Source organism: Rhineura floridana, chromosome 2 (genome assembly GCF_030035675.1).
Source record: "Rhineura floridana isolate rRhiFlo1 chromosome 2, rRhiFlo1.hap2, whole genome shotgun sequence".
In the NCBI taxonomy this organism is placed as follows: domain Eukaryota; kingdom Metazoa; phylum Chordata; class Lepidosauria; order Squamata; family Rhineuridae; genus Rhineura; species Rhineura floridana.
In genome coordinates, this window is record NC_084481.1 from 163361581 (window position 1) to 163602993 (window position 241413).

Consider the following 241413-nt stretch of genomic DNA (forward strand, 5'->3'; position numbering starts at 1 on the left):
ATTACTCCAAAGGACTTTGCTGTCTATGAGCCTGGTCAAGATCCTCAAATTTACCTCAGCACCTTTGAAAAAGCAGCTCAGTTGTGGGGGCTACCTGAAGATAAATACATGCAGTATTTATCAAACCTGATTAAAGGGGAATTGGCTGAGGTATACCAATATTTCCCCTCAGACAGGCCCGTCACCTATGCTGAGTTTAAAGAGGCAGTATACAAAAGGTTCAGACTGGGACCTGACTACTTTAGAAAGCTTTTCAGAAACTGCCAGATACAGACAGGGAGGTCTTTTGTGGAACTGGGAGCAAAGTTGATGGATAATTTTGGAAAGTGGATGAGTAGTGCCAAAGCTCAGTCAGTGGAAGAGGTGAAAAGCCTCATGATACTGGATCAATTATACCATCAGTTACCACCAGAAATAAGGCTCCTGGTCAAAGACCGTTCCCCTACATCTGTGCAGGAGGCCGCAGAGATGGCGGATCACTTCGCCTCCAATAGAACTGGCTGGGTGGGGAAAACATCAAGAGAGTTTAAACCCAGACCATATAGTGCTGGCAGAAGGGATGTGGTACCACAGCGAGTGAGTCCTCCATTAAAATCTGAAGGGCACAGGACACCCCAGAGTGGATCTGTGTACCCTAAAAGTGAGGAGAAATTATGCTACAAATGTGGTAGACCGGGGCACCTACGTTTTCAATGTGAGGTTGCCAACCCCATTAGTAATCCTGCTCAGACAAGGGCAGTGAAAACAGAGCCCAAGGCTTTAGAAGCAGCGAAAAAGGTTCCGTTTTGCCAGATAAACTGGACAGAAGTAACAGACCTTGATTCAAGTCTGAGAGAGGAAGTGAGTGTACAAGGGGCAACTTATTGGGCATTGCTTGATACTGGTGCCGCTCAGACGTTACTGAGGCCAGATTTAATAAAATCTGAAGAAATATTACCTCAGGAAACAGTGACTATCCAAGGAGTGAGGGGTCAACCAGAGAGTTTGCCTGTGGCCCTAGTGAAAATGGAATGGAGAGGCCGAAAGGGCCGATATAAAGTAGGCATTAATGCCCAGCAACAAGAACCAGTAATACTGGGAAGAGATGTTATGGGGGCACAGGGGAAAATATATGTAGTGACCAGACAGCAAATTGGCAGAGAAAAAGAAGCCATATTAAGGGGGGCTGAAACAAACAGGGTGGAATCTGTTAACCAGCCTCAGGTCACCATAGCAACCACTAGCAGACCTGCTGAAGAAGACAAACTATATCAAGTGGTCTCTGGGGAAGAAGCAGATCAATTCAGGGAAGAGCTGCATAAAGATATAAGTCTGAAGCAGATAAAGGAACAAGCGCTGACCCAACAGATTCCTTTCACTGACAAACTGAGGAATCAAGTTGTGTGTGAGAATGGGATTTTATATAGACTGTGGATGCCTGCTGAGAGAAAGGATGAATGTGAACCAGTGAAGCAATTGATAGTACCTAGCAAATACAGAACCAGATTGCTAGAGGTAGCCCACGATGTCCCATGTGCAGGACATCTGGGAATAAAAAAGACCAAGAGGAGATTGGCTGCACATTATTATTGGCCAAATATCTCCAAGGATGTAAAACAACATTGTCTATCTTGTGGAATATGCCAAAAGGTGGGAGAGAGTGGAGTAAAGACCAAGGCACCCTTAAAGCCCCTTCCTATAATTGGACAACCCTTTTATAGAGTGGGAATAGATTTGGTGGGCCCTTTCTCCAAACCCACAAGGCATGGCAAGAAATATCTAGTGGTGGTGGTGGATTTTGCACTGAGATCTGTAGAAGCCCCTGTAGTGGCAGAGGCTTTATTAAAAATCTTTATGAGGCTGGGTTTCCCTCATGAAGTGCTGACAGATCAAGGCAGTGTATTCATGGGAGAAGTGATGCAATGTATGTGGAAATGTTGTGGTCTAAAACATCTAAAGACCACTACTTACCATCCCGCCACTAATGGGCTAACTGAGAGATTCAATGGAGTTTTGAAGGGCATGATAAGAAGCTATGTTCAAGATCACCCACAAGACTGGGATGAACGGTTGGGATGCTTCTTATTTGCATACAGAGAAGTCCCTCAGGAGTCAACAGGCTTCTCACCCTTTGAACTCATGTTCACTAGAAAAGTGAGGGGACCTTTGGAACTATTAAAAAATTCATGGGAAGGAACTCTGGGAGAGTACAAAACTTCTGTAGTAGATTTTGTATTGGAATTCCGCAATAAATTAACATCAGTGATGGAAGTAGTGAAAGAGAATTTGAGTCATGCACAGGAGAAGCAAAGTTACTGGTATGACAGAACAGCCAGAGAACGTATGTATGATGTGGGAGATATGGTTATGGCGTTCATACCCAGGAAACATGACAAATTACAGGCTAACTGGGAAGGACCATATACCATCAGAGAAAGGCTTGACACAGTGACGTATGTAATTACCACAGACCAATTAAACAAAAGCAAAGTGGTTCATGTAAATATGTTGAAGCCTTACCATACCAGGGATGCACAGGTGTTGCAAGTTACCTTATTCCCTGAGGGAAGTGGGCCTGAACTTCCAGATTTGGTACAGGAAAGCAAAGACAAAGGAGGGGTAGATCAAGTGGAATGGTCAGAGGAGGTGAAGGAGGAAGTAAAAGAAGAGATTCTGAGAGTTTTGAAAACCTATAGGAATCTCTTTAGCAACAAACCTGGCCGAACCAGTATAGTTATACATTCCATTGATACTGGAGATCATGCCCCAATCAGATCTGTTCCGTACCATGTGAATGGGAAAGTTTTGAATGAGATCAAAAAGGAGGTGGAAGAGATGCTGGAATTAGGAGTGATCAGGGAATCCATCAGTCCCTGGGCCTCAAGTATTGTCCTGGTTCCGAAAAAAGATGGAACGACAAGGTTTTGCATTGATTATCGGCTAATCAATAAAATTACTGTCCCAGATGCGTATCCTATGCCTAGGGTAGACGCTATGTTAGAGTTATTGGGGGCAGCAACCATTATCTCTACACTAGATCTCTGTAAAGGATTTTGGCAAATGGAACTAGACGAGCAATCCAGAGCCAAAACTGCCTTCAGTACACCAGATGGGTTATATGAGTTTGTGACCTTACCCATGGGACTAAGGAACTCACCAAGTTCATTTCAGAGGCTAATCAATACTGTGTTGCGAGGCATGTCAGATTTTGCAGTGGCCTATATCGATGACGTGGCCATTTTAGCAAGTCGGTGCCTGAGCATGTCCAACACCTGACAACAGTATTGGAGGCCTTAAGAAAAGCAGGCCTCACAATAAAAGCGAAGAAATGCCAGTTTGGACTAAAGGAAGTAATCTATTTAGGACATAAGGTGGGAAGTGGGAAAATCACCCCCTTATGGAGCAAGGTGGAGGCAATACAAGCGTGGCCGATCCCCTTAACCAAAAAACAAGTAAGGGCATTTCTGGGTGTGGCTGGATTTTATAGGAAGTTTGTGAGAAATTTTGGGGAAATAGCAACCCCCTTGCATGAATTAACAAAGAAGAAGTGTTCTGAGCGTGTGGTATGGACGGATGAATGTCAGAAGGCTTTTGATCTACTGAAGCAAGCCTTGTGCCAAGGACCCATATTAATAGCACCAGACTATGAGAAACCATTCATCGTGGCTACAGATGCGTCGGACCTCGCGCTGGGAGTCGTCTTGCTGCAGAAGAGAGAAGGCACCAGACATCCAGTGGCGTACCTGAGTCGCAAGCTGACGCCGAGGGAGAAAAACTATTCGTCGGTCCAAAAGGAGTGCCTAGCGGTCGTGTGGGGACTGAACAAGTTGCGCCCATACGTGTGGGGATGAAGATTCACAGTGACTACGGATCATCGGGCCTTGTTATGGTTGCAGACTATGAAAAACCATAACACTATGCTGCAGAGGTGGTCCTGGGCCCTACAGGACTATCAAGTGGACTTCCAGTTCATCAAAGGCAAGGACAATGTACTGGCCGATGGACTTTCCAGGCAAGTGGCTGGGACTGCAGTGATGTGACCAGACAGAGGAACAAAGAAAGACATTTTCCCCATAGAGACTTTTATTTGTTAACGCGACGTATAAATCCTGGAACAGGAATAATACTCTGCAGTTGTTTAAGGGGGGGGAACTGTGATGTTCCTATATATTAGTGTATATATGGTAAGTTCTGGTTGTTTAGAGTATACATGGTAAGTAGTGAAAGAGGAGGGGGAGTGAATGGGCAATAGAATGCTTGATGATTGGCTGAATGTTTAAAATGGCTGACAGTATAAATGAAAGGATGACAGGTAAATCTGGGTGAATGTGAGGTGGTAAATTGTGGAATAGGGGGGAGAAGAGAAAGAGTGGATTGCTTGGTGGGGTTTAGAGAGTTGTTTACCAGGAGGGAGGTGGAGTTCGGATTAGTATTGAGTAAAACCATATGCTTATGTGCCTTAAGAAGAAATCTTGTTAATCTTGTTAGCTTTGTTATCTGTAATAAATACTTAATTTGGTTTACCAAAGGCCTGATCCTTGGCTGGAGTTTCACAGACCAGAAGGGAGGGTAAGGTAATGACCAAGGCTGAAGGGGAACTGTAACAAATGGTGGCAGCGGTGAAGAGAATAACAATACCAGTATTCAGAGTCTCTGGGAATACTAGTATTGGGACGTTACTGGTGGTTGCCTAGCAGGGGGATCTGTTGAGATCTGTGCTAGAGCGGGGAGAGAAACCATAAGAGAGAGCGGTCCAGACTGGTGGAGTCCCTGGTGGTGCCTAGTGACAGGCAGTAGCCACGTGCAGGTAGGAACCTGACAGGGAGAGCCAGGGAAGGACGCATCACATGGTTCAGCACACTGACAGCCTCACCTGAAAAAGATGAAAAAGAGAAGTAGAGCTGCGTGTCATCAGCATACTGATGGCAACGCACTCCAAAACTTCTGATGACCGCACCCAGCGGCTTCATGTAGATATTAAAAAGCATGGGGGACAGAACTGACCCCTGCGGAACTCCATACTGGAGGGTCCAGGATGTCGAGCAATGCTCCCCCAGCACTACCCTCTGGAGACGGCCCGCCAAGTAGGAGCGGAACCACTGCCAAGCAGTGCCGCCAACTTGCAAATCAGCGAGTCTCCCCAGAGGGATACCATGGTTGATGGTATCAAAAGCCGCTGAGAGATCAAGGAGAATCAGCAGAGTCACACTCCCCCTGTCTTTCTCCCGACAAAGGTCATCATACAGGGTGACCAAGGCTGTCTCTGTACCAAACCCAGGCCTGAAACCCGACTGAAATGGATCCAGATAATCGGTCTCATCCAAGAGTGTCTGGAGCTGGCTAGACTCAAATCAATGGACTGAGCAGCCCTTAGCAGAATTATCACCCACAGTATTTTAAGCCTCCAAGGTTCAAATCCCCCAAACATTTATAACTGCCATCTAAACATGTGCATAATTCCTACATATATAGAGCCCTTTACTGAGGCAATATTCTGTTTAGAAGTTATGGGATTAGGGGTAATTTTTTTATTTAGAATTACTTTTTGTATTTTAGCATAGAAAGAGCAGATCAATTTCTTTTACTATAATTGCCTTTTTAAAAAAAGTGAGTACCTTATGGTTCTGAAATAGCATAGGATACAGGCGCCAAAACACCAAATGGGTAGGACACAATCATGTCTGCAACAAAAATGTGTCTGTGTTGGAATTGCCTTTTAATATGTTTTTAAACCTTCTTTTTTAAAAAAGATGTTTTTAAAGCTTTTTACCATAATCGTTGCAAGCATTAGAAGCAAAACAAAACAGTAGTGTGTGCAATAATACTTCTCTCAGGGTAAAGCTTGGGGCAAATGGATTACTATCAGAAAATATACCAACCAGCAGAGGAGTACGCCAGGGATGTCTCTTGGCTCCCTTTCTTTTTAATTTTTATATCAACAACATTGTTCATGATTTGAGTGGTTCAGAATATTTTCCAGTTTCATTCTTAGATGCCAAGCTCTCTGTCCTCTTGTATGCTGATAACATAGCTATGATTTCCACTACATTAATTGGGATCCGAAGGTTATTAAGAAGCCTGAGTATGTTTTGTTCAAAGGAGTATCTATTTGTCAATCATGCCAAAACAAAAGTGGTGGGCTTTGGGAGGAAGAAAAAAACCCATGTTTGGAAGTTGAATGATAAACCCATTGAACAACAATGTAATTTCAGATACTTGGGACTTGGGTTTAATGCCCAACTTTCATGGAAGTTACATCTGGATACAGTTAAGCTGAAATCCTCCCATTCTATACAAACCTTGATGCGTTTTTCTAAGTTCCAAGGGGGGAGCTTGGTTGCACCTGCAGCTGAGGTGTTTCGGAAGAAGATAGTCCCACAACTGCTGTATGGCGCACAGCTTTGGGGGTATATAAATATCTCTGCTCTGGAGGTAGTGCAGAATTCTTTCATGAGATCCCTGTTAGCTGTCCCTCAAAGTACACCTGCATTTCTTTTCTTTTTTTTATAATTTTTATTCAAATTTTTCCAAAAACAAACAAAACAGAGTCAAAAAAACATAACAATACAACAACAAAAAATGAAAATAAAATAGTTGACTTCCGATTTGTCACAGATCAGCTATAAGTATATAATATACATCAAACCTGTCCCTTAATATATACATACAGAATCCCTTTTCTCCATAGGCTGTCTTAATTAATCGTCAAATCCCAGTATCATCATTTTATTTTGATCTTTCAACAAAAAGTCTAAGAGAGGCTTCCATTCCTTAAGAAATGTATCTGTCGATTTTTCTCTAAGTAAACATGTCAATTTATCCATTTCTACTAAGTCCATTAATTTCAATAGCCATTCTTCCATTGTTGGTGTTGATTCCATTTTCCACTTTTGTGCATATAATAATCTTGCTGCCGTAATCATATATAATATTATTCTTCCATATTTCTTTTCTATTTGTTTATCCATAAAACCCAATAAAAAAAATTCTGGTTTTGACTGAATATTTATCTTTAGAATTTTTTGCATCTTCCTACCTATCTGTGCCCAAAATGATTTTGCCTTTTTACATAACCACCACATATGATAAAATGATCCTTCTTGTTGTTTACATTTCCAACAAACATTAGAAACATTACTATACATTTTTGACAACTTTTCTGGAGTCATGTACCAACGGTACATCATTTTATAAAAATTTTCTTTAAGATTATAGCATAGTGTAAATTTCAAACCTTTTTTCCACATATTTTCCCATTGATCCATTTGTATATTATAACCAAAATTTTTTGCCCACTTTACCATACACTCTTTTACTTGTTCTTCCTCCATATCCATTTTCAATAAGAGTTTATACATTTTCGCAATTATATTTTCATCATTTGTACACAGTCCTATTTCAAAATCAGATTTACTTATTTCAAACCCATACATTTTCTTGTCCATTTTATATCTTTCTAACAATTGTAAATAGGCAAACCATTGAAAACTATATCCTTCCTTTGTCAGTTGTTCTCTCTCTTTCATTGTATATTCTCCATGTACATTTTCTAATAGTTCTTGATAAGTTAACCATTTCTCTTTTCCAGCCATTTCTCTTCTATAAAACGCTTCTTGACTTGAGACACATAATGGTATTTTTGAATAAAACCTTGGCTTATATCTATTCCATATTTTCAACAGAGGACGTCTTATAAAATGATTGTTAAAGTCTACATTTACTTTTACTTTGTCATACCATAGATAACCATGCCATCCCCACTTCAAATTATGGCCCTCCAAATCCAATAGTCTTTTATTCCTCAATAAGATCCATTCCTTTATCCAGACTAGACAGCAGGCAGCAAAATAAAGTCTCAGATTTGGTAATCCCAGTCCTCCTCTTTCTTTGGCATCTTGTAGTAATTTAAATTTGACTCTTGGTTTTTTTCCTTGCCATACAAATTTAGAGATATCTTTTTGCCATTGTTTAAAAGGTAAATCAGAGGATATTACAGGTATTGTTTGAAACAAAAACATCATTCTGACAATATCCTTTTTGAGATGCAGTAAAAAGAACTGTACACAGTGTAAGTCTGTTTGAACAATAGATATATACTATTATATTGGTAGTTTTATAGGAAGCTGCCTATTGGTCCAACCATTGGTCCATCTAACTCAGTATTGTCTACAATGGACTGGCAGTGGCTCTCCAGGGTTTCAGGCAGGAGTCTCCCCCAGTCTTACCTGGAGATATCATTTATGTTCAGTCCCCTTCCTAATGAACCCTAAGATGGGTTTTGCCGTTCACAGCTGCTGCACAAAGGGCTGTCATTTTCACTGAGGCATTCATCACAGCCCCAAGTCACTGTCAGTTCAGACTTCATTATTGCATATATGGTTAGCAATCCCATTCCTCCATGTGCATCATTTTACTCTTGCTTATGTTGAACTTCATTTGCTGTTTTACTGCTCATTTCCCCTGTTTGGGGAGATCCTTTTGAAGTGCCTCACAATCCCCTTTTGTTTTTCCTACCAATTTGGTACCATCAGCTAACTTGGCCACCTCAGCTGCTCACCCCTAACTCCAGAAAATTTGTGAACCAGTTAAAAATAGCTGGTTGAATACTGATCTTTGGCAGACCCTGCTTCTTAAATTGTTCCATTGTGAGAACTGTCAATTTATTCTGACTCCCTGATTTCTATTCGTTAACCAATTGTTTATCTATAGGAGGACCTGTGCTCTTATCTAATGACTACCAAGCTTACTCTGGAGTTTTTGGTGAGGCACTTTATCAGACGTCCAGGTACATAATGTCTACAGGATCACCCCAATCCAAACGTTTATTAACACTTTCAAAGGACTATAAAAGATTACTTAGACAAGGTTTACATTTGCAGAAACATGCTGATTCTTCTTCAGCAAGACTTGTTCTTCATATGCTTGGTAGTTTTGCCTTTAATAATGTTTCCAACCATTTTTATGGAGCACGTGTTAAGCTAACTTGCCTGTAATTTATTAGATCCCATTTTAAAAATTGGTGTTGTACTGGGCACTTTCCAGTCTTCAGGTAATAAAATGTCTAGGGCTAGCCTTGAGGGAGCTAGTAGGCTACTCATGGGTCAAATTATAAAAAAAATAGCATGAAAAAAAAGGTGGGGTATAAATGTAATAAATAAATAAATAATACCAGTCCGTCTCATTTAAAATTGATGTGCTACCCTTGTGATGTAGAATTTTTATATATCCACATATATAAACATAGGTTATTATATTAGAAGGTATAGGTTTATATAATATGATCACAAGGAACTAAGCAAAGAAGGTCACAGGCCTTGGAGACCCCAAAATCCAGCCTCATATAGAAGTTAATTCAGCTTGAACTTCTCAACCTATGAGATGAAGCAAGCAGGCCTGTGTGTATGATTAACGTTTGAATAATGGTGTATTGTTTATGAGCAAGCACACATGTGATAAGAATGTAACGAGTACTGGATGTGCTGGTTAGATCTTCCCATGGTAAAGATGGACTTAATTAATGAGTATATTGTTTATGAGCAAATAAGCATATAATCTATGATTGATATATTTTGAACTGTCATCCTGAGAAACTGAATTTTTAGTGAAATAGATAACAATCACATATATTCTCTTCTTGATTTTGTAGAGCAAGGACTCTGACTAGCAGAGATATCCTGTAACACTTCCAAAGTAGGAATGAGAGGAACTTTGAGCTTTAGCATGCATTTTAAAATAACTCGGTGTGCTCAATTTCACTTGTGATAAATAGAATACCATTTTGTAAGTGAGTTTTCATAGTGAAAGGTATTCTGAGGTGGTTTGCCTTTTCCATTCCTCTGGGGTTGAGAGATAGTGGTGGGCCAGAATTACCCAATGCCTGCTTTGGACTGTGTGGTCCTCAAAAGTAGCTCAAGTGCATTAATCATAATCCTTTCCCTATAGTATGTATTTTCTTGTTAGTAATGGGATTTCTAAGTAAATATAAGAAATAAAAACCCCTATAGTAAACTAATAAAAGCGGTGGTGCTTATGAACTTCCAAGCCATCCTAAGTTAACCAAACTCAATCTGGTATCATGGTATTGCGTAAGGAACTTGTTGTAATATTGTACAAGGTGTCCTGGGTCAGCTTGGCCGATCAGGAGCCATGAAAGTATGCCCATTCACAATAACTAGAATGAAGTGTATGGTAGAAACTGATCTCAACTGACCCCAAAACCGTTAATAAAGTGAGACAGCAGAATAGTGGTAACATCGGTCAAGGAGACAGAGGAATATTGGAAATATTAGTCAAGGGGACAGATTGACATTAGTCAAAGAAGACAGCAGAACAATGGGATGGGAGGTGTTTGCAAATTATGAATATACATGTACTCGTTTTAATAAAGTTATCTGATTGGTTGGAAATATTGCATGAGGGAGGAACTGTTACATTATGTGGGAAGGAACTTATGGGATTGGTAAACTAATGTCATGTGTATTTAGTACTCTATAAAAGATCTATGCAGACTGTACCTCATTGCAGTCCTCTCCAGACTCTTTGGGAGGCTGACCCTGCATATGCTTGTAAAGAATAAAGGCCTACCTTTTTGCTTCAAGCCTGTGTCTTCAAATTTCTTCAAGGACCCCCAGTCAAAGATCCCAAAGGAGAAAATTCTCCATCACTTGTACATCTTGCTTGCCAAAACCCCTTAGTGGCATTGCTGCTTTCTCCAGTTACCAACACTCCAGGCCTGAGTGGATGTTCCCTGGCAGCTCACACATCCTTATGTGCTACTATTTGACCAAAATGGTCTAGTATGGCACAGAAACTACCTCTGATTATCCTGCCCATCAAAGATCAGCCAGGACTCTGTCTCCACTGGCCAAAGGCCACCATCTGGGCCAATGCCACAATCTTTTTCTCAGCTCCAAATGCTAGCAAATCACAAAGAACTCCTTTCTTGAAGCCTGCATTGTTAATTTAAATTGAATGAGGGAAGAAGCTGATTATATGGGATCCATCAGCCACAATGATGGGTTAGTCCCTTTACCCACTTAGGCTGCAATCCAATACATGTCTACTCAGAAGTAGGCTCCATTGGGTTTAATTGGACTTACTCCCAGGTAAGTGTGTATTGGATTGCAGCTTTAATCTTGCAGATAGTTCAATTACCAATATGCTATGTGGTAAGAATCTGCTCTGGAGATTCTCAAGGAATTTAACTGGGATCCCTTAAGTATGATATCCATGGCTTATAAACTTCAAATATATGCTTAAGTTTTGTAGCAGATCTAATCTTTCTTAAACACTGAATGGTAAGTCTAGATCCAAACAATAGTTATCAAGATTACATAATTATCTGTTAAAACAATGAGAAATCATTGCCTTTGAGAAAAGGATATTTGAACATTATATTCCATTAAACATAGAATATAATAGGGTTAATTTTCTGCTCAGGATAATAAACATCAGGCTAAAACAATTAAGCAATAGTTAAATAGTCATTACATTTTTCAGTTATTCTAAATGAGCAGTCAGCATTTGCCTGCTGTCTTTTTAAATATGGAAATAACAGCTGAAATATTTTTGCACTAATTAAAAGTTGCTGCACTATTATATGAGCCTTCTATATAATTTTTCCAAACATGAGTTTCATGTTTGCATAGCAACCGAAATCCAACATGGCCTGTTATCCTTTTTACCTTTCGTATGTGGTCTAGCTGCTGGTAATATTAATATTAGGGCAGGTGTAGGGACCCACCCAAATTGCCCGGCTCAACTGGATCTCCTTTCCAAATCTAATTCTCTTTCTCTCACTCTTACACATGAGATAAAAGAGGAAGCAATTTTCATAGTGGTATTCTAGAGAGCAAGAGTGGGCCTGGAAGTGTCTAGAGTAGGTGTGGGGAAACTTTGGGCCTCCAGATGTTGCTGAACAACTCCCACCATCCCTGGCCATTGGCTATGCTTGCTGGGGCTGATGAGTGTTGTCATTTAGCAACATATGGAAGGCCAAAGGTCCTCCACACCGGTATTATGGAATCCCATTTAGTTAAGATATATATTCCTGTCTATCATCATCACCTTCATATCAGAATTTAGACAGAATAATGTCTAATGTTATTTATATTTCATTCCGTAATGCCCTAATGTTACTAGCATAACTTCAGCCATGTGTTAAAAACTATAAATGCATTTGTATTATGTGTAGAAAATACTGTTGTGTGATATTGTGCTATCAAATTGCAATAGACTTTCACTGGACACGAATTCTCCTTCAGGTTATGTAAAGCTTCAGCAAACTTAGGGCTGAGCCTAAGTAACAGGACTGGGCCAATACTCTATATCCTCATGTCCCTCCCCAGGGGCAGTCTTTACTCTCTTCTCTAGATCACCTGATCTACAACTACATCATCTGCTGTTCTCACAATCTTTTCTCACAAATTCTTCCCACAGATTTGTCATAAACATTGTCATGGGACAGTCTTACAAACCATCACCTTTCTGTTCTCATAGATTTCTGTTTCATAAACACAGATGTTCCCAGAGATTTATATCAATTCATAGGTGAATTGGCCAGGCTACTGCCAGCCATTCAGAAAATCCTTAGAAGGTATTTCCTGTTCTCTTCACTGTTTACGTTCTACTTAGATTTGTTGATTTGAAAGCTACTATTTTGGCTGTACGCCTAGACTTCCTGGAGGGGGACAATGGGTACAGAAATGCTTGTATTTTTTTAAAATGCTTTTTCTCCAACTCTGACAGGGGGCAAAATTTCTAACTCTATAAACCTACATAATACATAAATTATTTAAATGGGCCTACTACAACCCCCACTTTGCACCTCAAGGAGTGTTATCAAATAAGCAACAACAATTATTTTTTACATGATGTCAAGTAGTTGTATCATCGGTGTTCTAGCAGATTCTTCACATTCCCCCACATTTTTCCAACATTTTCTCCTCCAGCCTCAACAGACACAATCCAGTCCAGAAGACTATCTTCTTTCAAATAAAAATCACTGAAGGATATGATATCATCCAGTGGCCAGTCAGTTTAGGTGATGACACTGACTGTAGCTGTTATCTGTGGAAACAGAGGCTGGACACTTTGTAATTCAGCTGTTAGCATTTATACACCTCCTTCAGGGGTCCAATTAGAATTTCATCTTAAAAATGGAGTTTCATATCTTTGTACATAATTAAATGCAAGGTTTGGAAAATTGGTCATATTGGTAATACAAGAACAATGGGATCCATGGAATGTGTCAGTACAGCTTTATGTATGGCATTCATCTTTGTGAAGGAAAATTCAGGTGTGACTTCACACATTACTTCATAAGGTGCCCAGCCAGAATAGCAATTATGATTAAATCCTTCACTACATATTGCCATAGCAGTTAAAGACATTAAAGAATCTATGACAATTACAATTTCCCCAACATTATATAGGTATGCTTGCAGGTAGGAGATATCAGGTGCATTCTCCATGGTATGCCATACCACATTTCTTCCAGAGAGTTGAATCAATTGGACCATGGCATTCACAGCTTGATATCTATCTTCTGGTAATTCTATTCTGCCCAATGGAACAATTCCCCTATTGTATACAGGTAGTAGCACAATATTCTAATTGGCAGTTAATTCTTGAATTCACAGCCATTTTCTCTGATGAAGTGGATACTCTTGACATAGGGAGTACCTCTGCTAAATCAAGAGGAGACAAATTAAAATCTTGGCAAGAGTCGACTTAATCAGGGCTCTTCCGTATGTCTCTTTACTTTAATAAACTCTTTAATAATAAGATTCATTCAGTACCTGGTTGTGTCTGTCCATTGTGGTATCTTAGACACTTGTTTGTAGTTAATATTCTTTCCCAACAAACACTCCTGCATCTCTTGTCCCAAACTTACTGTGCAGCTGCTTAGATTTTATCTCTCTTCACTCCTTTTTTTCATCTTGGTCATGTATATATTATTAAGTTATCACGTTCAACACCCATGTCTTACTATTACTGCTTCTTCTAATTGAATAACTGATGTTGGACAGGCATGGGCGGTGTCCTGCCTGAAGTAGACAGATCCAGTCTCAGACGTGGCTGTGAGTTTTTCTCTTTTTATTAAAGTTGCAGTTACATCAAAAGCAGTGTGCCTTATTAACTAACTATGTTTTCTAGGAACTCTGCCGCAACTAAATCTAAGCATGAGTCTGCAGCACTACAACGTTGACTCAGCAACTACCCCCCCCATGCGCCTTAAGAAGGTTTGGCTTTTGCGCAAATCCATTGGCTCCTCAAAGACTGTTGAATCTCCACTTCTGATTCCTGCATGCATGGGGTGAAGGGGGCAGGCTCTCAGCCTCCTCCTCTGAAAGTGATGGGCAGTCAACTTGCTCAACTGTGGGAACCTGCAGGGCGCCCGGCTGGGAAATGACAGGTGCAATGGGTGGTGCTTCCTCTGCGGGCACAGGTGAGGGAGGTGTGTCCAACCTAGCGGTTTTCAAAGGGACAGTCTCCAACTGGTTACACTGTAGCATGGGGACAGAGTCAAGGTGAGTTGGGGTGTCAGTGACAGGGCCTTGCTCCCTCCATGATCTATCCCTGCTGCTAGTCCCCTTCCTCAGCTCATCTTCACAGTCCTCAGTGTTCAAGTTTGGCGCTTTGAAACCTCCCCCCCAACCTGGGTCACAACAGACGGCTGTTTATTAGCCTCAGCTTCATTTTCTGATAGCTGATGGAGTTTAGGGGTTCTTTTCACATTATCTGTGGACACTATTTTTTCTTGTCCCTTCTGGCCTTCAATTAACAGGGTTTGTAGATTGATAACTCTCATTGGTTGGGGAGATTCCATCATAGATGTACAGCTGGACTCTTGGTAATTATATTCCTTCTTGAATTAATTCCCCCAGTTTGAGAATCACTGTTTGCTGGAAGGGAATGTCCATTTGTACACCATACCTTAAAAATATACAGGTCTACCATCCTTGCTCTGGACAAAATGTTCACTCCTATTTGTACATCTGAAATTAGGGTGCACCACTTTTGCGGCTTGTTGGCTGACAACTTGGAAAAGCATGTTTTTATCCCATAGACCTTATGTTCCACTGCCCCAGGGCTCTGGGGTGTGAAAAGGTGCACTGAATTCCCCTTTTAATCCCTTCTCCTCTGTCTAGCAGAGGTGAAGCATGTTCCTTGATTTGAGTGCAAGGTTTGGGGAACTGTGAGCTCAATGAGAGCTCTTAGCGTGGTGTTAGCTGCTTGGTATCTAATGGGGTACAACCATGTAAATTCATGTGTACTATCATAGGAAGGATAACCTGTTGCAGTAGATATACTCTTCCCTTCTGTCTTGGAATTAGTATTCTTCATTTGGGCATATTTGGTACAAAAACACTTTCTTGGGCTGTGTTTCAAAGTCGGGGAAGTCTTTAGCTGCTCCTGAATCTTCTTCATGATAGAAGGTTATTTGAGTATTCTCTAACATGGATTGCCAATTTAACCACTTTTTATTTCTTTTATCAGGTCTTGCAGTATTCTTTCTTCGCTGTATGTCCAAAGAAATCCTTCCTTCTAGATATTGTGAAGCCAGGAAATCTACCCAGCATCTTGCCATCTGAGATTTCTTCACTGAAATGATGTGTCCAGCCTTCCCTGTTTATAGAATATTGCCTTTGCTTCTTTGGGGCTAAAATTGTGCAAGATAGTTCAGCTCCAGTATCTATCAAACCTTGAAAGGCCTTGCCCAGATAGATAACCACCCCATACAGATACTAAGTCTTCAGTGGCATCCTCACTATCCTCTACTGATACAGTATGTACATGTAACATTTCCTTTGGCTCCGTAACTAGCTTGCCAGGTTCTCCTGTTGCTGGCAATGTAGCTGAACATCCTTTTCCTCATCCTTCTCAGCCTCTTCTTGAAGTGAGGGGACCTGCTGCTTGTCCTCTGGCTTCCCGGGCAACACATCACTCTCTGAATTCAGGATACTCTTCACCACCATTGGTCTGAACTGGTACTGTTCTCTTGGTGATTCTTCATAACTTCTTTGTGGCTCTTCATATCTTTGTGATTCTCTTGATGTGGCTAGCTCCTGCTGCCTCTGTGGCTCTTCATATCTCTTCTGCAGGAGTCCCTAAGATCTCTGAACTGATTAATCTCATGTCTCTGTCCCTGCACATCGTGTCAATCTTCTTCTACCTCCAAATCTCTGTCCTTGTCTTCGAACATCAAGTTCTTCAGCAGTCTCCTTCTCTCGAGCTCCCTGAGTTCTTCCCAGCGGATCTAGACCCAATGTGTTCTACGCTTGAGCTGACACTGCCTCAAACTTTTCTGCTCTTGTATGGTCATCTGGTAGAGCTTCTACAGTTATATTCACTGCCACCTTTAATCCTTGTCCTCTCAGCAACTCTTCACTATGCCATATACAGTGGCATAGGCTCCTAGAGCCAGGCACATTCCCAATCGAAAGGCCACTGTTGCTCCCTATGTTTTTGCTGTATTGGCCAAGACAGGTTGTAAGTTAGAGGCAGCAATATGTCCATGCACTTTTAAATAGAGTGCTGCCACAGCATCACTCCAACTGCCACATTCATTCTCAGTCAAAGCCAAAGATGCTGGTACTAAGGCATTGATCAAACTCTTGCGTATATTTGCTGACGGAATTGAGACTACCCCTTCTATAGCAGCCATATTCTTGGAAATCCACATTGCCACATCCTTCGTACCATGTGTTGGTCCTACAACTCCTTGAACCACCTGTATGGGTAATGCTTGGGGTAACTCTCTATGCTCTCCAGGAACAGGTGTTGGCGTTCCTGCATAAACTCTTCTCTAACAAGTAAATATTGTCTTTTCAGAACCTCATACTCTTGAGCCATATCATCTCTGTTGACTACAGCTGGCATTTCTTCCGGACTTAAAGGGATATAATTTCTCCCCTCATCAACCCAGGGATCAATTGCCCTTGTTGCTACTGGCCCATACTTCATCACTCCAGGAGGGCACTCTAGCATTGCTCCCAACCAGGCAGCTATCCTTGTTTCTCTGGCTCATATTTGTACATCTGCTCTTTGATATATATGTGCATGATCATATATCCATCCTGGAACTCCTTCAACCAGATCAGCCACATAGACTATGGTGGTATACTGGAATCCTGTTAACCAATGTCATTTCAAAGATCACAAATTCATCATTTGCAGGCTCTCTTTCACCAACTCTATGAAAGGCAGTTACAAAGCCTTCTCTGTCAGCAAATGGTTGTGCCATGATTGAAGTTTGTATCTTCCCAAGACTTTTCCTGTCTTGGGGTACAGGGATATATGTATGCTCTGCCTCCCAGCTCTCTCTGGCTGAGGAAACTTGAGTTTTCCTATACTTGGTCTAATGGTTTTCTCAACCTATTAGAGCAAATACTTAGGAAATCAGATGTCACTGCAGTTTATCTGACTCCTGTTCAGGATACATCTCCTGCTAGTGACTCCTAGCTGGCTCGCCATCTGAAATAGTTTGAACTACGTCTTTTGCACCTATGCACAGATTAAAGGGTTCTGTCATGGGCCCAGCAGAACGGGGATGGAGCAGCAAGATGGCAGAGGAGGAGGAGGACTTAGAATGAACTGATGGTTCCCATGTTGAGACGTTGGGCGCACAAAACTTTGAGAACTCTCTTGCTCTGGACAATGAAAGTTCCACCCCTGAAGCTCCGGTTACCCATGAGGAGGCCCAGCCCAGTCAGGCAGTTGCCATTCTGCCTGAAGTGCCTGCTCCACCCACATCTGTTCTGCTGCTTCTCCAGTGCATCACGCCTCCCTCTGATGAGGAGGGTCCTCCTGAGGCAGAGTAGCTGCCCTCGCCTCACTCACAAAGATGCCTGCACTGACAAGAACACACGCCAACAGCTGCCCTGAGGCAGAGCTCTTTTGTGTGTGCGCGCTCCCAGCAGTGACACTCAGTTCACGCAAGTAGGGTGCCCACCCAACCTTACTTAAGCCAGGTGAGGGGATGAGACTAGTTGCTGTGACAACTTCTTAATGCAGTGTAGTCAAGTCAAGCCTAGTAATGATGCTGAACCCTGTGTAACCTGTAAGCTGATTCATGAAGCACTCTGAACCGCAATCTCTCAATAAACCTATTAAAGAAAAGCACAGCTCCTCTTTTGTGACTGACTCCAGGGTGTTTGGGCAGGACAGGTTCTTCACTTGTTCCTTAAGCCTAATAATAATAATAATAAATCTTTATTTTTACCCCACCCTTTTTCCAAAACTGGAACTCAGGGCGGCTTACAAATAAAAACTACACATAGGTAAAAAAACATACAAAAATATACAATTAAAATAGAATTAAACTATTTGTGACATTAAAACCATGAAACATACACTTAAGATACTAAGACAATTTAAAACATTAAGAATAGGACCATAGAACAATACAACAGACCTTATGAGGCCCTATCTTAAACATCTTCTAGTCCAAAAGCCTGTCGGAATAAAAAAGTCTTTGCCTGCCGACAGAAGGATAGCAAGGAAGGGGCCATTCGTGCTTCCCTAAGGCTGTATAGAGTCCTTGTATGAAGCAGCCACACTCACCTGGACTCATGCTGTGCTTCAGCAGTAAATCCAATACAGACAGACTTTAAGAGGAAACTCCCACCACATATTTCTTAGGACCACGCAGAAATAAGGATAAAAAAGAATGGAGTTCCACAGTGGAAGGGGTTTATGCTTTTTATTGACTACACATTTCTATATGAGTATATATGAGCATACTTTGTCTGGTCCAAACCAGTAAATGAATAAATCAGAATTAATCATACAACACAAAACCCAAGATTATTAAGTAATGTAATGCATTCTTATACAATCTAGATAGTTTCACACATACATATATAAAAGAATGACAGTTGAAATCTCACCCACAGGAGCTCAGCTAAGATTCAAAATAAAACTCAGAAATTAGGCAAACTGACAGCAGCATGACCACTCCATCAGACTGGTAAACAACTGCATTTGTGATCTCTCTTTATAGTCTCCCATCTCTAGATCATCTGATCTGCAACTACATCACCTGCTGTTCCTGCAATCTTTTCTCACGTATTCTTCCTACAGATTTGTCATAAACATTCTCATGGGACAGTCTTACAAACAAACACCTTCATGTTCTCATAGATTTCTGTTTCATAAACATAGATGTTCCCAGAGATTTATATCAATTCATAGGTGAATTGACCAGGTTACTGCCAGCCATTCAGAAAATCCTAAGAAGGTATTTCCTGTTCTCTTCACTGTTTAACTCAAATGCGTTGATTTGGAAGCTACTATCTTGGCTGTATGCCAAGACTTCGTAGAAAGGGAGAATGGGTACAGAAATGCTTGTATTTTTTTTAAATGCTTTTTCTCCAACTCTGACAGGGGCAAAACTTCTAACTCTATAAACCCATATAATACATATATTATTTAAATGGATGTACTACATCTAAATCCCTCTAAATCTAAATTTATTCATCACCATGCACAGGTGCTGTGTATTCTATTTTGGGCCTCAGTTTACCCTCATCATCTTCTCTCCTCCTGAGATCCTCGGGGTGAATGTGAAGGGCCTGAAGCTGGAGTGAGAAACCAGTCAAAGGGCAATTGTGCTCCCCAATTTTGCAGACACTCCTATTGTTTATTGTGATGCATATCCAGAATTGGTTCTAAGAATGTACTAGAGGGTGTCTTATCCAGTTCTGGTTTGAAAGTGGTCCTGAAGGGAAGGTGCTGGAGTATTTTATTTATTTATTTAACAAAATTTATGTACTGCTTATTCAAACCAAAAAAACTCTATGTGGTTTACAAAATACATATCCCATCCACCATTTCTTGGGCTAATACTTTGAACGCACTGAAGCCTTCAAGTAGTCAGGTACTATTCAGGTGCTATTCAAAACTATTGGTAGTGGCCCCCGAACTATGGAACACCCTTCCTGACGAGGTACGCCTGGCGCCTACTTTACTATCCTTTCGGCGCCAGGTGAAAACCTTCTTCTTTGCCCAGGCATTTTAATATTTTTAATATTTTAGTATCTGTATTATTGTTGTATATGTCAGTTACATGTTTCATCTGTTTGTTTAATTGTTGATTTGATGATTATGTGGTTTTACAATTGAAATGTAAATTTATATTTTTATTGTTGTACACCGCCCAGAGAGCTTTCTATGGGCGGTATAAAAATTGAAATAAATAAATAAATAAAATAAATTATAGTTTTGTATGCTGATTCTTGGAGACTTGTGCAAATAGGTTTAGATTTAGAGATCCAGATCAAGTCCCCCAGTATTCTGGTTACAAAAACTTTCTGTAGATCAGAAGTAGATTAAGTGCTGGCCTAAAGGATGGATCTGACCCACCAAGTCTTTCCCAGGGCTCAACAGTTCCAAACCCAAAATACTGCTACTATTATAAAACAAACAAAAGAACAGCAAAAGCATGCAGAATTAAGTAGTCTGAAGAGCGGGGATAGCACAATTTTCATTCCCATCCACAATGGGAATGAAAATTACATCCTTCTTGACAATCTTCAGATTGTCAGTTTTCAAATTATCAGTCTGTCTGCATGTGTGTCCTATTCCAGTTCCAGGGAAGCTCACTGAGCAAGGCAGACCAATTGCCACAGCACCATGGAGAACTCTCAGTGAGCAACTGTCGTGGTAACCTCTTCTTCAAGCACTTGTACCCCAAATTGTGTTACTGTTCCTAAGAACAATGGTTCCTTTTGTCAGTAAGCAAGGCCTTATAAAAGACCCTCCAATACCTTTCTTAGTATTATAGGAGAGACAACTTATTTTGAAGAAGAGCCAGCAAGAACAACCATGAATAATACAACTCTATTTTATTGATGTATCCCTAATACAGAAAATACTTTCCCTAAGAATGATTAAAAGAGCATTGATCAGGTCTTACAATATAAAAGCATACTTTACCAAGCCTGGGTCTCAATCTCACAGCCAAGTTAGAGAACGAGCACCCTTATAATATAAAAAGCTCCTTATATACTTGTCTAAAAGTCACCTCAACATAATAACTTGTCATTACATAGTGCTAATAATATTCCTATAAAAAGTGGTTAATAAGACATTGGTTTCTTTACCTAATAAGCCATCAAACCACTAAGATTAAAAAAGTTCTATTTCTTAGAGTGTGGTCAAGCGGTTTCTGTTATTCAAAGTTCATCTTGCGGTTCCTGCATAAAGCTAGCCTCATACTAAACACCAGCTGTTTCCTGCCTTTCTAAAGAGTTGCTACCTCAAGCCGGACCACATTATTTCCTGTTAGATCTGGAGTTTCTGAAGCTGTTTTTTGTATTTCTTAACACATCAACCCTTTGGGCGGAGGGAGGAGATGAGTCTGGTTTGGTTAAAGGTCATGCCCGAGGTCTGATATGCTCCTGCTACATATCTTCAAGATATTCCAAATCTGAACTTACAAGATCTGAACAGGGTGGTTCATGACAGATGCTCTTGGAGGTCGCTGATTCATAGGGTTGCCATAAGCCATAGTCGACTTGAAGGCACATAACAACAACAAAGGATTTATATTGGAGAGAATCACAATAGTTCCTGGGGTAGACTTCCGGGAAGTGGTGCTGGCTGGTGGTTGTCTCTGAGGGAGCTCTGCCTCAGAGGAAGCTTTTTTCAGGTTAAAAGTCAGCCAAGAGGAATCTTGGACTGGCTTAAATGTTCTCCAAGGTACAGGAGAACCGATCAGATCTTCCACAAGACTTCGTTGAGCTGTCGGCGGCTGGAATTGATCAGGAAATTCCTGAGATAAGAAGGCAAGCCGATCGGCTGAAGACGGAGTCAGGATTTTCACGCAAGCTGGACTGGAATGAAGCGAAGCGTTTTTTCTTTTCTTAAAAAAAAAACGTTCTTAACCAGCGAGCCCACTTCTGCCTAAACCTTATCATTTGGCTTAAATTACTGCAATAAAAGGGATTTGTTTATGAATCAGCAATTGAGAAACCTGGGTGAGTCATACTTTTTCTCTTTTAAATATAATTAAGGAAGAAAGAAAATATAAACAACTTATTTACTTTTCTACGACAAAAAGCTGGCTTGAATTTGGACTTTTAAAGTTTAAAAACGGATGAGAGGTAATTATTATATTTTGGACTATTTTTCTCTTTGGACTATTTCTTGTTGGATGAATCCGCTGCTCGTATATGCTACTAATTGTTTAGTCCTGGCAACCAGAATTGTTTTGCATTCTTGGATGCAGATAAGGACTGTGTTGTGCTGGCTGGATTCCAATTACAGGCCTGGAATATTAACTCTTCTTTTTGGTGGAGGGAAAAAAAAGAAGAAATAGACTGCCCTTAGGTTCTGAAACAGTGATTAATTTTAGAAATTAAAGGCCTCTTTTTGAAAATGACAACTAAAAAAACAACTAAGGCCCAGGGGCGAAGAGGTTCTATTGATACACAGGAAGAGGATATACCCCCAGAAATGTTTCAAAAAATAATGGAAGGGATTAATGCTATAAAACAGGAAATTAAACAGGAAATGAAAATTGAATTGACAGATATAAAAGACTATATTAAAACACAAGTGGATGAGATTAAAGGGACAATTGGGCAAATAAAGGAGGATGCAAAAAATACTAAAGAAAAGGTACAAACCTTGGAGAATAGAACAGATATACTAAATCTGGAACTAGAAAAAAATTTGGACTATTTAGCTATGACTGAAATGAGAAATAAAGAGCATTGTTTGAGATTCCGTGCAATCCCTGAGGAAACAGGTGAAGACATTAGAGACAAAATTGTTAATGCTTTAGTAAAATTTCTGGACTTGAATGAAGATAGGATGGAATTTGAAATAGACAAAGTTTATAGAATTAACTCCAGATATGCAACAATGAAAAAAATTCCAAGAGATGTGCTTGTTCACTTCGTAAAGAAAACGACCAGAGATATGGTTTTACAGCAACACTTTAAATATACCTTTAAAATTGATGGTAAGGAAATACTGGTGATGAAGGAAATTCCTATTAGACTTTTACGTAAGAGAAAAGAATATGCTTTCCTTACAGAAAAACTTAAGCAATGCAAAATTCAATTTAGGTGGGACGTTCCAGAAGGAGTGATTTTTACATTCAGACAACAGAAATATAGATTGAATACTGTTCAAAAAGCAAGGGACTTCTTGAGAAAAGCTTCAAAAGATATGGAAGAAGATAAACTCAAAGATATGGATACAGTTCCTGGGAAACAAAGTCAACAAGGATACGCAGAGGAGGGGAAGGAAGATGATGGATCAAAAGGAGCATCAGGCAAATTTTAAAATACACGCTTAACGATGGATTACAAATACCTAACTTGGAATATAAATGGAGCCAACACGGCGCAGAAGAGAAAGAAAGTGTTTCATTATTTGAAAAAATTAAAATTGGATATAATTTGTCTACAAGAAACTCATATTCAGAAGAAAGATTCTAAATATTTGATTTGTAAAAATTTGGGTGAAGAATTTATTTCAGCTGGACCAAAAAAAAAAAATGGAGTTGTTCTCTATATTAACCCACAATTGCTTCCTAAATTGGTATTATTGGACGATAGTGGTAGATTTGTGGGGGTTGAAATTACTTTACAAGGTACAAACATTTTGATAGTGGGTATTTATGCCCCCAATGAAGATAAAACAAGGTTTTATACAGGACTTATGGAAAAATTGTCAGAGTTTTCATATGAGCATTGGTGTGTCATGGGTGACTGGAATGGGGTAATCTCACCAAAAATTGATAGGCTTTCTGAAAAAAATATCAAAGAGACACAAGGTAAATTACCGAAGATTTGTTTTGAACTCATGGAACATCTAGAATTGGTGGATACCTGGAGATATATAAATGATAATGCAAAGGAATTTACTTATTTTTCAGAAAGACATAAAACATTTTCGAGGATTGATATGATTTGGATGTCAAAAATTTTAGCGAAGGATATTTTTAAAATGGATATATTACCAAAAACTTTTTCGGACCATAATCCTGTGATATTAACTTTAAAAAAAAAAAATCTTGGATTTAGATGGAGACTAAATGAATCTTTATTACAGAATGATAAAGTAGTACAAGAATGTAAGAAGAAATTAAAGGAGTTCTTTGAACATAATTTACATAAAGGAACAAGTGAAAATATTGTTTGGGATACAAGTAAGGCATTTATGAGGGGATACTTTATTAAATGTAATTCTGAATTAAAAAAAAAGAAACAACAGAAAATGCAATTAATTTTGGAAGAAATAAAACAAAAAGAGGAAGAATTGAAAAAGAATCCAGCTAAAGTTTCTATTGTAAATCAAATTAAAATGTTACAGAAGCAAGTATCAATGTTGACAGTTAGAGAAATTGAAAGGAAATTAAATTTTGCTAAACAAAGGACTTTTGAATTTGCAAATAAACCTGGGAAATGGTTAGCATATAAATTAAGAAAAGAACGTCAAAAAAATATTATTTTAAAGATACAAGAAGGAGATGAGACGCTGACAGACAATGTAAAAATTAAAAAGATTTTTCATCAATATTACTCAACATTGTATAAGTGTCAAGAAATTCCATCTGAAAAAATAGAAGAGTATTTATTTAAACAGAATTTGCCTAAAATTACAGATTTTCAGAGACAAGTTATTAATGGCCCTATTACGTCAAGAGAGATATCTGAAGCTATAAATAAAATTAAATTAGGAAAGGCACCAGGACCAGATGGGCTATCTGCAATGTATTATAAATGTTTGGAGGAAGAACTCCTGCTACCTTTACAGTCTACAATGAATTCTATTTTGCAAGAGGGAAAGATACCGGATAGTTGGAAAAATGCTAATATAACATTAATACCTAAAGAGGACCAAGATTTAACTAAAACAAAAAATTATCGGCCAATATCTCTACTGAACAATGACTATAAAATTTTTACAATGATTTTGGCTGAAAGATTGAAAATAATATTGCAACAATTTATTCAGGAAGATCAATCAGGGACTTCCGGGAAGGGTGACTTAGCCTGTGCCTGCTTTTGAGACGGGCTCCTGCCTCAAAAGAAGCTTATTCAGATATATCAGTCAGTTTTTTCTTTTTTTTTTGACTGATTAAACTTCTCCCGGGTAGGGAGAAACGAAGAGATTAACCTCAAAGCCTATTTTTGTTGGGACGACCAGATCTCATTAATTTATGGGACGAGGTCCAGCCGACGAAGGTGGGACGGATTTTCAACAGCAAGCTCTATCTGTTAAAGCGAACGTTCATCTTATCTTCTAAGAGAGAACGCACTAACAGGCAAGCACCCTTCTTTCTATATTTTTCTTTTACTTGACTTAAATTGTTGCTGTTTAAAAGAGATTTGCCAGATTGATCAGTTTTTGACATCTCACTGGGGAGCCATAACTTCTCTCTGCTACGCACTAATTAATAGCTTATCTCTGTTTTTGTTGCAAAAAGCTGTCCTGGATTTGCATTCTAAAGATATACACAGAAGAGGGATTTCTATTCCAGATTTTTATTTTGAAAAATATTATACTGTTTTGAGACTACTCTCTTTTTGGTCTATTTTATTTTGACGAATCTGTTTCTTGACGATTGCCATTAATTGTTTCGATCCTGGGAATTGCATTTTGTTTACTTAACTATTGGAGAGATAAGGCTGTCTGCTCTGTTTATACTGTGATGTCACCAAGTTTGGAGAATTAACCCAATTGTTGCTGAAATAAGAAGTGGTTTTCCTATATTTTTCTTTTAAAATGGCAATTAAGAAAGTGGCTGAAAATCTGGAAATAACTATGTTTCAGAAAATAATGGATGAGATTGAGATAATGAAAATTGAATTGAGTAAAATGAAGCAGGAGATTAAAGATATAAGGGTCCCTGTGAGAGAGGTGACCCTGGAAGGGGTCCCTGTGAGAGAGGAGACCCCGGAGATTGGAACAGGGGTCCCTGTGAGAGAGGAGACCCTGGAGACTGGAATAGGGGTCCCTGTGAGAGAGGAGATCCCGGAGATTGGAACCAACGTGGAACAGGAACAAGATTTGGAGTCTATGGACTTTAGAAATAAAATCTATTGTTTGGAACTCAATGTTATCTCTGAAGAAATGAATGAAGATTCTAGAGATAAAGTTATCAATGGCATGGATAATCTTCTGGACTGGAATGATGTGATGGAGCCCAATATAGAGAAAATCTATGGAATTAACTGCAGCCATGTGACAATGGAAAAACTTTTAAGAGATGACCCAGTGTATTTTGAAAAAAAGAACAGAGATATGATTTTACAGCAGTATTTCAGCAACCTATTCAGAATGGATGGCAAGAAAATATTTGGGATAGAGGTAATTCCCATCAGACTCTTACTATATGACTATGGCTTTGACAGCAAGATTATTATGGAATACTGATAATGGAAGATTGGATATTGAAATTACTGGACTTAACAAGACTACTGAAGATGGAAGATGGAAAATGGAACTAATAGAGATAATAGAACAATGGCTACTGAAATTATTGAACCTAACAGATTCTGATGTGATGGATTAATTGAAATGTTTATTTTGACTATGGTTATGACAATAAGATTATCATAATTAGTAATGAGATGGATTAATCGATATGCTTATCTGGAAAAAAAATTGATAGATATATTTCTTAAAGAATTGAAACCTCTCTTTGACTTTTTGTGGAAAGAATAAAGTAATGTTTATGAGATTTGATGATTAAGTAAGATAACTACTGGAGGAAAGTGATTTTATAATATGACTTAAGAGACAGGATTGTTATATATTATAGACTTATAACTGATTTGATCTTTGACAAATGGGAAGTCAATATTTTACTCTTTATTTTTTATTTTTGTTTTTTTTTTCTTTTTTTCTTTTTGTTTAACTATTTTTGATTTTGTTTTTTGTCTTTGAATGTTTTATGATTTTGTCTTGTATGTTTTATGAAAATCTGAATAAAAATTATTGAAAAAAAAAAAAAAAAAAAAAAGGAAGATCAATCAGGGTTTTTACCTAAAAGACAATTACGTGACAACGTCAGGAATGTTTTGAATGTGTTGGAATATTTAGAACAACGAAATGATAAACAAGCAGCTCTGATTTTTTTAGATGCTGAAAAAGCATTTGATAATTTGAATTGGAAATTTATGTTCCAGGTTTTGGAGCAAATGGACTTTGGAGACAACTTTATAAAATGGATTAGATCGATTTATACATCACAGAAGGCCCAGATAATTGTTAATGGAGACTTAACGGACTCATGTGAAATACAAAAGGGTACAAGACAGGGATGTCCATTATCTCCCCTTTTATTTATTTTGGTTTTAGAAGTGTTGCTTAGAGATATAAGGCAAGATAAAAGGATTTCGGGATTAAAAATAAAAAAAGAAGAATATAAATTGAGAGCATTTGCTGATGATTTGATAATTGTACTAGAAAACCCTTTGGAAGGAATTCATATACTGATGGACAAATTAAAAGAATTTGGACCTTTAGCAGGATTTAAGATCAACAATCAAAAAACAAAGATGTTGGTGAAAAATTTAACTTTAAGGGAACAGAAAGAGTTAATGGACAAGACAGATTTTACAATAGAAAAAAAGTTGAAATATCTAGGCATCATCATGACAAATAAAAACTCAAAGTTGTTTCACAATAATTATGAAAAATTATGGACAGAGATTAAGAAAGACTTGCTAAGATGGGATAAACTACAACTGTCATTAATGGGTAGAATATCTGTGATAAAAATGAATGTATTACCGAGAATGATGTTTTTGTTTCAAACAATACCTGTAATATCCTCTGATTTACCTTTTAAACAATGGCAAAAAGATATTTCTAAATTTGTATGGCAAGGAAAAAAACCAAGAGTTAAATTTAAATTACTTCAAGACGCTAAAGAAAGAGGAGGACTGGGATTACCAAATTTGAGACTTTATTTTGCTGCCTGCTGTTTAGTCTGGATAAAGGAATGGATCTTATTGAGGAATAAAAGACTATTGGATTTGGAGGGCCACAATCTGAAGTGGGGATGGCATGGATATCTATGGTATGACAAAGTAAAAGTAAATGTAGACTTTAATAATCATTTTATAAGACGTCCTCTGTTGAAAATATGGAATAGATACAAACCAAGGTTTTATTCGAAAATACCATTATGTGTCTCAAGTCAAGAAGCTTTTTATAGAAGAGAAATGTCTGGAAAAGAGAAATGGTTAACTTATCAAGAACTATTAGAAAATGTACATGGAGAATACATAATGAAAGAGAGAGAACAATTGATAAAGGAAGGATATAGTTTTCATTGGTTTGCCTATTTACAATTGTTAGAAAGATATAAAATGGACAAGAAAATGTATGGGTTTGAAATAAATAAATCTGATTTTGAAATAGGTTTGTGTACAAATGATGAAAACATAATTGCAAAAATGTATAAACTTTTATTGAAAATGGATATGGAGGAAGAACAAGTAAAAGAGTGCATGGTAAAGTGGGCAAAAAATTTTGGTCATAACATACAAATGGATCAATGGGAAAATATGTGGAAAAAAGGCTTGAAATTTACATTATGTTATAATCTTAAAGAAAATTTTTATAAAATGATGTACCGTTGGTACATGACTCCAGAAAAGCTGTCAAAAATGTATAGTAATGTCTCTAATGTTTGTTGGAAATGTAAACAACAAGAAGGATCTTTTTATCATATGTGGTGGTCATGTAAAAAGGCGAAATTATTTTGGGCACAGATAGGTAGGAAGATGCAAAAAATTCTAAAGATAAATATTCGGTCAAAACCAGAATTTTTCTTATTGGGTTTTATGGATAAACAAATAGAAAAGAAATATGGAAGAATAATATTATATATGATTACGGCAGCAAGATTATTATATGCACAAAAGTGGAAAATGGAATCAACACCAACAATGGAAGAATGGTTATTGAAATTAATGGACTTAGTAGAAATGGATAAATTGACATGTTTACTTAGAGAAAAATCGACAGATACATTTCTTAAGGAATGGAAACCTCTCTTAGACTTTTTGTTGAAAGATCAAAATAAAATGATGATACTGGGATTTGACGATTAATTAAGACAGCCTATGGAGAAAAGGGACTCTGTATGTATACATTAAGGGACAGGTTTGATGTATATTATATACTTATAGCTGATCTGCGACAAATCGGAAGTCAACTATTTTATTTTCATTTTTTTGTTGATGTATTGTTATGTCTTTTTGACTTTGTTTTGTTTGTTTTTGGAAAAATTTGAATAAAAATTATTAAAAAAAAAAAAACAATAGTTCCTGGGGTGTGTGTCTGATTAACCCATGCCTGCATCTCTGATCTTTTTACTGGCTTATTAAAGCAGGACAAGTTTCAGACATATTTTTACCACTCTCCCGTGACACAACTTGTTGCCATAAGGGGTGAAAGTGAACTGAGAGGCCTTGAGCCTCTGCCTCCAGTCCACCTATCCTAGGCTCCATCCCCTTAAAGTGCCATCCCTCTGGATTGAACAGGGACATCTCTCCTTTGCTCCCTATGTCAGTGGAAGCTGGTCCATTTGGATAAATGAGGCATTGCCCCACCTACCTCAGTCTGCCCTCAGCCAGCTCCCACCTGCCTGCCTTCTTACTTTCAACTAGTCCAGAGGATGGCATTGCTTGTCAGCATCCTCCTCCTCATGTCTAAGTATTGTCCCAGAAAATGGAAAGGGAGGATAGGAACAAAATTAGAATTAATTAACTCTGCCCATCGTTGGTTCTGACTGTACATACGTACTGTTGGTCTCCCTGCCTTCCACCCTACTAGTCCCAAAGGGCACCAGCCACCACTTCTAGTGCCAGTCCTTTGACTACTTAACTCAAAGTAGGTGAATCAAAATAATTGGGAGTAGACACTTAAGAATGTCAGATAATGCAAATGTAGGAGCATACAGTCAAAAAAGGCAGCTGCATGGGCTGCCATCATGCTGGCTACATCACATGAATCCAAGCTCTTATACTACTTTTGGCATGGTCCTCTCCCCATACAAGCTGGAAGGGTCTACCATATTGGTCTCCCTGCCTTCCACCTTACCAGTCCCTATGGGTATCAGTCACAACTGTCCTGTGTCATTGGACAAGTGAGGTTGTTTAGCAAACACTTGGTTACTTGGGTCCAGGGGAAGGCACCTATGTGGGTTCTACTGGCTCTGATGCTGTGAAATATGGTTCAGGGGGCTCCTGCCTGACCACCTTGGGTTCAGTGGTTCCCAATCACCAACATCAGGATCAGAAACACAGTCTGGCTCTTTAGCCAGTGACTGTAACCTTTGACTCAGTGTCCCAATCACTGCTGGACCCTACGGACGTGACAATGTGATTTGGCATCTGTGTCTGTCTGCATCTGTGTATTATGCATATGTGTGTGGAGGCATGATATGTTAATGTGTTTTTTTTGGAAATGCCACACCCCTGCAGGAGGAATCCTCTTAGAAGGAAAACCTGGAGCTCCCTGAGCCATACATTATGGAGGAACAGCCTGTGTCAAGGTACCATAAGGCAGATCAGGGGGATCTGAGGCCCTCAGAGGACATGGCACCCAACCTCCCCCCCAAGACATGGGATAGCTCCTTCACAAAATCAGAGACAGATGCGAAGCAGCCATTGAATCCCAGGGAGTGTTGGTGGCTAAAGGTGAAGTCTGTTGGCCCTCAGATGTCAAAATGCCCACCTGAGGAACGATTCCTTAGGAGTAAAGGGGTACTCATGAGTAAGCTACTGCTCATGGGTAGGTCCAAGTAAGCTGCAGCTGTGCTCTGAAGGCTCAGATATAAAAGCTGAGGAGGATTCTGGCCACCATTCCTTTTGAGCAGGGGAGCCACGCAGATAATAGTGAATGGAACTGATGTAGCAGACTGAACATGTGCCAAGGATACTGATATTGCAGGAATACATAGAGGAGGGTAGTTAGTATGGGGCAGAGCATTACGGTAGCATAGAATAATTGGATGAGACCATTGCTATGGTTATGACAAATGTAGGTGTGTGTGTGTGTGTGTGTGTGTGTGTGTGTATACCCAACTGCCATTTTTAGTCAAGTTATGTACTTTGCTCCAGTAAAGCGCTTTGCTGAATAAATAACTTTAAAACAGGCTTTGGCTTCATTATTATTCATCTCCTCCAAAAAGAACCTAGTCGTAAATTCCATGACATTTCCTGGTGTTGGAAGTGGGATGTGAGGATCTCCTGGCTAGGCCCCCCCAAGGGGGGACATTAGAGCAGTGGACTGCACAGACCCCGAGAGGTAAGAGGACCTCATTTTGATCAAATCCCCCTGCTTAGCTCCCACCTCCAACCTCGGGACTTCTGGACGGGCGGTAAGAACTTCCCATAGTTTTTCGAAGCCCCTGTGCTAAGTGAACACTCATGACGAAGGGTAAGCGGTCCCATTGTCACTGGTTTGGGTGTTAGGATTGGTTCAGGAGGATGTTCTAATGAGCCACCACTGAAACTGATACTGTTCCAACTTTTTCTCTGTCTGTTGGGAACGCCTGGCTTTCTAAACTGCTCTTTTCCACCGCTTGATCAGTTTCAGCTCTGGACAAAACATGGGTGGGGGGTGTCTTGTCCCGATGCAAGGACCCCTTTGGGTTACATGTGCCGAAAATTGCGAGACCCATCTGGGTCCAAAAACTGGTCAAAAGCTGGTAAAGCTGGCCTATTGGTGGAATGGGTTTCTGGAAAGTGGCACTTTTGAGATCGACAAGCTCACCTATTTATGGGGAATTCTGGAAACCACTAAGCCTGGGCAAATGGATTTCTGGTTCCTGTGGGACGAAGAGGCGGAATGCAGGAAATAGAAATCTATACAGTAGGGCCCTGCTTTTTGGTGTTCTGCTAATATGGTGCCAGTGGGGCGATCAGCTGTAGCACAGGGAGCTTCAGGGGCCAAGCACTGTCAGCTGGAGTGTGGCGGCTGGAGCTCCCCACGCTACAGCTGATTGCACAAGACATTTGATCAGCTGATTGTGCACGACATCTGATCAGCTGATCAACTGTAGCACATGGAGCTTCAGGGTCCAAGCGCTATCAGGTGGAGTGTGGCGGCTGGAGCTCCCCACGCTACAGCTAATTGTGCGCTACAACTGATTAGCTGTAGCGCGGGGAGCTCTAGCCGCCTCATTCCAGCTGACAGCGATCAGCTGTAGTGTGCAATCAGCTGTACTGTACAGCTGATCACGTGCTATGTCCCACTCCACAGCAGGTTTCACTTTTCAGTGGGGGTCTGGAACGTAACCCGCTGTATGAGTGGGGCCCTACTGTAGTTGTGAGTCTTCAGGACTCTAACATAAAGTTAAAAGCACAACTGAAAGAAAAGAGAAAAGAAAAAGGGGAAAACACAAGCCAACGCACCTTGTCACCTTTGTACCTCTACTTGCCATCCACCACCACCCTGCCACCCTATAACGAAGAAGCCAAGTACATCTTGGACACATGGGCCTCAAGCTCAGGGGGCCAGCATTTTACATTCAGAGCAGGTACCGCCTTTCCCAGCTTGAGCGGGTGCCATTTTAAACTCTGAAACGCCTAAACGCTCTATAGACAAGCTGACGGCAATGTTAGAAACACCCCCCACCCAAACTAACTAAAGAAATATGGCCATTGTCTCCTGAAGAATTAACTTTTAAGGAACAGTTTTCCCAATTGTCGATGCAAGAATTACAGAAAGGGCTTGCGCCAGAATTAGAGCAAAGTTTGAAATTGTAGCTACTTCCATGGATAGCTGTACCCACTGCCAGATAAAATTGGAAAAAGGGGGCAATGGAGCACTTACCTCTATCTACTTTAATCCAGAAAACTTCCCTGGGTGTTTTCCTCAAATTCAGCCTGCTGGCTTGTATCCACTTTGCCAATATCCCCCAGCAATTGCAGGCAGGCAAAATACTTTTGTACACATTCCCTGGACCACCACAGACTTAATGAACTGGTCCAATACCTTTCCAAAACTCAAGGAGGCTCCCAATGAATTTAAAGAAAAACTCGAACAAATCATTAACGTTTATAATCCAACTTGGGCTGATATGAATCAGCTACTCTCCAGACTCCTGTCCCCAGAACAGAAGTCAGCCCTAGTAGCTCAAATGGGAGTAGGAGAGGGCAATGAGGTGCTTTCATGCCCGTCTGAGGATCCTGGACATTCCACGCAAGCCGAGAGAATGCGCTTAGCCAACCTGCATGCCCGGCTAGTTAAACCCAGCCGATGAAATTAGTTTGGACCCGAGTAGAGTTGTGCAAGCAAGGAGAGAAAGAAAATCCCAGAGATTATTAATGCCAGTCTGTGCATGATCCTTAGGTGCCACAGGAGGAGGGGTAAATACAACAAACACAGACTTGAATGGCTTGGTGGTCGGTACTTTTATAAATGGGCTTTCAAGCATCTTGAGACTGTTATGTTAAGATGGCTGGGATGCCTGCACTGGCAGTAGTTAAAGCCGCTACCCAGATTTTTGATCGATTGCAGGCTGTTCAAAGAAAGAAGAAATCCCTTTTAGCTCTCCAGCTCTCTGACTATCAGCGACCTGGCCGTGGCAAAGAGCAAATGGCTCAATGGGGAAGTTGCAACCAGCCACCCTCCACTGCGTGAGGTCGGGGAAGAGGGAGGGCTCAGGGATCACCCCCTCAGCCCCTCCCCTGTGACGCATACACATATCGTCATCAACCAGGCCACTGGAAAAATGAATGCCCACTTCATCCAGCAGGTGGCGCTCTAACATCAAAATTCCCAAATGTGAATGCTAAACCATTTCAATCTCAGGAATTTCAACAGCAATGACAGGGCGATGGGCAGAGCATTAGTTCTTTTTAATGTCTTTCTGTTTCTCCTGCTACTTCTGATGCTTTTATTAATTTAACTGTTGCTGGTAAACTCTTCCTTTTCTCATTGATACAGGTGCCTACCTTTCAACTGTTCGTACTGCTGACTGCACTCTTCCTGCTTCTGGTGAAACAGTTTCTGCTACTGGAATCTCTGGCAAACCCAATACTTACCAACTCTCTGCCCCAACAGCTGTAACTCTGGGACCTCTTCTTGCTGATCATGTTTTTATTTTATCTTCCAGCTCTCCGGTGAATTTGTTGGGACGAGATCTCCTTTGCAAAGTTAGGGCTACTATTTACTGCTCACCTGATGGGGTGTACCTGGATGTCCCTTCGCCCAATGTGCATTATTTGGTTGCCTTCCTGTCCTCATCAGCTGAGTTATCCAATCCTACTGCTTTGGATGAGGATGAATCTGCTCTTTTAACCTTACCTCTTTCCCTTTGGGCTACAGATGCCAATGACATTGGGAAGGTCTTGTCTGCTGAACTAGTTGTGATTCAATACCCCAAAAACTGACCCTTTCCCTCAGTGAAGCAGTATCCTCTCTCTTCAAAAGCTGTTGATGGTATACAACCAGTTGTTGAATCTCTCAAGTCCCAGGGTATTCTAGTCCCAACAACCTCACCTTGTAATACCCCAATACTTCCTGTTCAAAAGGAAGGACACTTTGATTCCCAGGGCAAGCCAATCTTTTGTTTTGTACAGGACTTGCACATTATTCCTATTCACCCTGTTGTCCCAAACCCTGCTACCATCCTAACCTCTATCCCTGCCTCTGCTACAACCTTTACAGTTGTAGATCTTTGTTCTGCTTTCTTTTCTATAGCTCTACACCCTGATTCCTGGTTCCTGTTCGCTTTCTCCTAGGAAAGTTCTCAACTGAGTTGGTCTAGGCTACCTCAGGGATACCGAGATAGTCCATCGTGGTTTGGTCAGGCATTAAAAAAGGACTTAGACACCCTTACCTTCCCCTCCAACTCAATACTGGTGCAGTATGTGGATGACTTGTTAATTGCGTCGCAAATGCGACAGGATTGCCTTAATGAACCTATCTTTTCAGCAACTAGCAGCTAAAGGATATAAAGTTTCTCTGGCAAAGCTACAATTCTGCCAACCTGTGGTTCTCTATCTGGGGCACCGTGTCTCCCAGTGTCAACTTGCTCAAGACCACATCTCATCAGTTTTGGACATCCACAGACCAAACACAAACTTTGTGGGTTTTGGGGAGCAGCTAATTATTGTAGACACTGGATACCTAATTTCTCTGCCCTTACTAAACCTCTGACCGTTCTTACAGCAGGAGAACTCCATGGCCCCCTTGACTGGACTGCAGACAGTGAACTGGCTTTTACTTCCTTGAAGAAAGCATTGGCTCAAGCGCCTGCTTTGGGCCACCCAGACTATGACAAACCTTTCTCCCTCTATTGCCATGAACGAGAGGGCTTTGCTTCTGGAGTACTCGGCCAACCCTTTGCGTCTAAGTTACGCCTTATTGCCTACTACAGCACTGAACTTGATCCCGTGGCAAAAGGCTTTCTGCCTTGTGTCCGAGCCCTTGCTGCTTCAGATGTCTGATGACTTAGTCCAATGCCATCTCTTTACCCTGATGGTTCTCCATTCTGTGCACTCTCTTTTGCTACACAGGAAAACACAGTATCTTTCTTAACATCAAACTCGCTATGAAACCATTCTGCTAACCCCTCCTAATCTGGTCTTTGAATGCTGTCCCCTTCTCAACCCTGTTTCCCTTCTGCCCCTCCCTTCTGATGGAGAGCCTCATTCAGTCCCCCCTCATGATTGTTTGCAGGTCATTGAACATCTTTCTACCCCTTGTCCTGATCTCCGTGACCAGGGCCGGTCCTCAAGGGCAGCCAGGTGGGGCACTGGCCCAAGGGCCCCTGGAGCTACAGGGTAACAGAGGGGCCCTCAGCGGCCCCTCCACTCCCCTTCCGCAATCTGTGGTGATCTGCGCCCCCCCTTACCTGTCTCCTGCCTTTTAGTATTGCCCTTAATGAAGATGGTGGCCGCAGTTTCCCTAAAGTACTGAAGCCCCTGCCGCCATCTTAGTTGATGGCAGAGATGTGCGTGCATAGCACACATGCATGCCATCAACAAAGATGGCAGCAGAGGCTTCACCCCCTTAAGGAAACCATGGCCGCCATCTTGGTTAATGGCAATAGTAAAAGACAGGAGACAGGTAGGTGGGGTGTGGGGGGGCGCGTGCATGTGAATGCAAATGCAAATGCGCACACACACTGGGGCCCAGGGCAAGCTGATGCCCAAGGGCCCCGGCATGCCTGGAGCCGGTCCTGTCTGTGACATTCCTTGGGATAATCCTGATCTTATCCTTTTTACAGATGGTTCCTCCTTAGAGATGACACAGGGGTTCTCAGAGCTGGTTATGCTGTGTGCTCTCCACATGAAGTCCTAGAAGCCTTTTCTTTACCTACTCACCAGTCTGCCCAAGCTGCAGAGCTCATGGCCTGCATTCTCGCATCTGGCTGCTCTGCTAACATCTATACAGACTCTTCTTATGCCTTCAAAACCTACCATTTTGTGGGTCAGATTTGGTCACACAGAGGATTCCTGACTTCACCTGGCACACAAATCTCCCATTCAGCTCTTATTTCTGCTTTACTGTCTGTTCTACAACTTCCTCATTCTGTTGCCATTACACACTGTTCTGCTCACACTACTGCTGCTGATTCTGTCAGCTGTGGCAATCGTATGGCAGATGCTGCTGCAAAAGCCTCCTTCTCTCCGCCTTCCCTCCCAACTGACTCTCCTCCCTTCATCTGTTCCTGAACTACCAGAACTTTCTTTGCTTCAAGAAGCTGCCCCAGAGCATGAGAAAGATCTCTGGGTCCACTTTGGCTGTCGCTTGCATCCTAATTCTGTCTGGAGGGATGTCTCAGGCCATCTTGTAGCCCCACAGATGCTTTCCCCTCCTCTTGCTCAGGCAACTCATCACTCTTCTCACCTGAGCAAAGGGGGGATGCTATTGCAAATTTCAACTTTGGTTTGCCCCTAAAATCACACCTGTTCTGGCTCAGGTAGCATCCACTTGCTCAGTTTGCTTGCAACACAATGTTGGTAAACCAGAGCCTCCTCTTACTGGCACCACACGTTGGGCCTATGGATCATTTCAACATGTTCAATTGGATTTAATTGAAATGCCAAAATGCCAGAATTATAGTTATGTATTGGTCACAATCTGCCATTTTTCTGGTTGGGGGGAAGCATTCCCATCACGACATGCAGACACCACAGCTGTTTCTAAGGCATATTATTCCTCGATTTGGCTTACCAGTCCAATTGGATTCTGATCAAGGTACCCACTTTACAGCTAAAGTGGTACAACAGCTTTGTCAAGCCTTAGGCATTCAGTATAAATTGCACACTCCTTATCATCCCCAGTCATATGGTTTCGTCAAATGCTGCAACCAGTCTCTGAAGGTGAGATTAGCAAAGCTGTGTGCTGAAACTAATTTATCCTGGCCAGATGCTAGTTCTTATGGGGATGGGAAATACACCTAACAGAAAACATGGATTGACAGCACATGAAATTCTCTTTGGCCCCCCATGCGAGTGGGGGTGGCTCCCAAACCAGCTCAATTACAATCTCTATTGGAAGGCCAGGAAGAACTCCTGGTCTACTGCACTAATCTTACCAAAGTGGTGAGAACTCTTTCCTCCCAGGTCCAAGAAGCTGCTCCTGTTCTGCTAGATGTGCCTGCCCACCAGTTCCAACCCGGCGATTGGGTCTTGGTTTGTGAATTTCGGAGAAAAAATTGGCTTTAACCTCAATGGAATGGTCCTTACCATATTCTCCTGACCACCTTCACTACAGTGAGCATTGCTGAGAGGACAGCTTGGATACATGTGTCTCACTGTTGGAAGGCACAGTCACCTCAAGAGAGTGCGAGGGACCAACTGGATCCTGACCAAGCACCAGAAGAAAATAGCGAGGAAAAGGAGTCACTCCCTAAGGACCGCCATCACTACAATCTGAGGAAGGGCCCCTGCTCTGCCAGAGAACTTCGTGAGTGAGATCCTATCCTCTTGAGAGAAGTTAAGACTATGAATCTGAAGGGTGCCTGAGAAGGCAAGACAAAAAATATCTATCCCAGAGACAATGAGGTGCAACCTCTTCAGCAGACCAGCTCTTCAGGTTGATTTTGAGCTTGTCGAAGTAGTGTGTGGCCCACTGGACTCTTTTGGACTCCCCACACTGAGGTGGTGGGGCCAGTGACTTTTTAAGGTAGAGAAAAGTGGGGCTTTATTGCTGTTTGCTTGCTATTCCTTATTATCACTGCCATAATATGGGTCCTGCGGGACTTAGGTTTGTGCCGAGTATTGTGCAGCCTTTTTAGCATAGTACACCCAGATTGAAGCCGGAACACATTCTTAAACTTAATGGCAGTTCTTGCTAGAGGGATGAATAAGAGTACTTCCTGGGTTTGTATGCACACTCCAACTTACAAAAAAGAAGGTATACCACTGGTTGGGGTCCCTTTGAATTAAATTGGTCTTATCTCAGATGCATGACTTAGACGCCATGACTCCCTGAAAAGTCTTAACACTACTCAGTATGTGGCCCTGTCCAGACAGACAAAATGAGAACTTTGTTTAAATGGAGTCTCAACAATTCCACAGGGCAGATCTTGAAGGACAGGCAAAGGGTATGGGAGCCATGGTGTGCAGCTCTCAGGCCCCAATGGCACTTCTATGATAATGAGACCTGTACCCAAGATGAAGCTACTTTAGCCATTGTTATGTATGGTGAGGAAGGGGCAAGGCAGGATGGACTTACCCACATCCTGTCTACCCTACTTGGAACAGCACATAGTTACTGGTGGATGTGTGGACAGAAGGCTTAGAAGAACTTGCTTGTTAATGCAAAGGGAACTAGTTATATTGGACTTCTGGCCCCTGGAATCAGAATCATTAAAATGTTTCCTATGGGACTGGTAAGAAATTATCGAAATGTAGCCCTAGCCATAAAATTCTGGAAGCTTATAAAGATCTTAAAGCTCCAGTTGAGTCTTGGCTGCAAAGTATACCTTTTTATGGGGCAGGAGCAAACCCTATGGATATATTAAGAATCTGTGCTTTACTTGAGAACTTTAGCATCCAAGGTACATGAGGTTAGGACATCTGGGTGGCAATGGAGTCCGGGTGATTGGTTCAGTGGATTAAAAGGTTGGATTAAATCACTCCTTTTAGGACTACTGTTGGGTATATTGTCCCTCTTTGCCTTACACATCATGGCAAATTGTGTGTTGTTTTGTTTGAAGAGCACTATGAAAAGACCACCCAAATGTTAACACCTGCTGACGTGAAGCAAATGTACTTGGAATTTGATAAACAACGGATGGTGGTGAAAGAGGATGTGTTATCTATAATGCAAATTGGGATGGGACTTGAAAATAGTCTCAACGGGGGGAATGAGAAGGATTCTGGCCACCATTCCTTCGGAGCAGGGGAGCCACATAGACAATAGTTAATAGAACTGCTGTAGCAGACTGAACATGTGCCAAGGATACTGATATCGTGGGAATGCATACAGGAGGGTAGCTAGTATGGGGGCAGAGCATCACAGTAGCATAGAATAATTGGATGAGACTGTTGCTATGGTTATGACAATTGTAGGGGAATATATATATTTGTACCCAACTGCCAACTGGTAAACCACCTCTGAATATCTCTTACCACGAAAACCCTATGAACAGAGTATCCAAAATGCAACACGAGATAGTGCTGGAAGATGAGACCCCCAGGTCAGAAGGCACTCACCGAGCGACTGGGGAAGAACAAAGGACAAGTACGAGTAGCACTGTGACTAATGACGCAGCTGGGTCAAAGCCGAAAGGAAGCCCAGAGGCTGATGCGCTCCAATGCGAAAGGAGAGTCTGGAGTTGTATGAGGCACACAACAGGAACATGGAATGTGAGAAGCATGAACCAGGGAACGTTAGAAATTGTCAAGCAAGAAATGGAACGCATCAACATTACAATACTTGGTGTGAGCGAACTAAAATGGACGGGAATGGGACATTTCCAATCAGGCAACTACAAAATATTTTATGCAGGAAATGAGAAATTAAGAAGAAATTGGGTTGCTTTAATAGTGAGAAGTGATGTAGCAAAAGCAGTTAGGAGTTACAACGCAAGGTCTGAGCGAGTTATATCAATGAGATTAAATGGGAAACCTATCAACATAACCATCATCCAAGTCTATGCTCTGACGGCAAATGCAGAAGAAGAGGAATTGGAGAGATTCTATGCAGAAGTACAGGAAGAAACTGATCACACACCAAAACAAGATGTGATGATAATCATGGGGGATTGGAATGCAAAAGTAAGGAACAGAGAAGAATTAGGAATTGTGGGGAAATGGGGCCTAGGAGACAGAAACGAAGCAGGAGAAAGACTTATTGAATTCTGTGAAGCCAATAATTTGTTTCTTGTGAACACATTTTTTGAACAACCAAAAAGACGACTATACACATGGACATCACCAAATGAACAATATAGGAATCAAATTGATTATATAATTGGTAGCAGAAGGTGGAGAAGTTCCATACTTTCTGCGAAAACAAGACCAGGAGCAGCCTGCAGTACAGATCATGAACTGGACGTATCAAAAATCAGAGTAAAGCTAAAGAAGACCAACAAAGCAGTCATAATGCCAAAATACAATTTAAATAACATCCCAGAAGCATATAAAGATCAAATAAGGAACAGGTTCGAGGCTTTAAACTTAGTTGACAGAGAACCAGAAGAACTATGGAATGAAGTCAGAGACGTTATCAGAGAAGAATGCAAAAAGACAATACCTCTAGTTAAAAAGAGAGAAAGACCCCGATGGATGACTGAAGAAACTCTTCAAATGGTTAAAGAGAGAAGGAAAGCAAAAGCAAAAGGAGATAGAAACACAGTCAGAACGCTAAACGAAACAATACAGCGACTAGAACGTAGGGACAAAGAGAACTATTACAGTAGTTACTGTATAGAAATAGAAGAGGACAACAAAAAGGGTAGAACAAGAGCCCTATTCCAAAAGATTAGAGAAATGAAAGGGAAATTTAAACCAAGAGTAGGGATGTTGAATAATCAACAGGGGAACACACTGACTGACCGAGATGAAATAAAAGGAAGATGGAAGCAATACACTGAAGAACTCTATAAAAGAGATGCCAGGATGACAGATTCATTCACGGAGGAAGCGTATGATGAAGAACCAGAAATTTTAGAATGTGAGGTGAAAGCTGCTCTTAAAATACTTGGTAGAAACAAATCAGCAGGAATAGATGGCATACCAATAGAGTTGCTACAAGTTACTGAGACTGAATCAGTCTAAATTCTGACTAAAATCTGTCAAGAAATATGGAAAACTAAACAATGGCCCACAGACTGGAAGCGTTCCATATACATCCCATTTCCAAAGAAAAGGGATCCCAGGGAATGCAGTAATTATCGAACTATTGCCTTAATATCCCATACAAGTAAAGTAATGCTCAAGATTCTACAACAAAGGCTCTTGCCATATATGGAGCGAGAAATGCAGACATCCAAGCTGGATTTAGAAAGGGAAGAGGTACCAGAGATCATATTGCAAACATATGTTGGATAATGGAACGGACCAAGGAATTTCAGAAGAAAATCACCCTGTGCTTTATAGATTACAGCAAAGCCTTTGACTGTGTAGATCATGAAAAACTATGGAATGCTTTAAAAGAAATGGGGGCACCACAGCATCTGATTATCCTGATGCGCAACCTATACTCTGGACAAGAGGCTACTGTAAGGACAGAATATGGAGAAACCAATTGGTTCCCCATCGGAAAGGGTGTGAGACAGGGGTGTATTTTATCACCCTATTTATTTAATCTATACGCAGAACATATCATACGGAAAGCAGGACTGGACCAAGAAGAAGGAGATGTGAAAACTGGAGGGAGAAATATCAATAATTTAAGATATGCAGACTATACCATACTACTAGAAGAAACCAGTAATGATTTGAAACGAATGCTGATGAAAGTTAAAGAGGAAAGCACAAAAGCAGGACTACAGCTGAACGTCAAAAAGACTAAAGTAATGACAACAGAAGATTTATGCAACTTTACAGTTGACAATGAGGACATTGAACTTGTCAAGGATTATCAATATCTTGGCACAATCATTAACCAAAATGGAGACAATAGTCAAGAAATCAGAAGAAGGCAAGGACTGGGGAGGGCAGCTGTGAGAGAACTAGAAAAGGTCCTCAAATGTAAAAATGTATCACTGAACACTAAAGTCAGGATCATTCAGACCATGGTATTTCCAATCTCTATGTATGGATGTGAAAGTTGGACAGTGAAAAAAGCGGATAAGAGAAAAATCAACGCATTTGAAATGTGGTGTTGGAGAAGAGTTTGCGGATACCATGGACTGCGAAAAAGACAAATAATTGGGTGTTAGAACAAATTAAACCAGAACTATCACTAGAAGCTAAAATGATGAAACTGAGGTTATCATACTTTGGACACATAATGAGAAGACATGATTCATTAGAAAATATAATAATGCTTGGAAAAACAGAAGGAAATAGAAAAAGAGGAAGGCCAAACAAGAGATGGAGTGATTCCATAAAGAAAGCCACAGACCTGAACTTACAAGATCTGAACAGGGTGGTTCATGACAGATGCTCTTGGAGGTCACTGATTCATAGGGTCGCCATAAGTCGTAGTCGACTTGGAGGCACATAATAACAACAACAACCCAACTGCCATTTTTAGTCAAGTTATGTACTTTGCTCCAGTAAAGTGCTTTGCTGAATAAATAATCTTAATACAGGCTTTGGCTTCGTTATTATTCGTCTCCTCCAAAAAGAACCTAGTCGTAAATTCTATGACAAAACTTTCACTTACAAGCACAGAGTGCTGGAACAATGTATTTGCACCAACTCTTTGATTTGTGTATCATGGTCAGAGCTTGGAAGTAACTCGTTATTTTTAACGAGTTACTTTTAATTCGTTACAATTTTAAATAACGAGTGGGTAATTCCATTACATTTGGCAAGTAACGGAACAAATAGTAATTTCCCTACTTTTCAGCTTCAACTTTAACGTTTCCACGTTAGGTTGGACGTTACTTGGGGGCGGGAACAAGGGGAAGTCAGCTACTGGCTGTGATTGGTTAACACAAGACATGTGCCTCACACTGATTGGACCTCTGCGCAGACTGTCTCTTCCCTCATGATCTGTGTTAGGAGGCACGAGGGAAGAGATGAATAGGCAGGGGGAGCCTGCTAGCATCTGACTCTGAGAGGAAAAAATGGACGCCGGAGGAAAAAGCCAGGGCAAGGACAACAACGGAGGAGAAGGCTGCAGCAGAATGGCAAAGAGCTGTGGAGGTGAGTGACGATGATTTGTGTGTGTGTGTGCCCCAGTGTGTGTGTTTTCGGCTGGAGTCTCTGGTTTTTGGGGGGGGTTCCGGCTCTCTGGCTACCACCCCTTACTCTCTGGACTCTCCGCTTCAATTTTTAAAAAAATTAAGTTTCTAGGTGGTCTAATTCCCGAGATATACACCAAAACGTAAACCCCCCCTGCACAACTTTTTTTTAAACAGATCATGCTCTAGCTACAACTCCCATCAGCCCAATCCAGTGGCCATGCTGGCTGGGGCTGATGGGAGTTGTAGTTTAAAGTAACTTTTCAAAGCTCTGGCTGCAACCCCGCCCTTTCATGATTGTGAGTAAAGTGCAGACTTGTGTTTGTGTTGTAAATCTCTCTCCCTCCAACCCTATTTTTAAAGAAATTAGGGAGGGTTTATCACAGTTTTTATTATGTAGGAAACTAATACTCATTTTTTAAAAAAATGAAGTTTATTTATTTATTTTTATTATTTTATTTATATCCCACCCTTCCTCCCAGTAGGAGCCCAGGGCAGCAAACAAAAGCACTAAAAACACTTTAAAAATCATAAAAACAGACTTTAAAATATATTAAAACAAAACATCTTTAAAAACATTTTTAAAAGCTTTAAAAACATTTTTTTTAAGAAAAAGTTTAAAAACATATTAAAAAGCAATTTCAACACAGACGCAGACTGGGATAAGCTCTCAACTTAAAGGACTTGTTAAAAGAACAAGTTCCTTATCACTTGAGGCTGCAGTTTTCCCTGGTTGAGTAAGCCCCATTGAATACATTGGGACTTGCTTCTGAGTAAACAAACATAGGATTGCACTATAAATATCTTTACAGGTTATATAAATAAACATATTTGATAGTCATGCTTATATAAATATTTTCATAGAATCATAGAATAGTAGAGTTGGAAGGGGCCTATAAGGCCATCAAGTCCAACCCCCTGCTCAATGCAGGAATCCAAATCAAAGCATTCCCGACAGATGGCTGTCCAGCTGCCTCTTGAATGCCTCCAGTGTTGGAGATCCCACTACCTCTCTAGTAATTAGTTCCATTGTTGTATGGCTCTAACAGTTAGGAAGCTTTTCCTGATGTCCAGTCGAAATCTGGCTTCTTGCAACTTGAGCCCATTATTCTGTGTTGTGCACTCTGGGATCATTGAGAAGAGATCCCGGCCCTCCTCTGTGTGGCAACCTTTCAAGTACTTGAAGAGTGCTATCATATCTCCCCTCAGTCTTCTCTTCTCCAGGTTAAATATGCCCAGTTCCTTCAGTCTCTCCTCATAGGGCGTTGTTTCCAGTCCTCTGATCATCCTTGTTGCCCTCTTTTGAACCTGTTCCAGTTTGTCTGCATCCTTCTTGAAGAGCAGAGACCAGAACTGGACACAGCACTCAAGATGAGGCCTAACCAGTGCTGAATAGAGGGGAACTAATACTTCACATGATTTAGAAACTATACTTCTGTTAATGCAGCCTGATATAGCATTTGCCTTTTTTGCAGCCACATCACACTGTTGGCTCATATTCAGCTTGTGATCAACAACAATTCCAAGATCCTTCTTGCATGTCGTACTGCTGAGCCAAGTATCCCCCATCTTATAACTGTGCATTTGGTTTCTTTTTCCTAAGTGTAGAACTTTTACTTCCACCCAGTTTTGTCATACTGTGTCCCTATAAGTATCCAATTGCATACTATGGTTGTACAATACTTCCTTTACATTTTAAGTATGCCTTGGGGTAGTCATGGTTCTCCATTGTTTTCATCCTGAGGGGCAGATAGGCTGAGAAATGGTGAGTAGCCCATGGTCACCCACTACACTTTATAGCTTATTTCCATTTTGAAAAATTAATTAAAACAATTTACATGCAGGCAAAATTTATTAAGCGGATTCACACAATATGTGTAAAGCACATCCAACTCGCATTTAAAGTGCATGACTTCCCCTAAAGAATTCTGGGAAGTGTCATTTCCCCCTCACAGTTATAGTTCTCACCACTCTTAACAAACTGCAGTTCCCATGATTCTGTGGTGGGATTCATGTGCTTCAAATGGGTGTTGAATGTGCTTTAAAGGAATGGTGTGGATCTGCCCTAGGTATGATGTTCATTCAAGAGTGAATTGAAAAGAACAATTTTAAAAGATACTTCTTACTCTTACTCATTTTTCAGACCTCTTTCTGAAGTAAAGGGTCAAATCTGTAAAAACATTTGGAGCAGCCACATTAAAAGATAAGGGCAGGGTATTCCAGGCAGGGGGTTGCCAACCCTGCTTGGATATGGATGTCTTTGCAGAAGAACCCTAGTCAAGGTTTACCAACAGCACAGTCCAAACTATATCTACTTAGAAGTCAGTCCTGTTGAGTTCTATGGGGCTTAATCCCTTAGTAAGTGTGCTTAGAATTGCAGCCTTCAGGAGCCTCCATCTTTACTCCCCAAAGCTCCCATCTAACATCTCCACAACACTAGGCTCCTTTGTCTCTGCTGTGGCCTTCTGGTGACTGCCCTAGCCTGAAGGCACTTAACCCTTCTTGCTGAAAGCAAGTAGGCTAGATTAAATGTTCCCTACCCAGGCTCATATATATAAAATATAAACGGCATTTTGTCAAAAGTATTTTTGTCTACATTTTATACCTCATCTTGGTTTTCCAAGCTTGGCATGGAATGCTTCTCATACAGAATTAATTTGAAATGCTGCATATTTATTATCATAATCATCATATTCAAAATTAAAAATATATGTACCGCCTTCAAGTTGATTCCAACTTATGGTGACCCTATGAATAGGGTTTTCATGAGGCTGAGAGGCAGTGACTGGACCAAGGTCACTCAGTGAGCTTCATGGCTATGTGGGGATTTGAACCCTAGTCTCATTTTGTTCTCACAACAACCCTGTGAGATAGTAGGTTAGACTGGCCCAGGCAGGGTTATTTAGTGAGCAAAAATGATGCAAATAGGATCTCTTTTAATTGTGCTATCGACCTGCTTACTTCCACTCTGACTGGGGCATCTTGCAGCATGGGGAAGAGATGGGGGCACATCACAGCTGAAGTTCACCCACATAGGAGCATTATCTCTTGTTTATTACAGAGACGCCTGTTGCAGGTTTTGCTGCTGAGAGCAGCAGTCAGTTAGTGCGGCCACTTGCGTCACGGCTTGTTGATCCTGAGGAGGCAAAACTAGAAAGTGAGGTTCAGAAAGGAGGCCCTGTGCACGAGGAGGAGGAGGGCATGAAGCAGTGCCAGTTGCCCACAGCCACATCTGCAGAACAGCAAGTACCATGGTTTGGCTTTGAGAAAGCTTGTACATTTGTGAGCCAGAGTGGGGAAAATGTTGTTGTACGATGCAATTACTGCCTTCCAAGGATCAAAAATCTGAGATCAGCTGTTTCCTCCTCATCCAATGTGAAGAAACATTTTGAGGTAAGCCTTTGTCATGCTGGTCCACAAAGAGTGTCCATTGTCTATTTATGTTTAAATTGTGAAGTTCCTCTTCCATTTTTTCTTGGATTCATGCTTTGTTCTTCTTCCTCAGAGGGCACACCCTGAGAAGCTGAGAGCAATTGAAGAAGCAATAAAGGCAAGGAGACGTGGCCTTCCTGAACCAATGCATGACACCCCTCCTCCCAAAATGCTGAAGCAGCAGCAGACAACCCTTGAGAGGTGGGGATCTGGCAGGGATCTGCTTCTTCTGGCAGCCTGCGTACACCCTCGCTTCAAACTAGATCGGCTGGAATCGTGTCAGGCCACCACCCATACCAACAAGTAAGAACATTAGGGAAGCCCTTTGGGTGGATTACTCCAAGGGAAATGTTGTCTCAAGGGAGGCATCAGAGGGCTTAAGGTGGTAGGCAGGGGCTGGGCCTTTTCTTCCTGGGGCTCCTCATCACAACCTTGGGTTGCTGCAGGTAATCCTTAAGGGTCTGCTGTGCTGCCCCATGAGTGTGGTGACTTGGTCACCTTCCTACCTTCCATGTCATCATCCACAGGCTCAAGCTGGACCCTGAACCAGGGGACATGACAAGCATCAGGAAATGAAGAGCAGATGATGGTTTCCTAACATATATGTGTTAACATATCCTCTCTCTTTCTTAGATACACAATGGAAGCCTTGTTGAAAGCTGAAATAAAGATGGGTGTACTTAATGAGGACAGTGATCAGTCTTCAGATAAAGACCAGGAAGGAGATGACTTAGAAGATGACTTCTTTAACTTTCTGCCCCAGGGCAAGAAGTCAGCAGTGGACACTGCTGAGGAGGAACTGGTGAGGTACCTGAGGTCTCCCAGCAGGGAAGTGTCATCACTCCATGGCTTTCCACGTGTGCTGCGGTGTTTTTTGCAGCACAACACAGGCATGCCTTCAAGCGCCGCAGTAGAACGCCTGTTCAGTACTGGTGGCAACGTAATGACTGTAAAAAGACATTCCTTGTCTGACATGCTCTTTGAGCATCTTGTTCTTTTGAGACATAACAGAAACATATTATAAATGCATTTCAAGTGTAAAATCTGATTTCAAGAGTTGGGGTATCTTCATTGCTTGGGGGGATGTGAGATTCTGTTATGCCATTATGTTAATCTTAAGGATAATTTTTTTTATTCTACTACCCCCTCTGTGTGTGTGTTTATTTTTAATATTGTTTTAGGCTTCTTAGATGTGCAGCAGCCAAGGCCAGCACCTTGTAGGAGTTTTTTAAAAAAAGTAACTGAAATGTAATTGTAGTGATTACTTTTGAGAAAAGTAAAGTAATCAGTTACTTTCAGAGCAATTGTAATTGTAACGGTAATTACTACTTTTTTGGGCCAAGTAATTGTAACTGTAATTTATTACTTTTTAAAAGTAATCTTCCAAGCTCTGATCATGGTCTACTTTGTTAATCCCCGTGTTTTGACTTTGGACCTCAGCCAACCTTAAGGAGTGGGTGAGCTGGGTGGTCACTGCAGGGCCTCAAGCTGAGGGGAACACTGGGCTGAGCTCAGTGCCTGAGCTTTTTTAAAATGTACTGTCTGCAGTGAGTTAGGATGGCAAAAAGCAAGTATCTGTAACTTTTTTTTCAAGGTTCTACAGGTTGTTTGGGTACCAACTACAAACATGATGTTCCTTCAATTAGCTTTAAAGTATGCTTCTTTTTCAATTTCCATTTTGATGTAATTTGCGCTAGGTAAAAGTCAGAGGAGTGAGTGACTTCCTGCCAAGGTGCCATTGGAGAATAGTGATCTGTGGTAGTCACCACAGGGAAAGGCATAGGAGTGGTACGAGGGCAGGCCTTAAGGGAAGAATTCTTCTGAGTAGCGGTGAAGGCCAGCAGCAAGTCAGACCCAGAAGACCTGTGAGACTGAGCCCCAGGAATCAGAAAGGTCTGGCAGAAGGGGCTTGGAATTTGGAGGAGGCACTCAGAAGTATAACCTGATCCCTTATCCCCATCTAAGAAAAATGAACCACATCTCTTACTCTGCTTGATCCCAGGGCAAGGAGGAGCTGCATGTAGTCTGTGCATGTAAGAATTCTCACATGTGGCCCCCATCCACGGATCCTTGTAGGGGGCAGCAGCAGGGAGCCCAATTTCACACTTGCCCAAGGCTCCATAAACCCTCTGGGTGGCCCTGCAAAGCTGACCACAGGGAATGGGGGCACTGAAGACACTCCTCAGACAGCTGTTTCTCATAGGCTGGCACAGGTTTGGGCTGCCTTTGATCTTGCTTCTCATGTTGCCCTAGGGTTTGAATGTTGGACTGCTGTCAGACTGTGGGCTCATCCAGACAACTGTATAACGTGCGATATGATCACTTTGTGCATTCATTAATTTTCGGTGGTCCATATGACGTCGTCCGTTTTTGCAATTTTTGCGCAGTTAAAACCGCTCTTGCAGTACCGCAAAAAATGCGATATGCTTTTTAAAATCAGGAATCATCCACTGTACCATAAGGCGCTCGGATGCAATACCGCGGACTTTAGAGCTGTGGGCGGTCCATGGGCATTTCCCCATACCCCTTCCCTCATTCCTAGCCAATTTCCACTTTTGCACATGTGTGCAAATGTCTGGGGAAAGCCCGTGAAAATTGAACCAATCAGAGCAATGGTGTGGTGTTGGGTGGGGCCTCTGCAACTTCTACTGTGCAGCTACAGCTGTTTATTTTTAGCCAGCCTGCAAACTGGGTGGCCACTCCGGGTGAGATCTGCAATTGTGGCTGTTTGTAAAGCCCCCTTTTCCTGGCTGGTCTCACTCAAGTGCAGCTGGTTGGTGCAGGGAGCTCGTTTTGCTGGTGCTTTGCAAATGGCCACGGGAAGGAAAGGAAGAAGGAGGGGAGTGAAGGCAACGGAGCACGAAGTTTTGCCCGAAGTGGTTGGGAAGCTGCTGGGAAGCCTCTCTTGGTGGCTGTTCCCTGACACTGATGCCACCGCCTACACGGAGATCGAGAGGCAGGCAGAGCGAGAGAGAGAATGGGGAGGAGCTGGGAGCCGTCACCAAGCGCACTCTAGAAAAGCTTGAGGGTCAGGAACCTTGCAGTGGAGCCAGAGGTCCCAGCTGGCATTCCTGCATGGTATTCGATTTATTAGACATTTGGGGGGGAATGAAAGGTACAAGGACAACTTGAATTGAGAATGCACCTGGGCAGGTGTGCGCAAATACGCAGAGTCACAAAGCTGCCACGCCACCCCAGGGAAAGTTGGTTCTGTAAGAAGGGAGGTGCTCCCCATTAAACTCTCAGCTTTCCTGCCATTCTTTACAAAAGAAGCAAGTAGTAGCAGCTTCTCAATACCCCCCATTTCTGTTCTGTAGAAATAAGTGGAATTGCCAGCCGTGTGTATCTCCAGAAACTGCAATATGCATAAAGGCAGAAAAGCATACAGCTGGTTTCGCGAAATATCGCAAACACAAGCAAACAAAAACACAGGAATTATTGGCATATAAGTGGTTTGCTAGAGCGTCTTGGGCGCCCGCAACCATACAGACTGGTGGTCTACCTTCCTAGACGTGACACATCGTTACTTGCTTGCAGTTCCATGAGAAATAAGTGGAATTGCCAAGCATGTTTACCCCCAGAAAATTTGATATGCAAAAAGGCAAAACCACATACATCGGTTTAGCGATATATCGCAAATACAAGCAAACAACAATACTGTACTGGAAGTAATATCATATAAGTGGTTTGCTAGAGCGTCTCGGGTGCCTGCAACCATAGAGACTGGTGGTCTACCTTCCTAGACATGACACGTCATTACTTGCTTGCAGTTCCATGAGAAATAAGTGGAATTGCCAGGCGTGCTTACCCCCAGAAAATTTAATATGCAAAAAGGCAAAACCACATACATTCGGTTTAGCAATATATCGCAAATGCAAGCAAACAACAATACAGCAATTATTGTCAGATAAGTGGTTTGCAGTTCTCTTTTATCAGAGGGAACACTTCAAAGCGGAGAAAGAGGAAAGGATGTTTAGCAGCTCTAACCTCATTCCCCCTGCATGCCTTCCTATTACAAAATGTTCCTGGAGAATATGTCCAGCGTGTGTGTGTGTGTGCAAAAGGGGGAGGGGAGGCCCTGGACTCAGCACCACCATCAGCAGCCCCCAAGAATCGAGGGATCCAGCAACCGTGTGGGGTACCCTAGCTAGGAAAGGCTGCTGGGCGCTGGGTGGGAGGGGGTGCAAGAGGGGGAGATGGAGATCCCCCTCCCCCAAGCCCTGGCTTGTGAACAATGTTGCCATAAGGGAGGAAAATGTAGCCGCTGCCACCTCCCACCATGCTGAGCTCGCTACATTGTGGCACTTCCTATCCCGAAGCTTCGCCGGTGCAGCTGCTGTGAAGTAGCCTCCTCCACCACCACCCCTGCATGAGCCAAGGAAGCTCAGCATGGCTCTGGCACTGCTGGGGCTCCTGCTGTTCACACGACCCTGTTCAGGCGCCCGTTGGGCTCCGGCTGCCCTCAACTGCACAAGGCAGAAATTTAATAGCTGTAAGTGGAGCTGTACAAGAGCAAAAAACTTGGTCAACTCCATTACAGCCACTACTACCAAACCAACAGGAAATTCAAACTTTCGCGCTCTTATGTTCAAGTGCATGCGCGTTATTGTGCTTTAGTGCAAAGGGGGAGAGGACCATATTTTGTGGACCAATTGGCTGATAGGGGGTGGTGTTACAGGCGGAGCTGGGGAAGAGCAAAAAGAATGTACGGGTCTTCCCGCTGCATGTGCGGGCGCAAAAAAAAGTGTATTTTTCAGATCAGAAAAGAGCGAATTTCAGGCAAAGTGGGGACTGTCAGATGACAAAGCAAATATGGAAAACGTGGATTATCGGGGTCAGTTTGGACGAGCCCTGTGATTTTGTTACTGTTTATTGTTAACTGTCAGCTATTCTGCCTTTGTGTTACCAGCACGACAGGAAAAACAGGGGGAAACCCCCAGGGTTTCTTATTTAACAATAGAAAAACATATTTTAAGGGACAAATGAATTGTCCAAATCTGAAAAAATATTATGCAGGTATACACTTTAAGTTACTAGCACTAAATGTACTAGGCTACATGTAGAAAATTCACCAATTTGAATTTTAATGCAAGGCTGCGCCAAAGTACCATTTGAATACTTACCTTGGGCATCTGAAAAATAATTAAATAAAATATAGCTATTTATGAAGTCTAATGTAATTGTTGAAGCTCCTTTGCAAATACAGATCAGACAAAAAATCTATCTAATCAAATTTCATTTTGCAATTTAATATAATAACTTCAGTTATGTGGAAAGGTAGAGCTACAGAAAAACTGTAATATTACAAGAATACAAGATCTGAGGTATTATGGTATTAATTATTAAATTTATCTCCTGCCCTTCCTCTGAAGGAACCAAGGGCAGCAAACATCAATTTAACAAAATAATTAAAACTTCTAAACTACCTACTAAAAACTGTTAAAAACTCCTAAAAGCAACTACCTACTCTCATCAACTGCCTAGGGAAATAAGAATGTTTATAAATTTCTCCTGAAATGTTAATAATGAGGGAGACTAACACACCACTCTAGGGAGGACATTCTACAAACAGGGAACCACCACCAAAAAGACTCTGTTACAGGTCATCGCCAACCGGGCAACCCCTAGTGGACTTTCCTGCTGGGAAGGTACTCTGTTAGGTAATTGGGTCCCCAAATGTTTAGGACTTTGCATGCTAGTACTAATACCTTTAATTGGGCTGGTAGCTCACTGCCATTAACCACTGAAATAAAAGAGAAAATTCTAACTCACCTTTATGGTATCAATATTTCCAAATTAGAAGTTATTTGATCTAAGATCATAGAGAAGGAAATGTCCAATATAGAAGTGACTATTTGAATATATATCAAAATATAAAATATATATCTATTAATCCCTAAAAATGGCAAAGGTAATGAATTTAAAACAAGATAGCAAAGGATGCTTCGAAGAGAGATTACCGAAGAGACTTGGAAAGATATATAGTTCTTATTTATCAGTATCTCCGTCAATAAGTATCAAGGAAAATTATGATAAGATGCTTTACTGCTGATACCTAACTCCAAAGTGTTTAGCTAATATCTATCCTGATCTTCTTGGGAATATAAAACAAATGATGCTAGTTATATGTATTATGCTGGAGATGGCATACGTTATTGGAAGAAGTCTTGGACATTATAGAGGAAATCATGTTATTCTACAGCATTAAATCCCATACAAGTGTCATTGAGATATCTGAAAAATGAGGTTCGACCAAATAATATTCCTTTACTGTAGTTAGAAATGTATTAAAAGCAGCCAAAATGTTGTTAGCTGCAAAATGGCAATCTGTTTAAAACTGTCATTGAAAGAGAATAGTTCAGCAAGGTGCGATACTGTTGCTCTTCAATTTAGATTCAAATTTTTCTTCATTGTTGCAACCCAAGCTGGGCCCCTCCCTTGACTTTTGAAGCTGGACAAAGTGTCCCTTTCCTCCTCCAATCCTTGGACCCTAAGCATAATGAGGGAGCCAAACTCCCTATTTCCACTAAGACTAAGGCTGCAATCCAATACACACTTACCAGGAAGTAAGTCCCATTGAACCCAATGGAGCTTACTTCTGAGTAGGTATATATGGGGTTGCAGCCTTAAACAAGAATTGAAAAAGATGGGGACAAGATGCAGCTCTGAGGGTTTCCAGACAGAAAGTCCTGGAGCAGGACACAGCATCATTAATACTTGTCACTAAGATTAAGACCTCATGTTCAACATTGTCAAAATGCACAACACAACAGAGAAGGATCCCTAAATTGTACAAAAACTACAAAGTTAATGGAGCCATAAAACAGTACAAGTGCTAATCAATATAACTGATAGAAATAATGCAATATCTTACATAAACAGTACATAATAGTACATAAAAACACGTTAAATAGACTCATATTATACTATATGTGAAACAGCTTCACTTTGTAACAAAAATAGACAGAGAGACACATACAAACTATTAAACAGAATGAAGATACAAGTTTCCTTGTGAAGGTCCATCTAAGAATAATTATGGTAGAGTTGTTCAGATTATATTTTTTCATTTTTCTATCAAACCATTTTAGAAATGAGGAATGTCTTGTGGTTGGCAGATGAAAATAACTGTCTGGCCTTTTATATGTCTCTTTAAAAAAATCTGATATGAATAATCCAAAGTATTAACCAGCAGAATTTCCCCAAATGGGGTTCATTGTCAAAATTAGGAAGTGGGTGCAACTGGCACAGAAATGATGTAATATACTTTATCTGGCTCCAACGAGCACACAAGTGGCCACATTCTGTACCAGCTGACGTTTCTGAGTCATCTTCAAAGGCAACTCCACACAGAGGTCATTACAGCAGTCTGGTTCAGAATTTTTCCCCTTACAGTATCTGAAAGGAAAATAAGCAAAGGCGGTAATAGATCATTAGTAGTATTTCTAAAACTGGAGGATATCTGCTCACTCAGCAGTTTTCTTCCCCTCATAGGAAAGGGTGGAAATAAGTATGTAAAAATATTATTTGGATTGAACCCCTTATCCATAAATTATGAACTTGGGAGCTATTCCTGTGTGGATGCTACATAGCAAGTAGCCACAGTCTTGCTTGTTGCTCAGTTTGTCTTTCCTTAAGTTTGCTTTCAAGAAGATAAGCACACAACTTGGCATTTCCAGTAACCTTTCAGAATTCATTTTGGCTGTTTTTAGTGGATGTGAAAATCTTCTAACCAGCAGGAGTTTTCATTAATTGGCTCTGGCAGTCTTGCAGGACCTCAATTAACACATTAGAAAACTGTGTGTGTGAAGACATGGACAGAGGAAGAATACAGCTGGCAGGTAGCTAAGCCTGGAAACATAGTAGCATGCAATTCTAATCTTTCCAGCCCTGCAGTGAGTTCCGCCAGTTCTCATTCAAGCTGTTTTTATCCTGCTGGATCAGCACATAGTTTCCATTGAGCAGTGGTGTACCAAGGGGGCAGCGGGGGGGGCAGCGGGGGGGGGGCAGCCCGCCCCGGGGGCAGTCAATAAGGGGGTGCAAGATGGAGTAGGGTTACCAGGTCCAGGTGTCTGGTTTTCAGCCGGAGTTTCCGGTTTTGGGGGGTCCCAACCCCATTAGTAATCCTGCTCAGACAAGGGCAGTGGAAACAGAGCCCAAGGCTTTAGAAACAGCGAAAAAGGTTCAGTTCTGCCAGATAAACTGGACAGAAGTAACAGACCTTGATTCAAGTCTGAGAGAGGAAGTGAGTGTACAAGGGGCAAATTATTGGGCATTGCTTGATACTGGTGCCGCTCAGACATTACTGAGGCCAGATTTAATAAAATCTGAGGTAATATTACCTCAGGAGACTGTGACTATCCAAGGAGTGAGGGGTCAACCAGAAAGTTTGCCTGTGGCCCTGGTGGAAATGACTTGGAGAGGCCGAGAGGGCCGATATAAAGTAGGCATTAATGCCCAGCAACAAGAACCAGTAATACTGGGAAGGGATGTAATGGGCGCCCAAGGAAAGATCTATGTAGTGACCAGACAGCAAATTGGCAGAGAAAAAGAAGCCATATTAAGGGGGGCTGAAACAAACAGGGTGGAATCTGTTAACCAGCCTCAGGTCACCATAGCAACCACTAGCAGGCCTGCTGAAGAAGACAAACTGTATCAAGTGGTCTCTGGGGAAGAAGCAGATCAATTCAGGGAAGAGCTGCATAAAGATATAAATTTGAAGCAGATAAAGGAACAAGCCCTGACCCAACAGATTCCTTTCACTGACAAACTGAGGAATCAAGTTGTGTGTGAGAATGGGATTTTATATAGACTGTGGATGCCTGCTGAGAGAAAGGATGAATGTGAACCAGTGAAGCAATTGATAGTACCTAGCAAATACAGAACCAGATTGCTAGAGGTAGCCCACGATGTCCCATGTGCAGGACATCTGGGAATAAAAAAGACCAAGAGGAGATTGGCTGCACATTATTATTGGCCAAATATCTCCAAGGATGTAAAACAACATTGTCTATCTTGTGGAATATGCCAAAAGGTGGGAAAGAGTGGAGTAAAGACCAAGGCACCCTTAAAGCCCCTTCCTATAATTGGACAACCCTTTTATAGAGTGGGAATAGATTTGGTGGGCCCTTTTTCCAAACCCACAAGGCATGGCAAGAAATATCTAGTGGTGGTGGTGGATTTTGCCACCAGGTACCCAGACGCAGAAGCACTGAGATCTGTAGAAGCCCCTGTAGTGGCAGAGGCTTTATTAAAAATCTTTATGAGGTTGGGTTTCCCTCATGAAGTGCTGACAGATCAAGGCAGTGTATTCATGGGAGAAGTGATGCAATGTATGTGGAAAAGTTTTGGTCTAAAACATCTAAAGACCACTACTTACCATCCCGCCACTAATGGGCTAACTGAGAGATTCAATGGCGTTTTGAAGGGCATGATAAGAAGCTATGTTCAAGATCACCAACAAGACTGGGATGAACGTTTGGGATGCTTCTTATTTGCATACAGAGAAGTCCCTCAGGAGTCAACAGGCTTCTCACCCTTTGAACTAATGTTTACTAGAAAAGTGAGGGGACCTTTGGAACTGTTAAAAAATTCATGGGAAGGAACTCTGGGAGAGTACAAAACTTCTGTAGTAGATTTTGTATTGGAATTCTGCAATAAATTAACATCAATGATGGAAGTAGTGAAAGAGAATTTGAGTCATGCACAGGAGAAGCAAAGTTACTGGTATGACAGAACAGCCAGAGAACGTGTGTATGATGTGGGAGATATGGTTATGGCGTTCATACCCAGGAAACATGACAAATTACAGGCTAACTGGGAAGGACCATACACCATCAGAGAAAGGCTTGACACAGTGACGTATGTAATTACCACAGACCAATTAAACAAAAGCAAAGTGGTTCATGTAAATATGTTGAAGCCTTACCATACCAGGGATGCACAGGTGTTGCAAGTTACCTTATTCCCTGAGGGAAGTGGGCCTGAACTTCCAGATTTGGTACAGGAAAGCAAAGACAAAGGAGGGGTAGATCAAGTGGAATGGTCAGAGGAGGTGAAGGAGGAAGTAAAAGAGGAGATTCTGAGAGTTTTGAAAACCTATAGGAATCTCTTTAGCAACAAACCTGGCCGAACCAGTATAGTTATACATTCCATTGATATTGGAGATCATGCCCCAATCAGATCTGTTCCGTACCGTGTGAATGGGAAAGTTTTGAATGAGATCAAAAAGGAGGTGGAAGAGATGCTGGAATTAGGAGTGATCAGGGAATCCATCAGTCCCTGGGCCTCAAGTATTGCCCTGGTTCCGAAAAAAGATGGAACGACAAGGTTTTGCATTGATTATCGGCTAATCAATAAAATTACTGTCCGAGATGCGTATCCTATGCCTAGGGTAGACGCGTTAGAGTTATTGGGGGCAGCAACCATTATCTCTACACTAGATCTCTGTAAAGGATTTTGGCAAATGGAACTAGATGAGCAATCCAGAGCCAAAACTGCCTTCAGTACACCAGATGGGTTATATGAGTTTGTGACCTTACCCATGGGACTAAGGAACTCACCAAGTTCATTTCAGAGGCTAATCAATACTGTGTTGCGAGGCATGTCAGATTTTGCAGTGGCCTATATCGATGACGTGGCCATTTTTAGCAAGTCGGTGCCTGAGCATGTCCAACACCTGACAACAGTATTGGAGGCCTTAAGAAAAGCAGGCCTCACAATAAAAGCTAAGAAATGCCAGTTTGGACTAAAGGAAGTAATCTATTTAGGACATAAGGTGGGGAGTGGGAAAATCACCCCCTTATGGAGCAAGGTGGAGGCAATACAAGCATGGCCGATCCCCTTAACCAAAAAACAAGTAAGGGCATTTCTGGGTGTGGCTGGATTTTATAGGAAGTTTGTGAGAAATTTTGGGGAAATAGCAACCCCCTTGCATGAATTAACAAAGAAGAAGTGTTCTGAGCGTGTGGTATGGATGGATGAATGTCAGAAGGCTTTTGATCTACTGAAGCAAGCCTTGTGCCAAGGACCCATATTAATAGCACCAGAAACCATGAGAAACCATTCATCGTGGCTACAGATGCGTCGGACCTGGCGCTGGGAGTCGTCTTGCTGCAGGAGAGAGAAGGCACCAGACATCCAGTGGCGTACCTGAGTCGCAAGCTGACGCCGAGGGAGAAAAACTATTCGTCGGTCCAGAAGGAGTGCCTAGTGGTCGTGTGGGGACTGAACAAGTTGCGCCCATACGTGTGGGGACGAAGATTCACAGTGACTACGGATCATCGGGCCTTGTTATGGTTGCAGACTATGAAAAACCATAACACTATGCTGCAGAGGTGGTCCTGGGCCCTACAGGACTATCAAGTGGACTTCCAGTTCATCAAAGGCAAGGACAATGTACTGGCCGATGGACTTTCCAGGCAAGTGGCTGGGACTGCAGTGACATGACCAGATGAAGGAACAAAAAAGACATTTTCCCTATAGAGACTTTTATTTGTTAACGCGACGTATAAATCCTGGAACAGGAATAATACTCTGCTGTCGTTTAAGGGGGGGGAAATGTGATGTTCCTATATTAATGTATATATGGTAAGTGTTGTTGTTTTAGAAGATACATGGTAAGTGGAGTGAAAGAGGGGGAGTGAATGGGCAGTAGAATGCGAGATGATTGGCTGAGTGTTTAAAATGACTGAATGTATAAAAGGAAGAGTGAGAGTGGAATCTGGGGGGGGAGAACAGAAAGAGTGGATTGCTTGGTGGGGTTTGAGAGAGTTGTTTGCCAGGAGAGCGTGGAGAAGGAGGGAGGTGGAGTTCGGATTAGTATTGAGTAAAACCATATGCTTATGTGCCTTAAGAAGAAATCTTGTTAATCTTGTTAGCTTTGTTATCTGTAATAAATACTTAATTTGGTTTACCAAAGGCCTGATCCTTGGCTGGGGTTTCACAGACCAGAAGGGAGGGTAAGGTAATGACCAAGGCTGAAGGGGAACTGTAACAAATGGTGGCAGCGGTGAAGAGAATAACAATACCAGTATTCAGAGTCTCTGGGAATACTAGTATTGGGACGTTACTGGTGGTTGCCTAGCAGGGGGATCTGTTGAGATCTGTGCTAGAGCGGGGAGAGAAACCATAAGAGAGTGCGGTCCGGACTGGTGGAGTCCCTGGTGGTGCCTAGAGACAGGCAGTAACCACGAGCAGGTAGGAACCTGACAGGGAGAGCCAGGGAAGGACGCATCACAGCCAACCCCATTAGTAATCCTGCTCAGGCAAGGGCAGTAAAAACAGAACCAAAAGATCTAACAACGAAAAAGGTTCAGTTCTGCCAGATAAACTGGACAGAAGTAAAAGACTTGGATTCAAGTCTGAGAGAGGAAGTGAGTGTACAAGGGGCAAATTATTGGGCATTGCTTGATACTGGTGCCGCTCAGACATTACTGAGGCCAGATTTAATAAAATCTGAGGAAATATTACCTCAAGAAACGGTGACTATTCAAGGAGTGAGGGGTAGACCAGAAAGCTTGCCTATGGCCCTAGTGAAAATGAAATGGAGAAATAAAGAGGGAAAATATAAAGTCGGTATTAATGCCCAACAACAAGAACCAGCGATACTGGGAAGAGATGTTATGGGGGCACAAGGGAAAATATATGTGGTGACCAGACAGCAACTTGGCAGAGAAACAGAAGCCATGTTAAAAGGGGCTGAAGGAAACAGGGTGGAATCTGTTTGTGAGCCTCAGGTCACCATAGCAACCCTTGGCAGGCCTGCTGAAGGAGACAAACTGTATCAAGTGGTCTCTGATAATAAAGAGACAGAGCAGTTCAGGGAAGAGCTGCATAAAGATATAAGTTTGAACCAAATAAAGGAACAAGCCCTGACACAAAAGATTCCCTTTACTGACAAGCTGAGGAATCAAATTGTGTGTCAGAATGGGATTTTATATAGACTGTGGATGCCTGCTGAGAGAAAGGGTGAATGTGAACCAGTGAAACAAATGATGGAAGTTGTGAAAGAGAATTTGAGTCAAGCTCAGGAGAAGCAAAGTTACTGGTATGACAGAACAGCCAGGGAACGTGTGTATGATGTGGGAGATATGGTTATGGCGTTCATACCCAGGAAACGTGACAAATTACAGGCTAGCTGGGAAGGACCATATACCATAAGAGATAAGCTTGACACAGTGACGTATGTAATTACCACAGACCAATTAAACAAAAACAAAGTGGTTCATGTAAATATGTTAAAGCCTTACCATACCAGGGATGCAAAGGTGTTGCAAGTTACCTTATTCCCTGAGGGAAGTGGGCCTGAACTTCCAGATTTGGTACAGGAAAGCAAAGACAAAGGAGGGGCAGATCAATTGGAATGGTCAGAGGAGGTGAAGGAGGAAGTAAAAGAAGAGACTCTGAGAGTGTTGAAAAACTATGGGGATCTCTTTAGCAATAAACCTGGCCGAACCAGTATAGCCAAACATTCCATTGATACTGGAGATCATGCCCCAATCAGAGCTATGGCGTACCGTGTGAATGGGAAAGTTTTGAGTGAGATCAAAAAGGAGGTCGAAGATATGCTGGAACTAGGAGTGATCAGGGAATCTATCAGTCCCTGGGCCTCAAGTATTGTCCTGGTTCCGAAAAAAGATGGAACGACAAGATTTTGCATTGATTATCGGCTAATCAATAAAATTACTGTCCGAGATGCGTATCCTATGCCTAGGGTGGACGCTATGTTAGAGTTGTCGGGGGCAGCAACCATTATCTCTACGTTAGACCTCTGTAAAAGATTTTGGCAAATGGAACTAGACGAGCAATCCAGAGCCAAAACTGCCTTCAGTACACCAGATGGGTTATATGAGTTTGTGACCTTACCCATGGGACTAAGGAACTCACCAAGTTCATTTCAGAGGCTAATCAATACTGTGTTGCGAGGCATGTCAGATTTTGCAGTGGCCTATATCGATGACGTGGCCATTTTTAGCAAGTCGGTGCCTGAGCATGTCCAACACCTGACAACAGTATTAGAGGCATTAAGAAAGGCACGCCTCACAATAAAAGCGAAGAAATGCCAGTTTGGGTTGAAGGAGGTGGTCCATTTAGGACATAAGGTGGGGAGTGGGAAAATCACCCCCTTATGGAGCAAGGTGGAGGCAATACAAGCGTGGCCTATCCCCTTAACCAAAAAGCAAGTTAGGGCATTTCTAGGTGTGGCTGGTTTTTATAGGAAGTTTGTGAAAAATTTGGGGGAAATCGAAACCCCCTTGCATGAATTGACAAAGAAAAAGTGTTCTGAGCGTGTGGTATGGACGGATGAATGTCAGAAGGCTTTTGATCTGCTGAAGCAAGTCTTGTGCCAAGGACCCATATTAATAGCACCAGACTATGAGCAACCATTCATCGTGGCTACAGATGCGTCAGACCTCACGCTGGGAGTCGTCTTGCTGCAGCAGAGAGAAGGCACCAGACATCCAGTGGCGTATCTGAGTTGCAAGCTGACGCCGAGGGAGAAAAACTATTCGTCGGTCCAAAAGGAGTGCCTAGTGGTCGTGTGGGGACTGAATAAGTTGCGCCCATACGTGTGGGGACAAAGATTTACGGTAACAACGGATCATCGGGCCTTGTTATGGTTACAGACTATGAAAAACCATAATACTATGCTGCAGAGGTGGTCCTGGGCCCTACAGGACTATCAAGAGGACTTCCAGTTCATCAAAGGCAAGTACAATGTATTGGCCGATGGACTGTCAAGGCAGGTGGCTGGGACTGCAGTGACGTGACCAGACGGAGGAACAAAGAGAGACATTTTCCCCAGAGAGACTTGTTTTACTTATTAACGTGACGTATGAATCCTGGAACAGGAATAATACTTTGCCGTTATTTTAAGGGGGGGGAAATGTGATGTTCCTGTATTAGTGTATATATGGTAAGTGCTGTTTGAATAGAAGATACATGGTAAGTGGAGTGAAAGAAGAGGGGGGAGTAAATGGGCAGTAGAATGCTGGATGATTGGCTGAGTGTTTAGAATGGCTGAGGGTATAAATGGAAGGATGACAGTTAAATCTGGGTGGACGGTGGATGTTAGTGGGTTGTTTTGGTGGGTTTAAGAGAAGAGATTGTGTGGAGAGTTGGTGGATGTGAGGAGAGTGTGGAGTTCGGATTAATACTAAGACCAGTACCTCAGGGATAGATGAAACCATATGCTTAAGTGCCTTTATAAAGAAATCTTGTTATCTTTGTTATTTAATAAATACTGTATTTGGTTTACCAAAGGCCTGATCCTTGGCTGGGGTTTCACAGACCAGAAGGGAGGGTAAGGTAAATACCAAGGATGAAGAGTGACAAATGGTGGCAGCGGGGAAGGGAAGAATAACACCACAAGTATTCAGAGCAAACCAGGATTATCTGCATTGATACAAAGGGATTGGGACAGTTTAAGCACACAGTCACAGAGGTAACCTGATAGAGAGACTCAGGCAGAGTCTCTGGGAATACGGGTTATAGGACGTGACTGGTGGTGCTGCCTAGCAGGGGGATCTGGTGAGGTCTATGCTAGAGCGGGGGGAGAAACCATAAAAAAGGACAGTCCGGACTGGTGGAGTCCCTGGTGGTGCCTAGTGACAGGCAATAACCACGAGCAGGTAGGAACCTGACAGGGAGAGCCAGGGAAGGGCGTCACAGTCCCCGCCGGGTCTCCAGCTAATTTACCTTAATCTCCGGACTCTCAGCTTCAATTTTAAAAAAATTAAGTTTCTAGGTGTTCTGGTTCCAGAGATATACACCAAAACGTCAGCCGCCCCCTGCGACTGTTTAATCTTTAATGGATCTGTATAGCAGCTCTTAGCTCCAGAGCTTGGAAAAGTTACTTTTTTTTACACTACAACTCCCATCAGCCCCAGCCAGCAGGGCCACTGGATTAGGCTGATGGGAGTTGTAGTAAAAAAAAAAAAAAACTTTCCCAAGCTCTGGCTCTAACCCCGCCCTTTCAGGATTGTAGCCAATAAGTGAAGCCAGGGTTGTGATTTGATGACCCAGGCAGTGCTTAGACTTCATTGCAATGTCAGAAAATGGTGGTTTTGAGATCTTCAGTTTGAGTAAGAAAGAATATGGCTTAAAGTTTTTTTTCTCTTGTGTGCAAGAGTGAGACCCTGGGCTGTTGGAGAGGGCAGTGCTTTGTAAACCTTGGCAGTATGAAAGTATTTAATCCAATACTTGCTTTTCTGGGAGTAAAACAATGCTAATCCCATGTACCTGGAGCAGAGCTTGGAAAAGTTACTTTTTTGAACTACAACTCCCATCAGCCCAATCCAGTGGCCATGCTGGCTGGGGCTGATGGGAGTTGTAGTTCAAAAAAGTAACTTTTCCAGGCTCTGACCTGGAGTAAACCTCATTGAATTCATTAGGACTTACTTTTGAGTAGACATGGTTAGGCTTCTGCTGTAAATTAATGGGACTTTTGAGTAAACATAACAAAGAATTGTGTTTGTGTTGTAAATCTTTCCCTCCTCCTCCAATCCTATTTTAAAGCAATTAGGCAGGGTTTACCTAGGTATCACATTTTTTATTATGTAGGAAACTAATACTGATTTTTTAAAAAATGTTCTGCAATGACCAACTGGTTTGACAATAAACTATTCTATGGGGTGTATTTTTACAAGTGTGTGTGTGTGTGTGTGTGTATGGAGTCTTTCCAACAACCCTGTGAGGTAGGGTTGATGATTGGAAACCAGGACAGCTTACAATAAGAAATAAATCCCTTTAAAAACCAATAACCATAAAACAAGTATAAACAGTTGCAAAACAGCTTGAAGTGGCATGATTCTGAATTTTGGGTTGGGTGAATGAAGTTTATTTATTCTCACAGAAACAGCTTCTTTACAGGAGTAACACACTTGAGCTGGCTGTGCTTACACAGTCCAAGGGTGGTATTTCCTTACTTACGTTTTTCGCCATGGAAACTCTGTCCAACATTTATCATTACTTCTATAACTGGAAATTCTGGACAGTTATAATTACACTTTGACTGCCTAATCCTGTTTGCAGCAAGCTGCCATTTGTAGGACATTATACCTACATCATCCTACTGTGGTCATCCTTGATCATAGGACTGTACTTTACAGGAGTTCACACAACAGTGGTGGAACATAAAACCTCTGTCACAAAATGGATGGATATGTGGATGCTCAGACTTGAAGCTAAAGCATAGTCTGGGAATGACTTACTCCCGTCCCCACGAAGCACCAGAGCAAGGGCTGAAAAGGAAGGACACAATGAAGGCATCACCAGAGAAAAAAGGCGGTCGTCCTTTCCTCACGGCCGGGACGTCTTTCAGCGCGATAACTATGGCGACGAAGACGCTTCCCTGTGTTCTCGCAGGCAATCCCGTGAGAAGGGCAAGAGAGGAGGCATGATTGAAGGCTTGCTTCTGTCTACCACAGCCCCTTCCCCCATCCCAGAATAAATCATATACCCCAGAAAAGGGGAGGATGTCCTCTACAAGATGCCAATGTGTCCCGTACTTCTGCTGGGCTCAGGGCATGGATGAGGGCATATATGCAAATCCAAAGCAGACAAAAGCATACAGGGGAAAAATAGCTGGGGGTACCCACCCCAAAATCTGCTCTGGGACAGGACAAATCATATACCCCAGGAAAGGAGAGGATGTCCTCTATGAGATGCCACTGTGTCCTGCCTGGCCCAGAGCTTCTGCTGGGTGCAGGGCATGTATGAGGGCACCAATGCAAATCCAAAGCAGACAAAAGCATACAGGAAAAAATAAGTACCTGGGGTGCCCACCCCAAAATCTGTTCTGGGCCAGGATATACTCCAGGAAAGGGGAGGGTGTCTTCTACGAGATGCCACTGCGTCCTGCCTGGCCCAGAGCCTCTGCTGGGCTCAGGGCACAGATGAGGGCATCTATGCAAAACCAAAGCAGACAAAAACATACAGGGGAAAAAAGTAACTTGGGGTGCCCACCCCAAAATCTGCTCTGGGCCAAGACAAATCATACACCCCACGAAAGGGAAGGGTGCCCTCTATAACATGCCAGTGCATCCCACCTGGCCCAGAACCTCTGCTGGGCACAGGGTAAGAATAATTGCATCTACGCACAACCAAAATGGACAAAAACAGGCAGAAAAAATAAGTAATTGGAGTGCCCACCCCAAGATCTGCTTTGGGCCAGGACAAATCATACACCCCAGGAAAGGGGAGGGTGTCCTGCACGAGATGCCAGTGTGTCACGTCTGGCCCAGAGCTTCTGTTGGGCGCAGGGCATGCATAAGTGCATCTATGCATAACCAAAATGGACAAAAACACACAGAAAAAAAATAAGTAACTGGGAGTTCCCACCCCAAATCTGCTCTGGGCCAGGACAATTCATACTCCCCAGGAAAGGAGAGGAAGTATTCTATGAGATGCTAGTCTTTCCCAGCTAATTAATGAAGAGTAAATAGGGGAAAATATGTAATTTTCTGTGACCACTCCAAAATCTGCTGTTGGTTATGAAAACTCATTTACTTGAGCAAAGTGTCCTCTGTGAGATGCCACTGCATCCTCCCTGGCATGGTTTTCTTGTGGACATACAGAACAGATATGGGCATCTATGCACAACAACAATAATCAAGCTATGTAGAAAATATACAACTACAGTTCTGATGAAATATTATTTCAGGATTATGAAGTGCATGGTATTGCCACATCTGAACAAACCACAAGCTAAAAATCTCTACCTATTCTGGAATTAAATTAATATTTTAACAAAATGCTTTCAATGATAATTATAACTAAAATATTTGTTATCATTTGCAGTGTAAAAGTGAGAAAGTGCAATGGGACACGTACCCTGAGTAGGAGGACTTTTATTAATGGAGACCCATGCTTCCTGCTCATCACAGTGGCAATCAAGACAAAACCAAGAAATAAGGAACAAATTAATCCTCGTAACTTTCCAGCACAGATTAGTATTAATGACATTAGGTATGTGTACTTTATGACTTACAGTTCTTTTCTGCCAACCTTCAGGTTGAAGATGGCAAAGGGGACATACAAATTCAAATTCATACTAAAATAATGCACAACAATGTACAAACAGAAGATGCTGTTAGTCTTTATTTTGGTATCTCCAACTTTGAGAGCAAACCTAAAGTATCAGGCACTATAAATCACCTTGTTATGAAATGTTCAGTTAGCACAAATGTGTACAGTTCCCACATGCAACCCTGACATCCTTTTTGTAATCTTTGGTCATTGACACTTGAATACATTCCAGAATTTTGGCACCCAAAAGTTAGCCAGGAAAGCAAAGATAAATCCAATGTACGTTTAATTGTATGAAGAGGGAATTACCATACTTATATCTGAACATATGTTAATTGACAGGCACAGAACTTAATAAATAGTGTGTGCACCCTTAATTCTGGTACTGTGAGAGACTTTCGGAGTTCAAGCACTTACCCTGAGTTTGTTTTCCTTTCTATGAAGGTCAGTGGAGACTGTGTTGTCTTTAGGAGATATGGTTTTATTGACCATAAAATGGAAAGACTCACAGCATTAACAACCCAACCTATCTTGCTACCCCATTAGGTGTCTTGGGGAGTCCTGCAAAGCCATTGCCTTGGGATTCAGTATACAGAGCAGGGCAAGCCTTTCTGTCTCTCCAGTTCCCAGCTACAGTTGAGACTAAAAGAAAAATCTACCTCCGGGGGGGTGAGATCACTCATCTGCCAGTCCATATAGCAACAGTACTGCTGTGGACCACATCTGTAGACATGTACATCGGCCAGTCAACAGTCCCATTAACTCACAAAGAAAGTGGTTTGGCCAAAACAATTAACTTTTTAAAGGAACTGGTGTAACCTGTTCAGCAGGTAACTCTAATACAAACTGCATCACTATAGATTCAAAATCACAGGCTGAATCAGTACCAAGAATAGTATACTAACAAGAGGCAAATTTTATGGAGTTAAAGTTAAGCATACAGGCTACCAGTTTTAAAAATCATGCATGAAAACCCATAGAAACTCTAGGATGCAGTCAGGGAAAGAGATTGGGGTGAGGGGAAGGATGTTGGTTGAGATGAAGTGAATGGGGAGATTCGCATTCAGAGGTTAAGGTGGTATCAGAAGGGAAATGGATGCTGGCTAGGGCTAGTTACTTTAGAAACAGAAGAGGGGCTTGTCAGTGAGTAATGGAGATTGGGCCATGGTTTTCTGGGGCTTTCTGAAAGTTTCAAGGCAAGATTCAGAATAAAGAATTTTCTGGGTCTGAGTCGTCAGTGAGAAGGTGGGAAACCCCAGCACCACTGTGGAACTTTCCTTGGCCATGTTAAACCGAAGCCAGGACCCATATCTTGGGCAAGTCAGTTGGCTTTGGACCACTGGACAAAAAGTCATTTTATTTCACAGTGTCAAGAATAGCTAAGTTTGAGCTAAGTTTGGTCAAGTTAAAATGGTTCAACCAGAGGGAATTCTGGGAGCTTTGTTGATCCCTGGGATATCCTCTGCTGGAGAAGTCCAAGTGCTTTAGTGCCAGACAGGCAATTTGCTAATGTCAAGAAGATGCAGCTGAACCTTATCTGTTACCTCTTATCTGCTTCCTGAGATCAAAGTCAGGGAGAGTGGGTATTGCAGATCAGGACCGCTGGGTGGGACTGTCTAACCCTCCTTATCTTCAAAGAAGGTGATCACAGAAGGGGTGCCTAGGATGGCTAATTGGCCCCCTCCCTGTTGCCAGCTAAACCCATAAAAATTAAGGGTGAACCAGGCATTCAACTGAGTATACTCAAGTGAGTATACCTAGGTTAGATCAGGCTTGTTATGTTCTTTTGTCTGCTTGAATCTCTCACAATTGTTATGCAGATGTATCTCTTGTTTAGCCTGGTTGAGGGCAATCAGCTTTAAAGGAAATATATGCTGCTCTCCTTTTGTATATACCTTTCTTTTCTTTTAAATAAACTACCCTTTTATAAATGGTGTGTATTGCTTGGAGCTTATGACTCTAAATCCAGAACTTGATCACTGGTCACTACTGACTACCATTGGTTAATGTTGGCTAATGCTCTAGAGCAGAGTTTAACAATACATCTACTCTAGGATCTCAGTTAGTGCTCTGAGTTCCCCTTACTCAGAGTGGGAGCTAGTAAAGGGGTGGTGGCAGTGTACCCCTTCCAGGGTTGGCATTGGGTGTAACCTGGCCCTGGGAAGTGAGAGTTTGCCCAGGAAGCAGTGGCCCAAGGAAATTGGGACTGTTCTCGGAAGCAAAGAACCCCCTTGGGGTGCTGAGGTCAAAGGGCCCCAGGGGGGCAATCTTTGATACACAGTTGGAGGAAAACTACATTAGCACAGCAATGAAGCTGGAGTATTTCTTTTTCCTCACAATGGAGGTAAAGGGAGAGATCGTGTTTATTCTTTAAAGAAAGAGGTACTGGCAGGGAAAAAGGTGGGCAGGGGAAAGAGTCCCACTTTCCTGTCCAGCGCAAGCCCAGCAGGACTTTGGAAGTGGTGGTTCTTCCACCAGTCTCTCCCCCTCCAACCTTTCCTACTGTTTTCCAATCCACATGTGCAACATAAATAGGAAAATTGCAGATCTTGTAATGGTGTGTAAACTAACTACAGATTAAGCCATAACATCTCAACTGTCTCTGTATAGGTTGCTATTGAACATATTTGTGTGAATTTTTTTAATACCAGCTGATGGAGAACACATGTGAGGAGAGTGATGTTGCCCTCATAACCTTCTTTGGGATTCCAATAGGCATCTAGTTGGTCACTGGTGAGAACAGGATGATGGGCTATATGTGATTTTGTGAACTGCAAAAATGTATTAATTTTAACAATGTTTACTATTTTTTCCAGGTACAAAGTGGTAGGAATAACTTTCAGCACTGGAAATCACTTTGTTTCTTTCCACAATCTGGGAAATGCAAGTGATTGGAACTTCTATGATGGAATTAGGGACCTTCAAAACACAGGATGTGGCAATGTTTGTGTAACAGATGAGTTGTTCCAAGAGTTCACAAAGAAGAATAGTAGTCATATTGTAGCCATGAGGCCATAAAGGACCAAATAATAACTATCAGAAGATGATCTGCAATGTGCAATTTAGAAGGTGCTCTTCTAAATCTCCTACTATTAAAGAGATGATTGAAAACCAGGAGATTTTTTCGAAAGGGTGAAGCCGTTTAATTCCAGCCCATGTGAAACGGTTTTAATTTTGTTAACTGCAAAAATGTTCTCATATTTTTCTAAGAAAAATGTGTTTTACTGTTTTACCAGTGTTTACTGCTTTACCAGTTCCAATAATGACTTCCTTATTTCTTTTTTTAAAAAAAATTAAGTCTGCACTTGTTTATATGTTCATTTGTATACATGGTTGTTACCTGTTGGAGAAATATTATATATGTAATACGTTTTTTAGAGATATAAAAAAACAACTGTACAAAACTTCTTCTCAAAGTATGACTGTATGTTATCTGGTGCCATGGCAAAAGGAAACTTGGCAGGATCACACAATGATTTACTCAAGAAGCATAAAGATGTAATTCCATAGTTGACACTCTAAACTATGCATGGACAGCATCTAATAGAAGACAGTCTCCCTGATGTGCAGAACTAAGATTTGTGGTGCCCCAAATCATATTTTGGGATGGGCATCCCATTCTGGCTTCAGGACTGGTCTGGCTTCAGGACTGGTCATGGAACAGAAATAGCTTTGGTCGCTATGGTGGATGATTTAAGGAGGGCGTTGGATAAAGGAGAACATGCATTCCTCGTCCTCCTGGATCTCTCAGCGGCTTTCGATACCGTCGACCACGGTATCCTTTTAGATCGTCTGGAGAGAATGGGAATAGGGGGCACTGTTCTACGGTGGTTCCGTTCCTATCTCTCAGACAGACATCAACGGGTGGCATTGGGGGATAAGGTCTCAGACCCTTGGCCTCTCAATTGTGGTGTGTCACAGGGTTCTATCCTTGCCCCCATGCTATTCAACATCTATGTAAAGCCACTGGGAGCCATCATCAGGAGATTTGGGCTGCGGTGCCACCAATATGCGGATGACACCCAGCTCTATCTCTTGTTTAAGTCCTCGCCAGAGTTGGCTGTGGAGACCATTTCCAAGTGTCTGGAGTCAGTAAGTGAATGGATGGGAGGAAATAGGCTGAAGCTAAACCCTGACAAGACTGAGGTACTGCTCGTGGGAGACAGGAAAAGATTAGGAGCTTTAGACCTGGTGCTCAATGGGGTAAAATTGCCCCTGAAGGACCAGGTCCGCAGCCTCGGGGTCATCCTTGATTCCCAGCTGTCCATGGAGGCTCAGGTTTTGGCAGTGAGCCGGGCAGCTTGGTTTCAATTACATCTAATACAGAGGCTGCGACCCTACCTTCCTGTCCATCTGCTCCCCTGGGTGGTACATGCCCTGGTCTCCTCTCGCTTAGACTACTGTAATGCGCTCTACGTTGGGTTACCCTTGAAAATGGTCCGGAAACTGCAGCTGGTACAGAATGCGGCGGCACGTTTGATTACGAACAGCCGTCGCCGCGATCACATCACTCCGGTGTTACAAGATCTACACTGGTTACCAGTTGTTTACCGGGCCCAATTCAAGGTGTTGGTACTAACCTTTAAAGCCCTATACGGTCTCGGCCCAGCTTATCTGAAGGAACGCCTCCAGCATCAACAAATATGCCGCCTGACTAGATCAGCCGCTCAAGACCTTCTCTCGGTCCCACCAGTCAAAACAGCTAGACTGGTGCGGACCAGAGAGAGGGCATTTTCAATCGTGGCCCCCACCCTCTGGAACACTCTCCCTTATGATCTTCGCCATGCCCCCTCCCTGCCAAGTTTTCGCCAAGCCTTGAAAACCTGGCTATTCAGGCAGGCCTACAAGATCCCTGGGGTAGCCTAATTTTATTGGTTTTAGCTATGGGTGGGTTCGGTTTCGTTTTATATTGTAGTTCTTGGGTTTTTATGTAGTTTGTATGTTGTATTTTACTTGATCTTGTACGCCGCCTAGAGTGGCCGCTTGTGCGGCCAGATAGGCGGCCTAGAAATAAAATTTATTATTTTTATTATTATTCCTTATAATTTTTCCTATATATTTTGGCTATTCTTCTTATACATAAATTAATGTTCTTGGTGTTGTTTTGATTTATTCCCTGCCCTTAACCAAAAGGTTCCCAGGCAGATCACAAAAGTTTAGAAATGCATAATTAAATACAGTTAAAAACAAACTAAAATCAGAAATAAAAGAACTTGTCTGTGACATGACTGAACAAAAAGCTCTGACCTGGGTTGAAACCAATGCCATCTGGTAGAGAACCCTGTCCTGTATTCCTATGTGTATGATTTCTAGTATTTCAAATAAAGTTTTGCGGTGGGCACCACCAGTTCCTTTCCCCCCCTACATTAGTTAAATATTTTGATGTGTATAGTTGCTAAGATCTTCTGCCCACAAGAAAACCTGGGCCAATCAGGAAGCCATGGCATCTCACAGAGGACACCATCCCCTTTCCTGGGGTGTTAGATTTGTCCTGGTCCAGAGCAGATTTTGGGGTGGGTACCCCCAGTTACTTATTTTTTTCTGCATGCTTTTTGTACATTTTGGGTTTGTGTAGATGCACTTATGCATGCCCTGCGCCCCGCAGAAGCTCTAGGCCAGGTGGGAAGCACTGGAATCTCATAGAGGACACCCTCCCCTTTTCTAGGGTGTATGACTTGTCCTGGCCCAGAGCGGATTGTGGGGTGGGCACCCCCAGTTACTTATTTTATCTGCCTCTTTTTGTACATTTTCTTTTTGTGTAGATGCAATTATTTGTGCCCTGCGCCCAGTGGAAGCTCTGGGCCAGGCAGGACGCACTGGTATGTTACAGAGGACACCCTCCCCTTTCCTGGGGTGTATGATTCGTCCTGGCCCAGAGCAGATTTTGCGGTGGGCACCTCCAGTTACTTATTTTCTTCTGCCTCTTTTTGTCCATTTTGGTTGTGGGTAGATGCCATTATTCGTCCCCTGCGCCCAGCAGACGTTCTGGGCCAGGTGGGACACACTGGTATGTTATAAACAACACCCTCCCATTTCCTAGGGTGTATGAATTGTCCTGGCCCAGAGCAGATTTTGGGGTGGGCACCCCCAGTGGTTTATTTTTTCCTGTATGTTTTTGTCTGCTTTGGTTTTGCATAGATGCTCTCATCCGTGCTCTGCGCCCAGCACAAGCTCTGGGCCAGGTGGGACACAGTGGCGTCTCGTATAGGACACCCTCCCCTTTCCTAGGCTGTATTTGTCCTGGCCCAGAGCAGATTTTGGGGTGGGTACCCCCACTTACTTATTCTCTTTCTGCGTGTTTTTGTCTGCTTTGGTTTTGTACAGATACACTTGCGCGTGCCCGGTGCCCAGCAGAAGCTCTGGGCCAGATGGAATGCACTGGCATCTCATAGAGGACACCCTCCCCTTTCCTGGGGTATATGATTTGTCCTGGCCCAGAGCAGATTTTGCGGTGGGCACCCTGTTACTTTTTTCCTCTCTTTTTTGGCCCATGTTGGTTTTGCCTAGATGCCCTCCTCCGTGCCCTGTGCCCAGTAGAAGCTCTGGGCCAGGTGGGAAGCAGTGGTATCTCATAGAGGACACCCTCACCTTTCCTGGGGTATATGATTTGTCCTGGCTCAGAGCAGATTTTGGGGTGGGCACCCCCAGTTACTTATTTTTTCCTGTATATTTTTGCCTGCTTTGGTTTTGCATAATGCCCTCATCCGTGCCCTGTGCCCAGAAGCTCTGGGCCAGGCGGAAAGCAGTGGCATCTCATAGAGGACACCCTCCCCCTTCCTGGGGTGTATGATTTGTCCTGGGCCAGAGCAGATTTTGGGGTGGGTACCCCCAGTTACTTATTTTTTTGTTTTTGCCCATGTTGGTTGTGTGTAGATGAACCTATGTGTGCCCTGCGCCCAGAAGTTTTGGGGCAGGCGGGCCGCAGTGGCATCTCATAGAGGACACCCTCACCTTTCCTGGGGTATATGATTTGTCCTGGCTCAGAGCAGATTTTGGGGTGGGCACCCCCAGTTACTTATTTTTTCCTGTATATTTTTGCCTGCTTTGGTTTTGCATAATGCCCTCATCCGTGCCCTGTGCCCAGAAGCTCTGGGCCAGGCGGAAAGCAGTGGCATCTCATAGAGGACACCCTCCCCCTTCCTGGGGTGTATGATTTGTCCTGGGCCAGAGCAGATTTTGGGGTGGGTACCCCCAGTTACTTATTTTTTTGTTTTTGCCCATGTTGGTTGTGTGTAGATGAACCTATGTGTGCCCTGCGCCCAGAAGTTTTGGGGCAGGCGGGCCGCAGTGGCATCTCATAGAGGACACTCTCCCCTTTCCTTGGGTGTATTATTTGCCCTGGCCTAGAGCAGATTTTTGGGGTGGGCACCCCTAGTTACTTATTTTTTCCTGCATGTTTTTTCCATTTTGGTTTTGCATTGATGCCCTCATCCATGTCCTGCGCCCCGCAGAGGTTTGGGGCCAGGTGGGATGCACTGGAATCTCATAGAGGACACCCTCCCCTTTCCTGGGGTGTATGATTTGTCCTGGCCCAGAGCAGATTTTGGGGTGGGTACCATTTGCTTATTTTTTTCTGCCTCTTTTTGTCCATTTTGGTTGTGGGAAGATGCCATTATTCGTGCCCTGCACACAGCAGATGTTCTAGGCCAGGTGGGACGCACTGGAATCTCATAAAGGACACCCTCCTCTTTCGTGGGGTGTATGCTTTGTCCTGGCCCAGAGCAGATTTTGGAGTGGGTACCCCCAGTTTTTTTTCCTTTGTGTTTTTGCCCATGTTAGTTTTGCGTAGATGCCCTCATCTGTGCCCTGCACCCAGTAGAACCTCTGGGCCAGGCGGGAAGCAGTGGTATCTCATAGAGGACACCCTCCCCCTTCCTGGGCTGTATGATTTGTCCTGACCCAGAGCAGATTTTGTGGTGGGCACCCCCAGTTACTTATTTTTTATGATTTAATGACATCATTATGTATTTATGATAATATCAGAAGCCTAATGATTTTGATTGCATAAATGTACTGTTATTCTTGACGGGGACAGTCCCCTGATCACAGCAATATATCATACAGGGTACCCCAACATATATTTTGGGGTTCAGAGACATGTTAACTTTGGCTTGAAGTTGCTGTAGCTGTCAACTTTTCTTCTTTTTTAGTGTTTTGAACTTTCAAGCAAATAAGAAACTGGGACCTAGGAACCAACTTCAGCGTCGTTGTAGACATCTGTGCAACCCAGGACGGAAAGGAGTGACATGTGTGGCAATAGCTGCAGCCGGCTTGGGGGTCGGGAGGAGAGAGAAGACAGAGGTTGCCTGGGCTTCTTGGCCCTGTGTCTTGATTCTACTCACAAATCAGCGCCCGCAAACAAGAAAATACGTTGCTGACTAGTACTTCATCAATGTGTAGTCCCATCGCTTCGCTTTGAGCTCGCTAGTAGCTCGTACCCTTCGCTTGGGGGCGAGCTAGAGAACACATTCAGCTACCGAAGCCAAGATATCTCTCTTTGCCTCCTCCACCGCTCCTCGCCTTCACGGGGAAGGAGAGAGCGTCAGCGATGGTAAAGTGCGGTGGAAGAAGCCGCCGCAAGGGCTGCCGGTCTATAGGCAGGCGGGCCGGCGGGCGGGCGTACGCGCGGCTCGAGGCCCGGACGTAAGATGGCGGCGGCGTTGGCGGGGGGGAGGAGGAGAAGAAGAAGGCGGAGGAGGGGGTGGCGGCTCTTGTGGCTGTCGCGAGGCTCGGGCTGTGGAAGCGGTGGACAGTTGTGCCCGGGCTCGCAGGGCGGGTAAAGTGACCGGGCTCGGGCCAGGCCGCCATGGGCTCCCAGGTGCTGCACATTCTGCGCCAGGGTGTGTGGGCGGCTTTGAGCGGTGGCTGGTACCAGGACCCGCACCAGGGTGCCGGGGTTAATGCTCTGCACCTCTACCTGTGGCTCTTCCTGCTGGGCTTCCCCTTCACGCTATACATGGTGAGTGAGGGGCCCGGCCTAACTCTCGCCCACTATGCGGGGGAGGGGGGCTGTTCTCGAGGTTTTCCTCTCCTGTCACGGTTCTCGTCTTTTCACTCGGGGGTCTTCGTTCTTAGTCGAACTGGGCTGGTTAGCTGCCGCTCGACGGCTCAATCGCTCTTCTCATGTTTACTTTATTTTTCTGGGTTTTTGTTGTTGGTGGAGGGCAGTTCAGTTCCACAGGTGCTATTGCCACTTGGTGCCGGTTAGGTGCTCGCACCTGGCGTTTCTGTGGAAATGTGAGATCGGCCAAACGGAGGCTGCTTCTCCTGCCACTTAAAAACGTAAACAGAAAATAAGCAATGGAACGGTGATATCTAGCCCGTTGAGTGCAATGGCTCATTCATTTTTTTTAATAAACAAGAGTTGATCTGCTTTATGGCCACTTCACACGCTATAGAATTCGTGCACAAAAAGTATTTTGTATAAACATTAATGTAATGTTTAATCCGCGTGTAAATCGTAATGGGTGGCAATCTTACACGTGGGGTGTCTTGCTGTGCTTCTGTGCCCTCGGAATCCTCCATTGGCTGTAGCTTTTCATCATGTGTACACTGCTGTGTATGCAGCAGCGAAAGGCCTGTATATAAATAACATCATTGCACATCTTCCCAGTGATTACTGTTGTGTGGTCCCTAGAAGTACAAAAACAGATGGAAAGGAAATGTTACTGCTAATGTTATACAATCGGATCTGCATCTTGTGATGGAGTAGAAGATGTCCTCTCTTGCACAGAGCACCACAGCTAGAGATCTGATAAATGCCTGGCTATTGTGGCACTTGGCTACAGTTTTTATCTTTGCTTGTGTTGATGTCTGTTGCTAAGTTTAACTTGTAACTATTGTCTTGTCTCAAGGAAATGACAGACATCTTAGAGGTTATAGATAAATATAGGCTAAGAGACTCTAGTACTGTATAGGAAGCTTTTATGTGTACTTTAGGTGACATTTTTCTGTGATAATCCAAAGCCTAGGAATACTTGTTTCTGCTAATAAGGATGGTCACCACTTAAGTATCTTATCACTAAATGGGAGATTACAAAGACTGCACACAATGTTTTAAACTGGGGATTGTGGCCTTCCAGTGGTCAGGGATACTGGGAGTTATAATTGGGCAACATCTGGAGGGCCAGTTTCCCCAGCCTTGATTTAAACATTTGTATGTTGTAAATTAAGAAGTGGGTTGGTTGGGATTGTAGTGAAACAAATTCTCTTTAGTGTTTATTATTAGGTACATACAGTAAGTATTAACTTAGGTCCAGTAATATCAGCTTGTAGGCTAGCTGTATGACTTCTATCAAATCCATGGGTGCACAATAAATTTGATAAATGTGCAGAGATTGATTTTGCTGCCAGGTCCTAGCCTTGCTTTGTATGCCCCTTTTCCTGCCTTAGAGGACTCTGCCCCAGTGACATATGTCCATGGCATTCAGGATGCTTCTGAGAATCTTTCTCTCTGTTTATTGTTCTCTGAATGTTGGCCCAATGATTCTGACATTCTGGTGCTTACTTGTGGTACTGAAGTTTGCTTTCCTAAACCAAAATAATTTGCTGAGTGCTTTAAGGAATAAAATGGGGAAATGGGCATCTCCTGGTTATGGCTTTTATACAGAGATACTGTTTCTCCTCCATTCGTATCCCTGACTTTATTTTACCACCTATGCATGAGAATAATTTTTGGTGAGTGTGGTGTTGCTGTGGCAACCAGACACTTGATCACATTTCATTCGTGGTAAATTCAAGTAAACACAATCAAGCCAAAAGCTGACTTGTAAAAGATGTATGTGTGGTTCATCAAATGAGACTCCAGGGAGAACCCTGCATGAGGTTGCAACTACTGAAGTGAAGAGGTCACTGCAAGTGTCTACTTGTTTTATTAACAATTACTACAAGTTGACAGGAGAGGAAGCTCTTTGCAATTAAGACAAAACAAAAAAATTGGGAAAGACTTATGGCCAAGGAAGAGTTTACTGTAAATGGTAACATTTCAGAACTTCAGTCTTTTTTGCTTATTTCTTTTTTATTATCACTAGGAAAAATAGGCTTTAAACATGATTGAAAGCAATACACTATTGGCAAGGAAACAGGAGACAGTGATGGATCATGGCTTTCAATCCTAAGATGTAATGTGTAATAGATGAGCAATTATAGTTTGCTTATGATTAAACATTTCCTAGCAAAAGCCATTTCTAAAAGTTGCCTTATCAAGCAAGTTTTCTTCTTGAAGGGTAGCTTCTTCCAAGCGTAACTGACCAAGTGGCTGACTTTTGTTTCTGTATTAGTACTAGAGGCCATTAGTACAATTAAACTGACATGTTTGGAATATGTTTTGAAGGGATCCATACAGAATTTGATACATTGTGAGGTGGGCATGCGTTTGCTTCAACATGTGCCCACTTGCAGTTAACTTGTGCATACAATGTGTTCAGTCCACATCCGACAACTTTATAGTGGTGTAGTAAACGTAGGGTGATTTAAAGGCTAGATAAGTACTTCAACATGTTTTTACCAATCACACAATTGTTTTACCAAGCTTTGTAATTATCCACTCAAGCCACATGCTCAGTGTGCAGTTGTGAGGAATTAGTGATGTTGGCTGATCTTTAAGGAGTAAGGCCTTGTGTGGCCTATAGGTTCTCCTTGGCATCTCTCAACCTTAATGTTACTTTAAAAAGTGTCTTTCTAGTTCTAATGGCTGTAGAGATAAGCATGATCATCCTGCGTGGCAGTTTGAAAGGCCTCATTAAGGAGAAAAGGAGGAGCATGTGTGCAGTATTTCCAAATCCCATGATTTCAGTGTGATCATGCTTTAAGGGATCTTATTATGAGCATGAGCATTTTACATTGACAGTGTTGGGTGTTTTGGGGCTTTCTATCTAGTGAGGGCATTTATCAGCTTCTACTTAGTTTATGCAAATTGTTCTTGGTGCCTGATTGAGATATGGAGAAGAGGTTGCCTACCCTTGTCTACAAACTTATACTTGGTTGAAGAATGCTACCTAAACTACTAGAACACAGGAAGCTGTCTTTTATCATCAGACCAGCTCAGTATACTAGCAGTGGCTCTCCAGGGTTTCAGACAGGGGTCTCTCCCAACTCTACCAGGAGATGCCAGGGACTGAACCTGGGACTTTTTTTGCATGCAGAGCATGTTGTCTGCCACTGAGCTTCAGCAGAGTGCCCTAACTGGGGTCTGCATGTGTAGAATGCAGTTTTAAGAGGCCTGTTTTGTTGAGAGAAAAATATACAAGGTGATGGAATCAAATTGATATTTCAGAACTACTGCTATTGCTGAAGCAATGATTGTTTCAGAAACCTCTGACTTCAGATGTGTAAGAATAATTCTTGTTGGTTTCTGGTGCTTACAAATAAGGAAAAAGTAGGCAAAAATAATCTGTTAGATGTTTTGGGGGAAATGATGGTTGCACAACCTTGGACTATAACAGGAAAGTTCATCTGCCTTAATAGTGGATATAAATCAAAACAGTCATAATTTAATAGTTTGAATCGTTATTTCATATTTTGCCATGTGTATAGTCTAGACATACTCTAAATATATAGAACCACTGTGGTCATCTCTTTCCTTACTTTGAAAGTACTGTTTCCTGTAGGCATTTTGGAGCTGTGCCACTGTAGCAGTTGCACAATACAAAAATATTTACAGCACATTTTTCAGGTAGTTGGAAACTTGTGACTCTGTACAGGAACAGTTAGCTTCAAAATTTCATGCAAGGTTTTACTTGCATTTCTTGTTTTCAAGCATACTTTGAAGTCCCCCCCCGCCAGATCTGCATTGTGGCATAGACTAATGGGAAGGGTTGGTGTGGGTTGCTTACAGTCCAAGCTGTTCCTTATTTGCTTGGCAATAGCCCCTCCCACTGTGCCAGACAGTTTTAACCCTGTTAAACCCTATGGGGAAAGGCCATAGCTCAGTGGTAGAGCATCTGCTTTGCATGCAGAAGGTCACAAGTTCAATCCCCAGCATCTCCAGATAGAGCTGGGAATAGTCCTTGTCTGAAATGCTGGAGAGCCACTGCCAGTCAGTGTAGACAGTATTGAGCTAGTGGACCAATCGTCTAACTAACATAAGGCAGCTTCCTATGTTCCTAACCCTGCCAGGTTTTTTGTAGTATAGCCCTATTCTGTAGTTAATTAAAGCACAGAATGGATGTGACTAACTGGTGAGCATGGGTGTGGTTAGGTTGACTGATGCAGCCCTCCTCACATTCAGAAGAAATCTCTAGATGTGTCCCAGGAAGCATTTCACCATTGCTGGGGTTTGGGTTTGAGGTCTAAAATGATATTTTAAAAAATCTTTTAAAATTTGAAGTCTAGGCAATACATCCAGAGTTGCTTGGTTCCCCGTTCGTTAAATGCCTTCCCCAGTGAGGTGCATCTATCTCTAGCAGTATTAACTTTCAGGAGGAATTTGAAAACATCCCTGTTTATCCAGGCATTTGATGGCTGCAGAGGACTGTTCCTGGCAACCTGAAAATCACTGTTGAAAGTATGTTTTAAAGCTGTGTTTTAGAATGTTTTAACTGTGTTTTTACTCTTTTAAATGTGTATTAGTTTTTTAAAAAAATGTGTTCTAAAACGTTTTAAACTGTGTTTAGTAGGTTTTTCTTTTAGTTAAATCATTTTGGGTTGTTGGTTTTCTTGCTGCTCTGGGCTCCTTTGGGAGGAAGGGTGAGATATGTGTTCAATAAATAAATAATTGGGAAAACTTTAACTAGAAAGCATACATCAGATTTGCAGTAGTAGCAACAAATTCACCTGAAGATGTGCTCAAACTGGGACTTCCATGGCAGTAGTGACCTAGTGAGACGTGGGAGGGGACGTTGCATCCCTGTGTTGTCAGGGAGATGAAGCTGCAGCTGCTAGTTTTTCCCACCAAAAGAGCAAAGGTCGAGGAAGCTCCCTAGCTGGGTGTGGTTTCTGTGAATAATAAAGGCCAATAAAACTCTTCAAGGGTGACTGTAGATTTTTATATTTGATTGAAAGGCTTTGTCTACATTTTGAATTATTGTGTCAATGATAAATGGAATCTTTCCTGGGTCAGAGTAGCAGCTACGATTCTCAACCTGAGTAGGAACCAGTGCAGTTTCTGCCAGCAGTTGTATAGTTGCGTTGTCCAGATTACATTGCTTCAAAAAGGGGCAAATGTTCCTGCAAAATCATACTGTCACACACACAGATGTATTGGTACAGAAATTCTTAATTAATCTCTGACTTGGCTGGCTCAGGGTGCAATCCGACTGGCATATATACCAGGCAGAGGGGAAACAGGATGTGGCGGAGGAGGGAGGGTGTCGGCATAGCCAGGCTGCACCAGCAAAAGTCTCCCTCTCCCCGGGTGCAGCTGGGGAACTCTGCCACCACTTGGGCAAAACCGGGATCCAGCCGGCTCATCTGATGCAAGTGGAGCCAGCAGAAGGCCCAAAAAGGGGTGTTCTGGGGGAGGTATTGAGGAGGAACCAAGGGGAGGGGGACTTATGCCACATCCTGAGCCCTTTCAGCTCTGTCCTGCGGCCCTCAGTCCTAGCAGCTGATACACCGGGAAAAGGGGTAGTGGAAGGAAACATGGCTTCCTTTTCCTTCTGCTGAGCCTTGCTGGCACAGCCAATATCCTCCCCTCCCACCAGCTCCTGAATTGTGGTAGGATGTTGCAGCCCCTTCTATTGGCTTTGTTTCCAGCAGCCTCCACTGAGTTGGATCGTGGTGTTTGTTACCACTTGTGGCCTGAGCCATTCTTAGGTTGTCCCCCACCCCTTGCTACTGTTGGCTTTCCTTGTGTTGCCAAAGATGTGTATAGCGAGCCTGGGCTTTGTGGGGTTTTATACTTAGTTTGCTTAGGGCTTTTTAAAATGTGCCTTTATATGTGCATAAAATACTGCATTAGTTTTGTACATTTTTGTAAGATTAAAACAGTTTTTGAAAGGACTATATTTGGAAGTGGCAGACAAGCAGAACTCTTGTCAACAGAGTGGTAAAAGGAAATTACATCATGAAAACCTAGAGATACATTGTTGGTGTGGGGATAGATCTCTACTGTATTAACGTAAGGTTTGCTTTGAATTATGCAGCACACAGAAATACTGAAAACTTTGCAAGCCCTTATTGGACATGTTAAAACTATCCTAAACTACCTTATGCAAATCAGCCCAGTAAGTATCTTCAATTTTTAGCAAACACAAATGTGTTTTGTTTAGAAATGCTGGTTATTTCCCTCCCCCACTTTGCTTAAAATATGTTGTCTATTTCACATCAGCTGTTCACTTATTCTCAGACTGCACAAACAGAACTATGTAATATATAAACTCATAAGGAAAATTGAGTTTGCTTTAAATTCAGATGCAGACAGGAAGGGAGTTGGCAGGGCATGAGAGGAAATTGTTGTCTAAAACTGGGAAAGAATAAAAATGTGTAGAGAAATTAGAGGATCACTATTAAGAACATAATTTGTAGCTTTAAATGACTGAAGTAGCATAAGAAAATAAAAGTCTGATGGGGACAGCCATCTTCTCTCCTCAAGTATGCCCCTGGGAATGATGCTACGTCATGACATAGTGTCATTCCTTTTTTTTTTTTACAATAATTTTTATTCAAATTTTCATAAAACAAACAAAACAAAATCATAAAACATTCAAAGACAAAAAACAAAACAAAACAAAAATGATTAAACAAAAAAATTAAATGCTGACTTCCCATTTGTCGCAGATCAGTTATAAGTCTACAATATATAACAATCCTGTCTCTTAAATTATATTATAAAATCACTTTCCTCCAGTAATCTTAATTAATCATCAAATCTCATAAACATTACTTTATTCTTTCCACAAAAAGTCAAAGAGAGGTTTCAATTCTTTAAGAAATATATCTATCAATTTTTCTCCAAATAAACATGTCGATTAATCCATCTCGTTAATAATAATAATAATCTTATTGTCATAACCATAGTCCAAATAAACATATCGATTAATCCATCTCATCAAAATCTGTTAGGTCCAATAATTTCAATAGCCATTATTCCATTATCCCTATTAATTCCATCTTCCATCTTCAATAGTGCTGTTAAGTCCAGTAATTTCAGTGTCCAATCTTCCATTATCAGTATTCCATAATAATCTTGCTGTCATAGCCATAGTCATATAATAAGAGTCTGATGGGAATTTCCTCTATCCCAAATATTTTCTTGCCATCGATTCTGAATAAGTTGCTGAAATATTGTTGTAAAGTCATATCTCTGTTCTTCTTTTTTACAAAATGCACTGGCTCATCTCTTGAGAGTTTTTCCATTGTCACATGGCTGCAGTTAATTCCATAGATTTTCTCTATATCAAGCTCCATCACGTCATTCCAGTCCAGAAAATTATCCAAGCCATTGATAACTTTATCTCTAATATCTTCATTAATTTCTTCAGAGATAACGTTAAATTCCAAACAGTAGATTTTATTTCTAATATCCATAAACTCCAGATCTTTTTCCAATTCCGCATTTGTTCCAATCTCCAGGGCTTGTATCTTCCCTTTATTTTTTCTTTTCTCATCTCTGATCTCATTCTCCTCTCTCACAGGATCCCCTATTTCTTTAAGCTCCTGCGTCATTTTGCTCAGTTCAGTTTTCAGCTCCTTACTGCCCTGTCGCAGGGTTTGTTTCGTTATCTCAATCTCATCCATTATTTTCTGAAACATAATTCCAGATTCTCAGCCACTTTCTTGATTGCCATTTTTAAAACCACAAAAACAAAACAAAAATAAAGAAGAACCACTTCTTATTTCAGCAACAATTGGGTTAATATTCCAGGCTTGATGACATCACAGTATAAACAGAGCAGCCTGCCTTATCTCTCTATGTTCAAGAATACAAAACAAATTTAGTTCCCAGCATCAAAACAGTTAGTGGCGTCGTGAAGAAGCAGATTCGTCAAAATAAAATAGACCAAAAAGAGAATAGTCCCAGACAATATAATGTTCCTCGGAATAGAAATCCCTCTTCTGTTTATATCTTTAGAATGCACTTCCAGGACAGCTTTTTGCGACAGAAACAGAGATAAGCTGTTAATTTCGTGAATAACAGAGAAGAGTTATAGCTCACCCAGAAGTTCTTTAAAGCTGATTCATTTGACAAATCTCTTTTTGCTGCAACAATTTAAACCAAGTAAAAAAAAAAGATAGAAAGAAGGGTGCTTGCCTGTTAGTCCGTTTTCTCTTTGAAGAAAAGATAAACGTGTCACATTAATCAGATAGAGCTTGTTCGGAAGTCCGTCCGGCATTGCTGGCTGGACCTTTTCTCATAAATTAATGAAATCCAGTCCTCCCAACAAAAACAGGCTTTTGAGGTTGATCTCTACATTTCTCCCTGCCCGGGAGAAATTTCATCAGTCAAAAAAAAAAATGTTCTGACTGATTTATATCTGAAAAAGCTTCTTCTGAGGCGGGAGCCCGTCTCAAAAGCAGGCACAAGCGAAGTCACCCTTCCCGGAAGTCCACATAGTGTCATTCCTAAAGGCATTCTGTTCCAGGAACGTGGATGGAGCAGCTGCACTACTCCAATGGCAAGTCTTCTGTTAAAGAGGAAAAGAAATCCCTTGGCCACCTTGTGGATTTAAGGCATCCTTCCCTAACCTGATGCTCTCCAGGTGTTTGGACTACAACTCCCATCAGCATCAGCCAGAATGGCCAATGATCAGGGGTGATGGAAGTTGTAGCCCAACAACATCTGGAGGACACCAGGTGAGGAAAGGCCGATTTTAAGATAAGACGAAAAAATTATAAATTCATCCCCAAAAGTTACCTATTATTGCCTCCAGTTTCACAAGTGATATTCATCCCAGCACTAGTTAAAATAGCTTCATGTTTGTTTTCAAGGTATAATTCAAAGTACTGGGTACAACAAGTCTTTTAAGTTGAGACCTATCCCAGTTTGCATCTGTGTTGGAATGGCTTTTTAATATGTTCTTAAACCTTTTTAAAAATGTTTTTAATCTTAGAAGATGTTTTGATAGCTTTTTAAAGTAACGTTTTTGAAGATGTTTTGTTTTAATGTGTTTTAAAGTTTGCTTTTATGATGTTGTAATGTTTTTAGTGCTTTTGTTTGCCACCCTGGGCTCCTGCTGGGAGGAAGGGCGGGATATAAATCAAATAATAATGATAATGATAATATTTTTAATACAAAATTGAGTTATAAATAAAATAATAATTGTTATTCCCTTTAAAGCTCCATATATGGCTTGGGACCCAGGTATCTAAGGGATCACCTCTTCCCATGTGAACCTGCCAGATCACTAGGAACCTATTCAAAGACCCTCTGTTTGATTTCCCCTCCTCCCTTGGAGGTTAGCTGGATGGCGACCAAGGAGAAGGCCTGGTCAGGCTATGGAATTGGTTTACCTTGAAGTTGCTTTGTGTAGCTTTTAAGTATTAGGTCTAAATTATTTGATTGAAGATTTTTATTTGAGCACTGATAATTGATTTTATTTGATATATAATAAATGTGTAAGTTGTAAAGGTGACTTAAGACTCTTTGTTGCTTTTTTGCAAAAGACTAATATGGCTACAACTGTGGAAATTGTTTGTATTGTTGCTTCTGAGATTGGATTGTTTCACTGCTTTATTGTTTGCTGTGTTTCTGTTCTTTTTATAATGGTTTTTTTTTTGGTTGTGTAGTAATGAGTTGAAATGAAACCCAAGTTAGAAATAACTAAAATGAAACAAATATTATGAGAGAGGGAGAAAAATCTTTTTACTGTCTCCACACCAATCATAACTTTATAAACCTGTAACATATTTTCCTTGGCTTATCTTTTTTAAAACTACAAATCCCCATATATTTCATCCTAAGTGCTCCAACTTCTTGATCATCCTAGTTGTTCTTCTCTGTAACTTTTCTCTAGTTTTACAATATCCATATGGAGATTGGGCAACCAGAATTGTGCACATTATTCCAAGTGTGGCCCCATCATAGATTTATGCCGGTAAATTATGACAATTTTATTTCCAGTCCTGTTCCTAATATGGAGTTTGCCTTTTTACCTCCTCTGCATGCTTGGTTGATGTCTTCGGTGACCTGTCTACCCTTTGCCCAAAGATCTTACTTGAGTGTAGCCATAGCCAATTCAGGTTCCATCAACACACATACACTCTCTTTCTAATTTCCCCCCCATTCTGCATCACTTTACATGCATATCGAAACCTCATTTGCCAGCGCTGTAGGAGTTTTTATTTGGCCAGCTCACCCCAAACTCCAGGCTATTTATGCGTAATAGGACTGGTCTGCATACATTTGGGGGACCCCACTGAATGCTTCTCCCCATTGTGAAACTTAAGCACTGTTGCTACTCTCTGCCACTTAACCCAGCTATAAGATTGTGTCCTCCTAGTCAATGAATGAAAGTTTACTTAGTAACCTTCGGTGAGGAACTTTGTCTGGTAATAGTTTTAAAATAACTTCCAAGCTTCCAGAAGAGATCTGTCTCTCCCTTTTCATTTTTTCTCCAATCCCCTCAGCTTTTGAGAGATTCCCTCTTATGAAAACAAATGTTTCTATGTTGGACTTCTTGCAATTTCCCTTTTACATATATGTTGAATTTTACACTGTCATAGATCACTGTTCAAGTGGTTCATCTCTATACATCTCAAGCCAGGTTCTGGGTACTGATTAGGGTTAAACTGGGTCACCACCCCTTTTGTCAAGTCTATGACAAAATCTTTTTTTCAAAGGCAAAGTCTGAAGAGTCTCTGTTATGGAGTGCTACAAAAATATTTTAAAAACCAGAGATCAAGCATTCCGTTCTTGGGCTCTGGATTGAATAAATATTTTGGATTCCTAAGCATCCTGGCAACAAGATACATGGGCTTTTTTGAATCCTTGACAACTTGGGTTTGGCAACTTCAATTTTGTTTATGAATACTCTGAAGAACCTTGTGTTGATTTGCATAATTAAAGGAGTTGCTGCATTTAAATAGATATATCTCTGGGATACTGAGGCAATTTGGTATTGCAGTGTTGTTTTCATCACCGTGGTGCCTTAGGGTGGGGAGTGCACAAGCTTGATCCAGTCCATCAAGGTGAAGATGTTTCAGTAATTTGCAAGGGGGCAGTCCTCCTAAGCTAGAAAAGGGGTTAATATGCAGGGAATTCTAGAAGTCAGGGCATTAAGTTATCAGTGTGGTAAAGAGGTTAAATTATTTATTGTAGATTTTAAAATGAAGTTTTAAGTCAGGCTGTTATTTGTGAATGAGATATTGATGGCTGTTGGTGAAATCTCAATATAGAGGATGTATCTATTAATAGATTTGCCTGTGCAGTCTTGTTCACCGAAGAACTGATTTCCACAGCATGTTCAAAGCTTACCAGTAGCATGTGTGGCAATGTTTAAACTTCATTCATTGGTGTGTCAGGACCAAAGTGATTCCCCCCTTGTCTGACAAAGTGTGCAAATAATCTTGAATGTGAAGGTCATAGAACAAAAGTATTGCTAAGACACCTTTCCTAATTTTTGAGGGTTACAGCTATTTTGATGAAAATATTATATTTGTGTAAATAGTATTACCATACAAACGCAAGAAGAGCCCTGATGGATCTAGTTCAGCATCTTGTTCCTACAGTGGCCAACCAAATACCTATTGGAAGCCTGCAAGCAGGACCTGAGTGCAACAGCATTCGCCACGTGTGATTCCCAGCAGCTGTTATTCAGAGGCCTGCTGCCTCCAACAGTGGAGATATAACATAGCCGTCGTGGCTAGTATCGAAATGAATCACTAGCTCTTGTGGGAGCTAATTCCATAGTTTAATAATTGTGCTGTGTGAAGAAGTACTTCCTTTTGTTTGTTCTGAATCTACCAACACTCAGCTTCACTGGATGGCTCCAGCTTCTAGTATTATGAGAGAGAGAAACTTTTCTTTATTCACACCATGAATTATCTTATATACTCCTGTCATGTTACCCATTACTCACATTTTTTCTAAACTAAAAAGCCCCAGATACTATAAGCATTGTTCTTCGAAGAACTGGCCCATCCTCTTGATCATTTTGGGTGCTCTTTTCTGAACCTTTTCAGCTCAACAGTATCCTTTTTTATGTGATGTGACCAGAACTGTATACAGTGTTACAAGTGCAGTTGCACCATAGAGTTTATACCAGCATTGTGTTTTGGAAGTTTTATTTTCAGTCCTTTGCTTAATGATCCATAGTATGGGACTTAGGTCTTTCACAGCTGTCACACATTAGGTCAACATATTCATCTATCCACTGACTCCTTAGGCTTTGTTCCTAGTCATTCATTGCCAGTTTAGACCCCATTTATTTGTATGTGAAATTAAGATTTTTTTCTCTCTCTTTTTTGTACAGAACTTTACACTTGCTTACACTGAATTTCATTTGTCGTTCACCCAGTTTGGAGAGCTCTCTTTGGAGTTCTTCACAATTCCTTTTTGCTTTAACCACCCTGAACAATTTAGTATAATCAGTGAACTTGGCTGCCTCACTGCTTATTCCTAATTCCAGATCTATTATGAACAAGTTAAAAAGCACAGGTCCCAATACCTGTGTTCAGACTCACTTTCTACATCTTTCCATATGAATATATGTTATATGTAGTTATGTTGAATAAATTTCAGTAGCATCTTGCAACATGAGTATGTCTCTGCTTGCAACATAGTGCTGTTTAAAAGAGAATCACAGAAACTTAGTATCCCCAGTTGCTGTAGAACATTAACATATTTTTTGTGCATCATGCCTTGCATGTGCCTCCTAAATTGCCTGCCTCATTTCTAGGCTACTCGGCCTGCAAGCTAGAACATGAAAACACCTAAGAGTAATTGGTGTGTCTCTTTATTAGTTTGTTTATTTTTTTATTTAAAATATTTCTATCCTGCCCTTCTACCCCACAATGGGGCACTAAGGGTGGCTTACAATAAAATCACACACATACATAATAAAATTATACAGAATAAAAACAAAAGACAAAATAGTAAGTAAAAATACATAAAATACAATTATTTAAAATACAGTAGGGCCCTGCTTCTCGGTGCCCCGCTTTTCGGGATTCCGTTAATACAGCACCAGTGGGGGCAATCAGCTGGAGGGGGGGCTGGAGCTCCCCGCACTCCCCGCTGATCATGCCAGAGGAGGGGAAGATCAGCTGTAGTGTGCTACAGCCGATCTTCTCCTCCTCGGGGTCGGTCAGACGCCCGTACTCCAGCTGATCGCACCGGAGGAGGGGAAGTTCTGATCTTCTCTTCCTCTGGTGTGATCAGCGGGTTAGGTTCCAGAACCCAGCTGATCTGCTTTTCGGCGGTTTTCACTTTCTGGCGGGGGTCTGGAACCTAACCTGCCATATGAGTGGGGCCCTACTGTACATAAAATACAATAAGCATATATTTACAAACAAACCGACAAACCTACGTATATCTATGAGTACATATATGGGGAAACAATAGTGAAAACCACAAGATAAAAACTAAAAAAGAAAATTTAAAAATAGAAAACGTAGAGACAATGTCAGACTCACCCGTCAGACACTCTCAAAAGCTCTCTGGAACAAGATAGTTTTTATGAACTTCCAGAAAACCATCAGGGAGGGAGCAGAATGGGCTTCTTGAGGCAGTGAATTCCAAAGCCTAGGAACCACAACTGAAAAGGCTGTCTCTTGCGTGCCTGTCAGTCTGACATCTTTAATTCCAGGCATGCAGAGGACACCAGAGGCAGATGATCTTAAATCCAGGGCAGGAGCATATGGGTGCAAGTGGTCCTTCAGATACACTGGTTCAAGGCCATTTATTTATTTATTTATTTTATTTATATACCGCCCTAAGCCCGAAGGCTCTCTGGGCGGTGTACATAAAAGGTAAAAGCAGGCACAATATATAAATACAATAAATATAATAACTCAAAAAAACAAAAACACACAAACAATACGAGAACCAAACAACATCCAGAATACAACATAGTAATAAAATATTGTAAAAGTACACTTTAAAATGCCTGGGAGTATAAAAAGGTTTTCACCTGGCGCCAAAAAGATAGCAGCGTCGGCACCAGGCGCACCTCATCGGGAACACGATTCCACAGGAGCTTTGAAGGTCAAAACCAGCACTTTGAATTGGGCCCGGAAACAAATTGGGAGCCAGCGGAGTCGGTAAAGCACAGGGGTAATATGCTCCCTGCACTGTGCTCCAGTTAACATTCTGGCTCTTTCAGAGCAGGGACCTATAATTTTTGATTGGCCTTGCTAACCAAGCCTACAATTGTGGTTGCCAGAATCCTCCATCCTCCAGACTTTTGGACTTGTCTCTGCTCTGTGGAGATTTATTTATTTATTATTTGATTTATATCCCGCCCTTCCTCCTAGCAGGAGCCCAGGAGATGCTTCAATCACCATCACTGAGCAGTGGCCAAGGATCCCCCCCCCCCCCAGTAGGAAGGGGAAATGGAGAGCATACCAGGTTGGTTGCTGCTGGTCAGTACAACCTGAACTGCTGCTATTGAAAAGTAAGAAAATCCATCACTACCTTTCCGTGATGCAGAGCAGGAAAAGGAGACAGAAGCTTCCTCTGTAGCAGAGATACTTTGGACATCTTGGGCATGCAGTTGTCAAATCACTTTCAATCTTCCTCCTGACATTTTAGTTAGGGAACAGATTGGGATTGTTGCACAACTGTCAGGATAATCTCCATCCACCTGTTTTGGGAGGAACGCTGTCACATTTCTCAGAGGAATAGTGCCACACTTGCCATGGTGAATGAAAATGTGGAAGCCTGATCTAGAACACTCAGCTGCTTGTTTTATTTTCCTGATCTTTTAAACTATTCCAACACCCAATTATTTGCCTTTTTTGCAGTCCATGGTATCCGCAAAGCTGTCCTCCAACACCACATTTCAAATGAGTTGATTTTTCTCTCGTCCGCTTTTTTCACTGTCCAACTTTCACGTCCATACATAGAGATCGGAAATACCATGGTCTGAATGATCCTGACTTTAGTGTTCAGTGATACATCTTTGTATTTGAGGACCTTTTCTAGTTCTTTCACAGCTGCTCTCCCCAGTCCTAGCCTTCTTCTGATTTCTTGACTATTGTCTCCATTTTGGTTAATGACTGTGCCGAGGTACTGAATCCTTGACAAGTTCAATGTCCTCATTGTCAACTGTAAAGTTACATAAATCTTCTGTTGTCATCACTTTACTCTTTCTGACATTCAGCTGTAGTCCTGCTTTTGTGCTTTCCTCTTGAACTTTCATCAGCATTTGTTTCAAATCATTACTGGTTTCTGCTAGTAGTATGGTATTGTCTGCATATCTTAAATTATTGATATTTCTCCCTCAAATTTTCACACCTCCATCGTAGTCCAATCCCGCTTTCCGTATGATATGTTCTGCGTATAGATTAAATAAATAGGGTGATACACCTCTGTCTCACACCCTTTCCAGTGGGGAACCAGTCAGTTTCTCCATATTCCGTCCTTACAGTAGCCTCTTGTGCAGAATATAGGTTGCACATCAGGACAATCAGATGCTGTGGCACCCCCATTTCTTTTAAAGCATTCCATAGTTTTTCATAATCTACACAGTCATAGTCTTTGCTGTAATCTATAAAGCACAGGGTGATTTTCTTCTGAAATTCCTTGGTCCATTCCATTATCCAACGTATGTTTGCAATGTGATCTCTGGTGCCTCTTCCCTTTCTAAATCCAGCTTGGATGTCTGCATTTCTCGCTCCATATATGGTAAGAGTCTTTGTTGTAGAATCTTGAGCATTACTTTACTTGCATGGGATATCAAGGCAATAGTTCGATAATTACTGCATTCCCTGGGATCCCCTTTCTTTGGAATTGGGATTGTTTAGCTTTTTATATTTCTTGACAGATTTTTGTCAAAATTTGGACAGATTCAGTCTCAGTAGCTTGTAGCAACTCTATTGGTACGCCATCTATTCCTGGTGATTTGTATTTTAAGAGCAGCTTTCACCTCACATTCTAAAATTTCTGGTTCTTCATCATACGGTTCTTCCGTGAATGAATCTGTCATCCGGGCATCTCTTTTATAGAGTTCTTCAGTGTATTGCTTCCATTTTCCTTTTATTTCATCTCGGTCAGTCAGTGTGTTCCCCTGTTGATTATTCAACATCCCTACTCTTGGTTTAAATTTCCTTTTCATTTCTCTTAATCTTTTGGAACAGGGCTCTTGTTCTACCCTTTTTGTTGTCCTCTTCGATTTCTATACAGTAACTATTGTAATAGTTCTCTTTGTCCCTATGTACTAGTCACTGTATTGTTTCATTTAGGGTCCTGACTGTGTTTCTATCTCCTCTTGCTTTTGCTTTTCTTCTCTCGTTAACCATTTGAAGAGTTTCTTCAGTCATCCATTGAGGTCTTTCTCTGTTTTTAACTAGAGGTATTGTCTTTTTGCATTCTTCTCTGATAACGTCTCTGACTTCATTCCATAGTTCTTCTGGTTCTCTGTCAACTAAGTTTAAAGCCTCGAACCTGTTCCTTATTTGATCTTTATATGCTTCTGGGATGTTATTTAAATTTTATTTTGGCACTGCACTTCCAGGATAAAACCTTTAGCATCTGCCAAGACTTAGACTCCAGTGTTATAGCAGGTGAATCAAGTGAGGTATCCAGAGCACAGCCTTGTCCTGATTTCTTGGATGAGTTTCAGTTGGTGCAGCTTGAGGACGTTGACAAGGTGCTTGGACAGGTTCGTGCAACCACTTCTGTGCTGGATCCTTGCCCTTCTTGGCTAATAAAAGCTAGCAGGGATGGAACAGCTGGCTGGGCCAGGGAAGTGATTAATGCCTCTCTGCGAGAGGGGGTGGTCCCTGGCTGTCTGAAGAGACCCTCCCTGGACCCAGAAAATCTTAATAACTATAGGCCGGTAGCAAATGTTCCATTCCTGGGCAAGGTCCTGGAATGAGTGGTTGCAGGCCAGCTCCAGACACTCTTGGATGAGACCGATTATCTGGATCCATTTCAGTCGGCTCTCAGGCCTGGTTTTGGCACAGAAACAGCCGATGACCTTTGTCGGGAGAGAGACAGGGGGAGTGTGACTCTGTTGATTCTCCTTGATCTCTCAGCGGCTTTCGATACCATCGACCATGGTATCCTTCTGGGGAGACTAGCTGAGTTGGGAGTGGGAGGTACTGCACTGCGGTGGTTCCACTGCTACTTGGCAGGTCGCCTCCAGAAGGTGGTGCTTGGGGAACATTGCTCAGCATCCTGGACTCTTCAGTATGGGGTTCTGCAGGGGTCAGTTCTGTCCCCCACGCTGTTCATCCGGAGCTTTGGAGTGCGTTGCCATCAGTATGCTGATGACACGCAGCTCTATTTCTCCTTTTCATCTTCTTCAGGTGAGGCTGTCAATGTGCTGAACCGGTGCCTGGCTGCGACAAATAAACTGAGGCTCAATCCAGACAAGACTGAGATCCTGCTAGTGGGTGGTTCTTCTGACCAGATGGTGGATGTCCAACCTGTCCTGGATGGGGTTGCACTCCCCCTGAAGGAGCAGGTTCATAGCTTGGGGGTTCTCCTAGAACCATCTCTGTAACTTGAGGCTCAGGTAGCCTCGGTGGCACAGAGTGCCTTCTACCGACTTTGGTTGGTGGCCCAACTACGTCCCTATCTGGACAGGGATAACCTGGCTTCAGTTGTCCATGCTCTGGTAACCTCCAAATTAGATTACTGCAATGCACTCTGCGTGGAGCTGCCTTTGAAGATGGTTTGGAAGCTGCAGGTTGTGCAAAATGCAGCGGCCAGATTGGTAACAGGGACCAGACGGTCCGAACATGTAAAACCAATTCTGGCCCGCTTGCATTGGCTGCCTGTATGTTTCCGAGCCAATTCAAGGTGCTGGTTTTGACCTATAAAGCCTTCCACGGCTTGGGACCACAATACCTGATGGGACACCTCTCCCGATATGAACCCACCCGTACACTATGGTCAAGATCAAAGGCCCTCCTCCGGGAGGTGCCTACTCCAAGGGAAGCTCAGAGGGTGGCAACAAGGGAGATGGCCTTCTCAGTGGTGGCCCCCAAATTATGGAACGACCTTGGTGACAAGGTGTGCCTGGCACCAACACTGTTATCTTTTCGGCACCAGGTCAAGACTTTCCTTTTCTCCCAGGCATTTTAGCATGTGTTTTAAATTGTTTTTATATTGTTTTAAATTTTAAAATTGTGTTTTAAATTGTTTTTAAAATATGTGTTTTAAATTGTATATTTGTTTTAATCTTTTTGATTGCTGTAAACCGCCCAGAGAGCTTCGGCTATGGGGCAGTATACAAGTGCAATCAATCAATCAATCAATAATGATTGCTTTGTTGGTCTTCTTTAGCTTTACTCTGATATTTGATACGACTAGTTCATGATCTGTACCGCAGTCTGCTCTTAGTCTTGTTTTCACAGAAAGTATGGAACGTCTCCATCTTCTGCTACCAATTATATAATCAATTTGATTCCTATATTGACCATTTGGTGATGTCCACGTGTACTGTCGTCTTTTCGGTTGCTCAAAAAATGTGTTCACAAGAAACAAGTTATTGGCTTCACTGAATTCAATAAGTCTTCTTCATTTCTGTCTCCTAGGCCTCATTTCCCCACAATTCCTAGTTCTTCTCTGTCCCCTACTTTTGCATTCCAATCCCCCATGATTGTCAACACATCTTGTTTTGGTGTGTGATCAGCTTCTTCCTGTACTTCTGCGTAAAATCTCTCCAATTCCTCCTCTTCTGCGTTTGACGTTGGAGCATAGACTTGGATGATGGTTATGTTGATAGGTTTCCCATTTAATCTCATTGATATAACTCGCTCAGACCTTGCGTTGTAGCTCCTAACTGCTTTTGCTACATCACTTCTCACTATTAAAGCAACCCCATTTCCTCTTAATTTCTCATTTCCTGCATAAAATATTTTGTAGTTGCCTGATTGAAAATATCTCATTCCCGTCCATTTTAATTCACTCACACCAAGTATTGTAATGTTGATGCGTTCCATTTCTTGCTTGACAATTTCTAACGTTCCCTGGTTCATGCTTCTCACATTCCATGTTCCTATTGTGTGCGTTGTACAACTCCGGACTTTCCTTTCGCATCTGTGCGCATCAGCCTCTGGGCTTCCTTTCAGCTTTGACTCAGCTGCGTCATTAGTCACAGTGCTACTCATACTTGTCCTTTGTTCTTCCCCAGTCGCTCGGTGAGTGCCTTCTGACCTGGGGGTCTCATCTTCCAGCACTATCTCGTGTTGCATTTTGGATACTCTGTTCATAGGGTTTTCGTGGTAAGAGATATTCAGAGGTGGTTTACCATTGCCTTCCTCTGAGTTTGGATGCATCTTAGTCTGTTGTTTCAGCTTTGACCATTCCGCCTTGGGTGCCCCTGCTAGGAGTCTAGCCTCTTGGTCTAGACTCCTGACGGCATTGCTCTCAGCTTCTTCAACACTCTCAACCCCCCTCACCACGTTAAGGTGTGCTTCCTAGAGGGAGTTGTAAAGTTTAACATAGTTAATGCTGATGAGGGTTCATGTTAACTACTTTGAATGAGCTTCACACCCTCGTTATTTATTTATGTTATTATGTTTATATATAATCTTTCCTCCAAGGAGCTCAATTGGTGTACATAGGCCTCCCCTCTCCATTTTATCTTCATAACAACCCTGTGAGGTAGGTTAGGCTGACAGACAATGACTGCCCCAAGGTCACCCAATGAATTTAGCGTTAATCTTGATTACAATGAGTACAAATGTAAGTCTTAAGTAGGCTTAGGCTGGCAGGGAATACTCACGTAGGGAAGAAATGCTGGGGATTGATCTAAAGGACGTGATTCCTTGGCCCAATCACTTGGCCCAATCACTTAACACTTCCAACCTCTCAACTATGGATATGTATAGTGAATATTAATATTATTAATAGTAATATGTATTGCTTACACTTCACCAGCGGTCTCAGGGCAGGTAACAGCAGTCTAAAATTCAGTATTAAAAGAAATTACATTCACATGAGTTGGGTGGGTATTGAAAATACATCTTAATTGTCAAAGGCCAGAGTAAAGTGGTGCATCTTAAGCATTCACCAAAAACGGTACAGCAAAGGTGCCAGGTGCACCTGTGTGGGAAAGGAATTCTATAACTTAGGGGCTGCCACAGAGAATGCCCCCTTCCGGGCCACCACCACCTCCAAACGTCTGAGGGTGGTAGAACTACCAAGAAGGCTTCCTCTGCTGATCTTAACATCGGAGAGGGTCTGTAGGGAAGGAGGTGGTCTCTCAGATATTTGGCATCTTAGTTGTTAAGGGCTTGATACACAAGCATAAGCACCTTCAATTGGGCCCAGAAACAAACTGGCAACCAGTGCAACTATTTTATGTCAGGGTTTATATGAGTTCTAAAAGCAACCCCAGTTAGTAATCTGGCTGCTGCATTTTGAACCATGTATTGGCCCAATATGTGGACCATATTTTGATGAGAGTTCACTACAAAACATCTGATTGCAGTTCTGAGTGGCTTCATATAGATGTTAAACAGCATGAGGGACAGAGTGGAACCTTGCAGGACACCACAGGAAAGCTCCCATGGTGTTGAACAGTAACCTCCCATAACTACTTTCTGGAATATCCCTGGAGGTAGGAGCAGAACCACTGAAGTAGAGTGCCCCCCTCCCCCTGAGGCCCTCTAGAAGGATACATGGTCAGTGGTGTCTAAGGCTTCCAAGAGATCCAGAAGAATGAGCAGGGTTGCACTTCTCCCATCTTTTTCCTGACAGATGTCATCAGCCATGGTGACCAGGGCCGTTTCAGTGCCATGAGTGGGCCTAAACCCAGACCAAAATGGATCCAGATATTATGTTGCCTCCAAGCATGCCTGAAGCTAAACTGCTACCACCTTCTTGAGTACCTTGCCCTAAAAGGGGATATTCGCCACTAGGCGATAGTTGTTCAACACTTCTGGGTTCAGTGAGGTCTTCTTAAGGAGGGGATGCACCACTACCTCCTTCAAGGTAGATAGTATTTCACCTTCCTCCATTGAAGCATTGGTCACTCTCTGGACCAATCAAAGCAACCACCTATGGCTAGCTCTAAGAATCCAAGATGGCCAAGGGTCAAGGAGGCAGGTGGTCAGATGCACTTCTTCAAGCAGCTTGTCCGCATCCTCAGGCTGCAATAATTGAAAGTGATCCAGTGCAGATGGAACAGGCAGCGCACTGGATGCCTCCTTTTGACTTGCTTTAACTGTGGCATCCAACTCTGTCTGAATCGGAGCAATTTTGTCCCTACAGTGCCTCCCAAAGCAGGCCTAGCAGGTCTTGAATGTTTGGAGGGGCTATGACAATTGAACATGCTGAATTAAACCATCTAAGGGGGGGTACATGTAATAAAGGTGCAAATTTGAAGATAAGTTGCTATAATAAAAGTGCTTTGCTTGAGTTTGGCAGATTATGTATTCACTTGAATAGTAAAGTTTAATAATGGCTCTGATCTCTGTAAGGGTTTTGATATTGATAAAAGATTTATTTCATGCACCAGTGTCTGCTTGAACATTTTACATATAGACATTCAAAGGTTTCTGCCGCTCTTTCATTTTTTTCTCCAAACAACTTCCTTAAAAAACAACAGAAATTACTGCTAGGTGTGCCTTGGTAACTGTACTGAACCTGAAAAGTTTTTGTAATGCTACCTTATATTTGGCTACTACATTGCAGTAGATTATGGTGGTCCATATGTGTGGCCTAGAATAGAACCTAACTGGGCTTCTATGTTAAGTAAGATAAATTGTTTCAGGAGTTAATATAACTGGAAGCTTGTCCAATGGCTGGCTCTCAGAAATCTACAACATACAAAGATGTTTTAAATAGCCTAATGGAAGCAGGTAAAAGCATTAAACACAATTTTTATAATCTGTTATTACTCAGATGTAAACTTTGGTCCACAATTAAGCCAACTTTATATTATTTTTAAATGAGCCAATAACATATTACAACTTCTTAAGTTTGCTATTGATTTTGGGACTTCGCATTTGTGCATATTGGTTATTTGGGCTAAAGAAGTATTTTTTTCCAGAATAATACAAAATGCAGTATAGTTTATTAACATCTAATGTTTAGGTGAACAAGAAATCAATGCGTAATATCCATTCCCTGTTCCGGGCCTGTTCATAGCCAGAAGGAAACTGGGGGATGCACGACTCCATCCACCCTTCGACTGTTGTTGTGTAATGCCAGGTCTGTAGTACAGAAAACAACACTCATCCATGACATGATCATGGATGAAAATGCAGACCTGATGTGCATCACGGAAACCTGGCTGGATGAGGCCTCAGCTCCTGTGCTTGAGGCCATGTGTCCAGCCGTTTTCCGTATGCGCAGCAGCCAAGGGTTGGTAGGCGGGGAGGGGGAGTGGCAGTTATTTATCGGGAGTCTTTGATTTTTGCCAGGCCCCCTATTCATGAGACCAAGTTTGTTGACTGCATGTACTGGAGGTTGGGCCCAAAGGGCAGTCTAGGGATTCTGCTGGTGTACCGCCCACCCCGCTGCATGGCAGACTCCCTGACCGAGGTGCTCGAGATTGTCTCGGGCGTGCGGGTCCTTTCCCCCAGCCTATTGGTTTTGGGGGATTTTAACCTGCACGCCGAGGCAGCTCTCATAGGAGCTCCTCGGGATTTCATGGAAACCATGACTTCCTGGGAACTGCACCTTAGTAATACTGAGCCCACCCATGTAGCCAGTCATGCTCTTGACCTTGTGTTTGTCTCGGAGGGGGGAGGAAGTGCTCTGAAAATGGGGGCTGTTTTTTCTAGCCCCGTGTCATGGTCAGATCACCATCTGGTAAATATAGACCTCTCAATGCCGCACACCCTCCGCAGGGGACAGGGACCTATTAAGATGGTCCGTCCCAGGCGCCTGATGGAGCCTAAGGGATTCCTGAATGCGCTGGGAGATATGGAGCTGTCTGAAGGTCGCCCGGTCGAAACCCTGATGATGGAGTGGAACAGGGAGATCACCGGGGCAATAGACCGGGTGGCTCCGAAACGTCCTCTCCCCCTGAATAGAACTCAGATTGCATCCTGGTATACACCACGGTTGCGGGGTCTGAGACAGAAGGTGAGACGACTAGAGCGTCGGTGGCGGAAATCTCGCTCCGATGATTTGGACACTGGTGAGAGCAGCAATAGCTGCCTACCAAGTGGCAACAAAGGCAACAAAGAGGGATTTCTTTGCTGCCTCTATTGCATCCGCAGAGTGCTGTCCCAGGAGGTTGTTCCAAGTGGTCCGTAGCCTGGTCGGTCCAGTTGCACAGGAACCCATGGAACATTCTAAGGCCTCCTGTGACATATTTGCTAAACACTTTGCTGATAAAATCGAGCATCTGAAGAACACGATTCTGCGCGCCGTGGATACAGGAAGTGGGCCAGAGTTGGCCAGTTGCATTCCGGTCCGGTGGGATCAGTTTCAGCCTCTTCCCTCTGAGGAAGTGGACAAGGTGCTCTCGACTGTGAAGCCGACCACTTGTCTACGTGATCTTTGCCCCACGTGGCTCATTATGAGCTGCAAAGAGAGACTGGGAGAAGGGATCAAGGTAGTGGTGAATGCCTCCTTGGGAGAAGGTGTAATGCCTTCAGCTCTCAAGGAGGCGGTCATAAAGCCCATTCTGAAGAAGCCCTCCTTGGATCGCCAAGAGTTGAACAACTTTCGCCCAGTCTCTAATTTACCATTCTTGGGCAAGGTGATTGAGAGAGTGGTGGCCAAACAATTACAGACAGACTTGGATGAAGCAGATTATCTAGATCCATTCCAATCGGGCTTCAGGACTGGACATGGAACTGAAACAGCCTTGGTCGCTCTGGTGGATGATTTGAGGAGGGCGTTGGATAGGGGAGAACATGCCTTCCTCGTCCTCCTGGATCTCTCAGCGGCTTTCGATACCGTCGACCACGGTATCTTGTTAGATCGCCTAGAGGGAATGGGAATAGGGGGCACTGTTTTACGGTGGCTCCGTTCCTATCTCTGGGACAGGCATCAACGGGTAGCATTGGGAGATGAGGTTTCAGACCCTTGGCCTCTCAATTGTGGTGTGCCACAGGGTTCTATCCTCTCCCCCATGCTATTCAACATCTATGTGAAGCCGCTGGGAGCCATCATCAGGAGATTTGGGCTGCAGTGTCACCAATACGCGGATGACACTCAGCTCTATCTCTCGTTTAAATCCTCACCAGAGTTGGCTGTGGATACCATTTCCAAGTGCCTGGAGTCCGTAAGTGAATGGATGGGAGGTAATAGGCTGAAACTAAACCCCGACAAGACCGAGGTGCTGCTCGTGGGAGACAAGAGAAGGTTAGGAGATATAGACCTGGTGTTGAATGGGGTACGATTGCCCCTGAAGGACCAGGTCCGCAGCCTCGGGGTCATTCTTGACTCCCAGCTGTCCATGGAGGCTCAGATTTTGGCAGTGAGCCGGGCAGCTTGGTATCAATTACATCTAATACAGAGGCTGCGACCCTACCTTCCTGTCCATCTGCTCCCCCGGATGGTACATGCCCTGGTCTCCTCTCGCTTAGACTACTGTAATGCGCTCTACGTTGGGTTACCCTTGAAAACGGTCTGGAAATTACAGCTGGTACAGAATGTGGCGGCACGTTTGATTAAGAACAGCCGTCGCCGTGATCACATCACTCTGGTGTTAGAAGTCCTACACTGGTTACCAGTTGTTTACCGGGCCCAATTCAAGGTGTTGGTATTAACCTTTAAAGCCCTTTACGGTTTCGGCCCAGTTTATCTGAAGGAGCGCCTCCAGCATCATCAAATATGCTGCCCGACGAGATCAGCCTCAGAAGACCTTCTCTCGGTCCCGCCAATTAAAACAGCTAGGCTGGTGCGGACCAGAGAGAGGGCATTCTCGATTGTGGCCCCCACCCTCTGGAACTGTTTGCCCTATGATCTCTGCCATGCCCCCTCCCTGCCAAGTTTCCGCCAAGCCTCGAAAACCTGGTTATTCAGACGGGCTTACAGGATTCTTGGGGCAGACTAGTTTTTATCTTGTTGCAGTTGTGGGTGGTTTTTAGATTAATTATAGTTGATGTTTTTGCTTATATGTTGTATTTTATATTGTATTTATCCTATCCTATTATGTACGCCGCCTAGAGTGGCCGTTAATTCGGCCAGATAGGCGGCTTAGAAATAAAATTTTATTATTATTATTATTAATGTCTGTTGCCAAACAGCAAACTTTATTTAAAACATTTATATGCTACTTTTCATCATTTTAGATTTTAGGAAGGTAAACAGTATGAAACCAGCACAATAAATGCTAAAGTAAGCAGCAGAAAAAAACTTAGTCTGAAATTTGCTCAGTTAGATTAGTTAAAATCTGTTAATCTATAAATTAAAAGTTTTTTAAATTTGGTGTCGCACTGTTGAAACCAGCTGAACCTTTTTGGGAAGGGCACTGTCAAGAAAGCCCTCCTTTGTACTTCTGATGGAAGAGGTAAATGGAGACGAGCCTCAGCAGATGAATGTAGCGCATGGGTACATTAATATAGTAGTAAGCACTGCTTCAGTATTTGGGTCCAAAGCAGTTTTGGGCTTTAAAGGGAGCTATTGGAAGCATCTCAGGGATCTTCTATGCATAACCTATTTGAATCATTATGTTAATGTCCATATCTAGAAAGTCAGTTGTTTATATGTAAGGGAGCCAAAAACTTGGAAAAGATAAGAGAACAAAACAATAATTGTTCTGAGAGTTGAACTGTGGTTGAGACTATCAGTTAAATGCATTATATAAAATATCCTTTGTAAATTATTCCTCAAACGCTTCTGTAAATATCCTTTTCATTATAATTGATGCTATATAAATGGAGAGTGCAAATTCTGTTTTTAACAGTAGCAGTTCAGAAGCCTACTTTCCTCTAATGTATATTTTTTGCCAAATGGTTTCTATGCCAAATCATTTCCACTTTTCGTAAGGCATCTTGAAATATAATACCCACATTCTTTCTCCTTCAAAGATATTATGGGGCCGGGCCGGGGCAATGCACCAGCCATAGTTAAATCCAGGCCTGGTTAGTGGGTCATGTGGTCAGTTGCCAGGGATGGTTATTAGGTTGTGTACAGAAAGCCAAACTTATTGTCTCTCTAGCAGACTTCTCCAATAGGCTTCATATGACTTGCCAAACACAGAGGCAATGCTGCATATCCCTGCTATTTTCTGTGCATGAAGAGGTCTCTAGCACCTGAACACACAATCACAAGATGCTGGGGTTCCACTTGAAGCCAGATTAGCACATTTTTTTTTACTTTATGAAACTATGATGTTGCAGTCATGATGGGTTTTTGGAACGTTATACTGAATGGTCGAACTGGATGACCTTTAGAATCAAAGCGTTAGAATGCAGTGGTTCCCAATTTCCCCCCCATGGACTACTTGAAAATTGTTGAGGATCTCAGCAGACCACTTAATCATTTTTCTGTCTGTTGTAGAAATTGTGATGTGTTGTGCTGGATGCTGTATGATTTTAATTGTATTTTTATTGCTTCTTTTATTTCTTATGTATTGTATTACAATTTGTATTCCATAGAATTCAAATTGTAATACAATAAAACACAATATAAGAAATAAAAGAAGCAATAAAATACAATTAAAATTAATATGATTATTTAATGCAGTGGATATACAGCCTGCTGCAAATCCACAGACAAGCCACAGACCACCTGAATGAAACTCAGGCCACAGTTTGGGAACCCCTGATCTAATGTATCTAGCAAGCTTGATAGCTGGGGAAAAAACTTTAAAGACTTTAAAGAATTAATAGGGTATTTGTTCTGAAATGAATGAAAACATTCACTGTAAAAATTTACGTATTTAAAGGTGAGCATCCATTCCCTTAAGACACCACAATTATCTTTGAGTGCTCTAGGAACCTCCCATGGAATGGGGTGGGAAATGCATACCAAAAACTCAATAAAAGAGAGGTTGGAAGATATCTGTGTAGTAATAGAAGTTGCTGCTGGAGTGAGTGTGGCAGAGTGTATTCATTGTGGTATAATAAAGTACTGGGTAAATAAACAGTGTTAGAAACAGTGTAGTGTTCTTATAATTGCTGACAACTTAGAGATGGTTGCCTTGGTCCCTGGTTACAACCGTTAATTGAGTGAATAAAAATCAATTACATTTTGTCAGAAAAAACAGTTTGAATTAGTCGTTTTACAGCTGTAATATGAATTAAGTTGTCAAAAAGAGATGGTTTGCTGAGGGCCTGCAATTTCTGATCTGTTCATAATCGCTTGTTAGTTAAAGGAAGCTGGAAGAAGATGTTATCAACTGTGCAATAATTATAAGTAAAACACACATATGATAGAATGTTTGCTGGAAAGTCATGCCTTGTAAGATTTGTTCAGGATCTTGTGCAAAATCATAAGTTGACCTTAAAGTAAGGGCTTGAAATTATTAGGAGAAACAAGAGGTAACTTTCAGCAAGTAAAACCCAATTGGTTGAGAGGGCATAAACAGTCGGGGGGGGGAGTTATGGAACTGGGGTAGATTAAGTAGGCAAGCAGTTGACTGACAGAGCAGACAGGTGAAGGCCAACGAAAGAAACTGAAGCATCAGATATGGGTAAATGCAAATTAGGAGAAACTCTGAGCTTACTGTCAAGTTGGTTTAGTTCTATTAGTCAACTGTAAACCTTGTAATCCTACTTGCCTAGCGGCTATAGTCATACTCAAAATCAAGAAAGTGATTATATGAGCACATGTCCAAGTGTCATAAAACACATGTACACACCCTGCTTCCCCCCCCAAGCCTTTGCTGACTGTCTTTGTTTCAATTTGAGTTCTCTGACCTGGAATTGCCTATGCTAAAGTAGGTGATTCTTTTTGTTTTTCATTTTATTTATCTAAATCTTTACTTTCTGAGGTCACTGTATTTAGGTGACTCAAAGGTTATTTTAGCATCTTGCTTCACAGCCTACAAGGTACCTGGGCAATGCCCGTTACTGAGAAGTTTTTTTGGGGGGGGGAGCTTGTAAGGCAATTTATGAGAGGCCCACAGAATTTCTGCTTTAAGTCCTAGAGGAAGGACCAGATGTAAGTCAGTTGTCTTTCTCTAATTCCATTACATACAACCTTAGTACCCCTATAATTTCATTTGCTTGCTCCTGTGCTAACATTTAACAGAACAAAGAATGCATTTGAATCATAGCTAAAATGGATTGATGACCAACCCTTTCTATCTAAGAAGAGGAAAAAACTGTTTGTAAACCTAAACCAGGGCTGGGGATTCTTGATATAGAGAAATCCAGCTTCTTTATTGAGCAAAATTACAGCAACAAGAGAGAAAAGGGAAGGATGAACCTGGGGTGGTGGTGGTCATGGAGCTGTACTGCAAAAGCCTTCTGTCCTGTTTCCCCTTTTCTTTTGGCCACAGGAATCTCTTTATTAATTTGTGTATGTTATAGCCATGACCTACAAATGTGGTGTTGGTGTTTTAAAAGTCTCCCAAATAAATGTAAGATTCGATGTGGAAAATGTAAAATCTTATTAAAGGCCACAAGATATCTATCTCATCACTTTTGCCCCTGTGATGCTACAAATAACGATGCTCTCTTCAGATGTTATTATTAAAAGTTATGGATTCTTACATTCATGGGAAGTCTCCAGAAGTACTTAAGACTCCCTGCTTCAGAAAATTACTCTCCACAAATTGGAGAGTGACTGGACTAGTGATGGGGGTAGAATTAACATGCTGATTCCCTCTGACCCCCTCAAGTGTTTACCCAACTCTTAATCCTACTGAATGAAGAGAGCTATTGTCTCAATTTAATTCAGAATTAAGCATGGCTAAAATGAATGGGCTTCAGTGTGGTTAAATATATACTTGAATATGATCCTGGATTTTTCCACATACCCCCTAATATTTCTAACAACAAGACCAGCTTTGGGAAGCCAGCTGCATAGAATGCAATAGAAAAATAATAATAATCCAGTGTAGAGGCCACTTGTAGTTTGACATAAACAAATTTGAAAATCCTGATCATAGTTAACTTTTCTGTTTGCATCCTTAATGATTTCAGTTCTTTTTGTCTTTTTTGAAAGGCCCTTCCTTCTTCCATAGTGATAGTAGCAATCTACTGCCCTGTGATAGCTGCTCTCTTCATTGTTCTGAAGATGGTAAACTACCGTCTGCACAGGGCGCTTGATGAAGGTGAGATTGTGGAGAAGAAAGCCAGTGAGCGTATGGATAGAGGTGCAAAAACAGAACAAGAGAACTCTTCTGCCAGAAGAAAGGACAGTAATGGACCTAGGTAAAGAATCTTCAGTGTTTGCTCCCTTAATGTCCACTTAATGGCTGCTACTCTTTTTCTCATCATGACCTAAGGCTTAAATGACTTAAAGCAAGGAAATGCTGTTAGCAAGCCTCCTTGATAGATATTTGTTTCACATACGCCTATTCTATGAGTCTTGTGAATTAGGATCTTTAGAGTGTTGCAGTAGCATGTCTTGACAGAGTTACCCAGTAACTTACACTCACACAGTGTCAGGTCTCAGCCAGAGGAGTCCTCACTGGAGGAAGATCAGGAGGCTCCGGTCTTGGACCCATCCCTGCTTCAGGCTCCATCTGAGGGTGAGGAGTCAGGGTCCTCTGACAAGGCCGAGGATGGGCCGTCAGTGTCCAGAGCAAGTGGGCCTTTGACATTGAGGTTGAATGACCCCTGAGCCCAAGGGAAAGGCTTCGCCTCAAACTCCAGATGGAGATCCAGCCCATCTGGAGGAGTGCTCGACCTGGACTCCTTGGCAGTAAAGATCTGGCTACAGTTGATTAATGGGAGTCAGCTGAGGTTTGGAATGTGGTTCAGCACCTTCAGCATAAAAATCCCGGAGCTAGACTGGAAGAGCTGCTGGAACAACGTCTATACACTAGCTCTGTATCTGACTTGTCTGTGGATTGACTGTTTGCTCCAGACCTGACCTCAGACTACTCTGTGACTGCCTTTTGCTTTGCCCCTGACCTCTGTTGCTTACAGATTGGATGACTGCTCTGACCCTGCTTTATGCCTGCCCCTTTGTTGTTGTGGTAGACTCTGGACTTTGACTTTGGACTGGTTGTGGATACTGACTTGGTGTTGCCTTCATCTGTGTTTTGCTGGGAAGTCTCTTGCCTCTTTAGGAGCCTGGTGAGAACAGGACACACAGGTGTTAAAAACTGAGATATTGTTTATTGCATGACACAGAGAATCAAAACAACACACTTTTAACATTTCAATGGGGAGCAGCCCAACACACAATTTCTTAGGTTTGGAAGAATTAGCTCATTCTAACCATGACTAAACTAACACAAACACACATGAAGAAGCAAACACACAAAGCATAAGTGGAGATGGAGAGAGGGGTTAGAGCCCTGAAAATGGCTTCTTGGCAACTGGAACAGAGATCTCTACTTCAGCTAACAGGGATCCGGGGAATGCAGAAACTGAAGTAGAGCCCTTAAAAGGACTTTTGAGCAACTGCAACAAACATGGCCCCAAAGAGGTAGTGAAGGAAAGCAAGGGAGGATAATGGAGTCAGGCCCCAGGTTCTGTCAGGGGCTAAGTGATTCAGCAAGAGTAATGTCAAGCAGGAGTGACTAGAGACAGCAAATGGAACTGCCCAAAAATGGAACCAAGAATGGGAACTCATTTTTTATACTTTTTGGACAAAAGTTTCAAAGCAAATTCCATTACTGATTGACTCAGGGAGGTGTCTTTCCTGGCCATCTTTTTTACTATAGTTGGTTCATGACAGGATGGGTTGGGTCCCCACCCTCGTAGGATTTTATATTGTTTCTTTAATTGGTATAATCACCTCTTTGTTACCATGATTGGATTTCATATTCGAATAATGGGCCCAGAGTGGCAACCTATTGTACTGATGGCTGACTGGACTTGCATTGCAGAATGGTGATATCCTGCGCATATGACTTGCAACATCATCTCCATTGAGGTGACCAATATAACTCCTTAGGCTACTTTTTCCAGCTAGCAGCCTCCTTGTTTTTATTGCAAAGTGAACCAAATTGAAGGCATTTAAAAAAAAAATCATTTAGGAAATACTGGGTGGAGTGTCTCTCAGGCTTATGAGCTAGTAGCCATCCAACAATGCATTGCCTGTATTAAGGGTGGGGAAAATATTTCAACCTGGCCAGATTATGTGGAAGAACATTTCTAAGGGGCCACATTCTAGTAATGTGTGGGGCCAGACCAAAAATGGGCACAGAAATGCACATAGTTGTGTGCATCCCACACTCTTAATGCATGCACACTGTGATTTCTGTCAGTGTATTGAGGAAGAAGGACCCTTTTCTCAGTGCACAAGGAGATATACAAACAAGGTAGCTATCCAGGATGAGAGCATTTTCTTCCTGGATCAACAGCTCACTGCATTTCATCTCTGTGCACTGCAAAAGGGTACCCCCTCTCTCAGTGCAAAGAGGTATAATTTGTGAACTGCCAGAGCAGGTTTGTCTTTGCTGCTGCTCAGCTGTTTCCTAGCTTTTTCATAGTTTAAGAGAAACTGATGAAAGCGACAGAACTTCTGTGCTCACTTGAATGCAATTCTTTCTTGCCACAGATGACAATACGAGTGGCTAATTGTAAACCTACTTTAGAAATAAGCTACAGACATAAATATGAAATGCCCCCTTTATTCAGGGACTAGATTAAGATTGGTGTTTCTCACATAGTGTTTGAGGAACAATATATCAGAGTTGCTGTACTGTATCACAAGTATTAGCCCTCAGTCCATTCCACCCTTTTTGTTGACAGCAATACAAAATTAAGCCCCTGCTACACTCTGGGAGCAAAAGAATGTTGAATAGCTGTGTTTGAAGAATAGTGGGAACTAAGTTACTAATCACTGCATCTGTTTCAGTTATTTCTGTCTGCCATTTTATCCTAGGAAAGCTTGGCCCACTTGAAAATAGTACATCAAGTTAATTCTGTTAGAAAGAAGATGTTCTAGTCTGATATCCTGATTCTCATTTTTGTGGAAAATAAGTGAACAAGCTCTGTTGCCTAAATTGATTTGTGTTTGGAAGGAATTCAGCAAAAACTCTGCAGCCATGTTGTCACTTTGCTGAGCAGAGACTTTTGGTTACAATAATGACGTTTCTATATCAGAGTGGAAAACCCATAGCTCTAAAATTAACTTATCATGGCCGATGATGGAACTTGTAATCTCGCAACATTCACAACTTCTGGAGGTTTAAAGGTTCTGATCTATAAGTCTGGAGTGACACTTGCCTCAGATGAGCCTTTTGAATTATTTTTGCACAGGTAACCAGAATGATATCTAAAATTTCTTAAACTTTTCATATTTAGCGATCCTGGTGGAGGGATTGAGATGTCAGAGTTTGTTCGAGAAGCCACTCCTCCAGTAGGCTGTAGTTCAAGAAATTCTTTTGCTGGCCTAGATCTAAATAACCAGGTAAGAATTCATCAGAACAATTCCTTCTTTTTATACACCATTATAATGGTTACCACTGTTATTCTAGTTAAGATCTTCCAAGTTTTCCTGGATGAACTGGATTATCTAGACCCTTTCCAATCAGGTGTCAGGCCTGGTCATGGAACTGAGATAGCCTTGGTTGCCCTGCTTGATGACCTACACCAGGCATCAGGAAGGGGCAGTGCATCCTCATTGGTGCTGCTGGACCTCTCCGCAGCTTTCGATACCATTGACCGTAGTATCCTTCTGGGCTGTCTAGCTGGGATGAGATTGGGAGGTACCATTTTATGGTGGCTCTGGTCCTACCTGGCGGTCAGGTCCCAGAAAGTGATGCTGGAAGACTACCGCTTGACCCTCTTGCCACTGGCCTATGGGGTCCATCAGGGTTCCATTCTGTCTCCCATGCTTTTTAATATCTACATAAAACTGCTAGGAAAGGTCATCAGGAAATTTGGAGTACATGTCATCAATATGCTGATGACACACAACTCTCCCTCTCCCTACTGTCTGATTGCAAGGAGGGAGTGCTCATCCTAAACTGATTGCATAGAGGCTGTGAAGGACTGGATGAGGATTAACAAACTGAAACTTAATCCAGACAAGATGGAAGCATTGCTGGTCAAGGGGAAAGCTGCACCAGGGATAGGGCTGCAACCTTTTCTGGATGGGGTTGGACTCCCCTTGAAGGAGCAGGTCTGCAGTTTGGGAGTGCTCCTGGATCCTGCCCTGCTGCTTGAACATCAGGTGGCTGTGGTAGCCAGGAGTGCTTTCAGCCAACTCACACTGGTCTACCAGTTGCCCCCATTCCTGGAAGTAGTTGGGTTGGCCACACTGACACATGCGTTGGTGACATTGAGGATTGACTACTGTAACATGCTCTACATGGGGCTGCCTTTGAAAATGGTTCAGCAATTACAGTTGGTTCAGAATGCAGCAGCCAGAAAGTTAACTGAATTGTGCTTTATCCCCTGTGCTTTATCGATTCCACTGGCTCCCAGTTTGTTTCTGGGCCAGATTCAAAGTGCTGGCTTTGACCTCAACGGCCTTGGCCCAATGTACCTGAGGGATTGCTTACGCTCATATGTACCTGCCCGTGATTTAAGATCATCTGGGTCTGGTCTTCTGTGCATGCCTGGAATGAAAGATGTTAGACTGGCAGGCATGCAGGAGAGAGCCTTTTCAGCTGTGGCCACCAGGATTTGGAATACCCTATCCCAAGAAGCCGGCTCTGCTCCCTCCCTAATGGTGTTTCAGAGACTTCTGAGAAACATCTTGTTCCAGAGAACATTCAGGAGGGGCTGAAAGTACAGCCTGAAACTGAATTAATTTTTTCTCTTTTTAGTTTTATCCCTTCAGTCCCCTTTTAAAATCACTGCCCTTGAATTATTAACTTTTAAATATATTTTTATCTATTTTATTGTTTGCTGTATTTTCATTTACTATATATGGTGTTATTGTGAGCTGCCCTGAGTGCCCTGTTGTAGGGTAGAAGGGTAAGCTAGAAATATTTTAAATAAATAAATAATAAATATTCTCCAAAACACAATGACACTTTGTTTTATCTTTACTTTTAGATCCATCTTCACTGTGTAAGAGCAGTTGAGGATCTCATTTTGCTTGTCTTTTAAAAGCACTTTATTTGTTCCCGAGTTGTTTATTTCTTTCAGCTTTAATGTTTTTTGCCTATTTCAAAGTCGTTGTTGTTGTTGTGGCTCTTTGAAACACAATACACTCCTATTCTTTAAATGTTTGTTTGTTTATATACCGCCCCATAACAGAAGCTCTGGGCAGTTTACAACAATTAAAAGCATTAAAAACAAATATACAAATTTAAAAACACATTTTTTAAAAAACAATTTAAAAACACATGCTAAAATGCCTGGGAGAAGAGGAAAGTCTTGACCTGGCGCCGAAAAGATAACAGTGTTGGCGCCAGGCACACCTCGTCAGGGAGATCATTCCATAATGTGGGGGCCACCACTGAGAAGGCCCTCTCCCTTGTTGCCATCCTCCGAGCTTCCCTCGGAGTAGACACCCGGAGGAGGGCCTTGGATGTTGAGCGTAGTGTATGGGTGGGTTCGTGTCGGGAGAGGCGTTCCATCAGGTATTGTGGCCCAAGCTGTGTAATGTTGACAAAACTTTGCAAAGATGAGGTTGTGAGAATGGTTGTTGTTGTTATGTGCCTTCAAGTCGATTACGACTTATGGCAACCCTATGAATCAGTGACCTCCAAGAGCATCTGTCATGAACCACCCTGTTCAGATCTTGTAAGTTCAGGTCTGTGGCTTCCTTTATGGAATCAATCCATCTCTTGTTTGGCCTTCCTCTTTTTCTACTCCCTTCGGTTTTTCCTAGCATTATTGTCTTTTCTAGTGAATCATGTCTTCTCATGATGTGTCCAAAGTATGATAACCTCAGTTTCATCATTTTAGCTTCTAGTGACAGTTCTGGTTTAATTTGTTCTAACACCAAATTATTTGACTTTTTCACAGTCTATGGTATGCACAAAGCTCTCCTCCAACACCACATTTCAAATGAGTTGATTTTTCTCACATCGGCTTTTTCACTGTCCAACTTTCACATCCATACATAGAGATCTGGAATACCATGGTCTGAATGATCCTGATTTTAGTGTTCAGTGATACATCTTTGTATTTGAGGACCTTTTCTGGTTCCCTCATGGCTGCCCTCCCCTGTCCTAGCCTTCTTCTGATTTCTTGACTATTGTCTCCATTTTGGTTAATGACTGCGCCAAGGTATTGATAATCCTTGACAAGTTCAGTGTCCTCATTGTCAACTGTAAAGATACGTAAATCTTCTGTTGTCAGTACTTTAGTCTTCTTGAAGTTCAACTGCAGTCCTGCTTTTGTGCTTTCCTCTTTAACGTTCAACAGCATTCGTTTCAAATCATTACTGGTTTCTGCTAGTAGCATCGTATCGTCTGCATATCTTAAATTATTGATATTTCTTCCTCCAATTTCACACCTCCTTCATCTTGGTCCAATCCCGCTTTCCGTATGATATGTTCTGCGTGTAGATCAAACAAATAGGGTAATAAAATACACCCCTGTCTCACACCCTTTCCGATTAGGAAGCAATCAATTTCTCCATATTCTGTCGTTATAGTAGCCTCTTGTCCAGAGTATAGGTTGCGCATCAGGACAATCAGATGCTGTGGCACCCCCATTTCTTTTGAAGCATTCCATAGTTTTTCATGATCTACACAGTCATAGGCTTTGCTGTAATCTATGAAGAACAGGGTCATTTTCTTCTGAAATTCCTTGGTCAGTTCTATTATCCAACGTATGTTTACGATATGATCTCTGGTGCCTCTTCCCTTTCTAAATCTAGCTTGGACATCTGGCATTTCTTGCTCCATATATGGTAAGAGCCTTTGTTGTAGAATCTTGTGAGAATGGAAAGTGGTTAAATCTGTTGTTTCTTTCACAGACAATTATTGCTGTTTTCTGAGGCTCAAATGCTTTTGTGAGTGGCAGGAAAGATGTGCGTTTGTGGAAAGGAATCATTACTGGTAGTTCTCTAGTTTTAACTCTTATCACTAAAACTGCACATTAAAGTGTCCTCATGTATTATGGTTATTTTGTGTCGTTAATTGCTTGGGTGTCCCTTGCTAACTTGCAAATTACCTTCTTTGCTTTTTGTTTCTTTCCAAAAATGTGTTCTATGACAGGGGTTCCCAAACCACCAGTGGTCCACAAGCTTCATGCAGGTGGTCCACGGCTTGTCTGCAGATTCATGGTAGAAAATGGGAGACTGCACATCGATTGCATTAAATATTCATATTGATCTTCCATTGTATTTTTATTGCTTCTTTTATTTATGTTGTGTTTTATTGCATTACAATTTCAAGTTTATGGAATACAAATTGTAATACAATAAAATACAATATATAGGAAATAAAAAGAAATAAAATACAATTAAAAATCTTGTAGCATCTAGCACAGCACATTACAATGGGTACAACAGGCAAATAAATCATTAAGAGGTCCACCAAGACACTCAGCAAGTTTTAAGCGGTCCATGGGGATAAAGGTTTGGGAACCACTGCTCTGTGAGGTCTTAAATAATCAGTCTCTTGTTTCTAGAAGAGGAGCATGAGTAGCAACATGATGGTGTTTTTGCAAAGAGAAAAAAGGCAATTGTACTATGAGATGTATCCAGTGACAGGAGTCACTTTAGTGAAGGCTTCAATCAGCAGAAAAGGAAGGAGGTGACTTTCACCAATTCCCCCTGCAACTTCCTCCAGATTTGCTCCAGAAGGTTGGGAGATACTTTGGAACAGCGTGGGAGGTGGCATAGGAGCCTATAGGGGAACTGGCAAAAGCCATCTCCTCATGTCACTGACAGAAGCCTCTGCTGAATCAAACAGACTTCTGTCAGCATGAGGAATACCTGTATATACAACCCGTCAGATTTTATTATTCTTGCACACTCCTATTGCATATAAGGGGGATACTGGGTATTTAACTTGTATTTGCCAGTCTTCCTTGTTTAGGCAGCTAAATAGACTTTGCTGTATAAAAAGCACTGTGCTGCTCATTTTTTTGCTGTGCTCCATTTTAGATTGGATCTGGTTTATCTCGTCGTGGAACTGCAGCTACCATTAAAGGTAAGGCCTAGTTCTTAAATTCATCTTCAGGTATCCTCAGAAATCACAGTTAGTATTAAGTATTATTTTTATTTATTAATAACAATAAATTATTTATTTATTTTACCAATATGCTTTTGGTACGGGGCAAGTGGTCCGTAAATAGGAACGTAACTTTTTGTAATCACCCTTGAGGTTTAGCAAAAAGTGTTAAGTAACTTAACAAAAAAACCTCCAGCCTGTGCACATAAAAAAGCTGTACCTCCCCATAAAACAGATTGAACAGCAGTTATATTTTTCTCCTTGTCACATTTTCCTCTGTAGTCAGCAGTTGCTATATTATGCTGACTTGCTGCTTGTATAGAATCTGGCACAACAAATGGAAGGCTTCTGTTCTGCCAAAATATTTTGGAATAGATGGCTTTATAAAATAGAAAATTAGTATTTGTTTTTCAGTTAATAACAAAACCCTGGATATTTTATAAGTGTGTTCTGTGACATTTAAGCTTATAGTGAGAAAGCTGGTTGATTCCCTTTCCTTTCTAACATTCATGCCTTTGGCAAAATAACTAGCCACTAAATATTATAGTCCCCTTTAGGATGCACACCTTAACGTGGTGAGGGGGTTTGAGAGTGTTGAAGAAGCTGAGAGCAATGCCGTCAGGAGTCTAGACCAAGAGACTAGACTCCTATCAGGGGTACCCAAGGCGGAATGGTCAAAGCTGAGACACCAGACTAAGATGCATCCAAACTCATAGGAAGGCAATGGTAAACCACCTCTGAATACCTCTTACCACGAAAACCATATGAACAGAGTATCCAAAATGCAACACGAGATAGTGCTGGAAGATGAGACCGCCAGGTCAGAGTCTATGCTCCAACGGCAAACGCAGAAGAAGAGGAATTGGAGAGATTTTACGCAGAAGTACAGGTGGAAATTGATCACACACCAAAACAAGATGTGCTGATAATCATGGGGGACTGGAATGCAAAAGTAGGGAACAGAGAGGAACTAGCAATTGTGGGGAAATGGGGCTTAGGAGACAGAAATGAAGCAGGAGAAAGACTTTTTGAATTCTGTGAAGCCAATAATTTGTTTCTTGTGAACATATTTTTTGAGCAAACAAAAAGATGACTGTACATATGAACATCATCAAATGGTCAATATAGGAATCAAACTGATTATATAATTGGTAGCAGAAGATGGAGAAGTTTCATACTTTCTGCGAAACAAGACCAGGAGCAGACTGCGGTACAGATCATGAACTGGTCGTATCAAAAATCAGAGTAAAGCTAAAGAAGAGCAACAAAGCAATCATAATGCCAAAATACATTTTAAATAACATCCCAGAAGAATATAAAGATCGAATAAGGAACTGAATTGAGGCTTTAAACTAAGTTGACAGAGAACCAGAAGAACTATGGAGTGAAGGCAGAGACATTATCAGGGAAGAATGCAAAAAGACAATACCTCTAGTTAAAAAGAGAGAAAGACCTCAATGGGTGACTGAAGAAACTCTTCAAATGGTTAAAGAGAGAAGGAAAGCAAAAGGGGAGAGAATATGGTCAGAACCTTGAATGCAACAATACAGCGACTAGTACGTAGGGACAAAGAGAACTATTATAATAGTTATTGTATAGAAATAGAAGAGGACAACAAAAAAGGAAGAACAAGAGCCCTATTCCCATTGTGAAAAAGTAGGCTAGAAGCTCTGGGTGTTGCATGCCTCTGTGGAGAGGCAATGGATGCAAGACAGAAATTGCAATTGCAAATCATTGGGCGCTGTTGACTGCACAAAACTAAAATGAATGCTTACTAAGTGTGGGGGAGTCGGTGTCTGCATGTGGATGTCCTTTCCGTGCCATTACCCCCATCCAGGATCCATACTCCACTCCGTACTTTGTTTGCCAGTTCACTTGGCACTGTATCTGCTGTTTTCATCTTAGAGTACACCTCTTGGGTGAGGTAATGTTGTTGGGGAACCATTCTTGCCTTGTAAATGGAAGGAGTTGCTTTGGAAAATGTCGCTTGTCATTGTCTTCATTTGCTGTATGTTCTTTGAATGTGCACTGAAGAATGGTATCATGAATGAGGGGCTACTAGTATCATTGAGTAGAGTGCTTGGTGTTGAAGAACTTGAGTGCCTATTTATTGGAGATTTTTAAAACCTCCTTTCAGGACACATTGCCCTTCCAAGCTGATGTACAAAAAACATATATCAAAATAAAGCTCACACCCCTTTGAAAAGAACAATAACAGTTCCTCAAAACACACCGGTTAATAAAAATGGAACAAAATAACACCTTAAGAGTTCTTCTAAAAATCAACAGTGATGGGGCCATATCCCAAGAGGTGGGGATTCCACAGGGTTACCATCTTTCCTTGGTACCATCAACCTAACACTTCTCATTGACAGGTCAGAGAGCAGGGCTCAGAAGCTGATATTAAAGCATGGGAAGGTCAGATAATCTAGTCCCAAACCATTTAGGGTTTGAAATGCCAATACCAGCACTTCATATAAGGTGAGGGAACAAATAGGCCAACAATGTAACTGGTACTGAATTGGTGTAATGAGTTCTGATCATTTGGCTTCCTCTGAACAGTCTCTAAAGGCATACCTACATAGAGTACATTGAAGTTATTTAACCTCAATGTAACCAGGGCATGTGTCGCTGGTGCAAAGTCTGCGTCCTTAGATAGGGCTGTAGCTGGTGACCCAACCAAACCTGAAAAAAGCACTCCTGGCCACAGATACCACCTACGACTCTATTAATAGTGCTAAGCTCAGGAGAATCCCTAGGCTATATACCTGCTTGTTCAGAGGGAGTGCAACCCCATCCAGACCCAGTTATGTGCCTCCATTCATATCGGCAAATTTCCCAAACCACAACATTTTCCCCTTGAAGGATGATGCTTCACTTGGTTTTAGGATTTTTTTGCCCAAGTGGAACCTCACTTGTACTTGATAACCTCTTCATGTGGCATGTTTGAGAGCCACTAATGCTAGCTGTTGAATGACAAAGGGCTTGTGACTCTTAATTGGGAATAGCGGGTGTGTACTATTAACTCTAGATAGCACTGTGTTGATGTAAGAAGTAGTCTGATCCTGGAATAGTGAATAGGCTGGTGACTGACCTGACCACCATTCACCCTTCCCTTGCAGGCCCCGTGTTTTGCCAAGGTTTGTCCTTTCACCATCATAGTAGCAATATTGTAGCTGCACAGCATAATTAATTTTACTTACAGTAATTATATACTGCCCAATAATAAAAGATCTCTGGATGGGTTGCGCTAAATTCATGTGCTGTAAAATGAATTCTGTTAACTGTATTGCCACAGTGCACAGTTGTACTAGTACAAGAGAACTGAGCACCAGTGCTATTGTGTTCACTGGCAGGATAGAATGTTGTAATTTTCTTAATTAAAACCATATGTTGCACTTAAGTATCCTAGCTAGAAATAACCTCTCTCAAAAATGTATTCTCTTATTAAGTGTACAGGATAGTGCTCTGTAAACTAACTCACTATTTCTATTGATATATAGGTGATGCAGATACTGCAAAGACATCTGATGATATCAGTCTGAGTCTTGGCCAGAGTTCTAGTCTCTGTAAAGAAGGGAGTGAGGAGCAAGGTAAAGCATATTATATTGTTACACAAGCTGTCACATAGTAAGGTCACAAACACTAACACTCTTGAAATTATGGTTTTACTTAGTAATAGCAGTTTAGCTGATGGATGGTTTTAAGTGTGTATTATCCATCTTTTCTGTAAGCAAGCCACTGGTGATGGTGGAACTGCAGTTCCATTTCTGTGAACCCCTTCTAATAAATTAGCACCCTTTAAAAGTTTGCTGTCTGATGCCTGTCCCATTTTTCTGGCAAACTGCAGAGGACATACTATACCGTGCTTTCTTCTCTGGATTTATATGTGGAGAATGTGAATCTTCATGGGCATTGCTTGCAAAGAGTTAAAATGAAACACTGATGAGTTTTTTTTAAGTTTATCTGCAACAGACTTCATGAAGAGATCTTCCCACATAACCTTATGGCATATTTCACAGACTTCCAGTCTGTAGCATTTTTGCTCAGTAGGCTTATATACTTAGCATGACATTCATACCGCATTCATGATTGAATGTGCAGTCTTCACCAGAAAATCAACGCTTTGTGACTATTGGGGCTGATTTCTCATATATAGTTTTTTCCTGATACACATTTACATTTGTCACTCCTCCCACTCCTGACTATAAGAATTGCTGAGCTGAGTGTATGTTGTTCTCAGTAATACAGACATTGTAAAGCCCAGTGCACATATTCACTTCTCAAGATGCGTATTTGTATTTTTAATATAATATTTTTAATAATCTGTCCCTCAGGACAGATGTCTAACACACATATCTGTTTTCAGGTAATTGTATGCATTTATTGTATAACATCCCGTCTGATGAAAACCACCCATCTTTATCTAGGTATAAATCTCTTTCCCCCCCCTTTTTAATATTTATTTGTTTTGATTGTGCACAAACACAGCAATGTACATCAACAGAAGAAAACATAACAAACAATATCCAGGGATTATTTCAATTTTAAACGCCATTCTTTCGCAGTCCTGCAAGGCTTTTATAAGTACATAGAAAACAATGACAATGTCTAAATGTCCAGTGAAGTATAAAACAGATGGAGACTCTTGATCCCATTTCCAAGTATTTGTCCTCTACTTAATGTAATTCCATACAGAACAATTTTCACCTTCACCCTCTCTCCCAAAGTTTTCAAAAGGCAGGTGTAAACATCAAGTCTAAGTCTCGTCTGATGTTCTGGATAAAGCAGAACCATTTAGAGTAGAAATCTAGTACATTACCCTTGCTTGTGGCCATCTTCCAGTTATGTGTTATTTTTTCTGCTATAGCAGTGCTGTACCAATTCTCCATTGTCAATCTGCTTGCAGCCTTCTAGATGGACATTTCTTGATATATCAATAGATTATCTCTCACTGGCCAAAGTTTCCTATAAGCAGTATGGGAGTTTGAAAATCATCTGGAAAAATGTGCTTGTTGTGGAGGAAGGGGAAGAGAATATATATTTGTGTGTGTATTTGTTTATATTTTATGTGAATTTATAATAAAACTGCGATTAATGGTTTTCCTTCTGATCTGACCCAAAACATTTTGTTCTTCTTTTCCTAATGCACAGATTTCCATAAAACTGTTTCAAAGTATCTTCTCTGTGCCACTTTCATGCTTCCGTTTTTTAAGCTTCTTATCGATACTCTCTGTGCTGCTTTTAACAGTAAAGAACTGAAGGGATAGATCGCCCTATTTCCATTCAAAGTCAGTTTTGCATGTGCTCAGTCATAGGTCTGTTCTCGGTTTCTTTACAGATGCTTTTAAAAATGAACAAAATGTTCACATTTAAATTGCACATCTTATATGCTTTCTTCCCCTAAGAATAAGCATTTTTGTATGCTGTTCAATGCATTTCCTCTAAAATGTACATTTTTGCATGCATGTAAACCATGTTTTTAAACCAAAAACTGCATCCCAAAATTCAGAAAAGTAATCTGCTTGATAGCTGTGTTTGATGCACACATGTCCAACATGTTCTGTATGTGCTAGGTAAGTGCACAGATTCTTCTTATTGTTATTGTTGTTTTTATAACCCACCCTTCCTTCCCAAAGGGAGCCCAGGGTGGTTCACATAAAAATTCAAAACAACACTGAGGAAACATGTAATGACTTTTTTTTTATTTATCTAGGCTTCCGACTGGTAAGTTTTTTAAAAAAGTAAAGTATTTATACTATCTGGGAGGTTATTGGAGCATAAATCACTGACTTCAAACTCTGTTGGTCCAGAAATGGTGGTAGCTGACGAAAACAGCCTTAGCTGGGCATAGGCACTCCTCACCACTGAGACCAGTTGTATTTCCAGCGACAGCTAGGATTCCCCCAAACTACATACCTGTTCTCAGGGAGAGTACTAACCCATCTAAAACAGGTGAACATCCCAGTTCATGAAACTGAGCACCATAGGCTTGCAGGACCTCCGTGTTCTCAGGATTTAGCTTCAGCTTCAATTTATTAGCCCTTATCTAGCACATCACTGCCTCCAGACTGGTTCAGCACCTGAACATGCTCTCCTGATTCAGATGGATTGGAGAGAGAGCGCAGGGTGTCATCTGCATACTGAGGACTCTGGGCCCAAATGCCCAGTGACAGCTCCCAATGGTCTCATATAATGTTGAACAACATGGGGATAAGATGGACCCCATAGCATAAATGTCCTGGGTCCAAGCAGTAGTTCCCTGATGCTGTTCCCTGGTAATGGTTGTGCAGATAGAAGTGGAACCATTGCTTTACAGTGCCCCCACCCCGCCTTACTCTAGGATACCATGGTCAACAGTATCAAAAGTTGTAGACACATCAAAGATAATCAACAGGTTAGTACTCCCATGTCATTCTTCCAGTCAAAGTCATGGGTCAGGGTGACCAAGGCTGTTTTGGTACCATATCTAGACCTGAAGCCAGACTGAAATAGATCTGGTTGGTTTTCCTTAAAATGCAGACTGAACTAATTTCTCTTCCATTCCAGATAAGAGAGACTTGATTGCAATAAAAAGGATTGCATAGAAAGGTAGACTAGAAGAACTTGCCAGCCAAATAATAAAAATAATTTGATTTCATCCTCTAATGCATTTTCTGTGTTAAAATTTAAAAAAGCCCCAAAATTACACTGAGCTGATATCTTCACTTAAAGTATCATGTGAAACAACTCCATTCTTTTGGTCTATTCTGGCATTATATTTCAAGGAGAACACACCATCTTGTATTAATCTTGGATGTTGCATGTTGATCGCTGTAGGTAATACTTAACAAATGAACTGGGTTCATGCTGGGTTTTGCTTTATCTGTTTGAACAAATAGTTAGGGAGATAACCATATTCAAATAAACATAGTGCAGTCCATTTCCTTGCCCTGTCCTAGTAAGTGGATTCTGTGCTAGAACCTTAAAAAGAGAGTGGTACCCTGAGTATAATGCCTGAGCAAGACTTATCATCTGCATTACTTTTAATTCCATATAACAGTTGTCTTAGTTATCATTGTTTATTGCACTGCATTGATGAATTCTGATCTTCTCTCAAATAAGATTTACTGACGTACTGAAGTAGGTGATGGACATCCTGTCTCTGTAATTTCATAGTGGTCGCTAGAATAGATGCTATCTGCACATGTTAGATGAAAAGGGAATCTAGTTTAAAAGTTACTTAATAGCAGCTTAAATGTGAGCATGCAAATAATTGTATCATAGAAATGTTTCAAAAGTATAATAAAATAGGTTGCTTAATTTGTCTGAACATCATCTACTAAGCATAAAGCAAATAGCTTAATTTGCGTACTTGCCTGTACAACTTTGTTCCTTTTTATTTTTAAAACAGATTTGGCAGCTGATCGGAAGGCATTCCATCTGGTTTCCATTGATTCCTTTGTGTCCATTCAACCATCATTGTCATCTGCACAGGAGTTGCCAAGGGATAGCACTGACAAAGTGTGCCTCCCTAATAACCACCACGTAGATCAATCTATGTCTAATGCATGTGACACTGAAATGGCTTCTCTTGTGCCTTTGCATTCACACTCCTATAGGAAAGACCATAGGCCACGAGGGGTGCCAAGGACTTCTAGTTCAGCTGTTGCTTTTCCAGATGTGTCACTAAATGACTTTCCCCTCTATCAGCAAAGGCGAGGCCTGGATCCTGTCAGTGAGTTAGAAGCTTCCAAGCCTCGATCTGGATCCAAAGAATCTTTAGCTGAGAACTCTTGTATTTCTGGAGTCTTTCAACTGGATGATATTCTGAAATGTAGTAGCCCACAAGTGCTGGCCAAAAGCTGCAAGAGCAAATCCTTACAAGCTGACAAAAGTGTAGATAGTCTCAGAAGCCTGAGCACTCGAAGTAGTGGCTCAACGGAGAGCTATTGTAGTGGCACTGATCGTGATACTATCAGTACTGTCAGCAGCTACAAAAGTGAGCAAACGAGTTCTACTCACATAGAAAGCATGTTGTCGGAACACGAGGAGTCATCTAAAGAAGAGAAGAAAAGCAGCAAGAAAAAGGACTGCTCTGTTGATTCTGACGATTGTAGCTTTGCTACTGACAAAAGGACTAGTAGTGAAAGAACTGCTGTAGAAATGAATGTTGGCAGTAGCATTCAAGAACAAGGTGGTTTGAATGCATCAGAGGAGGTGCACAATCAGAGAGCTCTTAGTACCTCTGCTTCAGAAGAAGCAAATAAGAATCCTCATGCAAATGAACTGACAACACAAGCAGACCAGCTTCCTGGGAAACCTGAGAAAAGAGATGAGCAGAAAGAGAAATCTTCTGTGGTTGATTCAAGAACTTGTAAAGAGATAGCTGGAAAGCAAAAGGAGGGGGATGTACGGCCTAAATCATGTAGCTTAATTCACCGGACATCTTCAGCTCACAAGTCCAGCAGGAGAAGGACAGGGAAAAAACGGGCTAGTAGTTTTGATACAAGTCGGCACAAAGAATATATTTCCTTCCGAGGTGTATCTGGTACCAAACCCCACAGTGCAGTTTTTTGTCATGATGAGGACTCAAGTGATCAAAGTGACTTGAGTAGGACCTCAAGCATGCAGTCAGCCCACCAGTTCAGCAGTGATAGCTCTTCCAGCACCACATCCCATTCGTGCCAGTCTCCTGAGGGAAAGTACAATGCCCTAAAGACCAAATATATTGCAAAAGAGAGGGGCACAGACTTGGAAAACTCTTACAAAATCCACCTGGGCTCTGAGGCAAATGGCAAAAAGCATTCAACACGACGGACTTCCAACGCAAACAGTGCCAAGAGTCGTACCAGGGTATTAAGCTTGGATAGCAGTACTGTAGCCTGCTTGAATGATCCAAATCTAATGATGCCAGATACCATAAAACAACTAACGACGTCTAAATCTGATTTAGAGGCCAAAGAGGGAGAGGTGCTTGATGAGCTATCTCTGTTGGGAAGGGCTTCACAACTAGAATCAGTCACTCGCTCTAGGAATAGTTTACCAAACCAGGCTATTTTTGCTGAAGGGGAAGAGCGAGAACAGGGAAATGTTGGTAAGTAATCAGAATCCTAGATGCAACACTGCAAGTCATTGCATTGTTTAATAGTGTCCTTTCTATTGGCTTGTAATGAACTGCAGCTTTCTACATATGAAGCCAGTGCCTTCGTTTGGAGGCTCTGTATCTTTTGGATCATTTTATATTGTGGAATACTGAAAGGTCACTTCATGTTAACATGCTATTTTGAGTTATTTTTTGTTATGTAAATAGTTGTGAAAAATGTGTATGTGCAACCTTCTAGGATGGTTTACCTAGCATAATTTTGCCACAGTTTTTCTTTCCCTCAAATAATTTAGTGACAGTTAACGTAATAGCTTCATGTTGAAAGTACTCGCAGTCCTCGTCCAATAACTATTCAGTAATCAATATACTAGGAATTGCTATTTGAGGTATTTATAGGCAAAAGACTCTCTGTGTATTTGTGCCACTATTCATCAAAAGAAGGATCATCATTCTTTTTCCCTGTAAAATGTGGCATCACACCTTACCAGTGTGGCCAATTTGTGTGCACCATACAGTTAGACCTTGGCGTAGCTTTGCTTTCATCAGCAGAACAGTGCTTATTTGCACTAGGATTAAGATTGCCGCCAAACTGTTGGATGCAACTTCCACCTCTTTTTACATTTAATTCTTAGAGAGTACAAAGTGTAAAGCTGAGCTTATTTTAATCTTCAGAATTGCCTATTGGAGTGGTTCTTACACTAAAGTAGACTTCCTGAAATTGGTGTACACAGTTTGATAAAGTCAGTTTCTATTCTAAGAAGGCAATGAAAGCAGCCATGTGTCCTTCTTACATGTTCTGAAGTCCAGCAAGACTTTATCTTCCCATTTTTGGTCTTTAAAGAATTCCTTGAGTCCGTATTTTTCCTTTGATTAGGTTGTTCTAATCCTAGACTAAGAGATGCCTTGGGTCTTACTGCTCAAGTTTTCTTTCACCTTTTATTATTCTTGTAGAGGTCTGAAAAATAATTTATTGGATATGTCCACCTTGAGAATACTTGAGAGTCTCAGTCTTAGATTGTAGGGATAGTGGTATTTTGCTGTCTGTCAGCCAAATACACATCAGGAGCTCATGGCTAGGAGGAACTTGCACAATATCATTCTGGGTATGATCCTGCACCTTCACACAGGGATTGTATCTGTAGCTGCCAACTTGTATAATCAGTGCCCCCTTTTTTGAGCAACAGTCTCACAAATGGCAGAAACCTCATATGGAGATGTTGACTTATAAAGCTGCATCTTCCTCATGAACATCTTATGAGCTTAATAATGATCCCATGTGTTATTGTTTGGTAATTTAAATTTAGTTCCTCTCAAACGAGGGTATGTAGAAATGAAACTATTGTAACTGTTTACTTTTTCTTAATTTACAAAATAGCAGATGTTTAGTGTTTTATAGGATCACTGTTAAAATTAAGCCAGAACTCAAATGTATTTGATAGAATCATTTCTTTTAGATCATGAAACAAAATTAACTATTTTATGAAGAATAAGCATAAAATTGCATTGTGAGAATCAGGGATGCAAATATGCTGAATTAACAATATTGTCTTCCTGCCTTTATTTTGCCTTTGTGACTTTAACAGTCCTTTCTTAACACCAGTAACAGATTAATTTGCAATTGGATTATCAAATGTTCAACTTTCACTTCTCTGATCTGTGCAGATGTAACACTGCTTGATCTAACCAAAGTTAGAATATCTTCATCTTATGGGCTCCTCTCCTTTTAATCATGGTTAGATGTGGGTTTGCAAACTGATTTGAGCTAACTAGTGCAGACATGGTACTAACAAAGTTTATTTCCAAAAGTGAAAGGGAGGAGGAATTCATATATGAAAACAGAAGAGGAAGGGAATATGAAAGTCATGCAAGCGCCCATGGGATGCTCCCACTCATAGTTAAGAATGTAGGTGGCATTATATCTGTCAGGCAAAAGTGATACAATAACTTAGTTTGCTTATTCATTGTTAATGCCTAATTCAGTGGTGGACAATCTTTCTTTTTCTTGGCAAGTGCTGCATCTCCCCTGGGTTAATTTATTGGGCCACTTTGTGGAAGTAGGTAGAGCCAGAGTTAAAAGAGAGCAGGGCCACCCCTTTATCCCTCCCTCCCTCCCTCTTCCCCTTCACTAAGAGAGTAGCTGGGGCAGGGATGGATTGTTCTTGTCAGAGTTCTGACCTGCTAGTTTTCAGGAGACTTTTAAAATGATAACTAGGGCCACAAGCTGGTCCCTCCTCTGACCTAGTGGTGCAAAAGCTGATTAATGATTGGGTTTTACATAGTACTTATTCTTGACAGCTCACTGCACAAAACTTTGCACAGAGGACTAGATCACAGACACTGGCTTTAATTACAGAAGAGAGGAACAATTTCAATGCATATTTTAAAGTTTGGATTAGTGTCAGACCATTCTGTAAATGAGTGTCTCAGAATTGGACTGTAGATATAATCAAGACTGCACAATTCAGAGATGGTGTGTGGTGTACTTGCATACTTTTGAAATCAATTGGATATTATCATTCATTCTAGTATGGAAATGTATAAATTATTAATTTATACGTTCTAGTACAGACATATCAGCCAGTGTGTTGAGCTGTCAATAATGGTTACTTTGCCCTACATTATATAAACCACCTACCACTCACACCTCCTGAAAGCAAACTAGAAAATAGTGTTGCTGGTTACATGGGGATTTTTGTCAAGATGTGAGATGAAAGAATTACTCCGTTCTCTTCTATTGAATACTGGGCTTGAGACAAAACTTGCAAGAATCTAGGCTCCTTCTGGGAGGAAGGGCGGGATATAAATTTAATCAAATAAATATAATCTGGGGGCCTTTAGGAAAAAAGCTTCTACCCCTAAGACTTTCTTTTTGCTGAACTTGTTCAAAACTCTCCTGTTTTCTTCACTTCTGGGGTGGAAGTATACCAAAGATCCTGTGCCCCTTAACTGAGGACCATGCACATTTTCCCTCTGTCTTTAAGTCCTGTAACTTTAAAAAGCAAATGGATTAGTTGGCCTGGTTTGCATGTTAAGCTAAGTCAAACCAAGTCTTAGCACAAGCACATGGGCTCCTGGAGAGGAGACCATGGAATGCTTTGCTCCTTTCCAGTCATTTTGCTGCTGTGTAGTGCTGAGCTGAGCCTTGGCTTGTCATCTGAACCCAGGCTCATGACAGTAATGCTGGGGAAAACAGAAGGGAGTTGAAAAAGAGGAAGGCCAAACAAGAGATGGATTGATTCCATAAAGGAAGCCACAGACCGGAGCTTACAAGATCTGAACAGGGTGGTTCATGACTGATGCTCTTGGAGGTCACTGATTCATAGGGTTGCCATAAGTCGTAATTGACTTGAAGGCACATAACAATAACAACAAAACCAAGAACAAACCTTGCTTTACAGCTCAAGGTTAGTATGGAGGGAGCTAAACCATGAGTCCAGGTTCAGACAATACGCTAAGCCAAACCATGGCTTAGCTCAGCACAGCACAGGAGCAAAACAACCAGACAGGAGTGAACTGACTGTGATTGCCTCTGGGAGCCCTTGCATTGAACCATGGTGATATGGAAACCAGTCTATTGCATGCTTCCATGCCCAGAATATTTTATGGATCCTCATTCCTTTCTCAAAATCAGGATCAGATCCTCCTCTTGAACAGGCCTCTCCTCTGTATTAATTAACTGTGTGTGTCAGTAACAGCTATACCTTCATACTGGAATTTCATCTATGGGCACTAGCAGTTTATAGAATCCAGTTTGTGACTAAGTGAAAGACGTCAGCCCAGTACTATCCTTATTCTTTCAGTGACCCTGCACAAATTTCCATTCTGTAATCAGGGATCATCTGCCCATCGCCTGCAGGCATCATGACATGTGCAAAGGCCTTCAGTGGCACCCCCAGTAGGTAGCCCAGAATCTGAGCTTTCTTTAACAAAAAAAACTCCTGCTGTCCTAGAAAGTAAGTTATGGAGCAAAATGTGCAGGTACCCTTTTGAATGATTTCTGTGAAACTGCCTGTCAGTGTTTTTAGCCAGCTGTGATTGATAAGTGGGTTGTTTGGACACCAGGCAATAGGAATCCCTGAGGTCCTAAAGAGCTACTGCTTTGCCTTCCCTTTTAGTCCACTTTTCCTGCTTCAGTCTACCCCTGACCCCAGTCCTTGGAATCTCCGTGGTTTGCCCTTTTCCCCTAACCACCAAGATGCAAGTTTTCTGTGCTGGGTTCACCTGAGATCAGGAAGTGCCTAGAAATTATTCTCCACAAATACTACTATACAATAAGTGTGGGTGAATGTTAAAGAATCCCCTTCCCCCCAAAAGACAAACGTGAAAACTTTACAAAGAGGCTTAGGCATGTGTTCCACTTTGCGGGAACTAAAGACCAGGGATACATTAAGCTGTATAGTTAATTTACAGTAGACATAATATACATGTCTACTCAGAAGTAAGTCTCTGTTTAATGGGGCTTACTTCCAGATAAGTGGGTACAGGATGGCAGCCTAGGCTTTGGTTTAGAGTTGGCATTGGCGAAAAACAGGGTTCTTGTGCCTTTATTGGCTGCACGGTAGGCAGAAATTCAATGTCAAGCCTTTTCTGGTATTGAAATACAGTTATAGGACACGCTTCACCCTGACTACTCTAATTTTGTGTTATGCTATGCCTTCCATGGCAGTCATTTTGTGACTCATGTCCCCAGCACTCTTCAAAATTTGAAATGTGCCCTTTGGTCCAAAAAGTTGGCGACTCCTGCCCTAATCTAAGCAGCCAAGGTAATCCCCATGTCTCAGTATGCCTCTATCTCTTTTAGCCCCACTGTATGGAGTTCAAATCTTTTCTGCTTTCCTAATACCACATTCATGTGTTTAATAATCTTTTCCATAACTATGAATCCTGTTCCAACACATGGCTTTTTTGAGACGTACAGGCCACTTGTTCCGTATACTTATATGCACTGCCCTGAACATGCTACTTGTGATGGTTTTCTGCCTCAACAAAGTATATGTAGAAGAAGAGACAGTGCTCTTATGTTCAAGGTATAGAAAGTAACTTTACAGAGAATGATAAATTCTGCAACGTGATTCTCAATAAATCTTTAGCAGAGTGCAAGGGCAGATTAAATGTGAAGCCCACAGGGTTTCTTTGTTAACAACCACTTCTTCTGTTTTTCTGGCAGATATAATGAACTCTCATACTTTTGCTTTGGTACAGATTCTAAGTGGAAGCTGTAAGTTGTCATTATATAGAATAGAATGCAACCTAAGAAGTTTTTCTAGAACAATTAGAGAAGACAGAAGTGCTGATCCTGGAGTAGTTACTAAAATGCACTGAGTGAAATGAGGCTACATTTGTGCTGGTAAAGATGAGTGTATTGGAATAGACGTTTAAGAAGCTGCTGTTCTTCCACAAAGCTTTTAATTGGGCTATGCATTTATTTTATTGAGATGAACTTTGTAATTAATTTCTTAATGTTCCATAGCCACCCCTAGATTCAATAGAACTCTCATCAAAGAACAGCTTGATTGATCAGTTATGCATGTAGGGCTCTGCAAATATTTGCTCCATAATGCTGTGGGGTGGGAACCTGTTGTTTGTATATGGCTCTTCCACAAAAATATCATTAATAATGTACCCCTTCATGAACTAAAGAATAGTCGCCTTTTTTATATCATTGCAAAAATGCTTTAGTACCAAGGAGATGTGTACAGAATTCCATCGTTTTTTGATATTTTCCATCTAAGGAATGTATCTTGTATGTAAGATGGAGCAAGATCAACAAATCTGGTTCACTTCATCCTTGAGGGAAAAAAAACACCAATAGAACCACTTGAAGGTATATTTAAAATCCTACTTTGTTTCTTCCTTTGCAGCTTACTTTTTGCCAGGTGTAGGGACCCTGTGACCCTCCAGATATTGCTGAACTACACCTCCTGATCATTGGCCATTCTAGCTGGGGCTGATGAGATTGGAAACCAACATCATCTGGAGGGCTGCGTGTTCCCCACCTCTGATTTATATAATGTTCTTATGTTGTCTCTGTCAGTAATGGTGGGTTTTTGTAACATCTTGAAGTAAAATTCTTTATACACTTAATTTGACTATTTCTCCTCTATTGCTTGGAGCTTTTGTAAAAACATTAGTATTTCAGGTCTGTCATGGCTTTTAAAAATCCTGTTGCTTTCACTTTAATCTGAATAACTTGAAATTTCTGCTCCTTGTGGAGTGGAGGGGGGGGAATGGGTATCCAAGAACTTTTGCTTTGCATGAATTTAAAAATTCAGTCTAACTCAAGAGAAATCAGGGATATTGTATAGTTAAAAGACCATGGTTTACTTATTATAGCATTATAACAAATAAAGCAGGGGTCACTGACTTTTCCGGGCCCATAAGCACACATGGCATTTTGAGAGAAGCCATGGGCACCCCAGCAGTTGCTCCTCCCTCCCCTGAGCAGGCAAAGAGAGAGGGTCTGTGTGCATGTGCATACTCACACACACACATATACACACATACACTTTGCTTTTTGGGGGGCCTGGGTAAAATTCAGATCTAGTACACTTGAAATGGATCCTTTTGAATGTGTATGATTTTACATGGGGGTGCCTCAAAAACTATTTAAAAAACTTCCATTGTCAGACAATAAACATCACAGATCATAGCACCACAACAACAAGGATTTAAGGCACAGATCCTCATAAATCTTTTACAAAAGGTGACTGCAAACCCACCAACAAATCCCAGAACACATCTGTGGTGACCCTTTTGAGGGGATCCCTTGGCGGGGGGAAGTATGAGGATCCATAATTTATGGTGGTTGGGGCAGGGGCATTTAAAATATTTTGTAAAATTGCATACTCTCTGAAAATTTTGTGGAAAGCTAGCTGTTTTGTGACAGTAGGTGTGGAGTATTGGACATGCACAACTGAATTGCGAGAAGCTTCAGTCAGAAGCATCTCACAACACTAGGCAGATTTTTTTTTATCCACTCAGTGGCACAGCTAGCTATACTACAGCAGTGTATCCTTTTGTGAATTGTATCTTGATCCAGCAAGAAGTTTGGGTTTCATTTTTTAATGAATGCAGGCAATGCTTGAAAAAATATTTGCTTGTTGAATTAACAGAATCAAGTCCCACCTCAAAGCTGATTAGCAGTATGAAAGGATTCTGCTCTCCAGCTTTGAATGGAGACTGACCTTATAAATGGGCTTACAGCAGTTTGCATAATTCAATGGTGTCTGAATTACAGCTTTGAAGTCACTTCAGACATAATGCTATAACATGATTTGGAACCAGCTGAACTAGCCCTGTGTTTGTACTTTGTCCCATGCTCTTATTTTCACAATCTTTTGTCCAGGAAAAAAAATGGACTTCTTTAAAGATTGCTGCTTGGTCAAATGGGACTGGGTGTGTTTCTGCTTGCATAATTCTTCAAAATTGAGTCACAGCTTTTTAATGTAATTTTATGGTTAAATTTTGTTTGTACACCAGTAAACACTGCTCTATCACATTTATTTATTTAACAAAATTTATATACCACTTGATTGTAAATAGAACCTTTAAGCAGTTTACATAACATAAAACAAAAAATAACATGGTCAATAAAAGACCAAGTTAAAAGCAGGTTTTTTTTTAAAAAAAATCAAAGTATAAACAACAGTAAGCTAAAAACAGATTAAAACACATGTCAACTTCTACATGTCTGAACAGGCTGGATAGTAGGTGCCAAAAAAAGTACAGTGAAGGCGCCTGCCTGATGTCATTAGGCAAGGAGTTCGAAAGTGTAGGTGCTGCCATGCTAAAAGATAATTTTTTATCAATATGGAACAAATATTATGTGGCATCTGTAACAGTGCCAGTTCTGCAGATTAGAATGGTTAAGTGGGCATATATGGAGTGAGGCAATCCCTCATGTGAACTGGTTAAAGCAATGGCCCCTCAACCCTTTGTGGGTCACAGACCCCTTTGAAAATCTGATGAAAGCTATGAACCCTCATAAATAAATATAATATATTTTATTGTATACATTGATTTTTTGCATCTGGTTCACAGACCTCCTGAAGCCCATCCATGGACTCCCTTCGCCTGGCCTGGTAACAAACCAGCAGCTAGTGCAGATCGCTGAACAGAGATGTTGTATGTTGACAGGGTCTGATGCCTGTCAGTAACCATACTGCAGCATTCTTAACTAACTGCAGCTTCCAGAACAAGTGCAAAGGAAGCCCCACATAGAGTGTATTGGAGTAGTCTAACCTTGAAGTCATCTCTGGCTGAACTACTGTGGTCAACCTTTCCTAGTCTTAAGAACAGCCACAGTTGTTGTACCAGCTGGTAAAAGAGGCTTCGAGCCACTGAAGCTGCCTGAGCCTGATTCAGATGTTATGGAACAATAGAGTTGAGTGTTATCAGTATACTGATTGCACTGTGCCCCTGAACTAATGACCACTCCTCAAGGCTTTATATAGATATTAAATAGCATTGGGGATAAAATAGGGTCTTGAGGTGCCCCAGAACATAAATACTAGGGGTCTGAAAACATTCTCCCAATGCTATTCTCTGGACTTGGTCCGAACCACTGTAAAACAGTGCCCCCAGTTCCTATTCCACAGAGCCATTCCAGGAGGATACCATGGTCAATGGTATTCAAAGCCACAGAGATCGAGAAGGAGGAGCAAGGCCACTCTTTCCCTGTCCCATGCTCTGTAAAGGCCCTCCATCAGGGCAATCAAGTGCAGCTTGATTCCATGGCCAAGCCTGGAATGGATCTTAATAATCCATTTCATACAAGAATGCTTGAAGCTGCCTCACCACAACCCTCTCCACCATTTTCCCCCAAGAAGGGGGTATTTGCAACTGGTTGAAAGTTGATCTAGACTGATTGGCCTAGATTGGTTTCTTTAGCAGTTGTTGTACCACCTCTTTCAAGGCAGCAGAGATGACCCCCTCCTGCGATCAAGCATTAACCTCACTCTGGATCTATCCAGACAATCCCCCTCTGCTAGATTTAATAAGCCATGATGGACAGTGGTCAAGAGGGTTCATGATTGGGCTACACCATATCCACATCAGCTAACTGCATAAACTAAACCAATCCCACAATGCATCACCAATTCTGGCACTGGATACTTCATTTGTAAGTGCAACAACTGCTGAGTCAAGGTCATTCTGAAGTCAAGCAACTTTATCCTTAAAATGTGCAGCCAGTTACTCCACCAGCTGGCTACTAGAGGATGGAATGCAAGCTGTGAAATGAGCCTTCTTTTCAGCCCACGCTGCCACATGGTAAGCACGATTATGTGCACTAACCAGTGTTCAGTCAGCTTCGGATGAAAACTAGCGCACAAGTCATTCTGATTTGCTTCATAGCCTGTAGCTCTCCAGAATGCCAAGGAACCACACCGTGTCCACGTGACATGTCAAAGCATCCTAAGATAACAGTAAACGTCTGAAACCAAAATACATAAAAATGTTATAGAAATTATCCACATGTAAAACTTTTAACAGTTGTCTCCTCTAGTATTGTTTGTCTCTCCAGATCAGCTGCGTTCACATGCTTCTAGTTTCCCAGCAAGGCAGAAGCCCCCACACGTCCTCCTCTTAGCTGTGAATGATTCATAGGGCATCAGTTCCTAACAGGAATATCCAGTAGGTTCTGTACCTCAATCAAGTGTTTTTAAAATCACAAGTTGACAATCCTGCGTATGTCTATTTTTGGAATTCTAACCAGCCCTATTCCCAAAGGCTCAAGTGACATTTAAGGTTAAACAAAACATATTCAGTATTTATTTTAAGACAAAACTACCACTGAAAGCGAGGCATGGCTTGCTGACCCCTGGTCACTTAGTGGCCTCTTTGTATAGTCTTGTATTATTTCTGTATTACTTGTATTACTCAAGTTCAGAAAAGAGATTCCAGAGCAAGAGGTTGAACACTTCCCAGTGCTACTGCTGCTATCCCTAATTTTTACTGCATTTTTGCCTTACCAAGTGCTTTGCAGTCTTTCTTGGCTCCCAGAGCTACCATGTGGGCGAGCTCACCATTATTTCAACTTTTCATGTGGGGTAACTAAGGCAGAGAAAGAATGACTAGGTCACACACATGTTAGACATGGAATTAAGACCTTGATCTCCAGAATCCACTCAGTACTCTGTCCACTGAACTTTATTAATAAACAGCTTTAATAGTTTCAATAGCTATTGGTTGTCTGGTTAAACAGTATTATTATCCCCTGCTCCATTCAAAAGAGACTGGACTGATTGCCTTGCAAAGCAAATTCAGAAGGATTTAACTTTAAAAGAAACAGAGAATCTGATCATTGCAGCTTGTGTGTCATCCTTAAGTGTGTTGGAGCCAGGATGGGTTGAGTTAAATCATCAAGAGAAAAGGCACAATTTAAATCACACATGGTTTTTGCACTACATAATTTTATTTGCTTGGAGGCAAAAGGGCAAATGTGAAATTTATTTTTCTTTTGGCTCTCTGTGCATGTGCAGAGGACTATGGTTGAAAGAATAAATTTATTTTCTAAATCCATTTTGTCTCCTTCAGAGCAGTTTACTGTCCAATTTAGAAAAGCAGATTGTAACTCCATGTATGTTAGAAGTTCATGGGTACAGATTATAGACTATTTTTATATTTAACATTCATTTAAAGCCAGGTTATATTTTAAAAACCATACATAACGCACTGCTTTTTAAAAAAAGTTGATAATTTCATTCTTAAACTATTTGAGCGAGCTTGATGATCAGAACGATTGCTCCTTCTGCTGCAAATAAGTTAACTTGTGGGGGAAAGCATAAGATGCTCTGTACATAACAGGACTGGGCTCCAATTTGACTTGGTCTGTCTTGATGCAGCAGCACAAGCCAGTGAGGATGTGGTCTCAGTTCGTCGTGAGCGCAGCACATTTAGGCGTCAGGCAGTACGGCGCCGTCACAATGCAGGGAGTAACCCTACCCCTCCTTCATTGCTCATCGGCTCACCCCTAAGGTATGGTATCTGTGTTCCACCGTATCTAACATGCATGCAGCTGATCACTGCTTCCCACTCCCAATGGTATTGCAGAAATGCTTTGTTTTGCCTTCCCTCCCTTTTCCAACCAACCAATATCTTTGAGCTGTTACTGCATGCATTTGTGATTTTTTTCAATTGTGCATGTCTACACTGCACTGTTCATGTCTTTCTCCCCCACCCCATTTTTGTCAAAATGATATAGGCCAGTGAATGACTTGTAGGTCAGCTGAAATGCTAACAAACTGACATTGAAAAACTAGCTCTTTCATTTAAGTTTGCAAATATTTCAGTGTTTATTAAGTTGCATTAAATGATCCATCTGCCACCCTACTTCTGAATCTGAAAGCTTTCAAAAACTATGAGGTAGGTGAGTTCAATTTTTATTCCAAAAATAAAAAGTACTAAGTGGTCCCCATTCTTAAATTAGCATGACTTTTTGTGACATTATCAATAAGTTGATCTAAAACTCAACTTCTAATGTATGAAGAATTACACATGTTCTCAAGCCGTTTACCTGTGTAATTGAACCGTTTCCCTAATTTTAAATCCTTTATACAGGCTGATTGATCGCATGCATTTAATTTTGGGTGGAATAACTTATTTAATCAAGAGTCAACTATCAAAGAATAAATGTCTCAGATTTCTATAATAAGATAAAAATATCTTAATACAAACTTAAATCTGTATTAAAAGGTTAATATTAAACTCCTAGTTCTCGAGCATTGTTGGGATTTTGATGCTCAAAGAAATCTCAATGATGCCATTTGTTTATTTACTTTATTTATTAAATTTATATCCCACACTTCCTCCCAGCAGGAGCCCAGGAGGGCAGACAAAAACACTAAAACATTCTAAAACATCTTAAAAACAGACTTTAAAATATATTAAAAGAAACATCTTTAAAAACATCTTTTTAAAAAAGCTTTAAAAACACCCTAAAAAACAATTACAACACAGAGGCAGAGTGAGATAAGGACTCTACTTAAAAGGCTTGTTGAAAGAGGAAGGACTTCAGTAGGTGCTGAAAAGATAATAGAGATGGTGCTTGTCTAATATTTAAGGGGAGGCAATTCCAAAGGGTAGGTGCCACTACACTAAAGGTCAACTTCCTATGTTGTGCAGAACAGACTGCCTGATAAGATTGTGTCTGCAGGAGGCCCTCACCTGCAGAGCATACTGATTGACTGGTGATCTGTCAGGTATCCTGATCCCAAGCTGTATAAGACTTTGTACACCAAAACCAGAACCTTGAACTTGGCCTGGTAGCTAATAGGCAGCCCGTGCAATTCTTTTAGCAGTGGGGTGACATGTTGGCGATACCATGCCCCAGTGAGCAGTCGTGCTGCTGCATTTTGCAACAGCTGCAGCCATGTGCTAGTAGATGCAAAAGGAAGGCATGTTTTACAAAAAAAAAAAGAACATTTATGGAGTGCTTGTATAGCATTGGGAAAATATTTTTAATTCTTAAGCATCAGATCTTCAGGTGCTTAGAATGTCTGTAGCCCCACATACTATTTCAACTCTGAAATCTGACACATTATGATTGTTTAATAGCAATCATCCCCTCTGTTCTCTGGGTTCTATTAACAGCACCTTGGATAAATGTTAATACAGTTATGAGACTTTAAAGAATCATTTTCTGAAACAGCATAAACAAAATACAGAATGAAGTGTATATCAAAGTATAAAAGAATGAAAAATGAAATGAAATAGAATGAAATTACAGGGTAAAGTGCAAACTAAACCTATAAACACAAATTTCTATACAAGATAAGAACTAATAATATATCAAAATGTGTATGCAAAGATATTAAATACACAGCAGATATTTCAAATGAAAACACACACATCAATTACAGTATAAAGTAGAACAGGCTAAAATGCCCCCCCTGGGCTCTTTTTGGGAGGAAGGGAAGGATATAAATTTAATAATAATAAACTGTCTGCAGTCCCCAAAGCACATATGTACCATGCATTTTGTATAGCAGTCTGCATAATCATATGAAACATCAGACCTCTGGCTTTATCATTCTAACCCATCTGGACTGTAGCCATAGATTTCAAGCCAATTTTGTCTCAGGTTGTCTTGAAACAACTTAGATGACTGAAGCAAAGCAAAGTGTTAACGCTCACTAAACCAAATGATGGCACAAGGCCCTTGTTTTGCCACATGATTGTTTTCTAATGGTAGAGTACAAGGAAGTGGAAATGACTAAGAAGTTTTCTCAATGAGAGGAACTGAATTGAAAACTGGAACAGGTTCTGAGGAGAGGAACAAGGATGATCAGTGGAAAGACTGAAAGAACTGGGCATATTTAGCCTTGAGAAGAGAAGACTGAGGGGAGATATGATAGCAATCTTGAAGAAAGGTTGCCACACAGAGGAGGGCCAGGATCACTTCTCGATCACCCAAGAGTGCAGGACATAGAATAATCGGCTCAAGTTACAGGAAGCCAGATTTCAACTGAATATCAGGAAAAATGCCCTAACTGTTACAGCAGTATGACAATAGAACCAATTACCTAGGGAGATGGTGGGCTCTCCAACACTGGAGGCGTTCAGGAGGTAGCTGGACAGCCGCCTGTCAAGTATGCTTTAATTTGGATTCTTGCATTGAGATGGGGGTTGTACTTGATGGTCTAATAGGCCCCTTCCAACTCTATTCTATGATTCTCTAATTCTGTGAGTTAGTTCATGAAGGCCTTTGATATCCCATAGTTGACATTCTTGTTGACTGTTGGATTCTGAATTTTTGAACATTTATGGAGTGGAAAGTACTTGCCTGGGTAGCATGAATCCTATTTCATGTTAATCTCTTAATGAGACAAGACTCAATTAAAATGCCGTATTTAACATTGCCTGATAAATAATAGACAATAGCATTGGAACAGTGAATTTCTTTGTATGAAACTAGCAAACAGACTTGCAAAATTTGTCAGCACCAATTCATTTATTTATCCCTGATCACTTGGAACTACTTTGGAAGTAACCCAACTAGACACCATGTTGTAGCTATCATAATTTAGTGAGCATTTGACAGACACAAAATGAACTCTCTATATTGACTGTATTTTTTTTAAAGCTTGTTATATACCTTGGTACTGCAAAAAAAAATCATTACTGAAAACCAGGGTTTTTTTAATTCTTTGTTCCAAAGAGTGTAGAATTGGGGATATTGCTCTAGGTTATTCCTGGGTATAGTCTGTCCTTGTCCTTCCCCCCCCCTTCATTTGATAGCTATTGTAGTTTTAGAAATGCCTGGTGTAAATCCTTATGGTTGTGAATCTCTATCAAGTTCAGAACAGATGTTGATATACTTTGTAGGGCTTAGCTGTAGACGGTGAGATTTGTGGTGTATTCTTGGTGGAAGCATATAGACATATAGCATATTAAGGGCTGGCATCATACAGGTGGCGTGGGGCTAATAAGTTCTCCTGCATGCTCCACCGACTTCATGTTGTGTGAATGATGTGTGCATAGTGCGCATGCCTGCCATCACCCAAGATGGTGGTGGGAGTATTAGCCCCTTAGGGAAGTCCCATTGCCATATTGGGTGATGGCAGGGATGCGCACACAGAATTCACACTGATGGGAGAGGTAAGTAGGGCATGCAGGTGGGCTTATTGAAGGCTGTGTTGTCTGTATGGGGGGGATGCCTGGGAGCTTCCTCTCTGCGATGCGTGTCAGGGTTGAGTTGCAGGACTCGATGCTGCTGCAGATCATGGAATGTGAGCGCCACCCTAAGGAGGGGCCCTTCAGGGGTCCCTCTGGGCCACAGGGACTCTCAAGCGGTCTGTAGGTTTCCATATAAGTGGTGGTTATATGTCCATTGTTCAGTTGCACAGTAGTATACAGAAAATGAACCTTCTGTGTGGGCTAGTCTATTTTCAGGTTGATAGTGGGGTGAAAATTTTTGACGTTCTGGTAGAATTGCTCAAGTGTGTTGTGTCTGTGAGTGTAGCTGATAAAGATGTTATCACTGTATCTTAGATAGCCATTTGGAGAAAGTGTTGTTCTAAGTCACTTGTGAAAGTGTTGGCATACCAAGAGTGCCATTCATCTTATGATGCATATTCTCCTGAAAACTGAAGTAGTTGTGGGTAAGTTAGTGCTGACACAGATATTTGATGTAAAAGAACCTTAAAGCTAGGATAATCTCTGGGAGATTGTCAATGCATTATAGATTCCTCTGGAAGTCAGTAGCGTTTCCCCCCCCTTTCTTCCCTTCTCCCCAGGGGTGTGTGTGTGTGTTCATAAAATTATACATGGGTGCATCTGCATGCACCCCTACCTGCCAACTTAGGGCAATACTACTTGCATCTGATGAAGTGGACTTTAGTCCACAAAAGCTTATACCATAATAAATGTGTTAGTGGAAGTCCCGCTGTATGAGTGGAATGCTGTTTGCATAGCATTGAATACAACCTTTCCCCATGCGCCCCAAAATCTGCTCCAGAGGGTTCCTCAATTCTCTGAAGCATATTTTGAGGGTGCACAGGGGCTGTAGTGAAGAGGAGAAGAGGGAAAGCGCAAATCTGTATGAGTGGAATTGCAACGTTGCATACGCCTAAATCTGTTCTAGGGGTTCCTCTAACTCCTGAGCAGATCTGGAAACGATGCAGGGTGAGGAGGGGGGGAAAATCCCTTAGCACTAGCACTAATCCTTAGGCTAGCACAAAAAGTTAGTTGAACATTGCCCTTAGTTTTTAAAGTGCCCCTAGAAATTGTAAATATAAAAGGCAACTAGTTAAATCACCCACTCATAACAAATTATGACAAAGACAATTCACAATATTATTCAACTGAATATACGTTTAAGTATATCCAGTATGAAACTATTTCTATATTCTGATATTTTGCTGTCGTCTAAATGTAGACAATAGGAATTCTAGGTAAAAGGGTTTTTACCACTTTGCACTTCCTATTTTGGTGAAGAATTACTCAATGTTCCAATCTAAAACAAAGAAGTTCCAGTGGTAATAATACTTGTGTATAGATGAATTTCTTGAAATGCATCAATTGATGTGTTTCCAAGAAGGGTGATTACTTCACCTAACTGTCTAATGCTAAATCTATTTACTTTACACATACCTCTAATGACCTGGATGCAGCCATTTCTGCCTAGCTGCTGGACATGTACATAGGAAACTGACAGGCAGAAGCTGGCTTGACTGAAGTGAGTTGTAGTTTAAAACATCTGAAGGTCATGAGGTTGGAGAAAGCTGTAGTAGAGGTGCTTAAAGAGCATCTTACTCCCATTGATTGCAGTGAGATTTACATCTAGGTAAGACTGTATGGTGTTGAGTTTGACAGTCTTTGAGAGGCATCTAAAGCCCAGCTGATTTCCTAGCTAAAGATTCCCAGTGATTAGAATCACATACAAATGGGAAAAGAGAAATGTAATTACTGCTAAATTACTCGCCATTAAAGTTTTTCTGGGCCATTCAGACTAACACTGTTCTTACTGGGCTGCATAGTGGTATTTGTCTGTGCATCTGCCTTGAAAAATGGATCCTTGAATGAATGTAATCTGTCATCCAAGTATGTGTTGATAGTATTTTATATTCATTGTGATTCCTTACACCTTGCTGAATATTTTCTTTACTGTGTGCATACAAGAGTAATAATTCTTTAGCTTCAACCTATAGGTGATTTAAAAGCATCTTTGTAGTGTTTTGAGCAACAGTAGGAAGTACTAAAGATTTTGAGAAAATAGCATATTAAGATTCTGAGGAAATAGCACCTTAAGATTTTGCTTCCTGAGGGTTCCTGTTCCTCATTATAATGCAGGGATCGGGGGACAAAGGATGCACACATGTTGTAGGGTTCCATGTGGTATGGAAACCACAGGTACGTATATAGTATTGTATTCAGGAACATTGTCATACTTGCAGTATATCCGAATCCGGGGTACAGTGAGCTGTGTTTTAGCGAGATTCTACCATAATGTCTTGAAAACACACATCTTTAGCAGCAGAAAAATCTAATTTGGCTTCTCAAACTTCCAGCTGCAACCCTGTAGAGAATGGTGAAATGATTTATAAATTTCACTTTCACCTGTTTTGTCAACTTTATTTCTTCCAGTGAAAGAAACATACTTGTTAATCTCTACCCTCCACTCCTGCCCAAAATGTTTTTCTTCTAGGTGGCTTTGAAAAGTGGCAATAAGCTCCTGCAATGTTAGAATAAAGTCTCTTATACTTTAAAGTATAAATATTTCAGAATATTCTTGACAAAAGTTATTTACAACTATCTAACTTAGTTAGCTTGCTTGGTTAAGATACTAAAAGCCTCTTTTATGCTTCTGACACAGGTTTTAAATATGGTTAATGTGACACGTAGTGTACAGACAGCTGTTTTAAAACACAAACTTTAAACTCAATATTTAAAACTTGAATGATCAGTAGCAGTGTGCTGCTTGTTTGTCTGTGTAGGCTGGGTCATGTTGAAATGTGTCATCCATGCTACACTCCTAGGTGTGTGGCCTGTTCCACACTAGTACACATACATACATAATGCAGGATCTATTGTGGTTTGATTAGGCAGATAAACGTTTTATATCTAAAACTAAAAATTAAACTACACAACTATCTCTTATGAGAGTTACTTTCACATAGTATTAAATTCATTTTACAACACAGATTTGTACCACTCATTAACAAAATGATGATGATGATGATCGTCATCATCATCATCTATTAAATGCCCTTCACCCAAAGATCCCAGTTCAGGTTACAACTATTTCAAAATACAAATTAAAATACATTAAAAACAATGTAAAAACAAACTAAAATCCCAAAATAGGGGGGATCCTAAAAATATGTCTCAGGTGTTAAACGCCAGGGTACAGAGGTGCAGCTCAGCATTAGCCTAAAACAGCAAAGTTGCCAGATGTACCTTGGTGGGGAGGGAGTTCAACAACTTAGAGCCGCCACAAAGAATGCCACCCCAAACTTCTGAGGGTGGCAGAATACCAAAAGGGCCCCCTCTGCTGATCTCTATAGACACCCGAGAAGGTCTATAGGGAAGAAGATGGTATTTCAGATATTTGGGACCTAAGTCATTTAGGGCGTTAAACACTAGTATGAGCACCTTGAATTGGGCCCAGAAACAAACAGGCAACCAGTGCAGCTGTTTTAAAACAGGGGTTATATGAGATCTAAAAGGAACCCCAGCCAGTAATCTGGCTGCTACATTTTGGAACAGTTGAAGCTTCTGAGTCATCTTGAAGGGCAGCCCCCCGCTGAACGTATTGCAATAATCCATCCTAAATGCTAGTCAAAGACTTCCATTGTATACTCTAACTCAGAAACAGTCCTTTGTACGGTGAGGAATGGTTGTGCTTGCTGACTCCTCTGGCAAATCTAAGATAGTTGAAATGGACGTTCCATGAGGCGTCATATTGTGCACAAGAAAAAGGGGGAAAACATTGTACAAGTTGGGCCTACGTGCACACAATTCTAATGATGTTGAATTCAATGCAACTTAGAAATGGCATCCAATTGGTTGTCCCTCTGCTAATGGATAGCATCCGTCAGTGAAACAGGGAGAGAGGCAATTTTTGGCAATTTTCCCCTACAGCCTCCACCCCCAAGATCTATTTCCATTGGCCCACAAACCTCTGGAGCAGATTATAGAGGCAGAGGTGAGAAGGGAACTGCCAAAAATGGTCTCCCTCCCAATCTACAGACTTTTGTCAGCAAAAGGACATCAGTTGGATGCTAACCTTAGTTCTGAGCACATATGCATAGAACTGTGCTGTTAGAGAATTAAATTTAAATGCTATTTCAAAGGGGTATTTGTTTAATAGTATTGTATGACTATTTCCTAAAATATATTACAATTGTTGACATAACATTTGTAAAGCATTGTAATCTCTAATTTGTAATGTGGTCCACCAAAGTCACCCTATGGGGTAGGTTATTGCTGTCCATATTTTACAGATGAGCAGCTGATGTTAAGAAACCATACTTTGCCAATAGGCAAAACAGAACTTGAAGCAGAACTAAAATCTGATGGACTTCAGATTTCTGCAGTGTTGAGCTGATCAATTTCACAGAATGCTTATTCCTCAGTAGCACAGTTCTGTTGAATTTGTTCTACTCTTGAGGAAATCATACGCTCATTTCTCTTACCTCAAATATGTGAACATGCAAACATTGAGATGAAATATTTTATACAACATTGTTGTGTATAAATGTCTACTCTTTAAAGAAAAAACCCTGGTTATAATTGGGCAAACAGCTGTATTACAAAATTAAGACCCATTTACTGCATATAGTCTTTCAGGAGTTTGGCTTTGAACTTGGATGAAAGAGTGAGTTTTGCAGTTTGTTAGCATAAGAAGAGGAAATGTTACTTTTTGAAGAAATACCATATCACCACATAATATTTCTGACACCATGACACAGTTGCGCACAGTCAAATATTGCTTAGGATAGGATTCTATGGGGCTTTTGAAAGTTCTTAGTGTGTGAGGGGCTGCTCAGAGTGGTAACTCAGCTGATACTTACATAATTTATTTTGGTAGTCTAACTTCCTAGACATGTTGTAACATGCTCTTTGTGTATACTGACACATCCACTCTGGTATGCTTCTTGTATAACCTTTTTTAAATATGAAAAAAGTGTTAACTTGGTTTCTAGCTGTTGTTTCTGTGTTCTTCCCTGTAATGTCTCCACCATCAATGTTCTTTCGTAGCCTTCAAGATGTTCAGCAAGGGCAGCAGTCCACAACCCAAGTCAAAGTCCAGTCCTGCCCCCATTCCCAGGCAGCAGTGCTCAGTTCTAGTGCCTCCTTGCTGGTGAGAAATGGGAGTGTCCACTTAGAAGCATCACATGACAATGCATCTGCTGTCAGCGGCAGCAGTTTGCACGATGAACTTGGTATGCAGGCCTTATGTAACCTTGGTGAAATCAAAGTTTTTATGTAGCAGAATTATGATTTACAATGCACTATAACTTGCTTAGTTAATTTCAGTATTTTCAGGGTACTTTGTAGCAAATTGCCTTGGGTCCTTTCTTTCTGTTTGCCGTACTTCACAGATTAAATTGATTCTAGGACTGAATTATTGTCACTACTTTAATTCTGTCTTGACTACACTTGAGTACATCAATATACCCTAGGTTTCTATTCCTCAACTTTATGCAGTGTTTTAAAAGGCTCTAATTAGGCATAAAGCTATAAGTGGCCATAAATACTCATCATACTAGTACAAGAATGTATTATTTAGTGTTCAACATTAATATCCAGAATGCAAGTGATACGTTCAAAATTTATTGTGTTCAGACATTTTTGCATTAAATGCTACAATTATATATTGTTGGTTTGCAGTTTTGTTAACACCGTGGACATTTTAAACTGTTTTTCAGTTTTGATTGCAAATATTCAGTGTCGTAGTACAAAGTGTTTGGATGGGAAACTATAAAGAGAGAGAACTGATGTATTCTGAGTGTCATGTCATCCTCACATCTAAATAACTGAAGTAATGTCATGGTGACAATGTAATCTTAGTATTTTTTTTTAACAAACTGATTTAGAATTAAGAATTCATCATTACCAATTTGTCATAGGAGTGACTTGCAAATAAATGTTCTATATTTGTACCAGAACACAAAATGTGACATTTGGTGACTCCTGAATTTTCAGATCTTCTTTACAGAATCTTATTAACATTTCAAGCAGTAGAAAAACAGTCACTGCTTGACAGGTTCCCCTTTTTAATGTGTGTTGCATGGGGGAATTGCACATGCCCACCATAAATATAAAAGTACTCTTGGATTTCAAATAAGTTTTAATACACTTTTGGGGGAGTAAATACCTTTTCATTTAGTGGACTTTATTTCTGAGTGGATATGCTTAGGTTTGCACTGCTCTTAGCTATAGCAATGAAAGTTGTAGAATCTGTCTTAAATCATTTGTTTTATGGAACCACTTCAAATTAGTTTTTCAGACCATAAATTTGGCTCCTTACATTTTTTCCTTTGATAAGAAGCTCTCCCTATGAATTCACCTCACCTTTTAAAATTGCTTTATCGTTGTCTGTTGTATTTATGTGCTTAAGTTCAGTCATTCTCCCATATTAATGCCATTGCCAAAAAAGCAGCAAAAGATTTATGAATACTTAAATTTTGAATTAGCATATGGGAACTTGCAGATGGGGATTTTTTCAGAGGACATTTATGTGTGGGAGGGAGATAACAGGACAGGATTTGTTCAGGTAGCATAGTCCAAAAGAGTGGGTCACTGCAAGCCTCCTCTACCAGGAATATCTTCTATGAAGTACCATTTTCCTTGCCCTGTCCTTCTTTGGTTCAGTGCTGTAGGATTAAATTGAACATTGGAGGAAGCTGAATAAGTTTGGGAAGTTCGGACATTAATTCCTTTTCCCTTTGATCCTAAAAACAAGATGTGTTTACAAGGTTCTGTCAGATTTTAAGGAAAGAGTCATTGTCAGTTGGATTTAGAAATCCTGCCAAATAGTTGGACAGCCTATTTCAGGTTTTCAGGCTAGGATCAGCCTGTAGTGACAGCCTATCATAATCTTGTTTTGGAGAACCCTTAAAACATTCATCTACCCACCCCATCTGAAATGGGAGGAAAAACTTCAGAATGTTTGCAGTATAATCAGGTGCCATCTACTGCTGTGTTAAAATATTGTGGGACCAAGTTATGTTTTGATAGGGTCTGTCTTGTGCTAATGCTGGGTCCATGAACATTTGGATGTGACTGCTGTTCCTAGCACCCAGTGAGAACATTATATAGCTGCCATCACTGGCTCCAGGGTACACCTCATAGACTGCAGCTTTATTTTAATTGGTGCATTTTGTGTGGGAAGTTTGGAACATTGACCTGACTGAATCTGCTACTTTCCTGTTCGTATAGCATCATTCTTCCAGGATAAAATCTTTAGCATCTGCCAGGACTTAGATTCCAGTGTGTTATAGCAGGTGAATCAAGTGAGGTATCCAGAGCACAGCCTTGTCCCGATTTCTTGGATGAGTTTCAGTTGGTACAGTTTGAGGACGTTGACAAGGTGCTTGGACAGGTTCGTGCAACCACTTCTGTGCTGGATCCTTGCCCTTCTTGGCTAATAAAAGCTAGCTTGGATGGAACAGCTGGCTGGGCCAGGGAGGTGATTAATGTCTCTCTGCCAGAGGTTCCTCGCTGTTTGAAAGAGGCGGTAGTGAGACCACTCCTGAAGAGACCCTCCCTGGATCCAGAAAATCTTAATAATTATAGGCCAGTGGCAAATGTTCCATTCCTGGGCAAGGTCCTGGAACAAGTGGGGGCAGGCCAGCTCCAGACACTTTTGTATGAGACCAGTTATCTGGATCCATTTCAGTTGGCTTTCAGGCCTGGTTTTGGCACGGAAACAGCCTTGGTCGCCCTGTATGATGACCTCTGTCGGGAGAGAGACAGGGGAAATGTGACTCTGTTGATTCTCCTTGATCTCTCAGCGGCTTTCAATACCATCGACCATGATATCCTTCTGGGACGACTGGCTGAGTTGGGAGTGGGAGGAACTGCATTGCAGTGGTTCCACTTCTACTTGGTGGGTCGGCTCCAGAAGGTGGTGCTGGGGAGCATTGCTCAGCACCCTGGACTTTCCAGTATGTGGTTCCACAGGGGTCAGTTCTGTCCCTCATGCTGTTCAACATCTACATGAAACCGTTGGGTGCGGTCATCCAGATTTTTGGAGTGCGTTGCCATCAGTATGCTGATGACACGCAGCTCTATTTCTCCTTTTCATCTTCAGGTGAGGCTGTCAATGTGCTGAACCAGTGTCTAGCTGCCACAATGGACTGGATGAGGGCTAATAAACTGAGGCTCAATCCAGACAAGACTGAGATCCTGCTAGTGGGTGGTTCTTCTGACCGGATGGTGGATGTTCAACCTGTCCTGGATGGGGTTGCACTCCCCCTGAAGGAGCAGGTTCATAGCTTGGGGGTTCTAGAACCATCTCTGTAACTTGAGGCTCAGGTAGCCTCGGTGGCACGGAGTGCCTTCTACCAACTTCGGTTGGTGGCCCAGCTACACCCCTATATGGACAGGGATAACCTGGCTTCAGTTGTCCATGCTCTGGTAACCTCCAAGTTAGATTACTGCAATGCACTGTATGTGGGGCTGCTTTTGAAGATGGTTCGGAAACTGCAGCTTGTGCAATATGCAGCAGCCAGATTGGTAACAGGGACCAGACGGTCCAAACATATAAAACCGATTCTGGCTAGCTTGCATTGGCTGCCTGTATGTTTCCAAGCTCAATTCCAAGTGCTGGTTTTAACCTATAAAGCCTTACACGGCTTGGGACCACAATACCTGATGGAATGCCTCTCCCAACACAAACCCACCTGTACACTACGCTCAGTATCCAAGGCCCTCTTCCAGGTGCCTACTCTGAGGGAAGCAGGGAGTCTGGTAACAAGGGAGAGGGCCTTCTCAGTGGTGGCCCCCAAATTATGGAATGATCCTTGTGACGAGGTGCGCCTGGCATCAACACTGTTATCTTTTCAGCACCTGGTCAAGACTTTTCTCCCAGGCATTTTAGCATGTGTTTTTAAATTGTTTTTTAAAAAGTGTTTTAAAATTTGTATATTTGTTTTTAATGTTTTTAATTGTTGTAAACTGCCCAGAGAGCTTCGGCTATGGGGCGGTATACAAATGTAATAAATAATAATAATAATAATTCTAAACTTTTCTGCCTGAACTATGTCTGCCTAGTCATATTTTTTTAAAAAAATAAATAAATCAGAGTTTAAAATCTAGTGAGCTTTCTTCTCTGCTGGCTGAGAGTCCAGCAGAGGAAGCAGTATGATGTAGGCATACACTGAGACTTTTAGGCTCCCCCCCCCCAAAAAAAACCCCTACTTGTAGTTTCAAAAGCATTTTGCAACACCATGGGCTACTGTTTCAAATATAAGTTAATTCCCGCCATGTCTATAAGGTATTGCATATGCTTAAAGGAACTCTCTGGGTTACAACTAGGATTACTGTTAATTTGTCTAGTTGGCCTTGAACAAGTGTGATGGACTTCCTGTTTGGGATCTGTTCACATTAGTTCCTGCTTTTAGGCTCAGGAGTGAGCCTGCAACTCCCAACTTGAAGGTCTTTTCTGCTGTTACATTACCTTTCTGGTTTTCTCTTCTTGTGGACTGTAAGGGTTATAGTAAGGGTTCCATCTCAGATTCACAATCAGTGAAGATTCAGATAACTTGGGGAACTATGCTTAAAAGCTCACTATGCAACACCTACAATCTTGATGATTCTTCTGTTACCTTGGACCACACAGTTAAATCCACTATTACCACTTGTCAGCGCTGCTTGTCAGCGCAGGGAAGCAAACAGAGGGATGGTAACTATTTGGTCAGAGGGTTCAGATAGCTCTGTCCCTATTCGGTTAACTTACAGTGACTACTGTAAATCCTACCTTGAATTGGTGCTTTCTGTGTTTTGTGTTAAGAGTTTAGTGTTTAATATACAATTTTTCTTGGCAACACAACCAAACCATGGTGTAATAAGTTCACACCTTGACTTCATTCCAGACCCCCATGAATGTGCCATTGCCCAAAGCAGCTATGCTGGGGAAAGGTGAATGATGGCTAGAATTGGAGCCATATTGTACTTAACAAATTGTGATAAAATTTTGTTAAGTTGTGGACTGGTACACTACCAAAAACCACTTGGTAAAACCTCTAATCTGTGATAGTGATACATTTTGATTAATGCTATGGTAAAAGAAGAAAAACAAACTCCCTACTTACATCTTCATACTGACTAAATTGTTCTAGGATGTTGAGCCTGGAAAGGCAAGACGTGCTCCATTTAGTCTCTTCCAGTTTTAAAATTAGATTTTAACATTAGACTGGGGTGTTGTTTTTTGGGTGCATTTCTGGTGAGAGTTGAATTATAGTAAAGAATGTGTTATCCCTGGGCAACCCTAGAGTTTCCTTTTTCTTGGGGCTACACCAGATGACCTGTTTGTTGGGCATTCATTCTGATGTTGCTTATCCGCATGGAGGTTAGATTATATGCAGTCTTAATTGAGCATTTTTTGTGATTTGTTTCAAAGGAAGATATATGACAATAAGCATTCATTCCGATTTCTTGTGGGGTGTATATATATTTTCCTGTTAATCATTAGTTCATTCCATACTTTTCAATACATTTCACAGTCATTGTTCCTAACCAGAAGTCATTTTCTTTTTTAAAGTGAATTTCTTGCTGTAAGGAGACGGACCATTTTAATCCATTTTAGTTGCGCAAACCTAAATTTCCTGATCATATGGAAAGCGGGATTGGACCAAGTAGTAGGAGGTGTGAAAATTGGAGGGAGAAATATCAATAATTTAAGATATGCAGATGATACCATACCACTAGCAGAAACCAGTAATGATTTGAAAGAAATGCTGTTGAAAGTTAAAGAGGAAAGAGACTTCTGGTGCAGAGAGTGATGGCGTCGGCTGCCTTCTGGCTAAGCTCCCTCGCTTTGTCGAGTATTTTCTAGTCCACTCTTTTCAGAATGCTATTTTAGGATAATAAATTAGACCGGAAAGTTTAGCTTATCGTGGAGGTTCATCCTTTCCCACGAGGAGAGATAGCCATATATGCGAGCTGAGGAGTGAGTGTTTCTAAAAGACTTTAAAAGGCTTTTCGCTATATCAACAGCTATTGCAACACTCCCCATAAACCTTGGCCGCTCGTTATCTAGCTGAGATTCCTGCCCAGCCAAGTAAGCTAAGAAACAACAAGAAAGCTCAGAGAAAGAAACAAAAAAGCCCACCCTGGTTTGTCCAGATGCAATCAATATGGAGCCCCACGGACTGATACACGCCAGAGAAGCCTTGAGAATGTGTTTTGGACACCATTAACGAGTGCTTGTCAAAGGCAATTCTTGATCAGATAGCTGCAGAGTCCCAATTCCAGAGGCCCTGAAATTGGCAGGCTACAATTTATACAATAGCAAAATATATTGTAGCAATCTGCGGCTAAGTATATAAAAAAATAAAAAATTAAAAAACTTAGAAAATAGAACATTTAAAGGAATGGGATACAGGACTCTGGGAATCCCCCTATCTCAGGATGTCTCCTTAAAAGGGCAAGGCACGCAAATGAAAATTACCCAGTTTCTTACGAAGACGTGGGAAGTGAAGTGTAGGGAAGAGGACTGCTCAGGGCTTGATTGGACTTTGGATACCAAGGGCAACTTGGCTGACTGTAAAGATAGCGATGGTAATATTAACCTTGCATCCGAACTCGCCTTCGTGGAGGATATGACTCATCTTAGTGTACCCTGTGTTGGGCTGTTGACCCATAGGCATTACTGTCTCTAGTTGTTTTCCATACAGCCTGCAAGTTTGGAGAAGTAACTGTTATCTCCTGGCCTGAGAGAGAGCAGACATCCAAGGCCAGCGGTTGTCATGGTAACGTGAGATAGCAACTGGGAAAGTTCTAACAGAGTCTGTAAGTTGTGTCTTCTGTATATTGCCTCTGAACTGAGAGGTTGTCTTCTGTGTTTACCTTTGGAGAGAGATGCACCAGAAGGGGGGGTGACTGAAGAAACTCTACATGTATTTACTCTTAAGCCTGTTGGCCCTAATGTCTTAATAAAGACTCTTAACCTGATCTAATGCATCTGAGAAGTTTCTTGCTCAACTTAACTCCAAAGTAACATATGCTGTGTCACGCAAGAACCGCCACCATCAACAGGGTTATGGGCCCAGATCCACAGCGAGTTACACAAGAGTAAGTTGCTGGTCTGAACGGCAGACGGAGTTCCAGAGAGGGCAGCATGATTGATTGTGCCAGACAGAGGTGAGCAGGATGGCTGTAAACATGTCTGGAGGCTTGCCGATGGAACGACTTAATGAAAAGAATTATGGCAGTTGGAAGCCAAGGATGCGTGCTTTCCTAGTAAAGGAGGATTTATGGGAAGCTATTGATGGAACACCCCCTGCACCCCTTACAGCGGCTTGGACTAGGAACGATGAGAGGGATCAAGCTTTTATTATTCTGGCTCTATCAGACTCTCAACTTCTACATGTGAGAGATGTTACAAACGCCAAACAGATGTGGGACGTGTTGGAAGGCATTCATGTGCAACAGACCGCGGGATCTAAGTTGTGTTTGGCAAGGAAGCTGTACCAGATGCGCTTCACGGGTGAGTGCGAAATGAGTGAGCATCTCACGGAATTCAGGCGCCTATTTGCTGAGTTGCAGGATCGAGGCATGGAACACTCTGTCCTTCAGAAGACCTATTTGATCCTGGCTTCACTCGATGGGACTTGGAATAATTTTGTTATGGGAATCGAAGCCATGCCTGATGGAGGCCTGAACGTTGAATTTATTGAAGAAAAGCTGACCCAGGAATGGCAGCGGAGAAAGGAGGTGAAAAGTGCCGTGCTGAAGGAGGCAGCCGGAAGCAACCAGGAACAGCAGCGGCTAAAGGCTTGTTATGTTTGCGGAGCTCGTGGGCATCTCCAGAGAGACTGTGCAGTCAGGCGAAACTCCAGGGACGGAGGCTGGAAACAGGGAAGTGTGAACTTGGTTTGTAAACAGAAGTCTCAAGATTTAGGACCTGTTAACTGGATTCTTGACAGCGGTGCGAGCCATATATTAATAACAGACAGGAGTTTGTTTTACACTTCAGAAGATGTGCAGGACTTTGTTTTACTTGCGGATGGATCGCAGAAGAATGTGGAGGCTCGAGGACTGGTGAGATTTGATAAACTTGGAATACTGTCAGATTGTTTATTTGTACCAGAATTGGCTCATGACGTATTGTCAGTCAGAAAACTGGTGAGTTGTCAATTTTCAGTCTTGTTTGACAGAGGAAAATGTTTTGTGCAGAGAAGAGGCAAAGTTGTCTGCCAGGGATTCATGACACGGGCAGTTTAGAATGTCCATGGGTGTGAAGTGTGCTGATGCCTTGAGTTTAATGAGGCGGAAAGAGAATGACGGTCAGAGCTGTAAGAAGACAGCTGTTAAAAGCACACAGCCACAGTATTCATGTAATGCAGTCAGGCTGATGCCTGAAAGAGTGCATCGCAGCCGAATTGACAAGCCACAGGGTAAGAGATGTGGCAAACGTGCACCTAGAGCACAAGAGAATGCATATTTCAGAGTTTGGTGTCCAGAAACACAGCAATTAATCCTGAGCAGAAGCCCTAGTGCCTTTAAGACGTTCTACAAGATCAAACATAGGGAAACCGCCTGAAAGATTTACTGTGGGGGTAATTACCAGCCCAGGTATGCATAAACAAGTTGAAATGGATCCTGAGACACTGTATTTGACTTGTGTTCAGCCGAAATTTGATTGAATAAAGTTCTAGTTAAATGTACAGAGATGTTCTGAAATGTACTGCAGTGTACTGAGATGTAATTTGGATCTGTATGATGCTATGTATTGAAATGTATTACCTTTGTATTGTAGAAATGTATTGCTGAAATGGAAAAGTTATAGATGCAATGGAAAGTTTTGCAGTCTTGATGGAAAAAGGGGGATATGTTGGGCTGTTGACCCATAGGCATTACTGTCTCTAGTTGTTTTCCATAAAGCCTGCAAGTTTGGAGAAGTAATTGTTATCTCCTGGCCTGAGAGAGGGCAGACATCCAAGGCCAGCGGTTGTCATGGTAACGTGAGATAGCAACTGGGAAAGTTCTAACAGAGTCTGTAAGTTGTGTCTTCTGTATATTGCCTCTGAACTGAGAGGTTGTCTTCTGTGTTTACCTTTGGAGAGAGATGTACCAGAAGGGGGGGTGACTGAAGAAACTCTACATGTATTTACTCTTAAGCCTGTTGGCCCTAATGTCTTAATAAAGACTCTTAACCTGATCTAATGCATCTGAGAAGTTTCTTGCTCAACTTAACTCCAAAGTAACATATGCTGTGTCACGCAAGAACCGCCACCATCAACACCCGGCCCTCCCTCTTTGGATACTCAAGATAATTTGAATAATGCTACTCTACTGCAGCAAGTGCCAGAGGCAACCTTGCACAAAAACAAAGTAAATACACAGATGTCCACCGAGCTGTTGGATTCATCGAATGCAGGGGGGCTTCCAATTGAAGGTTGGCTCTTTTTGATATCACAAGACATCATTCGTATCAAATCCTTTTTGGATAAAAGCAATAGTCTTTTAACTACTCTTATTGAAACCCTAATGGTCATTAAACTGAAACAGTCAGCATAGGGGTTGGGAAGTCAGCTAAGTGCTCATAAGCCCCCCCAAAACAATTTGAAGGTATTAAGTTCCAGCGGAACACACAAAGTTGCTAGGAAAAAGAGATCGATCACTCCAAAGAAGAGCAAAAATATTAAGAACGCTAAGTTCCCAACTTATAAGAAAATGGAATTTGGGAAACTCTTCAGGCATCTAGAACCTGAATCTACCTACAGAGCTGTGCGTCCGAGCAGCATAGCTTTTGGATATAAGGGGTCTTAAGGGCAAGACCACCTTACGATCTACAAATAATGCAGGTTGCTACCGGCCTCCCGCTTCCCCTTGTGCGTCATCCGCTCAGGAAATGAACATACAGGAGTCAGTAGTTAATACTCTATCAGAAACCAACATCTACATGGCGAAGAATATCATGGATAAAAATTGGAACTTAATTTTGAACAGAAAAAAACTGGCGTTATGTAATTTCCAGAAACCCAGGGGCTTTCTATCTCAAAAAGAGAGGAAATTACACCTGCTGAATATCTTAAAGGAGGTACTCCCGGGCAAGTTTTCCCTCCAGGATATAGACCGGGTAGAATATCTTTATTTTAATGATCACAAGATGCGTGCTATGATTACTTTCAGGGAGTGGAGTCTGGCCTCCACATTATTTGCCTGCAGAGATGCCCTATGTAGACATGGCATTTTTGCCCAAAGAGTCTTTGAAAACGCAGCGCCCCCCTTGGCTCTGAATGTTTCTTCTCAAAACTGCATAGGCAATAGTGTGGGGAAGGAAATGCACAGGCACATGAACCCACCAGATCTCGATATCAACAAAAAGCTCCCCCGACTACATAAAGAACGAGATGCCTCTTCCCATGTGAAGGATAATGACGTGGGGGATGTAACTAAAAGTCATTCTTGCAGTAATGAGATAAACTCCTTCGATAAGGAAGAGTGCTGCTTGATCGACTCATTTGGTGCGTTGTCAACAGAGGCCCAAAAGGAGATAATAACGAGGCTGGAGGCACTGAAAGTACGTTTGACAACCCTTTATTTGGGAAACAATGGGTGCCAAAAAGAGGGGCCTAGAGTCTTTGGAAAAAAATCCATTTTAGCACCTAAGGAATCTAGACCGAAGGTCCCGAAGCCAGTACAGGAAAGAGAGCTCAGGGAACGATCTTATCAGATTCCGGTTGAAATTAACCCTGTTGCTGGTAATTGGGTGCACAGCAGCCCTCCGAGTACCTCGATGTCTACTCTTGGCAACAGAAATCCCTCTATGAGAAAATCATCACCCTCCTGGGTAGAGATGAGAAGATTGGAGATGGAGGAACTCGGTACGTGTGAACCATTAACCATCTCGAATGATTATCTAAACAAAAATCCGTGCCGGATTTTCTCTAATGTGAGTTCAAGAATGGATGAGATCGAGCTCCTGGAAGAAGACATTGAGGCACCTGAGGCTATGAAGATGCCTAAGGGCTCTCATGTATCCCAATGTGCAATGAAGCACAAGCATCTAAAAAGTGATCTTTGCGTTTCAACAGCATCCCCTGATGAGAGGGTCAACCTTAAGAGTGCAGTGGCAGGAAATCCATCCCCTCGCCTTACATGACAGAATCCCCTTAGGAGGATAGATCAAGTATCTATGATGTCTTGGAATGTTGCCAGTTGGTCAAATAAGAACCGAGACCCCACCTTCCTTGCTTTCATAAAAGATCAAGACATCATCTTAATTCAAGAGACTTGGGTAAAAGAAGAATTAGTTCTGAGCGACTTTGCAGTATACTTGCTTGAGGCAGCCCCTAGCATCAGAGGGGGTCGTCCAAAGGGGGGTTTATCTGTTTTAGTGTCGACTAAACTTGGAATTCATACCAGGAGGATTGGGGAACTGGACAACCTAGCTCTGCTGCTTAAATTCCTCTTATTCCTCTTGTTGCTAATTAATGTTTATCTCCCTCTCTTGCATAGGAAATATGTGATCAAGGACACTTGGAGAAAGTTGGAGGAGTTTATTAGTAAGTTGATGAACGAACATTCTGAAGCTTTTGTCGTGGTAGCCGGGGATTTTAATGCCAGAACCAGACCCAATGACGAAGCGCTGTATTCACACTTCCAGCTTGCCCCGCCGAAAGTAGAGTTGGCTCACTTCCTCCCCGTTAGACAATCTAAAGATAAGAAATGCAATTTCGCTGGGTTATGTCTTTTACAGATGATAAATTCTCTTGATATAGTGATACTGAACAGGAGTACAACGGGCGATAGTCGTGGAGAATACACTTTTGTAACAAACTTGGGGGCCTCTACTATCAACTATTTTATAGTCTCCTGTAAGTTGCTTGATTGGGTGTCCTATTGCGGTGTGGGCGCAAGAGGTGATAGTGAACATTTACCCTTGTCTCTCATTCTCAATCTTGGGTACCAGCCATTTCAGCTGGACTGTGAGCCGATGTTGAATTTGCTGGCTGAACATAGAGCCGTGCACATAAAATGGTCACCTAAGCTAGCCAACGATATGGCAAAACACTTACAGTCAGAGGAAACTCTTCATTTGCGAGAGTCTATTAACTGCTAAGGCCCCAAAAACAGTGGTAGATCTCTTTCAGGAACTGATTTGTGCCTTTCGTAACCATCTGTCCCCGAAAGTTTTAGGAAGGCTTGGAGCTTTGTATTATAGCTCCAAACCCTGGTTTGACCATGATTGTATCACCTTAAAGAACTTACTCTTGGATAAATATAAGTCATACAGAAACCTTGATTTACCAGCTTTGCCTTTGGAGTACTTTGAGCTTAAGAAGTGTTATAAAAACTTAATTAAGGGGAAAAAGCAGCGAGCCCAGAGAGAGGGATGGCAAAACTTAATAAAAGCTTCCAGAGCGTATGACTCGGCCACTTTCTGGAGATTGGTCTCCAAGGGTGGGCAGTCTTCTTCTGTCAATACAGACTTTCATATTCCAGCATGCGCTTGGGAATTTGCTAAGAGTCAAAGCAGTGAATGCACAGGAGGGGAGAATAGTAATCTCAATTCCCTTCCCAAATGGCCCCCAGTCTCTATTTCCGAAATTGTTTCTCTTATTAGCAAGCTTAAACCGGGAAAGGCGCCTGGAAGTGACAACGTGCCCCCGGAATTGCTTAAGGATAACATAGACTGGTGGGCACTGATCCTGGCTGCCTTATTCACACACATTGATCAATCAGCTTATATACCCGAGGATTGGAGGCTGGCTATTACAATCCCCATTTTTAAAAAAGGGAAAAGAACTGATCCAGCAAATTATCACCCAGTTAGCTTGCTGAGTATTATCAGCAAGCTTTATGCTAGCCATCTCCTCAAGAAATTCCTTGACTGCCTGGAGGATGAAAAGATCGTAGCCAACGAACAAGCCGGTTTCAGAGCAGGATGTTCCACTCTTGACCAGGGTCTAGTACTCCAACATCTTGTGGAGAAATATATGTCTCCCCCTGGGGGAACGTTATATGCGGCGTTTATAGACTTTAAATCCGCATTTGACTTGATCCCTAGGGACAGACTCTGGAGAAAAATGGAGGAGTCTAATATTGATAGGCGGTTATTGATTTTAATTCAGAGTCTTTATGGAAATACATGCATGAAGGTAAGATGTAACCGAGAGGGCCAGCTAACCGCCCCCATTCCAATTCACAACTTGCCCCATCTCTTTTTAACTTCCACATCAACTCCCTAATTAAATATCTAGCAGAGGTGAATGCCCATCCTCCTAAGCTGGCAGGTAGACCTTTGTCTTCCCTGCTCTATGCTGATGACGCTGCCCTTTCATCCTTAACAAGTGTGGGTTTGCTTCGCCTTCTGAGAGCGCTTAGTTCCTATTGTACGATAGAAAAGTTGGAAATTAATTATGACAAATCTAAGATCTTAGTGTTTACTCAAAGAAGGCTTAAACATTTATGGCTATTAAATAATCACTCGATCGAACAAGTTTCCACCTTTAAGTACTTGGGAATTACTTTCCACTCCTCTGGCTCTTGGAAAACCCAATTAAATAATGTGGCTGAAAATGCCCAGAGAAGCGTAAGGGCATTACTTGCTTTTTTCTTTTCCAATGGGGGCCAGTACATCCCCTTGGCTATGCAGGTGTTTAATGCCAGGGTCGTTCCTCAGCTATTATATGGCTCACAGCTCTGCTCTCAGGGTAACTATGCTCCCCTGGAATGCATACAATCTAAGTTCATTAGGAGCATTCTTGGTTTATCCAGTTGTGTACCAAATGTAGCTCTACGTCTGGAAGTTGGGACTTTATTGATAGAGTTACGTGCCTGGATCTACAGGTTAAATCTTTGCCTAAAGTTGATTTTCTCTCCTCTGGGTCTTGCTCCATTAACACTCACCGACACTTAGCAATCTCAATGGAAACATGCAGTGAATATCAAATTGCAATCGCTTGGCTTCTCGTTGAAAGCCGTGTTAGACCTTGGTTACTACAAGGCTAAAAACTCATTTCTCAATGAATTAGGGATATTGAGCTCCAAAATAATGTGAGTCTTGTGGCAGCATACCCCAATACTTGGTTTAGTGTGAAAGCTTCCGCATCTGCGGATTATCTAACCAATCTAAGCATCCCCAAGTGCAGAAAGGCATTTACTCTTGCAAGATTTAATGTACTTCCCTCAGCGTTATTAGAGGGGAGATACAAGAGAGTGCCCTATGCTGAACGGGTTTGCATTTGTGATTCCAGGGTGGTGGAATCGGTGGATCATGCCCTACTATATTGCTCTCTCTATTGTGATCTTCGTATTACTTTCATCTATCCGTGTCTGCACAGAAGGCCCAGATTCACTGAAGAAAAATCTGTTCATCTCTTACTCGCTGATCGTGAGCCATGGGTCACTGATATGGTGGCAAAACTTTGTGTAGCTGCCATGGCCCCTAGGAAGAAGTTGGTGTAAACATTTTAATGTAGGTGTAAATATTTTAAAAGTCTTTTCAGATTGAACCATTCCTGTTTCAGTCTCTGTGACATAGACTTGTAAACTGGAAGATGCCTTTGTAATTACGTATTTTATGGCTACGACTTATTTGTTTTGTATTTGCTGGTCTTTGACCAAAATAATAAATAATAATCAAAGAGGAAAGCACAAAAGCAAGACTACAGCTGAACGTCAAGAAGACTAAAGTAATGACAACAGAAGATTTATGTAACTTTAACGTTGACAATGAGGACATTGAACTTGTCAAGGATTATCAATACCTTGGCACAGTCATTAACCAAAATGGAGACAACAGTCAAGAAATTAGAAGAAGGCTAGGGCAGATATGAGAGAACTAGAAAAGATCCTCAGATGCAAAGATGTATCACTGAACACTAAAGTCAGGATCATTCAGAGCATGGTATTCCTGATCTCTATGTATGGTTGTGAAAAAAGTGAATAAGAGAAAAATCGATTCATTTGAAATGTGGTATTGTAGGAGAGCTTTGCAGATACCATGGACTGCGAAAAAGACAAATAATTGGGTGTTAGAACAAATTAAACCAAAATTATCATTAGAAGCTAAAATTATGTAACTGAGGTGATCATACTTTGGACACAGAAGACATGATTTACTAGAAAAGACAATAATGCTGGGAAAAACAGAAGGGAGTAGACAAAGAGGAAGACTGAACAAGAGATGGATTGATTCCATAAATGAAGCCACAGACTTGAACTTAGAAGTTCTGAACAGGGTGGTTTATAACAGATGCTATTGGAGATTGCTGATTCATAAGGTTGCCATATGTCGTAATCGACTCGAAGGCACATAACAACAACAAATTGCCTGATACGTAGTTGAACTGCTCCCAAAAAATACTGAAATTCTGGAGGTGCTTTAGCCTGCTAGTGGTTGGGACAAATCTCATTCCTGTTTTGCCTTCCGTAATAGGGGTGGAGGCTTTGGTTAATATTTTCCATTTGCTGTTTGTCAGCAAGATATTCCCCTGTCCCATTGGTTTCTCCAGACATGGGGCAGGGCATTGTTTACATATCTAACTGTGCTGGAGAATTGTAATATGTCTCTGTAAGAGTGCTGCCGAGTTACAATAGCTTCCAAGAAATATTTTTTCATATGTAAAGTGCAATGAAACCTGCATATATTTGTCATATTGCAGGTCACATCCTCTCAGTAGCTTGGCATTTAACAGTTCTGGCAGCTGAGTTTTGTACACAGTAGGCCCCCACTCATATGGCAGGTTAGGTCCCAGACCCCCGCCCCAAAGCAAAAACGGATGAAAAGCGGATCAGCTGTAGCGCAGGGGTCTGGAACCTAACCCGCTGATTGAACTAGAGGAGGAGAAGATCAGATCTTCCCCTCCTCAGCACGATCAGCTCGAATGAGAGTCTGATTGCTCCAGAAGAGGAGATTAGCTGCAGCACGCTACAGCTGATCTTCCCCTCCTCCAGTGCGATCAGCTGGAGCGGGGGAAGTCTGATTGCGCCAGAAGAGAAGATCAGCTGTAGCACGCTACAGCTGATCTTCCCCTCCTCTGACGTAATCAGCTAGAGTGCGGGGAGCTCCAGCCCCCCTCCAGCTGATTGCCCCACTGGCACCGTATTAGTGGAACGCCAAAAAGCGGGGCTCCAAGAAGCAGGGCCTTACTGTATGAATAAATATGGTGGTGATGGCTTGACAAGCCTTAAATATAAATGTAAACTTTTGAAAGGTGGCTCATTCTTAAACCTCACTGTTTGCTTTTCATTCCTGGATTGTGTTCTGTTTGACCATAGGTGGTAGTTTCTTCTTTCTAAGTATTTAAAGTTTATGACCTGCAAACCAAGGCTGCCTCTTAATGATGTTACAAGTGTACACAAGGGAGGGGGGAGAAAGAACAAATCATTATATGGAAATATTGATTGCATGTCTGTTGTCCCAAATGGCCACACGCTGTGGTTTCTAATGTACCTGTGACAAAACAGTCCTTAAGTAGTCTTTGTTCATGAAAACATGCATTGTGTTTGTGTGTTGGAAGAACCCAGATTGTGGTGTCTCTTTCTTCTATAAACATACCCTAGTCATCTCCTCCGCCAACCTCAGTTCATCCTTTTTTCTCCCCTCAAGTACTGTGGGAGAAATAAAATATGATATATGCCTAAGACTTGTCATTGATATCCATATATACATATTTTTTTAAAAAAAAATCCAGTTACAACATTAAGAAACCTAAACTGTGCTGAGGAGAACCAAAGTTTTTCAGTTAAAACTTATTTATATACATTTGCAGTAATATTTATTGTAACTTTTGATTCAGGGTTATCTTAGTATATTTTGGCAAGGACATATAAGTCATGAGTGACAGTAGGGAACAAGTAGCAAGAATTATCTAGGGCATAGATTCCTCTGATCACTTGGACCCTTGCCTAGATCATTTAAAAAGTACTGCTTCGACAGACTTTATATATGCATAAATAAATCTTTCAACAATTATGAAGTTTAGAGACTGACTCTTCTATGTGTAGTGAAGTTGGGAGCAGCATGGAGGAGAGCACAAGCTGGAAATATTTCCCATGTGGCATACATCTATTAAGGCTGTATGTAAAATCTGCAACACTTATCCTTGACAATTAACAGGAGTTTAGGTTAAGATTCCTATTGATTATTGCTTCAGCTTAATTAGCCCGAGTTCGCCTAAGAGATTTGACTATAGCTCAGTTTATTATTGAATATATATTAGAAGATCCTGCTGGATCAGGCCAATGGTCTATCTAGTCCAGTATCCTGTTCTCACAGTGGCCAGTCAGTTGCCCATGAGAAGCCCATGAGAAGCCCACAAGCACAAGCAGGACCTGAGCACAGCAACGCTCTCCCCTTCTGCAGTTTCTAGCAACTGGTATTCAGAAACATACGGCCTCCAACTGTGGAGGGGAGAGCATGGCCATGATGGCTAATAGCCTTGGATAGACTTATCCTCCATGTGTTTGTGTAATTCTCTTTTAAAGCCATCCAAGTTGCGTTACAGCCCCTCTGGTTGGTTCCATGGCCAACTCTTCTAGGGCACACACATGTAGGGTATCTAGAAATTTTACCTCTTTTTTGTGACTGCAACACATATGTAGCCAGTCTATGTGAGGGTAATTGAAGTCACCCATTACTACAGCATTTCCCCTTTTGGATGCTTCCTTAATACCATTCTTCATCTCTCCCTAAGCATTTTGATCAGAGGGATGATAGCACATCCCCAGTAGTAAATTACTCTTGTGGCCCAATATCACTACTCACAATAATTCTGTGGGGGAGTCTTCCCCTTTTGGGATTTCTAGCTTGCTGGACTCAATGTCCTCTTTGACATAAAGATTGACACCACCTCCAGTATGTCCTTCCCTGTCCTTCCTATAGCGTATATATCTAGAGATAACTGTGTCCCACTGGTTCTCTCCACTCCATCAGGTTTGTGTTATGCTCACTATATCATTGCTGCCCTCTAAGACAAAGCACTCCAGTTCTCCCATCTTGGCTTGCAGGCTTCTAGCATTAGCATATGAACACTTGTATACAATGTCTCTCTTCAAGTACATTTGGAACTTGTGTTTTGGCCATGGGGCTTTGGCCTTTCTGAATAGGTATTCAGTGGTCCTGCACTCACAATGCCTAGTTCTACCCCTTTTCCATTTAAATTTTAATGAATTTTTTCATCTTCATGCAAACCGGATTCTCTGGAGCTCCTCTCGGCTTTCCCCACACAATCAGTTTAAAAACTGCTCTGCCACCTTTTTGATAAGTGCCAGCAGTCTGGTTTCATCCAGGTTCATGTTGAGCCGGCCCCTTTTGTACAGTCCCAGCTTGTCCCAAAATGTTTCCCAGTGCCTAACAAATCTAAACTCTTCCTCTCAACACCATTGTCTCATCCACACATTGAGACTACAATGCTCCGCCTGTCTAGCTGGCCCCGAGCATGGAACTAGTCGCATTTCAGAGAAAGCTACCTTGGAGGTCCTGGCTTTTCAGCATCCTACCCTGCAACCTGGATTTTGCATCCAGGACCTCATGGCTACATTTCCCCATGTCATTGGTGTCATTGTGCACCACAGCTTTATCTACCAGACTATCTAGATGACAAGCAACATCCACAACCTTCGCACCAGGCAGGCAAATCACTTTGCAATCTGTATGCCTATCTGTGTTTCAAATAATTTAATCGCCCACTACCAGGATCTGTCCACCCCCAGAGAAGTATCCTCAGCATCAGCAGATCCCTGTTCATCTTCCAAGGATTTGATCTCTTCTAAGGGATTGTTTCCCTCTTCCTCAGAGCAATACTCTCCTTCCTCAAGGCCTCCATTCTCCATGATAGCAGGGAAGCTATTATCCTGGGAGTGGGACACAACCATAATTTATTAATTAATTTATTTTATTAAATTTATATCATGCCCTTCCTCACCAAAAGGCCTCATCCACCAATCTCTCTGCCTCTCAGTTTTTCTACGTCAGCCACCTTGGCCTCAAGGGAACAAACTTGTTCCCATAGACCCTGGAGTTCATTGCACCAAAGGTACACCCATGACGTCTGTCTAACAGGCAGATAGTCATACATGTGACAGAGAGTGCAAAACAGTGGAAAGTCCCCATACCCCTGTTTGCTCCCTACCTATTTAATTGTTTTTGTTTTTTATTGAGTTACTATATAGAGTACCTATAGAACTTAGGTTTTCTTTAGGTCAAGGAACGGATGGGCAGAGTGGTGTGCCCTGGCGTCCTTGCTGTGCTGCTCAACTCACCTCGAGGCTTTGTCAGGTGCGTCTCCCTGTAGCTCAAGGAGCTGTCTCAAAATACGTTGTCAGATGACTGAAAACTTGCATTTCTTTGGGGGATGTTGTTCCACTGAATCCAGATTTTTTTAATACAATGACAAGAGCTACTTCACATAATACAGTGAAGATGTTTATGCTATGTGTCCTGATGGTGATTGCTGTGATGTTGCAAGTCAAAACTGGGCTGTGTAGGTTTATCTTTTTATTTTAGTTTAGTTTTAGTTTTTATGCCATGGACAGTAAGTTTTATGGACAGTATGGAGAGAGAAATTGGCAAAATTTGGTGTGTAAAACCATTTCCTATTTAAGAATAGAATTAGAATTTTAAAAGTAAATGGTGTGTGGGTGTGTTCTAACTTATATAATAATTTAAGAATATCATACAGTAGATAAAAGCAGTATAGAACAAGCCTCTGCTACTTGAATACATAAATATACATTATTTAGACTTCATGATGCTGTTTAGATGAGGGCTTGTATGTGGAGCCTCAAATCATTCCACTTGTCTTTTCATCTTCACTTTGTTCTAGCTTAGCAGTATTTGATCAAGGGTTCTCTCAGACTGAAATTTGATTTTACAGTAGTGGTCAATCAGATGCTCCTGGGTAGCCCACTATATGATCTTAATGGAGACAGCCATCTCCTGTTTGTGTCTGGTAGTAGGAAGTTTCACTTTTAGGTATCATGATTAATAACTATTTTCCATAAATTTTGAAAAAGCCACTTACGCTTGAAGTTGCAGTGAATTCAATATGTTAACATGTGTTGCCCAAAGTAGTACTTCCTTTTGTCTGTCCCAAGCATGCTACCAATCAATTTCATTGAATGATCCCAAATTCTAGTATTATGCACAAGAAAACTCTCTCCATTATTGTAGTTCTTAACAGTGTAAAATTGTTGTTATATTGTTCTTTAGTTTTTAGGTTAATTTCACCCCCTAAAATAAATAGACTTGCCATCTTTAGCTTTTCCTTATAAGGAAGATACTCTAACCTTTGAGATGTGATAACTCAAAGAGAATGCAATATTCTAAAGAAAAACGCAATAGATTTTTAAAAATAACCCGGACCAAGATAGTGGCTACTTTATTTTCTGGTTTCTGGACTCTCTCAGCTAAGTATGAAGACGTGGCTCAAGGAGAGAGCAGAGACAGGGTAGTAAAAGGTGTGTGTATTACACACTCATATGAGGGACTGTTTGCCTATGTACATTAATCTGCATTCTTGGTTGTGACCAGTTTGGTCATGTGGTCCCTGATCAACAAAAAAATCTGCATTACTGGTTTATGAAGTGTGTGGCTATAAAAAAGTATATAGATGAAAATTGTGTAAAAGAAACATTTTTTTTTTTACCACAGTGTGCAAAGATTCTACAATATTTAACCTATCTTGGCTTTCTCTCTAACAGGTAAGTTCAGTTCTACACTCTACGAGACAGGAGGCTGCGATATGTCGCTTGTGAATTTTGAGCCAGCTGTAAGAAGAACATCTAATATCTGGTGTGTTTTTGAAAGCCATTCTTTGTAATTTATGCAGTAATACTGATTTTAACTTTAGTCTGAAAACAATTCTGAAATGCCTGTGTGCTCTTATAAAAGCTGGAACACTTTTAGGATTGTGGTTTGCTGTACATCGGAACTTTTTGGTCATTTTATATTTTGTCAAATAATACCCATTTGTATATTGAAGGAAGCTACTGTCTGAATAAGGAATTCAGAATCAGGAACAAAATTGAACTTTCTCATGTTTATATAGTGTAGTGGTAGGGAAACTTCAGCCCTCCAGATGTTGCTAAACTACTGCTGCCATCAACCCCAGCCAGCATGGCCAGTAGGCAAAGGTGATGGGAGTTGTAGTCCAATAACATCTGGAGGGCCAAAGGTTCCCCACACTTCAGAGCACTTCTCATATATTCTTGGAACAACCCTTGAAGGTAGGCAGTAACTTCATATGTTATGAAATATTCTTTCAGAACAATCAATGTCATTACTTTTTAGTAACTTTGTATTGCTTAACTTTTTCTCTGGACACATGGCTTTCTTCTGTTTCCGTGCAAAGTGTTTGAATTTACATAGTATTTCTAAGCCACCCCCACCACAGGAAAGAACCACTTTAAGGACTGAGGCCACCCTATTTTCTCTAGCCAATATGCGCATGACACCCTTTCAAAGAAAGAGAGAATCATCTAACAGTCTTAGAGCCAAAGGATGCAGGAGATCCTTGAATATGGTTTCCTGTCCTTTTTTTTTTAAAAAAAAGTTAAATAGCAGCCTTGGGGATGGTAGGTGGGCAGTAAATTGAATGAAGATTGTGGTGCTTGGAGTAAATAACTGCTTTGGGGCACAACTTCTCTTGGAAAAGTGGTATATGGGGAAGGGGTTACCCCTCCTTCCTCCACTTGCCCCTATATTCCTGGTCAGGCAGATACTTGCCACCTCCAAATAAAGAGCTGTTTATTACAAAATCAATAGAAATAGGATATAGCAAAGTAAAATTATCTGTGATTGCTTTGCTTAGATGGCAGGTGAATACCAGAGTCCCACAAACTAATACATTTCCAACATGGAATTGTCTGTATAGTATTGGGGTGGCTAACCCACAGTCTCCAAGCAGTTTTTTGTGGACTTCCAAGACCCCCCCCCATTATTCAGTCAGTCACTATCTCTCTATTTCTACTATGGATCCTCCACTATGATGCCAAAACATTTTTGTAACCCACCAAGGCCCACCAAAAGTTATCTATTTTTTTAAAAAAATTACTATCTCCTTGGACCCCTGCTGTGATTTTCTGATGTCAAAAGCTCTTATGATCCCTGAAGATCCCTCAAAATGTGTCCTTTTTTTAAAAAGTCCATTACCACTTGTACACTTGAGCCATGCCCCCTTTCATATTCGGCCCCTGGAGAGTTGACATTGGTCAGTGGGGCCCTTAGCCTGAAAAAGCTTGGCAGTCACTGGTAGTGCAAGGTATTCAGCCCAACAGTGTGATTCCATACCCAGTAATTATGCAGGAATGCAGAAAGAAGACCTTCCTCTGGCCCGTTACAAAAGAAAAATGTCCATTATACTAGCCTCCTTTTTTCTTAATGTCATCATGTTGGAGCAATAGGGTTCATTGTCCTGTCAGACTGTGTAAGTTCTTTTTTCTCTGGTCAAAATAATGCTGCCTTTCTAGCAGCAACTTTATTTAAATTGGGATTACAGATACCCTAAAAACTACAGATAGAGTCTTGTCTTAAATGAAAGAAGATATTTAAATTGGAGAACAGAGTAAGATATCAACCTAAAGTAATCTTCTTGTTGTTATAGTGACACGGATTCTCATGTATCAAGTTCTACCTCAGTTCGTTTTTATCCACACGATTTAGTAAGTTTTTGTATTTGCTCCTTATTTATTGCAAGCAAATGATCAAATTTCATTCTTATGTTGTTGAAAAAGAATACTTAATTGTATCTGTAAATTAGGTGCAGGATTTGAGTGGTTCAAGTTATCAGCACCTAGACAATACCATGTCTTCACTGCTGCAAATAATTGGAGAGCCAAAGCCATTTTAATACCTTAAATGATGTGGGGCTTGAAGTATGTTTACTGTGGTGAGTTTAGTGCCACTAACAACATAGGCTTGACACCACTTTCCCAGCTTGTTCTCAGTGCATGGAATGGATTGCAGACTATCACTACTCAAATATTTGCTCATAATTGTTACGGCCTTTGAAGGATCTCATCAACTGAAATACTCTGGAGTAATTGATGTTGTAGAGAAGAAGAGGCCCTTCCACCTAAACCTCAGATGTTGTTGGAACGACAATTCCCATCATCCCTGATTGTTGGCCATGATGACTATAGATCAGTGGCCTTCGGGCCATATAACCTAGTTTATAGATATGGCCTCTGCAGAGGATTGGCCACTTCTGGATTCTGGCTGGATCCAGTTTGCCAACCCTACTACAGATGAGTGTCATAATTCCAGCATCTGGGGATCCAAGTCTGGGGAAGCCTGCTCTAGCTGAAGATGCACCCTTCATTTACACTGCAAGGATTTCTGCTTGTGCAATGGAAGTTCTCCCACTTCGTGCCCCCTAAATCAGATCTAGGGGTTCCCCCAATCCTCCGGAGCAGATTTGAGGAGCATGTGCGACATGATCAAGGGGAGGAGGGGTGGAATCCCATTGGTCTAGCAGCATTCCTTGCACCCACTGCTTTTGCTTGCTGGAAGAAACTAGCCAGTCGAGGTACAGGTTGGAGTGCGACAGTGATCACAAGCCATTCTTGGGCATGTAGTTTTAAATACCTGTCATTCAGGTGTGCCTTCCTTGAATGGAATTAACTGCAGCATGGCACTTTCCTGTCCTCCCACACCCATGACACTTTATAAAGAGGGTGAGGACCAAAACGTTCCCCATAGCAGGTTTCTGGTCCATGACACTTTATGTTCCTTCAGATCTATAGTTTATAGGCTAAAGAAGAAAATTATGAATGCAACTTATTATTAACTCTATTGTAGCTTTCCCTCCCCCAGATCAGGCTGAACAGGCTTTTAACCATAGATACAGATCTCCTGGAGCATCAAGACATCGACCTAAGCCCTGACCTACAGGACCATCTGCAACCTCAAGAGGAAGCAGCCCAAAAAGTCAAACACTATTATCGCTTTTGGATTCTACCCAAGATTTGGATTGGAATCAATTTTGATAGACTGACTCTCTTGTCCTTGTTTGATAGGTGAGATCCTATGTATGCATGCTGTTCTAATATAGTTCAAGTAATTATTCATATTAGGTTTTCTTTTACTTTGTGCATAAATAGTAAGCAATGCAATACTCAAGCAAAAGTTTCAACTATCCTTTCCTCAGATAGTGAACTCAGGTAGTTTATGCTGACAAAACTGGAGCCAAAGTGGGATCACTAAGAAACAAGGGGTGTGGTGGGGAATGGGGGAGATATAAACATACTTGGGAAAACCTCAACAATTCTACAAATATATGTTTAAAATACTAGAAGGGACAACCACTACTTCCCTCCCCACAAAGCAATCAATAGCAACAGAATAACAATTGGAAAAGTGGGAAGCTAGGGAGAGGTAAGTGAAATGGAGTATCAGAAAGCATGACTGGCTGGAACCCTAAACATGTGTACTTCTGTCATGAGGAAAGATGCTTTACAACACTTTATTGCAGGTTTTGCTTGTGACTAAATGTTAACTTTAATATGTGCACTTCAATATTTCTGTTCAGAGCATGAAGGCATACAAATAAGCTACCCTTCGTTGCTCATTTTTAATGGCTTAATGTTGATCTGGGCACGCTGCAATCACCACAATTCTGCTAATTAGCTTGATTTTCTTTCTGAAGTTCCTTTATACTGCTTTACAGACTAGGTTTGCTTGCATAACCATATGGAGTTATTTCTTCTGCTTTTCTCTTCTCAAAGCATACTGTGGTGTTGATCATGGTGAGGGGTTGAGGATGGATAGATTTCCCTGTCTTGTGGTTGGGACCAGGCCATTTTGATCTCCTCTGACTATTCTGAAATGTGTTGAGCAGCTTGAACTCCAATGAAATCACAATAGACTCCCATCTGAAATTTGCTTGCTTTAATACTGAGAGTAAGCTGAGGCATTCTCAGATGTTTGAGTACCGGTGGCATAGATTGTGGTGTTCTGTTTGCTTGTACTCCTGCACCATCTGTTCCTATTGCATAAACTTATTTAGCTTCCTAACACAGCATACTTCTCCTTTTCCATAGGAATCGTGAGATCCTGGAAAATGTGTTAGCTATCATCCTAGCTATCCAAGTGGCTTTCTTGGGTTCTGTGCTTCTTATTAAAGGTTTCTTCAAGGATATCTGGGTCTTCCAGTTTTGCCTGGTGATTGCCAGCTGCCAGTATTCCTTGCTCAAGGTAACTTCTTTCCTTGTTGTCAATTAGTTTTAAATGTTAATATTTTGGTAGCTTTCAGGTGATCATATTTCGGATGAAGCTGCTACTGGGAGGAAGGGCAGGATATACATTTTAGTATTAGTATTAGTATTGATGATGATGATGATTTGACTTAATAAGCCAAGTTATGATTGAGCCTTGTGGGTGCATGCACAGTCCCTTTACAAACAAACTAGGAAGCCTTCTATTAACTATGTTTTCACATTTTACCCAAACTGGAAAACTATGGTTAACTGCTTCAGAATAACCAGGATATTAAGCCAACTTCAAATCATTGAATATCCTAGTTTGTTCTGAAGCTATTAACTATGGTTTCCTGCTTTGGATGAAATGGGAAACTACTTACCAATCAAAGATGTGATCGTCCAAATGCATTGTTTAATGTCTTTTGCATAACAGACTCTGTGTGCTTGTTTTTCCCCAAAATGTGCTGTCTCTGTTCTGTGTTCTATAGCTTATTTTTGTGTAATACATTGAAATCAAAGGAACTACTTAAAATATTGATCCAGTAAATAAACATACCTAATCCTCACACTCCCCTCTCTTCCACTTTCATTCACCATAGGTAGAGATCAAAAGCTTCTGATTTCACTTTTAAACTAACCACAGTTCTCCTTGATGTTCAAACTCTGGGGTTTGTTTAAATTATTATTTGACAACAAGCTAGGATCTGAAGCTATGGTTTCCCATTACACTAATATAATGAGCTACCTAATAATAGTTTAAGCAAGCCACAGTTCCCTGAGTTTAGATGTCATGGGGAACTGTGGTTTAGAAGTGAAAGCAGATGCTTTTAATTTACTCCTGTCATATGCAAGTGAGACTTAGGCAGATTCATTCCAATAGAAGGGGATTATGTTTTCCTGTTAAATCTGAACGGGTCCATTGCTTCTATATTTAATTATGTTTGTCCTTCTCCCCCCCCCCCCGGCTCTTCTTTGTGCAAATGTCATTGCTTGTTTTTACAATAGTGGAAACAGTCTTCTGAAATGTTGCAAGATAATTTATAATTTACTATAATGTGTATCATGCTAGTAGTGACTAGTTATGCAGGGCACAATTTACAGCCAGAACTGATTTATCTTCAACAAGAAGAGGGTGTTGTTATTTTTAAGTACTGTTGGCATAGTTTCCTAACCGAGGACAAAAGACTACTAGCTGTCATTAAGAATATTAGAGGATGCATAAAATCTGTAACTACAGAGCACTAAAACCCATGGCTGGCCAATGCCTGCATTAGGGCCAACCAATATATCACAAAATAGTGATCAAGCTTTCATCTTCCCCAGAACTCTTCATCAGACTCGATGGTTGAATAAAGAGAAGCAGGGGATAGGAGGAATCCATCCTGTTGAAAAGTACTGGAGAACTCAAAAGCTTGCTCACTATTTGTGACATTTTGATTGATCCTAATCAAGGTATTGAGATCCAATGTGGTGTAGTGGTTAGAGTGTTGGACTATGACCTGGGAGACCAGGGTTCAAATCCCCACACAGCCATGAAGCTCACTGGGTGACCTTGGGCCAGTCACTGCCTCTCAGCCTCAGAGGAAGGCAATGGTAAACCCCCTCTGAATACCGCTTACCATGAAAACCCTATTCATAGGGTCACCATAAGTCGGAATCGAAGGCACTCCATCTCCATTTTTCAATAAAGATATTGCTTGGGCATAGATTTTGGAGTTTTTATTATGAATCCAAACAGATAGGTGATATTTTTAGAAAATTGATATGATTCTTCTCTTACCACTCCCATTAGGTTCTTCTGGATATTTTTGAACTTTCAGTTTATTATTATTTATTTTATTTATTAACTTTTTGTCCTGGCTTTCCTCTCAGCAGGAACCCAGGGCAGCAAACAAAAACACTAAAAGCACTCTAAAACATCTTAAAAACAGACTTTAAGATGTATTAAAACAAGACGCCTTTAAAACATATTAAAACAAAATATCTTAAAAACATACTTTACAAACAACTTTAAAAACATCTTTAAAAGTATTTCCAGCACAGACGCAGACAGGGATAAGACCTCTACTTAAAAAGCTTGTTGAAAGAGGAAGGTCTTCAATAGGTGCCAAAAAGATAGAGATGGCACCTGTTTAATATTTAAGGGAGTGAATTCCAAAGTGTTGGTGCCACAACTCTAAAGGTCCACTGCCTATGTTGTGCGGGACAGACCTCCTGATAAGATGGTATCTGCAGGAGGCCCTCACCTGCAGAGCACAATGATCGACTGGGTATATAAGGCATAAGATGGTATTTCAGATATCCTGATCCCAAGCTGTGTAGGGCTTTGTATACGAAAACTAGAAGCTTGAACTTGGCCCGGAAACTAATGGGCAGCCAGTACACTTCTTTCAGCAGCAGGGTAACATGTTGGTGATACCCTGCCCCAGTGAGCAGTTGTGCTGCTGCATTTTGCACCAGCTGGAGCTTCCGGACCAACCTCAGGGGCAGCTCCACATAGAGCGCATTACAGTAATCCAGCCTGGAGGTTATCAGTGCATGGAGAACAGTTCCAACCTCAATTCCTTATGCTGTAATGGAGTCTGCTCCAACTTTCCATTCTCTCCAAGTTTTGGGAGGGGCTGATGGGCTGGAACTGAAAAATGCAGCCTGAGAAGCCTTGATGTGTCCATGGAAGTTCTTTGGATTCCACTTTTAAGAGATTTGTACTGCAAAGAATTTAAATGATGTAAATAAATGAGTCTTACATAATATTGCCCTCGTGCCTTTCCTGTCTGTTTTTCAGAGTGTGCAACCTGATTCTTCATCACCTCGGCATGTAAGTTATCCTATATGGAATTTAGTATTCAGACAGGCATAGTTTCTGCTTCTGTAGGGTTATTTGTTTCGTGCTTTGCTATTAAAGACAAGGGGAGAGAAATGATACCTCCAGCTGAGAGGACTATCATAAAAAATACTAACTATAATGCATGTAGTTTAGATGGGCTGTATTAAGTAGCAGAAGTTAGTCTGCAGCATTTTTTGTCAACTGATTGCCAAGGCACCATGAAACACTTCAGGAGTCCTCATGCTGACTCATGTCACCTCATACAGATTCTGTTTCACCTCTGACAAGTCCCAAGTACCTCCAAGGCACCCCACTTTGCCTTGGGGATTCATTCAAATCCGATGCACACCCCTAGTATACAGCTTGTCCTGGTTCCCACCAACAAATTTACACTTGGGACTCTCGGCTCAGTTATTGGCAATGGCTTTAATACACAGCTTAGCACAGGATTGGAAAATAGATCAAGTTACAAATCACACAGCATTCAGATCACAGCAAGGCACTCTAAGGCATGGCTACACAAGCAAAGACATTGTCACAACACTTGACATACCCCCTGTGTTCCTCTTAAGTAGGATGGGGTGGGTATGTCTGCTTGCACAGAATTCGCCTTTCAGCTTGGAACTGGGCAAGCAAGCCGGCACTCCTGCAAATAGGCTTGTTGACAGGTCCAGTCTGTTCATACCTGAGCATCATTTGGTGCGTTCATGGTGACAGAGGTGGAGACTCAGCCAAGTCCTCTTCTTGCTCCACCTACAGCATCTTCTCCTGCACTGGAGGCAATTCAGAGCAGGAGGCAGGCTGAGAGACAGACCCTCTGCCGAAGGAAGGGAAGGGGAATGGGTTGGGAACTCAGCCCCCTCAGTCGTACTAAGTGACGCCTCTATGCCTGAGCTGTCAACATGCAGATCACTTGGTCCCTCACCATCAGCCTCATCCATGAGTTCCAAATCACTGGATCCCTCTCCTGAATCCCAGTCCTCCTGCCTCTCAGACCACTCTGGCCATGAGTTCTCACTGAGGCTCCTGACACAGCTTATAATATTGTACTAATTGTGTCTACTTAGAATGATTATGGTGTTTCAAAAGAAAAGCTTGTGGAAATGTTAATCACAGAATGCAGGAAAACATAAAAGACTATTTTAATAATATAACTGGATTAACATTTGTTAACCCTGTTCTTGATGTAAATAATAAGGTCACAAAAGAGTTAAGTGCTTCATACATGATGGTGTAATAGAAGCTGCAAAGAAGCTTAATGATTGCATGAAGCTGAAGTGTCAGAAGTGGAAATGAATAGTTCTTGAATCTTTTTGAACATAATGGAGTATATAGTCTGTGTAACTGGTACTGAATTAAAATAATGCTGTGTGCTGACTTAATGAGGCATAAAAATGAAATTTTTCTTTGTTTAGAAAGGGCATAGCTTATGCTGTCATGTCTCTGAGTTTACATGGCTTTGACACACAACTATTCAATGTCAACTGACACACATAATGACGTTTCAAAACTGACTTTTGAAGAAAACAATAGATATGATTTGTAACTTTGAGTTGCACTAACTAATCCTGTTTTTTCAGGGTCATAACCGAATCATAGCCTATAGCCGACCTGTTTACTTCTGTATATGCTGCAGTCTCATTTGGCTGTTGGACTATGGCAGCAAGAGCACTTTTACTGCAAAGTTCCGACTATATGGAATGGCTATCAGTAATCCAATTTTGCTGCTTTCGGCAAGGGACTTGATTATAGGTGAGTAATTTCCATAAGGCCCTAATGTGAAGGGTATGCATAGACTATGCTTATCGATCATGGTGACCATTTTGGTTTCTGTTCTTTAATGGAAATCATTATCATAATCATTATTTAGATTTATTAGTTGTTTGACATCCAAAGCAACTTACACAGTGTTAAAACAAAACAAATAAAACACACTAAAACATAACGATAAACAACAACAAAACAATAGCAATACCACCCGTCTTCCTTTCCCATTCTATCCTTTAACAGTTTTTTTAATTGAAGAGTAAATGGTTATCAGGTATAAGTCCCATTTAAAGTCCTTGCACAATTAGAGCTCTGGTGAACAAGCAGAGTTCACAACTGGAAGAATTCGGCAGGCCCATAAAAAGAGAACCAGCAGGAATAGACAAACTCTGTCTTCATGTCTTTAATCATTTCATTATACCATCTGTGCATAAACAGAGAGTTGTACCCCAGTATACTCTGCAACACATATAAGGTCTTTGGATATACCTCTTGGTCCACTTCCATTAGCCACTTTATAACTGGTGGTTGCCTATAGTCGGAATGAAGGGAAATACCAGAGGGCCACATATTTGTTCATAGCCAGTTTTGCCTGCAGGCTACATGTGTTGAAGGTCTGTCATGTTGGAACAACACGCAGCAAAACATGCTTTCCTTCATGTAAATCTCTCCTGTGGGGACATTGCTGTTATCCTCTTCCTTGTTAACATCTTCATTGGCCTCCATCATAATTGTCTTTCCTTGATGCCTCCATCCCATATCGCTTTTTGAACTCTTCCCCTCTCAACTTTGCTCCTTGCAACTTTCTCAGTCTACCTATATCTCAGTTCTCCCAGAAATGATCACTTTCCTGTTGAGCAAATTGGTTAAGATGAAGAGGAAAGAAGAGCAAGTCCTTCATTTGGTGTGACACACACACACACACACACACGCTGCAGTAACTTTTCTGAAGCCGAGTAGAGAGTTTGCTGTATAGAAAAAGGTGTCTAAAAGAGCCGTATGCCTTCTGTAAGTGTGAACTTTAGCTACTCGCATTTAGTTGTATTCAAAAGAGAAAACAAAACTATGTGAAATAATTTCTTTTGCAAATTAGAGAACAGGTATATCTGCCATAGTGAAAAGTGGGAGCATAACCAATAGTTTTATATGTACTTGCTATATTTTTTCCTATTTTTTGTTTTTTTGTAGTGTTTACACTATGTTTCCCTATAGTGTTCTTCATTGGTCTTCTGCCTCAGGTGAACACATTTGTCATGTACCTCTGTGAACAGTTAGATATTCATGTCTTTGGTGGCAATGGTAAGTTGAGCTTTCTCATTTTATGGGTAATTCAGTAAACAGCTTTCAGATCTGTTTGAACAAAGTAGTCTGAGGACTTCTCCAAACTATCAACTTTAAGTGTATTACTACTTCACTTTAGCCTTTATAGATGGTCCTTTAAATCCTCATTCAAAGCAACTGCCTGATACCCAAGTGGTTTCATTTTCTGTGCACTAAATAGTCTAGTGCAAAACTGTGGCGTAGCTCAGACATAGTGCCAAATTGTATCTTGATGCCATGTGAATGTGCTTAGAACAAGCCTTCCTCCCCCATGCACTGTGATTTCCTCTCTTCCTGTTTGGTATGGTGGTTTGTAGAATAACTGTAAATCATAGTTTGCCAGATCAGATACAAAGGCAACCTATGGTTTGCCACAAACAGGGGAAAGGGAGAGGGAATCTAATTGTGCAAGGGGAGGAGGGAGTGCAGCAGGCTTATTCCAAGCTTGTTTGTGTTATACCGAAACATGGTTTGGCATTCTGTCTCCCCAGAGGCATTAAAAAAGCTATTGTCATTTTTGCCCCAGCAGCCAATTCAGCTAAAGTATTAAAGCAAAATTGGAAGGATTGCTAATTGGACGGGGGAGGGACATGCAAACTGATAAGGAGCTTCTACATATTTCAGATTAGTGTTGCATATATTCAAATATATGACAATGCTCTCCAGGGGATGCTTAGAAGTTTACATACACATGTTCCAGCAGCCCCCCCCCCAAAAAAAAACTACAGCAGCTCTGTTAATCAGGAAAATCCCATTTTCCTGAAACAGTATATTGATGCTTGAGAGCTGAAGAAATGTAATATCCTTGAAACAAAAATGCTTCCAGAGAGAGACCATTTAAATTCTCCCTAGTAAATAAACAACTGCATTGCATGGTCTTTTTATAAATTGTATGGAAATGCCCTCAGTCTGCTTAACTTGATTCAGGTCATTGGGGAAAGCACATCTTTGAATTAACTTTTCCAGCAAAAAGAATACAACTTGACAGTAGTATCACACAATAAAAGAATCCTCAAAGGTAATAAGACCCTTGTTGAAAAAACCCTCTCTGGACCCCTCATTATTAGGTAATTATCGCCCAGTTTCTAATATACCTTTTTTGGGCAAGATAATAGAACGGGTGGTGGCGGCCCAACTCCAGAGATTTTTGGATGACACGGATTATCTAGATCCCTTTCAATCTGGTTTCAGGCCCGGCTATGGGACTGAGATGGCTTTGGTCGCCTTGGTGGATGACCTACACAGGGAAATGGACAGGGGGAGTGTGTCCCTGTTAATCTTGCTGGACCTCTCAGCTGCTTTTGATACCATTGACCATGGTATCCTTTTGGGTCGCCTAGCTGGGATGGGACTTGGAGGCATGGTTTTACGGTGGCTCCGGTCCTTCCTAGAGGGACGTACCCAGAGGGTGATCATGGGGGATGTCGGTTTGACCCCTTGGCCATTGACCTATGGGGTCCCCCAGGGTTCTGTTCTGTCCCCCCTGTTATTTAATATATATATGAAGCCGCTGGGAGAGGTTATCCGGAGTTTTGGGGTTCGATGTCACCAATATGCGGATGACACCCAACTCTACTTCTCCTTTCCATCTAACGAAACCAAGGAAGCCGTCAAGGTTCTGAACCGTTGCCTGGTATCAGTGATGGATTCGATGGGAGCGAACAAGCTGAAATTAAATCCTGACAAGACAGAGGTGCTCCTTGTCAGTCAAAAGGCGGATCAGGGAATAGGGATCCAACTTGTGCTGGACGGGGTTACACTCCCCCTGAAATCACAGGTTCGCAGTTTGGGAGTTCTCCTGGACTTGGCCTTGAACCTGGAGGCACAGGTCTCTGCTGTGGCCGGGAGTGCCTTTGCTCAACTAAGATTGGTACGCCAACTGCGCCCGTTCCTTGACCTGTCAGACTTGACTACGGTGACACATGCCTTAGTTACATCCCGATTGGACTACTGTAATGCGCTCTACGTAGGGCTGCCCTTGAAGACTGCTCGGAAACTTAAACTGGTTCAAAGAGCCGCAGCCAGGATGTTAACTGGAGCTGGGCTCAGAGAACATACAACCCCGCTGTTGTACAAGCTCCATTGGCTTCCAATCTGTTTCCGAGCACAATTCAAAGTGCTGGTTTTAACCTATAAAGCCCTATACAGCTTAGGTCCAGGCTATCTGTTAGATCGTGTCTCCCTCTATGACCCTGTCCGAGCTTTGAGATCATCTGGTGAGGTCCTACTCACTATTCCATCGTTCTCACAAGTTTGCTTTGTAAAAACACAGAATAGGGACTTTTCAGTGGCTGCCCCTAGACTGTGAAATTCCCTCCCTAGCGAGGTTTGACTGGCTGCCTCACTTTCATCCTTTCGTGCCCAGGTGAAGACTATTTTATTTAGACGGGCTTTTAACTAATATAGTCATATTTTTAACTTATTGTTGATTTAATCCATTTTTAACTGTTTTAAATTGTATATTACTTGTTTAACTGATTTTTATCTGTAAGCCGCCCTGAGTTCTTGGGAAATAGGGCGGGGTATAAATATTTTAAACTATGGAACACTCTTTCTGACGAGGTACGCCTGGCGCCTACTTTATTGTCTTTTCGGCGCCAGCTGAAAACCTTCCTCTTTGCCCAGGCATTTTAATATTTTAATATTTTAATATTTCTGTCTTTTAGTATTTTAGTATTTGTATTAATGTTGTAAAGATAGTTATATGTTTTATCTTTTCTGAATTTTTTACTTTTGATTTGTATTTAATATGGGTTTTTATGTTAATTTTGTCTTTGTTGTATGTATAAACTGTTGTCTTGATGATTAGGTGGTTTTAAAATTGACTGTATATATTTATATTTGATGTACACCGCCCAGAGAGCCTCGCTATGGGCGGTATAAAAAATTAAATAAAATAAATAAAAAAATAAAAATAAATAAATAAACAAATAAATACCATCATTTAAGGAGTAAGAAAATCTGCTGCAGATCTTTAGTGTTGCATCTTAGCTTCCCAGCAGAAACAAAAATCGAAGGAATAAATGTTTAATTCTTACAACCTAAATAAGTGTTATTCCGCTGTCAGGTGTCTTTTCCCTGACAAATCTTTTCTTGTTCTCTAGCGACCACAAGCTTGCTTGCAGCACTTTACAGTTTTATCTGTAGTATTGTGGCAGTAGCATTATTGTATGGATTGTGTTATGGTGCCCTCAAGGTGAGTAATACAATTGGTGCTATATTTTTGCATAGTAAACTTAGGCTTGATACTTCTACCACTTTGTTAAACTTAAATATTGCTCTTCCTGGCTTCCTAATAGTTATAGGTTGAGAAAGTGAATGGATATAGATTGTACTCCTGTCTCATAATACTAGATTTCACAGGACTTCCAATGAAATTGATTGACCATAGATTGTGAGTAGTAAAAAAAAAGAGAGTACATCTTCAATACAATACATAATAAATGTAAAGGGTTGTATTGAATGTAGCGCTAAGTTGCTGATTCTGTCAGTGCAACTATTTATCCTTGGGCAATACAACATTCTCCTCCTGTCCTCCCCTCCCATGTGTTTTCCCAACCCTCCAGAGCAGATTTGGGGATGGCACAAGTCCTGTTGAGCATGCACGTAGCTCTTTAGTTGAATACCACCCTTAGACAACTTTAACATGCTAGTAGATACGTTCTTTCAGTGGCTGATAAAACCCTCCAGATTTTGAGGAAATCTGTAACTGAAGGAGTATGTAACTGAATACCTGTTGCTGAGGAGCAGTAGAAGCTATTGCCTTCATGCCCTGCTTGTAGGCTTCCTGGAGGCATTTGAATAGCCATTGTGGGAAGGAAGATGGTTGACTAGGGGGACTTTTGGTGTGATCTAGCAGGGCCCTGCATATATTGGTTTGTACATGTAAGAGCACAAGATAGTAAGTAATTAGATGCCTTTGTTTTTTAAAGTCTCTTACTCCTATTAAAAATGACTTGCAACATTTATAATTGTGGGTTCTATCCTAGTTATGATTTTGCTTATGGTTTGGAGTTATGCACTCTAATGGACAAAGTTGCATGGTACCTAAAGTCTTCACTGTATTTTCTTCAAGTTGTTAAAAATGTTTCCAAATCTAATCTTTCTGGTTTATTAAATTAAATGTTGGTGAAATGTGGTAGTTGATTCTGGTTTTGTATGCTTTAGGTGACAGTGTATTTTTCTAGATGCCTTAGGTTATAATCTACCTCCTCTAGCTCTTATCAACATTGTTAGGAGTTGCAGTGCACATAGGATGTCAGTTTTAAAACTGGGCCTGTTCAGCAATGGCACTGCAGTTGCTGAACAACTTCCCAGGAGAGGTCTGTTACACTTCTTTACCTCCTCACTTAGATTCTGAGCTGTCCACTTTCAGAGGACCGTAGAAGCTCGGAGTGTGTGTTTGAGGAACTGCTTGCTTCAGCTTTGGCTGTTTAATACTGTACAGTATCATACTTTATGATTGGCTTAATTTGTATTTTTAAGTTAAATTTGTAAGCTGCTTTATAGACTCATTGACCCAAAAGTAAGAGTGAAAAGATTGATAAAGACACACCTATTTTAGGACCCACCCTATTCTCCTGTGCATGGAAAAGCTGATCTCAGGTGGGTATCTAGCTCCATCTAGTGGTTGAAGGCAGAAGAGTGCTAAAGAGGGTTGTTGTTTTTTAACAAGGACTACCTGCTCTGTGCAGCTCCTTATTTCAGTTTTCTCTTCTGCCTTCCACCAAGAATGGTTGATCTAGCTCCTCTCTGCATTCAGGCCTATATAGTTTGGTGTGTGTGTTTTCTATTGTATGTCTGTACCTTTTCCTTCCTTTACTGTTTTCCTATGTGTGTCTTGTTTAAAACAAAAAAAGGGGGGGTTGTCATTTTATGTTTCTCCCGCTGCACCAAAGAAGGCTCATAGCAACATGTGCAGGCACAGAGGGACCTGGAATCCCTATCTAAGGAAGAAGGCACCCAATTCCAGCCCATCCTAGAGGCGATTTTTTCTACATCGTCCTCTCCTGAGGAGTTTGAAGGCTTCCTCGAGACAGCTACGTCTCACCAAGCGTTACAGGAGAAGAGGAGTGAAGCATCCTTCGGTTCACCCTCTTCATGTCAGGAACTCCATGTTCAGGGGGTGGTGCACAACCCACACTGTTCTCATGCTCAACCTCTACAGTTTCAGTTATCACCACACACTCTTTTTTTTTTTTGGAAGTTAGTGCAGTGGGAAGGTTTTTTATGTGTTTGACACCTGCCTGTTGGTGTAGTGTGTTGGTTTTAAGAGTATAGCTTGCCTGCTATATAGGAAGGATGTGCTTTCAACGTAAGTGGGTAGGGGAAGGGAACCAAGGGGCTGCCATTAATGTTGTGGAGGGCAGAGGGAGATATGGAGTGGGGAGGCAATTATGTCATCGGGGGAGATGGAAGTGCAACAGGGTGTTGGTTGCCCCCAAATTGTCTCCCCATTCAAATAGTCTGGATAGCCGCGGTGTCAGCTCCCCTGGGTTGAAAATGCTGCTTGTGAATGCCAGGTCAGTGAATGGCAAAACGATGGCCATTCAGGATTTGATCCTGGATGAGCACGCCGACCTGGCTTGTATCACGGAGACCTGGTTGGATGAAGCTGGGGGGGTTAATCTCTCCCAGCTTTGCCCACCAGGTTTCTCTGTGCAGCAGCAGGCGAGACCGGGGGGACGGGGAGGTGGAGTTGCAGTAGTCTATCGTGATGCCATCCCCCTGACCAGGTGCCCTCTCCCACAGTCTTCGGGGTTCGAATGTGTATATTTGAAGTTGGGTGGCCAGGACAGAATAGGGATTCTGTTGGTGTACCGCCCACCCCGCTGCTCAACAGTCTCCCTTCCTGAGCTAGCTGGGGTGGTCTCAGGATTGATGTTGGAGTCCCCTCGGCTTGTGGTATTGGGTGACTTCAACATTCATGCCAAGACTGCTCTGTCGGGAGTGGCTCAGGATTTCATGGCCTCCATGGCAACCATGGGTCTGTCCCAACTATTATCTGGCCCCACTCATGTCGCTGGTCACACTTTGGACCTTGTTTTCTGTGTTGAATGGGATGATGGTGATCTTGGTGTGGAGGAACTTTCTATAGTTCCGTTGTCATGGACAGATCACTACCTGGTTGGGTTTAGACTTACTGGGACTCAGAACTTCTGCAGGGGTGGGGGACCGATTAGGAAGGTCCGCCCCAGGAGGCTGATGGATCCGGATGGTTTTCTGATGGCTCTTGGGGATTTTCCTGTCACTGTGGCAGGTGATTCTGTCGAAGCCCTGGTTGACCTCTGGAATGGGGAAATGACCAGGGCAGTGGACACGATTGCTCCTGAGCATCCCCTCTTACGGAGTGGAGACAAACCAGCTCCCTGGTTTACCAGGGAGCTGGCGGCAATGAAACGAATAAGACGGTGCGAGTATGACCGAACAAGGGCTAGAGCCTATCGGAAGGCCTACTCCGTGGCAGTGTGGGCTAAGAAGAAACTTTTCTTTTCTGCCACCATTGCGTCTGCTGGGAGCCGTCCAGCGGAGCTGTTTTGAGTGGTCAGGGGTCTTTTAAACTCTGGCCCCCAGGAGGGTAATATAGACCACTCAACAGCCCGCTGTCAAGAATTTGCACGGCACTTTGCAGATAAAGTCGCTCAGATTCGCTCCGACTTGGACGCTAAAATTGATACAGTCTCAGGGGATGTAACTTTGGCCCCTGCTTGTCCAATAATAATGGATTCCTTTCAATTTGTACAGCCCGAGGATGTGGACAAGATCCTTGGAGAGGCGAGAGCCACCACATGTCTGCTGGATCCTTGCACTTCCTGGCTTATCAAAAGTGCCAGAGGGGGACTGGCCGAGTGGGTGAGGGGAGTAGTTAATGCCTCTTTACAACAAGGCAGAATTCCATCGCGCCTAAAAGAGGCAGTTGTATGACCTTTGTTGAAAAAGCCCTCCCTGGATCCCTCTATAATGGGAAATTATTGGCCAGTCTCCAACATTCCATTTTTGGGCAAGGTAATAGAGCGTGTGGTGGCCGCCCAGCTCCAGAGATTCTTGGATGAAATGGATTATCTGGATCCATTTCAGTCTGGTTTCAGGCCTGGTTATGGGACAGAGACAGCTTTGGTCGCCTTGGTGGATGACCTTCGCAGAGAGCTGGACAGGGGGAGTGTGTCCCTGTTAGTTCTACTGGACCTCTCAGCGGCTTTCGATACCGACCATGGTATCCTTCTGGACCGCCTTGCTGGGGTGGGACTTGGGGGCACCGTGTTACGATGGCTCCATTCCTTTCTGGAGGGATGAACTCAGAAGGTGGTGCTGGGGGACTCCTGTTCGACTCCTTGGCCGTTGACTTATGGGGTCTCTCAGGGTTCAGTTTTGTCCCCCATGTTATTCAACATCTATATGAAACCGCTGGGGAGGTTGTCCGGGGGTTTGGGGTTCAGTGCCATCAGTATGCGGATGACACTCAACTCTATCTCTCCTTTCCACCTAAAGCCAAGGAAGCTGTCCTGGTCCTGAACCAGTGCCTGGCATCAGTGATGGACTGGATGAGGGCGAACAAATTGAAACTAAATCCAGACAAGACAGAGGTGCTCCTGGTCAGTCGAAGGGCAGATCAGGGAATAGGGATTCAACCTGTGCTGGATGGGGTTACACTCCCCCTCAAGACACAGGTTCGTAGTTTGGGTGTGCTCCTGGACTCAGCTCTGAACGTGGAGCCCCAGGTCTCGGCCGTGGCCAGGAGTGCCTTTGCCCATTTAAGACTGGTGCGCCAGCTGCGCCCGTTCCTGGAAATGCCTGATTTGACTATGGTGATGCATGCCTTAGTTACATCCCATTTAGACTACTGTAACGCACTCTACGTGGGGCTGCCTTTGAAAACTGTTCGGAAACTTAAACTGGTACAAAGAGCTGCAGCCAGAGTGTTAACAGGGGCTGGTTACAGGGACCATACAACTCCCTTGTTACAACAGCTCCACTGGCTGCCAGTTTGTTTCCGGTCACAATTCAAAGTGCTGGTTTTGACCTTTAAAGCCCTATACGGCCCAGGTCCAGGCTATTTGTCAGACCGTATCTCTCTGTATGAGCCTGCCCGGGCCCTGAGATCTTCAGGAGAGGCCCTTCTCTCAGTCCCAACACCCTCGCAAGTGCGATTGGTGGGGACGCGAGATAGGGCCTTCTCAGTGGCTGCTCCTAGGTTCTGGAACTCCCTTCCTAGGGAGGCACGAATGGCTCCCTCCTTGCCATCCTTCCGTCGGCAAGTAAAGACTTTTTTATTCCGACAGGCTTTTGGGATAGAAGGTGTTTAGGATTGGGCTTTACAAGGCTTGTTTTATTGTTTTATATTATTATTTGTATTATTTTAAATTGTTTTTAGATTTTTAAGTGCCTTTTAAGGTTTTAAGGTTGTGCATTGTTTAATTGTATTTTAAATTGTATGTTTTTCTATGTTTTTAACTACATGTAGTTCTATTTGTAAGCCGCCCTGAGTTCCAGTTTGGAAAAAGGGCGGGGTAAAAATAAAGTTTCATTCATTCATTCATTCATGCTACAACAATTAAAGGAACAGCTGAGAGATTCTCTCCTAATGGATCTAGCCAGACATCTTTCCACATCAGCGGCTGAGGCTCAACATCCCACACAGGACAAACCAGCCACAGCACCCACTCCACCACCTTCAAGAGTGCAAGTGGCGCAGGGCCTCACTACACTCTGCTCTTCTTCAAATGCACCCCAACCACTGGGCAGGGCATCACCGGACCCTTATGACTCCTCACAGGCTAGGCATCCTCAATTTCACTAGGAGGCAATGGTGCGCCCAGACATTGAGCTGTTTGTCCTCAATGAGGAAGAATGAAGTGGAGATTCGGAGTCAGAGGAAGTAGTGACCAATAGGATTTTCCAGGAGGCTCATTTCCTTCCACTCCTGTGCAAGGCAGTGGAAGCGCTGAACCTAAATTCTCTGGAAGATCCTCCAGCTCCCTCAGCATCTAGAATTTCGGCTGTGTGTCCAGACCCGAAAGCCAAGTCAAGGGTGCTAAAACTTCCATCACTGTTGCCTAAAGTGATCAAGTCTGAGTTTGATGCTCCGCTGCAGTTCAAGAAATCGGTTGCAACTGCCAACAAATACTATACATTGGAACAACACATCATGGACCAGCTCAAGGTTCCTCTGGTCAACACCCCCATAGTCAATTTACTAAATCCGTCCTTGAACCCAAAATACTTGGATGCCCACCTCAAGGATCCGTCAGAGCGCAAGCTGAATCTAGGCCTTAGGAGGATTCATGAGGCCAGTGCACTCTCCATCAGAGCAGCAGCAGCAGCCTCCTCAGTCTTCACTAGAGCATCCCTGCTGTGGCTAGAGGACCTATTGGACGGCCTGCAGCAGGATCCGGCTCGAATCTGGAAGTCTCTTCTGCCGATACTGCAGCCCGCTCTAATCTCGCATCAGCCCTATGTGGGTGGCAAACTACTTGGCGGCGACTCCCTAGCTGGGGTCTTGGAGTCAAAGGAAAAGAAGAAAGCTATGCCTTCTGCCAAAAAATGAGATGACAAAAGATTCTTCCGTAGACCTTTCCATCCTTATTTGCCCTCCCAGTCCTTTCAAGGCTCCAGGGCATTCAGAAGAGCAAAGGAGTCTCTTCTGGAATAGGCAACGTACCCAGTCTAAAAGCCAACAACCTTTTCCCAATAGATCGAGTTTTGGATCCCAGTCTCGGAGGAATAAGCATCAATTCTGATGCCAGGGTCCCTCATGTGGGAGGATGCCTTCAACACTTTGCACGCCGCTGGAGGGACACGTCTTCGGACCAATGGGTACTGCACTCCCTCAGATATGGACTGAGGCTGGAATTCACCTCCCTCCCTCCCTCCCTCCAAGTTTATCCCCTCCCCCCTCTCAACATCTCCGGACAAGTGGGAAAGGACTCTTCAAGCGATTGCCCTCCTTCTGCAGATTGCGGCTATAGAGCCCGTTCCAACAGGTGAGAGGTTTTCAGGAATCTACTCAGTATTCTTCACCGTCATGAAAAAAGATGGATCTTTCAGGGCGGTACTCGATTTGAAGAACTTAAATCGGTTCATAAAATACTGCAGGTTCTGCATTGAAACTTTACTGTTCATCAAGGAGGAATTGAGAAAGGGAGACTTCCTCTCATCTATCAATCTGAAGGAGGCCTATCGGCATGTCCCTGTTTTTCCGCCTCACAGACTTTACTTCCAGTTTGTTTGCGGTGGGGGAGGATCACTTCCAGTACAGGGCCATGCCCTACAGTCTGCCCCCAGAGTATTCACAAAGATCGTGGTTGCTCTGGTGGCACACCTCAGGATGCAGAGGGTCCATGTCTTTATTTTCTGGATGACTTTCTGCTCCGGTCTCCTTGCCTCCACAAGGCTTGGGAAGATCTGCACATCACCCTAGCATGCCTCAAGGATCACTGCTTCCTTGTCAACCAAACCAAGAGCCAGCTTTGTCCAGCCCACCGTATAATACATTTGGGGGCCACCATAGACTCACAGCAGGGACTCATAATGTTAGCTCAAGACAGAGTAGACAAGATAATTACAGTTGTCACACAGCTCCTGTCTTCACCTTTGGTGGATCTTATGCATCTGGCAGGTATCTTGGTGTTGATGGTTTCAACCTATCAGACTACACCATGGACATGTCACCACTCTCAACCACTCCAGTGGGCGCTACTACCTTTTCAAAGCGACATTGCAGCCAGGCATCACCGGAAGGTAGTACTTTCACCAGTGGTCCTTCGCTTCCTGCTATGGTGGGCACACAAACCCAATCTACTAAGGGGAGTGCTGTTCCAGGACCCTCCCCGGACCCTTATCACCTCAGATGCCAGCCTGACAGGCTGGAGAGCCATTTGCGATGGCCAGATGATACAAGGGACCTGGTCACCACAGGAGTCAGTACTTCCAATCAATCTTCTGGAACTTTGTGCTATTTGGCTAGCCCTGAGGCACTTTGTGGAGATCAAACAGTTGGACACAGTGCTGTTCAGGACAGACAATGTATCGGCCAAATCATATTTGATTTGTCAGGGAGGCACAAGCTCCCCACAGCTACAGAAGGAAGCTGCCCTGCTGTTCCAGTGGGTGGAAACACATGTGGACTCGATCCTTACGGAATACCTAAATGGGGAGGACAACTGCCAAGTGGATTGGCTCAGCAGACAGAAGGTGCATCAGGAAGAATGGAAGCTTCACCCGTTGGCCTTTCAGGAAATAGTGAGACGCTTCGGCAGAGTCGAGGTGGACCTATTTGCCACACACCTCAATCGCCAGGTGAAAAGATTTTTCTCCAGATACGTGACACCAGAGGTGGAAGGCATAGACGCTCTGATGTCCCAGTGGCCCAAGAACAACACTACGCCTTCACCCCTCTTCTGATCATTCCCAGGGTACATCAAAAGATCTGAGCCGAAAAGGCAAGAGTTCTACTGATAGTTCCTTGGTGGCCAAGGAGACCCTGGTTCCCGGAACTCATAGATCTATCCATCAATCCTCCGTGGCAAATTCCCCTCAGGGAAGACCTTTTGTCGCAGGGACAGCTTCTTCACCCAGACCCGTGATGGCTGGCACTTCATGTCTGGAGATTAAGAGGCTATGCCTCTTAAAACAAGGCATTCCAGCCCAAGTGGTGGAAACTATGATGGCCTCAAGACACCCTTCCACAATTAGAATATATGAGACTACATGGAAGGCCTTCTCAACATGGTCACAAAAGAAGGGTTTAATTCCAAGGAAAGCAGGTATAAATGACATTCTCTGCTTCCTACAGGATGGCTTGTCCTTGGGTCTTAGGCCAAACACTCTCAGATGCCAGGCTGCAGCCGTTTCGGCGGTTCTGTCTACATCTCCAGAGAAACCGCTGGGATCTCATCCGTTACTCAGGCATTTTCTATATGGGGCAACGGCATCGGCACCTCCTACGATCCATCGTTACCCAACTTGGGATCTACACAAGGTGTTAATGGCCCTACAAAAGCCCCCTTTTGAACCCCTAAGTCAAATTTCCCTATGTCTCTTATCCTTTAAGGTCTTGTTCCTTGTGGCCATTACTTCGGTCTGGAGAGTGTCTGAGTTGAATGCTCTGTCTGTTGACAAGAATTTCTGTGTGTTTTATAAGGATAGAGTAGTCCTACATACAGTCCCTTCTTTTCGTCCTAAAGTACTGTCTACCTTCCACTGTCAGCAAGAGCTAGTACTTTCTTCTTTTTGTCCTAATCCCATTCACCCCACAGAGAAAGTGTGGCATTCATTGGATGTGCAAAGAGCCCTGAAAGTGTATATCTCTAAAACAAAACATCTCAGACAGATAGTTTGTCTCCTTCCACCCAGCATCTTTAGGGAAGAAAGTGTCTTCGTCCACATTCGCTAGGTGGATCAAGGCATGTATCACACTGGTCTACGCCTCTCTAAAGTTAGCCCGGCCAGCCAGGATACTGGCCCACTCAACTAGGGCAGCAGCCACATCGGCAGCATTCTCACGCCACACATCTATCACAGAGATTTGTAGAGCAGCTACATGGGCCGCACCTAATACTTTTATTAAACACTATAAGATTAACATATATGCATCAGCAGAGGCAGCTTTTGGGAGGAGATTGCTACAGCACGTTCTCCCAGATCACTAGTGTAATCAGCCCAGCAATGTTCCCACCCTACATGGGTCAGCTTTGGTATGCCCCACCTGAGATCAGCTTTTCCATGCACAGGAGAAAAGACATTTGGTCTTACTGTAAAACGGTTTTCTCTGTGCATGTCAAAAGCTGATTTCATGGCCACCATCACTGTATTTTTCATCTTAGGCCTACAGCAGAGAGGGTATGAGTGCTGTTGTCTCCTGTTTCATGTCGATGGTTCCTATTATTTCTCTTTGTTCTTTCCTCCTGTTGGTTGGCTTGTTATCAAAAACTGAAATAAGGAGCTGAGCAGAGCAGGAAGTCCTTGTTAAAAAAAAACTCTTTAGCACTCTTCTGCCTTCAACCGCTAGGTGGAGCTAGCTACCCACCTGAGATCAGCTTTTGACATTGATTGTACTTTATTTTACCTGATCTTAATATTGTATTTTTAAATGGTTGTAACCTGCCCTTGTATCTCATGGCAAAGAATAGGTAAGGAATGCAATTTATTAATTAAACTAATTAATAATAGTATTACTGTTTATTTTGCAAATACATAAAAAAATCTAAGATCACTGATTATGTAGCCTTAAAAACTTAACTTTTTTCTTCCACGGACTCTAATTTTGGTGATGTCATATATATGTCCACAGGATTCTTGGGATGGTCAACATATTCCAGTGCTCTTTTCGGTATTCTGTGGTATGTTAGTGGCAATATCCTATCATCTCAGCAGACAGAGTAGTGATCCTTCTGTGCTGTTGTAAGTATTTTATGTAGAAGTTTTATTATGGTGTCAGAGAAAGTTTTGTTAGAACCTAAGCCTGCAATCCTATATATATTTGTGATTAAGTCCAATTGAACTCAATGAGTCATACTTCTGAGCAAATATACATTGGATTGAGCTACATATCTCTTCACTGCATTGGTAATTTTTCATGGAAAGTGCTTATAGTATAGGATGAGATCAGGAATCTTCTGTTCATTAGGTCATTTGTTACTGCAAGAGCCACCCTGTTGAAAGAGATGATTTTCTGTCAGGTGCTAAGTGCTGCTGAGAAGTTGCAATTCTAAACAGATTCATTCATCTGTCCAGAGAGAGTAGAAGTGCAAATCATATGATTTGCCCAGGAATAGTCCATTTGTGCAAGGAAAAAGGAATCTGTTCTGAAAATGTCATGGGGAGCAAAGGACCTAAAAACTTCAGATAGCCAGAATCTGTTAACTAACCTGTGTCCTTACAGATGTTGTTGGACTTTACCTCCCATCAATATGAGCCATCTGGATGATGGGAGCTATAGCCCAACAACATCTGGAGGGCCCCAGGCTTGCTTGCCCTGAACTACATGATTTAAGAACTTTGCAGATTTTTTATTTTTTTATTTATTAAATTTATATCCCAACGTTCCTCCCAGAAGGAGCCCAGGGTGGCAATCAAAGCACTAAAAGCATTCTAAAATATCTTGAAAATATCAGACTTGAAAATATATTAAAGCAAAACAACTTTAAAAGCATATTAAAACAACACAACTTTAACAACATCTTAAAAAGTAATTCAAACACAGACTGGGATAAGGTATCTACTTAAAAGGCTTGTTGAAAGAGGAAGGTCTTCAGTAGGTGCCAGAAAGATAACACATTTGGTGCCTGTCTAATATTTAAGGGGAGGAAATTCCACAGGGTAGGTGCCACTTCCTATGTTGTGTGGAACGGACCTCCTGATAAAATGGTTATCTGCAGGAGGCCCTCACCTCTAAAGCACAGTGATCAACTGTGTATATAAGGGATAAGATGATCTTTCAGGTATTCTAGTCCCAAGCTTGCATAAGGCTTTGTACACCAAAACCAGAACCTTGAACTTGTCCTAGTAGGTAATGGGCAGCCAGTGCTATTCTTTCAGCAGCGGGATTACATATTGATGATACCCTGCCCCAGTGAGCAGTTGCACCGCTGCATTTTGCACCAGCTGCAGCTTCCAAACTAACCTCACAGGCAGCCCCACATAGATTGCATTGCAGTAATCCAGCCTGAAGGTTACCAGTGCATGGACAACAGTGGTCAGGCTATCCTGGTTCAGAGACGGCAGCAGCTATCTTACCAACCGAAGCTGGTAAAAGACGCTCCTGGCCACTGAGGTCACCTGGGCCTCTTGTGACAAAGATGGATCCAGGAACACCCTCAGACTACAAACCTGCCCTTTTAGAGGGAGTACGACCCCATCCAAATCAGGCAACTGACCAATCATCCGAACTCTGGAACCATCAACCCTTAGCACCTCCATCTTGCTAGGATTCAGACTCAGTTTATTGACCCACCACCGAGTCAAGGCAGTGGTCCAGGGCTTGCACGGCCTCTTCAGATGTTACAGAGAAATAGAGCTTGGTATCATCAGCATACTGCTGACACCTTGCCCCAAATCTCCTGATGACCGCTCCCAAGGGCTTCATATAGATGTTAAACAGCATGGGGGACAAGATGGTACCCTACGGCACCCCGCAGCACAATTGCCAGGAGGCTGAAAGACAATCACCCAGTGCTGTTATCTGAAAATGACCCTGGTAAAACAGTGCCTCCGATACCCATCTTACTAAGTTGGCTCAGAAGGATGCCATGATCAATAGTGTCAAAAGCCTCTGAGAGATCAAATAAGAAATAAATGTGTTGAAATAAATTTATATGAGCATTTTAAACAATTTTGGACAGTACAGGGCAACTGAATGCTTGACAGTGAGTTATTAGTATCTGTTTTCAGTGCAGTGTACTTTCACATTAATTTCATTAAGTTTCATTAATTTCAGTGAGACCATGAGCATGTGGATCCAGGTGACCATTTATCAAATGGCACCCTACCATGAAAGAAATTCAGTCTGTAGTATTTAATTGCATGATGTTGAGAATTACATCGCACATCAACACCCAGTCAGGAATTTGGGAATTCAGAGGCATGGTAAAAATTTCCTGACCACAGAGGTGGACATGATGAACCGTCTTCATCCCTGCATGGTTGTTAACTGTGGCAAATTGCGCATTTCTTGAAAGTAGCACTTCTGTTGTAGGGATATTTTCCCAGCTTTTATCATTTGGAAGATGGAGTATTCTCCACAGGTAGTTCATTGACTGCAAATGTCATGTGAAATGTTGTCCTGTGAATGTCATGGGTCCTTGAGTGTGTGATGCAGTATGGAGACACTTTTCACAAAGGGACACAAGGGGCAAATACAATCTGATAGTTTTCTTTTAATTTAGAAAATTAGTTGTTCCTCTTGGATTAAAATCAATGCACAATCTTTACAAAGAAAACATTTTTTTTAGCTCTTTAGTGCAATCAAAACTTTTCCCTACTTCGGAAGATAAAAATCCAGAGGATCCACTGTCTGAAGTTAAAGACCCATTACCTGAAAAACTTAGGAATTCAGTGGTAAGTTGGCTCATTTTTTCAAATTTATATACGTATGTTGACCAATTTGAGTAGTAAATATTGGGAACCTAAATACTTCGAATGTTTTTGGAGTTTAGCTTTTCAAAAACTGCCAGTCTTATGAGCAACTGCTGAGGCATCCTCTTTCTGGGTCCAATAATTAAATCATAAAGTTCATGGATGAAACTAGTGGTATCTGTTTGGGAGTAGTGACATCTCATGAAGATGGTGAAATAGAAATACACATCCCAGAGTGCTAATGGAAATAACAGATTATAATGAGGGAGACTAACCAGTTTTCTGTTGGCATTTCACTCCATGTGCCATTAGTTTGCAAAGTTACCTAATGACTGGGAAATGATAGACAGTATGAATGGGGAATAGAAAGTTTGCCTTGGGGGCATAACTGGTAAAAATACAAAAAAGTATTCCTGAAGCCAAAATATAATATTTTTCTTTGACTTTATTGCAAAGATAGTTCATAATTTCATAATAAATATGCATACTTCCAGTTTAGTACAATGGAAATTGCTATCGCTTGGATGATATTAAATGGTCTGATTTGGGATTGGTCCTATGTAAAGCAGTTAGACTGGATATTTTCTGATGTAGGAAGGGGATCTCTACCAAATGGTACTAGTTTCAGCCTTGTACCTTATGATATAATGAATGGTCCCCATTTCAGGGGAACCAGAAGAGGGGTAAGCATTAGCAAAGTCAGTAAGATTAAACAATCTGGAATTATGAATGTGATTTTCTCAACAGATCCAGCTTGTTTCATCCATGGACCTTATGACGTACATGGAAATGGGTTTGTGGAAGCTGCCACTCCCAAAATGCCCCAGCAGTTGCTCATTTAGGGTGGCAGTTTTTACAATCATAGAATCATAGCACAGTACGTTTGGAAGAGCCCTATAAGGCTATCGAGCAAGGGGTTGGACTCAATGCTAATACTTTTGTAAAGTGGCTGAATCTTTTGTACCTTATGAGGTAGTACACTGACTTGTACTATAAGTGGCTTTTTTGTACTGCATAAAGGTTTTGTGATATTCAGTTTCAATAATGGTACAAAATTTCAAAAGGTGATCATCTCAGTACAACATGGCAGGTTACCATGGCCCTAAAATGACGTGGAGGAATGTAGTACTTAAGGATTTGATGAGGTTTATTTTAGTCACCACCAGACTTGTGATAGCACAGCTGTGGATAAGCAATAGGACTTCTACTATAGATTTCTGGTACAGTAAACTGGAAAATTCTCATTACAGAGAATTTTATGCATCAGATCCATGTCTTTAAGGGACAAGTGAAACAGGACTGTTTTGTGTGTGTGTTTTGCTGAATTAAGTAGTTTTATTTTTCATACTAAGAAAACTGATAGTACAAGGACACTTCTGGCCCCAAATACCACAATTTGGAAAAATAATGAATGATTTAAGTGTCCAGGGAATTATCTGTTGATGGTGTTTGTGATGCCTTAAGTACCTCTGGCTGACAATTACGATAATGGTGATTCTCTTCCTTTATATTAGATCAGTAATAAGAGAATATTATGTTACTTCAGCTATCATGCCAAGGTTTTGAGTTCATTTGGAGGGGGGATTAAAACATAGTTTGTAGACAATGACTAATGTGAGTAAACTAACAGAAGAGATCAACAGTTTTCTGGAACTGTCTTGGTAAAAAATATGCTTATAATAGTTCTTTCTTCCTAGAGTGAACGCTTGCAGTCTGATCTTGTGGTGTGCATAGTCATTGGTGTACTTTATTTTGCAATTCATGTCAGCACAGTTTTCACAGTATTGCAGGTAACTTGCTTGTTTATTTCTTTTATGTTCAAATATATCCTTAACAATTTCTTTGGTATCTGCCTCTTGGACAATATTGATGATTTTAACAAACCCAAACACTTTCAATGTTGACAGTGTTTGGTTTTGCTCAGCTGCACAGGATATTTTTTTCTAGTTTAGGACTTCTTTTGACTTTAAGCCTCTTTTCCCAGTGCTATACTTTTCATCCTTGAGGAACTGTATGGGGGTAAGGGGGCTAGCCAGAAGGTGCAAAAGATCCTTCAATTCTCCATGTGTCTCCCAGGAGTTTCTTGTAACTGTGCTATAGCTGGCATAGCTTATACAGACCAAACTAATGGATCTGATTACCTGAGCAAATGAAGAAATTAGGATGTTAAACAGTGCAATGCAGTGGGACGTTTGTCTAATACTCTTGCTTGCCACAAACAAATGCTGGAAGGAAAATTACAACAGTCAAATGTTAGTAAACACATCTGCCTATATCTTACGGGCAGGCTTGCAGGGACAGTATTCCTTGTAATGTCAATCTGTCTCACCACAAATAGAAACACGGGGAATTTATTGCCTCACTTAATTATACTGATTTTTTCCCCATAAGAAAACTCCAAACGGACCCTTGGTCAGGGACACCAGCTGGAGACAGATTTTTTATTTATTAATTCAATTTATATCCCGCCCTTTCTCTCAGGAGGAGCCTAGGGCAGCAAACATAAACACTAAAAACACTCTAAAACATCATAAAAACATTAAAATAAAACAGCTTGAAAAACAGCTGAATAAGCAGTTCCAACACAGATGCAGACTGGGATAAGGTCTCTACTTAAAAGGCTTGTTGAAAGAGGAACGTCTTCACTAGGCGCTGAAAAGTCATGGGTTGCACCCAGGGTTTCTGATACCCCTGGGGTATATCCTGAGGAGGTGGGGAAACAGCTGGTGGTGAACACACCCTTCAGTCAGCACTACCATTCTGCACATGAAATGGAGAAACACAACTCTGAAAGGAGTTGCTGTTGGTTGCTTTTGAGACTGAATCTTTTTTTTTCCTCTTAAAACTTTCCATTAGCCTGTCTTGAGCTATGTTTTGTACGCATTGGTGGGCTCAGTCGGCTTTATGACTCATTATGTACTGCCTCAACTTCGGAAACAGCTCCCTTGGCACTGTTTTTCTCACCCACTGTTGAAAACCAGGGAATACTATCAATTTGAAGTCCGCAGTAAGTAGTCCAGTTCTTCTTTCGCTTTTGGCAATTCACTATGGATTTTTTTCTCACTAAATGTAATTAAATATATTATGCTTGTACAATAAAACTGTGTCTTCTATAGAAAGCCTAGTTTCTTGCAGTAAATGTATAACTTTTTACCCATGGAAAATAGTTCAGATATGTTATCTGTAATGTTGGAGGGATGGGGGGGGGGAGGTTGACACAACTGAGCTTGATTTGTTTGCTGATACTTTCTCCAGCCTCATGAGTTACTGCATTCCATATTGTACTTTTTGACTCCTTAGATGCTGCACACGTGATGTGGTTTGAGAAACTTCATATATGGCTTCTTTTTGTGGAGAAGAATATTATCTACCCTTTGATAGTCCTCAATGAGCTCAGTAGCAGTGCAAAAGCTATTGCTAGCCCAAAAAGACTGGATACAGAGTAAGTAGAGAAAGAGCACATATGGCACTTTATTACTTATGTTCTTTTTTTAAAAAGGCCTATTGAAAAGAGTGGTGTCTCTGTTGTTTGCCCAGTGATTTGATTATTCCAGTCTCTTCTTTCCTATTGTTATATAGTCTCTCCTTTACCTTAAGCATTAATATTAATGTTACCACCCTCCCTTCACTAGATGGTCCCAGGGTGGGGTCACAATGATATAAAATTATGATTTTCTTCAAAGCCCCATTTCTCATTAGCCACCTTCTCATCTCAGTTCCCTGCTTACACTTCTTTAGGCCCATCCTCCTTCATCTACCCATTCCTCAGGTTAAGGTTTCTTAATTCAGTGCACCCTTTCTCCAGCCATCTTATCTCTGGGTCTCCCTCGGTTCCTTTTCTTTCTGGGATCTCCTCCCGTGTGTGAGTGTTTAATCCTAGGTAAATGCAGAACTTTGCACTCTCTCTCTGCTCTTTTTAAAGATGCAAGTTTATTATTTCATCATGTCCAACTTCAGGTGGAAATCTGCTTAACTGAATGCTTTCTCACTGGGAGGGGGAAAATTGTACTGGAGTAAAGCCAGCAATGCAAGATGAGAACCCTTCTGTCTGACATCAAGTATTTTATATGTGAAGAATTTTTGATATGGAAAAATAGTCAGTCATGTGAATCCCTGTCTGTAGCTGAAGTAGTACAGTAGACATACACAGGTTTATCACTTTCATCTGCTGATTATGAAAATTACACTTTTACTTTCCTTCACAGACACTGGACTGCAGATTTTCTGATAGCTTATTTGATTAGTTGGAACATTCATGAACACAGTAGCTCAGGCAATTTGTCAGAAGTTGCACCACCACAGGCATAATACAGTATAGAATCTTAAAGCATTTCACTTTTTAAATATGGAAATGCTAGTCCTAGGTTATCTTTGGAGGAGAAAATCTCTGAAATCCTAGATGCCATTTTTTTTGTATAATAATTTTTATTATTCAAATTTTCATAAAACAAACACAACAAAATCAAACAACAAAAACAATACAACAAAAATAAAAAGAAAAACTTGACTTCCGATTTGTCACAGATCAGCTATAAGTATATAATATATATCAAACCTGTCCCCTAAAACATACGAAATTCACTTTTTTCCATAGTCTATCTTAATTAATCGTCAAATCCCATTATCATCATTTCTTTTTTTCTTTCAACAAAAAGTCCAAAAGAGGCTTCCATTCCTTAAGAAATGTATCTGTCGTTTTTTCTCTGAGAAGGCATGTCAATTTGTCCATCTCTACTAAGTCCATTAATTTCAATAGCCATTCTTCCGTTGTTGGTATTAATTCCATTTTCCACTTTTGTGCATATAATAATCTTGCTGCCGTAATCATATATAATATTATTCTTCCATATTTCTTTTCCTTTTGTTTATCCATAACACCCAATAAAAAAATTCTGGCTTTGACTGAATATTTATCTTTAAGATTTTTTGCATCATCCTACCTATCTGTGCCCAAAATAATTTTGCCTGTTTACACGACCACCACATATGATAAAAAGATCCTTCTTGTTGTTTACATTTCCAACATACATTAGAAACATTACTATACATTTTTGACAACTTTTCTGGAGTCATGTACCAACGATACATCATTTTATAAAAATTTTCTTTAAGATTATAGCATAATGTAAATTTCAAACCTTTTTCCCACATATTTTCCCATTGATCCATTTGTATATTATAACCAAAATTTTTTGCCTACTTGACCATACACTCTTTTACTTGTTCTTCTTCCATGTCCATTTTCAATAAAAATTTATACATTTTTGCAATTATACATTCATCATTTGTACACAAACCTATTTCAAAATCAGATTTATTTATTTCAAACCCATACATTTTTTATCCATTTTGTATCTTTCTAACAATTGTAAATAGGCAAACCATTGAGAACTATATCCTTCCTTTGTTAGTTGTTCTCTCTCTTTCATTATATATTCTCCATGTACATTTTCTAATAATTCTTGGTAAGTTAACCATTTCTCTTTTCCAGCCATTTCTCTTCTATAAAATGCTTCTTGACTTGAAACACATAGTGGTATTTTCAAAAAAAACCTTGTTTTGTATTTATTCCATATTTTCAACAAAGGACGTCTTATAAAATGATTATTAAAATCCACATTCACTTTTACTTTATCGTACCATAGATATCCATGCCATCCCCACTTCAGGTTGTGGCCCTCCAAATCCAATAGTCTTTTGTTCCTCAGTACAATCCATTCCTTTATCCAGACTAAGCTACAAGCAGCAAAATAAAGTCTCAAATTTGGTAATCCCAGTCCTCCTCTTTCTTTGGCGTCTTGTAATAATTTAAATTTAACTCTTGGTTTTTTCCCCTGCCAAACAAATTTAGAAATATCTTTTTGCCATTGTTTAAAAGGTAAATCAGAGGATATGACAGGTATTGTTTGAAATAGAAACATCATTCTCGGCAATACATTCATTTTTATTACAGATATTCTACCCATTAATGACAACTGTAATTTATTCCATTTTAACAAATCTTTCTTAATCTCTGTCCATAATTTTTCATAATTATTATGAAACAACTTTGAATTTTTATTTGTCATAATAATACCTAAATATTTCACCTTTTCTTCTATTTTAAAATCTGTCTTCTCCATTAATTCTTTTTGATCCCTTAACGATAAATTTTTCACCAACATCTTTGTTTTTTGGTTATTGATCTTAAATCCTGCTAATGGTCCAAATTCTTTTAGTTTATCCATCAATACTTTAATTCCTTCCAAGGGATTTTCTAATACAATTATCAAGTCGTCAGCAAATGCTCTCAGTTTATATTCCTCTTTTCCTAGATGCCATTTGAATGAAAAACTATAGACCTTTCTTGTAAAATTATGTTCAAATGGAATGAAAATACCCTAGCATGTCTTGCAGTCTGTCATTCTAAAGAGGCAAAAGGGCATAATTCTCAAAGAGTCAGAATTGATGGGAAAGACAGAGAATGGCCACTGTGAGCTTCCTAGAGTGTTTGGGAAATGCTAATTTAGAGCATTTTTAAAGCTGCTGTGGTAAAACCATAAGATCCAAATCCTGTGTGAAATACTTAAAGTAGCCTTTACTCAGCCATCAGAAGGCTGCACTAGATGACTGTATACTTGGTCTTTCAATTTTTTTTGGACAAAGTTCCTTACCAAAAGCTCCTGAGTAAGTTTAGCCATCATGGGATAGGAGGGGAGGTCTTTTTATAGAATGTTACATAGTTTTTTAAAAAAGGCAGCAGAGAGTAGGAATAATTGCAGTAGGAGGATATAAAAAGCAAGGTCCCTCAAAGATCTGTGCTGGGACCATGGCTTTTTAACTTCATAAATGATCTGATGTTGGAGATGAGCAGTGAGCTGCAAGAGTGTCTGCAGAAACATTTCAAGGAGGGTGGGGACAAGGTTTATTAATCATTGCTGCAGATCATTGGCAACCCACTCCACCAACCATTACATTTAGAATTCAAACACCGTTGGTGAGGTGGCTGAGTTAGCTGATGGCACCAAATAGTTCAAGGTATTAAAAAAAAAAAGTATTGCAAAGAAGTCCAAAAGTATGTCTCGAAACTAGGTAACAGAAACAAAAAGGGAAAAAGCACCAAATGAAGATCAAAAAGCAGACAGACAGGCTCTGGTGCTGGTTGTAGATTTATTGAAATACTGTATACGTTTCAGAAATGCTTTCCTTCCTCAGGAGCTAAAAACATTCAAACAAACCCAGATTAGTGTCATGGAGACAACACGGTGGTCATGAACATGAGCATAACACTTTTAAAGACCACATTCAATATAAATCAGTTAAAAATTGATTTTTTTAAGCTAATTAACAATGCTACATCCCTGATCACTAACATTAAACTAACATGTTATACAACCATAACATATGGCTTAAATGAACCTTATATTCGCCATTACAAAGCAACTTAAAAAGCTCCTCCACCCAGAAACATAAACAAACATTGCCCTATACTAGCCTGTGGAGCTGTATTTCTTTGGCTCTATCGAAGCAATGAAAATTCTTTACCAAAGCCCCACACTGAACATGAATCAAACTCGAAAACTGCTAGTGTTCATACTGAGTATTTAGGTTAGCTCAGCTGTGCAATCACTTCATTTGTGAATTATACTGATCCAGCTAGTACTTACAGTGAATAACTCAAATATACAGTTGTCACAGACAGTAAACCAATTTCCATATAGAAACCTTATTTCTCATTTTATATAAACTCAGAAAAATCCAAGTATTTTTTTTAACCCTAGAGGTCCCAAGCTTTTCAGAGAGATAGCCAGAATAACTCTTTTACTAAGTAGTCTATAATTGCCCACACTTCTTTCAGTGGCCCAGAATGTAATATCATTTGGCTTATGTTGTGTCTCAACAAAGCATCTGACCAACCTCTGATGTCTTAAATTACAGAGATGTTCCCCATTTCTAAATTTCAGTGGTCTCAATGTCTTTCCAACGTAGATCCGATTGCAAGGACAGGAGATCAGATAAATCACTGCTACAGAGTTCCAGGTGAAGAAATCCTGGATTTGAATGTGCTTTCCCGTGTTGAGATTAACAAAGAATTTTTTCTTTTGAGTGAACTTGCAATATGTGCAGTGGCCACATGGATGATGTCCAGTTGCTCTTAGCATCCCTCACTAACCTCAGCTCATTCTCAGCTTTAGCCTTCCTGACACCATCCCTGGAATTCCATGATACCTGCCTGTACTCTTCCTTTGTGGCCTGGCCTTCTTTCCACTTCCCGTATGTGTCCTTTTTTGTTTTCAGGTCATCTCTAAGCTTTTTGTGAAGCCACATTGGCTGCTTCTGTTGTTTCCCTCCTTTTTTCCTTGTTGGAATGTGTTGTTCCTTGTATGATGTGCTGATCCAACCCATAATATGGCCCTCCTCCAGAATATTCTTGATGGTGTTTCTTTGGTGGGATCAGATGTGATTGGCACATATGAAATCTGGTCCTGTCATTGCGAAGTACCTCAGTCTTATAGTCCTTACAATTTTGGATGAGAATTGCACCCCCCTTGTCTGCTTTTTTGATGACAGTATCAGCGTTCTTTGACAATTGTTGTAACATAGCCATTTCTGTTTTGGTCATATTATACTATGGCGTATATTCAGTTGCTTCTAGAACCTCAAGTTGTTGAAGAATTCGTCATTCACATATCTGAATGGCTCAATCTGTTGGTCCAGGTGGCATGAATGTAGAAGGGAGTCTAAATTTTGATTGTGGATCCTGGCATGCAGTATCTTGTTTTTGGAAATAATATTTCAATTTCATGTTTCGAAAAAATCAAATCGAACCGTGTCTGTACTAGGTCATGTTTTGGAGTGGGGACAAATGATAAACCTTTTTCCAATACTCTCATTTCTATTTCTGATAAATCTTTATTGATAAATTGATAACTATGGTTTCCTTCTCCTTAACTGTCTCAGGGAAATTTCTTCCAGGTGTCTTTTTTGGCCCTAATTTGGGTTTGTTTGAATGTTTTTAGCTCCTGAGGAAGGAAAGCATTTCTGAAACGCATAGAGCATTTCAATAAATCTACAACCAACACCAGAGCCTGTCTCTCTTCTTTTCGAAACTAAGTGAATCGACAATAAAATGGCAAATGCATTTCAATGAGAATAATTGTAAAATTAAGCACATTGAGTGAAAATAACCTAACTTCACCATAATCTCAGATGATGTCTGAGCTGGCAGTGCCTGACTAGGAAATGGATCTTGGGATTGTGATGGACCCAGTATGTGTCAACTACGAAAAAAGTGAATTACATGCTAGAGATAATTAGGAAAATAATGGAAAATAAATCTGTCAATTTTATAATGCCTTTATGCAAATCTGTGGTGCCGTTCTGGTCACATCTCAACAAGGAAATTATAGAGGTGGAAGTTGTAGAAAAGGGAAATCAAAATGATCAGAGGGCTGAAGCAACTCTGTTAGGAGAAAATATTACAATAGGACTATTTGGTTTAGAAAAAAGGCAAGCAAAGAAGACAAAGGTTTTTAAAAACACATGGTATGGAGAAAGTGACCAGAGAAATTTTTCTCTTATAATCCTAGAGCTTGGGGTCATCCAATGAAACTGAATGGTGATAGATTCAGGACAAACAAAAGGAAGTATTTCACATAGGACATAGGTTAAAGTATGGAATTCACTGCTACTGAATGTGACAACAACCAATTTAGACAGATTTAAAAGGGGATTAGACCAATTTTATGGAGGATGGTGGTCTTATATTAAAGCACATGCTAGCAAAGTGAAAAAATATAATTATCACTTTAACTATTAATCTTTCAGAACATTCAAGATGCAGATGTATTTAGCAGCAAAACTATCAGCTTGACAAATATCTTTTCTCATTGCAGATTTGGTGCTTTAATCATTACTATTGCTGGTATGAAGCTGTTGCGTTCCTCTTTCAGCAACCCAACCTACCAGTACATTACTGTCATTTTCACAGTGCTTTTCTTTACATTTGACTACAAACATTTCTCGGAGACTATGCTGCTAGACTTGTTCTTCATGTCAATACTCTTCAGCAAGGTAATGTCAAATAAACTGTTCCATGCCATCAAAATGGGATGGCAACCTCTCTTGTCTTTATAGATGCAAAGCAAATCTTGAAGTTGACATAGCCATCTTTTCCTTAGTCTTGAAAGGCAACCTAGAAAAAGCCCCTAGTTTGACTTTTGATGGTAGTCTTATAATCTTACGAATTTGACTTATGATCTTGAATTTTTGGTATTATTAATAATGTTGGAATTCACACCATTGTTATAATATAAAATTCTCTTCCCTTTTCCGTTGTCATTTGAAGGAAAATCTGACACTTTGTCACAACCGATAATATATTTTATCCTATTGCCCGATGCTGTGCAGCTAGGAAGAAAGCTAATTCATTGTGGAATAGAGAATCTCCACTTGCTTGGATAATAATAATAATAATAATTTAATTTGTGGGTCGCCTATCTGGCCAATGGCCACTCTAGGCGACGTACAATTTAACAACAATACATTACATCATAATAAAATACAATATAACAATAAAACAATAAAACAGTTCCAGTACAGAGTAGTAGGCTATTCGTCGTAAAAATTTAACCCTCCCCGTAAGTCCCAAAGGCCTGTCTGAAGAGCCAGGTCTTCAAAGCTTGGCGGAATACATTCAGGGAAGGGGCATGTCAAAGGTCATACGGGAGGGAGTTCCAGAGAGTGGGGGCCGCCACTGAAAATGCCCTCTCTCTTGTCCCTGCCAACCTAGCTGTTTTAGTTGGCGGGATTGAGAGAAGGTCCTGTGTGGCTGATCTTGTTGGGCGGCATGGTTGGTGGCGCTGGAGGCGCTCCATCAGATAAACTGGGCCGAGACCGTATAGGGATTTAAAGGTTAATACCAACACCTTGAATTGGGCCCGGAAAATAACTGGAAGCCAGTGTAGGTCGAACAACACTGGGGTGATGTGTTCCCGGCGGCGACAGTTTGTAAGCAGTCGAGCCGCAGCATTCTGTATAAGTTGTAATTTCCGGACCGTTTTCAAGGGTAACCCCACGTAGAGCGCATTACAGTAATCCAACTGAGAGGTGACCAGGGCATGTACCACCAGTGGGAGCTGATGAGCAGGAAGGTAGGGCTGCAGTCTACGAATGAGGTGCAATTGATACCAAGCTGCCCGGCTCACTGCCGAAATCTGAGCCTCCATGGACAGCTTGGAATCAAGAACAACCCCAAGGCTGCGGACCTGGTCCTTCAGGGGCAATTTCACCCCATCGAACACCAGGTCAACATCTCCCAACCTTCCCTTGTCTCCCACGAGTAGCACCTCAGTCTTATCGGGATTCAACTTCAGCCTGTTCCTTCCCATCCATCCACTCACGGATTCCAGGCACTTGGACATGGTCTCCACAGCAGACTCTGTGCAGACTTAATGTGCAAATTTGACAGAACATGGCACTTATATTATGATTTATGACCCAAAGCTGAATCAGTTGATCTACCATGACATACATAATGCATATTTTAACCAAAAAAATTCCAAAGTTATACTTCTAAGTTTCCAAATTATAGGAAGTTATTTGTCCCGTGTGCCAGCACATGTGATTCAAGAGATTTGGTAATGCATCTAAAGTTCCTCCTGGGAAACTGAAATCATACATGTGTCAAGAGTATATGATTCATGACTAATGTTGCTTATGTATGTTCTCTTCTGTTTTCTTTCTAGCTTTGGGAGCTTTTCTACAAATTGAAGTTTGTATACACTTATATTGCTCCTTGGCAAATCACATGGGGATCTGCATTCCATGCTTTTGCCCAACCCTTTGCTGTACCACGTATCCTTTTGGAAGCTCAAATATTTTCAGTCTGTATATGGTCACAGAGAAAAGACATTCCAAAACCTAAATATATTATAAAAGTATACTAAAATATAAAGTAAATGAATTCAAAAATGAAGATGATCTTATATGTTTGATATTATTAAACAAACCATGGTGGGGCCCTTATCTGATTTAGAGAGGATGGTTATGCTGGTCACCATGGGTGGGAAAGACTGATATCAGTTACTCAGATCAGTTTCCACTGTGGTGTGAATGTTGTCACGTCTCTGGAACAAGAACAGTGGCAAGTTATTCTAGTCTTGTGCGTGATAGCTGCCAAGTGTAGATTTTGGTACTGTTTGTTCTTTCTAGATGGTGGTGTTGGTGTTACTGTTATTGTTATTTATTGGATTTGTTAGTCGTTTGTTACCCAACGGTCTCAAAGTGATTGACAACATTATTAAAAATACAAATAAATATATCATACCATAAAAACAAAACAATAAAACAAACACCACCCCCATAACAGTGATAGGAAGCTTTGGCAACACTGTAATAGCAAACTATCAGCTTTATCAAAAGTCTGGGGGAAAATATGTCTTTACCTGGTGCCGATAAGATGTCAACGAGGGTGCCAGGCAGACCTCACTGGGGAGTGCATTCCACAGATGGGAACCACAACTGAAAAGGCTCTCTCCCTTGTTGCGACCCTCTGAGCCTCCCTCAGAAGGGAAGCTTGGAGAAGGGCCTTATCCTGCCCTGACACAAAGAAATCATGCAACAGTGAGTGTATCCTTAACTTTATTGCCCTGCAGATTCTGCAATGCTGTTTGTCCAAGCAGTTGTGTCTGCATTTTTCTCTACTCCACTAAACCCTTTTTTGGGAAGTGCAATATTCATCACTTCTTATGTCAGACCTGTCAAGTTTTGGGAGCGAGACTACAAGTAGGTGATGTTGAAGACACAAAAAAGCCTCCATCTGTAGTAATGAGGGGTTTTAGAAAAAGTTAGAAAATGTGTTATTTCTGGATGCAATTATTAGAGTGCTTCATACAAAGCTATTAAAGTAGCCTTTTTTGTTTTTGCATTCACTTGATCCTCTTTTTCTTGATACTGACTAAATAAATGCATTCATAGCTTTTTCAGAAATATTTTAAACTGGAGCTTAAAATATTCTCATTTGACAAATACTTTTTTTCTAAAAGGTTGAACGCATTTCAGAGTTCCATACTATGCAGGAGAAATATGCTTCTGCACAGTCACCACTAGTTTTTTCCAGAGAAATAATATCCTCATTTCAGTCTACCTTTAGCTGAAAATAATGTAAATACTTCAGAGGTGAACCTCTGGAATCTCTTACTGGTGAATTGTCAGAAATAACCTGACGTGGTTCTATGATAGTTGAATGAGCTTCTTGTACAATCGTGATGAAAAACAATTTCACATGAAAGCCAAATTATTTTAGTGTTATACTTTGGCTGTATCCACACATAGTGCTAAACCGTGGTTAGTCTGGTTAATTTAACAAACCAGCTTCACAACCTATGCTTGAAGTTGGCTTGTTATGAAACTTAAAAGAGTTTGAAACCAGAATCCCTGGTCAAACATAATGAGAAAGCTAGGATTCTCTAGAAGTTTAACTGAACTCTGTGAAACTTGTCTTCCTGGCCACACAGCAGGAAAGTGGAGACTGATGTTTTGGGCTGATTCCAGGTTGTCCACATAGTGCTAAACCATGGCTTAGTGTTACATGTGAACACAGCTATTTTGTGAAGTTAAAACTTAAATTTCAGAGTGAAAAATGGTGACAATCGGTACTTTTTCTAGGCAATTTGATACATTTAGAATAATAGAACTTGAAGGATTATTATGATTATGATTCTCCTACCTTTGGGCAATATTTCAGCTTTATTACTACTGCCTCCCGAAAATGGATTTTCATGGCAATTATAACTTTAGTTTTCATATTTCTGTGAACTTTTCATGAAAGTAATAGTCTCTTCAGAGCTATAGGGGGTGGGATGGAGAGAGACTTTCCTGTGGCTAAGTAGGAATTGTGGCTACTTCAAAAGGTTTCACTGCTGAGAGACCTTTTGATTCTCCTGTGCATGGAAAGATGATATCAGGTGGATAAGTAGCTCCACCTAGCACAGTTGATTTTTGCAGGAACTTCCTGTTCTGTGTAGCTCCCAGCTCAGTTCTCTTCTGCCTTCACACACAACGGTTGATCGCTCTCTCTGCTCTGTCTTCAGGCCTGTATATTTGTCTTCTGTATTGGTCTTACGTCGTTTTTGTTTTTCCTCCTTCCAACCTTACCTTTCCCCCCGTTTTAAAAAAAATCCCCCTTTCCTCCCCCAGAGCCCTTCCACCGTTCGAGGCAAACTAAGAAAGGGATTCCCCTCCCTTCCTCCACCAGAACTGTGCAGGGGTGGGAAGTTTGTTAGGGGCACTAACGGGAGGATTTAATGCCCCTCCCTCTCACCTGGACCGGCTCACTACCGCCGCTGTTGGCCATTCCTCCCCCACACCGAACTCATTAACAGAGGAGACAGGAATCTAGTGGCAGCATTTTCAACACATCGACGCTCCGTTCCCGCCTCTCAGAAGCAGCACTCATTGCACAAACCCCAGGAGGGATCCTCCGAACCCAGCGGCGCGGCCTCACCCGCAACAAGGCGCACCAGTCCTTCCCCCCACCGAAGCTTCAGCAGAAATGTAGACACCTTGTAGCATCCAGCCCCCATAAAACCCTCTGTGCGGTTGCACCATGGGGAAAGCAACCCACAAATCCAACAGGCCGGAGAAGAGGCTCAAGCTGCTCCCACCCAAACTAGGAGCAGCGCCACCACCGTTACCCAGACAGGACTTAGGGCCTTCCTTCGTGCCGAACGCCCAGATGGAGACGGCCATGGCCCGCCCCCCTTCTGGCAGGCTGGAGGTGGCTGAGGCAATGAACGTAGCGGGCAAGGTGGCTTCAGATGGTGCGGCGCCCATGGCTAGCAGGCAGACCAGCCAGACCAGGCAGGCTTCTGCTGATCATACTGCAGACGGGGGGGGGGGAGAGAGACTCATACAGCTCTACTTTCAGGACTAGAAGAGACCAAGAGTCACTGTCCAAGGAAGAAGACATACAAGCCCTCCCTGGCTTGGATTCGGTTTTTTCTACCAGATCCTCACCTGTGGATTTCATGGTTTTACAGACACATCTGCCTCTTACCAGACCATCCATGTTACAGAAGGGGAAGGATCCCAGCCCCCCCTCTTCTCCCCCTGCTCAACAGTTGCAAGGACATGTCATTCCTGTTGTGCACACACTCAGCCTCTTCAACTTCATTTATCAGATCAGATGCTTCAACAGTTGAAGGATCAGCTCAGGGCTTCCCTTTTAGTGGATTTGGCCAGTGATCTATCAGGCACAGCACCCTCTATACAGCACCTCCCTAGTGGCACGCAGGGAGCTCGGGGTTCTTCCTCAGCCATCCCATCATCATCAAACCCACAGCCTCCTGCAGCACACAATTCACCTAACCCTTACTCTGTCACTCAAGATAGACATGTTCACCCTCCAGAGGAGACGCCTGCCGACCCAGACAGTGAACTGATTATTTTAGATGAAGAGGATTGAAGTGGAGAGTCAGAATTGGAAGAGATTTTAAGCAATAGAATCTTCCATGAGTCCCATTTCCTCTCCCTTTTCTGCAAGGCAATGGATGCCCTCAGCTTACACTCCCCTGACGACCCCCCAGTTCCATCAGCATCCAGGGTCCTGACAGTGTGTCCAGACCCAAAGCCTAAATCCAGGGTGCTCAAACTCCCGACATTACTGCTTACAGTGATCAAATCCAAATTTGATGTCCCTTTGCAGTTCACGAAGTCAGTGTCAACTGCTAACAAAATCTATACACTGGAACAGCAGATTATGGACCAGCTGAAAGTCCCGCTAGTCCATAGTTAATCTTCTAAATCCATCCTTGAATCCTAAGGACTCAGATGCTCACCTTAAGGATGCGACTGAATGTAAACTAGACCAAGGCCTCAGAAAGGTACATGAGGCTAGTGCGCTTTCCATCAGAGCAGCAGCAGCATCTTCTGTCTTCGCAAGAGCTTCTCTCTTATAGCTAGAGGACCTTCTGGATGGCTCACAACAGGACCCTGCCAGAACACGCAAATCCTTGTTAAATGTTTCCTGGGCAGTGACTTTCATGGCAGATGCATCCATGCACACCATGCAATTTGCAGCAAGGTCATTAGCAGCGGGCGTGTTAACCCATAGAACCCTATGGCTGCGTCATTGGGAAGAAGATGCCACAGCTCGTTTTAACCTCACTTCAGAACCCTACATGGGAGGGAAGTTATTTGGTGATGAGGCCTTAGCAGGCATCTTGGAATCCAAGGACAAGAAGAAATCTATGCCCTCCTTCAAGAAGAAGGAGGACAGAAGGCTGTTTCGAAGAGCCTTTCACCCATATTCACAGTCACAGTCCTTTCTGAATCCTAGGACGTCTGGACGAGTGAGAGATACCCATACCAATCGCCCCTTCTGATACAGACAATGTCCGCAGACAAAGGGTCAACCATATGTTCCCAATAGACTGGGGTCAGAGCCCAGGCACGAGGAAACAAACACCAATTCTGACGCCAGCATCCCTCCGGTGGAAGGACGCCTCCAACGCTTTGCTCAGTGTTGGAGGGACACATCATCAGACCAATGGGTATTATACGCAATCAGAAACTGGAATTTACATTTCCGCCCCCCTCGAGAAGATTTGTCACATCCCCTCTCTCGGCAACTCAAGACAAAAGAGCAAGAACCCTCCAAGCGATTTCCCATCTGCTCCAAATATCAGCAATAGACCCTGTCCCGGCAGGTGAGAGATTTTTGGGAAATTACTCAATTTTCTTTACTGTCATGAAAAAAGATGGGTCATTCAGGGCGGTACTCAGCCTCAAGAACCTGAACAAATACATTCAATACCGCAAGTTCCGCATGGACACCTTGCTGACAATCAAGGAGGCACTGAGAAAAGGGGACTTCCTCTCCTCAATCGACTTGAAGGAAGCCTACCTGCATGTCCCCATCTCTTTCCCCCCCCACAGATGTTATCTCAGGTTCACAGTGTCATCTGCTCCCAGGGTATTCATGAAGATCATGGTTGCCCTGGTAGCCCACCTCAGGACGCAAGGAGTCCACATATTACCTTACCTGGACAACTTCCTCATTCAGTCCCTATCGTTAAGCAAGGCCTGGGAGGATCTACACATCACCTTAGCCTGCTTGAAGGATCACGGCTTTCTAATCAACCAAAACAAGAGCCAGTTAGTTCTTTCCCGCCACATTGTACATCTGGGGGCCACTATAGACTCACAACAGGGGACAATATGGGTAGCACAAGACAGGATCAACAAAATACATGCTGTGGTATCACAGCTTATGACTTCCCCATCAGCAGACCTCATGCAGCTGGCCTCAGTGCTCAGGTCGATGGTAGCAGCTTTCCAAATGACACCTTGGGCACATCATCACTCTCGCCCCCTGCAGTGGGCGTTATTACCGTTTCAGAACAAGATAGCAGCCAGGCAGCATCAGAAAGTGTTATTGTCACCAACGGTTCATCAGTCATTAAGGTGGTGGGCACATGAACCCAATCTGCTCAGGAGTACTGTTCCACGATCCCCCACGTATAGTGATCAGATCAGATGCCAGCCTATTAGGCTAGGGTGCCATCTGCAAGGGTCAGATGGTGCAAGGAACATGGTCACAGGAGGAGGCTAGTCTTCCAATCAATGTACTGGAACTGCGGGCGATCCGCCTGGCACTGACACACTTCACAAGCACCGTACAGTTGGGGGCGGTGCTTGTCAGGACAGACAACATGTCTGCCCAATCTCATTTAAATCGTCAGGGGGGCATGCGCTCTCCCATTCTCCAGAGAGAAGCCTCACTCATCTTCCAGTGGGCAGAAGAACATCTGGAGTCACTCACAGTGGAATACATCAGAGGGGAGGACAACAGTCAAGCAGACTGGTTGAGTTGGGAGAAAGTACATCAAGGGGAATGGAAGCTACATCCTCTGACTTTTCAGGCGATACTGGCACGCTTCAGCAGAATCAAAGTAGACCTTGTCGCCTCCAGTCTCAACCACCAGGTAAAGAGATTATTCGCCAGGTACGAGACGCCGGAGGCAGAGAGAAGAGATGCTCTCTCAGCCCAGTGGCCTCCGAGCCAAACGGGCAACGGTTCTGGTGGCTCCTTGGTGGCCAAGGAGACCTTGGTTTCCGGAACTCATCGACCTAGCAGTCACTCCCCTGTGGAGAATTCTGCTCAGGGACGATCTGTTGTCGCAGGGACATTTTCTCCATCCGGATCCCGGCTGGCTGGCTCTTCATGTGTGAAAATTGAACAGCAACGTCTCTTGAAGAAAGGCATTCCGGGGCAAGTTGTGCAGACCATGATGGCCTCCAGGTGCCCTTCTACCGTTTGAATATATGAGGCCACCTGGAAAGCCTTCGTATCTTGGTCTCAGAAACAAGGCATAAATCCAAGTAAGACAGGTATTAAAGAAATCCTCTCATTCCTGCAGCAAGGCTTAACAATGGGCCTCAGACCAAACACTCTCAGATACCAGGCTTCGACTTTGTTGTCAATCCTATCTAAGTTCCCCAAAAAACCATTGGGTTCTTACCCATTCCTGGAGCGTTTCCTTCGGGCGGCAACGATATCAGCACCTACAGTCCATCATTGCCCAACTTGGGACCTACACAAGGTCTTAATGGTCCTGCAGAAACCTCCCTTTGAGCCCTTAAGTCAAGTTCCTCTCCGTTTGCTATCCTTTAAAGTCCCGTTCCTTGTGGCCATTACTTCAACCCATTGTGTGTCTGAGCTGAATGCCTTATCTGTATATAAGAATTTCTGTGTTTTCATAAGGATAGGGTAGTACTTTGCACTGTACCTTCCTTTCGTCCTAAGGTTCTATCTACCTGTCACTGTCAACAAGAGTTAGTGCTCCCTTCCTTATGCCCTAAGCCTGTGCACCCCACAGAAAAGGCATGGCACTCATTGGACATGAGAAGAGCCTTAAAAGTATATATATCCAAAACTAAGCCTTTTCATAAGAAAAATGGAAATGCACTGCCGTCAAGGCGCTTCCAACTTATGGCGACCCTATGAATAGGGTTTTCATGGTAAGCGGTATTCAGAGGGGGTTTACCATTGCCTTCCTCTGAGGCTGAGAGGCAGTGACTGGACCAAGGTCACCCAGTGAGCTTCATGGCTATATGGGGATTCGAACCCTGGTCTCCCAGGTTGTAGTCCAACACCTTAACCACTACAGATTCCTTATTTGTTTCATTTCATCCAGCTTTCATAGGTAACAAGGTTTCAACCTCCACCCTAGCTAGGTGGATCAAGGCATGTATTACCTTGGCATATGCTTCACTCCAACTGATGTCACCTGCTAGGATAGTGGCTCATTCCACTAGGGCAGCAGCCACAATGGCAGCATTCTCGAGAAATGCTTCACTAACGGAGATATGTAGAGCGACCAAGTGGGCCATTCCCAGTATGCTTATTAGACATTGCAAGATTAATACATATGCATCTGCAGAAGCGGCCTTTGGGAGGAGAGTGCTACAGCATGTCCTTTCTGACTGTCAATGAATTCAGCCCAGCAATATTCCCACCCTACATGGGTCAGCTTTGGCATGTCCCACCTGATATCGTCTTTCCATGCACAGGAAAAGAGACTTTTGGTCTTTCCGTGAAAATGGTCTTCTCTGTGCATGTCAGGGATGATTAAACATACATGTAACTGGCCAATTGCCAAGAAAATCCAACACGGTCACATTTGACTTCAAAAGAGGAAACTTCACAAAAATGAGGGGATTGGTAAAAAGAAAGCTGAAAAACAAAGTCCAGAGGGTCACATCACTCGAAAATGCTTGGAAGTTGTTTAAAAACACTATATTAGAAGCTCAACTGGAGTGCATACCGCAGATCAGAAAAGGTACCGCCAGGGCCAAGAAGATGCCAGCATGGTTAACGAGCAAAGTCAAGGAAGCTCTTAGAGGCAAAAAGTCTTCCTTCAAAAAATGGAAGTCTTGTCCAAATGAAGAAAATAAAAAAGAACACAAACTCTGGCAAAAGAAATGCAAGAAGACAATAAGGGATGCTAAAAAAGAATTTGAGGAGCACATTGCTAAGAACATAAAAACCAACAACAAAAAATTCTATAAATACATTCAAAGCAGGAGACCATCTAGGGAGACAATTGGACCCTTGGATGATAAGGGAGTCAAAGGTGTCCTAAAGAACGATAAGGAGATTGCAGAGAAGCTAAATGAATTCTTTGCATCTGTCTTCACAGTGGAAGATATAGGGCAGATCCCTGAACCTGAACTAACATTTGCAAGAAGGAATTCTGAGGAACTGAGACAAATAGTGGTAACAAGAGAGGAAGTTCTAAGCTTAATGGACAATATAAAAACTGACAAATCACCAGGCCCGGATGGCATCCACCCGAGAGTTCTCAAAGAACTCAAAGGTGAAATTGCTGATCTGCTAACTAAAATATGTAACTTGTCCCTTGGGTCCTCCTCCGTGCCTGAGGACTGGAAAGTGGCAAATGTAACGCCAATCTTCAAAAAGGGATCCAGAGGGGATCCTGGAAATTACAGGCCAGTTAGCTTAACTTCTGTCCCTGGAAAACTGGTAGAAAGTATTATTAAAGCTAGATTAACTAAGCACATAGAAGAACAAGCCTTGCTGAAGCAGAGCCAGCATGGCTTCTGCAAGGGAAAGTCCTGTCTCAGTAACCTATTAGAATTCTTTGAGAGTGTCAACAAGCATATAGATAGAGGTGATCCAGTGGACATAGTGTACTTAGACTTTCAAAAAGGGTTTGACAAGGTACCTCACCAAAGGCTTCTGAGGAAGCTTAGCAGTCATGGAATAAGAGGAGAGGTCCTCTTGTGGATAAGAAATTGGTTAAGAAACAGAAAGCAGAGAGTAGGAATAAACGGACAGTTCTCCCAATGGAGGGCTGTAGAAAGTGGAGTCCCTCAAGGATCGGTATTGGGACCTGTACTTTTCAACTTGTTCATTAATGACCTAGAATTAGGAGTGAGCAGTGAAGTGGCCAAGTTTGCTGACGACACTAAATTGTTCAGGGTTGTTAAAACAAAAAGGGATTGTGAAGAGCTCCAAAAAGACCTCTCCAAACTGAGTGGGCAGAAAAATGGCAAATGCAATTCAATATAAACAAGTGTAAAATTATGCATATTGGAGCAAAAAATCTTCATTTCACATATACGCTCATGGGGTCTGAACTGGCGGTGACCGACCAGGAGAGAGACCTCGGGGTTGTAGTGGACAGCACGATGAAAATGTCGACCCAGTGTGCGGCAGCTATGAAAAAGGCAAATTCCATGCTAGCGATAATTAGGAAAGGTATTGAAAATAAAACAGCCGATATCAGAATGCCGTTGTATAAATCTATGGTGCGGCCGCATTTGCAATACTGTGTACAGTTCTGGTCGCCTCATCTCAAAAAGGATATTCTAGAGTTGGAAAAGGTTCAGAAGAGGGCAACCAGAATGATCAAGGGGATGGAGCGACTCCCTTACGAGGAAAGGTTGCAGCATTTGGGGCTTTTTAGTTTAGAGAAAAGGCGGGTCAGAGGAGACATGATAGAAGTGTATAAAATTATGCATGGGATTGAGAAAGTGGATAGAGAAAAGTTCTTCTCCCTCTCTCATAATACTAGAACTCGTGGACATTCAAAGAAGCTGAATGTTGGAAGATTCAGGACAGACAAAAGGAAGTACTTCTTTACTCAGCGCATAGTTAAACTATGGCATTTGCTCCCACAAGAAGCAGTAATGGCCACCAGCTTGGACGGCTTTAAAAGAAGATTAGACAAATTCATGGAGGACAGGGCTATCAATGGCTACTAGCCATGATGGCTGCGCTCTGCCACCCTAGTCAGAGGCAGCATGCTTCTGAAAACCAGTTGCCGGAAGCCTCAGGAGGGGAGAGTGTTCTTGCACTCGGGTATTGCTTGCGGGCTTCCCCCAGGCACCTGGTTGGCCACTGTGAGAACAGGATGCTGGACTAGATGGGCCACTGGCCTGATCCAGCAGGCTCTTCTTATGTTCTTATGTTCTTATGATATCAGGGCCACTCCCTAGGAGGGCTGGGCTCCAACCATGGATACCTTGTAGGCCTCTTGCAGAGAGTGTATGAGTGCTGTTGCTTGATGTTTCATGTCGTGATTCCTGTCAGTGCTCTCAATACTAGTTAGCTTGTCATCAAGAACTGAGCTGGGAGCTACACAGAACAGGGATTTCCTGCAAAAATCAACAGTGCTCTTCTGCCTTCAACCGTTAGGTGGAACTACTTACCCACCTGATATCATCTTTGACATGCACAGAGAAGACAGTTTTCACAGTAAGACCAAAAGTCTATTTTAAAGATTTGGATGTATATAAAGCCTGGGCCAGGGTACTTCGGCTCACAGCAACCACACAACCTCTGTTATCCTCTGATCAGAAGAATCATAGAGTTGGAAGGGACCTATAAGGCCATCGAGTCCAACCCCCTGCTCAATGCAGGAATCCAAATTAAAGCATATCCTACAGGTGCCTGTCCAGCTGCCTCTTGGGATCTCCAACATTGGAAGTATTCACCACCTCCCTAGGTAATTGGTCCCATTGTCGTATTGCTCTAACAGGAATTTTTTCTGGTATTCAGTCAAAATCTGGCTTCCTGCAACGATCCCATTATTCCATGTCCTACACTCTGGGATGATCGAGAAAAGATCCTGGCCCCCCACTGTGTGACCCCTTTCAAGTACTTGAAGAGTGCTATTGTAACTCCCCTCAGTCTTCCCTTCTCAGGGCTAAGCATGCCCAGTTCTTTCAGTCTCTCCTCATAGGCTTTGTTTCTAGTCCCCTGATCATCCTTTTGCCTTACTCTGAACTGTTCCAGTTTGTCTGCATCCTTCTTAAAGTGCGGTGTCCAGAACTGGACACAGTATTCAAGATGAGGCCTAACCAGTGCCAAATAGAGGAAAACCAATACTTCACACGATTTGGAAACTATACTTCTGTTAATGCAGCCTAAAATAACATTTGCCTTTTTTGCAGCCACATCACACTGTTGGCTCATATTCAGCTTGTGATCAGCACCAATCCCAAGATCCTTCTCGCATGTGGTATTGCTGAGCCAAGTATCCCTCATCTTATAACTGTCAACTTGGTTTCTTTTTCCTAGGTGTAGAACTTTGCACTTATCCCTGTTAAATTTCATTCTGTATTCAGCCCAGTGCTCTAGCCTATCAAGAGCTATAGTGCATGCATTTGTCTGCCTGCTGAAATAGAGAGAGTGTGCTAACCCTAAACTGTTTTTCCCCATCCAGAAAAACACAGTGGATCATTATAATTATGGTCTTGGTCTTGGAAGAGGTAGAGAGACAGAAAATGAAGGATCGGGGGTAGCAGTGGTCATAATGCTTAATTGCATTTTCCTAGCAGGGGCAACATACCTATTTTTGTAAACTATTTTTGTAAACAATTTCTCTTTCAGCAGACAAAGCATAAGGGATTTGAGAGAGAATTACCAGCTGGGAAAATGCACCATAGCGTTTTAGTTTTTGCATGGGCGTTACTGTCTCATCTGTCTTGGGGGAAGGAATGGTGGTAAATAACTTGTATACAGCAAGAAGAATGGGATAGAAGGAGACAATAGGTGCAGAGATTGGGTAACCACCCTACAATGCTTCATTTCACAGCTATTCAAAAAACAAGTAACTCCTTAATATTTTGTCACTCTTCAGCACAAAACGAGTGGACCACTCAAACACAAGATTGGCTTCTCAGCTTGATAGAAATCCAGGTAATCCATGATAAAAGCAGAGGCCTGCTCTTGCTGGCTGCTTTGTATAATTGTACATAGTTTAATCCATACTCATTTCATTGAAACTAGAGCTTTAATTTACAAATTAATCTCAAAGATGTGAAAATCTTGTATAAACAAATCTTTCTTGTATTAGCTCTTTATAAATAGATAATTATTTGGGATGCTCACCAACTATAAGATTCAGTTTTCACACCCCACTTTGGTGCTTCTGAAAACAGCCCAACTTAATGTGCACCAATTTGGACGTTTCCCAATTCAGCTTTGGTTCAAATCCTGATTCAGAAAATCCAAAGCTTCACATATTATGGGGAAATCAAGAAATGGCTATAACTTACTTCTTTTTGACAGCATTGGATGAAATTTGCAGGCATAGTAGCCCCTCCAGAGTGGATAAAGTCTGACAAGTTCCAGACTTGGTTCCAGGGGTTTGGTGCTGGGAACCTTTAAAGATATATACTTGTCTCTGTATTTTTGTCAGAATTGAATGACATTTGTAAGTATGTAAGGGGATGAATTCAGCCAAAATTACGAAGAATAGCTGCAGTGGTTTTCTTGTAAGAACAGCCTCTCCAGTTTTTGATCAGTTAAAAAAGAAATTACTTTTATCTCCTTTGGTGTGTTGTGAGCAATTTGTAGGAAATCTGCCAAATTAAGAATAAATGCAGGGTGTTTTGTGCTATGCACCTTTTAAAGTTGGGGAGTGGGGAGGAAGAGAACAAAAATGGATATGTGTCTTTTCCTTTGGTTTTGTGGGAAATGATTTTAGTATGAAAATGGCAGACATTGTAGAGGTGCTCCTAGGAAGGTAATTGCAAAATTTCAGAAGTTTAGATACAGGGGCAGGAAGTTATAAAAAATGGCTTCATGCTTGTGTTCTGCTCAATAGGCACCAAAAGTTGCAGAAACTACATGAAGAGCTGATTTGACAAGAGCAGATGTATGGGCATGTAGCAGAGGCAGAAGGATTCGGAGGGATCCTACTTCATCTTGAACAAGACCTGAACCTTTTGCAGTTTGGCTTGGGATTTGTCTAATTCTTATGCACACCCCTAATAAATACATCTTCTTTCATGACCAGCTGTTCTAGGGCAACAGTCATTTAGGGTATCTAGAACATAAAAGCATAAGAAGAGCCTGCTGGATCAGGCCAGCGACCCATCTAGTCCAGCATCCTGTTCTCACAGTGGCCAACCAGATGTCCATGGGAAGCTCACAAGCAGAACCTGAGTACAAGAGCGTCATTCACTCAGTTTGGAGAAGTCCAAACTGGACATCCAATGAAGATGAATGTTGAAAGATTCAGGACAGACAAAAACATTCTTCACACAGTGCATAAGCTATGGAATTTGCTCCCAGAAGAGGCAGTAATGGCCACCAACTTGGATAGTTTTAAAAGAGGATTAGACAAAAATACGGAGGATAAGGTTATCAGTGGCTACTAGCCATAATGACTATCCTTTGCTTTCATGGTTGGAGGCAATATGCTTCTGAATACCAGTTGCTGGAAACCACAGGAGGGTAGAGTGCTTTTGCACTCAAGTCCTGCTTGCGGGCTTCCCATGGGCATCTGGTTGACCCCTGTGAAAAGAGGTTGCTGGACTAGATGGGCCACTGGCCTGATTAAGCAGGCTATGTTCTTAGTAACACCATTGTATGCTAATAATTCAATCTTACAGAAATTTATTTAAATTCACAACTAATAGTTCACTATTATCAATAAAGGACAAATCTTTCAAAACACTGCTTGCCATGGAACTGTAGATGTTGACTAAGAAGTTTAATGAGATCTGGATTTTTTTTCCATACAGGGTCAGATGACAATAACTTGAATTCAATCTTCTATGAACACTTAACTCGGTCCCTTCAGCACAGCCTGTGTGGAGACCTGCTCCTTGGACGTTGGGGGAACTACAGTACCGGAGACTGCTTTATCCTTGCTTCTGACTACCTCAATGCACTAGTACACCTTATAGAGATAGGCAATGGATTGGTCACCTTCCAACTGAGAGGGCTTGAATTTAGAGGTAAAAGCTAACTGGATGAACTTTTCATTAATCTCCTTGAAACTACTTCGGAAATCTTAAGCTGCAAGCCAGTTGCTTATTATTAGTCATTTGTTTTGATAGACATTTTAAATTTGTGAATTTGGGTAAAAGCAATGGATGTGAACAAGCTGCTCTTCCAAGCTTAGAGCAAAAGGTATATATTGAATAATGTAAATCATATATATTAATGCTTGAAACAGAAGCCTGTTAAATTTTTGCAGTTATCTGGTCTCATTGTAGCAATTTATGACACCTAACTACTGGACTGTAGCATCCATGGTTAAGAACCTGAGCTGGGAGCTAGATACCTCTAGTATTTAAACTTTCAACAGCTATGAACTAATTGGGTGATCTTCATGTCTCCCCCCAGGTGTATATATGCATATAATAATTTCTGGCCTATTTTGTGGAGCTATTGTAGTTACTGCTGCTTTTAGTAAGAGTTCCTTTTATTTCATTTCAGGAACATATTGTCAGCAACGAGAAGTAGAAGCCATCACTGAGGGTGTAGAGGAAGATGAAGGGTTTTGTTGTTGTGAACCTGGTCACATCCCTCACATGCTATCTTTCAATGCTGCTTTTGGCCAACGCTGGCTGGCCTGGGAGGTTCTGGTAACAAAATATGTCTTGGAGGGTTACAGCATCACAGACAACAGCGCTGCATCCATGCTTCAAGTCTTTGATCTTAGAAAGATACTCACTACATACTATGTCAAGGTATAATTCCAGACCTCACATGCTTGTCCTTGAGAGTGAAAAGTGTGATTATCAGTAACAGAGTATCATAGGGAAAAAATGATCTGTAAGTCAAAGCAGTAGAACCATCTCCCTCTTTGCAAATGTGGTAATTGTGTGAAAATAATGCTCGTTTCTCGCTCTGGCCCAAAACAAGACGCTAACAGCAGTTCAGGATAAAAACTTTAAAAAATAATTTATTAAAAAATAAGCAGCACTCACACCAGCAATTCAGAGTGAGTGCGGTCGACCCAGACTGTCTTGTTCCCCTGATATTTATACCCCTCAATAAACAACTTACAGGAAGCTTACAGTAGGAACTCCATATATGGTAATGTTACAGTGTGCTACATTGAACTGGTTCCACCAGTGTATTCCCTGAGTCATGCTTCCGGCCATAGTACATGAACAGCTTATATTACTAAGATGGCGGATATAGACATCCGTTGTAAAATGGTGGTGCTTAATCGAAACAGTAGATAACTCTCAAGGATGACCCTCAAGGAGGTGCTTTAGTGTGCCAGAGGAGTTAACCCTTAACATTATCAAGCTGTTGACATCTGTATTGGGTTTACTGATAATTTCTATTTATTAGATTGGTTCACACATAATGCTAAGCCATGGTTTAGCACTATGTGAATGAGCTAGAATGAGCTTGAGAAGTCTTAGGCTCATGGGCTTCTCTTCTGTTCTCCTCCAACTAAATGGCTGGGAGAAGGACTTTTCCTTCTTTGCTGTAGTCAGGAAATGGGTAAACCAATTCAGTAGGTTCAGCCATTTTACAGCCTGTATTTATCCCCTTTCTTACAATGATTTATGGAAATCACCATAAACAATTGTGCCTTTATACCTTTAACCTTTTGTCTTTATAGGGTATCATCTATTATGTAACTTCATCCCCCAAGCTAGAGGAATGGTTATCAAATGAAACAATGCAGGAAGGGTTGCAGCAATGTGCCGACCAAAACTTTGTTGATGTGGATCCTACATTTACTCCTAATATTGATGAGGACTATGACCACCGTCTAGCAGGGATCTCCAGAGAGAGTTTTTGTGTCATTTATCTGAATTGGATAGAATACTGCTGCTCTCGAAGAGAAAAGGTAAGCACTTTTTAATTATTTAGGGCTCCTAGGAAGATATGATGTCACACAAATGGTTCATATTAAAAGGTAAAAGCACACAAGGAAGTGATTTTCCCCAGGTAACATGTAATCACATGGGATGCAACGGCCTATGCTATCAGGTACACGCTCATGAATATAGATGCTGCGCACAAAGCCCTGATAGCATAGGCCGTTGCATCCCACGTGATGGCATGATACTTGGGAAAACCACCTTTCAGGTTAGACCAACGGTCCGTTTTACATTAAAGCAATGTAATAAAGATTAAGAATGTAGATTCCTGTTGGATCACACCAATGACCAACTAGGCCAGCATCCTCTTTCTCAGAGTGACCAAATGCTTATGGGAAGCAGGAAATTAAAGGCCCACCTCCAGTGTCTGTCCGCTAGCAACTAGGATTCAGTGATATGCTATCTCTGAACATCAAAATTCCATTTAGTTACCATGGCTAATAACCATTGATTGATAAATTCTTGGAGAATAGATTTAAGTCAGTGACCATCGCACACCTTCTGGAAGTATGTGTTGCATGAAGAACAACTTATTCAGTGTGTCTCAAAGCTTAACACCAGTGGATTTGGTTGGGTGACTTAGAGTTCTAGTATTCTGAGAGGAGAAAAACCTCTCTCTATCCACTGTCTCCACAATATGCTTAATTTTATAAGCCTCTATACTGTTACCACTTACGCATCTTATTTCCTAAATTGAAATCTGCAAGCACTTTAGCCTTTTTTCTTAGGAAAAAGGATCTAACACTAACATTTTGGCTGCCCATTTTCTGTTCTTTTTCCTAGTTCTACAATATCCTTCTTGGGTTGGGGCAGCCATAAGAATTCCCTGTTCCAAATGCAGCCATAATATTTTCCATAGCGTGAAATTTGCCTTTTTCTTTGCCATAGCGCACTGAGCTAATATCTGCACACAATCAACACACACTCTCACACACAAAACAGGAGGGAGGCACAGAAACCAAGGAGAAATTAGTTCGCAAAAGTGCCAACTGTTAAATGTTCATTGTACTTTCTGAAGTAACTTATACAAACGTTTCTGCCTATCTGACACTGTAAGTGGCACTTTTGACAACTAGTTTCTCCTTTTGCTTTGTTTTCACACATTCAACACATTTTTAGCAAAGTTCATAGTTTATATGGCTGCATTGCTTTTGCCTCAGATAGATTTGATTCCAACATTTCCTTGCAACATTTATTATGGCTAATAAAAGATTTAAGTCATAGTGCCCCAGCTGTTGCCCAAATGCAGTCTCCTTTGCATGACATGGCATGACAGTGAAGCCAGGCTGCTTCTTCCAGCATGTCAAGCAGAAACAACAGCGCAGATTATTAGTCCCAGGGTCCCATATAGATGAAAGAGTCCAAAGTCTTTCAGATGGTGGGAGAAGCAATAGACTATATTATAGAGGCTATGGCAGCACCATCCCAACTCCCTATGCAATTTCCTATCCCCTATGATAAAAGCTGGGTCACCTTCCAGCTTCTTTTGTTAAAGTGAAGATGGATGCTCCACATTCAAGGCTATGCATTTTACCCCCACTTCCTTAAGAAAAAAAGTATTTTCCTTAGGAGAAGGAAATGTCCATGAAATGATATTGCTGCAGGTCAAGATAGATGTGAAATAATAGTAGTATTTTCTGCAGTGGCAACTTCCTATCTGGTTTACCTAACCCTTTCATTTTCTTCTCTCCTTGAAGCCATTGAATGCAGATAAGGACTCTTCCCTGGTGACCCTTTGCTATGGACTGTGTGTTCTTGGCCGGAGAGCTCTGGGGACTGCTTCACATCATATGTCTAGGTACTGTAAATCTTCTGTTCCAGAATTTTACAGAAGAGAAAGTTCGGTTTTTTTAACTCATGTCATTTTCATGTCTCCATCCCTTGCCCTAAAGACTGGAATTTTTGTTCTAAACTGTTTTTAATACTGTATTATTTATATTGCTGTAACTCATCCTTATGATGAAGGGCAAGTAAGAAATTGAAATAATTATAATATGTATAAGTATGTATTCCAAATTGTGTGTGAGGCAGGCCAAAGATCTGAAGAACTGATCAGTGCCTGCAGATGTAAGTGATATATGACAAATTCTTGGAGTGTGTTAAAGGGAGATGGCAACACTAGCCTCCCATAGTAGTTATACAGAAAATGTCTTCCCTCTGTGCATCATGCCTAGCGAAGCTGAGGCAAGGTCTCATGTAGACTGTTTGAAGAGCCTTGTTTTCCATTGGAAAGCTCCATCTGCTTAAAATTAGTGACAGTATTAAATAATACATATCTTGCCGGTCTCTTGTGAAAATGAGTAACACAATTACAAACCTCCAGGGATAGGAAGATGAGGAACCGGGAGACCCAGATTCCACCTGGCCTTAAGAACAGGGTGGTCTAACAATAAAACAACTGAGGGAGGTAAAAGATTAGGGGAGGATCAAAACATTTTGGTAAAGAATGGCATGAGACTGCTGTTTGTTTTTAACAAATTATTACAGAGTACACTGTAGTAAAAGTTCTAAGTAGACCTGCTGCTATTGGCCTCATCAACCAGAAGGATTTAAGTTACTGTCGGCAGGATTACTTTAGGATGATTAGTTGCCTCTTGGGCACATCAGCTCACCCCTTCACACATTCAGGGAAGATAAAGAACTGAAGGATGGTTATTGGGGGGTTTCGAGTCTCCCCATTCATGTTTGTATATAATGGCAATTCTAATCTGCATTGGCAATTTAAGTATAAAATTGGAAGTGTTAACAGATTCTTTGCAAAACTTTTCTGCTAACACAGGATGTTGAATGTTTGCTTTAATGTTTGGGGTTTCTTTCAAAACTAAACAGTAATCTGGAATCCTTCCTGTATGGGCTCCATGCCTTGTTTAAAGGAGATTTTCGTATCTCATCAATTCGAGATGAATGGATCTTTGCAGACATGGAACTACTGAGGAAAGTAGTGGTCCCAGGAATACGCATGTCATTAAAACTGCATCAGGTATAAAGAATGTTCATGTGTGTATGCATCAGGGCTAAAAGAGGAGTGGGTTGTCTAGCTTAAGTTGTGTTGATGTGCTCTGTTGCACTGCTATAGTACAGAGACCTGACAATTATAAAAATGCCGTTTGAGAGGCAAAAGGGAAAAAAATCTGGTTTTAGTAATATACAAGGAAAATGTTTAATGGAAAAGGTTGATGTGTCAAAAAAGCACTGTAAAAATTAGCCCATTGCTTTGGGATAAAATATCCTTATTTCATTAGAGCATGTCATGTGTGCATTAACACAGTAGATTTAGCAGTAATTTTTGAAAGTACTATTTTTTAGGTGAGCTTATTCAAATACATACTTGAGGGCCTTTTTCGCTTTTTAAAAAAAGCTTAGCTTTGAAAAATCTTGCTTGAAACGGGCTGCTTTTCACAAGTAACTTAACTATTCTTATAGAATCCTTGCCATCTAGAGAGCAGTCTCTAAAATATTTTAATAAATTAACACTTTAACAATTACCATTTAATATGCATGGATGGCATCATAGACCATTTTGGAGGTTGGTGAGATCCTAATTATTTTTAAGAGGTACATAATCTTAGGGTTCTTTAAAATGTAATGTTCTGCTTTTCACGCTGAAGACTCTACTGAACAATGCTTCCACTCCTCCATATAGGATCATTTCACATCTCCAGATGAATATGATGACCCTGCTGTTCTCTATGAAGCTATCACATCTCATGAACAAAACCTGGTTATAGCTCATGAGGGAGACCCTGCTTGGAGAAGTGCTGTCCTGTCCAATTCTCCATCTCTGCTTGCTCTTCGCCATGTGATGGACGATGGCACCAATGAATACAAAATCATCATGCTGAACAAGCGCTATCTAATCTTCAGAGTCATTAAAGTAAATTGCTCTCTGTTGGTTGCCTGATACATTTTTTTTTCTGCATGAGTTGTAGCAATTGTATGGGCTTTCCCAGATAAGATGGTGAAGTTGGTGTATTGGTTTCTTGTAAAAGCTGAATTTATGTATTTATTTTTGTATTTGAGATTTCTTGCCTGCCCTTCACTCTAAGGTCCCAGGGCATGTTAATATAATTTTAAAACAAATAAAACCACCAACCCAAAAGGTAGGTCATAACAACATTTTTACATGTTTTGGTAAGTTGGCTGAGCCAAGAACCGTATTGCAACTTTGGAGAAGTGCGAAAGCTGAAGTATACATGATGTTCCAATCTGTATGTTAGTCTGGGAGATGTGAATAAGGTCCCTTGGCTTAAAAATGTAGACCAAATTAAATTTTCATCTATCCCTACCTCCTATTTGCTGTAACTATTTTTTCTTCCCTCATACTTTTCATGCTGAACTCCAATATTGTATGCTTCCCCCCCCCTTTTGTATTCTTGCAGGTAAATAAGGAGTGTGTGCGTGGCCTTTGGGCTGGGCAGCAGCAGGAGCTGGTCTTCTTGCGTAATCGGAATCCAGAAAGAGGGAGCATCCAGAATGCAAAGCAGGCTTTAAGGAACTTGATAAACTCATCTTGTGATCAACCTATTGGATATCCAATTTATGTGTCACCTCTGACGACTTCTTATTCAGATAGTCATGAGCAGCTCAGAGAGATTCTTGGAGGTGCCATCAGTTTGGGAAACATCAAGAACTTCATAGTATCTACATGGCACAGGTGAGGAGTTCAAGAGATCTCCGGAGAGCATCCAGTAGAATCGGCTTGTTCTGTAGAAACAGTTGTAGAATATACGTTAACTATAAAAGGTCTTGAGCTCTATCACTTTCTCTTACGTAGCAAAAGCTACAAAATGATTCTTGCCAGACAGCAGGAATTCTAGTCATTTTGTCAATTTTGAATTTTAGTCTGCTAATTCATAACAAAATGCTGCGCTGATAGATTATGCCCAGAAATCTGTTCTCAGTTGTGTCACTAACCTGCTGAGTGAATTAACTGTAAGTAAGTAAGTAAGTAAAATTTAATTTTTGTGTCGCCTATCTGGCCGGAGCCACTCTAGGCGATGTACACATTGAAATTCAATAAAATACAATATAAATACAGCATAAAATACAATGCAGTCAACAATAACCATTTTAAGTAGCAGCAGATAGAACAATGTAGGGCAATCAATAAACAATTATAAACAGTCACAAAAATTTTTAGCCCACCCCGGAGATCCCAAAGGCCTGTCCAAAGAGCCAAGTTTTTAAGGCTCGGTGAAATATATCCAGGGAAGGGGCATGGCGAAGATCGAACGGGAGGAAATTCCACAGAGTGGGGGCCGCCACTGAAAATGCCCTCACTCTAGTCCCCACCAACCTGGCTGTTTTCGTTGGTGGGACTGAGAGGAGGCCCTGCATGGCTGATCTAGTCGGGTGGCTTATTTGGTGGTACTGGAGGTGCTCCTTCAGGTAAACTGGGCCAAGACCGTATAGGGATTTAAAGGTTAACACCAACACCTTGAATTGGGCTCGGAAAACAACTGGAAGCCAATGTAGATGAAATAACACTGGAGTAATATGATCACGGCGACGGCTGTTTGTAAGCAGACGAGCCGCCGCATTCTGCACCAGTTGTAGTTTCCGGACCGTTTTCAAGGGTAACCCCACGTAGAGCGCATTGCAGTAGTCTAATCAAGAGGTGACCAGGGCGTGTACTACCAGTGGGAGCTGATGAATAGGGAGGTAGGGTTGCAGCCTCCGTATAAGGTGTAGTTGATACCAAGCTGCCCGGCTCACTGCCGAAATCTGAGCCTCCATGGACAACCCCGAGGCTGCGGACCTGATCCTTCAGGGGTAGACTCACCCCATTAAGCTTCAGGTCGACAACACCCAACCTTCCCCTGTCACCCACAAGCAGCACCTCGGTTTTATCAGGATTAAGCTTCAGCCTGTTCCTTCCCATCCACCCACTCACGGATTCAAGGCACTTGGACAAGGTCTCCACAGCCAACTCCGGTGAGGATTTAAAAGAGAGATAGAGCTGCGTGTCATCAGCATATTGGTGACACCGCAGCCCAAAACTCCTGATGATGGCTCCCAGCTGTTTTACATAGATGTTAAATAGCATGGGAGACAGGATAGAACCCTGTGGCACTCCACAAGTGAGGGGCCAAGGGTCTGAAACCTCATCCCCCAATGCTACCTGTTGATGCCTGTCAGAGAGAAAGGAACGGAACCACTGTAAAACAGTGCCTCCTATTCCCAATCCCTCCAGGCGATCTAACAGGATACCGTGGTCAACGGTATCAAAAGCCGCTGAGAGATCCAGGAGGACAAGAAAGGTGAATTCTCCCCTGTCTAATGCCCTCCTCATATCATCCACCAGAGCGACCAAGGCTGTTTCAGTACCATGTCCGGTCCTGAAACCCGATTGGTATGGATCCAAATAATCCGTTTTATCCAAGTGTGCTGACAACTGGTTAGCCACCACTCGCTCAATGATCTTGCCCAAAAACGGCAAATTCGAAATGGGGCGAAAGTTGTTCAAGACTTGGGGATCCAAGGAGGACTTTTTAAGGATGGGTTTTATAATTGCCTCCTTGAGGGCCGGTGGCATTACACCCTCCTTCAAGGATGCATTTACCACCGCCCTGATCCCTTCGCCCAATTTCTCCTTGCAGTTCATAAGGAACCATGATGGGCAAGGATCAATCAGACAGGTGGTAGGCTTTACCGTTGAAAGTACCTTGTCCACATCCTCAGAAGGAAGAGGCCGAAACCGATCCCACTGAACCGGATTGCAACTGGTCAACTCTGGATCCTCTACTGCATCCACAGCATACGGAATCGAGTTCTTCAGGTGTTCGACTTTATCAGCAAAGTGCCTTGCCAATTTGTCACAGGAAGCCTTAGAATGCTCCAAGGGTTCCTGAGCAACTGGACCGACCAGGCTTCGGACCACTTGGAACAGCTTCCTGGGACATCATTCTGCGGATGCAATAGAGGCAGCAAAGAAGTCCTTCTTTGTTGCCCTTATTGCCACCTGGTAGGCAGCTATTGCTGCTCTAACCTGTGTCCGAACATCTTCAGAGCCGGATTTCCTCCACCGGCGTTCTAGTCGTCTCACCTCCTGTCTCAGACTTCGCAACCGGGGTGTGTACCACGGTGCTGTCTGAGTTCTGTTCAGGGGGAGAGGACGTTTCGGAGCCACCCGGTCTAATGCCCTGGTGATTCCCTCGTTCCACTCCATCACCAGGGTTTCGACCGGGCAACCTTCAGCAGGTTCCAATTCCCCCAGCGCAGTCAGGAATCCATCAGGCGCCTGGGGCGGACCATTCTAATAGGTCCTTTGCCCTTGCGGAGGGTGTGTGGCAATGAGAAGTCAAAGTTCACCAGGTAGTGATCTGACCATGACATGGGGGTGAAAGAAATAACCCCCAACTTCAGAACACTCCCCGCCGAGTGAGCATAGCACCTGTTTTCTATGTAAAACTAACTTGTCAAAATCCTGGCTGGGGATCCGTAGAGGCCCTGGAGCCTGCTCCCCTACAACTGCATGAATAAACTCCTTGAAATCAAATGCAGTTTATCACAAATAAAACAAAACTAGGCACTTGCACAGTTGTGTGAGAGTCTGCTTTTACTAGAAAATATGAAATGCCACATGGATGCTCACTGTTACAAATTGTCACAGCATGTTTGCAAAATGTATATCAAAATATTCTGTGTATTTGCTCAAAGTGAAATAGCATTTTCATGTCCAAGCTATTCCCCTGCTCTCTATAATGTGTGTTGCAATGTTGTCGTGTTGTTCAACTCCCTGCCCTTATAAGCAGTAGCCAGCCCTGGGTTGGGGCAGGAAAGTACCCAACATGATGAAGCATGGGGTCAGGGTAAATTTTATGAAACATATCAGGAATGGATCTTTCTGTACAGGCTTGTGTTAGAATCTGATGTCGGGTTCCTATAGTCCATCTTATTTTGGGTTTCCATTGTGTTCAGGTTAAGAAAAGGCTGTGGTGCTGGCTGCAACAGTGGGGGAAACATTGAAGACTCAGATGCTGGAGGTGGAGCTTCCTGCACAAGTAACAGTGCCACTGTCAATGACTCTCAAAGCAGCGTTTCTCAAGGAGGAGGAAATGTCACCGTTGGACAGACCCCTGGAACAGGACTGCATCCTCCTGTCACATCTCCCTCTGCCACTCTAGGTAACACTGAGCAAGTGCATGATAGAGTCTGCATGTAAATACTTTACTGCTTTGATCACACTATGGGAGGAAGCAGGGCAGAGTTATATATTTTCCATAAAGATCACACAGCATATAGAAGATACCGAAATTCTTTTAACATATTCTTGATAGGCATAACAGAAAGCAGCTTAAAACTTGGGCCTGTTGCATATATTATGGCTGCCACATCAAGGGTATTTTCAGGTGCTCCATGCAACTGTTTCCACCACTTGTTATGAGTTCTGTATGTGCAGCAGCTCACCACATGGATCACGAAGCTTTTGCAATGCCATGCCCCCAACCAAACAATCTTCAGTGGTGTGGAAAAACATTGCCCTGTTCAGGTAATGAGCCACTGTTACAACAACGGCAGATGCCTTGTAAAGCAGCCTTGATGGGACAACTGAGAGAAGATTCACTAACAGGCAAAAAACCTTGTGGTTTAAGAACTTACCTATAGCCAACAGATATTTCTATCAAACTAAAAAGCAGGGTAATTGGGCAGCTATAGTGAATGCACCAGGGGAGCAGGAGACCCGACCTCCCCTCTGAGATACTGTACTATTTTCTTTTGCTTCTTTTTCTGTGCATATATGGAGTACAGCAACACTTTGCATAATTTACACTAAAAAAACCTCCAAAAACAATTGCAGAATAATGGCACTGACTATTCTGCAGAATAGTCTGCAGTGGATGTGAGGAGTGTCTCAGTCTGCACAAGATAAATCTGGGGGGTAAAATATATTCTAGAAAATTTCTAGGAGTGCTCTATGTTTTTAATTGACCATACCTTCCCTTCATTAAGTGGAGTGGTTTAAGTATAGCAGGCTGAATACATACATCTTGGGCAGGCCAAGTTTGTTTTTTCCAACAGCTAGATTCATTGCTTAAGTAGCAACATATTGTAATCAGTCTAATTTTACATCAAAGCTGCAATTTCAGATTCAACTCTTAGTGCACCCAAAATCAAAATAGAATATAACGTGCGGTTTGAAACAGAAAAGGTTGTCTTCGCCATCATATGACATTGACCAAAAAAAGGGCTTTGAAATTAATAAAAATAAATTTGACACATATTTCTAGAATGATTAATGAGTTTGATTAATAATTAATAATTAATGATTAATAATTTTCTAGGCTAGATTCTCTGTAGAAACAGTAGAAACACAGGAAACAAGCAAAGTAAGAACACCAACAAATATACAAAAAATGTAACTCTTCAACTTTGGAGATGCAATCCCGATTGCAGGTGTTACTACCACTCACCATATGCTCAGAGGCACATGTTACCAAAATCTTCCAAGCTGCACAGGAAGTGGTTTGGGCTGTGAAAGACCAACCCAAATTGTGCATTTTGACAAATTTGTAGGGCAGTCCAATATCTCAGAGAGGTCAGGTCTCCTGCTCCCCTGATGCATTCACTATAGCTGCCCAATTTCCCTGCTTTGTAAAGCTTAATAGAAATATCTGTTGGCTATAGGTATATTATTAAACCACAAGAGGTTTTTTTTTTGCCTATTAGTGAATTTCCCTGCTTTTTAATCCGGGAGGTAAGAAATGGGATCCTGTGCAAGTTTTCTGAGAGTGGATTGATCATTTGCATGCTTATTGAGTTTAGTGGGATTTATTCCTGTGCAATCATGCTTAGGATAGGTGAAACTGACCATGGGGAGGGAGGGAGGAGATGGAGAGGGGAGGAGGAAAAGAGAAGGGGAGGGGAGGGGAAAGGCAGGTTTGATCATTTGCATACTTATTGAGTCCAATGGGATTTACCCCCATTAAATCTTGATAGGTAAAACTGACCACAGGGGAGGGGATAGGAGGAAGGGTAGGGCAGGTTTGATCATTTGCATGCTTATTGAGTTCAGTGGAGTTTACTCCTGCGGAATCATGCTTAGAATAGATGAAACTGACCTTGGGGTAGGGGCAGGGAGGGGGAAGAGGACTGTTAAACCACTCTGGCCAGTGGAGCTCTGTCAGGGCAATAGGAGTCTCCTAACATGACTATTTATAGTGGAATAAATGTCTGGCTTGGGTGTGGCCCCTAGATTAGCCAAGCCAAACAGCTGTTAGTCTGGCTTTTAGAACACTGACAGTTGGTTTTTGCTGAGCATGCCTGTGCTATCATAGACTCCAATATTAATTTTCTTAAATTAATTAAAAATCAGCCATGCATTTTTTTTAACTTTTAAACTGAAGATGAAAGTCACACTATGGGGCAAGGTCAGTAATAGGATTACAGGTACTCTGTGAACATGATTTTTAATTAATTTCAACAAAATATGAGACCACACAAAAAGTCCTAATGGGTCTGAATTATTTTTCTCTTCTTTTAGACTTTGCACTCTGGATTCTCTCTGAGTGTTTTGTGTATCACCATGAAAACTTAGAGGGTTGTTAAGCAAGTGTTTATGAGTTCAGGACTATATGTTTTGTAAGATTTTGTTTTGAAATGAGCTTATGGGAAGCAGTAGAATGGCATGAGGGTATTTTCGATTTAACATGATGGCTATAGTATACAGCCACAACAGGAGAAATTTAGCAGTTCATTATGAATGATGTTGAAAGTTAGACGCAAACATTTATCAGGTATGTTTTATCCCGGTATATGAATGAAATCTGTAATAGCTGCTACTACTTCTCAATAGCAATGAAATAGATTGCAGATTTTAATTGTTGAAAAAACCAATATTTTTGTATCAAAACTGTGTGGGGCTATTCCTATTTGACCATCAATTTTAGATCAAGAAAGAACTAGTAGTAGTAGTAGTACAGTAGGGCCTCACTTATACTGCAGGTTAGGGACCAGACCCCCGCCGTAAAGTGAAAATCGCTGAAAAGCGGAACACCGATCAGCTGTAGTGTGGGGAGCTCCAGATGACAGCGCTTGGCCCCTGAAGCTTCCCCCGCAACAACTGATCGATGTTCCACTTTTCCGTGCATCGCCCTTGTTATGGCGGGGGAGTAGTGCTCCCCTTCCATGGCAGGGCCTGCTGCGGATCACAGGGAGGGAGCTGCCCGCCCGCCCGTACCTGCTTGTTTGCCCTCCGCCAGCTCCCTCGCTTTCCCCGCTTGCCCTCCCCCTGCCTGTTTGCGCACTTCCTCGCTCTCCCCCGCCTCCTTCGTTCATCCCCCCTTGCCTGCTCGCTCTCCCCCCTGCCTGATTGTGTGCTCACTTGCCTTCCGCCGCCTCCCTCACTCATCCCCCCTTGCCTGCTTGCTCTCGCCCCTGCCTGTTCGCTCGCACGCTTGCTCGCTCTCCGCTGCCTCCCTCAACAATAAAATGGCGCTGGACGCCCTTTGACTCAGCTGCTGAGCACGTTGTCAGAGCTTGGAAACGTTTCTTTTTTGAACTACAACTCCCATCAGCCCAACTGTAGTTTAAAAAAGGAATGTTTCCAAGCTCTGATGACACGCTCAGGGCGTCGGGTACAATCTTGATACGCTCAGGGTGTTGAGCACGATCATGACGTGCTCAGGGCGTCGAGCACGATCATGACGTGCTCAGGGCGTCGGGCGCCATCAATTCGCATCATGCCGCAAAATCGCTGCAAAAATGGAACAAGCGCTGAACATATGGGACATGGGCACAACTCAAAACCGCCACATTAGAGAAGCTCCGAGAAGCGAAGCGCCATAAAGCGGGGCCCTACTGTATAGTTTATTTATATACCACTTTTTGGCCAAAAGGCCCCCAAAGTGGTGAACAAAATATTATAAAACATATTACAAAAAAAAGATTACATAAGAAATAACCAGTAAAAATATACAGTAAAAATACAGTGCAACAAACACAATGCAAATATAATGCAACAAGAACAATGCTACCAACACAAAAGAAAAATTATTTGCAACAAAAACAATGTTTTCAAATGATGCACACAATTACGACAGCAGATGTGGTCTTAGGAGAGGCATTCCTTTTTCTCTCACAGGCGCATAATGTCGTCGGACAAGTTGGTATGTTAAAGGCTTAAAGCTATAGAATATCAGAAACCTGCACTTATTCTTTGCTCTCATGATCATATTTCTTTATTAGGCACCAGCCATAGTGCTCATTCTGTGCAGTCCAGCCTTGTCAGACACTCCCCTGCCTGTGCCTCAGTTGCCAGCCAGTCATCTTATTGCTACAGCAGTCGTCATTCATCCCTCCGCACGTCCACTACTGGCTTTGTGCCTTGCCGACGCTCTTCCACCAGCCAGCTCTCTCTCCGCAACCTTCCATCATCCATCCAGTCACGTCTGTCCATGGTGAACCAAATGGACCCCCCTAGCCAGACAGGTGTTGTCAACGTGCAACATGGCCTGCCTTCCTCGAGCAGCTCCAGCCAAAGCATCCCAGCCTGCAAACAGCATGCCCTTGTTGGCTTTCTAGGGGCAGATGGAATGAATAATGTTACTGATACACAGCCGGGTACAAATGTGAGCTCTGTAAATCAGATACAAACCAAAAGGGATGATGTTATTTACAGAATTCAGGTAAATCAACTGGAGGAACAAATCTGATTTCCTGTCTTTTATATCGTTAGTCCCAGCTTTCATCACTAGCCAGTGGTACATTAGTTTTTGACCACTTGTATAATGCAATGCTCCAAAGAGAGTGGAGCTGTGGCTCGTTTGGTAAAGTATCTGTAGAGATATATACCATAAGGAATTGGTATTCTACTACTTACAAATGCTTACAGGCTCCAAGTAATTGACCAAGAAAACTATGAAGGTTTGGAAGGGTGGTGGTGGCTTGGTATGTTTTCAACACAGTTTTAGAGTTATAAAGCCACTTTATGGTGATTGCCGTTCCTTCCCGACCCTCTAAGTTGAATAGTAATCTTACATTATTCAGTATCTAGTTAGCAAACGCTAACCAGTTAATGGTGGTTGTAATGAATAATGCAACTTTATGCACAGGGCAAATAAGGACCTTCCATACAGACGAAGGTAGTTTGAGTTCAATATTAGCGATTCAAGGAATTATAATGAATTGGCCTTCCTCCACTATAGGCACAGGGTAGGAGTTCAGCAATGCTCTTTCCTATTTTACTCTAGGCACCAAAGTTTATATGCTGAATAGATTTACATGTCTAGGTATTAACTGCTTAGAGCCCAGAGCTCTGTTGACAAAATTTGGAAACTTGGGGGGGGCAGGGAAGGAAGAGGTTTATAATAAGAGGGAATACTAAGTTACCCAGTCCCTCCCCTGTGTACTGAAGTGGTACAGTTTCAGGAGAACAGTAACATGTCCTTTTCCATTTAGCTGAAGAGGGAAGAGAGTTTAATTTCCGCTTAAGTGGATGATTGTTCCAAAATATTTTAAACTGTTCCTGTTGCAGATAATAGATCCAAGCCAAGTACTGGAAGGGATTAACTTGTCCAAAAGAAAGGAACTGCAGTGGCCAGATGAGACAATACGGCTAAAAGCTGGAAGAAACAGTTGGAAAGACTGGAGTCCTCAGGAAGGCATGGAAGGCCATGTAAGTTTCTTTCTGCAGCAAATTTTTGGGATTGGCACACTTATTTACAATCTCATTGAATGTACACCAAGGGATCATATGTACTTCATGTTTTAGAATAATTTTGAATACTACAAAAAGCTCGATTCTGCAGCCTGTAATTTATGACAAATATATGGTTTTTGTTAGTCTGTTTCTGCATGTCAGGGTTGGTAAGAAGGTATATAGAAACAAGCACTCACACATGTAATAAGTTAGAGGACTGCACTGTTCACAAAAGCATTTTTTCTTTCTGTTCTGTTCCTCTGAAAGGTTCTTCATGCCTTCCTAGAGGTTGTTACCCTATAAAATGCAGTTCCACCATTATGAGTAGGAAAAATATCAGTGTGCACTGTTAAAATATTATGCAAATATTTATTTTTTTATTACTTTTATACCCCACCTTTCTTTTCATGATAGAAACCCAAGGCGGCTTACATGTGATTCCCAGGCAATCTCCCATCCAGGCACTGACCAGACCTGACCCTGCTTAGCTTCATCAGGGAGCTGGCGTTATGTGCCTTCAGACCATAACCTGGGAAATACTGAGCAAATGTGCAGTAATTTCACCTTTTTATGAAGGGCCCAATCACACAACCATTCATTTTCTTCCTTTTGGCTGCTTTCTAATTCTGAGCCAGCTAAAATATGCTATTGGCATCCTTTGGAATAAATTTTATTTTTTTGAGGGGAGTTGGATGAGGTGGGGCAGGTACATCTCATGAACAAGACATGGAAGCAAAATCTTGGTTCCCCACCTATTAAGGAGAGGATTAGGTATTGAGCATACAATCTGAGTCATTGTCTTGGAACATCATTGTTTTTCAGAATGATGAAAGTTACACTTGTCTGCGTTACCTAAATTTTCTTTGCTTGACTTTCCTCAGGTGATTCACCGTTGGGTGCCTTGCAGCAGAGATCCAGGGAGTAGATCTCACATAGACAAAACCATCCTGCTGGTCCAGATCGAAGACAAATATGTTGCTGTGATTGAAACGGGAGTTCTGGAACTTGGGGCTGAAGTGTGAGCTGCTTGGACAGTTTAGCTTCTTGTCCCTCTCTAAAACATTGAGAAATGAGGTTGGGTTCTCAGGAGGATGCTCCTCATGCCTCAAGTAATAGGAAAAGACTTGAAAACCAAGTGGTTGTGTGTCAATCTCTGGCTCAAAATAATTAAGGGGTGTTTTTATTTTTCAAGTTAGCTACTGAGGAAATCATTTTGCATGAAGTAATGTGACATATCTTTTGTTTTATACTTTATTTTATGCATTGCAAAGCTTTAAAAGAATCCCATGTTTTCCAGTTTTAAAATAGGACATTTTTCTGTTGGTTTTGCCGAAAGTGGCCATGTTTTGTCACAGTAATATGGATTCCATTCATCTTTTTTTTAAAGCAACTTAGTAGCTTACAAATCTTGAGTTCAGTGTGAAGCAGAATGGAGGGTTTATTTATGGCGAGGGTGACCAGACTTAAAAAGATTCTTATTCCTTGTGAGCGAAAAAATTCAATGAGAAAACTGCACTAATTTTTTATGGCAATGCACTAAAAAAGTCTGAGATTGCTCAGAACATTTATTTATATATGTATATATAACTATATAAAATAAGAAAATACCATTATTTAAATTGCCTTTGGGATAACCCCCTCCCACGCCCTATTCATATTGTTGGTAGGACCTGTGCCATTGATTTCATTTTTGGCTTAATATACTAGATCGTGCACCAGTGCATTCATACTGTCCTGTTAACGATATATGGTGGAGTACCAAACTATAGAATAAAATGCCAGAGGTTGCCACTCCTGGGAAAACCAATTGTTGGCACAAATGTGTAGTAATTTCATCTTTTTATGAAGCGTCCACATAACTGTTCATTTTCTTCCTTTACATTTTGGCTGCTTTCCAGTTCTGACCAATATGCTATTGGTGTCCTTTGGAAGAAATTTCCCTTTTTTTAAGAGGAGTTAGATGAGGCCCAGTGTTTTAAATGGTATTCTATGTGTATTTGGACTTCTTCCTATATTCAGTCTGACGAAGCAGCTTAAGGTGGTGGTGTTTTAATTAAAGGAAAAAATACAGGAGGCTCAACCTGACCGTCATATCATTTGTACCGTTTCACCTTTTAGCTCACTTTACCCATTCTTTTCTGTGACTTGAATTTTATTTTCAGTTATTAGATATTCTATAATGACTGTACTTTGAGTATAACTGTGAACTTGAATTATGTTGCATATCTTAGGTTTTACTGTGTTTGGGTTTTTTTTCCAGTATGTGTGCTTTCAGGGAAACAAGTTACTCAAACAGCATTGGGATGAGGAGAGGAAGCTGCAGCTCCTTAATTTGCTGCTTCTATGTCTTGCTCCACAGCATTCATGCAAGTTGTATATGTACATATTGTTTCCTGTGTGTGATCTGGAACTTTGCGGGGCTCAGTAAGAAACTGAACACAATCCATAGTTGTAGCTTTTAGAAGCAGCCATCTTTTTATTTTCAGTATTACCTAAGTTAAAATGATTTATGGGTAATCTTGCAAAATTAAAATCATTACCTACTAATGAAAGAGTTGACATTCTCAGGGCCTAATATAACTTGTCCAATGCCATGAATAATAGTCTTTGCACTGGGCAAAGTGTCAATACATTGAGAATGTTGCTCATAGTGAAATTATGATCTTGAAAAGATCACATGCTGTGCAATGTTTTCCATTTCCTAATGCTGTGGGTTTCATTGCTGCAGATCATTCTTGTCATGCATGTGAAATCAAAGACTTAATTTTGGAAAAACATGCGTTCAATGAACGCAAGAAAACCTTTGATAAGAATTTGTTGTTCTGGCCTGGACTACAGTCTGTGTGCATTAATTAACACATGAATGTCTGAATGTCTTCACTTTAGCTCTTGACTATAGTGGCATTTTCATCATTTTACAGGCATGAGAGAAGCAAGCCTCTATGTTGACAGGTCATTCTTGACTCCCTTCTGAATTGACAATTAAATTAATAAATATGTATCACACCCATCTTGGGTTTCCCAAGGATAGTAAAAAAAAAGGGCAAACCAATCTTTTTAGAAAATAATTAGTGATCTCACACATATCCATCAGTAAAAGTTTTTTTATATAAAAAGTGCCGGCTTGACTAAAGCAGTGACTTGAGTACAACATGGCAGCTTGCCTTTGTTAGATTTTTATAAAAACAAGATTCTGCTTTCCCATTTTTAATATCTAGCAAGAAACAAACACCCTACAAATCTGTGACAGATATTACACGCTGCTTGCACTTGATTTGAGACTAGAAATTTAACGAGATGGTAATTTTAAGGCTGCTGGTGTGTTCATATGTAGATCCATTTATAATTTGATAGGTTCAGTTGTTGAACACATGTCTCTGGGATGCAAATCATTTGAACGTGATTTCAGTTGCACTAGTATTAGGTATAAATCTCCTTAGGCAGCAGTGAATGTCTCACAAGGAAATACACAACTCCAGTTTCACCCTCCAGTTTCTTAGCTTGCTGATATGCCATTCATTTGGAAATGGAGCTCTGGGATTCTAGGTTCTTAATGTATGACACCTACATTAATTACATGACCAGAACATATGAAATTTCTACCCCAAATCTTTCTACTTTTCTCTATGCATGCTGCATTAGATGGACTTGTTAACCAAAAAGATTAAATTTCTACACAACTTTCATTATATGGAGGCATATTCTTGGTGAATTATAACTTCTTCAGCAAAATGTGCAATTAAAAAAAATTCTTAGCACTTTTCAACAAAACTATTTGCCATTCAATACTCTGGCAATGTTGTATGTAGCTGATAATCTGCTAGATTAATTTCTCTCCATGCTTAAACTAGCCTTTGTGGATATATATCTAGGAATATTTTGTGAAAGTCAGTTTTTCTAAAGGTGATATTTATAAATGTATACTGACTACCCAGTTAAACATATCTTTAAACATAGAAGCATGCTTAACTTCCCAGTTAATATGCTGGGAAAATAAAGCAAAACCTTTTCTTACCTCATTTTGAAATGCTTTGATTTTTCTTACAGACACAATCCTACTCATATCTAATATTGCAGTAGGGAACTGCAGACTTTCTTGTAAACCAGAAACTGCAAGAGTTCTCAGTAGAAGTGTTGTTCTTTGTTTTTGTTTTTTAATTCCTTATAGGATCTCACATGTTTCTGATCTAAATTCTGTCATGACTTTATCTCCCAATCTTGCTGTTTGGGAGCTGATGTTTGCAAAACTGCGTGAAAATGCCGAATAAATGTACAGCTGGAATGGTATGGGCAAGAGGCCTTTAAACTTTGCGTTGGGACAAAATATTATCAAAATAGGCAGTGAAATGCTTTATTGTAAGACCTGATAACCCAGTGATGTCAGTCTTCCAGTTAAAAGGCCCTTTTTTAAAAAGAAAAGAAAAGCTAATACCTTAACTAAATGGAATAGTATAAATGGTAGAGTCTTTCAAAGCATGTAGAAATGCTTCATATTGGGTATGGGGTTATGCCACCATGGTATTATATACCTAATTTTACTAAGGGAATTTTTCTTACCTATCATATAGGTTTCTACTTGTCTGGCTTTAATTGGTGTTTAATAACATGATGCCTTTTGCTCTGTGATGCTAGACAGTGTGTGAAATTATAGCAGTATTTAACATGTGCCTTAGTAAAATGATGGTAGGTACATAACACCTTGGTGCGAACTACAGCCCTCAACTAGTTTTCACCCAGATTTTTTTAAAATACTATTTTTAAGATGGCTGCTCCAAAAGGCTTCAGGGGTGCAATGCAAACTTTTTAAAAACTAGCCATTTAGACTTTTGACTGTGTATACACACAGCCCAGTACAGTTGCTCAAGTATGACTTCAGCAGATGGAAATCAAAAAGCTTGAAGGTCAAACTTGTTAGCATTCTTATGAAACTTAACCTGACAATGAACTGCTGATGATTAAATAGAGGCAGGAGATATAAAATATAGCAAGCAGGAAAGGGTGAATTGAGTTTGAAATGGGATGTGGAATATGTACTTTGCATCTACCAGCATATCAAGATCTTGCCAGGGATAGGGGTATGTGTACTTGGTGTGTGTTAGTGAGTGTGTGTGTATGTCTGCGTGTGTGTTGTCGAAAACAGCCTGTAAATATTGTAGCTGTTTAAAACTGAGAAAAGCTGATGGGGTTTGTTTGCAACATGCATTGAAAAGGACAGTATTGACAGTGAAGAAACACTGAAATAAAAAAAATCTTTTTCCTCTTGTCGTCCTTTATTTTATCTTTATTTTCATTACCTATAACAACATTGTCTATGTGATCATTTCCAAAATCCACAATTGTTCTCTACTGAAAAGTCTTACTATTTTTTTATTTATAAAAGTATTTCTATACCACCCTCTCACAAACAATCAGGGCAGTGTCCAGCAACATAAAAAAGCTTTAAAAGCAGTACATATAAGTCTGTATTTTTAACCACAGCAGATGTGTTTCGTCTAAAAGTTCAACCAGGTCACATTCACACTCCCCTTGTTTTTTGAACCAGAAATTTTTCTAGGGGCAAATCTGGGCTAATGTAGGGTTATAATAATATTTGGTAGCAGATATATAGATGTCTTCTTTTTTTTAACTTAGTAAGACCATTGGTCTATTTGACTTACCTGGTCTGCCCATCAGTGGTTCTCCAGGGCACTGGAAAAAAAACATTTCTAGCAACAGCTACCTTGTCTCTACAGATTGTGTAGTGAATCTGAAATCTTCAGCAGGCAACATTATGAGGTATGGTTGAACTATGGTTGAAGCATATTTCAAGTGTTTCAAAGTACTACATGTTCATTCGTTCATTAATGTCTGTAACCACTTGATATGGGTAAGCCAAGAATACCATCGCATTTTGCAAGCGGGAAGGATAAATTGTTGAAGGTAAAATCTATGGCCTCCTAGTGAATTTTGACTGAAACATAAACTCTCAAGTTCACTCACCTGCTAGCTAGCTTTTAAATGCAAAGTGAGGTAGAGCTCAGTGGTACTGACAGACATGAGATATGATGAGATGACACGGGCAATGTATATAGATAATGTAGACAGCCAATTGCAAAGCCCCTAGGGATCCTGAAGGAGAGGAATAAGAAGAGCATTCTTGCTATGGAAACATTTAAAGAATGATTGATGGGTAGGAAAAGCAGCTGAGGACAGAACCAGCAAGAACTTAGAAAGGGAGTGAAGCATGAACGATCAATGGTATTAAAGATAGGTAAAGAGGACAAAGGCTGAGTGGACTTGAGTGCGAGGAGGTCATGAGTGACTTTCATAAGGGCAGTTTCGGGGGAACGTAATCAGCAGAAGCCATATTAAAGGGACTCCTCAAAAGCAGAATTGAAGAAAAGAAAGTCAAGACAGTGGAAGTAAACAGCATGTTCCAGGAGTTTGGAGATAAAAGGTGGAAGGGAAAATGGGGGGGTAGGGTGGAGAGGAAGGATAGATTAAGGGAATTTATTTGAGAATAAAAGAAACAGTGGAGTGTTTGAATGCGGGAACCAGAGGAGTAAGACAGATTGATAATGTAGTGGAAAGGACAGATAATGGCAATGAAGAAGGCAACTTAAGCTGCACAGGGAATGTTACTGGATGGCTTTATATAAATATAGTAAATCTAGATTTTGGGAGGGACACATAGATAGGTTAGAGGAAGGGTCCCAGGCTATGGTCTGAAGGCACATGAGGGCAGCACCTTGCTGAAGCTAAGCAGGGTCAGGTCTGGTCAGTGCCTGGATGGGAGACCCCCTGGGAACTATATGTAAGCCGCCTTGGGTTTCTATCATGAAAAAGAAAGGCAGGGTATAAATGTAATAAATATATAAACAAGAAAAAGCAGAAGGAGATGCCAGAGGAGGGTGCACAAAGAGGGAAGTCAGAGCAGATGGGTTCAATTTTCCCCAGTAAGCATGCCATCAGGTGGGTTGTAGGGCCACCTAGCAATTGAAGGCAGGAATGGACAGGAGTTAAGACATGAGCTGCTCCTTCCTGGTCCTCCAGTCCATTCTGTTATGGAAATACGTAGAGATACTCTGGTCTGAGCTGTGTGTGTGCCAGTATGTGTATTTACCTAAGTAGCAGACTTTTACCCTGCATTACGATCACTGAGACTTAAGACAGTAAAATAAGAAAAGCTACTGTATAGAAATACATAGTAGATAGGAAAGGCATACCTAGTTCTAACTAAGTTGGAGGTGCAACGCCCAGACATGGGTCTTGCCCTCATGGCTCAGGAGAGAGAGCAAAGACGAAGATGTCTCCTCTCTCCTCGGACAGATATAGGGAGATATAGGGAGGAGAGATATAGGGAGGAGGGGCAGGTCAGCTTCCCTGAGCATATCAGTTTACAACGGAAGGAAGTTAGGTAGAAAACAGCACAGGTAAGGGTAGGCAAGCCCAGCCAGCTGAAGGACCCTAACTCTATCTTTCTTCTGGAATACAAATAAAAGAACCCAAACAGGAGTTGCTCTTGCCCCACTTCCAACACCCCTTCTCAACGAGTGCTTGGTTCAGCCCACGAGGTTCATCTTGTCTTGCAGTTTGCAGTATCTGACTTTGCCCAACACCTTCGTCAGAGAGTCTGCAGTCATGTCTTCCATTGGACAATACATCTTGAGTAGTCCTCTGCAGTAGGTATATCTAATGAAATGGTGCTTCATGTCTGTGTGCTTGGTTTATGAACTCACCGCTTCCGACTCCATGAGTCTGATGCATCCTTGGTTGTCTTCATGCATCACGACAGACCAGGTATAGAGATACCTAAATCTTTGAACAGTTCAGTAGCCATGTCAACTGTCTCCTAGTGTCAAAAGCTGATACACACTCTGCTTCTGTGGAAGAGAGTGCTATAATTCTTGTTTCTTACTTGCCCAGCTGATCACTGAATCTGCATAGTAGAAGATTTCCACTGGTGGATTTTTGATCTGTAGTGTCTTCAGCCCAATCAGGATCTGCATATCCCACTAGTTTAGGATCTTGGGTAGCCGCTAACTTCAGTTTTGTGGTTGCAGTGCCCTTCAGATATCTCACCACTCTCCTGATTGCTTTCCAGTCCTTGCTTGACAATCTGGTTTTTTGCCACAAGTATCCCACTGCTAACACCACGTCTGGCCTGGTAACAGTGCTGATATACAGAAGTTTCCCGATGGCTTGTGTTGTATCTCTCGATGTTTCCTTTAGCATCTGACTTTTTCTTGAATATTCTCTTGCAGCCTACAGCTTTTCTTCCCTGAGGAAGCTTGGTCAGTATCCAAGTTTTATTCTTTTGTAGAGCTTCCAGCTCTTCCTTGGCTGGCTGCCTCCACCTCTCAGCTTCAGCTTTGGGTAAGGCTTCAATCACTTTCTAGGTCTCTGGTTCTGGAAGTTCATCTCTTACAAGGCAAGCAAATCTTTCTGGTGGTACACCTTTGTTGGTGCGTTCAGAGCATCTGGGTGCTGGCACTTCAGCTGCCCCTTCTGGCTCTGATGCCTCTTCTGGCTCAGACTCCTCGTCTTCCTCTATTGGTGTATTACTGTGATCCCTTCTATTATGGAAGAATAGCTCAGTTTCTTCTTCCATTTCGCTGTCATCTATTTGGTGTGGCACCCCTTCTGGTTGGTGTGCACACTTTCCTTCATCAGAGTGGACAGCTCTGTATATTCCAGCTTCACCAATTTTGGGATCTATGACTCTGTATCCCTTCTGCGTTGAAGAATATCCAATGAATATTCCTCTTGGCAGTGTTGTCAAATTTTGACCTCTTTTGTTTGGGGATGTGTACAAAGGCCTTGCAGCCGAATACACGAAGGTGAGACACACGGCGTCTGATCATGACATGGCTCAAAGGGTGTTTTGTTGGTTGCAGCTGCCAGAAGTCAGTTCTGCAGATAGGTGGCAGTAACTGCTGCTTCCCCCCAGTATTTCTGTGGTAACTGAGCTTCTTCCAGCAAGAAATTAATCATCTGTCCAAGAGTCCGGTTCATGCGTTCCAAGACCCCATTTTGATTTAGAGTATAAACAAAAATAATCTGTTACTCTATGCCTTCCTCACTTAGAAAGAAGTCTTGCATAGCCCTGAACACAAATTCTCCCCCATTGTTGGAACGTATAATTTGTGACTTTCTGCCAAATTTGTTGGAAACAATTCTGATACAGTCCTTGAATTTTTGAAGTACTTGACTTTTCTCTCTCAGTAGATACATTGTAGTGTACCTTGAGCAATCATCTATGAAAGTAAGCATGTTTAAATTTCCGCCCTGTGATGGCATTCAAATGGGTCAGGTCTGTGTGCATTAATTCTAGAGGTTTTGTAGTTTTCCTTTTATTTTCTTAGGAAATTTTGGTTTCACATTTTTTGTCTTTATACAATATTCACATTGTTTTGTGGATTTACATTGTCCAATTTTAATGCCTCTAGCCAAATTTTCCTTCTCTAGAGCACTGATTCCGGCTAAGCTGGCATGTCCCATTCTTCTATGGCAAACATGTAAACATCCAGAACCACAGGTTTCTTTGGCTGTATTTCCATGCATAGTTTCAAAATATTCCAAATGCAAAAGTCCATTTTTCAATTTTGCAGTACAACACACTTCTTGGTCTAAAACTTTGCAAATTTTGTCACTGAAAAAAAAAATCACCTCCAAGCTCCATTGTTTTAGTGGCACTTATTAAATTATCTTTAAATGCTGGAACAAGTAGGCAATTTTTCAGTTGAGGCTCTCTTGTGCCCTCTGGCATTTTGCAAAATAGCTCCACAGTGCCTATTCCTTGAGAACAGAAAACGTCTCCTGATGCTGTAATTACATTCTGTGTATGGGGGCTAAAGTTCTTAAACAAATTTTTATTATTTATTAAATGTGCAGTACAACCAATGTTGATTAAAAATCTGGTTATATAATCATCATTCTTTCCATCAGATCATTTCATTCATTCATCATTCATTGGTGATCACTCATAGCTGAGTAAGATTGTCTTCCAAGTTAAGGTCTTTAACAGTGGTTCCATAAGTGACTGTGAAGGCCAGTTCTAGATCCACACAGCCTCCCACAGTGAGGACATAGGTTTCCAGACTGAAGACAGTCACAATGAGGATTTGCTTGACTTGCCTTCCGCTTAGCTCATTTGTCCCTTTGCCCTGTATTTGTGCTGCTTCAAAGTCCACAGCACCTTTGATAATAGCCGACCTCCAATTGGGACGTTCATGGGCCAAAGCTTCCCAGATCTCGATCCTCATGTTACATTTTTGTAGATTAGCTTTAAGAACACTTTTAAACCTCTTTTGCTGTCCACCGATATTCCATTTTCCATTCTAAAGTTGGGAGTAAAGTAGCTGCTTTGGAAGATGGTGATCAGGCATTCGAACAACATGGCCAGTCCAGCAAAGTTGATGTTGAAGGATCATTGTTTCAACACTGGTAGTCTTTGCTTCTTCCAAAACGCTAACATTAGTCTGTTGTCTTCCCAAGTAATTTGCAGAATTTTCTGGAGGCAGTGTTGGTGGAATCTTTCAAGAAGTTGGGAGTGGCGTTTATAAATGGTCAATGTTTCACAGGTGTACAGTAAGGTCAGTAGTACAGTGGCTTTGTAAGTAAGTATTTTGGTCTCCCTGGGAATATCCCGATCTGTCAGCTCTGCACTGAGACAGCAGTGCCGGTGGGGGCTGGAAATTCCCGGGTATTTAACAGGGCAGGAAGTCCTTAGCTGGCAGTCTGGTCGTAAATCTGCCAGGCTAACAAGGATGAAGCGTGATAAGGGCAAGGCCCTTTCCAAGCTTACGTGCCAAGCCGGAAGTCCAGAAGCGAGGTCAGTAGAGGTCCGGGTTCAATTGCCAAGGGGTCAGTCCAAGATAAGGTTCAGGGAAACTGGAAACACACAAAACCACACCTGACGTTGTAGTCAGCAACAAGCTGAAACCAAGGTTTGACTTTTAAGGAGCAGGTTTGTCAGCAGGTGTGAGCCCTCAGCGTTTTGGCCTTAAGTGGACAGGCCTGCCCCTCTTCTGCCTGACCTTCTGCTGTCTACGTTCTGCAGGTGAGGGGGGAGTATCCTGTTCGCTGTCTGCGTCTGGCTGAAGGGCTTCAGCTGTGTCTGGGGTGCTCTGCAGCTGAGGGGGAGAAGGAGCTGGGTTCTCAGGAGTTTCCTCCATGTCTCCTTCTGGGTCTGCTGCTTCTGGGTCTGCTGCTGTTACTCCCGAGTCATCCTCGTCTGAGGAGTCCTCTGACGGGGCCATGACACGATCCTTGAATACTCTATGCTTCATTTGGGAGAATGTGGCATTTGTAGAGCTCAGACATTGAATTTCAGCATCGATGTCAGCTTTTACAGAGAGATGGCTGCCAAGATAGAAAAAGTAATCAACGTTCTCCAGATTCGCACCATTACGCTGGATTGATGGTGCTACAGAGGGACCAGTTCGCACCTGTTGATGAAGCACTTCGGGTTTTCTTATATTAAGCGAGAGCCCAAGCCGTCCATATGCTTCTGCAAAGACGTTTAGGATAGTTTGAAGATCTTCCTCTGAATGTGCGGAGATTACATTATCATCGGCATATTGTTCTACGACAGAGGTTGTAATTACCTTTTTGCTTTCAGCCTACTGAGATTAAAAAGCTTTCCATTTGTTTGATATAGGATTGCCACACCAGTAGGAAGTTTCCCCTCAATAAAGTGTAGAATCATAGCAAAGAAGATTGCAAATAAAGTCAGAGCAATGACACATCCCTGTTTTATGCCTGATCTGACTCTGAATGGATTGCTCTGAAAGCCATTGTTATCCAAAATTGTTGCTGTCATGTTGTCATGAAGGAATTGCAAAATATGTACAAATTTATCAGGGCATCCAGTTTTCAGAAGGATGGTCCAGAGAGCGATTTGATTCACAGTATCAAAGGCCTTCGTCAGATCAATAATCTGACTCCCGGCATTTTTCTTAAAGCTGTTGTGCAGTGAAGATCATGTTCACTGTCCTCCTGAAAGGGCGGAAACTATTACGGGATTTGGGGAGGATATCTTCTGAGATAGGTAGGAGGCGATTTGCGAGGATCCTTGGAAGGATTTTACCTGCGATAGCAAGAAAAGAGATGCCTTGATAGTTCCCACAATCTGTTTTATCACCCTTCTTAAAAAGAGTAATAATTATGGTATCCTTAAAGTCTTCTGGGATCTCCTTCCTCATCCAGATTTTTTCAGTGAGCTTATGAAGTTGTTGTGTAAGTTCAGGCCCACCTTCTTTAAAGACTTCAGCAGGAATCCCATCAGGTCCACTAGCTTTGTTATTCTTCATTTGATTAATGGCTTTACTGACTTCATCCAAATTAGGGGATACTGCAAGCTCGTCTCTAGTTTGTTGTTGTGGAATTTGCGAGAAG

General features: G+C 41.7%; 1 protein-coding gene across 3 annotated transcripts; it reads left to right on the forward strand.

The window, feature by feature from the left end:
- Positions 1-74422: 74422 nt before the first annotated feature.
- On the forward strand, positions 74423-234299 carry PCNX1 (pecanex 1). 3 transcript variants are annotated; one of them, XM_061611183.1, is made up of 36 exons: positions 74423-74702; positions 103815-104023; positions 107075-107180; positions 111786-111831; positions 115356-115445; positions 119246-120928; positions 131782-131914; positions 140639-140823; positions 161264-161354; positions 163165-163222; positions 164361-164578; positions 165602-165755; positions 168546-168578; positions 170168-170339; positions 171543-171653; positions 174779-174870; positions 184963-185072; positions 187622-187727; positions 189443-189535; positions 190602-190752; positions 191046-191187; positions 197621-197798; positions 199472-199580; positions 200381-200510; positions 211397-211455; positions 213288-213503; positions 213988-214241; positions 215132-215362; positions 217094-217194; positions 218226-218376; positions 219040-219270; positions 219776-220050; positions 223317-223522; positions 227583-228022; positions 228871-229011; positions 229917-234299. In XM_061611183.1, the coding sequence occupies exons 1-36, from the start codon at positions 74550-74552 to the stop codon at positions 230055-230057; spliced, it is 6999 nt and encodes a 2332-aa protein (XP_061467167.1). In that variant the 5' UTR covers positions 74423-74549; the 3' UTR covers positions 230058-234299. The 3 variants fall into 3 exon arrangements, with proteins under 3 accessions (XP_061467167.1, XP_061467168.1, XP_061467169.1); XM_061611184.1 differs by having other exon boundaries at positions 74423-74561; XM_061611185.1 differs by lacking the exons at positions 131782-131914; positions 140639-140823.
- Positions 234300-241413: the final 7114 nt, after the last annotated feature.

Excerpts from the sequence above, each read along its gene's own strand:
- PCNX1 (XM_061611183.1), top strand. The coding sequence starts at position 74,550 with ATGGGCTCCCAGGTGCTGCACATTCTGCGCCAGGGTGTGTGGGCGGCT. Across the intron at positions 111,832-115,355 it reads AACTGCAGCTACCATTAAAG|GTGATGCAGATACTGCAAAG; the intron begins GTAAGGCCTAGT and ends ATTGATATATAG. Across the intron at positions 215,363-217,093 it reads GCTGCTCTCGAAGAGAAAAG|CCATTGAATGCAGATAAGGA; the intron begins GTAAGCACTTTT and ends CTCTCCTTGAAG.